The sequence below is a fragment of the Schistocerca americana genome, chromosome 4 (genome assembly GCF_021461395.2).
Source record: "Schistocerca americana isolate TAMUIC-IGC-003095 chromosome 4, iqSchAmer2.1, whole genome shotgun sequence".
NCBI lineage: Eukaryota > Metazoa > Arthropoda > Insecta > Orthoptera > Acrididae > Schistocerca > Schistocerca americana.
Window position 1 is genome coordinate 793571255 of NC_060122.1, and position 253589 is coordinate 793824843.

Genomic DNA, 253589 nt, shown 5'->3' on the forward strand with positions numbered 1-253589 from the left:
GTGCGAGTGTATACCTGTCCTTTTTTCCCCCTAAGGTAAGTCTTTCTGCTCCCGGGATTGGAATGACTCCTTACCCTCTCCCTTAAAACCCACTTCCTTTCGTCTTCCCCTCTCCTTCCCTCTTTCCTGATGAGGCAACAGTTTGTTGCGAAAGCTTGAATTTTGTGTGTATGTTTGTGTTTGTTTGTGTGTCTATCGACCTGCCAGCGCTTTTGTTCGGTAAGTCACCTCATCTTTGTTTATATATATATATATATATATATATATATATATATATATATATATATACACACACACACACACACACACACACACACACACACTCCTGGAAATTGAAATAAGAACACCGCGAATTCATTGTCCCAGGAAGGGGAAACTTTATTGACACATTCCTGGGGTCAGATACATCACATGATCACACTGACAGAACCACAGGCACATAGACACAGGCAACAGAGCATGCACAATGTCGGCACTAGTACAGTGTATATCCACCTTTCGCAGCAAAGCAGGCTGCTATTCTCCCATGGAGACGATCGTAGAGATGCTGGATGTAGTCCTGTGGAACGGCTTGCCATGCCATTTCCACCTGGCGCCTCAGTTGGACCAGCATTCGTGCTGGACGTGCAGACCGCGTGAGATGACGCTTCATCCAGTCCCAAACATGCTCAATGGGGGACAGATCCGGAGATCTTGCTGGCCAGGGTAGTTGACTTACACCTTCTAGAGCACGTTGGGTGGCACGGGATACATGCGTACGTGCATTGTCCTGTTGGAACAGCACGTTCCCTTGCCGTTCTAGGAATGGTAGAACGATGGGTTCGATGATGGTTTGGATGTACCGTGCACTATTCAGTATCCCCTCGATGATCACCACTGGTGTACGGCCAGTGTAGGAGATCGCTCCCCACACCATGATGCCGGGTGTTGGCCCTGTGTGCCTCGGTCGTATGCAGTCCTGATTGTGGCGCTCACCTGCACGGCGCCAAACACGCATACGACCATCATTGGCACCAAGGCAGAAGCGACTCTCATCGCTGAAGACGACACGTCTCCATTCGTCCCTCCATTCACGCCTGTCGCGACACCACTGGAGGCGGGCTGCACGATGTTGGAGCGTGAGCGGAAGACGGCCTAACAGTGTGTGGGACCGTAGCCCAGCTTGATGAAGACGGTTGCGAATGGTCCTCGCCGATACCCCAGGAGCAACAGTGTCCCTAATTTGCTGGGAAGTGGCGGTGCGGTCCCCTACGGCACTGCGTAGGATCCTACGGTCTTGGCGTGCATCCGTGCGTCGCTGCGGTCCGGTCCCAGGTCGACGGGCACGTGCACCTTCCGCCGACCACTGGTGACAACATCGATGTACTGTGGAGACCTCACGCCCCACGTGTTGAGCAATTCGGCGATACGTCCACCCGGCCTCCAGCATGCCCACTATACGCCCTCACTCAAAGTCCGTCAACTGCACATACGGTTCACGTCCACGCTGTCGCGGCATGCTACCAGTGTTAAAGACTGCGATGGAGCTCCATATGCCACGGCAAACTGGCTGACACTGACTGCGGCAGTGCACAAATGCTGCGCAGCTAGCGCCATTCGACGGCCAACACCGCGGTTCCTGGTGTGTCCGCTGTGCCGTGCGTGTGATCATTGCTTGTACAGCCCTCTCGCAGTGTTCGGAACAAGTATGGTGGGTCTGACACACCGGTGTCAATGTGTTCTTTTTTCCATTTCCAGGAGTGTGTGTGTGTGTGTGTGTGTGTGTGTGTGTGTGTGTGTGTCTATATATATATATATATATATATATATATATATATAATTTTTTTTTTTACAGTAACTGTTACCAGGACTTCTGCTGCAACAGTTTGCCAGCTGCGGTAAGTAAAACCAACCTAGAGAATGTTATACTATGCATTGTACAATACTGGCACCTCTTCCTCTTTCTGAGCTCAACATCTCACTCATTGACTGTGAAGGGATGCTGACACAGTTTTTCAGGAGTGCAAATTGGAAGTTGCGGTACAGAAAATGGCCCAATGACCCAGAGATCACTAGTGTTTGTGTGTGTGTGTGTGTGTGTGTGTGTGTGTGTGTGTGTGTAGGGAGTGAAGTGTTATGAAACAATGTGTGTATAGTGAGTGCAGTGACTGATAGTGAGGTATGAGTGAACTGTGTCACATTACATTATTTAATAAGTTATTTGTAAAAAAAGTATTGTATACCAGGAGAAAATCTAATGATTGTGTCTAACTAGAAGTCTGTAAAAATATGTGTAAATGAATTAGCTTATTTTAAATTGATCTAAACTTGAAAATACTTTGACATGTCCTATGTTCTTGTAAAAAGAGATCTACGAACGAATAAAGCTACCACTACTACTACTACTACTACTACTGCATTTATTACTGTTTTTGTTTGAAATTCAACCATTTTGGGACAAATTTGGCTGTCACACATTACATACCCAAAATAGCCAAAGAAATTTAATAGAATGAGCCAATTATATTGTCACCATCCTCAGTGACTTCTTGAATTGTGGTTCAGAAATTGTTCCCAATCATTTTTTTCTATTTTTCCATGACTTCACTGGTTGACTATGTGCTAGGGCGTCCATGGTGCTTGTCACCTTTAGTGTCTTCATGTGTTCTTCCTATCACTTATAATACTTGCAAACCCTGGTTTTACACACAGCAGACTGACCAAAGTGATATTTAACATTTCTAAAACCTTGCTGCACTTTATTCTGTTCTTACAGCAAAATTTAATGCAAATACTCTGATCCATTTTTATACAAAGTAAACAGTCTCTGATACTAACAAAACACGTATAAGTTTTTAACATTTGACAACAGACTAAATATTTGGTATCATTAATACTGCACATGTACCTTTCAGAGTTAACTGCTTATTGATGTCCAGGTTGAAATTATTTCCTAGCGTGAAGTCTTCAACAAAACCTGAACACTGAAATTCAACAGGTTTTCGCAACTTGTTTGAGGCTCAACTACCTTAAATAATTTGGAAATAAAAGCAACAATAAACAATTTATCTATCTACAATGTTCATATTTTCACAATTAACATGATGATTTGTTAGATGTATATCAAAAAAGTAAACTGAGAAAATTACCTCATAATATGATCATAACCAATGACTCATTAGCAATGTTTAAAGAGAACTCAGCAGATGACCAATAGGCAAGGATTTACAAATTAAGCACAACAGATTAAAAATTTTATGGTTCCTCAAACACCATCCTAAAGCACTTTCAGCCCTATTTTCTTGCAAAACAAATGACATATAAATTAAACAGAAACAGGAATTGTGTTGCACATGTGTTTGCATTTATTCTTTGAAATGACCTTTGGAAGTGCTTAGAAATAGTTGAAGCCATTTGCAATACAATATTTCCTGAATGGCTGAAATACGCTGAAGTTAAGCCACTGTTTAAGAAGGGAGATAAAGAAATAGCATCAAATTTCCGTCCAATTTCACTGTTGCCAGCATTCTCAAAAATTTTCGAAAAAGTAATGTTCAGTTGTCTTTATAACCATCTTATCTCAAATAACATACTGTAAAAGTCACAGTTTGAATTTCTAAAAGGTTCTGATATTGAGAAGGCTATCTACACTTACAGTGAAAATGTGCTTAATTCATTAGACAAAAATTTGCAGGCAACTGGCATATTTTGTGATCTGTCAAAGGCATTTGACTATGTAAATCGCAATATCCTTTTAAGTAAACTAGAATATTATAGTGTAACAGGAAATGCTGCAAAATGGTTCAAATCTTATATCTCTGGCAGGAAACAAAGGGTGTTATTAGGAAAGAGACATGTATCAAGCTATCAGGCATCATCCAACTGGGAACTAATTACATGTGGGGTCCCACAAGGTTCCATTTTGGGGCCCTTACTTTTTCTTGTGTATATCAATGATCTTTCATCAGTAACATTACCAGATGCCAAGTTTGTTTTGTTTGCCAATGATACAAACATTGCAATAAATAGCAAATCAAATGTAGTCTTAGAAAGATCAGCCAATAAATTATTTGTGGACATTAATCACTGGTTCCTAGCCAATTCTTTGTCACTAAACTTTGAAAAAACACACTACATGCAGTTCAGAACTTGTAAGGGGTGTCCCAAGAATATATGTCTAACATACGATGACGAGAAGATAGAAGAAAAGGACAGTGTTAAATTCTTGGGATTACAGCTTGATAACAAATTCAACTGGGAGGAGCACACCACAGAACTGCTGAAGCGTCTTAACAAATCTCTGTTTGCAATGCGAATTTTGTCAGATGTAGGGGATATAAAAATGAAAAAGCTGGCATACTATGCTTACTTTCATTCCATAATGTCATATGGGATTATTTTTTGGGGTAATTCATCAAGCCAAGCTGAAGTTTTCCGGGCACAAAAACGTGCAGTAAGAGTTATATGTGGTGTGAACTCAAGAACATCCTGCAGAAGCCTGTTTAGGGAACTGGGGATACTAACTACTGCTTCCCAATATATTTATTCCTTAATGAAATTTGTCATTAAAAATATATCACTTTTTCAAACCAACAGCTCAATTCATGGAATCAATACTAGAAATAAGAATAATCTTCACAAGGATTTAAAGTCACTTAGTCTTGTACAAAAAGGTGTGCGTTATTCAGGAACACACATTTTCAATAACTTGCCAGCAGCCATAAAAAGCTTAACAACCAATGAAATTCAGTTTAAGAGAAGCGTAAAGGTTATATTGGTGGCCAACTCCTTCTACTCCATAGATGAATTTCTTAGTAAAACCAACTGATTTGTATATAAGTACAACATAACTTCTTCACAATATCAGTGCAGTAATGTGTTCATTGAAAATTTGTGTGTGTGTGTGTGTGTGTGTGTGTGTGTGTGTGTGTGTGTGTGTGTGTGTGTAAGTATAATCTAATTTCTGCACCATTTCAGTGCAGTAATGTGTTCATTGTAAATAAGTATTACAGTAGTTGTATTACATGTTTATTACCTTATAAATAAATAAAAAACTTTTTTATTTTAAATTCAGTGCATTAGTATTTGTAAAATGACTCTTGGTGTTCATTAAAAAATGACGATCATTCCACTTGGGACCTGTGGAATGGTACATTAGCTTATTTGTTTTAGTTGTAAATATTTGTCATGTATTGTTGTTTTTCTGGAGGACCTCCTCACTACGGATCAATTGGAATGAAAGTAAATCTAATCTAATCTAAAAAAAAGGTTTTTATTTATTTGATTGTTATTTAATATCTATTTTTGAGTGTTTAAAAAGTGGTGGTATCAGCATGAAGTAGAAGAAAATTCTAACAGTGCTCAAGTTTACAAAGAAACTTAACTTGCATGTATTTTTTGTGTGCACAAACTTTGAAGTTTGTTTTTTACACAGTTAATTCTACACTTGGAAACCAAGGTGTGCACACAGAAAGAAATATGAATTTATGTGAGATGCTGCACAGTAGTAAGATTTGGAAAGTATCAAAAACAATCTTAATAAAGTACCAGAATATGCATATTCTGAACAGTGGAAAGTGATATTTATCACAGGCATTTCATCAACACATGGAGAATGTGCAGCACTTAAGTAATGACACAATGATCAAAGTTTCCAATCTGCCCTTAAGCCTGTAAAACCTTGACAACTCTTCATGAAAACTGGGCACAGAACAAGAAGTTCAAGAATTTTATGACTGTTTTGAAATTCTTGCTATAAATGAATGAAAATGTTATTGTTTTGACCTTCAGTTTTACAGATTTTGATGACATAATGCGGAAACTACAGCTCATGTGATTTTGCTTAGCAAGATATTTATATGATACTCATTACATTTTAGAGAAAGGGTAGGAGAAGCATACACATTCTCATGGAGATCACTACAATGCTGAAACTAATGAAGGTTTGGAACCAGGATTCATTACTTCTTTAAACTTGGTAACTAGTAATCTTTTTACGATGGATTAGAGACTCCAAGAAATTGTATACACTCAACATCAGGATCCAGTCAGTGAATGTTTACAAGTCTTCAGCACTAATGAATTAGGCTATTTAGATGGTAGTTTCAACAATGAGCTGAAATTTCAATACAGCATGGTTTAATAGAAGCTTGGGGGATTTAATATTCTGGTAGAATCAATGTGAAAGAATATGCTAACTAGAATCGATGAAATACAGTAAGAAAATGCATAATGAAGAAAGCTGATATGATAAACAGTAAGGTCAACATTGATGAACTGATTATGTAATGTCACAGTGCAGCACAGAGGCAAAGAAGTCACATGACACTCTTATCACTTCAGAAATACTGTTTCAGCAAGTTGGATTTTGTATCTGACTACTGTTCTCAATTTCCAGAACTCACATTGTTGCTTTCTTTAGATGAGCCTGAAGTTATCAAACATTCAAAGTCCACATTTCCATGTTAGTGACAATGACATTCATTCTTGTCTGTTACCAACATTTGAATTTACAGTCTTCTAAACATGCAACAACAAATATAAAATTTTTGAAAAGCAAAGTGTTTGTCATAACTAATGTTAAAATCATCATAGAGAGCTTACTGAAGGATGATAGCAGCTATGAGATTTTACAACAATACAGAGGAACAGCACTCTCTAATGAGTTGGTGCCAACAGAACATTCAATGGGCAATTGATGCAGACATGGTACTAATTGCACTAGATCAGTTAGAAACAGAAATGTCAAAGACAAAGAGCTTTGCTTCAAATTCTTGAAAAACTAAATTAATGAGAAATATCTTTATCTGACATGAGAGCACTTGAAATTAAGGAATGGGGAATAGATGTAGATAATATGATCTATCGCAGTAGGGATGAGTAAAGGAGAAACATGGTTCACCTTGCTCTTACATCATCAGAATAGGCAAATGAATAATATAAAGATAATCTTTCCATTCTGAGAAGACAACTGAAAATTGTGTTTAGTTTTGAAGTGGCCTATAGTATGTACAATTGACTTCACTGAACAAAGACTGAAAGTAGCTCCAGGACAGGTCATGCAAGCAACTGTTGTATACACTTCTCAGTAAATAATGGTCACATGATCACATATGTGTTAAATTACTAACAGGTCAGCTAGATAATTTTATATGACTTCATTGTGAGCTTCAAGTGCTAGTGGACTGCTATGCGTGGCCGAATGAGGCAGTAAGCAAAGGCCAATGTGAGCGAGGAATGGAAGCCATCATGGACTAACAACTGAAATATTAGGCTGAAAATACTATATATTCAAATAAACTTTTAAAATTACTGGCAAGTATGCTACAGGGTATCCAAAGACACTTTTAAACTTATTGGAAACCGTAGATGCCAACAAATTTATCACCAAAGTCGTACAAGTTATGGTTTAAGAACAATTATTGTTTAGACATTTATTATTTATAATTATGTTATGACTTTTCACTGACAAGTTAAGAACACAGATGAAAAGGTATTGATGTCAATTAAACGGAGACAGCAAGGTGATGCAGTTAGTGTGCACATAAATTTATTGTACAAATTATTATTTATTTTTATTGAACCAGTGGCTGAAAAAGATATCTCCACATGAACACGAAGTTATTAGCAGCAATATGGTCCATTTTCAATAAATACTGTGCAGTAATAATTAGTGCAAATAAATTTTCTTACAATTATTAATATTAATGGGGGATGCTTTTATTATGAAGTTTTATAACTGAACTATCTCTTCTACAAGCCACGTGAGTTTTGTGTTGTTTGGACCAAGAGACAACAGTGTGCAACCAAACCTCTACTGGGTGACAAGTTAGATAATTTCCTAGGCTGCATGCTTGCCCAACTGGAGTTCGTTTTCAATATCAGCATCCCACATACATTAAAGCCAAACACCCTCCACGTACCTTCATGTATGGATACAATATGGGAGACTCAGCAAGGGTACAATACCTCCGAGCAAAACTATGTGAGATTATATTTGTCAGAATTAGAATACTGTTGAAACAATGCTGGTGGCAATAAAGTTTTAATTCTTAATTACAGCTTATCCTCTAAATTAGATACAGGTCTTCCTTCATAGCACAAAAATCTGTAATCCCAAAGCCTTAGGCTTGCTTCTGTTTGACTTTATCCTTGTTTGTTTCAGAGGAAAATAAAACTTAAATTGCTGTGAAACATGTTTATGAAGGAGTTAAATTTTCCATCCACAATGGATGCTTCATAAATTTCTCCTTGTTGTTCTACCTGGAATATATTTTTAAAACACTGTGATCAGTGTTTTTGATTCTGCAATACCATGCTTTAGCTGTATCATCTGTATGTAACAGAACTGTACATTTTATTCTTAACTATTGTGCCCAGCATATGTAGCAATGCCTCTTCTTCTTTCTAAGTAGGTACATATATAGAAAACAGACACACTTACTTGTGCAAAATAAATGAAAGACTATGGTATTTTTCACATAAAATTTAACCTTAAAAAGTTTACGGTATTTTTATTCTCTACATCTTTGAAAAAACACATAAATTTTTTGGCTGCCTCACATAGGGGCATACAACATGTAACTGACATTGTAGAAAGCATGGATTTTCCAGATTAATCCACAAACTTGAAATAACTCCCCAAGCACACTGCTGATGGTCAGTATGAAGGAAAGGTGAATGGGAAACTAATTGTCATTTGAAACAAAATGGCATGTTGGTGGGAATGGTGGGAATATTGAGAATCAGCACACATCCCCCTTTTATTATTATTATTATTATTATTATTATTATTATTACTATTATTATTATTATTATTATGTTGTGCAAAATAATTGTTGGTATGCTGATTCTGAGTGAGAGTCTGTGCAATGGTACACCCAAAAGACCCAAAAAATTTAAAACTCAGTTGGATAATTTATGTACATGACACATGTGCCATATGTATGTCACATGTATATGAGGCGATGAAAGTACAAATGGTGTAAATCCACTTTTTGACTTGCTCAGCAAGTAGCATTCGGTTAACAGCACAAGCTGTGCATTTCATAACTCACAGAAACTTAGACCCGAACGTTCATCTGGTGTTCCTTGGCATAAGTACACTAGAAAGAATTGATTTAAGTTTGTAACCTATTCCAAGCCCAAGACAAGTGCAGACATTTTCAAAGTTAAATCATGGACCGATTTGGAGAATCAATGTTGTGCAAAAAATAAAATATTTCAAGGTGTGAATCCGTTTTATATTGGTTTGCAAATTGCTGGTGATGAACCGGCTAAGGATGATGTAGTACAAAGTGAAGTGAAATGTTTAACGTTTATTGTTAGAAATAGAGTGTATATGACCTTTTGTAAACGCAAGGGAACAGTAACATTCTGAATAAAGATTGTTGTTTACAGCTAATGTCTGCGTTGGCGTTTTTTTATGGCAACTGGGACCATATAAGAAATTATCCGGACGACCTACACCTTGCCTTCCTTGTTCCTACCAATCAAGAGAGAATTCATGAGTTAGCAATTACATTTTATGGAAACAAGATTAATTATTCAGCTGCTGTAATTGTACTGGAAGAACTCTGGTATTATAAGCCAAACCTGGACGATTTAATACGTCAATTTAGGGAAGCATACAGAGAATGTGTTTTTCTGCCAAATGGAATAAGGTGTGCTCATAGATACTACGATTTTCGACAGGGACGGTACAGGCCTTTATGGTATAATTATTAGAACCTCAGGTATGGAGATAGGGGGGAAGGGTGGGATGCAAAGGAGCACTTTCCCTAGGTGGCAGGATTTAACAGGTGGCAAATTTTGGGGGAAATTCTATTTTCAGGATAAGTATAAAATATTTGTTTCTGCTAAATTACAACAAAAAAATGTTGTCATACAACTATATAAATGTAAAACAAGTGAAATCAAAAAGCAATATCATTCAATAAAACTAGATTTCCTCCAAGTTGACAAGGAAATGGTCTGAGGCATGATCTGTCCACAATCTACCTCCTTCCTTCCATGACATTCAGTTGTAATGTGATAAATGTAAAAAATAGACATAAGAAGCAACAGCTACAGAATATAGTGTATTTTATTATAAGTGTAAATAAAACCATAGTATTAAGTCTGATGCTTGCAAAAGCCATCATTATGATGGCTCTACACAAAGAAAATGTAAATAAATAAATGAATAAATGTTTGCTCACTGCTGTTTTATTGATGCTCATTGTTAACATTTTGCATTTAAATTTGTTTCATTTCTTTTATAACAATGGATGGTCAAAAATGAAGCAGTGGAGCAACAAATAGAAAGTTGGATTTATTTTTCACTTCACAATAATGCCAGTAATGAAAACAAACTATCAGGAAAGATTATATACTATAAATATAATTTGTGATGGATGCCTTGAAACTGTATTAATGTATTCACATTTTATATATTTTTAAGAACATATTTAAATTCTTTTTATTGTGATTTTATAATTTGAGATTTTTTGAGTTCAAGTGATCAGAATGGCATCTATGCATAAGAAAGAGAAAGACAAAGTGTATACAGAATCTTAGGATGTGCACTATTGTTTAATTTCAATTTTTGGTTGTGAGTCTACATTATGCTTTCATGTTTGAAATATTTTAACAATACTTAGTCTCAGACAGTTTCTGTTTTAAGATACACATTCATAAACAAACATATCATTACAGTATGGAAGTGCATAACAAAGAAATATGAAAAGGCCTTGAGCAGAATTGTGGTTAGGAGAGGATCTTTGTGATTAGATTAGATTAGATTAGATTTACTTTCATTCCAATTGATCCGTAGTGAGGAGGTCCTCCAGGATGTGGAACATGTCAGAAAAACAACAATACATGACAAATATTTAAACTAAAACAAATAAGCTAATGTACCATTCCACAGGTCCCAAGTGGAATGATCGTCATTTTTTAATGAACACTAAGAGTCATTTTACAAATACTATTGCACTGAATTTAAAATAAAAATGTTTTATATTTATTTATAAGGTAAGAAACATGTAATACAACTACTGTAATACTTATTTACAATGAACACATTACTGCACTGAAATGGTGCAGAAGTTAGATTATACTTACACACACACACACACACACACACACACACACACACACACACACACACACACACACAAATTTTCAGTGAACACATTACTGCACTGAAATTGTGCAGAAGTTGTGTTGTACTTATATACAAATCAGTTGGTTTTCCTCAGAAATTCATCAATGGAGTAGAAGGAGTTGGCCACCAATAAATCCTTTAGGCTTCTCTTAAACTGAATTTCATTGGTTGTTAAGCTTTTTATGGCTGCTGGCAAGTTATTGAAAATGTGTGTTCCTGAATAATGCACACCTTTTTGTACAAGACTAAGTGACTTTAAATCCTTGTGAAGATTATTCTTATTTCTAGTATTGATTCCATGAATTGAGCTGTTGGTTTGAAAAAGTGATATCTTTTTAATGACAAATTTCATTAAGGAATAAATATATTGGGAAGCTGTAGTTAGTATCCCTAGTTCCCTAAACAGGCTTCTGCAGGATGTTCTTGAGTTCACACCACATATAATTCTTACTGCACGTTTTTGTGCCCGGAAAACTTTAGCTTGGCTTGATGAATTACCCCAGAAAATAATCCCATATGACATTATGGAATGAAAGTAAGCATAGTATGCCAGCTTTTTCATTTTTATATCCCCTATGTCTGACAAAATTCGCATTGCAAACAGAGATTTGTTAAGACGCTTCAGCAGTTCTGTGGTGTGCTCCTCCCAGTTGAATTTATTATCAAGCTGTAATCCCAAGAATTTAACACCGTCCACTTCTTCTATCTTCTTGTCATCATATGTTAGACATATACTCTTGGGACACCCCTTACAAGTTCTGAACTGCATGTAGTGTGTTTTTTCAAAGTTTAGTGACAAAGAATTGGCTAGGAACCAGTGATTAATGTCTACAAATATTTTATTGGCTGATCTTTCTAAGACTACACTTGATTTGCTATTTATTGCAATGTTTGTATCATCAGCAAACAAAACAAACTTGGCATCTGGTAATGTTACTGATGAAAGGTCATTGATATACACAAGAAAAAGTAAGGGCCCCAAAATGGAACCTTGTGGGACCCCACATGTAATTAGTTCCCAGTTGGATGATGCCTGATAGCTTGATACATGTCTCTTTCCTAATAACACCCTTTGTTTCCTGCCAGAGATATAAGATTTGAACCATTTTGCAGCATTTCCTGTTACACTATAATATTCTAGTTTACTTAAAAGGATATTGTGATTTACACAGTCAAATGCCTTTGACAGATCACAAAATATACCAGTTGCCTGCAATTTTTTGTCTAATGAATTAAGTACATTTTCACTGTAAGTGTAGATAGCCTTCTCAATATCAGAACCTTTTAGAAATCCAAACTGTGACTTTGACAGTATGTTATTTGAGATAAGATGGTTATAAAGACGACTGTACATTACTTTTTCGAAAATTTTTGAGAATGCTGGCAACAGTGAAATTGGACGGAAATTTGATGCTATTTCTTTATCTCCCTTCTTAAACAGTGGCTTAACTTCAGCATATTTCAGCCATTCGGGAAATATTCCACTGATAAACGACTGGTTACACAGATAGCTTAATATGTTACTTAGCTCAGAATCACATTCTTTAATTAACTTTGTTGATATTTCATCATACCCACTAGATGTTTTTGATTTTAAAGATTTTATGATGGACATTATTTCTGTTGGGGTAGTGAGGGTCAAATTCATATTATGGAAGTTACTTGAGATGTCTGGTCTAAGGTAATCCATAGCAGCATCTACCGAACCTGACAACCCCATCTTTTCAGTAACAGTTATAAAATGTTTGTTAAAAAGTTCTGCAACACTATACACATCTGTCACCAATGCATCATTTACTCTTAATGCTATTTGTTCCTCTTCATGTCTGGTTCTACCGGTCTCCTCCTTCACTATATCCCATATTGTCTTTATTTTGTTATCTGATATGACTATCTTTTCCTTGTAATATATTTGCTTTGACATCCGTATTACAGTCTTTAATATTTTGCAGTATTTCTTATAATGTGCTATAGCATCAACATTGGAAATGTTTCGGATTGACAGATACAGTTTTCTTTTTGTTTTACAAGATACCCCTATTCCTCGAGTAATCCATGGCTTCTTTGTAGACTTTGCTCTGACCTTGGTAAGTTTTGGGGGAAAGCAGTGTTCAAATAAGGTAAGCACTTTATTAGCTCCTATTTGAGCTAGGAATGTGGGAGAAAAAGTTTTTGGTTTAGCCTGGACCGGTGACCATTTGTGTAGCCATTCAAACATCTGTCTTACTATAGTTATGTTACAGTGATTTGTTACTTTATTATTACTTTATTATTGGATCTGTGTCATTTACCAGTCATGACAGGACATGGTGCAAGGTTTGAAAGACAAAATGGAGCTTGTGCTCAGGCAAACTGTGTGACTCAATTATTATCTTCTGCAAAAGATTTTATTTGGACTAAAATTAATGCTTCATTTTTATGTGCACCATTTGGAGTTTATGTGCAAAAACAGCCATGCTGATTCAGATTTTATGTTCAAAAAGTTACTCTTAAGTAACTCCAGACTGGAGCACAGCTGATTGTTCAGATTTGTGTGTATGGTATTGGACCTTGGTCTATAGTAGGCGTTAACCACTTGAAAAAAAATTTCTTTGTTTGGATTTCACATGAAAAAACATGTTTTATGGGAGATTTTTGAGACATGCAACGTCTATACTTTAAACTCCTACAAGTCAGTTCAAACTTTGCACAAAATCAAATAAATGGATGAAATCAAAATAATTTTTTTATCCAATCTATGGTTGAGATATGATGGTTTAATGTCAAGCTAAATTATATCATTCATTTTTACATGAAGTGAATCTATGGAAGCGGTTGAAAGTGAATCAAATAAATAAAAAATGCATTCTTATGATAAAATTGAAAACCTGCTTTCACAAATCCAGCTTCATTCAGATTTTACATGCAAAATTACATTTTTTACATGCTCCACTTCTAAGTTTCAAACTTGGGTTAATTGGATCAAATTTTGTACCAAGGTTGGCAAATACATGTCATTAATGGTTTGTCCTGTTGTTTTGTGAAATCACAATATTGTCACAATATAGCAATCTGCAGTTGCTCTTACAACAGCATGTAAAATCTGGTTTTGTGCAAATGGTGTAAACAGACTGAAGTTCTACAAATGATAAAAAATATATTCTTATGGCACTTATAAAACAGTTTGAAAAAATCTTTCATTGTTCGGGTTTCATGTGCAAAAAATCAGATGTCTGCACATGAAAACTACGTTTCATAGAAATGTACTACATTTTAAGTGCTGTATTTGAACAAAACTAAAAGAATTGGTTGTTACACAGTTGATTATTGTTTCATTGTTTAAACATTAAAGACTTTATTACCAGTGGCTTAAAATCATGGAAAGATATTTGGATGTGCTAAGGAATACAGAATTATATCCAGCTGTGTCCAAAATATGATGTTTGATTGAGCACTTACCACTTCATTGATGACCATGCAGATAATCAAACTAACCCAAAAACTGCTACAAAAAAACTATTTGAAAGAAGTCTCTGTGAGACCATCTTTGTACAGATGGTCGATGGACCTCAGCTGTTCAATAAAAAATGCCAAATCAAAGCACCTTTCAGCCATCAGGAGACAGATGATTCAACGTTTTGTCAGGAAAAAGGTCAACATATTTCTAGCCAACAGAAAATATTTTACTGCCATTTTCTTCAAAAACTTATACACTATCTTGTAGAAAACTTATTTTTGGGCAAAACAATTTTAAATTCATCAATTTTTGCACACTACTGAGAAGTTAATGATGTTTGTCATGCAAACATAGTTTCACAGCTCTCCTGCTTTTTTTTAGCCAATCATACTCATCCTTAATTCATATTGATTGTTACAAAATTTGGTGTCAAAATTATTCACATGAGTTTTTTTAGCTACAGTATATTAATTTGAAGTTCTTGTTGTTTGCATACTTTAAGAAAAGAACGACAAATAATAACAAGATGTATGCTTTCCCATAGTTTATTATTTGTTACACTAATCATTCAACTTGTGGTATAGTAAGCTTATAAGTAAGTTTATCTATGTTGCCAAATCCGGCTGTGACCTTGGGAGGACACTCTGAGATGTGGGTGCTGAAATAAAGTAACAAATTCATTTAATTATACTTTTTATTTAGAACACAATTAAATGGAACTTGCTATGGCCAAAGTAGTTGGTACACCATATTTTTCAGAAAATTTCACTTTTTTCAGCAAGTCTTTTTTATCCCTTCTACACATTTATAAAAGTCCATGCAAGCCAACTTGTAGTTAAACTGCCAATGTAGGATTGATTCCACAGTCCCTGACAGCAGTCAATTTATTTAATTAGTCCACTGGGCCAATATCAGTGAAAATACTCCTTCCACTGTGGCACTGTGCACAGGAATAGAAAACAAATACACTCCTGGAAATTGAAATAAGAACACCGTGAATTCATTGTCCCAGGAAGGGGAAACTTTATTGACACATTCCTGGGGTCAGATACATCACATGATCACACTGACAGAACCACAGGCACATAGACACAGGCAACAGAGCATGCACAATGTCGGCACTAGTACAGTGTATATCCACCTTTCGCAGCAATGCAGGCTGCTATTCTCCCATGGAGACGATCGTAGAGATGCTGGATGTAGTCCTGTGGAACGGCTTGCCATGCCATTTCCACCTGGCACTTCAGTTGGACCAGCGTTCGTGCTGGACGTGCAGACCGCGTGAGACGACGCTTCATCCAGTCCCAAACATGCTCAATGGGGGACAGATCCGGAGATCTTGCTGGCCAGGGTAGTTGACGTACACCTTCTAGAGCACGTTGGGTGGCACGGGATACATGCGGACGTGCATTGTCCTGTTGGAACAGCAAGTTCCCTTGCCGGTCTAGGAATGGTAGAACGATGGGTTCGATGACGGTTTGGATGTACCGTGCACTATTCAGTGTCCCCTCGACGATCACCAGTGGTGTACGGCCAGTGTAGGAGATCGCTCCCCACACCATGATGCCGGGTGTTGGCCCTGTGTGCCTCGGTCGTATGCAGTCCTGATTGTGGCGCTCACCTGCATGGCGCCAAACACGCATACGACCATCATTGGCACCAAGGCAGAAGCGACTCTCATCGCTGAAGACGACACGTCTCCATTCGTCCCTCCATTCACGCCTGTCGCGACACCACTGGAGGCGGGCTGCACGATGTTGGGGCGTGAGCGGAAGACGGCCTAACGGTGTGCGGGACCATAGCCCAGCTTCATGGAGACGGTTGCGAATGGTCCTCGCCGATACCCCAGGAGCAACAGTGTCCCTAATTTGCTGGGAAGTGGCGGTGCGGTCCCCTACGGCACTGCGTAGGATCCTACGGTCTTGGCGTGCATCCGTGCGTCGCTGCTGTCCGGTCCCAGGTCGACGGGCACGTGCACCTTCCGCCGACCACTTGCGACAACATCGATGTACTGTGGAGACCTCACGCCCCACGTATTGAGCAATTCGGCGGTACGTCCATCCGGCCTCCCGCATGCCCACTATACGCCCTCACTCAAAGTCCGTCAACTGCACATACGGTTCACGTCCACGCTGTCGCGGCATGCTACCAGTGTTAAAGACTGCGATGGAGCTCCGTATGCCATGGCAAACTGGCTGACACTGACGGCTGCGGTGCACAAATTCTGCGCAGCTAGCGCCATTCGACGGCCAACACCGCGGTTCCTGGTGTGTCCGCTGTGCCGTGCGTGTGATCATTGCTTGTACAGCCCTCTCGCAGTGTCCGGAGCAAGTATGGTGGGTCTGACACACTGGTGTCAATGTGTTCTTTTTTCCATTTCCAGGAGTGTAGTCAGATAAGTTTAGCAGTTGGCATTTCCGTTCAAGATTTTCACTTTCCTTTAGAAAGTAAACTCACTTTTCTTCCATTGAGTATTTAGACTTCAATTCTTCCAAGCCACACTTTGTTTCTAAAAACCTCTTCAGAGAAATATATTCCTGAAAACAATTGTCACCTGAAATCTTTACACCATTTTTAGTCAGGCATATAATAGTATTTTCAATCATCAACCAATCTCAGTTTCAGGTAGCATCATCAAATCAAATACTTGATATTTATTAAAAGAAGTAGCCCATCCCTCTGAGTAATCAAATGCTGTGGTATAGAAATCCATATTTCAAAATCAGATTAACTGTGTCTTGGTCGTGGTTCTCATTCTTTAATTTGTTCAATTTCATCTTTGTTTTCACCCAATAAATTTGATATTCTTCCTTTCATTAGGACATCTTTGAGTGTCGATTAATATATTTCTTATTTCAACTATCAAGACTTTATTCATCTCCATACTTTTTATATTTTTTTCTAAAAGAGCCACGTTTTCTGCATAGACATAAAGCAAATTTCACTTATCTGACTACTGAAAAAAATCAGAAATTATTTTATGTAGCAATCTTCAGAATCAATGGAATAAAAAGCTTAACAATTGTCTCAACTATGGGCATTAATGAGAGCCATCTTATTTTTGAGTGAGAAAGAGGAGTCTGATGATTGATATCAATGTATAAGAGAACTCTTTCAGCTTCTCTGTTCTTAGCGTGTACACTGAAAAATAATTAAATATTTTTGTGATGATTATTTCAATGTTGACAGTTAAGGCCCCAGCAGCACTTGATATAGTATTGTGGAGAATATGGGCAGGGCATATAATTCCTTCTACATTTTTTCCTAGTTCTTCTTCAATTTTGTGAAACACATTCCACTGGCTGCATCAATGAAGCCCTCCAAATTTGGTATTGGTACTGTCTCCAGAAAACATGATTAACTTATCTAACAGAATTTGCAATAATCTTAAAGTGTCTAGACAAAACTTTGCAACTGCCTCCAATTTTTCATTACTCAGCAACTGAAATTTCAGTAGTTTATGTTGGATTCCATCAGTTTCAGTAAAGTATTGAGCAACTAAAGGAAACATCTTTTCAGCTTTCTGGTTCAATGTGTCATTGCCTTTGCCATAAAATGAAACTTGTTGCAATAGTTTTATACACTCTGATATGGAGTGTGGTGTGAGAATATTTTAAACAATCACTGTAGCTATGGCCCTGGCTGTAGACTGCTTTGTGGTGACTTAAGAGTCAGAATACATTGCAGTATTCGGTTTCATGGTACAATCAAGAGAACTGAAGAATTGATGATGCTTGAAAACTTCATAAGCTGTTGTTAGTTTTGGAGCAGTAATGAGCAATTCTGCTTGTGTATCTACTTTCATCATGAATGTAGAAATAAGCCTTGGTGTTGATGCTACCATGAATCAATTTGTATTATTCTTCATAGAAATGTGATGCCTCACAACTGCCTTGCCTCTGTGAACTACTGAGATGAAAGAGCTACAAATATCACACAACACTTTCTGATGCTTATGTCCTTTCTTGCCAGAAGACCACTCTTTTGTATAATCATCAGAAACGTGACACTTTCTCTTTCCATTCGTAGACATTTTCCTATGATATGATAAGTTTATTACACAGTAAACAGTCAACAATAACACTGTAGTCATTGAAGTAGACATTAATATAAACTTCATGCCTTGTAATTCTGCAATAAACACTTCAAACATTACCAACTTGCACTCGTTTATTTGGATCGCTTGTTCATATTATGTTTAGAAAGACTCATCTTATCAGATCGCTATTCGAATGGGAACTGCCCCATTCTTCCATGTGGTGTTGTGTAAATAGTTTCAGCCCCATACTAAAGTAGAAGTCTGGGATTTCCTCAAATGATGGCACTATGTCTAGAGGGTGCCTGAGTTGCAGATACAGGATACACAATATGCAGTTCCAGCTGTGAGACGACCTTGTCCACATAAACTTGTTGACGTAAATAAAATTAACTAAGACTGCATTTGCATGTTGCACTGACAGATGGTGTTACTTCAGTACTTGAACTAACCTTGTAACAATACTTTGCAAAAGCCGGACAAAATTATGTCTTGTCAGGATATCGGCTTACAGGGTGAAAGCAGTATTTGTGGGAGTCTTTTTGTTGTGCCTATCTGTGACTCAGCATCTCCACAATATGGTGTGTGGCAAGTTTCTCTCTCATAATATTGTTACAGTCCAGCCAGGATTTTCCAATGTTTGAATAAAATGAGTGTAACTATAAAACAAAAATTACAAAAAAACAATAAAAAATAAAAAAACCTAAAAATATAAAGCAAAATAAGAAAATAAGAAATAAATAAAGGAACCTACCACAAACTTGTGACCTTTATGTGATGGTGAGGCTTCTGTGCTCTGAGAACAAGGTAGCCTACACTGGACTGGTTCAGCCACATCAGGCATGAAACCATAGAGGTGCCAGACTAACAATGACCAATTCATGCGACATAGTCCAAAAGGCAATACAAAAAGCTATACTGGATCAGTTGTCACTTGAGTAAATAAAAAAACTACATTGGTTGCCAAGCTATGGTGCTATAATGTCAAAATGATAGTAGAGTAAAAGTTGGGAACCAGAAAGGAAAATGCTCCTATCATAGTACAAAAAAGGCGAATATGTTCTGGGCAGAGTTAGGGATACAAAGCAAGGGAACCAGCTTGTCAACTTATCTGTCAGCTTCAAAGACATTTAAAACAAAAAACTTGACATATGCATGCATTTTTATGGGTCATACCTACTTCCCCAGTGCAGTGAGCTCTCTTAGTTGCAAGGAGTTGGCATAAATGCATTTGCTGATCCTGTGCGAAGATCTGCCAGTTATAGTAAACAATATATAATATCAACAGTGCAGGAAAATAAAGATTGCTACTTACTGTAAAGAAGACATGTCAAGTTGCAGACAGGCGCAATTAAAAGACCCTCACATACAGCTTTCAGCCACACCTTTCATCAGTAAAAGAGAGACACACACACCATTCACACACATACAAACAAGCACACCTCATGCACACACGACCTCTACTCCAGCATCTTGACCTGAGACTGCACATATTTTATATGCTTTGTATATGCTATACAGTATTTTCTCACATAGATACAAATTCTAAATCAAAATCATTCTTAGTCAAAGAAGAAGGGATGATTAATTAGAAAAATACTAGTGAAACATTGACTGGACATGAAAATTCCCCAACTATAAGCTTCATTTTTGTTTGTGGAAGGCTCTGGAGTCTTCTCTGAAAAACAGGGGCATTGATAGAGAGCTACAAGACCAGGTAAAAAACAAAGAGATGAATCTCACTGGGGAGCAGTATTGCACTGCATTATTGACACTGTTCTTTCTCTAGCAAAGCAATGGAGTTCATTTACAAGAACTAAAGAAGGAGATGATTTTGGTGATCCAGGGAATGGCATATTTCTAAATACCATTGATCTCATATCATTTTTCCAGAAATGTACAAGTTCCTTGATGTAATTGCCAAAAAAATCAGACAAGTTCTACACTGATGAACCAAAAAATTCTGGCAGTCTCCCTAATAGCTTCTTTGTCCATCTTTGGAACGAAATCTGTCACTGGCACTGCATATCAGGAATACGACAGGTTTTTTGGTAGGTTTGTGGAGGTTATCATTAAATTTCCGTGGACAGGTCATGTAATTCATGTGTAAGCAGTGATGGCACTTGATAGTGACCTTGATGGTCTGATGCACCAAGCTGGGATCTCTTTATTTCCTCTCTTGTTTTGCCATCTACCTCCTTAAATTCGTTTTTTTCATTTTTGGATGATGACCATTTACATACATACATGAGTATAATTTGCATTTTCATAAAGAGAAAGTCTGGCCCTCAGTATTAAGAATATATTGCCAGATTTAATTTTGGCCTTAGTTTGTGCATGTAATTAATTTTCTAATCCGTTTTGACTGCCTGCAACTCATGGTCTCATGGTAGCATTCTCGCTTCCCAAGCAGGGGTCCTGGATTTGATTCCTGGCGGGGTCAGGGATTTTCGCCTGCCCCAAGATGACTGGGTGTGGTTCTGTCATCATCATCATCATTCATCCCCACTATGGTTGGAGGAAGGCAACGGCAAAGCACCTCCATTAGGACCTTGCCTAATATAGCGCTGCAGGTCTCCCACATCACTCCCCTATGCTCTGTCAAGAAGCACAGGACTTCATTTCCATTCCTTTTTGACTATTCTTAATTAATATCTTTAGCTACATATCATTATAGGGTGAAATCAGTAATTGTTTCATGACTGAAATTATATTTTTGACTTATAAACAAATTTAAATTCTGTGCTAATTATAAACATTTGGCAGAAGAAATACTAGCATTATTAAAGTATTTATTTGACTTCACTCAATAACATATTAGCAGAGCCAGCCCTTAATTATTTCCAAAATAATTACCAGGTTTGTCAAAGGTATTTTTTGCGTAACTATATCTGTTAATTTCATAACTTAAACAAAGGAGGCCTGACCTTTGTGGTAGAAGAAACTGTTAAAAAGAAGGAAGTTTTTGAGGTATTCAGTTAATTGAATGAGTTATGTTTTAGTTGTAATTTTTGTAACTTAAACATCAAACAATGTATAGTTTCAGTACATATTATTGTGGTGATATATAAAGGCCCAATTTTTGGTCCCAAGACAGTCAATCCAAAGCCGATTTTCAAATGAGAAATCTGTATTGGTTAGATCAACAACAATGCATTCTTAACTGTGATGTAAGTGTGACACAAATATGCCATGTCTTAAAATAAAGACAGTTTCTGTTCAATAGTGTTACATATTCCGTCTTATTCTGCAAGAACTGTGTGGTTAGGTTTTTACTGCTCATAGATGTCCAATGGTAAACATTGTAGCAGTAAGCTGATGTTTGCCATGTTTGCCTGCAAACAATTAATGAGGACTATCAAAAGTTAACCTACAGTGAACTGGCCATATTTATGTGTAATGTTGGAGGATTGTGAACAGTGAAAGTACAGGGCAGTGAAAATCAAATGTGAAACTGTCGGGTACATCATTTACAGTAGTCAGTGTTGAACTTCCACCTCCCCATTTTTCAGCCTGTATAACAATGCTGTACATTGACACCGAGGACTGTCAACAAAGAAATAAAGCAGGCGAATGTCACACTGGTTCCATTCTGGGTAAGGACTATTGTATTTGGGCACAATAAACTAGGACTCATGAACTGTGAACAGTGAACTCAAGAACGGTTTACAATAAAGTGATTTTAATGAAGTAGGTGCAACAACCAATCAGTGAGCAAGTTTTATGGAAGTAGCCACTGAGTACAGGAGCAGCCAATCAGCGCGCAGGTGGACAGAGCCAACCGGCATATACAAGGCACCTTGCTGAGAGAATTACAACTTGCAGCAGCCATGCAGACGATGAATCAAGATGACAACCACAGCAGCATCAGTGACAGCAGGAGACGAATGAATAAAAATAAGGTAATTCATAGTAAAAATTATTTTACATTAAGTGGTACATAATGAGAGGCATTAACAAACATGACAGTGTGATGGAGGAGAATGGACAACAGGAGAGTAATGTGATTAAAAACAAAGCTGTAGAGCTTATGTTTTTAAATGAACAGAAAGACTTAATGAAGACTGGTTCTGTAGATGAAAGTGGTAATCAATCAGACATGAATGTAACTTTGAATGATGGGAATGAGAGTCCTATTGTAGATGAAATGATTAAACTGTCATATACATTGTGTAGTGAAGTGAGCAAAGTGGACAAAAACAGTACTGAAGTGGGTAAGATTGTTAAGGTTAAGGAGGAGGAGTCTAGAAGTGAAAATCAGCAAGGGCAAAAATTTATGGCAAATTGAAAAGTGGAAGAATGTTAAGGCAAATTATGAGTAGTTTGAGTATTTTGTGCAATATACCTACGAAAGAAGACATTAATATGTTGGAAAATAGTATAAAGAAAGTAGTACATAATGAGAAATTAACATTGAATGGTAAATGTGTGGAAGAGAGAGAGAAACTTTGTGATGACAATGGTAGGAAGGTGGAGGCTTCTGAGAAACAGTGTAAAGATGAGGTCAAAGCTGCCAGGAAATTTTGTGGTGAAAACAGAGTTAAACTTCAGAACCAAATGAATCACATTAAAAATTATTTAGAAACTGAGGTAGAAACCAAGTGTGCAGTAGTGGTAGAGGAAAAACTTGTAAAAGTAAATGAAAATATAGATTCAAAATTGACTGAAATTTAGAAAAAGGTGGAAGAGGTACAAAATGTAAAGCACAGAAAAAGTGAAAGTGGGTCTGATTCTGAATGTAGTTGTAATGATGATAGCAATGATGAATCCAGTAGTGATGAGGACGAGGTATCTGAATTTACGATTGATCATGATTGCCAAGAGGTAAGAAAAGAAAGAATGAAGGAGGATAATGTTAGGCCTAATGAAGAGTTAGAGTCTGAGAGTGGTACTGAGGAAGAGAACCATGCTGTCATTTGGCTGTGTCTGATGATCATTTTGATACGCTGGATGATAGTTTTTCCAGGGAAAGGGTTAATGACCATTTGTTGTAGGAGAAGATCATATGGTAAGGAAAAATGAAGTGTGGCTCCCTGCAATAACATCAAGGGTACAAGAGATGTTAAGTATTTACTGGACAGTGGTAGTAACTTTAATGGCATATCACAGGCATTTTTTTTAAATCTATTAAGAACACAGAGGGTATAGTAGTGAAGCATATTTTGGGAATAAAAATTATTGGTGCTACTGGTAAGCTATCAAAGAGTGTGAAATGGGAGGTCTCAGCAGTGATGTCATATTTGGGACTACCGTACCTGTTTAACACTTATTCCACAACTAAATAGAAGCATTGTTGTTCTGACCAACACAGGTTACTCTTCTGAAACTTGGCCATGGACTGACTGTCTCGTGACCAAAATTTGGGCCCTTGTATATCATCAAAATAATAGCTGCTGAAACTACACATTCTTCAAAGTTACATTTTCAGAAATTACAATTAAAACTTAACTCATAAAATTAACTGAATACATCAACAATTGGTTCTTTTTAACAGTTTCTCCTATTGCAACATTTAGGCCAAATTAATTGTTTAAATCATGAAATTAACAAATATCATTATACAAACAATACTTTTGACAGAACTGTTAATTACTTTGCAATTAATTCACTGCTTGTCTTGCTAACATGTTTTCGAATAGAGCCAAAAAGATGCTTTAAGATTACTAACATTTTGTCTTCTAAATGTTAATAATTAGTGCAGAATTTATATTTATTTATATGTCAACAATAGAATTTAAGGTACAAAACAGTTACTGATCTCTCTCCATAATGAAAGATACTAACTAGGAATAGTCAAAATAAATTAGAAAATCAATTACATACATAAAACAAGACACAAAATTAGATCAGGTGTCATATTCTTTAAAACTAAGGGCCAGTCTTTCTCTTTTGTGAAAATGCAGATTGTATTCACGTATGTTAATGGTAACTAGTTAAACATGAAAAAATGAATTTTAAGGAGGCAGATGGCAAAACAAGAGGGGAATTAAAAATTATCCCAGCTTGCTTCGTCACAAGTGACAACTTTACAGAACTGAACAATAACTGAAAAGTAGCCATAACACTAATGAAACTAGTTTTAACTGAAAAGACTAACACTGAAATCAAAAACCACAAGTACCTGAAACGTGACCATTCCTGTCTTCTGAATGATGGTGATTTTGTTTCAATATAACATGAGCCAGACACAACAAATATTATGTTATAATTACTGCTACAATATAATTAGCAAGTGATGAGGAAAAATCTTTTCATATCATTGTAAAGACAAACAATGACTTCTTTACTGCAGAAAACATATTGAAGTTAACTGCCAATAGAAAGACAGACACTGGAAAGCATCCAGGATCATGGCTAAAGATACGTCAGATTTGGTGCCAGCAGGGTAATCCAGTCACACTCTTTTTCAAGGGAGCTCTTTCTACCGACATGGAATTTCACAAGTTGGAGTTCAACGCGTGATCTAAAAAGAATGCCCAATTTCTCTGACCAACAGCTCAGAAGAAGCTATACACAGGACCATGGCCTATTACAAAAGAGAAGAAGAAGGGCATGAAAGAACATTTGTCTTTCATCCCATGTGTTCACCAGTGCTGATTAACTTCAAGATATTTTCCCCAGAGAAGAAGTCATTGTTGGTCTTTACAATGACATGAAAAGGTTTTTCTCCATCACTTGTTAATTACTTTACAGCAATTATTATAACATCATCGTATCTGTTGTGTCTTTCTTCTTACAATACTGAAGACATTAGCCACTGAATGTAAATGATAGTACTGAAGATGACTAACAAACATTATGTAAATATAGGGTTTTTGACTGTCTGGTATATTTTTAAAGTAAATAAATTCATTTAACTATATTATATATCACAAGAGGATCAACTTTATTTGGTCTTTTATTCCATGTCTAGTTGCTACTAACCATATAGTGGAGATGCTGAGTCACGTGAATCGTGATAGGCACAATAACAAGATTCGCACAATCATAGCTTTCGGCCATTAAGGCCTTTGTCAGCACAGACACACTCACGCAAGTGCAACTTGCACACACATCTGCAGTCTCAGAGAGCTGAAACTACACTGCGAGCAGCAGCACCAGTGCATGATGGGAGTGGTGACTGGGTGGGGGTAAGGAGGAGGCTGGGGCAGGGAGGGGGAGGGATAGTATGGTGGGAGTGGCGGACTGTCAAGTGTTGCAGTTTAGACGGAGGGTAGGAAAGAAGGTGTGGAGGGGGAAGGGGTAAGTAGTGGAAAGGAGAGAAATAAAAATAAAAAGAAATTAAAAGACTGGGTGTGGTGGTGAAATGACAGCTGTGTAGTGCTGGAATGGGAACAGGGAGGGGGCTGGATGGGTGAGGACAGCGACTAACCAAGGCTGAGGCCAGGAGGGTTACGGGAACGTAGGATGTATTGCAGGGAAAGTTCTCACCTGCGCAGTCCAAAAAAGCTGGTGTTAGTGGGAAGGATCCATATGGCACATGCTGTGAAGCAGTAATTGAGATGAGGGGCATCATGTTTGTCAGCGTGTTCAGCTACAGGGTGGTCCACCTGCTTTTTGGTCACAGTTTGTCGGGGGAAATTCATGTGGACAGACAGCTTGTTGGTTGTCAAGCCTACAGAGAATGCAGCACAATGGTTTCAGCTTAGCTTGTAAATCACATGACTAGTTTCACAGGTAGCCCTGCCTTTGATGGGATAGGTGATGTTAGTGACCAGACTGGAGTAGGTGGTGGTAGGAGGATGTATGGGGCAGGTCTTGCATCTAGGTCTATTACAGGGGGTATGAGCCATCAGGTAAGGGATTGGGAGCAGGGGTTGTGTAAGGATGGACAAGTATATTGTGTAGGTTTGGTGGATGGTGGAATATCACAGTAGGAGGGGTGGGAAGGATAGTGGGTAGGACATTTCTCATTTCAGGGCAGGATGAGAGGTAACAAAACCCTGGCGGAGAATGAAGAATGTTATTCAGTTGCCCCAGTCCTGGATGGTACTGAGTTATGAGGGGAATGCTCCTCTGTGGCCAGACTGTGAGACTTTGGGAGGTGGTGGGAGACTGGAAAGATAAGGCACGGGAGATTTGTTTTTGTATAAGGATGGGAGGATAATTACGGTCAGTGAAGGCTTCAGTGAGACCCTCGGTATATTTCGAGAGGGACTGCTTGTCCCTGCAGATGCGACCTCCACAGGTGGCTAAACTGTACTGAAGGGACTTCTTGTTATGAAATGGGTGACAGCTATTGAAGTGGAGGTATTGCTGTTGGTTAGTAGGTTTGATATGGATGGAGGTGCTGATGTAGCCATCTCCAAGATGGAGGTCAACATCTAGGAAGGTGGCTTGTTGGGTTGAGTAGGACCAGGTGAAGCAAATGGGGAAGAAGTTGTTGAGGTCCTGGAGGAATGTGAATAAGGTGTCCTCACCTTCAATACAGCTAGCAAAGATGTCATCAATGAATCTGAACCAGGTGAGGGGTTTAGGATTCTGGGTTTTTAGGAAGGATTCCTCTAGATGGCCCATGAATAGGTTAGCATAGTATGGTGCCATGCATGTGCCCTTGGCCGTACCATGGATTAGTTTGTAAGTAATGCCTTCAAAAGAGAAGTAATTGTGGGTGAGGATATAGTTGGTCATGGAGACTAGGAAGGAGGTTGTTGGTTTGGAATCCATAGGGCATCTGGAAAGGTAGTGTTCAATAGCAGTAACGCCATGGGCATTAGGAATGATAGTATACAGGGAGGCAGCATCAATAGTGACGATCAGGGCACCGTGTGGTAAAGGGAAAGGAACTGCGGAGAGTTGGTCGAGGAAATGGTTGGTATCTTTTATATAGGAGGATAGGTTCCGAGTAATAGGTTGAAGGTGTTGATCTACAAAAGCAAAGATTCTCTCAGTGGAGGCACAGTAACCAGCCACAATGGGGATCCTTGGTGGTTGGGTTTATGGACTTGAGGAAGCATGTAGAAGGTGGGAGTGCGGGGAGTGGTAGGGGTAAGTAGAGATATGGGCTCTGGGGAGAGGTTCTGGGATGGGCCTAAGGATTTGAGTACTGACTGGAGATCCTGCTGGATTTCTGTAATGGGATCACTGTGCCATGGTTTGTAGGTGGAAGTATCTGACAGCCATGGAGTCCTTCTGGCACGTAATCCTTGAAGTTCCAAACTATGGTGGTGGAGCCTTTGTCTTCAAGTAGGATTATAAGATCAGGATCAGTTTTTAGATGGTGGACTGTGGTTCTTTCTGTGGGTGTAAGGTTAGTATGCATGCTGAGGGATTTGGGGAATGATGGTGAGACAAGGTTCAAGGATAAGAAATTCTGGAAAGTTAACAGTGGGTGGTTTGGAGGCAGTGGGGGTGGATCACGGTTGGATGGAGGAGTGAACTGAGTTAGGCAAGGTTCAATATTGGTTTTGGTTGAATCTGATTAGTTGGGTTGGTGGTGAAAAAGTGTTTCCACTGTAGGGATCGGAAGAAGGAGAGAAGGTCTTTAACTAGTCCTGCATGGTTGAATTTGGGAGTGGGGTAAAAGGCGAGGCCTTTGGAAAGGGCTGATATTTCTGTGGGACTTAGGCTTCTGGAAGAAAGGTTCATGACTGTGTTGTGGGTCTGTTTAGGTTTTGAGTTCTGTGTGGTGGTGGGAGGGAGTTTTGGAGGGTGGGGTAAGTATAGTAGGTCTGTGAGACAAGGTTTGCCAGCTATGAGGTGACATGGAGGAAGTTTGGAGGTTGTTGTAGAAGTGGTGGACAGTGGTACTCCGAGGCGGGAGCAGGAAGTGAGCGGGATGGAGAGCTTTTTGAGGTGGCATTGTGCATGTGGCTCAAGTTCCTGCAGGGCAAGAGATTCAATGTGTGTTATGAGTTCCAGGAATTTGGGATTACATAGCAGGAGAATTTTGCAGATGGAGAGAAGGTACTGCTAGGAGGATTGGGCTTGGTTGATATGGTTTTGCAGGACTATGTTGGTGAGGGCTAAAGATTGGTGGAATCCGAACAGGTGGAGGTCATTGTGGAAGGTGGGGTGGCAACCAGAGGTGGTTAATTTGATGGTAAGGCCATTAGGGGGATTTCATGAGCCAAGCAACAACGTAGGAACAATATGTGGGGCTAGTATATGGCTATGAATAAGGAAACTTTTCTGTATTGTCACAGATGGAAGGAGCAAGGATCCATGGTGCTGTAAAAATGCGAAAAAATATGTAAGAAAGTAGAATTACGTCCAAAAAATTACGCAAAAATACACAAAAATACGTGTGAAAAATACGAAATGGATGCACAGGGGGAAAAAAGAGATGAAATCTGAGGAAGACGACGATAGTGAAATGCGAAAACTCACTAAAATTGGCGAGAAGTCACAAAGGTCAAAGTAGAGAATAACTATTCATTAATAAATATGTGTATATTACTGTGGGTAGCAGGTTTGAGGGCAGATAACCGTAGAGAAGGGGGACGGCAGATGTGACTGGATGAGGTGGATTTAGTGGGTGCGAAAAGGGATAGAATGGAGAAAGTGTGGAGGGGGGGTGGGGGTGGGGGTGGGGAGGGGTTCGTAGTTAGAGATGTAAGATCGTGTGGCACCGGAAAAGTGCAGGAGATAACACGCAAAAATACGGGAACTGACACAGGGAGCGTGATCAGTTTGAAGGTATAGGCTTAATTATATTGGCGGGAGTAATGTAGGATATAAGATGCTGCACCAACTATCACCATGTTCTTGAGGCCATCTGTTGTGAGCAGCCAAGTCCATTGATACAGTGTGGCTCATAAGTAGAGCATGCAGTGTGATTCGTAAGGCAACAAGAGAAACACAGGAAAGAAAAAGAAAGAAAGATGGACATTGAGTATAGGATGCAAAAGAAAGTAGTTACAAAGGAAAACAGCACAGGGTTAGGATTGAAGAAAAGCCATCAGGCAAACGTCAAACAATGCATATTCCAGGATGGAATGTAACAATACGAGAGAAGGAAAGTTGCTACTCACCTTATAGCAGAGATGCTGAGTCACGATAGACACAATAAAAAGATTCACACAATCATAGCTGTTGGCCATTAAGGCCTTTGTCAGCAGTAGACACACTTATACACAGGCACAGACACACTCACATAAGTGCAACTTGCACACATGTCTGCAGTCCCAGAGAGTTGAAACAACACTGCGAGCAGCAGCACCAGTGCATGATGGGAGTGGTGACTAGGTGGGAGTAAGGAGGAGGCTGGGGCATGAAAGGGGAGAGATAGTTAGGTGGGAGTGGCAAACAGTGAAGTGTTGCAGTTTTGACGGAGGGTAGGAGAGAAGGTGCAGAGGGGGGATGGGGTAAGTAGCGGAAAGGAGAGAAATAAAACTAAAAAGAAATTAAAAGACTGGGTGTGGTGGTGAAATGACAGCTGTGTAGTGCTGGAATGGGAACATGGAGGGGGCTGGATGGGTGAGGACAGTGACTAACAAAGGTTGATGCCAGGAGGGTTACGGGAACGTAAGATGTATTGCAGGGAAAGTTCTCACCTGCGCAATTCAGAAAAGCTGGTGTTGGTGGGAAGGATCCATATGGCACATGCATTGAAGCAGTAATTGAGATGAGGGGTATCATGTTTGTCAGCGTGTTCAGCTACAGGGTGGTCCACCTGCTTTTTGGCCACAGTTTGTCGGGGGAAATTCATGTGGACAGACAGCTTGTTGGTTGTCATGCCCACATAGAATGCAGCACAATGGTTTCAGCTTAGCTTGTAAATCACATGACTAGTTTCACAGGTACCCCTGCCTTTGAAGTGATAGGTGATGTTAGTGACCAGACTGGAGTAGGTGGTGGTAGGAGGATGTATGGAGCAGGTCGTGCATCTAGGTCTATTACAGGGGGTATGAGCCATCAGGTAAGGGATTGGGAGCAGGGGTTGTGTAAGGATGGACGAGTATATTGTGTAGGTTTGGTGGATGGTGGAATATCACAGTAGGAGGGGTGGGAAGGATAGTGGGTAGGACATTTCTCATTTCAGGGCAGGATGAGAGGTAACGAAACCCTGGCGGAGAATGTAATTCAGTTGCCCCAGTCCTGGATGGTACTGAGTTATGAGGGGAATGCTCCTCTGTGGCCAGACTGTAGGACTTTGGGAGGTGGTGGGAGACTGGAAAGATAAGGCACAGAAGATTTGTTTTTGTATAAGGATGGGAGGATAATTACGGTCAGTGAAGGCTTCAGTGAGACCCTCGGTATATTTCGAGAGGGACTGCTTGTCCCTGCAGATGCGACCTCCACAGGTGGCTAAACTGTACTGAAGGGACTTCTTGTTATGAAATGGGTGACAGCTATTGAAGTGGAGGTATTGCTGTTGGTTAGTAGGTTTGATATGGATGGAGGTGCTGATGTAGCCATCTCCAAGATGGAGGTCAACATCTAGGAAGGTGGCTTGTTGGGTTGAGTAGGACCAGGTGAAGCAAATGGGGAAGAAGTTGTTGAGGTCCTGGAGGAATGTGAATAAGGTGTCCTCACCTTCAATCCAGATAACAAAGACATCATCAATGAATCTGAACCAGGTGAGGGGTTTAGGGTTCTGGGTTTTTAGGAAGGATTCCTCTAGATGGCCCATGAATAGGTTAGCGTAGGATGGTGCCATGCAGGTGCCCATAGCCATAATGCAGATCTGTTTGTAGGTAATGCCTTCAAAGGAGAAGTAATTGTGGGTGAGGATATAGTTGGTCATGGAGACTAGGAAGGAGGTTGTTGGTTTGGAATCCATAGGGCATCTGGAAAGGTAGTGTTCAATAGCAGTAAGGCCATGGGCATTAGGAATGTTAGTGTACAGGGAGGTATCATCAATAGTGATGATCAGGGCACCATGTGGTAAAGGGAAAGGAACTGTGGAGAGTCGGTCGAGGAAATGGTTGATATCTTTTATATAGGAGGATAGGTTCGAGGTAATAGGTTGAAGGTGTGTGAATCTTTTTATTGTGCCTATCGTGACTCATGAGGTGGGTAGTAAATTTCTTTCTCTCATATAAACAAATATGATGTAACTTACCAAACGAAAGCGTTGGTATGTTGATACGGACAATAAAAAATACACAAACACACACACAAATTTCAAGCTTTTGCAACCCAAGGTTGCTTCTTCAGGAAAGAGGGAAGGAGAGGGAAAGACGAATGGATGTGGGTATTAAGGGAGAGGGTAAGGAGTCTTTCCAATCGTGGGAGCGGAAAGGCTTACCTTAGGGGGAAAAAAGGACAGGTATACACTCACACACACACACACACACACACACACACACACACACATATCCATCCGCAAATATACAGAAACAGGCAGACATATCACTGATATGTCTGGCTGTGTCTGTATATGTGCGGATCGATATGTATGTGCGTGTGTGAGTGTATACCTGTCCTTTTTCCCCCTAAGGTAAGCCTTTCCGCTCCCAGGATTGGAATGACTCCTTACCCTCTCCCTTAATACCCACATCCTTTTGTCTTTCCCTCTCCTTCCCTCTTTCCTGAAGAAGCAACCTTGGGCTGCAAAAGCTTAAAATTTGTGTGTGTGTTTTTTATTGTTCATATCAACGTACCAACGCTTTCGTTTGGTAAGTTACAGCGTCTTTGTTTTTAGATATATTTTTCTCACGTGGAATGTTTCCCGCTATTATATATAAACAAAAAAGTAATACAAAAAGTGCTATTGAATATTGTACAACAATCCTTGTAAAACAATAAAAATGTCAAAACAAGAATAACATGTGATACAATACTTAGGTGCTAAGGAGCTGATATATATTCCAAATTCATTTAACATATTTTACACATACTTCATCTGTATCTCTAGTGTATTTCACCCTGCAGCATTATCTGAATTCTGAGGAAACTTGTAATTCAGACAATAACTAATCATTGTTTCAAGAAAATGGTTACTGTCTGTTTTACTTCATGTGGCTCCAGAGAGGATGTTAAAATGTGTCTGTGGTATTAAGTTGTGTTGTGTGATTTTTGACACTGAAACATGCTGGCAAAATTATTGGCTCACTGCAGTGTTCCTTCACACAGTGTGATTGAGGAACTGCACAACGCAAATAAGAGACAGATTGTGCTTCATACTTTTAAAGCATTCCGACTCAATTAACTACAGGAAGGAAATACCAACAGGTCATTTCTGGATGTTTCTACATGTCAAATTTTCTCTCTATCACCACACCCCTAGCACCAGTAGGGGTCTACTATTCTCATAGTATTTTTGTACAAATCATGTGACAGGTATGTACCAAATTTGTTTGAAATAGCTCCAGGCATTCCTGAGTTATGTTTTTATGTCAAACCCTCAACCACAGTGGTGCTATGGGTGTTAATCAGTGCTGCCCACTCAAAACAAAACCAAATTTGTTATATACCAAAAGCAGAAAAAAGTTTCAATTGGTACATACCTTACCTCTATAGATAACGGATTGTAGTAAGAGGATATTATGAAAAATAGGGACATCTCCACAGTGAACAGTTTTCTCCAAAGGGGCAGGAGTGTTGCTCCCCTATACAGTAAGTCACCTCAACAGCCAGCTTAAAGAGGCTGCCTCACAGTGGCACAAACAGCACAGCAAACAGTGGTCTGTGTACAAACAGCCCAGCCAGCACATCGTGTCCTTGACTGCTCTAACATGTTCTAATGCTTTCGACGACAAGAAGCGATGTGGAGCTGGTTTACCAACTTCACACCTCTCTCGCATAAGTTGACTTACTTGCACAGCCAATCTTCTTCTCTGGACAGTCGGCCACATCAGTCTCCATAAACTTCTCCTCTGAAGAATAAAGCTGGTCAAGGGAAATTGTCAGACTCCCTCTCTCTCTCTCTCTCTCTCTCTCTCTCTCTCTCTCTCTCTCTACTCATGAAATAAGCGTATACTTGCAGAATATGTTTAGTTTAATCTTGGTATATTTCAACTCTCACAAACAACAAAATCACCATTTCTCACATAAATATTCAAAAGTTTGCAAGTCAACCAATTCATCTCACATTAGACTTGATTAAATACATTTACAGTAGTGTTGGTTTAACAACCACATAATTTATGGATATGTCTTGCTTCTAGCATGTCCAAAACATGAATTACTTGAAAGTCTAATCTCATTTCTTCATTTGACCTTAACAATCATCACAGTTACTAAAAGCACAGACTCATACATGAACACTCCTTGTTCTTCTCTACATATACACTGAAACTCTATGGATCATACAGCACCTACTTGTCGGCCGCTGTTCAGCCGCTGCGTCCACATTTTGCTCATGACTGTTTTTAGACCTGCACACACAAACATGCAATGTGCAGTAGGTCAGATTCATCTCTCTCACACTTCTTTATCATGTGTTCGAGATGGAGGAAGGCCAAGTGGTTCTAGAATTTATGCAGAAATTCTCGAAGCACTACAATGTCACTGTTAGACTGCAAATTAATGTAACACCTAATTTTGTGTGTTTGTACTTATTACAACCTCATTTACTTGTGCCTATATTTTGCTTTATGTGGAAGTAAATTCAGTGTTGGTTTGTGGGAATTCTAGTATTGTATTTGTGCAATGTTCCAATAAACTCTGTAGCTTACACTCATAAAATCAGATCTTTTGCTTAGATTTATCATCACCATTTGTTTCCTGACAGCTACATATGATCTCAAAAGTGATAGTTCATTGCCTTTTATTCCATAATGTTCTGTTTTGTTTATTAATATGATCTGCGAAACAGTGTCGTAGGCCTTGCTCACATCCAATAGAGTGGCATGGGTGTGTAGTCTAGTTTCAGAGTCATGTAAGAGACATAACACAGCACCCTGAACTGCCTTAATTGTAGACAGTCATTTCAGAACCCATATTGGGACTTGTTTAAGAGCAGTTGGTTTTTGATTATGGCTTCAATAATATTTGATACTATTGTCACAATTGTGATAGGTCCATAGTTTTCAGATGAGTTTCTGCCTCCTTTTTTAATATAGACACAAGATGGTGGTTAACTTCAAGCTGTCTAGAAATATATATCTCTTTTTACATGTGATTTAGAAGGGAGCTTAGAGGCTGACTAATTGTAGTGATAATTAAATCAACACCCTAGCTGCAAACAGGCATTGATATACATCATTGGGGATATGTTGAAAATGTGTGCCCCGGCCAGGACTCAAACCCGGGATCTCCTGCTTATATGGCAGATGCTCTCTCCATCTGAGCCACCAAGGGCACAGAGGATAGTGCACCTGCAGGGACTTATCCCTTGCCCTCTCCCGGTGAGACCTACATTCCCAACATACGCACACCACTACATTCGTAGTGTGCCTAATAGATGTTTGCCCATCACACTCATTATTAGTGGCAGATTAAGCTACCAAGTCCCATACGAGTTGGGGCATAGCATGTGCATTCACAAAAGACGGTCAATGGCTGGGTAGCCATATTTTAACTATGTATGAAAGTAGTATCTGTTCCTGAAAAAACAGATACCACTGATGACCATGCAGCTTCTCTAGAATGAAATGATAATTAAATCAACACCCTAGCTGCATTGATTTTATTTACTATTTTTTGGGTAAAGTTAGTTAAACCTCTGTTCTAGGGTTCCTCAGCTTGGAGACTCCTTAGGCAGACAATTTTCCATCAAAAACTTTCTAAACTGACATTACATCAATTTTCCAAGAAACGTGCACTCTGTTTGCATTTCTATGGGTACTACTTGTCTTGACTTCATCTGTAGTAGAAAATTTTCCAACACTTATGAAGTAATTATTAAGCTTGTTTGCCCTTATGGGAATGGAAAATTTTACTGTAGTGGACCTAGTCTCTGTTTTAATTACATTCCAAGCTGCTTTGCATTTGTTGCTGGATTTAAGAATGTAATCACTATTGGCCTTTTTTTCCTGGAAACAATTAGCTCTTTTCTGTATATCTTTTCTAGCTTGTTGTAAAAGGTTTAGAATAAATTGTGGAGTTTATTGGAATGTTGCACAAACACAACATTATAATTCTTCCCAAACAATTTTTAATTCAATTCCACATAAAGAAAAATACAGACATAATGAATGATGTTGTAATAAATACAAACAAATGAAATTATGTCTTCCATTAACATGCACACTTTGACAGTGATGTGTTAGAGCAGCTGACGGCATGGTGTGCTGTCTTATATTGGGCTGTTTGTACACAGCCCAGTGCTTGCTGTGCTGTTTGTGCCACTGTGAGGCAGGCTCTTTAAGCCAGCTGTTGAGGTGGTTAACTGTATAGGGGCACAGCACCACTCCTTCCCCCTTGGACAAAACTTCACTGTGGAGATGTCCATGTTTTCATTTGAAGGGGATGACTGCTGGAGCAGGTGTCATGCCATCACGGGAGAAAACGGTCTGAAATGGAACGGGGATAAGCAGGCACAGAGCCCACTCCCTCACAAGCGACAGTAATAGAGCACTGGTAATGGAGGCACCATATCCTTGTCCCCCTCTGGGCAGGCACTCGGTGATGGAGGCAGCAGAGGTGGCCTCACACTAAAGACTCCACCTGGTGGCAGTGATACGCAGTACAATGAGGGTACAGAAATCAAAGAGACCTTGCATGGCACCACAGGGGATGGTGCAGGACACCAAGCCACTGGAGGTGTGCACGACACAAAGGCTGTGGCTCGTGAAGTGATGGAAGACTGCCAGTATCCACTTGGTGCCAAGACCATGGAGCCCAAATAGAACTGCTATGTGTCAGGTGTCGGCAGATGACCGGGCATTGGCTGGAGCAAGTGGAGCAGCATACAGGGTTGATAGCTGTGAGGCAGCTCCACTGGGCTACAATTGCCAGCTGGAGTGAAACTACAGGATCTCAAGAACATACCATGGGCTTCCTCAGGAGAAGATTGTACGTTGTATTTTTCAACCAGAGTTTTGAAAGGACAGACCAACTGCTCTGTCTCACCATTTGACTGAGGTTGAAATGGAGGGGCCATAACAATTTGAACACCGCTCTTGGTACAAAATATAATTAATGTAGGTTAATTCTTGCAAAGAAGCAACCAGCCACTATTAATACTGCTATTTATTTAGGTAAATAGTGCCATTACCGGTTTCGAACTGGAAAGTTCATCATCAGACAGCTGTTCACGTGATTCTCAAGATACACTATACATTATCGTCCATTTCTGATTTTTATTATTCCACTGTGGCGAAGTATTTTTGGTGTGTTGTTGCTGTCGAAAATTCCGCACAATTTTGTTGTGAAGTTGCAGGATTGTATTTTTTGCATATTCCTAAATATATCCAGCACTTACCTAACTTGTACATCACCATATTGTGCAAAGCACCACACACACACACACACACACACACACACACACACACACACACACACACACACCAAAAAGAATTTGTCACATGTGAAGTTATCACAGAGATTGCAGATTCTTTGTAAGAATTAACCTACATTAATTGTACACAGCCATGGTCTCACCATGTCAGTTTTAGACAAAATAGCACTTGGTACAAAAATTTTCAAAATCCTGAGACACAAACTGCAGACTCTTTTCCATCACAAGTGTGTACAGTAATCCTTCCAAGGCAAAAATCTTTGTGAGGATGTGAATGGGCAGCAACCATATAAGGAAATCTTGAGAAAGGTGCAACTACAAGTCAAAAGAATTAAGGAAGGGACACACAATGTCAGTTTGAATACACTCCCAGGGGCACTGGGGGACAGGCAAAAGGGAAAGAGTAGCCTGTGGTGCACCTGGTGAGTGGCACACTGTGGGAAGGTTGACACAACATGCATGATTTCATTGTCAATACCCAGCCAAAACACATGGCAAGAGGCCAGAAATTTTGTATGAGAAACACCCCAATGATCCACATGAAGAGGGCAAACAAGGTCCCACCACAATGCAGATGGGATCACAACCATAGGTGTCGACTCTTCAGTAACTAATAGTGACACACCATCGAGAACTGAGAAGCAGTGACAGAGAGCATAATTACTACACAGTAGATCTGGCATTTGGCCCAGTGGTTTACCAGGCCAGCCATAGTTGACAAATTTAACAACCTGATGTAAGACAGGATCAGTCATGACAGCCACCTAAGTTTGAGAACTGGTAATGGGAAGACCTTTCACAGTGCTTTGGACTTCAGAGTCTAAATGGTAACACAATGATTCATCCTGATCAAATGCAGGATCAGAACCAATCGGCAACCAAGAAAGGGCATCAAAATTAGCATTATGTACTGTGGAGCAGAAGTGAAGCTCATATTGTAGCATGACTAAAACAGAGCGCATAGTTCCAAGCAATGGACCACTTTGTCAGAAGAGAAGCTGAAAGATGGAAAAGTGAACCAGACATTTATGATCAGCAATTAAATGAAATTTAGAGTCATAGAGGAAAACATGAATTTTTTGAGTACATACACAATAGCAAGGGCTTCTTTTCCTGTCAGTTGTGCCTGATTCAGGGTTTTGGAAGCATATGCAATAGGGATTTTGAAACTGTCGGCATATTTGTGCATGAGAATGCCCCTAAGGCCATACTGGGATGCATCTGTGACCAAAACAAGACACTGGACTGGTGGAAGGTAACTAAGCATGTTGCTGGGTGTAATTTTGATTTCAATAGCGTAAAAGTATGCTTGCAGGTGGGCAACCAGTGAAAAGTAACACCTTTATGTAAGAGAGCATGAAGGGGCTGAGCCATCACAGCCACATCAGGAAGTATAGAATCTTTCTAAGAAAGGCCTGCAGCTCTTTGACATTGGAAGGATTTGACATCAACCCAATAGCCTGCAGCACTGTGAACAAGGCACAAAAGTTCTGCGAGCGTCCATCTGTAGAGGAACCAGAGACCACAATATCATCCAGGTAGTTAATGCACCTGGCATGGAGGCTGTGAGTTGCTCCATAAACTGCTGAAAATTACAGGGGTGCTAGCTATGCTGAATGGCAGGCACTGATATTGGTGGTATTGGTATAGCCAGAAGGGGGTATTCACTATGAGGAATGAATTTAGAATCATCATCAGAGGCAGTTGCAAGTGTGCCTCAGAAAAGTCTATTCTGGAATAATTTTGGCCCCCAGAAAGCCAAGCTAAGAGTTCATCCTGACAGGGTAAGGGATGAGTATCAATAGCAGACTGTGAATTTACAGACTTTTTAAAATCACCACAGAGCCAAAGGTTGCCGTTAGGTTGTAGTGCTTCGAGAATTTCCACGTAAATTCTAGAACCATTCCTCCTTCTACTGTCTCGAACACACAATATTTTAAAAATAAGTGTGAGAGAACATGCATGACACATGTTTGTGTGTGCAGGCTGGATAGGCGTCATGAGCACACGGTAAACGCAATGGTCGAATGACATCGACACATGTTTGCCGCTCGTGCCACGTAAGCCATATTGGAAGAACAAGGAGTGTTTATGTATCTTATGGTGTTTCATATCATTGACTATTGTAACAAGGAAAAAGAAGAACCATTGAAACATTGTTAATTGTACTTCATGTGTTGGACTTGCTAGAGGCAAGACAGGTTCATATATTATGTGGTTGTAGAACCACATATATTGCAGATGTTTCTAATCGAGTCTAATGCAAAACAAGTCAGTTGACTTGCAAGTCTTAAGTATTCTAACACTTATGTGGGAAGGAATGAATTTGTTATTTGTGGAAGTTAAAATATATCAAGACTGAACTAAAATTATTCTACGAGTATCCACTTATTAAATTCCGTTAACTAGCAGTATTCTTTGGAGCGGAAGTTTTTGGAGATCCAGAGAAGAAGATCAGCTGTGCATACCATGTAAGTCAACTAATGTGAGAGAGGTGTGAATTTAGCATGCAGTCCAATTTCACACCACACTCCATGTCATCTAAAGCGTTAAAAGCTTTTGTGACAATTACCAACAGAGTAGGCCATTCACTGAGGAGACAGGAGTGAAAACACCCAAGGACATAAGTTGATTGGATTCTGCTTTGACTTGCTCCCATAATACAATTGGGATTGGACGGGCATTAAAAAAATGGGGACACACCATCATTTTCATTGTGATGTGAGTCTTGAAACCATCTGAAAATAATGAGGAAAACTCTGAGCTGAGCAAATCCAGTTATTGGTGAGAAACTTGATCTGATTATATGAATGTGTGATGTCTATTCTTTAAGACATGTGCAAAAGAACAGACACCATTCATTCATATAATTGATGAGCCTAGATGGTCAATGGATCCATCTTCTTCAGTGCACCTGACCTCCTATGGGAACCTCAGAGTAGCAAGCAAGGAGAAAATGGACAGAGAATATGGAAGGTGGTGCTTGGTGGGAATGTCAGTCAGCCATGAGGCTTGCGGAGATAGTCCATGCAGTTACGGTAACACTGCGTCCCAAATGGTACAGTGGTTGACACACCTGCCTAGTAAGCAGGAGATCCTGGATTTGAATCCCTGTCTGGTGAACATTTTCACTCATCGCTGCTGATTCTGTGAAATGTCACTATGCAGCTGGTGGCAGTAATCCCTTCCCTTTCCTATCCTCTCCTTTCTTTCTTCCTCTATCTTCAATTTACCTACTTGATCCAATACCAGATGCACTTTGTCAGAAATAGAAAATCCAAGAATTTTGAATGTGTCTCACCCAAATAAGTTTTCAGCATTGGCATCATGTACCAATATAAAGGTCAAATGCCAAACAACTGTTTTGTACACCATGGGAGTTGAAAATTGTGCCAATATGGGTATTTGTTGTTTGCTGTAACTCACCAAGTGATGAGAGACAGGGGTCAATGCAAATGATCCAAGATCCACATAGTTTTGAGAATTTAACAAAGTCACTGCTGCACCCATCCACTTGCATTTTTAACATCTTGTCAGTCAATACAAAAATTTTTGAGGCTACCATCACTTGGGAAAGACTGTTCACATCCATGTTATACTTGCACTGATGAAACACAGCACTTGACAGTTTGTGTTCTGTCAAGTTAGGTTGGAAATACTGCAACAGTGATATTGCAACAGCAGCCTCTATACACATAGCCATTTTAAATGTAAGCTACTGAGCAATAACAGTTCATTTTTGAGTTGCTACCACAATGACAACAAGTAAAAAACTCATAACAGTGTAGATATAACAAAGCACACACTTTCAATAATGGTGCAAAGAAATACAGGAAATAAGCATTTGATGATGGCTGATATCTTGAAAACAATATGGTACATAGAATGAAATTTTCACTCTACAGCAGAGTGTGTGCTGATATGAAACTTCCTGGCAGGTTAAAACTGTGTGCCGTACCTAGACTCGAACTTGGAACCTTTGCCTTTTGCGGACAAGTGCTCTACCAAGTAGAATTAAAGCTGTGAGGACGGGGTGTGAGTTGTGCTTGGGTAGCTCAGTTGGTACAGCACTTGCCCGTGAAAGGCAAAGGTCCCGAGTTCGAGTCTCAGTCCGGCACACAGTTTTAACCTGCCAAGAAGTTTAATATGGTACATAGTTTATGAAAAAAATAATAACCAAGATAGTAATTTCTCCCTCTAGGTTTTATTATGACAGTGACACAATAAATAACCAATATTTATAGCTTTCCACTCACCAATTTATGGTGACAATGGCACAATTCCATCCAGATACATTTCATCACTGTTGTCAGGATCAGAACCTAAACCACCTACATTGTCATCATCACTAAGACAACTTGTCAGCTGTTCATGATCACTATGATACCTTCAATTGTCTGTGCTGCTTGAATAAGTTTTTCAATGTGCTCAACCCTTTTCCTCCACAGTGGCGAGAGCTTCACACAACATCCTTTCTATGACTGTTATTGTAAAGGACTTGTTGTTGTTCCTTATATATGTCCTCACCTCACTCTACACTAACTCAATGAGCTTGAAATAGCAGTGATATGGTGGCAGCCTTATTATAGTATAATGCTGCTCTGTGATGATTTTGTCTACTACATATGTACATATCATAGGCTTATTTTCTTTAACAAGTGAATATAAGAGAAGCTTCATCATGCCCATATCTGCAGCAGTATTTCCTGCTTGTAACCACTGTGCCATAACTTCTTTGTGGTCATTTGTGGTTGAGGCTATGTTCAGTATCATTGAATGATATAGAGCATTGTCCACTACAGTGGTTGTAGGGACAAAAAACTGTTTTAAAAGATTCCTGAACCACTCAACATATTGTGTGTGGTCCATGTCTTCATGGTAATAACCTGCCTTTTTGGATGAAAAAAACTAAAAGTACACTGGAAGAACCTGCATGGACCACAATTAATTTTGCTCCTCTTCCCATTGGCTGATGATGAATACTGCTAGGAGTTTCATCTATACAGCATTTACTGACAGCTTCCCTGGAATTAACCCATGTTTTGTCTAGCCATATTATGGATGAATGTCCTTGCCCACAATTCTGTGCAAGAATGTGTTTTGAGCTGTTACAATATGTACCTGTTTTAACAGGACTTTGCATTTGTCTCATGCATTGTAACAGATATCCATACTTTTCAATACAATTTTTAGTTATGTTTTCCTACCCCTGAAAAGTTCACTTTCTTTTAATGACACCAGCAATTTTGCTACAATAGGATACACTTTCCTGCTGTGGTAAGCATAAATATGCCTGCGAATAGATTCAATCTGAAAAGAATCCAAGTCAGTGACAGGGTACAGCTGCTTTTTCTTCTTTCCAGAAGTCACTAAAAATACATTCTTTGATCCAGATACCTTGGAATCATTACAGCTCATATCTACATCTCTCAACTTTTGCAGCAACACTACCTTACTTACTCCTGTTCTTGGATTAATTCCAAGAGTTACTTATGCGCATTCCACTACTTTATCAGCAGGAACTGATAGTTATCCATGAATACTTATGAGGTCTGCTCAAAAAATTCTGGAACATTCATTACTTCGTTCCAATGGTGTTTTGGAGCAAAGTGCAGCTGGCATCCATGTAAACATCTGTGTTTAATGTGTAACTGCTGGAAGTTTCATTGCTGTATGTCTGTTAGTTATGGTTCAGTGCTGTATTGAGTCAAACATTGTGTCTCACAATTTGTGAATTTTGAGATGGCAGAGTTAGAGAAGCAAGATGTCTGCATTAAATTTTGTGTGAAACTCAAGAAAACATTTACATGGATACATCAAATGATGCAGGAAGCCTATGGTGATGAGTTCTTAAGCAATACTTTGTGTTACAAATGGTTCACATGGTTTGAAAATGGCCAGACAGAAGTTAAGGATGACCCTCATTCAGGATGCCTTTTGACATATACCAATGATGCTCTTGTCAGGAATGTCAATAAATTGTGCATCTCAAGCAAACACCAACTGTCCAAGAGACTGCAGAAGAATGAAACATTTCAGTTGTATCATGCTTGACTGGTATGCTCCTTAAGCCTATCAGCTCTCTTGCTATTAATAGAATGAACAAATCTGGCAAAATTAGGAATAATACCTTCATCATGGTACCTCAGCAAGAAAGTCAGTGTATTCAACAGCTTCTCATTTTTCCTCCAAAGTTTATCTAACTTCTGTACAGGTTTCACCATCTCCTCACCATACAGGTACTTGATGTGGCTTTGTAGGTTTTCCTGGCATACAGGTCATGAAACTCTCTTCGGGTTTGCTGCTGGATACTAAAAGCAACACATTCAATATTTTGGTGATCCATCTGTTTACCATCCTCAGGAGAACACTGCTTCTGCTGCTGAGTCCCACTGAGAACCAATGTCAAGGCTACAAATTGACATCCTATATAGGCCTCCGTACTGTACATGGCGCACAGTTGCTGCCCTCTCAGACTGAGCAGGTGGAGTTGCCTTTAGCAGGACACCAATGGCAATGATACATTCCACTCAGAGATGATTTTCAAACACACACTCTGGCCACAATGAAGGACGTTCTGTTTTGATGAGGGATAATACAGGGTTCATCATGTTGTTAAGTGGAAACCATTGTCTCTATTAATCAAATTATCTGCCAACCTAAGTTCAATTGCCTCTTTATAAACAGTGTTCCAAAAACTGAAAGTCTTGGCAACTATTACAGTTTTGTCAAATTTCATATTGTGTACCTCATTTAAGCAATGTTCTGCTACTGCCAATTTTTCTGGCTGTTGTAGCCTCCGTAGCAGTTGCACCTGATTTTATTTCTTCATTTGTTGTCCTCTGTGTCGACATACTGGATGAAATATGAGTTTGTAATTTGGACACTGATTACTGCAAATAATGTAGCCAACAGATGCATGGTTGCTTCTGTAATGTCCTGCTTGCAAATGCTATTGAGTGGTGTTCTGATTTTCCATTGATTTCCTTTACCTGAAATATGTGCACTCCTAATCTTATATCACAGCTACCTGTCACGAGGCAAAAGGGTAAAGACAAAATCAGGTCTACGTAGAATCTTGCTATCGCATAACTGCTTTTTAATTTCATCAAAGGCTAACTGGCATTCATTAGTCCATTCCCATACTGTACTTTTCTTTAATTAATTTTTCAAATTGGCTACATTCAATGCTTGTGTTCTTATGTACTTTCTATAGAATCCCACTAACCCATGGAATGAACTTTTATTTCTTGGTTTTGGAAACTGTGCTACGGATTCAGTTTCTTTGGGATCAGGCAAAATTCCTCTCTTGCACTTTTCAAGTTTTAATTTCATACCCCCAAATCTCATTTTTCTCCCAATTTCCCTTAAAGTGTTAATGTGTTCTTCCCAACTTTTACTTGATAATAAGATGTCATTTACATATGTATTTAATTTTTCCAAAAGTTCCCTTCTCAATACATAATCCAAACCCCTGATGAACTCTGATACAGAAACATTCATTCAAGCCAAATGGTGCAACACAATGTGGAAACCTTTTTCCATTATATAAAAATGATGTGTATTTTCTTGATTTCTTTTCTAGCCCTGTTTGGCAAAACTCAGATATCAGATCTGCACTAGTCATAAACTTTACATTTTCAGACTTATTGAGTGACTTGTCAATGTTCTCTGGATGGTACTCTCCTCCTCAAGATATTTATTTGGCTAGAGTCATGTACAGTTCTTACACCACCTTCTTGTATGGAAACTATGGCTAATGGATTGTTGTACTGGCTTCTGCTTCTTTCTACTATTTTCCATCTTTACATTTGTTCCAACTCCCTTTCTACTTCTTTCCTTTTACAAATTGGGATGGCATAAGGCTTAACAAAAAATGGCTCATGAGCTATTAATTTCAGTTTACAGTGATAACCTTTAACTATTCCTGGGTTAACATTAAAAATATCTTTATATTCCCATAGAAAATCTCCTAGTTCTTCTTTATTTTATGGATCAAAAGTTTCTGCTTCAGACAGTTTTTGAGCTACAAGTTCACTGTAAGGACTACTATCTATTTCATCATTACTATATTCCTCATCTTCCTCAGAAAACCGTTATCACCAAAGTCTTCTACCTCCCATACATTACCTCCCTTAACATTACAATACTAGCTTCTCCACAGAACACCCTTTTTGGGTCAGTAAAAGTTATTTTCATGTCACTCCAAATAAAATTCACTTTTGCTTTTACTATCCAGTTCATCCTGAGTTTTAGATTTTTATTTTAGTCCTTGATTACCAAGCATCCTTGAACAAAGCTAATATTATTTAACTTGAGCTCCAGTAAAAACTGTCTGGTGATTAATTTGCTCCTCTCACCAGTGGATCCTTTTATTCTGACACCTGTAATGGGAAATTCAGTAGAGTTCTCACTATTCTTTATTCTATCTCTCAAGTTTCTTGACATGTCAGTAATGGAACCCCCAATGTCCAATTATCAATCTGTACAGTAATATAGTGGCTACCCAGTTCACCCTGCTTTTCCCATTTTTCACTCTCATACAAAAGATCTTCCCCAGTTTCCCTAAAACTCATTCCTTTCTCTCTGTCTGAAACTTTATCACTTTCTACTGATTACAAACTTTCCAAACCTATATTATATCTCGATGGCTTTCTCCTGGAGGCAACATTCACTTCATTCACTGAGTGCAAATTTTGACCTTGCATTTGACTATCATTGCTAACATTATCACAGTGATCTCTCACTACCTTCAATATTTCATCACCAATTTAGTCCTTTCTCTTTTTTTAATTAAAGCAAATGAACACAATATGACTGACATCTACAGACAAGAGCAAACTACCAAGTACTTCCCCATCTAACATAATACCATCATCTAAACCCACAATTGACTCCTATCATCATTTTCCATCTAACTTTCACTTTTAATCTCCCCATAAATCATTCTATCTAATTTGTCACACAGTGAAGTATTATCAACATCGGGAAAAGCATCGTTAGCATCATAATCACATAAATCCTCAGCATATCCATTATTATCCTCAGCACAAATATCATCATTAACATCGAAATCAACATCAAATATTTCAGTAATCCTAACAAAATCATCAATAACATCATCATCATTCAGGAAATCTCCTATACTCTCTTGCTTCTAAGTATATGATTCTTTGACTCTACACATTCAACCTCAGAACCAACAGGTTCACTCAGTATACCTACATCAGAATTATCCATTAATCTCACTAAACCACATTCATCAAAATTCGCATAAATAGCACCATTATGTATCACTTCATTACTGTTATCAGATTCAGCAAACAAATTTGTCAAACTATCACTACTAAGCTTTGATACAGATTTATTCTTATTGTTATCTTCTTCTTTCATTTTACCCAGAACACCTTCCCAAAATTATCCACTAAATTATAATTGATTCACTGTTTGTGATTTGCTGGTTTCTCCATTCTGACATGTCCTATTAAATCTATCTTTCTCTCTTCTGAAAGTGCTGTTAACCTGATTTCTAGAGTTACTTCTCCTTGCCTCAAACCGACAGGTACTCCTTGAGGCAAACCTTAGTTTTCCAGGTGGTACCTTCTATTTTCAGATCTCCCATTACTAAAATTCCTGTCATAATTACTGCTATACTGACTATTTCTCCCCTCATGGCCCCTGCACTCTTCTTTATGCCTATTGTTTCCAGTGTTAGTTCTCCTGTCATCATCTCCATGTCCATCATTCCAGTGGTTATCTCTTCAGATAACATTATTATCCTGATAATGGTTCCTATTATTTCTTCTCCTATCTCTTTTATCATGATGATCATTAGAAAAATTGTCATTTCGGTAATATTCATTACCTATTGGTCTATCTTTATCTCTTTAATTTCTCTCCCATGCAATATCCAACTTATCTATGAATCTTAAGAATTACTCTATCAAATCATCTGGTCTATAGACCAATCACCATTGCACTTTATGCAGTAAAAGTCTCTTAAGGGCATCTATCTGGATCATTTCATCTAATGGTTTGTCAAAGTGTGCTAGTGTTTTAATTTGTTCTTCACAAAAGGTTTTTACCCATCCTCTACCATCCCTAAAGTGCAGTCCATTTAATAATTCTGATTTTATTCTTGACTGTTTAATATCTGACCAAAACTCACTCATAAAACGTTTTTCAAACTCTGTAAAACTCATCTCAGAATGTATGAACTGATTTGCCCAGTATGAGGCCTCATCATCTACAAAACTTTTCACCAATTTAATCTTTAAGTTATCTGACATATTGACTGTAAAATTATCTTTACATGGGCAAATAAAGCCTACAAGATGGGTTTATTGTCTCCTGTGAAATCCAGTACTACTATCACTACTGCAAATGTTCTTAGTGATTAAATTTTGTTCTGTTTAACAATCCTTCGATCTTACATTGAAAATAGTACTGGAATATGCACCTACATTGCTTTTGAATTCTGAAAAATTTTTGTTAACCATTTTAGTTAGCTCATCTGCCCTTTGGTTTCTAACTGAGCTCTCATTTTTAATCATGGTATGGAGGGCATCACTGATTTTTATTTTTGTTTTTATTAATCTCATCTAGTAGACTATTTTTAACTTCTGATTTTCTGTTCCCAACTTCATCTAACCTCATACTGAACTCTTTATAATCTGCTTTCAAATTAGTAACCTCATTTACAGTAATTCTGGTTTTCCCATACAACACTGTTGACAGTAATCTGAATTTTGTCTACATCTTTACGAACAAGCTTTAGGGGTTTCTCTTGTTTCTGTACATACTTTTCTAACTGATCTAGCTTTTTCCCTTGTTTATTTAGTTTTTTATCCAATTTACTTATTCCTCTACTTTGTTGTTTTGAAGGGAGTTTGATAAAATTGACAAGTCTATCAATTCTACTTCCATCTCTACTGCATACTGCCTCATGTTCATCCAGCACTTGAAATGATGAACAAGTGTTACTGTTTTTGTCTTCTTCAGCTTCCCCTTCTGACTCACTATTGATAACATGGTCATCAAGAGTACTATTGACACTGTTAATTACTTGCTGTATCCTTAGTACCACCACCACTTCCTCCTCCTCCTCCTCTCCACACTGGAAAACATTTACTGTACTTACATTTCTATTTTTTTTAGCAACACAAAGAGATCTAACTAGTCACCCAACACAAAATCACAAAATAATGATGTCACACCAACCACAGGTTGCTTCATATGACCTAACTCCAGCAGCTCTTTGCACATCTGGAAAAATTTTTGTTGGGGCACCTTGGTATAGATGATGATGCTGTTGCTGCTCAATTGGAAGATGATAAAGGCTGCTGTACTCATGGTCAAATTCTGTTCATCTATGTTCACAATCTTCTATTGCTCAAATTTCATACCAATCTTGATGTGTATAACACAACAAAAATAATCAGTTATTGATAATATGATGTAAATGGATAGATAAAAAATCTACTCACCAAGCAGTGGCAGGGGAACACACAAAAAAAGGATTTAATGTTTACAAGCTTTCATAGCCAGTGGCTCCTTCTTCTGGCATAAGAGCAAAAGGGGAATGAAGAAGGGTGAAGGAAAAGGACTGAAGAGATTTAGGGATGTGGCTGACAGTTGCACATTTAGAAAAGCCACTCAGAACCCCGGGCCAGGGGAGGTTTATTGGATGGGATGAGAAGGAAAGACTGGTTGTTGGGGACTGCACCAGATGAGATTTGAAAACCTGAGAGCTTAAATGTGGAAGACAGGGTAATGTGTGAGACAGAGATTACTACTGAAACATCATGCTTGAGTTAATAAGAGTGAAACACTAAGTGTATTGTATGTAACAGAGGTGGGAGTGGGGTCACAGAAAAATAAACAAGTCAGAAAATGAAAGATGTAGAAAACTAAAATGGAGTAAAGAAAGGAGTAGTTACTGTGAATAAATGCTGAGACAGAAGGAATAAACATAAATTAAAGTCAGGTGGGCGGCGAGAACTAAAAACCAATGACAAGTTGCAGTTGTGACGTTCACCTGCTTTATTTCTTTATTGATTGTCCTCAGTGTCGATGTACAGCATTGCTATACTGGCTGAAAAAGGGGGACGGGTGGTAGTTCAACACTGACTAAAGACATGATGTGGCTGACAGTTGCACATTTGTATTTCACAGTTTTTACTTTTACTGTTCACAACCCCCCCTCAATATACACAGTTAATATGGCCAATTAAATTTTGTTTAACTTACAATAAGCCTCATTAATAGGCTGCAGGCAAAAATCCACATACTGCTACAATAGTTCACTGTTGAACATCCATGAGCAGTAAAAACCTAACCACACATTTCACAGCCTCTCAAATAAATTGAACAGACACTGTCATTGCTTTAACAAATGGTGTATTGGTGTAACACTTATTTCACAGCAAGCGGCTACACAGGTAGCAGGGTTTGTGTGGCGTGGGCTGGGTGGTTTTTTAGGTTAGATGGCCTCGGGCAAGTACAGAAAGGGCAACAGCCTCAAAGGGTGCGGGGCAAAGTCAGGAAATGCGGGGACCAAGCAGCAATCGGTATTGTAATTGTAAACTGTCGAAGCTGCATTGGTAAAGTACCGGAACTTCAAGTGCTGATAGAAAGCACCGAAGCTGAAATCGTTATAGGTACAGAAAGCTGGCTGAAGCCAGAGATAAATTATGCCGAAATTTTTACAAAGGCACAGGCGGTGTTTAGAAAGGATAGATTGCATGCAACCGGTGGTGGCGAGTTTGTCGCTGTTAGTAGTAGTTTATCCTGTAGTGAAGTAGAAGTGGATAGTTCCTGTGAATTATTATGGGTGGAGGTTACACTCAACAACCGAGCTAGGTTAATAATTGGCTCCTTTTACCAACCTCCCGACTCAGCAGCTTTAGTGGCAGAACAACTGAGAGAAAATTTGGAATACATTTCACATACATTTTCTCAGCATGTTATAGTTTTAGGTGGAGATTTCAATTTACCAGATACAGACTGGGACACTCAGATGTTTAGGACGGGTGGTAGGGACAGAGCATCAAGTGACATTATACTGAGTGCACTATCCGAAAATTACCTCAAGCAATTAAACAGAGAACTGACTCGTGGAGATAACATCTTGGACCTACTGATAACAAACAGACCCGAACTTTTCGACTCTGTATCTGCAGAACAGGGAATCAGTGATCATAAGGCCGTTGCAGCATCTCTGAATATGGAAGTAAATAGGAATATAAAAAAAGGGAGGAAGGTTTATCTGTTTAGCAAGAGTAATAGAAGGCAGATTTCAGACTACCTAACAGATCAACACGAAAATTTCTGTTCCGACACTGACAATGTTGAGTGTTTATGGAAAAAGTTCAAGGCAATCGTAAAATGGGTTTTAGACAGGTACGTGCCGAGTAAAACTGTGAGGGATGGGAAAAACCCACCGTGGTTCAACATCAAAGTTAGGAAACTACTGCGAAAGCAAAGAGAGCTTCACTGCAAGTTTAAATGCGGCCAAAACCTCTCAGACAAACAGAAGTTAAATGATGTCAAAGTTAGCATAAGGAGGGCTATGCGTGAAGTGTTCAGTGAATTCTAAAGTAAAATTCTATGTACCGACTTGACAGAAAATCCTAGGAAGTTCTGATCTTATGTTAAATCAGTAAGTGGCTCGAAACAGCATGTCCAGACACTCCGGGATGATGATGATGCCATTGAAACAGAGGATGACACGCGTAAAGCTGAAATACTAAACACCTTTTTCCAAAGCTGTTTCACAGAGGAAGACCACACTGCAGTTCCTTCTCTAAATTCTCGCACAAACGAAAAAATGGCTGACATCGAAATAAGTGTCCAAGGAATAGAAAAGCAACTGGAATCACTCAACAGAGGAAAGTCCACTGGACCTGATGGGATACCAATTTGATTCTACACAGAGTACGCAAAAGAACTTGCCCCCCTTCTCTAACAGCCATGTACCGCAAGTCTCTAGAGGAGCGGAAGGTTCCAAATGATTGGAAAAGAGCACAGGTAGCCCGAGTCTTCAAGAAGGGTCGTCGAGCAGATGCGCAAAACTATAGACCTGTATCTCTGACATCAATCTGTTGTAGAATTTTAGAACATGCTTTTTGCTCAAGTATCAAGTCATTTTGGGAAACCCAGAATCTACTCTGTAGGAATCAACATGGATCCCGGAAACAGCGATCATGTGAGACCCAACTCGCTTTATTTGTTCATGAGACCCAGAAAATATTAGATACAGGCTTCCAGGTAGATGCTATTTTCCTTGACTTCCGGAGGGCGTTTGATACAGTTCTGCACTGTCGCCTGATAAACAAAGTAAGAGCCTACGGAATATCAGACCTGCTGTGTGGCTGGGTTTAATAATTTTTAGCAAACAGAACACAGCATGTTGTTATCAATGGAGAGACGTCTACAGACGTTAAAGTAACCTCTGGCATGCCACAGGGTAGTGTTATTGGACCATTGCTTTTGACAATATATATAAATGACCTAGTAGATAGTGTCGGATGTTCCATGCGGCTTTTCGCGGATGATGCTGTAGTATACAGAGAAGTTGCAGCATTAGAAAACTGTAGCGAAATGCAGGAAGATCTGCAGCAGATAGGCACTTGGTGCAGGGAGTGGCAACTGACCCTTAACATAGACAAATGTAATGTATTGCGAATACATAGAAAGAAGGATCCTTTAATGTATGATAACATGATAGCGGAACAAAAACTGGTAGCAGTTACTTCTGTAAAATATCTGGGAGTATGCATGCGGAACGATTTGAAGTGGAATGATCACATAAAATTAATTGTTGGTAACATGGGTACCAGGTTGAGATTCATTGGGAGAGTCCTTAGAAAATGTAGTTCATCAACAAAGGAGGTGGCTTACAAAACACTCGTTCGACCTATACTTGAGTATTGCTCATCAGTGTGGGATCCGTACCAGATCGGGTTGACGGAAGAGATAGAGAAGATCCAAAGAAGAGTGGCGCATTTCATCACAGGGTTATTTGGTAACTGTGATAGCATTATGGAGATGTTTAGCAAACTCAAGTGGCAGACTCTGCAAGAGAGGCGCTCTGCATCGCGGTGTAGCTGGCTCGCTAGGTTTCGAGAGGGTGCGTTTCTGGATGAGGTATCGAATATATTGCTTCCCCCTACTTATACCTCCCAAGGAGATCACGAATGTAAAATTAGAGAGATTCGAGGGTGCACGGAGGCTTTCAGACAGTCATTCTTCCCGTGAACCATACGCGACTGGAACAGAAAAGGGAGGTAATGACAGTGGCACGTAAAGTGCCCTCCGCCACACACCGTTGGGTGGCTTGCGGAGTATAAATGTAGATGTAGAAGTAGAAGTTGATGCATTGTTGTTGTTCTAACCAACACAGGTTTCTTGTCTAAAACTCGGGCATGGACTGACTTTCTTGGGATCAAATGTCAGCCCCTTATATATCCTCACAATAATAAACACTGAAACTATACATTGTTTCATGTTTAATTTACAGAAATTATAATTAAAAGTTAACTCATTAAATTAACTGAACACATCAAAAAATTGCACCTTTCTAACAGTTTCTTCTACTACAAGAGTTAGGCCAAATTATTTGTTTAAATCATGAAATACTTTTGACAAAACTGTTAATTACATTGGAATTAATTAAGAGCTAACTTTGCTAACATGTTTTCAAATACTTGAAGAATTCTGTTAGTTATTCCTCCAAATGTTTATAATTAGTACAGAATTTATATTTATTTGTAAGCCAACAATAGAATTTGTTATGAAACAATTACTGATTTCACCCTATAACAAAAGATACTAACTAGGAATAGTCAAAGTAAATTAGGAAATCAATTACATATGCATGTTATACTCATGTACATTAATAGTAATTACTTAAAACAAAAAAATGAATTTTAAAGAGGGAGATGGAAAAACAAGAGGGGAAGGAAAAATATCCCAGCTTGCTTTGCCACACAGTGCTTGTTCCCACCTGCGGAGTTCTGAGAAACTAGTTTCTGGGGGAAGAATCCAGATGACGTGTGTGGTGAAACAGGCACCAAGGTTGTGACCATCATGTTGTACAGAATGCTCTGCAACAGGAAAGTGTGTGTTACCTGTATACACCCTCTGCCTATGCCCATTCATCCTGACTGTTTAATGTTGATCCCAGCTCCTCCATCAGTTGAAAAGGTTCCTCTCCACTTTGTGAATCACTGGCACTGTACAGTTGACATGTTTCCCTGCTGTATAAAAAATAATTGAGATTTCCTGGTGATATTTCCAATGGTCAGGCAATCAATTATGTGCCATTGAGTTTTGCTACACATATTGTTTTTATAGTTTCCAAAATGTTTTATTCACATCTTGAGGTTGTTACAACATAACAAAGAAAAGGCCTCATATCAATGTGTTGTCATTATACTTCCACTCCAAACAAAGAACAAAGTCTTCCACTGCCACCTAAGATCTCTATCCAAAAACGAACATCCTCTTATTTTTACTAAACTCATTGGCATAGTGGCCACTTTGAAATCTAAAAAACTGGCAAAAGTCAGTGACGTCACAGGATCTATATATACTTTTTTGCAATAATGTCATTCATTTTTCTTTCTAACACAGCAGATTAATGAAATACATTTGATTTTGATTATGTCAATTGCAAAATATGTATGGCACCAAATAGTACATCAACTCAAACTTGAAAAAGTCTTCTTCACAGTAAATTCACGAAATATACAACATTTCACACATACAATATTCCACATGACCTATTGATTATACTTCTCTGTTTGGAATTATCATAGCAAGGCTCAACATATACATTATATTTAAAGAGGGTGAGAATCTGTTAGCTGCCACATTTCACCTCACCTCCTTGAGCAAGGAAGTTGTGAAAGATAGCATTAGTATTTCAACTTTAAATATTTCTATGAGCAGTGTATTTTTTCCTTCTGAAGGTAGTTATTGGCAGTCCATTTCATCTCACTGTAACAATATCTAGTGCCCTTTTTATTCCACTTCAGACATAGAAACAAAATTATGTTTACAAAAGAGAAATTCATCAAGTACATGAGTAAAACAAATTTATTAATTCATGAAGAAAGATCAGCTCCAACTTTCAAAAAATAAACAAGTTTTAAGATGTATTTGGCCAGTCAAAGATTTGTTGTACTTTGTAATCATGAAAGGCAGAAGTGTATCTCAAGATAAATGCAGTTGATTATGTTCCAAATAGCATAATCAAATATACTTCAAAAGTATTGCTCAGAATACCTAGATACTTCCATGGGTAGATATACATTTTTTTACATTATAGCAATGGTTACAATATCTAGATACTTCATGAAAATTCTTAGATATTAAGATCTTTTTTACTAACTATTTATAGCAAGTGATAAGTTTGGGGTTATTGGCCATATTAATGTAATCTTACATACCAGTTCAAGTGCTTTCTCAATCGTCACAGTCACCATCGATGCCAATCCTTTGAGGACAAATTCTTTTACAACACCCTCTAACAGAGCATCCAGGGTGAACAGTACCTGCTCTGGCTGAAACCAATCATTTTTAGTTAATACTGTAAAATATGTAAAAAAATTTTAGTACAAAGTTACTATCATAGCAGTAACTAATCATATCATAAACTGTTTGTCATTTAGTTGTTCACACATGGGACCCTATAAAAAATACTCTCTGATCCCACACATTATGTGAAATGGTTGGGACAAAATACTAAAGAAAAATGGAGACAAGTTGCACAGGAGCCCAGAAATTTATTTTACCGATAAGATAATACAATAAAAATTTCAAAATATGTGACAATCTCCTGAAAACTGTGCTATATATCAGAAAGTAACATTTTCCTTTTGCCTATTCTGATAGCACTTGAAACAAGCATCAGTTTTGTTAAAACTAGAGAGTGCAGGATACAGCCCTGTCAATCACTATCCAAGTACACAAATGGTTCACAGCAAATAACCTAACCCAAAATTTTTCAGAAACTAACATTATGCAGTTTCAGACAGTAAATAAAAGTCTCCAAGTTCTTGAAAAGGAGATCAATGACCAAAAAAAAATTATGAAACCACACATACAAAATTCCTAGGCATCCAGACAGACAGACAGCTAAGATGGAGCGAGCACACTGATCAGCTGGTCCAAAAACTTAGCACAGTGTGCTTTGCCCTGAGAGCTATTTCACACATTGTTAACAAAGAAAAATTGCTTTTGTCATATTTTGCATATTTCCATTCTGTACTCTCCTATGCCTCCCCCCATGAACCATGGACCTTGCTGTTGGTGGGGAGGTTTGCGTGCCTCAGCGATACAGATGGCCGTACCGTAGGTGCAACCACAACGGAGGGGTATCTGTTGAGAGGCCAGACAAACGTGTGGTTCCTGAAGAGGGGCAGCAGCCTTTTCAGTAGTTGCAGGGGCAACAGTCTGGATGATTGATTGATCTGGCCTTGTGACACTAACCATAATGGCCTTGCTGTGCTGGTACTGCGAACAGCTGAAAGCAAGGGGAAACTACAGCCGTAATTTTTCCCGAGGGCATGCAGGTTTACTGTATGGTTAAATGATGATGGCGTCCTCTTGGGTGAAATATTCTGGAGGTAAAATAGTCCCCCCATTCGGATCTCCGGGCGGGGACTACTCAAGAGGACGTCGTTATCAGGAGAAGAAAACTGGCGTTCTACGGATCAGAGCATGGAATGTCAGATCCCTTAATTGGGCAGGTAGGTTAGAAAATTTAAAAAGGGAAATGGATAGGTTAGATATAGTGGGAATTAGTGAAGTTCAGTGGTAGAAGAAACAAGATTTTTGGTCAGGTGAATACAGGGTTATAAATACAAAATCAAATAGGGGTAATGCAGGAGTAGGTTTAATAACGAATAAAAAAATTGGTGTGTGGGTAAGCTACTACAAACAGCATAGTGAACGCATTATTGTGGCCAAGATAGACATGAAGCCCATGCCTACTACAGTAGTACAAGTTTATATGCCAACTAGCTCTGCAGATGATGAAGAAATTGATGAAATGTATGATGAGATAAAAGAAATTATTCAGACAGTGAAGGGAGATGAAAATTTAATAGTCATGGGTGACTGGAATTCGTCAGTAGGAAAAGGGAGAGAAGGAAACATAATAGGTGAATATGGATAAGGGGTAAGAAATGAAAGAAGAAGCCGTCTGGTAGAGTTTTGCACAGAGCATAACTTAATCATAGTTAATGCTTGGTTCAAGAATCATAAAAGAAGGTTGTATACATGGAAGAATCCTGGAGATACTAAAGGGTATCAGATAGATTACATAATGGTAAGGCAGAGATTTAGGAACCAGGTTTTAAATTGTAAGACATTTCCAGGGGCAGGTGTGGACTCTGACCACAATCTATTGGTTATGAACTGTAGATTAAAATTGAAGAAACTGCAAAAAGGTGGGAATTTAAGGAGATGGGACCTGGATAAACTGACTAAACCAGAGGTTGTACAGAGTTTTATGGAGAGCATAAGGGAACAATTGACAGGAATGGGGGAAAGAAATACAGTAGAAGAAGAATGGCAGCTCTGAGGGATGAAGTGGTGAAGGCAGCAGAGGATCAAGTAGGTAAAAAGACGAGGGCTAGTTGAAATCCTTGGGTAACAGAAGAAATATTGAATTTAATTGATGAAAGGAGAAAATATAAAAATGCAGTAAATGAAGCAGGCAAAAAGGAATACAAACGTCTCAAAAATGAGATCGACGGGAAGTGCAAAATGGCTAAGCAGGGATGGCTAGAGGACAAATGTAAGGATGTAGAGGCTTATATCATGAGGGGTAAGATAGATACTGCCTACAGGAAAATTAAAGAGACCTTTGGAGTAAAGAAAACCACTTGCATGAATATCAAGAGCTCAGATGGAAACCCAGTTCTAAGCAAAGAAGGGAAAGGAGAAAGGTGGAAGGAGTATATAGAGGGTCTACACAAGGGCGATACAATTGAGGACAATATTATGGAAATGGAAGAGGATGTAGATGAAGATGAAATGGGAGACATGATACTGCGTGAAGAGTTTGACAGAGCACTGAAAGACCTGAGTCGAAACAAGGCCCCGGGAGTAGACAACATTCCATTAGAACTACTGATGGGGGCGCCAGTCCTGACAAAAATGTATGAGACAGGAGAAAACCCTCAGACTTCAAGAAGAATATAATACTTCCAATCCCAAAGAAAGCAGGTGTTGACAGATGTGAAAATTACCGAACTATCAGTTTAATAAGTCATAGCAGCAAAATACTAACGTGAATTCTTTACAGACGAATGGAAAAACTGGTAGAAGCGGACCTCGGGGAAGATCAGTTTGGATTCCGTAGAAATGTTGGAACACGTGAGGCAATACTAACCTTACAACTTATCTTAGAAGAAAGATTAAGGAAAGGCAAACCTACGTTTCTAGCATTTGTAGACTTGGAGAAAGCTTTTGATAATGTTGACTGGAATACTCTCTTTCAAGTTCTAAAGGAGGCATGGGTAAAATACAGGGAGCGAAAGGCTATTTACAATTTGTACAGAAACCAGATGGCAGTTATAAGAGTCGAGGGGCATGAAAGGGAAGCAGTGGTTGGGAAGGGAGTGAGACAGGGTTGTAGCCTCTCCCCGATATTATTCAATCTGTATATTGAGCAAACAGTCAAGGAAACAAAAGAAAAATTTGGAGCAGGAATTAAAATCCATGGAGAAGAAATAAAAACTTTGAGGTTCACCGATGACATTATAATTCTGTCATAGACAGCAAAGGACTTGGAAGAGCAGTTGAACAGAATGGACAGTGTCTTGAAAGGAGGATATAAGATGAACATCAACAAAAGCAAAACGAGGATAATGGAATGTAGTCGAATTAAGTCGACTGATGCTGAGGGAATTAGATTAGGGAATGAGACACTTAAAAGTAGTAAAGGAGTTTTGCTATTTGGGGAGCAAAATAACTGATGATGGTTGAAGTAGAGAAGATATAAAATGTAGACTGGCAATGGCAAGGAAAGTGTTTCTGAAGAAGAGAAATTTGTTAACATCGAGTAGAGATTTAAGTGTCAGGAAGTCGTTTCTGAAAGTATTTGTATGGAGTGTAGCCATGTATGCAAGTGAAACATGGACGATAAATAGTCTGGACAAGAAGAGAATACAAGCTTTCGAAATGTGGTACTACAGAAGAATGCTGAAGATTAGATGGGTAGATCACATAACTAATGAGGAGGTATTGAATAGAATTGGTGAGAAGAGGAGTTTGTGGCACAACTTGACAAGAAGAAGAAGGGATCAGTTGGAAGGACATGTTCTGAGGCATCAAGGGATCACATATCTATCATTGGAGGGCAGCGTGGAGGGTAAAAATCGTAGAGGGAGACCAAGAGATGAATACACTAAGCAGATTCAGAGGGATGTAGGCTGCAGTAGGTACTGGGAGATGAAGAAGCTTGCACAGGATAGAGTAGCATGGAGAGCTGCATCAAACCAGTCTCAGGACTGAAGACCACAATAACAGCTCTCCTATGGTATTATTTTTTGGGAAAATGCTACAGGAGTTGAAAAAGTCTCCAAACTATTGCAGAAACTTCAAGAAAGAACTAAAGGCAACCAATTTTACCCTCAGCCTTACACTTAACTATATAAACCCAACGGTTTGTAATGGGCTTACGGTCTGGTGGCAGAGGTTCCAAAGTCCACTTAGCATTTTCTTTCAATGAAGTCATTTCTTCCTCCATTGCTCTTCTCCAGTGTTCATGGTCTCAGAATTAATAGCCTCAGTATAATTCTTTGGCTCATTTATTTCAGCCAGCATAATTTAAATAAGGTGCTTTGGTTTCTTCAGCTGTTGCCTATTTTTCAATTCTCTTTTACTAGAACTTTCTTTTGTAGGTTTCTTAAACACACTTGCATCTTCATGATTTTTCTATTCTTCATTGCCTGTTTCACTTGGGAGTAACACCACTGTCCTACCAGTTTTCTCAGGTTCAAAAACAACATCCTTACTCTGAATAATCCATTTTTCTGATCCAATCCACACTCAAAAGTCATTAACGACATCAGAATAACCAACAAAGATTCCTAGTTTTCCTTTTGGATCCCATTTCTTTCGCTTTTCCTTTGGAATATGAACAAAACACTCACCCCAAAAATATAAAGTTTATTTAGCTGTATCGTCTTTCCAGTGAATATCTCATAAGGTGTTTTACCATCCAAATGACTTGTACCATTTTTGTATAAAACATAAACAGCTGTGTTTATTGCTTCTGCCCACAAAAACTTAGGCAGGCCTGAGCTAGGAGCATGGTTCGAGCTAGTTTCACAACTGTTCTGTTAGTGCATCAAATCTTTCACTTCAGTATTATCAAATTCCTGTCCTCCATCACATTGAAATGCTTTCGGTAGTTGACCACAAAAACTCTTCGCAATGCTCACCATTTCTACAATCTTCTCTGCAGTCTCAGACTTCTGCTTGAGAAAATATAACATGCGTAATCTTGAAAAATCACAAGTCAAGCAAAGAAAATATTCTGCTCCTCCCAGCGATTTACACTTGATAGGCCCATGCAGGTCAGTATGAATCACTTCTCCAGGTTGTGTGGCACACTGCTGTCATAACAGAAAACTGCTGCAACGCTGCTTCCCCTTGACACATGCCTCACAAAATTCTTTGTAAAAGTCTTCAACTTCAACACCACACTGCTTCAAGAATTGTTGGACATGATGTTTGTTTTGATGACCCAAACATTCATGCCAAATTTGCAGAGAGTCCTTTGACGCGATATTTACCTCAGGATCACAAGGTTGAATTTGTTTTGTCACTCGAATCAACATCTTCAATAAGTTACCACTACGTATGCCACACACTTTTACAGTGCCATTGTTTCGGAAGTCACACTTGTCCTTCAATGAATGAAAGTCTAATCCCTTGTCCATAGCAGGTGATACATAAAAGAGATTTCTTCTCCTGTCTGGAGTATACACAACATTATCCATATGGCATAACTTCCATTTTCCATCAACGAAAGCTTCAAAATAAATAGCCCCTTTTCCTAGTGCATTCATAGTCGAATCATTGGCCATGCATCTCTACAGTGGTGTTGCAAACTTAGTAAATGATGTATACCACTTAATTTTCTTTACCATGTGATTCATCACTCCACAATCATCAATTCACAAGTCCTCATCCAATTCTGCACTTATTACTTCACCGATGAAAGCCTGGTCAGGCAAATCACTTTTATTTTGGTTGTGGATGGTTTTTTGTTTGTGTTTCACATTTGGACATATTTTTTTAATATGGCCAAATCCACCACAACCAAAACATTTGAGCTTCTTTTTGTTGGTAGACTTTTCATATTTGTTTGACGAAATAATATTCCTCATAGTGGTGCCATCTGCATTTTAAATGTTTGCTTTGGCAGCGAAAAGTGCAACTACCTCGTCTCATTTCTCCCTTCGACAAGCTTGATGACTGTTGTAAGAAGTTAACATGTCCATTAAATGTTTTGGTGTTTGTTGATCTTCAGATCTTGCCCACCAACCCTGTCGCAGACTTTCATAACTGTTAGGCAGTGTGTCGAGTAGTTGTTCCATTAACGATGATTCATCAGGTTTCACACTGAGTTGCTGCATTTGAAGCACCAAGTTTTCAAAACAAGCAAGATGTGTCACCATGTCATCACCTGAACTCATGTAAAAATTGAAGAATTCTGACTGAACAGAAAGTGCAGCTTGATTTGTTTTGTGTTCAAACAAGGCATGTAGCTTGTCCTACATATCTCGTGCACTCTCACATGCAACCAACAATGTGATGACTTTTGCTCCTACAGTTCTAACAATAATCTGACTCACTGCATGATCAGCTTTGTGCCATGATTTAAGCACAGCATTAAACACATCTATTTGTGCTGATGTTGCATCTGCTGGCAAAGCCACTGGTTTTTCTACATTGCCAATACACACTTCGTATGTTCCGTCTGATGCACATAATAAATTTCATACTGCAAACTTCCAAATAGTCCAATTTTCAGCCCCACACAGCTTCTCTATACCATGAAAATCCATTGCAGTCCCATAAAACAGTTCAGATTTACAACTGCAAAAATTCCACAAGAAAATCATGCAGCAGTTGTTCATATATATACAATACAAATCGCACATAGCACACAACACATGCTAATGCATTTCTGGCATCACGAAATGTAAAATTGCAATACCCAATTCCTTTCTTGAATAGTGTACTGGGCCCATAAACTATTGCAGAAACTTTAAGAAACAACAAAAGGGCACAACATAAAGCATAAGCACGATGTAGTGGCTATATAAAATACACATGTATTTTATTTTATGACACCAACCAAAGACATAGATACAGTACACAGCAGAGAGATTAATATAAACCTTTCACTTCAACACAAACTACAAAAACAAGCAGTGAGGTTGATGTGTGGGGTCTCTAATAGAACATCCTGCAGAAGTCTCTTTAAGGCTCTCAGGATATTTACTGTTACAAATCAATATACATACTCACTGATCATGTTTGTAGCCATAAACAATGCATTATTTCTGAAAACCTGTAGCATTCACAAACATAACACAAGACAGAGGAAAAATCTCCATCAAAGCTCTGCTACTCTGACAAAAGTCCACAGGGGAGTAACCGAGTCAGGAATAAAAGTATATAACAAGTCTCCCATCCATATAAAAAAGGAAACTGATAACATGCAGGTATTCAATAGGAAACTAAAAACATTCCTCAGAGAACAAATGTCTTATAAAACAAATGAATTCCTACAGTAATAAGGCATCCTTTTGAGAAAAAGTAGAGGAAAGAAAATCTTTACTTATGTCATGAAGGCAGAATTGTGTACTTCTAATATAAATTACAGTAATAAAATAAAAATTTATTTATATCATAGGTTAAAATGTGTACTACCATTTATTCTACACTATTAAGTGATCACTTGAATGATAAAAACTTCTTGTTTTAATTTAAATCATAATGTCAAAACATAAATTTCATTATTTATTTGTGGTACTGGGATAAAAATGTGTATTTCCATTCATTCTGCTATTTTAAGCATTCACTTGAACTTATACCAGTAAATGCAGGTTGTAATATTGTTCATAATCAATTGTTCATCGAAAATAAATATTTGTATGATACTTAAAATGCTCAAATAAATTTGTATTATTTCACTTGACTTGTAAAATATTACTAGTACACCCATTGTACAACACATAATCAACAGGACCAAATAAACAATTAAATCAAATCAAATTTACCTATAGGAATCAATTTTGTGTTTATTTGCAAAGTTGTATGAATGAGTTTATTGAATTGCAAGAAATAGTGTTATGGAAACATAGATAATAATTAGAAGAGACCTGGAGTCACTGGAAGTTTAAAACAGATTAGATAACAATAAGAAAAAGATTTCAAAATCAAATTTTCAACTGATAAATATTTCCAGAAGTGCATCATCTTTGACCATAATTTATGGCTATGAACTGCAAATAGGTAGGAAATTAAGAAGTTGAGATATGGGTAAGTTGAGAGCAACAGTGGCTGTTGAGTTCCAAAGGGAGCATTAAATAATGACTGACTAAAACACTGGTAAGAAACACAGCAGAAGACAACTGAGTAGCTTTGAGACATGAAATAGTGAAGGCAGCAGAGGATCAAACACCAAAAAAGAAAGACCTATTGGAAACATTTGGATAACACAGGCTACATTGGAGCTAAATGACAAAGGAAGAAAATGCAAAACTACAATAAATGAAGCAAGAAAAAAGGAATACACATGTCTAACAAATTAAATCACCTTACAACCTAATATATCAATGATTTACAAATCAAGTACTGTCTGTAGGTATGTGGGAGTGACAAGTCGATAGTCGACAAGACACTGAGAGATTCTCTTTACGAGCGGGGTTCTTTGGAGGACACAGGAGTGTTCGTTTTCCCATGTTAACGTATGTATGAAGTGTGTTTGTGCGGTACAATAAAGGTGGTCGTTCACAGTATAAGTTCCACAGAAGTGTTTTCCTTTACGTAGTGAAATTACCCCTACATAAGTGGTGACCCCGTAACTAAGCAGTGTGACAGTAGGCAAGTCTTGAGATATTTTCCGCGACTTCTCGTATCGACATGACGTCTGCACAGAACCTCTTCCGCGACATCGACGGCGTCATCCAAAACATCAAAAAGGAGCTCGACACGATGCAGCAAAACCCTCAGTTCACAGTGCCACGGACGCCTACATCTCAAACCGACTTCGCCCATGATGTTACGTTTCCAACAGCGCCGCGTGTGCTGGCGGGTCCCGCGCCGCCGCCACAGGACATTGCCTCGCACAACCAGCGCGCAGGACACGCCGATATCAGACCCAAAGTGCTCCCGTTTTCATCACCCGCGTCGGTACCGCTCCCACGAGTTTCGCACTTTCCATTCGCAAGTGATCGTGGGCCACCCGCATCGCGGTTACAAATTCGACCCCCACCTTTCGTTCCCGAGCGTCCGGAAATTTGGTTCGCTATTATGGAGAACATTTTCGTGCAGCAACAAAGAGTCATCGATTTTGAACAGTTCATGCTAGTGATATGCAACCTGGACCAACGTGCGTCGTCAGTGGTATCGGATATAATTATGCACCCCCACCACAACAAGCCTACGCCACTCTCAAGACGGCTTTAATTTCGCGTTGTACAAAACCTGTGGATCAGCGGATATCACAGCTCCTGTACCACGAGAAACGTGGTGACAGATCGCCTTCAGACTTTTACCAGCATTTACGTGCTATGGTGGACCCTTCCGTGTTCTCAGACACATTACTTTTGCACATATGGCAACAGCAGTTACCTCTGCAGGTGGGCTTAACCTTAATTGCTTACGAGGGCCGGCCATTATGCGAGTTGCTGCAAGTAGCCGATAGAGCGCACTCCCTGTTCGACTCGCGCACCACAGTGGCCGCCGCCGCAACCACCTCGGCCAACGACACCAGCCAAGCACGGCCGGAGCCGGCCGACGCGGCGCCTCCAGCTTGTGCTGCCACGACTGCACGACGAGCGCCGGACGCGACCGAAGATTTCCGATCTCTCCGCGCTGCCATTGATCAGCTGACCGCCCAGCTGCAGCGGCTAGAGCCACGCGACATTGCTGCGGCTGACACACACACCCGTCATCGCCAGCCAATGCGACCGCCGCGTCACGCAAACAACGGCACCGGTTATTGCTGGTTCCACCAGCGCTTTGGCACGCAAGCTACAAAGTGTAAGACGCCGTGCTCGCACCCAAACGCATCCCACGGCCTGCTTTAGGCGCAGCCGACCGTGACAACAAGCAACTGCACCTAAACTCACAGACGCATCGAAGGGGAACGCCCCCATTTCAGCACGAGCATACGTTATGTGGATCGACTTCTCCCACAGCTGTAAGGTACGCTGCTTCACAAAGACTTTTCATTCCTGATCGCTCTACAGGATGGATGTTCTTGGCCGACACCAGCTCAGATGTCACCACTCTGCCTGTAAATTTCTTCCCTTCAGACAAACGCACTGAAGAGACCACTTTGAAAGCAGTCAACGACTCAGTCATCCACACATATGGACAGAAAACACTGCCAGTGGACATTGGGCTACCAGAAGAATGCAACTGGACCTTCGTTATGGCCGATATCGACCAACCTATACTAGGTGCTGATTTCCTGGCAAAACATGCATTGTCCATGGATTTACACAAGTCACAACTCGTCCATTCTGTCAATGGATTTGTTATTCCGGGAATACAAGGATGTCTGACATCTCATGCATGCCAAAGGGTAGATAACCTCAGTGCACCCACCTGGGAGCACACCATAGCAACGAAGGAAGCTGACCGGCACATGGCTCAAATGACATCAAAACAGTTAACGACACAACAACAGGCTCCAGCTGTTTCAACCACAAAGGCGACACCCAAACCACAACAGGGAACAAGAAAGAGCAGGGCGAAGCATGAGACGGTGCACCACATCCGTACAACTCCAGGCCCACCAGTCTCCTCACGTGTTCGCAGGCTTGCAGCACCTGATCGCTTGCGGGAAACCAAGGCCATTTTCAACGAGATGCTACAGGAAGGAACTATACAGCCATCCAACAGTCCGTGGTCCTCTCCTCTGCATCTCGCCCGTAAAAAGAATGGGTCATGGCGCCCGTGCGGTGATTATCGAGCTTTGAACGCCCGAACTGTTCCAGACAGATACCCTGTGCCACATATACAGGATTTCACCCATTCACTGGCCGGGGCATCCATATTCAGTGTTTTGGATTGCCGTAAGGCTTATAATCAGATCCCAATGGCAGAGCAGGACATACCAAAGACTGCAGTGACAACCCCATTCGGGCTGTTTGAATTTTTGGTGATGCCATTTGGGCTGAAAAATGCGGCCCAGACATGGCAACGGTTCCTAGACAGCATACTAAGAGGACTACCATATTGTTTCGCCTATTTAGACGATATTCTGGTGTTTTCAGAGAATGTTTCTGACCATCAGAAACACGTAAGCGAGGTGCAAAGCAGACTTAGTGCTCATGGAATTACACTTAACAAGGACAAGTGCGTGTTTGGGGAACCCGTTGTAACCTTCCTGGGTTATAAAGTGTCAGCTCAGGGCATTTTCCCACTGCCAGAGAAGCTGGAGTTGTTGCGTACCCTACCACGGCCTCAAACCTACCACGATCTCCGACGGTTCCTAGGGATGACAAATTTCTATCGTCGCCATCTCCCCGGAACAGCAGCAATCCAGACGCCACTGAACAATGCCTTGGCCGGACACAACAAAATTGGCAAGCGCCCACTCCCACGGACACCCGAGATGGAATCGGCTTTCAAGGCACTGCAAAACAGCCTTCACAATGCAGTGGGGCTTGCACACCCTGCACCAGGAGCTCAGCTAGCCATAGTAGTGGACGCAAGCCAAGTCGCAATCGGGGCAGCACTGCACCAGAGAGTGAAGGGTCATTGGCAGCCACTAAGTTTCTTCTCACAAAAACTACAGATGAGTCAAACTCGTTGGAGTGCATATGACAGGGAACTCCTTGCAATGTATGAAAGCGTCAGGCACTTCCGCCCCTTAGTTGAGGGCAGGCAATTCACCATATACACCGACCACAAACCTCTCGTGGCGGCTTTCTACAAAGTCAGCGATTCATGTTCCCCCCGCCAGGCCCGCCATATAGAGTTTATATGCCAGTTTTCAACAGACGTGCGTCACATCCATGATGCAGAAAACATTGTGTCAGACTATTTCTCACGTATTAATGGGATAAGTCCAATGTTAGATTATTCCGAATTGGCAACGGCTCAGGCTTCAGATACGCAGCTGCAATCCTTGTTGGTGGACCCGTCCACTGGCCTACGTTTACAACATGTGGACGTCCCCTGCAGCCCATGTAAGGTATGGTGCGACACCTCCACGGTTAGACCACGCCCATACATCACCCCCCAGTTCTGACGAAAGGTATTCGACAGCATTCACAACCTGGCACACCCGGGAACCAATGCCTCAGTGAAATTAGTGACGGAACGTTTTGTTTGGCCTTCAATCAAGAAAGATACACGGGAGTGGGCCCGCAGCTGCTATCAGTGTCAACGTAGCAAAGTGGGACGCCATGTTCACGCTCCAGTAGGACAATTCCCAAACCCAACGGCACGTTTTGGGCATGTACACATTGACTTGGTTGGACCCCTCACCCCTTCAGAAGGTTACAGGTACTTGTTTACGGCAGTGGATCGTTGCACGTGGTGGGCAGAGGCTACACCAATCAGGGACATTTCTGCAGAGACTACTGCACGCGCATTCTTGGAAACTTGGATGGCTCATTTTGGGTGCCCATTTTTCGTTACCACTGACCAAGGACGCCAGTTCGAGTCAACACTGTTCCAACAACTGTCAAAACTCTGCGGTTTCCAACGAAACCATACTACTAGCTACCACCCGGCCAGCAACGGTTTGGTGGAAAGGTGGCACCGGACCTTAAAGGCTGCCCTGATGTGCCACGAGGACTCATGGACTCAAGCGTTGCCATTGGTTTTGTTGGGGTTACGGACCGCATTAAAAACAGACATCAATTGCTCCTTGGCAGAGTTGGTATACGGAGAACCACTCCGAGTTCCAGCAGAATTCCTTGCACCAGTTCCTCTCCCAGATGACACACAACTACCCCACCTCTTGCAACAAATGAGGAAGCAGGCAGAGACACTACGTGCAGCCCCGACGTCTCAGCACGGCACGCATCCAGTGTTCATACACAAGTCCCTCAATACTTGTTCCCACATCATGCTCTGCACAGACCTGGTACGTCATTCGTTACAGCCACCGTACACTGGACCATACCAAGTGCTAGGACGGGACACACACACAATGGATATCCTCCTCCAGGGAAAGTCGACCAAAGTTTCCATTGAGCGAGTAAAACCCGCTTGGACAATGACAGCAACGACAGTCTCATAGACGACTTCAGACACAACTTGCAACGAACCCACACCTTCCGCAGAACCAGGCAGCTGTGTCCCACATGAGCCCCACACCAGGGGGCCTAATGCAGCAACAGAATCAGCAAGCAGCACCCACACCCGCACTATCCGCACTCGGGCAGGCCGAGAGGTGAAGTTTAAGTACCCCACCATACCGGGTGCTCCACACTTCAGGGGGGAGGGGGGGGGGGGGCTGTGTGGGAGTGACAAGTCGATAGTCGACAAGACACTGAGAGATTCTCTTTACGAGTGGGGTTCTTTGGAGGACACGGGAGTGTTCGTTTTCCCGCGTTAACGTATGTATGAAGTGTGTTTGTGCGGTACAATAAAGGTGGTCGTTCACAGTATAAATTCCACACAAGTGTTTTCCTTTATGTAGTGAAATTAATCCTGCAGGTATATACAAAGCTCCTCATGTAATATGCACTGAATGCTCAGTGTTGACAAATTACATGAACTTCCATCTTTCTTCAGTACCATAAAATATAAAATATACATGCCTCATAATTCATTATTTTGAAATTTCACCTTCTCAATATTTCATGAAACCTATAGAATTTTTGATTTAATGTTCTATACCTACCAGGTGTGAAGCTCTTTCAAGCTTCTTTTTGACTCCGTGGAGTACTGCTGCAATATCTCCAGCTGTGGAATTCAATTCACACATGTGTGGTATGAGTATCTTTAAATACACTCTTGTAATAAACAAAGTAAAATAAACAGAAAGAAGTAAAACTCACGTTTCTTTTCAGCCAGTGATGCACGCACAAACTTTTCCACAACCCATGGACTCTGCAGATGAACAGCAGATTTCTGTAATTGAAGAGGTTATAATTAATTTTCTATGCACTACTTATAACAAAGTCTTTACTAACTGTAATGTGATAATAATACAGTAGAACTTCATTTTTACATTATCCAATTTTATATTTTTCATGATTTACTATTATAACTTCACAGCACCTGTGAAGAACCCATAAGATCAATGCTAAAAATTTCCTGACTTTACATTTATTCCTAGTAAGGTTTACTAGATTCTATGTTCTTAGACAATGTCTTGCTTTACTTCATCCTCCTTTCTTCCTATTGCCATCTGTTGTTACTGAAGACAGTGGGTGATGGCAGAGTTAAGGGGAGATGCGAGAGAGGAAATGGTGATATAATCCATGATCAGTGTTGCTAACACAACTTGCAACATTTAGTTTTACTATGCAATGATGATGGGTTGAGTACGTTTCACACTACTTCTTGCAGGACTGACATAATTGTAACATGGTGGCACTGTGAAGGTCATGACAAATGAGGCTACAAATTTATCTATCACTATAGTGCCAAGTTGATGTTTATGCATGTGTTAGTGACAGGAGAATCTAGGGAATAATATGTTTGTAGTTGCACAACTTGCAAAATATATGTGACAAGGAAGAATATGAATGTTATTGCTCATCGCTTCACTTGCAGCAATTTGAGCTGTCCTCTTAGGTTCCTGACTAACCACACACTCAGAAATCACCACATATTCTAAAATAAATAGTGAAGTATTTGTGACAAGGAAGAATATGAATTTTATTGGTACTCATTTTACCACCTTTGGTTTCTGCCTAACCACACATTTGGAAATCACCACACATTCAGAAATAAAAAACCAAATACTTGTTTCATCCTTCATCCTCTAATCAGACAGAAATGTTAAATAACCTCAAATATTGGAGAACATACTGTATTAAAATCATGACAAAGTTTCAGAATGTGATAACAACACTAAGTTGAAGCGAGTTGCAAACCTATAACTTCCAACTCAACTAACCATGACATTATCCATTACACTATAGCTTACTCATCTGAATCTTGTGTTATGCATTAGTTGCCATAAAATATTTTGAAGCCTTACATCACTGATGCTTTTTTAATTGGCATTTAATGATAAGTGTGATGTATCTCTGCTATACTTTCAGGGCACCTTTGCTATGAAGTGGCATACTGCCCACATATGTCACACACAACAAAGGAAATGAATAACTGAAATGGACACAGTGACACAGTTCACACAGGAGTCATTCACAAGCACTTGCAAAAGTCAGAAGTTGAAAGCCCACTATTGATGTCACAACTCCAAAAAGTAGTGTGAAGTCTATTCTCAGCCCCATTTTACTGCCATTGGCTACAACAAGAAGACACCTTCTCCCCCCCCCTCCGACCCCTTTCAAAATGTTAGATTCTGATGGCTTTCAGAGTACTTCACAGTTTCCCATTTAATCCACCATGTTCATCCATTTTTGCTTTCTTCTGGTGAATGCAAAGGAAAGGTGTCTCAAATATGTGTGTTTTGACATATAGTTTGTGGTCATAGCATCTCAGAAAGTAGGTTGAATACCTTGTATCCAGAGATATCAATTTCAATTTTTTCATGAAATTTGCTTGCTGTTGCACATCTACGATTTTTTAAGAAGTGATGAAATTCATTACTGTATAAACATGGTATTGTACATTTAATTTCCTTCACTTACACAGATTTTATGCAATGTATTGTTGAGGACTGATATTTGTAACTATATATGGTAATTAAATATGTTTTTGCTGATATTTATGGGGTTTGAATGTTTTCCTTGATTCTGCATTTTACTAGATTTTGCGTTTTTTAAGCCTGGATCTCATGCAAAGACAGCTTTCTTCACCACATATCTGAACAAAATAACAAGAAAAATATATCAAGGCTCATACTGTAGACTAATGACACCATGAGCTGATTTCTCAAAAGTCTTAATATTTTCTAATGATTAACCCTTTGACTGGGGCTGACTGCTACAGCAGCCCGAGTGCACCGTATCCTGGTTGCAGCTGACTGCCAATCAGTTCAGCACTGCCATGCCCCAAGTGCTCCCAACTGCTGTAGAAGTGCTGAGATGATTGTTCACTTATTGTTTAGCTTCACTTGAATAAGACGTCTGTTTGTCTACAGTGCTACTGGTGGACTCTCACCACACCATATCGTTTGCTCTAACCACAACAGATGGCGTTTCAGTATGCAGAACGTGACTACATTTGATGTCAATGTCAGCACTTATGGCAGACCCTCACAGCATTTGTACAAGTAATTTGCATTAGACACAAGAGATGACACTACTGTGATTTCTGTTGAACTGTAGTTTCATACCTTTCTGCAAGATTCTATTCTTGGTTCAGACATCAGTCGCTTATTATTCAAATGTGTTTGCATAGTGAATTTAGATATTGTGATGGTATGTAAAAAGCTTCTCACCTCCAAAGAGATAATTCAGATGTGGATGGAGAGTGATTCTGAAGAATCACTATGCTCAAAGTTTCTCTTACGAATAGTTTACAATCTACAGATGTTGTTGATTCTCATTCATCTCCATCTGTAATTACTAGTGCACATCGAGAGGAATTCAGGAGCTGACTGCTTCTATTCAGTGCTCATCAACTTCAAATGATGATGCACAGCGACTCACAAGGATGACAGAAAACAAATGGAGATGTGAAAACATAAATCCAAAGAAGCATCAGTTTAACAAATCCTCATCAGGAATGAAAGCTCACGTAAGTGAAAATGAGAGCTGCCTCTGTTGCTTTAGTCTTTTTGTAAATATAGACCTTTTCAAAATGATTTGCCTGGAAACAAATTAGTATTAAAAGTATCAATCAGCCAATTGCAAACCAAAGACAGATTCTAAAATAAACAAGTGGAGTGACACAAATGTATCAGAAATGTATGTTTTTATAGTGTCCTCCTTTCTCATGGCTAGAGTGAAAAAGTTAAAACTGAGTGAATATTGGTTGACAGATCCTTTGCTGGAAACATAAATTTTTCCAAAGTATCTCCAGAGACTGATATTTTTTGCTGCTGAATTTAGAGCATTTCCACAACACTTTGTCCATAAATGGGGATTACTCATCGAAAATTTGGCGTACTGTAAAACATTTTCAGAAAATGTTCAAGGAAACTTTCTATCACTATGAGAAACTCTGTATAGATGAATCTCTGATCTATTTTGTTGGCTGTATGATAGAGCGACAAACACATGTGGTACAGTTAAGCGAACAGGGAAGGAAATGCCAGTAATGGAGGATAAACTGAAGAAAGGAGAAATAATTTCCCAGTCTTCCAAGCTAATTGCTCTTAGGTGGCAGAGTAAGAAGGAAGTTTGGATGCTATCAACATACCACAAAGTTGAAATGCATCTGACTTCAAAAAGAGATCGGAAGATTGGTAACCTGCAAATGAAACCGAGTGTGGTAATATGCTACAATAACTCAGTGACACAAGTCAACTGAAATGACATGCTAATAAGAACAGTGGAAAGTACATGAAAGTCATCTAAGTAGTACAGGAAATTGTTTTCCCATATTTTGGGCATGGCAATTTTCAATGCCTTTTGCTGAAACTGTAAATATGGGACGAAAATGAAGTACAAAAAGTTTCATCTCAATGTAATTAGACAAAGTTTTGCAACTTTTTACACTGATCACAAGAGAGCAGGTTGTCATAAATCTCAAGAGTACCCTACAAGACTAAACATGTCAGCACATTTCCCAGAACAGTGGGAAAAGTACATGTATAGTCTGTCTTCGAAATAGTGTTAGGAAACAAACTAAGTTGTGCTGTAAGGAATGAGCTTATCCATGCTTCAGAACTCATCACACACAATTTCAGCAATAAAAAATGGTTAAACCTTATTTTGTGAGAATGTAGAAGTATATCACTATTGTAAACGTCTTTATTTGTACGTACATTATAATAAAAATGCACCTCACACGAAAATGAAGCGTAAATTTTGTAAATAAATACCCCAATTCTTCCAGAGTCAGTCCAAAGACCAGAACAAAATAGAAAGGTGAAAAACAGTGAGCATGTTGGAAGCACTGCGTGTGGCGAGCACGCCAGATGCATTCAGCACCCAGCGTATCACGAGCAGTGTGACAATGCAGCACACAAGGTGCAGCTGCCAGTGTTATGCATAGCAGTCAAAGGGTTAATGTATCAGCTACCAAACCTTGAAAACTTCCAGAATTCAAAGATTCATGGGCTAGTCTTCATTGACTATAATGCAATACTGGAAAGTGTAGGGTGGAATACAAATAACAGGAGAAGTAAAGACAACCGCTCATCATATAAATGAGGTATTGAGCAGTGAACAGGCTGAAAACATAGCTAAACTATACAACAATGCATGTTTGAGAGCTGTTGTGTAGAAGTACTGAATTTACTAGTAAATGTTATAGTAAGAATATAAAAAATCCCAGGGATGTCAAGAACAGAACTATTCTTATATAAGTTTCAAATTATGCTACAAGGTCTTTGTAGAGAAAAAAAGGAAAAAATTTTAATAGCTGCTAATTTTAATATTGATGTCACATGTGACATTAGCTATGCATAAGATTCACTGATCTGGTGAAGAAACATGGTTTAAAACTGAATTTCTTTGACTATACTGGAGAAAATAGCCAATCAGCAAACTCCATTGACCATGTTTCAGCTAATTATGTAGTGGAAAATGTGTGCAATTTAGTCTAGATTTAGGGTTTTCAGATCATTGTGCATTGTTCATTGAGGTACCAGACAGACAGGACTATGCAAATGTTGAAAACCCATATGAGAAGGAATTTCACCAAAGACAACTTGCTAATATTTAGTAATATGCTAAAAGAAAAAAAATGGCCTTTCAATCATCATAATTCAAGTCATAATTCAAGTGATGAAAACTTTTTAAAAAATCCTAAGTTATATCCTTGGCGTCTCAAATGAAACATTTCCACCTAGTATCTGCAGCAATAATGTGAAAATAAATTAATGTGGATTTCCCAGGCCATAAAAATTTCCATGTAAGGTAATTAGCTGCCAGAGTTGGCTGTCAAGTGTGTATGTGGTGCGACTGCTTATGTGAATGAATGTGTGTTTCTCTTTCTTTTCTGATAAAAGCTGCAGCCAAAAGATAATGTGTGTCTTTCAATTATGCTTGTCTACAACTTAATGAGTCACCTCTATGGTAAGCAGCAACCTATCTTTTCCATGCATTGTGATATTCCAACCTGAACATTCCATTGTTTGATTATGATTTTCATAGCATAGTTATACTAGCTCCCCTAGAAAAAAATCAAGGCTGGCAGATAATAATATAAAACCAAATTGCAAAATTATTTGCAGAATGTCTGTGGAAAACATTTCATCAAAACTGGAGTGATGGTGTAAAACATACAGACAAGAGAGAAATAAGTAAAACCTATCAGATAACTTTTTATAAAGTTCAAGAAATTTACGAAAATCATAACTGACTACATGAAAAATAAATTTTGATCAAGCATGTCTTATCAGCATGTCCTTTGCAAATGTGATATACTGACAGTTGCCTTGAGAAATTTAGTGAAACTGTATAAATCTAAATCTGGTTGACAGAGTGATTATTTTAACCCCTGACCTGCTATATACAAGTCCTCACTGCAACACCTTACTTGTTTCAAACACAGGAATAAGTTGGATTTAGCAGTGGATATAGTATACTGGACCATTTGTAAGCCATGAATGAAACTAGACAGAGTTCAAAAAATATATACCAGAATCCAATATTCTTACAGAGTACATGCTGGTCAAAACCAGGGAAAAAGTCCTAAGAACATGTTGCCACCAGCTGTGCTGCATACAGAGTGATGGATGGGGTATGTATTGCTGGCTGCCATGCTGCAGATCATCAGTTCAAACCTGACCAATAGCAATTATCTGTTATTTAGTATTAATAACTTCTGGAAGATTCTCAAAATTTCTTGTTTGTAATGTCTGTATATTCTGGAATATTTGATGTTTGTATAAATAGCAGCACTGTCTATTTAGAAGTTCAGTTCTGCTCTGATTATATGTTGGTGTTCATAATAGCATTATTTCATTGGTAGCTGTAGTTCTTCATTGCTGATCCTGCTTTCAGATTTGTACTTGATTCTGGTTACATGTGATGGTTTCACATAGATGCTGGGGTAGCCTTTGAACATCTACATTATTGTGGCTCCAACTAGGAAATATAAATGTCATTGTCTACCAGTATAGGATTTGGAATACAAGCAGTTCCCTAGATCCATATAATCAGAAGATGGATGAATTCCGAAACAGCAACAAGGCAGCTGACACATCAGTGTTTTCCGGAGACACTGGACAGGACCTGACAAAACAGCTGAAAGCATTCAACTGAGTCACCAAATGCAACAGTTTACTTGAATGGCACAGTCAAACAACAAAGATAAGCTTGACTGACAGAGCATATTCCAGGCTGAACTGAAGATAACATTTACTGACAATCAGGAACAAGTCAGCTTAGCATGATGACAGTTGAAAAATAGAGCCTGATGTCACGGGGAAATGACATGGTCCTACATGTAGAATGGTTTGCTCTTACACTGTATTGTGAATTCAGATAATAAAATCTCACATTTGATGAAAGGAGTCACAGAAGACATGTACCAAGCTCTTTTGGTAAAGATGTAACAACAACCAAGGACTTTATTAAGTAGTGTCAGCGCACCAAGAAAATGCAAAGAAAAAGAGACTTGGATGAAAAAAGTGCACCTGACTGGTAGTGGAATGCCAGTACCACCTTACCTCTCTCATACACCAGGTAGTAAGACGCAGCAGTGTCAGACTAAGTAAGCAGCAGACAGCGGCCATGAATGTTGACCCCATATGTCAGGACATAATAGAGGAAGTTGAAGAACAGGTGTATAGATCTTTAGCCCCAAACTCCCACACCACTTGAAAGCTCTGTGAAAAATGGATTTTGCCAACTCAAATCTATGCTGCGGCTGTCAGACAACAACTCAGCACGTGACCAATGCAAATACAGCCAAATCCTCAGCCAAGTACAATGCCCCGCAGAAGAACAGATATCTGGATGCCATACAACAACATGCCTGTATACTTCCACTGTGGATTCCCTGAACAAATTATTCCCTACTGCAGAGAAATAAGACAATTTATCAGCAGCTTCTACACCTCCAGACACCAACTATCATAACAGTTCAATCCATGCCAGTCAACAGAAGAGAATTATAATCAACCTGTGGAACAAGGTGAATACCATAACCCGAATGACATGTTGTAACCATTACCCATCACTGTACACAATACCAGCCACTCACCTAGCAACTCAATTCAGAAAAGCTAAGTGAGGCAACCATCCATGGAGGTGATGCAGCCACAGATGAAAATCCTCTATGGATGAGCCACCAAGGTGTCAGGAAATCTTGCTAATGTTTCCATTGACAGCCAACACATCTGGGTGTTAGCTGACTCAGAGGTTTCGTTTTATGTAATGTCAAAAGCTTATTATCACCAGTTAAAGAAGACTATATTGTGTGATACAAAACTGGGTATGCTGAAAGTTGCAGTTGGGTAATATATCCAGCCACCAGAAACATGTATTGTAAGAATAAATATCAGTACAGAACACAGTGCATTGAAGTTGTTGTTTTATCAGAATGAAATCTTAATGTTACTGTTGGATGGGATTCCTGGTAGGCATCACAAGCTGTCATAGACTGTGGAGTATTAAAGTTCCATACTGAAGAGGTTATTGCAACGAGCACACACAAAAAAATATCGTTCTGGGTGGTTGTTCACTGTTGAAGACACTGCTATCCCTCTCTCATCAACAAGATGGGATCCAGTCATCAACTGAGATGCTCAGTTAAATGGTGCGGATGACAGAAAGCTACTAGGGCTCACTAAGGAAATCTACATGCCAGCAACAACCATAAACATTGTGCATGGTCAGGGGTGACTTTGGATTACTAATTGTGACGAGCAGCTACAGATAATCCCTAAAAGTACACATGTAGGAACAGCAAGACCAGTCCAGGAAGGGCATCTTAAGGCCACTGATGAAAAATCATGCTCCATGACCACTACAGACAACACAGAAAGGAAGCTACTGTTGAACTGACAATAGCATCTGGCCTGACTGAGGAACAATGTTGATGTTAACTGTTCTGCATCAGTTTTTGGATTTTTTCAAATCTAGAGAGGAGAAATGACAGATCAAGCAGTCCATAGTGAAACACCACATAAAACCTAGCGATCATCTGCAAGTTAGTCAGTGCTCATGTAGGGAATGTCAGCAAATGATGCATCACCTATGGCAAAATGGAGAAGATGCTGCAAGATGACACCACTGAACATTCAGAAAGTCAGATGGTTCAAATGGCTCTGAGCACTATGCAACTTAACTTCTGAGGTCATCAGTTGCTAGAACTTAGAACTAATTAAACCTAACTAACCTAAGGACATCACACACATCCATGCCTGAGGCAGGATTCGAACCTGCGACCGTAGCGTTCACGCGGTTCCAGACTGAAGCGCCTAGAACCGCACGGCCACACCAGCCGGCTTCAGAAAGTCCTTGGTCCTCTCATGTAGTCCTCATGTGAACTTCTGAAACAGTGAGTTGTTGTTTCTTCAGGAGATGGAACAATGCCATAAGCTGTGCTGCAAGCAGTGTGGCACAGTGAAAAGCATTGTTGCCTGGGATGATGTGGGATGCCAGTTCAAATCTTACCACCAGCAATTATTTGTTATTTAATATTCATCATTTCTGGAAGGTTCTTGAAATTTCTTATTTTTGTAATGTTTCTATTTTCTGTAATATTCAGTGTTTCTATAAATGGAAGCACTCTCCATCCAGGAGTTCAGTTCTGTTGTGGGCACACATTTGTGTCTGTAACAAATGTGCTTTCTGTGCTATATGCAGTACTTCATTGACAACCCTGCTTTCAGATTTGGGCTTGATACTGGTTACAATGTGACAGTACTTGTAGGGACAAAGGCCACTTTACTTGTGTCAATAATAGTAATTACTCAGCTGTGTAGTCAGTCTTCCCCTAGACAATTACTGTTCATTTCTTATTGGTTGAATTTTATCCTGGACTTAGTATTCTGACAGTGATGCTGTTGTCAGGCATAGTACTTATATCTGTTGCCTACATCAACCTTTCTACACATATCATTTCGAGGTTTTGTTGGCAGCAGAATAAAATTACTGATCCTATAGCACGTGAACAATGTAAACAACAAAAATTAGTCCTATTATGTTATGCTGAAAATATCAGAGGTATTCTGCTATAGTTTAGACAATAATATTAATCAACATGCATCTGTCATGTACATTAAATGATGTTCTAAATCCCAAATTCAATCTTAAAACATGAAAGCAGGTTGTTCCAGCTACTTAAAGACATTTATTCACAACAAGAACATGAGGTCATGGTACACCATCCTGACTTCACACTGGATATGGAGAACTGAGTGTTTTAAGGAGTAGAAGAAGATCCTGAAACAAGCATGGAAAGAATGGGAGCTACTGAAGCTACCAACAACACCCTCCCAATGTCAATTTTATACAATCAGTTACTTTATGATCACTTACAGAGTGTGTGATCTCTCAGCTACAAGACCACAATGCCATATTACACTTGAGCCACTGGATTTGAAAATGTGAAGATACACATTTCAAAGTTTGCATTTGATTTAAATGTGATTCAGGGTTCACACATTATGGGATAATAAATTAACAATATAACCATGTATGGGCAGATGCAAATGCCTGAGCAATTATGGAAATATGGCATCAGTTCTGCATGCACAAGAATTGTAGGCCACTGTATACTTTACTGGACAAATTAACAAGAAGAGTTTACTACACATTTCTGTATCTACATCTACATCTACATAGATACTCTGCAAGCCACTGTAAGGTGCATGGTTCAGGATACCCCATACCATTACTTGTCATTTCCACCCTTGTTCCACTCACAAATAGAGCAAGGGGAAAATGACTGTCTGTATGCATCCATATGAGCCCAAATTTCTCATATCTTATCTTTGTGGTCCTTATACACAATGTATGCTGACAGGAGCAGAACTGTTTGGCAGTCAGCTTCAAATGCCGGTTCTCTAAATCTTCTTAATAGTGTTTCCCGAAAAGAATGTCACCTTCCCTCCAGAGATTCCCATTTGAGTTCTCAAAGCATCTCCATAACACTTACATTTTGTTCAAACCTACTGGTTACAACTCTAGCAGCCCTCTTGTGACATGCTTCAATATCTTCACTCAATCTGACCTGGTACGGATCCCCAACACTCAAGCAGAACTCACGAATAGGCCGTACCAGCATCCCATATGTGATCTCCTTTACAGGTGAACCACTCTTTCCTAACATTATTGCAATAAACCAAAGTTGACCATTTGTCTTCCCTACCACAGTTTTCACATGCTTGTTCCACTTCATATCACTTTGCAACATTATGTCCAGATATTTAAATGACTTGACTGTGTCAAGCTGGACACTAGTAATACTGTATCTGAACATTACAGGGTTGTTCTTCCTACTCATCTATATTGACTCACATATTTCCACATTTAGGACTAGCTGCCATTCATCTCACCAACTGGAAATTTTGTCTAAGTCATCTTGTATCTTCCTAAGTCACTCAAATTTGACACCTTACCATATGCCATGGCATCATCAGCAAACAACTGCAGACTGCTGCCCACCCTGTCTGTATATAGAGAACAACAATGGTCCTATCACACTTCCCTGGAGCAGTCCTGATGATACCCTTATCTCTGATGAACACTCGCTATCAGAGACGGCATACTGGGTTCTTTTATTTAAGATGTCTTCGAGCCACTCACATATCTGTGAATTTATTTCATGTACTCATACCTTTGTTAACAGCCTCCAATGGGGCACCATGTCAAATGCCTTCTGGAAATCTAGAAATACGGAATCTGCATTGGCCTTTATCCATAGTTCTCAGTACATCAAGTGAGAAAAGGACTAGCTGAGTTTCACAAGAGTGATGCTTCCTAAAACCATGCTGATTTGTGCACATAAGTTGCTCAGCCTCAAGAAAGTTTATTATATTCAAACTGAGGATGTGTTCAAGGATTCCACAGCAAATAGAAGTTATAGATATTGGTCTGTAGTTTTGTGGGTCCATTCTTTTACCTTTTTTGTATACTGGAGTCACCTGCACTTTTTCCTGTCACTTGGGCCTTTGTGCTGGATGAGAGATTCATCATAAATGCAAGCTAAGTAAGGGACCAATGCCACAGGGTACTCTTTGTAAAATTGAACTCGGATTCCATCTAGACCTGGTGATTTATTTGCTATCAAATCTTTAAGTTGCTTCTATATGCCAGGTGAGCTTCTTTTACACCTAGAATATGTGGAAAATTCTGATGGGAGTCTGTCCAATGGTCAAATGACAGTATGCTTGTACACTTCTTCTGCATAAAGGATTTCTTGGCAGGTTTCATGACAGATCAGTCATGCTCCTCAAGAACATTACTGTTGGAAACAGAGAATGGACATGGCTTAAGTCCAACAGAGCACTACCTCATTTTCTATGCCTCGTATGACAGGTCCTAGGACAAACATCGAATAAATGGTGGATTGGTCAAGGAGGTCCAGCAGTGTGGCATACTTGTTCAGCTGACCTTGATGCCTTACATTTCAATATATAGAGAAATTAAAAGTGTTGGTGTATCCTATAAACGCTGCATGCTACAGTAGCGCCTAAGATCATAGGACCAATATACCTCTTATATTCTTGTGTTACTGGCATTGTTTTTGTTTTCTTGACCAACTCACTCTTTCTCTGAATTAAATTTACAATTCTAAATGTTGACTACAATGCAGAAAAGCAAAACTTTGCATTTCACAATTTTTCTCAGGCGAGCTGGTGTATCTATGACTTTTCAGAAAGTCAAAATCCCAATGATTACTGGAGCACACTCTTTAGGTTAGGGTCATGTTAGAGACAAAGTGTGTTGGAAAAAAGTTCGCAGAAAAATAAAATTAATTTGTTTCATCAGAACATTAGAGGGTTGAAAAACATGATAGACGAGTTTCTTTTATACCTAGAAGATGTGGAAAATTCTAATGTGATACATGTCATACATGTCCTCTGCCTCTCTGAACACCATGTAACCATGGGTATGGAGGAGTTAAATGTCAGGGATTACAGACTTGGCTCATTTTCATGTACAGTTAACAAGGAAATAGGAGGAGTCGCAACATATGTAAAAGTAGGACACTAAGTCAAAAATATTGAGACAAATAGTTTATGAGTTGTTCATAATGTAGTAGCATGCATTTGTGAATTATTAGAGCAGAATACTTCTCTGATAATTGTAACAGTCTATAGATCCCCTGTAGGAAACTTCCATTCATTTATGAGAAATCTAGATGCATTAACGAGCTACCCGTCAGACAGGAAGGAACAGTTAGCAGTTTGTGGAGATTTCAATGTAGATTTCTTAAAAGATGTTGTTGTTGTTGTGGTCTTCAGTCCTGAGACTGGTTTGATGCAGCTCTGAAAACTCAACTAGAAGTATTATTTGATTGTCTGAATCTAATTTCAGTAATCAATTTTCCAACTCATGTATAGCAAAATAGTAGGACACTGACTGATGACCCTACTGCTAATGGACTGTCTGACCATGATGCACAATTAGTAGAAATAAGTGGCACCCCACGACTCTGAGGCAGGTCCATACAAAGGAGTAAAACTTATTGATGAGAACAGGATACAATGTTTTGGTGATGTGGATGAGGGGAAAAAAAATTAAATTGAGGATAACTAAGGAATTAACATCTTACATAAGAGGAAGAAAGAAATGCAAAGGCCAGAGTAAATTGAGATCCAACATTACTAGCATACTTCAAAAAAGACTGTAATATTCTAAGGAATGTCTTTAAAATGTCCAGATGTATGCGTGTCCTGACAGAAATAAATAGTGCAGATAATAAGATTAAAACTGTATGGGACACTGCTAAATGGGAGACTGGAATAGCCAGACAGTGTACAAGATTCCATAACAATAACTAAATGACAATGTTGTGACTGATAATCCACACGTTGCAAGTACTTTTAACAATCACTTTCTAAACATAGCAGCAGATATAGGATTATATGCTTCAGCTGAAGAAGCAACAGGATATACTGATATAAACTTTAAGCAATTAGAGGTAGTACCAACATCCTTCACTGAAATTAATACAATTATAAAAATTCCAGAAATCAAAAACTCTTGTGGAGTTGATAGGATTTCAAATACAATTCTGAAAAGTTGTCCCAACTCAATAAGTAATACCCTTAGTGATATATGCCATGCACTACTGGCCCAGGGTATTTTTTCAGACAGATTAAACTATGCATTTATTAAACTACTTCATAATAAAGGTGACAATACAGACTTAAACAATTATCATCCCACTCCTCAAAAGTAGTCAGGCACTTAGGTGGAAACAATTTACTCAACATATCACAGTTTTGATTAGAGAAGGTTTGCTCAATTGAGAATGTTGTTTATACATTCTTTCATCAAATAATACAAGCCTTAAATAACAATATATCACCAGCTGGTATTCTTTGTGATCTTTCCAAGGCATTTGACTGCATAGGTCATATACTCTCTAAGAAAAACTCAAGTTTTGTGGAACTGATGGTTTTACATGCAACTGGTTTGAATTATACTTGACAAACACAATGGAGAAGACTGTGTTAAATAAGTTAGAAAATTTAGTGACAGGGGAAAAAAAGATCACATAGGGAGTCCCACAGAGTTCCATTTTGGGTCCACTCCTATTCTTATATATTGAATGACCTCCCACCTAACATTCAACAACAAAAATTGATATTTTTTGCAGACAATACTTGTATTATAATAAATTCCATTAAACAGAAAGCAAAAGAAGAGTTGGTAAATGATATTTTCCAAAAGTGGTTATTAAGTGCTTCTCTGAAAAATGGACTCTCTCTAAATTAAAGAAACACATAAAACAAAACACTACATTCAGTTTTGTAGTGAGTCATACCAACAACAGATGTGATAGGAAGCCAGCCATGGCAACATAAAATTCATGTGTGAGGGCCAAGGTTTCACCTGTCACTCAGCTTTGCTTGGTCCTCCTTGGAAGTACCCGGAAGAGTGTGACATTTGATTTTGCATTACGGTGCAGCATTTTGTGATCGGCATAATTATCTGAGTTCAGTAAAATTGTTGTGTCAGCACTGTTCACTCTTTGCTATTTGTTTGTTGTATGAAGGATGGTCTTGGGTCCAGTGTTGGTTTGCATAAAATAGGCAGTCTAGCAAGCTATCATCACAATCCTTTTAAATGAATGGGAATGATAGAAGAGAGGGATGATAATTCTCAATGGGTACTGCTTATTTGTTACAAAACAGCAGTACAATGCCATGCAGAAAGAATTTAAACTTTTCAGTGACAATGAATGAGCAAAAAATTGCAATGATCTACAGACGGGGTTCATTGTTCTGTACAACAAGAAGCACTTTGTGCTAAATTTGCAGATATGGTGCACTTGAGAAAATTGGTGGTATGAAGAGTAAAATTTCTGAAGTCACAGCCATTATTCCACTCTCATTGCAATAGTTTTCAATGGAAATGAACAAAGAGTGTGGAGACTTCATATATTACAGGACGAAAATTGATACTTTTTGCAGACAATACTTGTGTTATAATAAATTCCATTGAACAGAAAGCAACAGAAGAGTTGGTAAATGATATTTTCCAAAAGTCAAGGAGTAGCCCAGGAAAGATTTTTCATTTGAACTCTTGTTTTTGTTGAATTTATGGAGGAAAAAGGAGTGAAGGAAAGAAAATTAGAGTATCTGGATTGGATTGAAGATCTCTTATTTTAATTGAACTTAATGTTCACAATAAGACATTGCAAGCTAACTTCTTTTTAATTTTGTGGGGATGCATTTCAAAAGAAAATGATATTGTAGGAGGGACACTTTCTGACAAATACAGTCCAGTTTCCTAGCTCACTGGCATTAAGGAAAGTGCAAGGTTTGAAGAACTCATTGTAGTCTTGGAAGGTTTACAACAATAGTTTTATAAAAGTTTTGAGGACACTGTCAGTCTTACATCTGTTGTCAAGCTGTTCTTAAGGCCATTTGCTGTTTCAGTTGAAAGTGCCTCTGTGTGTGTGTGCAGATGTGACTGATTGACCTCCAAGGTAATTCCAGCTTTAATTAAAAATATTTTTATGTTAAAACTGACCAGGACATCTACATTGCTATTCCCAGATAGATTTGCCAAGTCTCCATAATGAGGTTACAAAACTGCTACAATATTCTGATTGACATATTTGTATGAAAGACCTTTTTTGATTAACAAACTACATAAGTCATGATTATGCGACAACTTGAGTGTCAAACTCTGTGAAATTGTCTGCATCTGTCCATATGCTGATAGTTTGCACCAGATAAAAATTATATTATATTATGTCTTGAGTGCACTAAAACTAATTAATTAATACTGAAAACTTGTTTGTGATCTATGTTGTTGATAAAAGTGAAATATAAGACAAAGTCATATGCAGTACAATTGTACTGCCATTTAAATATGGCAAATTTGCTATTTTCCCCTCCTCATGCTCAGAGAGCATGCTGTGACAGTGGGGAAAATGTGAAGAACTCTGGCACTCAGGCCCAGCCTTGGTCAGCAAGATGGAATCTCGGCCCCTGCTGATGTAGCAAATGAACAGGAGTCAGTATGTAAGATAGAATGCACCAAATTTTTGAGCATACAAGTTGATGTGCACAGAAGTTGATGCAAGTTGAATTGGAAGAAGCATATTCTGAACTTCTCAAAAATTTTAAGTTCAGCTGCTTTTGCTCTTTGTGTAGCTGCTGATCTCAGAAACAAATGTATCAACCTTCTGATATATTTTGCACATTTCCAATCAATATTGTTGTATGGAATAATTTTCTGAGGCACCTCATCACTGGGAAGGAAAGTATTCATTACACAAAAGCAAGCAATAAGCCTGTAGATACCTCTTCAAAGAGCAAGGGATTTTAACTGCACCATCACAATAAATATAATCACTTATGAAATTCATCAGAAATAATTCATCACAATTTGAGAAGAACAGTGACGTACATACCCACAACACTAGATGAAAAATGACCTTTATTATGAACTGTTAAAGCTGTTAGTGGCTCAAAGAGAAGTTACATATGCTGCAACAAAATTTTTTTATCATTTACCCAACAACATAAAATTTCTGACAGTTAGTGAAGCAAGTTTTAAATTTGTTTTCAAATCATTACTCATGAACAACTTATACTATTCTACTGACAAATTTCTACATAAAAACCATATATCCTGTAAACTGACCCATTCCACATTATTTCAACAAAAGACTCGTTCAGATGATCTATGAAACATGTAACTAACTAACTAAGTAGTAACTAACTAACTCAAGCAAGTATGAATCTAAATTTTTCACTTCAGCCACAGCTCTCCAACTGCAGTAGAATGTAAAATATGTGAACTCAAAAAGTCCACAAACTCATTCTTCTCATTTTTTTTTTATTTTTTTTTTTTTCGAAAAAAATTTTTGCCATTAAAACAATCACATTCAGATTTTAAGATAATTCATGTTAGGTAAATTACCTGTGTCTCCTCCAGAACTTTGGTTATAGCTTTAACAATATCTGGGGGCTTCTCACCTCTCAGTTTTGCCAATCGTTCTCTTTTAATTCTGGTGAGCATTTCTGAAATGAAATATAAAAATGTATAGCAAATTAGTGAGGAACTAGCAAAATTTTTTAAACAGACTGACTGAGTAAATACTAGCCATGCAACTGACTGAAAGTCTCTGTCTACTTCATTAAATGTAGTACCTATTGATACTTTTCATTAATTTTTGGAGCAAAACATAGTTAAAGCCAAGGACTACAGAATTTTAATATAGGGTAAAAATAGACAGTAGAAACTTCAGAAAATGTAAATGAAGTTCGTGTAGGAATTAGGTATGTGGTGACTATCAACCACAAGAACATTAAATCTGTCATTTGACTTACATTCTCTTTGACCACTGTTCCTTGTGTCACTTCTGTTCATGGGATTTCACATGCTCATTCATTGTGTTATTGTCTCGAGTGAATAAAAGTATTCTAGGGTTAATAGATTGTTGGTGGTTTCTGACTCCCACATCATTTGACTAAGAGACTGAATTTGCAACGTTGATTACCCCAGACTGGTTTCATCTCTTGGCTTGTTATTTCAGTGACTGTTTACTGTGAAGTGCTGCACATTATGAATAATGAGCCCACCTACCATTCAACTTGTTGCATCTGGTGCTCTCCTACCACAGTCCTCCTTCGGACTGTGAAGCTCAAGTGTTTTACCCTCTACAAGTTGCTGTTAAAATGGCAACACAACTGAGCTCTCTAACCTATTTGAGCTCACAACGGCACAAACCCAGTGCTATGTCTTCGCTGCTTATACCAATCATACTCACACTGGCAGTGCTAGAGATCCACAACCTGCTGCTCACATGTGTTTTGGACTGGATCTCACTGCTCAGTGCAGGATGATTACATTTCATACTTTACCACCAACCTTCAGTGGCCATGAAACAATGAACTGGTTTGCTCAATGTACTATGCAATAGACTGTACATCCTCTGATCATGTTTTCTATGCAACTTCTGTTACTGACTATCACAGCCTAGGCTGTTCCAAACGCGATGGTTGAAGGCACTCCAGTGCTTCCCATGTCGCGATACTCCCCCCCCCCCCCCCCCCCTCCCACCCACGGGCATCAGCAAAACATCACACAGTGTGGTCAACCTGTTCACATCGTGTTCCATATGTAGTCCCATCTTGACCCTCCAACAACCTTGACACTGACACTGTGAACACCTCTCAGTGCTCAATCAAGATTTCGCAGCTCATCACAGACTGCCACACACATCTTCTTCCACGCCTCCTGACCCAGCTTTCTTCCTAATAACAGGTGCTGGCAGGCAGGTTTCCTGAATTACCCTCCTGTCAAAAGGAAACCATTGGACTTGGTTTGCGGTGGCTAACAACTTCATCAACCTACACAGTATTACAAATGATGAATCACATTTTGTCTGCTGTGTTGCCATCTACATCAAAATACAGACTTGATCTGTGATTTAATACTGTACCCTCCCATCCACTACAGGCAAACCTCCACATACTGCTACAATAGTTTACAGTTGAAAATCTACAAGCAGTAAAAACATAACCACAAAGTTCACAGTTCGAGCAGTAAAAACATAACCACAAAGTTCACAGTTCTTGAAGAATAATCAGGTACGTAAGGAGCAGAGACTGCCACCATTTTAACAGGTGGCCTAATTGTTTAACACTTATTACACTGTTCAGTTGAAGCAATGTTGTTGTTCTAACCAGCACAGGTTACTCGTCTGAAACTCGGCTGTGGACTGACTGTATTAGGTCCAAAAATAAATTACATTCATAAAACTAAGCACAAAATCAGATCTGGTGTTATGTTCTTTAAAATTGAGGACCAATCTTTCTCTTTTATGCAAATGGAACTTATACTCATGTATGCTGATGTTAATTAGTTAAAAAAATTAATTTAAGTAGGCAGATGGCAAAACAAGAAGGGAATTAAAAATACCCCAGCTTGTTTCATCACAAGATCCTTTGGAGCCTAAGCTACACCTTGGAAACCAAGCTTACAGCTTTCTTCAGTTGCAGCATCTCCTCACTAACACAGGCACCAGTGAGGAGGATAGGGTTGATATCAGGGGGTATCCCACTCCCCCCGTACCAACTCCACTTCAGCTGGATGGTAGAGGCCACTTGAGAATGTGAGTTCAACTTCAAAATGACAGACAGTCACCTGGTAGCAGCCTCTGTGTGTTACCTGAATCCGCTGAACTCTGATAAAGACTGCTCCACTTACTCCAACAGATGGTGCACAAGCAACACACAGAATACACCACACCCGGTGTGTCCATTGTGTTTGTTCAACCTAAATTTGGTGGTGCATCACAGAACTATTGACCTCCCTGCACATTCCCAGACTCTGTCCACAGACCTGTTTAGGTGCACCAGCCCACCCCACCTCCTCATTGTGCCTCACTGAGCAACAGTCAGCATATGTAACATCCATCACAACAGTCAGCATATGTAACATCCATCTTATGTGGTTGTGTATATGTAATGGACTGACATCAGGCCTTAAATATGTGATTGATACTGGCATGGAGGCCAATGTCATTCCTATCACGTTGGTCCCTGCTTACATATAACCAGCCGAGCTGATTTTATGTGCAGTGAGCATCTGCAGTATCAACATTCAGGGCACTACAGACATGCGAGTGCATCTTGCACCTGGTATCAGTTTTACGTGAGCCTTCCATTTTTCAATGTTGATGAACCCATGATAGGTATTTATTTGCTTAACATTTCAGGTTTTCTTCTAACATCCAGGATGCGCATTACTGGTCCCAGGCTCATTCGGCCCTTCTTCCCTCTTTCCCCTTAAAGGACTCCCTCCTCAGCTATATTTCTGAGTGCTTTTCTCTAAGGGGTAGACTCACCACTGCAATGGTTTAGTTTTCCCTTGAGTGCTCCACTTCTCATCATCTATAAGCTCTCAATAATGCTCTTTGCCAATGGATCGATGCAGTATCTGCACAGCTGGCACAGGCTCATCTGATACTATGTCAGCTGTCTGATACGATCCACCATGCCTAGATGATGCTTTGACAGCTGCCCTCTCTAATCCTGGATTGCTGCCTCTTACCCAAGTGTCTCAGGTCAGTGGCGTTGCGCCCCCTTCCCCCCCCCCCCCCCCCTCCCCATGTGCTTCTATGCAGCAACAGTCACCTCTGCAAACAGACAGTGTCCTTCCTGCCTGTGAACTTGAACAATACCGTGGTAGCTAGCATTACTAATGGTACTAGTGATAAAAAAATGGAAATGAGCCAGGAGGGCCCTGTTATGGGAAGTTCAGCCACCAAGTGCAAGTCTTATTTCATTCGACACCACGTTGGGCGACTCGTGCCCCGGTAATGAGGATGAAATGATGATGAAGACAACACAACACCCAGTCCACGAGCGGAGAAAATCTCCAACCCGGCCGGGAATCCAACCTGGGCCCAGTGCATGGGAGGCAATCACATTACCACCCAGCTAAGCAGGTGAATGGTACTAGTGACAAGTTCAGTACTATGGAGGAGCCCCTCCCTTTGGCATAAGGTTCAGTGCCTCAACCCAAAAAAAAAAAAAAAAAAAAAAAAAAAAAAAAAAAAAAAAAAAAAAAAAAAAAAAAAAAAAAAAAAAAAACTGTGCCATGCTAAGGCTATCATTTGTGAGCTGTGAAGTGTAAGCATCATTCACTAATCAGATAGTAAATGGTCTTTCCCATGTACCTTGTTCAAAAGTAAGACAGGTCATTCCACTTCTGCAGGGACTACAGAGCCCTCAATTCCCACCTACTAATTGACAATATCCAGTTCCTCATATTAAGGACTTTGCTGAACTGCTCAATAATGCACAAGTGTTTACCATAATTAGTTGCAGCAAGGCCTACGATCAAATACCTATGTTCAAAGGTGATATTCGTAAGACTATGCTAATCATTCCTTTTGGACTTTTTGAAAACTGTCTCATGTCGTATGGCCTCAAAACCAGCTCAGAAATGGCAGAACTTCATCAGTTCAATACTGTTTAACCTTGCATTTGCATATGCAATACCTGGATGACATTCTAATTTTTCCTCCACAATCAAGAAATGTGAACAGCACCTGGCTCAAGTCATGAACACACTTTGCAACAACTGTGTCAAAATCAGTCTTGATAAATCTGACCTTTTCAGTGCCAGTGTTACTTTCCTTGGTTATACTGTATTCACCAAAAGTATTCGACCATCAACCAACCATGACGAATTTATTCGTAACCTCCAACTACCCATGGACTACTGCAAGCTGCGCAGATTCACCTTGTAAATGATGTAACCAACAGATGCACAGAAGGGTTTCACAGTCTTTTACTTTCACTTTTCGCAACCCCCCAATATTACACAGCTATATGGTCAGTCCATTATTGTTTAAGCCATTTAACCTTTGAAAAGCCTCATTAATAGGTTTCAGGCAGACCTCTGCATATTGCTACAATAGTTTACTGTTGAACACCTATGAGAATTAAAAGCCTAACCACAAAGTTCACTGTTCTTGAAGAATAGAAAGGTACGTATGGAGCAGACATTGTCACTGTTTTAACACGTGGCCTAATTGTGTAACACTTATTACACTGTTGTAATAGAGGGAAACAGTCCACATAGGAAAAATATATCTAAAAACAAAGATGATGTGACTTACCAAATGAAAGTGCTGGCAGGTCGACAGACACACAAACAAACACAAACATACACACAAAATTCAAGCTTTCGCAACAAACTGTTGCCTCATCAGGAAAGAAGGAAGGAGAGGGAAAGACGAAAGGATGTGGGTTTTAAGGGAGAGGGTAAGGAGTCATTCCAATCCCGGGAGCGGAAAGACTTACGTTAGGGGGAAAAAAGGACGGGTATACACTCACACACACACACATATCCATCCACACATATACAGACACAAGCAGACATATTTCATCTTCCAAATGTTTACAGTTATTTCAGAATTTTTATACGTTTACACTGTTAAGTTGATGCATTTTTGTCATTCTAACCAACAAAGGTTCCTTGTCTGAAACTCAGCCATGGACTGACTATCTCGTGACCAAAATTCAGGCCCTTATATATCCTCACAATAATACGTGCTGAGACTACAAATTGTTTGAAGTTTAATTTACAGAAATTCCAATTAAAACTTAACTCATTAAATTAACTGAATACATTGAAAAATTGGTTCTTTTTAACAGTTTCTTCTACTACAAGGGTTAAGCCAAATTATTTGTTTAAATCATGAAATTTACAAATATAGGTAGGCAAACAATACTTTGGGCAAAACTTTTAATTATTTTGGAATTAATTAAGGGCTGGCTTTGCTAACTTGTTTTTTAAGAGAGCCAAATAGATACTTTAAGATTACTAGCATTTCATCTTCCAAATGTTTACAGTTATTTCAGAATTTTTATACGTTGACACTATAATTTAAGTTACGAAAAAATTATTGATTTTTCCCTATAATGAAAGTATTAACTAGGAATATTTGAAATAAATTAGAAAATCAATTACATACATAAAACTAAGCACAAAATTAGACCTGGTGTTGAATTATTTACTGAAGGCCAACCTTTCTCTTTTATGAAAATGCATATTATATTCATGTATGTTAATGGTAATCAGTTAAAACTGAAAAAACGATTTTTAGGGAGTCAGATGGCAAAGCAAGAGGGGAAGTAAAAATATACCAGCTTGCTTCATCACAGCTTGACTGCTTCATATCTTGCAGTCATGTCTGACAGGATGCAGTTTCGTTTGTCTACAGGAGGGGCGGTTTGTTGATTCAATGTATGAAGTTCTTCTGTGAAATCAGTATATCTGTGTACAATTTCCAGTGAAGTGGTTTGCCTAAGTGCATTTGTCCATTTACAATTTCCTCAGAAATAATTTGCCTAAGCACTTTGGTCACTAGACCTCACAGTAGGTGAGAATGGTGAAGGAAATCTCTCCTAAGATTGGTCCACACATCTGCTATTAGAAACTGCAATGTGCTCTTTGTCATCATTTCAAGGCCTATTGTTAATTTGACAGTTCCAAATTGTTGCCCTAATGTGTCATTAGCTGCTCTTTGCATGTGTGCACAAAGATCCTGCTATCAATGGTGATGCTCTGCCTGGAAAGATGTCAACTGCTGATCTTGTATCCACCAAACAATTGCTGTCTGTCCACCAAATTTAGACTCATATCGATCAAGTCCTTCTCCCTCAAAATTAGCACTGACGGTAGTGAGTATGATAACCATAGTATCCAATTTACCACAGTGGAACATCAGGCTTGATGCTAGGATCCACTGTTGTTCAAAGATGTCTCCAAAATTGTGAAGGTGTTTGCTGACCAATCCTCTTCCCATACAAAACTTCCTATAGTTGTTGTTCTGGTGTCTTAGCAAAACACTATTGGAGTGCAGCTTTAGCTGCCTCATATCTTTTGGTAATGTGTGGCACAGTTATGATCTCACTGATCAAATACACATGCTCAGAGAAGCTGTTCAATAATGCTGCAAATTTTGTTGTGTCGTCTGTAATGTGCAACCACTTGGCCACATGGTCGGGTTGGAAAACTGATAGTTTGGGGACCAGTCCATGTCTGAACTGAACTGCACATGTATTATGTCCCTGTCCCATGGGCAAAAAACTTGTCAGATGAAAGCTAGTGAGGTGTTCACAGCATGAGGGGAACTATGGTACACATTTTATGTCCAGCTGGCTGGGCTCTGTAATTAATGTCAAACAGACTGGGGTACCCAGTACTCTGTGCAGATGAAACCAATAATGTGCATGAGTATCTTTCATAAGGAACCAGATGCAATGCAGGAATAAAGTCTTAGAGTTGCTATGTACCTCAATCATGATGGTATAAAATCACCAAGTAACCCTTGTTGCTGCTGGTATTGTTCACATCCACTAATACTGTTGGAGTTGTTGGTACACAACACATCGGAACTGCACTTTCACTTTTTAGTCATGCACTTGAATACATGAAAATGTTTCACAGATTACACTGAAGGTAACTGTTCTGCATGATTTGTCCAAAATCCTGTTGTCCTTGTGGTTGCTGAATTGCAGGGCATAACATAGCACTGTTGTGTGCACTTAGTAAGTAAAAAGTAACAAAATTTGCTCTACTCTGGTATCCTTTATGCTGTAGGGAAGTTAATAGAAGTATGCACACCCACAGAGATAGTGTGGTGTCACAAGGCTTAGGCCTGTCCCACCCCTCATTAAAGCGACCAACACTTATACGAATAATTGTAAGAACATAATAGAGGGAAACATTCCACGCAGGAAAAATATATCTAAAAACAAAGATGATGTGACTTACCATACGAAAGCGCTGGCAGGTTGATAGACACACAAACAAACACAATCATACACACAAAATTCTAGCTTTTGCAACCAACGGTTGCTTCATCAGTTAAGAGGGAAGGAGAGGGAAAGACGAAAGGATGTGGGTTTTAAGGGAGAGGGTAAGGAGTCTTTCCAATCCCGGGAGTGGAAAGACTTACCTTAGGGAGAAAAAAGGACAGGTATACACTCGCACACACACCCATATCCAACCACACATACACAGACACAAGCAGACATTTGCAAAGGCAAATCTCCAGACATTTGTAAAGGCAAAGAGATTTGCCTTTACAAATGTCTGCTTGTGTCTGTGTATGTGTGATTGGATATGGGTGTGTGTGCGAGTGTATACCTGTCCTGTATGATTGTGTTTGTTTGTGTGTCTATCGACCTGCCAGCGCTTTCGTATGGTAAGTCACATCATCTTTGTTTTTAATTGTAAGAACAGTTATTATTATTATGTTCATTTTTGTTTTTGGTTTTCAGAAATACTGTGGGAAGAAAGTTCATTTATGTTACAGATAATGTGGAAGGCTTTGCCCAATGATCACCACGAAAGTTCGACGTAGCGGCAAGTGGGCAAGGAACAAAACGAATGCTGCAAACTACCATGAGCCATGGAAGAGCCTGGGCCACAAAGGCATCGAGCTTCCTAGGTCATTGTTGGACAATGTCAATGGAAGAGATATTCTGCTTTCTCTTTGTAAACAGGTCGATTGAGTCTTGAAAGGTTCATGTAAAACGTATAGGCGGGTGACACATTAGGTGGGACCCGATGCCTGTAATACTTCCACAGTCATTAAAAAGTTGTTAAATGGCAAAACCAATAGTTCATCATTTATATAGATAAAAAGTAGTAAAGATATAGGAAAGGAAGAGTGGCAGCATCAGAACGAAAAGTGATACATCGCTCAGCAACGAAGAAGGACCTAAACAACGGGCGTTACGTGGTGAAAACAAATCAACTGATAAAATAGGAAGTCTGTAATTAAGCATAAAGCCAGGTAACACTGCAATAGTTAACAGAAACATTCTTAATTACTAATTACACTGTACAAGTAAAACACATGCTTACAATGTGCTAGTTGGAACCAGACCAACAGAGACATAGGCCATGTGTTTTAAATGAACTCAGGCAGGTGTCAGGGAAATTTCACAGTAGATGTTTTTGACTGCTTCACAACCTGCAGTCCCCACAAATGCCTAAAGAACATACAGTTAAAATATAAGTCATTGTCTGTGGCTAGATATTTAGATAACTGTGACCCATGGTACAAAACCATATAAAAATGGCTTTTGTGGTTTTCTGCATAAGTATGGTAACTCTGAACCTCTGGATATCAGTAATGAATAATGTTGATATAAAAACTTTTGAATTCCCCTTAGGTCATCATCTTAAGAGCATGTGGTAAAAATGCGATCATTTGTTATCAATAGAAAGCATAGAAGTGACCATCCCCATAACTGGTATTTTTGGCACCCAGAAATCACTTTTTTCCCCAGAAACTGCACATGAGCAAATCATACTTTTTGGTACTTTTATAAGCCATATAAGGCTCAGTCTAGAGCACACCTAATGGAAAATAACCAACCAATTTACTCAATTTGCCTCAAATGGAGGAACTGTGTAATGTTTAAATCTCTGTGATCAATAGATTCAAATGTATGGCTCCACAGAAAAATTGCATTTTTGCGCATTGCTTTTTGAAATGTATTGGTACTGTGCATAGTTGTGCATGGACTGATTACACTTCACTTTCCTATCATGTTCATTATTTTCCTCTATCCTCCTATTCACTAATTTCATGTCTTTCTATTCCAATACCTGCTGCCCCTCTCATCCATGATTACATATTCTTTCTGTGCTTCCACCCTAAACATTCTTTCTTTTATTGAGAACTACAATATTAATTCTCTTTCCTCTTCACAGTTTCACAATCTCTACAACTTATTTCAGACCATATTCTACAAAGTTAGTCATTCTCTCTGACCCTTATAATGCACAGAGCTACTTTTACCACATAAATCTTAGTTTTCCAGCAAAATTGCATTCCTTGGAAGGTCACAGATATCTTCATTGAAGCCATTTCCTTATTTAATTGGCATAGCAATTGGTTAATATGTGTACTAATTAGCAACTTTAGCACCCCCACCAGCAGTTATCAATTTGAATGCAGATGAGCTGGTGTGGGCCTCATGGGCGAGTACTGTGACAAGGTGTGCACAAAGCACTGTATCAGCAGAACAAGTGACCCAGCTGTTTACCTATCTGTGTTTTAACTTTCACACTATGAGCTTTAAAGTTTTTATGATTTCAAAATTTCTGCACCTTTCCACCACCAAACCTATGAATGAGAGAACACAACTTCCTCTCTCTCTCTCTCTCTCTCTCTCTCTCTCTCTCTCTCTCTCTCCTTCTTTCTATGTTCAGTGAATCCATGTAATGTCTTGCTGATTGAGTTAATTAAGTTTATTGTATAAAATGCTAATGACATCACCATCAAAATGACCAGGTCAATTTTATAGTTGACTGCTAAGGAGAGTGCTGGAAGAAAGTGTTATTGATTCATTGATTCAAACATCCAATGTGTCGTAGAAACTGGCTGTTATTTATCGTTGTAAACTGGCAAATTGTCCACAATAAACTTCAGGAGATCGTGAGGACATTATGCACCAACAATCTGCAGATATTTACCATCTAACTCAATGAGTGTGAGTAAACTCATTGGCACTTTTGTCTTTTTCCTTTTACACATTCAAAGTAGACATAAAATATGTTTACTGTAGCCATCTAGTTGCAGATGCAAATATTCAAGCAAATGTACCTCTAGAAAGCTTATCATGCTATGTGTAGGTACATGATGAAAGACCCCAGGATATCGTAAAGGTAAAATTTATTAAAAACAAAAAATGAAAGACGGATCGACCATAAGCATTGGCAAAGATGTTAATTATGAATGCGCGATAATGTGCAAACATATGAAAAAAAATCATCATTCATTTTCTGTACATATTTTTGTTTCTCACTCCCTAGTACATAGAACGTCTGTTAAAAAGTGCTATTTGTAATATAATGGACTACGAATGTTTTGTATCATATATGTTTCGAAAGAAGAAAAAATTTGATACCAGTATTAAGTATTTTTTATTCAAGTGAAGTGAAACAAAGTAAGGAGGAGTTTCTTATTTATGACACGCACTGGTGTACTTGGAGTCTGCTGCCTGCATCTACAATATAAATGTAAGAGAAAAAGACCAATAGCCTAAAACTTGTACAAGCACAGTACATTTCCAATAACACAATTGTATTATTCCCTTTTAAAATGTTTCTCATAAGTATATGTGATACTTTTTTATTTATTTTTACAACACAACACTCGCCTTTGTGCCAGGCCTTCAGGGCACTGGTTGTGAGTAGGGTTTGTTAACTATTGTTATAGTAAGAAATTTCTATGACACTGTTATGTATCATAAAAACTAATTGTATTTTCTGTTTGCATGAATCACAACAGGGAGCAAGTAAAGCAAAAAGGCAAAAATTGAGAAGAAATTTTGGAAAGTAATAAGAATTGGATGCAGGTTACATAAAATTTTCCATAGTAAGATATTTTGTTTGGTGCAGCAAAGGTAGAATGGCTACACAAGTTGCTTGCATCTTTGCACTTGGTAGCAGCTCTTTTGATGTAGATAAAAACCTTTTTCTCATTATTCCTTTCTTTGAACTTTATTGTGAAAAATTTATGTGAATTTTTCAGTGTGATACACATTGTCAGTAAAACATAAAGAATTGTGACACAATGGTTTTTGTATCATGAAAGACGTAAAACAGGCTTTGACACTGCATAAATTACAAATGTCGAGTGTAATAATTAGCATATGAAATTTTAACATTTCTGTCAAAATTTAATTTTTTGCATATTCACAGAATATGGCCACAAAATATATTCCCATTGTTGACAGTGATAGCGAAAATGCAATCAGCCAAAATGGTATAGAATTGCACAATCGAATAATTGAAGTTCAGGCGTCATTCATGCCTACTGCAGAAAGTTTAAGTGGGTCAGAGACGAGTGTTGCAGCTGCGAGAAATGATAGCGATGCTTCACAGCAGAATAATCTTGACAAATCAATGTTTACAGTTGATGAGACAATGTCACACATCCCACAAAGTGACATACCACTCATGAATGAAACCTTGGACAGCAATTGCAATATGAATCTTGACAACACATTACAAACCTACTTGGTCACAACACAAACATTAACTTGGAAAGTACAGCTGACAGCAACCACAGTAGTACAACTGAAGCACTGCTATGGCAGTTATGGCCTAACATAAACATAAAATTTGATGATATGAAACACAATATGAACCCCAATTTCAGTTATATAAAACAAGATATGAATACCAAAATTGATAATTTGGCACACAATCTGAATACCGTCACCCAAGATTCCAGGATTTGCAAGACATAGTCTCACAGGAGTTCGATGACTCAGCCAAAAATTTTTGCACTGAAATTGATGAAAAATTGAATGATATGAAAAAAAAGAAAGAAAAAAAAAACAAGTAAAGCATGAAGTACTCTCTGAAGTTAACAGTAACATTACAGTGCTAAAACAGAAGATAGATTCTTTAACAACCATAATGATCTAGTAGAGCAACAGTTAAAGAAAATCACAGACAAAAACACAAACATTGAAGCCAAACAAAACCAACTGTGTTCAACAGTAAAAAAGGTAACCACTGTAGTTAACAAACTACATAAAGATTATGAAAGTATACCCCTATCCATAGAAGAGCTTACTTTGAGGGCATCTACATTAGAAGTTGACTCAGCAAGTCCTAAGAAGGAGAGAGAGAAGATCAATGAAAATCTGAGTGATATCATTAGTCAATCTGAAGCAGGTACTTTAGATAAGGGTAATACCATTGCACAGAAGTTAATAACATATTGTAAGTTATACACAGATGTAATAGAAAAGGCTATTCAGAAGAAAGAAAATGAAATAGTGAAAATGGTAAACCTACAAGCTGTGGAAAATAGGATCTGCAATCTTTTAGAAGAAAATATTACCATATTGCAAAATATGCATGTAAATAATACACAGGCTACAGTGAACAAACCACAGCCTGTTGGTATTTATCCACAAATTGTCATGAGTCCCACATCACGTACCATTGACAGTTGTAGAGTGCACAATTTAAACATACCTGAACAATTACCGACCAGAATTACAGGTAACTACAAGAACAACATAAATAAGACCAAAAGTGCCATGTGCCTATCAACTATTTTTCCACACAAAGGTTTGCTGAGGCACTGACAGTTTCCTACATTCACTACTGAAGGTAAAAAAATGAATACGTTAGTATTTATCAGTGCTTTTTGTCATTTATTTACCCACACCTGAATGGAAGCACAGAAAATCAGATTTGTCATGGGATGCATGCAAGATGATGTTCTTTTATGGGCAACTGAAGTGGCTGAACATTGTGCCACTTATATCAAATTTGAATGAGCTTTCTTCAACAAATACTGGTCTGACTCAGTGCAAGAAAGACTCAGGCATGAGGTTTTTAACCCCCCACCATTCAATGGCAAATATGGTAGTCTACGTGGATACTTTGAAAAATACCTGAACAAGCCATGCTACTGGATGAACCCAATATCACAGGTAGACGTGTTAAAAAATTTGAAAAGTCATTTACCATAAAAAAAATGGTTCAAATGGCTCTGAGCACTATGCAACTTAACTTCTGAGGTCATCAGTTGCCTAGAACTTAGAACTAATGAAACCTAACTAACCCAAGGACATCACACACATCCATGCCCGAGGCAGGATTTGAACCTGCGACTGTAGCAGTCGCTTGGTTCCAGACTGTAGCGCCTAGAACTGCACAGCCACTCCGCCCAGCTACCATAGCACATTAGAGAAAAATTTGTCATAATACCAGAGCGTGACACTGAATATTTTCTGGCAGTGCTTGATTGTATCAACTTAATCTATGAGGAAATACCTATACCCAATAGAGCAACAGAAAATCAGGCACAACAACAACATAGTTATATGAATCAGTCAATAAAAAGTGATCAAAACACACAGCAAGGATGGTACACACACCAACAAAATCACATACCCAGAGGTAATGAGTACGGCAGTGGGAATGGAAAAAAATAACAATGTAAAAGAAATTTTCAAAACAACAGAAGTACTTTAAATGCACGAGTGAATTACAATCCATCATCACAAGGCCCTATCCCAAACACGAACAGAAACAGTCAGCTACAGCAATGGCCAACACGCCGCAACAGTGCCATGCCTTACACTCCACGCAGCCGACCTTTGGGCAGCAAAATAACAGCACAGCAGTTAATGACACAAACTGGCGAAGTACCCACACAGTGCAACTAACTGAAATTACTCCAAGTAATGAATTAAGTCACACTACATCATTGGAAAACACCCACTGGTCATCGTTAAGCCCAGGCTATTGACCTCATCTCAGGGGCTGGGGGCATGCTTGTTCCAGATGCAGGAAGAAGAAGCTATTGGCCTACATTCATAATTAATCCGCTGGGAAATCTGGTAACCCAAAACATAATCTGACCCATTTGCTGCTAAATGAAATGGATAGAAAATATCTGTGTGGAGTAGTAGCTGCACTTGCAGTAAACTGTCTTTAGTTATTTTGAATACTGTTTCACAATGCTGAGGCCATTTCCAGAGCATATTTTGTTTCACTTTTGGTGCAGGACATAGTTTTATGGCATCCATCCAATGTGGGTCACACTTTATCGCTTCTACATCTGCATCCATACTCTGCAAACCACTGTGAAGTGCATGACAGAGGTTATATCCCATTGTACCAGTTACTAAGGTTTCTTCCCATTCCATTCAAATATGGAGCATTGAAAGAATGACTGTCTGAATGCCTCTGCACTTGTAGTAATTATTCTAATCTTATCCTCACAAACCCCATGTGAGTGATACTTAGGATATTGTAGTATTTTTCTAGAGGCATCATTTAAAGCTGGTTTGTGAAACTCTGAAGTGGCCGTGCGGTTAAAGGCGCTGCAGTCTGGAACCGCAAGACCGCTACGGTCGCAGGTTCGAATCCTGCCTCGGGCATGGATGTTTGTGATGTCCTTAGGTTAGTTAGGTTTAACTAGTTCTAAGTTCTAGGGGACTAATGACCTCAGCAGTTGAGTCCCATAGTGCTCAGAGCCATTTGAACCATTTTTTTTGTGAAACTTTATAACAGACTTTCTTCGGATGGTTTATGTTTACCTTCAAGAGTCTTCCCATTCAGTTCTTTCAGTATCTCTGTGACACTCTCCCACTGATCAAACAACACTTATCAAGATGGCGGCTGCAGAGATGTACGAATTGTGAGCTCCATGTATAACGGTAAAAAACACGTGCATAAATGCTTTCTGTGTGAGAAATATAGTGCATTGTATGAAAATATGTATGTGCCATCTCATATCTTAATCAAAAGCACTACAAGAAAAGAACAAGCAAATCCTTGTGTAAGTAAAAGTGAAAGTGACCAACTCTCAAAATGCAGACCTTTGGAGAAAAACAAAGACGAAAGAATCTGCCAGGAAGTTTCATATCAGCGCAAACTCAGCTGCAGAGTGAAAAAAAATCTCATTCTGGAAACATCACCCAGGCTGTGGCTAAGCCATGTCTCCACAATATCCTTTCTTTCAGGAGTGCTAGTTCTGCAAAGTTCACAGGAGAGCTTCTGTGAAGTTTGGAAGGTAAGAGACAAGGTAATGACGGAAGAAAAGCTGTGAGGACAGGGCATGAGTTGTGCTTGGGTAGCTCAGATGGTAGAGAACTTGCCCGCAAAAGGCAAAGGTCCCGAGCTCGAGTCTCGGTCCATCACACAGTTTTAACCTGCCAGGAAGTTTCATATCAGCACACTCTGCTGTAGAGTGAAAAAATCTCATTCTGGAAACATCCCCCAGGCTGTGGCTAAATCCATGTCTCCACAATATCCTTTCTTCCAGGAGTGCTAGTTCTGCAAGGTTTGCAGGAAAGCTTCTGTGAAGTTTGGAAGGTAGGAGACAAAGTACTGGCAGAAGTAAAGCTGTGAGGATGGGGTGTGAGTTGTGCTTTGGTAGCTCAGATGGTAGAGCACATTCCTGTGAAAGACAAAGGTCCTGAGTTTGAGTCTCGGTCTGACACACAGTTTTAATCTGCCAGGAAGTTTCATATCAGCGCACACTCCGCTGCAGAGTGAAAAAATCTCATTCTGGAAAGATAAAATACTTCATGAAATAGACAAAAAAGAAAAAATTATTAACATCCTGTGTGGTGATATTACAAAATTATGGCAAGACTTGAAATATTTACAGTCATGCAAAAGTGCAAATATGATGCATGTTATGCCAAACAAAATCTATGCCAAGTCTGTTAGGCCTGAGGAGGATTACCGGGTTGGTTGCACCAATAATCACACCCATTTAGCAATAGTTCATTTATTAACCTTAACACATACAAGGATCACAAAGAATGAACTCAACATGGCGGAACAGCCAAAGATAATGCTTTGAGTCCCAAGATGAATGCATGTTGATGTTGATGTAGATTTCATTGGCGCCACATAGCCCCCCCCTTCAGTACGGAGTACTCTTGAGAGGCCTGTGTGGGTAGATGTCGTGAAGGATGGTTGAAGGTTCGGCCACCAAACCTGGAAGTCGTTGAAGCGAGCCGGGCTTTGTACTGGGCATGCAGGTCATACGGTGACAGGTAGGCTGGCAGTTTGTGGGTGGAATGGAGCGATGACGATGATGTCTCAGTGGGCGTGGCGAACACTCGAAGCATGTGTAGGTAGACGTCGGGCGGTGTAGTGGGACGAAATTAAGCGTCACCCATCCACCAAAGTCAGCCCAGTTTGCAGGTGACTATAAGTTTAATTTAGTTTTGTTTATGTGTTTTCTTATTATTTGTAATAAATGTGAATTATCTAAAAGTTTGTATTTTTTTTATGTGTTTCATGTACGGAGAGGTCGGCGCAACGAACGGGGACAGCATCTTCGTTGCCGCGACCAGAGAGGAAATTGCTGGCCGCTATACGTCGCGGGTCGACAGCCAAGGAACAACAGAAGATCCTGGAACCGAGTTGTTGCGTCGTGCTTCTAAAAATTAAAAATGAAGTTTTATACTCTTTTTGTACAACAATGACATCATGTAGATCTTAATCTTATTGAAATGTTAGTCACTGTCTGTCAACGCTCAAGTTCACATCTGTATGTGGAGGAAGCTAATAAAATAGTGTATGCTACTAAAGTTGAAACACGTGTCTTGAAGATTTATTTATGAAGAGTTATGTGAACGGATTAATAATATATTTGGCAAGATTATTGATTCAGACAGCGTTGGCCGAAACTTTGAGTCTAAAAAAAAGTTTATTTAATGTGTTATTCTGATATCGATTAGATCAAGATAACGTGTGTCGATATAATTTTCTGAGGAGAAACAAACGAAATTTAAATTCGAAAAAGTTACGAAAACCAATTGGCACAAGTGATGTAATTCTCTGCACACGACTCAACTGATGTTTTACAGTTTCGTTCAAGAACCATTCTATGAAAATTTAAAAAGAATGTAAATAATTTTTTTGAAGTGAGTGTAACTGACGTGGGTGACGAAGTCTGCACATGGTCATACATATATCAAACGAAAACTTAATACGTCGTTACACCACACCGTGGCGACCTTAGAAACAGGACTTGTGTGCAACTAAGGCACACAGGTACGAAACAAAACATCAAGAGTCCTTCGGAAGTCAACGCGAGTTTTCGTGGAGCCTTCACCAGCCAGCGGCGACTTCGTGGGTGTGGGCATCTGACGGAGCCGCAGCCAAGCAGTACGGTCACGCAGTTGTTCCACGAGAAGGCGCATCTGTTGGGCAGCAGCTGAACGCTGCAAACCCCGACAACCTTTTTTCTCCCTAAACTAATAGGCCCAGTACGTCAGCTGCGGGGCGTTCCTCCGGCTGGTATTAGAGGTGTTGCTGAGGGCTTCGCCTGTCTACGGCGGTGCCGGGCGTGGTTGCAGCTAGCGACGTTTCCGGTGTTCGACTCAGCGTCCTGCCGGTTGCGGAAGCGGGGTCGCAGCATCTCAGCGGCTGCATCGACGGCTGTTACATCTGCAGCCCATAGCAGCACACTAATCATCGAGAACTACAAATTACAATATTAGTGTCCGGTGAGTTTGTTTCAAGTTGGAAGTGGAGTGTTGTATATAGGAAGTGTGCTTTTATAGGATTGTTGATTCCAAGTCTGCGTGTGTAAATAGTTAATATTTTACAATAATGTCGGGAAGTGAAATGTCAGACGAAGAGCAATCTATGTCCGATAGGAGCATGAGAGCCCTTTTTAGGGCGATCGCTAAATTGAAACAATCTAACGAAGAATCTACTGCTAGATTAAAAGAGGAATTAAAACAGTCTAACGAAGAATCTATGGCTAGATTAAAACAGTCTAACGAAGAATCTATGGCTAGATTAAAACAGTCTAACGAAGAATCTATGGCTAGATTAAAACAGTCTAACGAGGAATCTACTGCTAGACTTAAAGGGGAGCTAACAAAATCAACAGACAGGTTGCTTGAATATCTTAATGAAACCAGTCGAGAATTAAGTGATAAAATAGAGTCTTCTAAAGTTGAAATGCAGGAAAAATTAGTAGGACTTAGTAATAAGATTGCTGATAATTGTAAAAGGTTAGAAGAACATATCCAGGAATCGCGCGAGGAAAAAGCTCGCATGCGACACGATATTACTGACTTATCCGAGAGACTAGATAGTGTCAATATCTTAGTTGTAAATGAAATACAGAAAAATAACGATATGTTACGAGATGAATTTTCTATGCAAACAGAAACTGTTCGCAGAGAATTATTGAAATCTATTAAAGAGGTCTCTACCAAACCTGTAGAGATTTCTTCAATAGATAATGTAGAATTAGAGACATTAACTCATCAAGTAGAAAAGGACCATACCGAAATCGAAAACATGAAATTTTTAATTACTGAGATATGCAGTAATCTTGAGACTGCCAAAGATAATAATATTGACGAAGGTACAGAGCGTTCACATCGTGAACACAGTGAAGAATCGATATTAGCTAATCGCGTATCCAATACAGAAATGCGGATACAGGAAATTACTAAACGGTTATCGGAATTAGATAATAACGAGAACATTTCAGGTAGCAGAGGTAATAAGATAATCAGAGACAACAGTCGCATCGAATTTGCTAGCACGGACGACAACAATATGAATAAGGCAATCACGGCAAGCCAATCCGATGCAACCCCGTCTCTGCAAGCTAAACAAAATCCGACTATTTCTCTCGCAGAATGTCTGGATGACATAACAACAAATTCAAATGTAGCAAGTCGATTTCCTGTATTCAAACCAGGAGGCGAACTTCATCCTATAATCTTTATAAAAGCTTTTGAAACATCATTATCTTCTAAATGGAGTAGTGAAAAACGCATTCAATTTGTAATAGGACATTTAGAAGCAGAAGCTGCGGAATGGGCAGTACTGCATAGAAATGAATTCAGGGATTGGGATGATTTTGTTAAGCAGTTTAAACAAAATTATTGGTCAAGACGAAAACAACAACACTTAACTTTAAAGTTGTTAGCCCCTCCTCCATATTCTAAACGGTGGAGAGGTTATAGGAATTATTTTGAATGGAATTTAAATCGTGCTCAATTAATTGAAGAACCAATTATTGAAAGTCATCTAATACGAGTCCTAAGTAGTAGGTTACCGTATTACATAAAGGAAAGAAAAATGTTATTCTACGAATTATACAAAACCTTAATAATGGGGACGAAACAGTTAACACCCGGGGTGTGTGGTTATATTTTAACGACTTGTTGTATTGGAAAGCACAGAGGGAACACCAGAGATGGAAAATCTGCATTCCGAAAACTGTTGTGGACGAGTTAATTACTTATATTCATGAAGGTTACGGGCATTTTGGAATTCATAAATGTATTAAACATCTAATGAAGTATTATTATTTCAAAAATATGTCACGTATTGTGAGAAGTATTATTAGGGCTTGTGAAACCTGTCAAAAGGTTAAAGTTAATAACAAATCCAAGCGTTATAAATTATATGCTGTAATTCCTCGAGGTTTGTGGGATCTACTATCATTAGATTTTTTCGGCCCTCTGCCTCGGAGTTCAGGAGGATTAACATATGTGTTTGTTGTAATGGAATGTTGGTCCAAACATGTGAAACTGTATACTTTGAAACGAGCGAATACAGCAAGCGTTATACGCTGCCTCACCCGAAATTACTTTGTTAACTGGGGCATTCCTAAACGACTTATGTCTGACAACGGTAGTGCCTTTATTAGTCAAAGATTTCAAGATATGATAAGACAATATGGAATCAAACATATCTTAATTTCGAAATATCACCCTCAAAGTAATTTAGTAGAAAGAGTCATGAAAGAATTAGGACGATTATGTAGAACTTATTGTGCACATAAACATACTCGGTGGGCCAAACTAATGCCTGAATTCGAAAAGATATTAAATGAATTGCCTCACCTAACGACGGGATTATCACCTATAGAAATTTTAGGCAAACGAATTATAGGTGAGCCTTTACTAGCTGCTTTACCTTGGCCACCAGTAAATGAGATCCAACAATGCATTCCAGACGAAAAAGTTTGCGAACAGATTGTAAAAAATGCCGAACGGAGAATTAAAAGTTATAATCAACAGGCTATAGAACCCTCATTTCAGGTAGGAGATCTTGTGTTAGTACGATCTCATCCTAAAAGTTCTAAGATCGGTAAGGAATGTAGAAAATTCTTCTTTATCTTTGAAGGTCCGTATGTTGTACATAAGATTGTACATCCCAAAGCATTACTTCTTATGGAACCTCCATCAGGTGTAATTAAAGGATTATATAGTGTTGATCAAATGAAACCCTTCATTCCTAAATAAGTTAATATTTAGTATATGTTACACACGGCAGAGCGTTCATAGTTTATTCATGTGAAGTTTTTCGTGATAGTTACGTGTTATTTTAAATAAAGAACAGAAAGCTTAAACAAGTGTTCTACAATAATCTACTGGTACTTAAAAAGAGGAAGATAACCAAAAGGGGGATTTATATGGAGGAAATTTTGCTCTTAGGTCTAAAGGAATTTTGCGTATTTTAAATTTACTCGGATAGTAGGAACCAAAGGGGGATGGTTAATAGTTTTAGGGACCATGGGCGTCCAGAGCTATATGGCTCACGAGAACATAGCAGAGTGCCTTTAATAGAGGTTTGCAATAGTGTTAATATAGAACACACCAAACGGGGCTCTCTCGCTTGTTTCTCCTAAATAAATTGCCATTACCCAACAAGGTGTCCGAAGGTAAAGAAAGCCGTGCCGAGATTCTAAAGAAAGTTTTGCTTGATTTCTTCTTGACATCAGGCATAAATAAGGCATTAGGGAAAAGAATGACGTAAAGTAAATAGTACTATTAGTTATTGTGAGAAACGTATTAGTAATATACATTCTTGGAAAGAATAACTCTAGTAAATAAATGAAACTATAACTAATCTATCACAATTTGAATGCTCTGTCCTAATGTACAACGTTAAAGAACGTACTAAATTAGTATTTATTAGCAACTATTAACTGAAGAGGAGCAATCTCCCTATATTCGGCTACGAATTACCATAATAGCACAATTAAGAGTAAATGACAAACAGTCACAACAATATCGTATTAAAAGGATTAAATCTATCTAAGAGCAAGGGCTCTAGGTTACGTAAAATGTGAGAAAAATGTATTAACAGTTAAGTATTGTATATTGAACAGTTTTAATTCCGGTTAAAACCTGACAAACTGAGCTTGTGGGTGGGGTATGTAGTGGGACGAAATTAAGCGTCACCCATCCACCAAAGTCAGCCCAGTTTGCAGGTGACTATAAGTTTAATTTAGTTTTGTTTATGTGTTTTCTTATTATTTGTAATAAATGTGAATTATCTAAAAGTTTGTATTTTTTTTATGTGTTTCATGTACAGAGAGGTCGGCGCAACGAACGGGGACAGCATCTTCGTTGCCGCGACCAGAGAGGAAATTGCTGGCCGCTATACGTCGCGGGTCGACAGCCAAGGAGCAACAGAAGATCCTGGAACCGAGTTGTTGCGTCGTGCTTCTAAAAATTAAAAATGAAGTTTTATACTCTTTTTGTACAACAATGACATCATGTAGATCTTAATCTTATTGAAATGTTAGTCACTGTCTGTCAACGCTCAAGTTCACATCTGTATGTGGAGGAAGCTAATAAAATAGTGTATGCTACTAAAGTTGAAACACGTGTCTTGAAGATTTATTTATGAAGAGTTATGTGAACGGATTAATAATATATTTGGCAAGATTATTGATTCAGACAGCGTTGGCCGAAACTTTGAGTCTAAAAAAAAGTTTATTTAATGTGTTATTCTGATATCGATTAGATCAAGATAACGTGTGTCGATATAATTTTCTGAGGAGAAACAAACGAAATTTAAATTCGAAAAAGTTACGAAAACCAATTGGCACAAGTGATGTAATTCTCTGCACACGACTCAACTGATGTTTTACAGTTTCGTTCAAGAACCATTCTATGAAAATTTAAAAAGAATGTAAATAATTTTTTTGAAGTGAGTGTAACTGACGTGGGTGACGAAGTCTGCACATGGTCATACATATATCAAACGAAAACTTAATACGTCGTTACACCACACCGGGAGGGGAACACATTTCACCAGGTGGCAGGGAATGGCGGAGGTTGTGTCATGAGCACTAGATGAAGAGAAACACACAACGAACAGTTTATAATTGCGCAGTATTATTGAGATGTCATGGATTATGTCTGGGGAGACAGGCACAAACACCTCGAGCGAGGGCACATTAAAGACGGGGGGCGTGAGAAACCTCAACAGGGCAAGGCAGGCGACGGTGGAGAGGCCGAAGGGACCGGCGAAGGGCCCGGCGGCGAGGGCATGATCATAGGTAAGCTCGACGTGGGGAGCATTTGGTCACTCGGCGGAGTGCATGAGACTGGAGTAGAGGGCGAGGTCGGAGGAGAACTCGGCAATTGGAGCTGGAAGTCACTCGACAGAGTGTGTGAGACCAGAGTACAGGGCGAGGTCAGAGGAGAGCTCGACGATCGAGTGTGTAAGTCCGACGTAGAGGGAGTGGTCAGAGTGTCGTGAGCCACGACAGTGAGTGGTGTGGTCCTGGCCTGCAGGGGGTAGAAGAAGGCTCGACATGAGCAGGCTTAAGTCTGTTGAGAGAGACTGTAACAGCTGAATCTTTCATCTGCATGTCATAGGTGTTGGCTGAGCACCGGAGAGCTTGGTATGGGCCAGTATATGGAGGTTGGAGGGGATCACAGACAATGTCATCTCGGAGCATGACATACTCACAACTGTCCAGGGATTTTGGGACATGAACCTTATTGCGGGAATGGCTGGTGGGCGAAGGTATATGGAGGTTGATGAAGTGGCGTCTGACGTGGTCCACGAAAGATGGTAAGTCAGACTGAGGGAGAGAAGCGGAAGGGCTCACAAGTTCGCCAGGGAGAACAATGTTCTGGCCATATACGAAGTCGGATATTGTGCCTTTGAGGCCTTCCTTATAGATCGCACGAATGCTGAGGAGCACAAGGGGAAGGGCCTCCATCCATAGAGAGTCGTGGCATCGAAGAGCCGCCTTGAAAGTGCGGTGCCAGTGCTCGACTAGCCCGTTACTTTGTGGGTGATATGCTGTGGTATGGATACGCCAGATGCCGCAAAAGTTACAAATTCCGTTGAACAGGGCCGACTCAAATTGTCTGCCCTGGTCAGTCGTGATGATGGATGGGCATCCGAAATGTGATACCCATGACTCGACAAAAGCTCAAGCAACAGTTTGTGCTGTAATATTGGGGAGGGGGACAGCCTCGACCCAGCGAGTTGTTCGGTTGATAGACGAGCGAACATAACGAAAGCCGTTAGAGGGGGCAGAGGGCCAATCTGCTGGAAACGCCCAGGAGGGATCGAAAAGGCGCCGAGGGGGGGTGAAGTGTGCCTGTGTACTTTGCAGTGTTGGTATGTGACGCAGGAGCATGCCCATTGCTGGCAGTCCTTGTTGACATTTGTCCACACAAAGTGCTCCGCTACGAGGCAGGTGGATGCACGATCACCGGGGTGGGCTAAATTATGCAATGTGTTGAAGACAGCTCGACAGAACGTGGTTGGGATGAGGGGTCATAATGTGCCCATACTGTCATCGCACCAGATCTCATCAGATATGCCAGGGAAGGTGGTGCAGACAAAGTATAGTGAAGAATTAGAGTCTGAAATCAGGTTTTGTGTTTCCTCGTCAGCGGATTGGAGGTTAGGCAGTTCAGAGAGGTCTAACAGTGAATGGACGGCGCTGACTCGATAAAGGAAATCAGCAATTATATTGTCAGCACCCTTTATGTATCTGACATCAGTGGTGAACTGAGATATGAAGTCCATGTATCTGAAGCGGCGAGGAGTCGGGTCAGCTGGTGGGTTTGTGATGGCCGCAGCCAGGGGTTTGTGGTCTGTTAAAACATAGAAAGGGCGTCCCTCAACGTCAGTCCTAAAATGCTTAATCGCTTTGTAGACCGAGAGCAACTCACTGTCAAACGCGTAATATTTCTGTTGTGCATTGGTGAGCTTGCGCGAGAAGAACTGCAGAGGCGAAGTTTGGCCATCGATTGTCTGGCTAAGGACAGCGCCGATGGCAGTATTGCTCCCGTCTGTGGTGATGAAAAGTTGCGCATTGGGATGAGGATGCGCAATGGTACAGGCCTTGGCAAGAAGATTTTTGAGGGCAGTGAAAGAGTCAGTCATAGCAGGGATCCATGGAATGGGCCGAGATCCAGAAGTGTTGTTGCCTGCCAAGGCGTGCGTCAGTGGAGCCTGAATCTCCGTAGCCCGAGCTAGATGTCGGCGATAATAATTAACTGTCCCCAGAAAGTGCCGGAGCTCTTTGAATGACGAATGTCTGGGTAGGTTTAGTATTGTTTGTACTTTCTCAGGGGGCGGTGAAATGCTGTCAGCAGACACACGAAAACCGAGAGAAGTGACAGCTGCAATTTGTCCTGGTTGGTCTCGATGCCTGCTGCCATGAGAGTGTTCATAACAGTTTGCACATGTCGAATGTTGTCCTCAACGGAGGAGCTAAACAAGAGAATGTCATCAAGATATGCAAAGCAGAATTTTAGGTCGAATAGCACTTCGTTGAGAAGCGTTGCCAGGTCTGGGTTGCGTTTTTCAGACCGAAGGGCATGAATCAAAACTGAAATAACCCGATTGGGGTGGTGATTGCTGTCTTCTTGATGTCTTCATGTGCCGTGGGGATCTGGTGGTAGGCTCATTTGCAATCAATGATAGAGAACGTGGTCGCACCTGCGAGGGAACTGGTAAAGTCGGCAATGTTGGGTATAGGGTAGGTGTCCATAATTGTTCGTGTGTTCATTCGACGATAGTCTCCGCACATGCGCCAGGACCCATCTTTCTTGGGTGTCATATTTATGGACTAGACCATCTACTGACAGAGGGTTCAATGACGTTGGAGATTAGTAGTTCAGAAATCTGATTTTTAAGGTCGGAGAGGTGCTCGGGACAAAGTCGACATGGTTTATTGGAGATCGGGGGAACTGGCGTGAGGCGAAGCTTGTGAACCGTGCCGTTGGTGACGACGGAAATGTTACCGGCGGTGCAGGAGGCGGTTTGTTTACAATGTGTGGCGGGCGGGGCAGGCGAGGAGTGGTCACGGTGTTTGGAGCCACTTGGCGGATCTGACAGGAGCCGAGGTGGCAAAGTGTTCCAGGAGTCAACGCGATAAGATGGCCGCCGGCCCGAAGCAGTGGCACCGTGGTCGGGTGAGTCGTTAGTGAGTCCATTCTCTGAGGGCACGGCCTGTGGCAGCACGGTCGCGGGCGAAACGCTAGGCGCAAGTGCACTGTTTGTGTTGTCAGTGGCGGTCGCACAGCAGCGCGCAGGAGCTGATGTAGCATAGTTTGAGGTGCTGTCCGCAAGGAGCGGGGAGGGAGCCGTCAGTTCGGGAACATGTGACACTCGTCGCGCATGCGCACTTGTGTCCGGCCGAGTGTCAAACACTGCCGTGTTAGGAGGGTGTGGCCCTGCGGAACTGTCAGTACACATTATGGCAGTCTTGATAGCACAGTTGCGAGGGGTAGTGGGAGGTAAACACATGGACGCTCGATTGCTGGGATTGCAAGCAGATTCGGCGCACTTACTGACCTTGCCTTTGTCCTTGCTATAGTGTCTGTAATTCCTTTGCTGCATCGGAGAGCTGGAGCTGTGTTTCATGGAACCAGAGGGAGAGCTCGAAGTTTTCCTTGCATAGGCGAGTGACGTTTTTGTGCTTGACAAGGCACTTGTGCGTTGTTTCTTGTAGCGTTGTCGACAGAGACAAGCATGTACAGATGAGATGAACCCGGACTGATGTGTCACGGGGTGGGTTGCTCGACCAAGAACTAGGTAAGGTGAAAGTTTGTGGTGTCGCAAGAAGTCAATGTCTAGTATAGGTTCGTCAATTTCGCACACTAAAAAAGTCCACTCGAGTTTGCAGTTTGCGGAGAGTGAGACGACGTGTGAGGTTGAACCCGAGCATTGTAGTTCAGTGGAATTCACAGCTTGCAGTGAAGTATGATGAGGGCGGATGTTCGACAATGCTAAGAACATGGGCAGCAGTGAAACATCCACTAGGAAAAGGTGTCCCGACGAAATGTCTTTAATTTTAAAAATGGTTCAAATGGCTCTGAGCACTATGGGACTTAACATCTATGGTCATCAGTCCCCTAGAACTTAGAACTACTTAAACCTAACTAACCTAAGGACATCACACAACACCCAGCCGTCACGAGGCAGAGAAAATCCCTGACCCCGCCGGGACTTTAATTTTAAGTCATCCACAATTATCTGGTCGTTCCTGGACAGAATGGAGCACTAGGGGGTGCCTGTCATGTTGTGCGCAGGAGGCGGCACCTGAACTTACCTGCGACTGGCGTTTGGGAAGTAGCAGGGTGGTCTGCAGTTCCGTGCCGCCTCACCAAACCATGTGTGGAAGTAACAGTATGGGTAGCGCAGTTGCATTTCCTGCAGAAATTTTGTTGCCAGTGGCGGTGGCTGAGGTTTGGTGGCCACAGCAGGTTCGGTTGCAGGAGGGGGCGTGACCATGGGCAGAGCCAGTGACGTCCCAGTTGCTTGTTTACTGCTTCCCGGAGCGGGTTAAACGGTCGGCACAGTACGGCCCCGGCCACGTCCGGCCGCAGGGCGATGAACCTGAACCTGAGACTTGTCAGGTAGGCAGTGGCTGGCAAAATAGAGCAGTGATGCATCGTGTAGCTTATCAGCAATTATCATTCTTTGCTCGACAGGTTCAGGAGACCTTTGAGCCAGAGCAAAGCGGATGTGAGGAGATAGTTTATCTGACCAGATGGCGAGGAGAGCTGTGTCAGAGAATAGATTGGCACTGACAAGGGTACGTAGCTGTCCCCAGAGCTGGGAAGGTTTGTCATTGCCTAGTTGCTCAACGTGAAGCACTTGCCATATTGCTGCCTCAGTTGAGTGTGCAAGCTGATGTAGAACTGTCTTTTTGGCTAGAGTGTACCGGGTAGACGAGTCCGGGGCATCGACTAGGTCAGCAATCGAGTTCTCTTGGTCGTGCAGGTGGGTGATGAGGCACAGAAATCTGGTTGACTCGTCGAGTTTGTAATGGTCGAACACTTTGTCCACAATTTTGAACCAGGTTGTTGCTCTGTCGGTATTAAACGGTGGCAGCGTCAGTAAGCGTTGTAGAATGTTCGGAAGAACCGGTTGAGTAGAGCTCGTCGGGGCACTGCCTGAAACGAGCTGTTGTTCCTGTAGTATTCCAGGAGAATGTGCCTCCAGGGGATGTGGCAACGATGGCTGTTCGGGTGGCAGCATGAAGGTGACACGTTGTGGTTGAGCGAGATCCATCGCGAGACAGAAGGCCGACATGGGTGAGACACCGTAATGTGTCGATTGCGGTTGTGGAAGCTCAACACGTTGCGGGTGTGTTCAGATTGAAGCAACGCAGAAGACTGACGCGGATGAGGCACTGAGATGTGCCAAGAACAGTAGCGGGAGCTCGACTGGAGCTGGCGTGGGGGTGACAGGTGAGAAAAAGTTCAAAGTTTGAGAATGCGTGTTAGTCTGTGATCAGAGCCGGGGCCACCTGTGTTGCAGGGAGGCTGCGGAGGTGCGGGCTGTCCAGAAGCACAGTGTGGGAAATGATGTCGAACGTGGGACAGAATGTGTGAATGTTCACTGTTCATAGTCACTGCACTCCAAATGGTGTGCGGATAAGGTGAATGTTGTGGCACAAAACACTGAGGTGTAACAATGGGATGGAGGTGGAGGTCAGGCACAGATAACAAGTTATTGTTCTTGTTGCAGGCCGAGGTATCGAAGTAGGAAGGCAAGTGCTGATGCTGAACCGAGGCAGGCACAGGCGTGGTCGGATGCTGAGTTGGTTGACCTGTGAATGAAGCAGTTCTAGCCACGTGGCAGGTATCCGCATGATATTGCACGGATTGTGGCATGGAAAATCGTTGTCCTGGCGGTGGTAGGTTGTCCAACGAAGCATTTGCAGAAATCGGCATTGGTCCTGCACTGCACAGAGATCCGTAAGAGGTAACTGCACCGTCGATGAGGGAGGGCACATGTGGCGGGAACAAAGGCGTTTGATAGCCGGAGTCATGTGCACTCCTAACCTCACTTATTGTTGCAGGCTCAAAAACGTCGGGCGAAATCAGCAGAATCATCGAGTGAGAGGCATCGTGTTGCAGTCCTGGCAGGTGTACATCGCCCGCAACACGATGCATGTCGATCACAAAATCTGGCATTAGGCGCTGGGGCGAAGTCATTGTTTGACTGCTGTGTCGATGTAATACACGCAAAAATAACTGACGTGGAGGTCGCGGACACAGTAATATGGCGAAAACGGAAGACGTTACAACTTGAGGTCACCAGTGAGGAGGATTACCAGGTTGGTTGCACCAACTATCACACCCATTTAGCAATAGTTCATTTATTAACCTTAACACATACAAGGATCACAAAGAACCAAACTGCACATGGCGGAACAGCCAAAGATAATGCTTAGAGCCCAAAGATGAATGCATATTAATGTTGGTGTCGATTTCATCAGCGCCACAGGAGCAAAAATCACATATGAGCTTATCCAAGATTCAACCTTCGGTCAAAAGGACAAATGATGTACACAATCATAATACTAGAAGGAAAATGACATACATTACTCCACATCAAGTTTACCTTCAGCACAAAAGAAGGTGCACAATACTGCAGCTAGAATTTTTGATAACTTAGCCAGTGATATAAAATGTCTTACAGACAGCAAATGAAAATTTGGATTGTAATGTCTAAAAGGCAACTCATACCTGTAGATTAAAAGAAAATCTTAAAAATCATTAGCATGTAGCCATATCTACAAATTAATTTGCAAAATGAATCTAAAATGACTCATCCCATGTCGTAACAATTTATCATGCAAAATGGCCTATGGGACATGAAACCAACTAATTAACTAACCAACCTTTTGTAGTGAGTCTCTTTTTAACAAGAGAAGTAGTGAGTCAAAAATTTGCATCCTGCTTTGTCAGATTACCTGATACTAATTGCTCCAAAAAATGGACACTATCTGGACTCATTCTGTGGAGTTTGTGTTTGTGTTGGGAGAGTTCACAAGAAACTATAGCTGAAGAATGTCTCGTATTTATAGCATTGTAGTAGTAAGTGCTTAATTTCTAAAATTTTAGAAGCTGGAATGCACCTCTTCAACCGTACAACATGCCTCTCCTCCCAAGCCATAAAAATCATAAGTTTAGTTTTTTTAAAATTAGAATAAGAAATATTTTTTTCTCTTTTTGTTTACAAAGTACTGTTCTGAACTCCAGGTTTTTGAAACATGAGTCTTATAATCAAAACAATAAAACTACAATATTTAATATAAACAATATTTGCTACCTGCCATCTCTGCAGCAGTGACACTTTGCTTTCTAGTCTTGTTCTATACACATCAGAACAAGTTGGTAGTCTCTTGCCCATTGCATCACTTTGGCCATCCATTGTCATGTACACTGGTGCTGGCACAGTGGCAAATTATAGTTATGTTGTGATTTAATATGCATGTATTATTTTAAATAGCCATTACTATCTTGTTCTAATGACTCCAAAAAAAATTCTCAGGGAGGTGCCGGAATGCCATTCCACATGTTCACTCTGAAATTAAGCCCAGCACCCAGTAGACCTACTTCCTTTTATTTGTTAGTTTCTTGAGCTCTGAATGATGATAAGCCACAAAACACCCTCTCAGAAGAGCTCATGACTGCAACTGAAAGTGAAACAGAAACATGAGTCATGCTGTCTTGTTACTTGTGTGTGGTGAGTCACCTAGCATATCATATCACATATTGTATTATCCCAGTGGGAACACGAGTGTCGCACCAATAAGCATTGTGTCATGAGATCTTTATTCAAGCATGTCATATTGCATATTGTACAATCTCAGTGTGAAGTGTGCCTTAGAATGAATGGTGGCATTTTGTATTTGTATTTGTATTTGTAATTTGAATGGGCATTGTTAAGTGTCGACACTGCCTACCTCTATGACAGTGTTAGCAGTGTCCCCAACCACAAAGCTTAATTGCGAGTAATGAGATTTGCCTACCTAATGGCCGGCCGCGGTGGTCTCGCGGTTAAGGCGCTCAGTCCGGAACCGCGGGACTGCTACGGTCGCAGGTTCGAATCCTGCCTCGGGCATGGATGTGTGTGATGTCCTTAGGTTAGTTAAGTTTAAGTAGTTCTGAGTTCTAGGGGACTGATGACCACAGAAGTTAAGTCCCATAGTGCTCAGAGCCATTTGAACCAACCTACCTAATGTTTACTACATGAGAAGACAAGGAATAATGTGAACAATGGTCACATTGGCATGATATAACATCATTACTGAAACAAAACCTGTCCTCCTTTTGCATGACCAGACCATTCATGAAATTTGAGCTGATTGTTGCCATTGTCATTCATATCTGTTTCACTGTTAATTAAGTTTGCATTATCTTTTCAAGAGCTTTGAATGAAATGTGTAAAGCTACCCCTTAAGATCCATCACCCCTTAAAATCCACAGCCCTATAATCGAATCAGCATAATAAGATCTCTGACAGCTGTAGTGGACTGAGTGCAGTAGTTTTGTCCACCTTTCTCAACTGATTACATGGTGTAATGTTGTAAACATCTCTGAGGAACAACTCAGTATTGACACAGCTGTATAGACAGCTATTGTTTTCACTTGCAGCCATTAATGCTACACAACTGAAAGCTGGTAACAGTGCTGCTGATTGTCAAGGGTCTCCTTAAGCTGACTCAAATATAGGCAACTGTCTAATTTGACTAGACATAAAGTCCCCTCTGGTACAAATCTCTGGTAAAAATACATTCAATGTAAGAATTTTTGTGCTGTTGTTCCAGCCACTGAATGGCTCATCACCCAGAAGCTTAGACCTCTCCCCCAAGGAAATTTGTGCAGCTGAGGCAATAGATACATGATGTTTATGTTACTCTCAGTGGAAACACATGTGGTCCAAACAAGAGATAAATCGTCAGGGGTGTGTTGCCCTTTAGAGGAGGTACCTAAGGTGTAGTGGAACCACTGTCTACATAGTTTAAGTTTGTGAAGAGAAATACTGCAATTCATTTACAGTGTATGCAATGGCATTTACTAATGAGGTATTTGTGAACATACTCTTATATAGTGGCAAATGTCACCAAGATGCATCAAGAGCAACAGAACTGTATGATCTCCAACTCATCCCATTTTAATTCATACCACCCAAAACACTTTGCGAGACTGGAAGTTTTGGCTCTAGAAAATGATACCTACAAAGCTGAAGAAGTAGCTGTTCTTGCAGCTGTTGTAACAAATCCACATGTCAGTTCTTGTCAAATACAAAGAGAGGTTACTAACAGCCAAATGTAATGGAACTGACAAATAGACATCATTTTGTTCTATTACACACTAAAGTCATGTTAAAAAAAGCTTTTGCTTAAGATAATACTAAGTTAGGTGTTGCGATCAATAATTGATATTGGAAATGTATGTTCTTTGTATCTTATGACCGTGATCTTTGGTCTACAATGGGTTTTCGGCCACTTGAGTGTTGGCCGCAGTTGAGTGTAGTTGAGTATCTAGTTTTGACAATAAAAGTGTGTTTTCGATACAAAGAAACCGTGGAATACTGCGTCATGATTTCGACAGTCCAGTGATAATTAAAAAACCCGCACCTTTTCTTAAACCCAGAGCAGCAAAGGAATCATCGCCTAGACAACGAGAAGCCACATGGACAACCCAGACTCAGCAGCATCAACAAAGGAGTCATCATGGCCAACTCTACTAAAGTAGTATACAGCCATTAGCCACACCATAATGGTGTCCTTATGGAGATAACTTTTCCTGCACAGTAGAGAGGGTTCGTGACACAAAGAAGCATTCTTCACATTTTTCACGGACACGAATACCCATTCAATATTTCTCTACATTATGAGTTACATGACACTGATTTTCAGCATTACTTTGAATACTGTGAGTGGGTTTTCCACCAAGACAATAAATAATTCTATGGAGAAAGTATTGTTTACTGCTAAGGCCATGTTTGCAACTCAAAGGAATATGAATTTGAAAAACATACACTAGTGGTGTTATAACGGTACAGCCTCCGCAGGACTCATATGATATGTCCGATACCACCTTTTTTTTATATGCATCTGGATGGTTATCAGACAATTCAGTGCTTCCTAAGGCCTTGTATGTGTGTCTGTACATAAATCATTCTGTCCTATTTTATAAAAAATTTGATATTCATTGCGAAGGCTTGTGGAATGTTCTGGAAGCACGTGCGTTGTTGTAATTATCGGTGGATTGTTGTCATTGGTAAAATTAAGTACATATACTAAATTAAGTAACTAATCGAGAAATTGAAGTAATGAGTCCTTAGAAATAAATAACTAGAGACCGCAGAGATGATAGCATGAAAAATCAATGCTTCTAACTAACAAAATTGCAATCTAAAAATCCAGTAACCTTAGACCTCACTATCTTGAGAAACAACTTAAAAGTTATTACCAAGTGATGTATTTTCATTTGTTATTTATTTTTCTGTCTTCCTCTGTAACTAATATTGTTTGTAATTACATTTATAACTAACTCTCAAATTGTTTACATCTCACTGTTTTCCAGTTTCCAGAATTTGATGTCTTATTTGTACATTCTATGTATGTAATTGGATAAAGCATGAGCTCTGTACTACCATTAAATATTAGTAACCAAATCCAAACTGTAATTAATTATGTAACTGAAATAATTTGAGAGAAATTATTGTAATTAAAGTTCAGAATGATTTTCTTATGGAAAATTGAAGATATTACTATAAAAGATTTGTGTTTCTATATTGTATTTTATACCTTATTTGGCTGTAACATGTTTCTTTACATTTTGTAAATTTTAATTGTAACATCAAAATTGTACAAAATTAATAATACTTTATTTTGGAAGTTATTGTTAAAATTCTATATAAAGAAATACAGCGAGGCTGTAAGTTGGTTGTTTAGTTGTTGTTTTGTCAGTCAGTTTTAAAGTTGCTTTTGGAAGTCAAAGAGATCAGTGAAGTCTGTCCGTGTTTTGTGTAGATGACAAGTGTGCAGTTCGTATGTCAATTAATGTGAATTAACTTTGTGAAGCATGAAAATTTACCATTCATTCATCAATGAACCAGTCAGTCATGAATTGTTACAGTGTTCAGCTGACGACACTGGAGTGTGAATGTTTGATGCGGCGCACACGTAGATGGTACATGGCTCACCACTATTTCATTGATGGATGCATTAAGAACTCAGAGGATTTCTTACATTGATTAGAGAGGTAGCATTTGAATAACTTTGATATTTTCATAAGTTTTGATATGGCCTCCCTTTTTATTTATGTTCCTCTGTCTTATTTGCTACATTTAACTGAAGTTATGGTTGGTGTCAAATTAACTAATCTAATGTTGACTTCCATTTACTTTTTATTCAGTGACCAGTGTTATGAACAGACAGATGGAGTTGTGAAGGTAAGCCTTTGTTACCTAGTATTTCCACTCTGTTTATGGAAGATTTTGAGGAGTACATCTTGGAGTCAGTGACAGTGGCAGTTATACCTGACAATATGCTTCACTGTAGAGCTAGAAGAGGTCAGCTGCTTTCTCTTCCTTGATGTATTGGTCTGGAGGAATGCTGATGATTCAGTGGGGCACGCCATTCACAGGAATCCAACTTACATTGATTTGTATCTTCAGCTTGACAGTTGTCACCATCCGGCTCTGTACAGATTGATACTTAATACCTTGGTACACAGGGTGCACATCATTGTGGATTGTGAATATTTGTCAGCTGAGTTAGCCTTCCTCAAAGCCACCTTTCCCCAGAATGGTTATAGTGAAATACATATCCAACAGGATTCGTTATGTTCTTTGGAAACGCAAGTGTGTTTTCTCATCATCATCTAAGATTACTGAGTGTATTCTCCTGCTCTGATGCACCTGTGCTGGGATATACAATGTTAAAATCTTGAATTTCTTAAACTTGAAGAAAACAACATTTTAAATAAGGTGCCAGGAGTATGAGATTTTTTGCACTATGTCAAGTATAAAATCACTTTTGAGTCCCTGATGACATGAACGTGGCTGTTGCTCCATCCCTGGCTTCTTATTCAGAGGTCTGATACATCCACTATTTACTGTGGATCTTCAATGTATGGTTGTATGTATCTGATTCCTTTACACCCACTCAGAGTCTCTGGATGGTCTGCCATACTAAACACCAAAGACCGATGCAGCTCTAATATTTTGAGTCAGGGGTTTACAAACGTTTGCACCTGGGCACAGTGCACATCTTCCTGCTTTTGCATTTCAGAATGTTCAATGATTTTGCCATTTGTTCCTATGTCTGCAAGATGTGGCAGTGAGGCCAGTTTCATGTTGAACATAAGGCTCAGGAATAGTACACCTTCCTTAAAATTTAAAACACAGTCTGATGTTTTGAGTGCTGGTTGCTTCAGACTATGACTTGGCTCATTAAAATTTACATAAATAGTATTCTCTTATTAGAACCTGAAACCAGCTGCACTGGTCCTTCCTAGGCTCCTGATGGTCAGCTTCAGTTACCATATTGTGCTTGTAAGATCAGATGAAGCATAAAACTAGTAAAATCATCCACAAAAAGTGAATTTTTAATAAAGATCTTGACTGTGACTGAGTTTCCATTGATAGCTATCACCAATAGTGTTATACTTAGCACACTACCTTGGAGAACTCATTTCCCCTGAAAAAAGTGGTCTGCAGGACATCACCAATGCAATAGTGGAAGTACAGTTACTTAAGGAAATTCTAAATAAGTATTCCCATTTCATAGCAAGCACAGACATAACAAGAAGAACCGCAACACCACAGGATGATTAAATAAGTATTGGCAGGTATCCACATAGTTCCCATTCATGAAATTGGAGATGAATATTGTATCTCCAAGTGGTGGTGTATTTTTTTTCCAGGCCAGAAGAGAAACAGACTAAAAGGACTCAACACAAAAAATACTATCATATTGCTGTCTCCAGTAGGCTGAAGTAACCAACGATGGAGTGGTTATCATCTGAAACCACATCAGAAGTGACTCAGGCAGTTTTGTGATTCGAGGTACCATACAAGGCAGCAGTATTCATTCTACAGTTTTTCCAATACAACTGGTGAGAAAATTGATCCAGTAACTGCTATGGCTGGTAAGATGCTTGCCTGGATTTGAAATGAAGCAAGCTGGAATCTAGTCCATCTGTTAAGTTTTTTGAACCCAAGAATAGCTAATATTTATGTAAAAGCTCAGTTACACTTATATTTCAACTGTCTAGACTTACCTTCCTAATTACAATGATGCAAGTGGTTTCAACAGAAGATTGAGTAACTAAAGATTACAGCTTATTGAAGTTATGACAATGTCATATACTGGTCAAACACTGTGAGAAAATGAGCAGTAGAGGAGGTATTGTTAGCAATCATTCAGAAGTAAACATGCCTGAAATTGTGAGAACATATCTGGAATTATCTGATATTAGTTACCTCATGAAATAATTGCCATTAAAGGTTAGAACATAAAAATTTCAATACCTATTTTGCTTTAATGGCTACCACATCTGAATTTTGACAACATAATTTTATTGATGTATTTTTTCAGCTGCAGGTAACACCTGCCATTAATTAATTCAGTCAGTAATTAAGATTTTGAATATTCTGAATCATGAAATATTTATTTCAAGATAGATGCCATTCTTGTAAATAGAGGATTTCAGGTGACATGTAACACTAATGTTCCATGTACTTTTGTAAATTAAAACCTGAAACATTTTTTGTAAAGCAAACAACAGCAAAGACTTAGAGTCAATGCAAAATAGCACAATTTAACCTAGACAATTTCAAAGCATTATGTAATTTCAGAATTCACATTATGTTCTTATGCATGTCCTTAAATGACCACTCCTCCCTCAAAACTGGCAGTCTGTGGCCCAAGCTCATCCATATCACTTAATTATGGCGATTCATGTGGAAGTCAGTGACTGACCAGCACACAGGTAACAACTTTATGTTGGACCTGTAAGAGTTTGTGGCAGGCAAGCATTCAGATAACATCATCATCATGTTGGTTTGGCTGGAAGTCTGCAACCAGTGAGTAACTAGGCAACATCTCCATGTCAGACCACATGTTAAGTTCAGGGTCAATAAACACATGAATATGATCTATGTAAAAAGAGTCTGTCACCAGTGTTCACAGTAACAAAACATATGTTATTTAATGTAATGTAGAGTGTCTGCAATCAAGAAATGACTTTGGTACTGAACCTCAAGTGTGAAATAGTAAATATGAAACTTGCTGATATTCCACTATCATTAACTGGTGCACTGATTTATTAATCTCCATCTACATATATACTCTGCTAGCCACCAAGCAGTGTGTGGCGGAGGGCACAACTCCTCAGTATGAGCTCTAATTTCCCTATCTTTGAATGGTGATCATTGCACAATTTGAAAGTTAGTGGTAACAATATATGCCCTACATCCTCAGTGAAATTCGGATTTCAGAATTTAGTGAGCAGCCCCTTCCATTTAGCGTCTTGTCTGTCTGCAAGTGTGTCCCACTTCAGACTTTCTATGAGATTTGTAATGCTCTCACAATGGCTAAATACACCAGTCACTAATCTTGCCAGTCTTCTTTGGACCTTCTCAATCTCTTGAATTAGACCCAATTGGTAAGGGTCCCATACAGTGAACAGTACTCTAAGACTGGATGAACTAACATATTGTAAGCAATTTCCTTTGTTGAAGGACTGCATTGCTTTAGGATTCTACCAATAAACCGCAATCTAGAGTTCGCCTTACCTGTTACTTGTGTAATCTGATCATTCCATTTGAGATCATTTCGAACAGTCACACCCAGATACTTGATGGATGTTACTGCTTCCAAATATGGGCCATTTATGTTGTACTCACACATTAATAGGGATTTTCACCTTTGTTATACACAGTAGGTTACACTTACTAATATTGAGAGATAACTGCCAGTCATTGCACCACGCATTTATTTTCTGCAAATCCTCATTGATTTGATCACAACTTTCATGTGATACTACTTTCCTGTAGATTACACCATCATCGGCAAACAGTCTAAGGCCACTGTCAATACCATCAAGCAGATCGTTTATGTAAATCCTAAAAAGCAGCGAACCTATTACGCTGCCCTGGGGCATACTTGAAGTTACACTTGTTTCTGTTGAAGTCACCCCGTTCAGGATGACATACTGCTCTATCTGTTAGTAAACTTTCTATCCAATCACATGTGACATCAGATAGACCATAAGCGCACACTTTTCGTAGGAAGTGACAGTGCGGAACTGAGTCGAAAGCCTTTTGAAAGTCGAGAAATATGGCTTCAATCTGTGAGCTGGCATCTAGAGCCTGTTGCATACCACACTCAAAGAGGGCCAGCTGTGCCTTGCATGGCTGCTGTTTCCTAAAACCGTGCTGGTTTCTGCAGATGAGGTTCTCAGAGTCTAGAAAGGTCATTATGTCTGAACACAAAATATGTTCCATGATTTTACAACAAACCGAAGTCAGTGAATCTTGGTGATAATACTGTACTTTGTATGCACTGTTACTTTCATGTGTCTGCCACTATACATTATACCACTGTGAACTTTAACCAATACTGGGACAGTGTTTAATAACTGGGTGATTCTTCTTCCATGCGTATTTGCAAAGCAAGAGATGCATGTCCCTTTACCTGTATAAACTTTGAATTGTAAAACTGAAACTTGCAATCAGTTACTGTATAGTCCAAATAAAGTGGTATGAACCACTTTTAAATTCATTTCTTGTTTGTTCAACATCATTTGGTATTATCCTTCATAGTATCCGTTTCCAGGCTATCTTTTCAGTACAATAAGATATGAGACATCAAGATTTGACAGAACCAAGTGTAACATCAAACTACAGGTAAGTGGACCATCACAGTTTCAGTAACGTAACCAATATTGTCTCCTTCCACTTATCTGGATACTGTCCATCAAACTAGATTTTATTGAAGGACTATGGAAGTTTGTCTATGGCTCTCAGAAACAGATGACACATCATGGCATAAAGAATCTGATCTAGTCTTGTTACTGTTTCTTGCACTGAAAAGAGAGGTGATTTCATTTCCTTCATGGAGGACATGTGCTTGTGTGTTCTTCTTTATTCAAGAAGCAGCTTAAGACCTACGTTTGAACTTCTGCAGAACGATGTGGCTCCAGTTGCTGAGGGTCATTCTTCACCCAACAAAGGGACAGGTTGTCTTATGAGATGACTGCTAGACTTTGGTATGTATTCTTCAACAATTTGGTGGATCATGCAGCTGACATGATCCACCATCTCCTAGACACTTTCTTTGTGTTCAGATTCTGCCTGTCTGTTTAATTTCCAATTACCCTGTTAAGCAACTACTTTTGTGATTTTTTTGACTACATCTCTGTTCATCAGATGGATCTTGACTGGATAGTGGTCACTGAAATTGATCTACAGCCACTTCCTGGAGAATAGTATCTCTGAGAGATGGAGAGCAGAAGCACAAGTTAGTTGCTGACAGCAAACCATATAGTTGTACAAACATCTGTCACCTAAGAAGAATTCCAAAGGCACATGCCCTCCAATTGGACAAGTTTCTCAATGACCTAACTCCTATGGTACGTGGTAACTGAACCTCACAACGTGCTGTTTTTTTCCTACGATACATGTGTAGAGTAAGCTAGAAGTAGTTGCCATTATTATTGTTGTTCATAACTTAGTAGCAGACATAATTTTTTTGCTAATGTACTACACAGTAGTACTCTGCAATGGCTCTTTCCATCTGTTAATGAGTAACTTGACTCATTCCTCATGCATGAAGGCTGTTTTTTCATTATGGGATTTATGGAACGCAGTTTGTGAAGGAATGGTTGTGTATTTATAATGTTGTGCATGAAATAAATTTTTTTGATAGATTAATGAGCTTAAGCTAAGCATATTGTTGTGTGCACACATGGATTAGTAATTGCTCTTGTGTGCAACTAAAAGTATGGTGATCTGTTGAAAGAACAGGGACATATTCTGTTTTGTAATTAACTCATGCACAATGGCCACAACCAGTTTGGAAAATCTGAATACTGTTTATGAAATAAGTGAGGAATTGTGGAGTAAACCATGTTCCTGTAACAAAACAGCAAGAAAATGTATGAGTTGTGTAAAGTGTAAGAGATAATTCCATTACTTGTATGTAAATGCACCTAATAGCATGAAAATCTGGAAGTGCAGTGATTGTTTTCGCACTGAATGTGAAGATATGGATGAAATCAAAACAGACCCATTAAAAACATATATTTGTGAAAAGTTAAAGAACAGACTCAGAACAGTAAGAAAGGCACTAAAGGGTTAAAAAACAATTACAGGGTGAGTCACAAGGTTTTCCCCAGGTTTCTGGAGGTTATTCCTTAGGTTATTTGGAACAAAAAATGTAAATACAGTAATGTGATCATATCCACAATTAAGGAGCTAAATCAAAGTTCCAAAAGATGCCACGGTGTATGGAGCACTACATTTGTGTTCACAGGACACACAATCAGTCTTAGGTAGACAAATGCCGTGAGTGGTATGTTTGCATAACAACCACGTTGTTAATACTGCAATCACTGTTTACAGTTATTGTCTCCTGTGTACAATACATTTTGCGATGCTGTAAAAGTTTTCACTGCAAGAGTATGGAGAGATGATGTACATTTTGGGCTTCTGTGATGATAATGCGAAAGCTGCTGTTCCTAATATCACTGTTGGTATCCTAATCTTAGTGGAACATGTCAAACATTGCTAGAAACTGGTACTCTCCCCAGTATTTGCATTCACTCCAAAAGACATCATGATGTTCAAGAAGAGGAAAGCATTCTTAATTCAGTAGAATGCAGTCCTTGTTCAAGTAAAATATGCCTAGCTACCTGAATGAACATTTCACAATCTCAAGTATGTAGGATTCTTCACGAGAACAGACTGTATCCTTTTCATGTGCAGAAAGTTCACCATGTAGAGCCACATGATTGTGCCAACCATTTGCACTTTTGTAACTGGCTAAATGGAAATCAGTAGCTCTATCACTTCACAATTTTCATTGGTGAGGCAACCTTTACAAGAGATGGCATCAACAACATGCAAAATGCATGTCTGGGCAGACGAAAATCCCCATGCCATGGTAGTATCTCAATTTCAATGCAGCTTCAGTGTCGATGCCTGGTTTGGTGTTGTGTGTGACCAGTTACTGGAGACATTTATTCTCCTGGGAAATTTAAATGGTCAAATGTACGGTAACTTTTTATGAGAAGAATTATCACAACTTCTTGAAGATGTTCCTCTGGAAACAAGACACCACATGTACGTCCAACATGATGGGGTACCTGCACACTTCCACCATGTGGTAACAGATATCTCAGTCAGGTTCCCTCATTGATGGATAGGTTGTGGAAGCCCTATCAACTGGCCTGCCAGATCCCCAGATATAACACCCATAGATTACTGCATATGGGGGTAGATGAAAGACATTACATAAGGAGTTAAGGTGGAAACATGAGAAGAATTGATACAATATATTTCAAATGCCGCAACATCAATAAGGAACAAGCATGTGAAATTACAAAATACTACTTGTGTGGTTCATTTCCATGCGAATCTTTGCCTTCAACTGTAGGGAGGAAATTTTGAGCACTTGCTTTAAATCCACTCTGAATGCAAGAGATTGCTACAAAATTGTCTAAATTAACTATTATGTGCATTTTTTATAGTGAAATTTTACAACAAAAGTTTTTTCTGCCTTTTTCCTGAGTTTTTCAATTACTGTAGCTCCTTAATTATGGATCTGATCCCATTACTTCATTTACAGTTTTTGTTCCAAAGAACCTAAGGAATACACTCCAGAAACCGGGGGAAAACCTCATGACTCACCCTGTATATGTGTACTAATAAACAAACTCCAGAAGTAAGAATCAGCGAAGAAAAAATTTGTGTAAAAACTACAGAGTCGAGATGTCCAGTATAAAGCACGATTCACAACACAGTGTGCATACCACAACACAGAATGCAGTTTTAAAAGGAAAGCAAAGGGTGCAGCAATGAAAACACAAACCATTTCTCCTGAGAGTCAGTTAGTGAGTAGGAGACCCAAAATATTCATTGCCTCTGATATCCATGCCAGAGACTGTGCAAGAAACAGATTAAATTTAGCTTCAAATAAATATGAGATTGAAGGGAAGGTGATACCAGGTGCTCCCACTAGTGTAATATTACAAAAATACAGTGACCTACATAAGCTGAGAGTTGAAGATTTTGCAGTTATTTGGGCAAGGGGTAATGACATAGCGAAGAATGAAGCGAACTCGGCAATTTGTTCACTACAAAAAGCCTTGTCAGCATTACAAAATACAAATGTGATTGTAGTTGGAGTACCACACAGGCATGACCTGACTGAATGGTCTTGTGTAAACCAAGAAATTCAATCCACAAACAGAAAACTAAAAAAATAGTGAAAGGCTTTCACAGCACTTGTTTTACTAATAGTCCAAGTAACAAGGAGATGTATACAGCACATGGACAGCACCTAAATGTAACTGGTAAGGAACTAATGGCCACAAGCATTCATGAATCAGTGGAAGAAAACAGGGAAGTGTACAAAACAGCAACGGAACTTAAATGGAAAGATCCTGCAGTCTCAGATAAAGAATCAGTGAGAATGGTTACTGACACAACTCCTGTACAAATAACAACAGAATCCTTGAAAGTGAATACTGTATCTGTGGAGAATGCAATTACTCAAGAAATAACAGAGATCAGTGCAATAGTTAGAAGAAGCAGCAAATGATGTGACAGGAAAGAAGACACCATACAAAGACAGACCTACTTGCAGAAAGGCCAGCAACTCAACCTCAAGGAGTGAGAATACCAACAGGTGGAATACACCAGTCAACCCAAAGAAAGAAATCACTACAAAGGAACCAGGATTTTTGGTGAGATCAGTGGCGGTTTCTCAGAAGGAAACAGTTAACAAAGTGAGTCAACAAATGGATGAACAGATGTGTGAGTATCATAATGCAGATGATCACAGCACACCAAGATTAGGGACATTAACTGAACCTACAACTTCAAATATAGGGTCAAATTGCTCTCACAGGAATACAGAGACAAACTACTTACTTTTCTACAAGTTAACATATGTTGTACTAGAAATAAGATTTTAGAATTAGAACATGTATGTAACTCTGAGCATATAGATATTTTATGTGTATCTGAGCACTGGTTAACCCAAAAACAAGTAAATCTATTTGTTGCCCAAGAGTATGTTGTGGGGAGACATGATATGTAGAAAACAGAGAAGGAATGGTGGGCTGAAATTTTTGTCAAAGAGGGAATAAATTTTTCCAGAATTGATGTATCTATGCACTCCTCAGAACTAGATGGGGAGTTTAGTTGTGTAAAACTAATGAATGAAAATACAGTGGTAGTTAGCCTATATAGGTCGCCAGATGGTGATGTAAATTTGTTTATTGAAAAATGTGAATTAATAGTTAAAAAGATATTGAAGAGTAAGACAAGAATTGCTATCTGTGGGATGTAAATTTGTTTATTGAAAAATGTGAATTAATAGTTAAAAAGATATTGAAGAGTAAGACAAGAATTGCTATCTGTGGTGATTTCAACACAGAAATGGCAAACACACAGAGGCAAGCCACTAGAACATTGTTGAATGTGCTAAGATTACACAGATCTGCAAAAAATATTTTTTGAAAGTTGTTTGAAATTTAATAACTGACTTTAATGTACTTTTCAGCGCTGATTTCAAAAATTCAATCTATTTTTTTTTTTTTATCACATCAGGTTTTCTCACAAAAAAGGAGTATTTTTGGGTATAATAACAAAATTTAAGCAATTTATCACATTTTTTCCAACGTTATAAAATTTTATTTTATTTATAAATAATGTTCTAAACTACATTTCCAGTACACTTCCATTTCTCTTTAAGCTCATAAGTCCTTATAATAATGCTTTCACTTTCTGTCGATGCTTCTTTTATTGCTTTTCCGGCTGTGGACTCATTGAGGATCATCTCTTTTTATCATCCAGCAGCAGTCCACTGTCATGTTGAAGTTCCATCTTCCTTGATATCTTCTTTCCATTTCTTTGATGTCTTAGTGGAATCTTTTGCCCTGCTCTTCACTTACATCACCAAGGTTTGCAGGGAAGTACTCAAGATATGAGCAGAGAAAATGAACTTTAATGCTCATGTTACAGCCCAGCTTCTTAAAGCTGTCAAGCATGTCTGCAATGATTATACTGTAGTTTGGATCTCTTTTGTTTCCTAGGAAACCAGTAATAGCTAATTTAAAAGATGTTCATGCTGCCTTTTCTGTTGTTTCCATTTTGTCCACAAAGTTGGGATGTGTCATTAGTTTTCTGATGTCTGGTCTGACAAAAATTCCTTGCTTTACCTTTGCCTCAGACAAACCAGGAAACTGTCCACAAAGATATCTGAAAGACTCCTCTTCTTTTGGCAATGCCTTATCAAATTTTTTCATTAGCCTCAACTTTATGTGAAATGGTGGAAGTAACAACTTTTTGGGATCCACAAGGCTTTTCCTCTCAACATTTTTAACCCCTATCTGTAAGGCTTTTCTCAAGGGCCAAGCTTTTTTTTATGTGGTGTTGCTTTCTGTCTCTTCTGTACCATTCACAGAGAAAGCAAGGGAACTTTGTATAGCCACTTTGTTGACCAAGCATCGTTGAACTCACTTTCAAATCACCACATAGTGTCCATTTGTGGTCTGAATAGCAGAGTTTGCTCAAAACCAATTCAAGGTTTTCATAACATTCTTTTAAGTGAACCGAGTGTCCAACTGGTATAGTATAAAACAACAAAAAAATCCTGGAATTTTAAAAAAATTCACACGTTTTTCTCGGATGAGAAAATTCAGGGTTTTTCCCAGATTTCCCGACTGTCCCTGGGCCTATATACCATGAATCTACTTAGTAAGAGACATAATCTTATGTTAAAAGTTTAACGCAGTAGGTCAAGTATTACAGTTAGAAACTGGCAGCACAACCCACAGTGTGCAAATTACCCAGACTATATTCAACCGGTATTTGAGAATGAGACCATTTAGTGACTTCCAGTGAACTTTACACAGCATTTAAAACCTTTTCTAAACTTTTTCTCGCTTATAGCCCTATAAAATAATAAGAGAAAAACAGTTTATAGCTTACTAAATGTTCGCCATTTTAGCTTCAAGCATTATGTTTTAATTTGTTGCCTCCTTACTACAGTTATGTTTCTTTCAGACGTCTGAAGCTGTTTTTCTCATGGGAGCTCGATTCTTTAAGGAATCGTGGGTGGGGGTGTTTCTGCTCCATCCATAAACTAATCCAGTGAAGACTATTTTCCCTCTCCAGAAGAACGACTAAACAACAAAAGATAAGTTGCTCAGGTGTTTTATAAAATGATATTGCTTTTAAAATGTATTTTTAAAGGTTTTATATTTAACACTAAATTAATTTGTACTATTTCATACACAAACTTTGACATACCTGTACTAAAACTAGATGATTTAAAAAATTAACTAGATGATTTAAAAAATTTGTTGAGTAAAAGTTATTCGTAAAAACACCTTGGACTGATATACAAATGTCTGTGTCAAAATTTTGTTGTTGAAGGTTTGGAACATTGCAGTGGCAGAGACTTTTGCAAATTTGAGCTGATAGCCTACTCCGGCGCTTTATGCTCTCGGCTGGACGTTCGAAAGCACTTTTCCCCATGCTGGAAACGCTGATCACTTTCTTGCACCAAGTACATCTAGCATTTGTACTGTTTTTGTTATCAGGAGCAACCCGCGGAAACAGAAGCTCATACGACTTTCCATACTGCATTGTGCTTGTACGTGATTTTGACATTTTTGAGATTTCAACATCTCCAAGACGAAAACACTATTTTAAATAAACTGCTGGCGCGAACTTGTTCAGTGTTGTTCTACAATCTCATTCCGTTCGTTCTCTTTCCAATTATTGTTAATTATACAATGTTACGGCACCAACTGTGATTACCAAGCGTTCTTTACTTGATGGTCTGAGCAGATTTTCTTTATTTAAGTCGTTAAGGGGTTGTCTATCTTTATTCAACTACTTAAAAGTGAAAGTACTACCCATACATGAACGTATTTGAAGGAAAGCGTTTATTTTATTTTATTTTATTTTGTAGCTCTTGCACTTCGTGCTGCTAGGGACTACTGCCAGCAACGCGATCCAACAGTGTGTGACACTGTAGCAAGTAGCCATAATGCAATGATCAGTCACTTGTTTCAACGTCATCCGTGTGGGTGCGTGAACGGGAAAATGATGAACGAAGAACCTACTACTGGCCCATTCGTATTTGCGACGCCATCGACACGGGGTAGAGCAAGAAAAATTATTATAAACGTCGCTCAGTGCTGCGGAAGAAAACGCAAACAGGAGAGTACATTTTTTTTAAAAAAAGTTGAATAATTACTTTATACTAATAATTGTATAAACGCTGCAAAATGAGACACAATCACAAATGTTTAAAATGTCATTCGACTCCTCCTGTTTGAATAGCTGTGTTACAACATCCTTGATTTAAATTTTATGATTACCCAAGTTATTGCCACTCCGCTCGACAAAATGGCTAAGCAAGCTTTCGCAAGCTACTGATTTATCGACACAAGATTGTGGATTACCCCACGATAGCTTTAACTTCTCCATTCATAATATTCTGTCTGTTGCCGTCGAACACTTGTTCAGCCCTACAGACCTGTTCAACACATATCGGTACAGTTCATTACTCTTCGTGGATTTGGAAAACATCAATTATGTGAAACCCAACTCGCACTTTTCTCACATTGCATACTGAAAGCTATGGATCAAGGTAACCAATTAGATGCAAAATTTACTGATTTCCAACAGCATTTGGCTCAGTACTGGGTATCAAGTAAAATTTGTGACTGGATTGAGGACTTTTTGGTGGGGAGGGCACAGCATGTTATCTTGGATGAAGTATTATCTGAAATAAGCTGCATAAATATTCAACGATATCTTGACAAGATTTCAAAATGGTGCAGAGATTTGCAACTTGCTCTAAATGTTCAGAAATGTAAGATTTTGGACTTTACAAAACGAAAAAACGTAGCATCCCATGAATATAATATCATTGAGTCACTGTTGGAATTGGGCAACTCAGACAATTATCCATGTGTAACATTTTCTAGAGATATGAAAGGGATCACAGGTTCAGTCGTGGTTAAAACAGGTAGGCTATAGGCATTAGTCTATTTGGAGAATACTGTGGAAGTGCAATCAGTCTACAAAGGAGATTGCTTACAAATCACTCATGCGACCTGCTCAAATGTGTGGGACCATTCCAGATAGGACTAACAGGGGACACTGAACATTTTCAGAGATGGTCAGCGCAAATGGTCACAGGCTTGTTTAATTCATCGGAGAGCATCATAGAGATACTGAAGGAACTGAACGAAGACTCTTGAAGATATTTATAAACAATCCCAGGAAAGTCTTTTACTAAAGTTTCAAAAACTAGCTTTAAATGATTCCTCTAGGAATATATTACAAACCCCCCACACACATATCGCTCACATAGGGATCTTGAGGATAAGATTAGAATAATTACTACATGCACAGAGGCATTCAAACATTCTTCCTGCATTACATATGCAAAGTTTTAAAAAACTGTGAACATTCTTTGAAGCCGGGAAGCAACTGCTTAATAATAAGAGGTGCTGATGATGTTTATAGGAACGAGGGCAAACTCGCCACAAGAGCTCTAAGAAGTACATTACAGAAAATTACAGATGTTAATTTCTTCATTGCCAGTATTCCACAAAGACATGATCTTATAGGACAATCCTGTGTCAACAAAGAAATCACAGTTACTAATAGGAAATTTGAGAAAATCTGCCGAAGCCTCCCAAATGCCACATATGTGGACGTACCATCTACAGAGAGAAGTCATTTTACCAGGCATGGGCTTCACAGAAATAAACTCGGATAATCATTCGTTAGTCGAGAAATCCTTAATGCAGTGAAGGCAGTTAGGGACAAGAATAGCATGACCATACCACTTCCACCACCAAACACAGCAACTGAAAATTTCCAACAAGAAAATGAAACTGAATCACTGACAACAAGTCCAGCACAAGAATCTCCACTTTCCTCAAAAGCAGCTGAGATAAATGATTCAACTATGACAGAAGTTTCCAAAGCAGCTTCAGCAGAAGCAGCTACATACCACGCAACTGCATCATATTTAAAAAAAAAAAAAAAAAAAAAAAAAAAAAAAAAAAAAAAAAAAAAAAAAAAAAAAAAAAAAAACGCCTGCTGTGCCAGCAGCCAACGACCTTTCATCAGTATTGGCCCTTCCTCAGTCTTCAACAGTGAAAGACTTTTCACCAGCTTCACCATCATCAGCAGTAACAGAAGCAAACAGAAGAAGCACAAGAACCAGGAAACTTACAACTCTGCAGGATTTTTGGTACCCGGCCTCAGTTACAAGACTAACATAAGGCAGATACCTTCAGATACACCAACTTTCAAGTCTAACTGGCAACAGACTCACCTCCACTGTCATCAACAGAAGATTAACTGTGCCACCAGCTCATCTAAAGGATTTTTTAGCATCAGGTCTAAAGGGAAGGGCGCCACCAAGATAAGTGAAAACAAATGCCTAACAGTGTTTCACTAAAACATTCAAGCCATAAAGAACAAAGCACAACAGCTAGAAGTAGAATTGGAAACTTTTGATAGCCAAATTTTGTGTATCACTGAACACTGGTGCAAAGGGAAGGAAATTGAACACATTGCATTAGCCTCATATGACCTTGCATGTTACTATAGCAGAATCTCAATGAATGGCGGAGGTTCATGCATCTATGTAAAAAAAGGTGTGTCATTTAAAGCTAGATATGATCTTTTAGATCTAGGTGAGGACAAACATTTTGAACTTTCCACTGTTGAAATAATAGGACCTGGCATAGCAAAAAAATCAGTCATGGCGGCTAGTGTAAAAATTCGTTGTGCGTGTCCGAGAAAAAGTGTGAATTTTGCCGTGAAAAAGAAAAATTGTGACAGTTGTAAGGATGAAATTACAAAGCTCAGCGAACGGGTGTCTAGTTTACAATTTATTATCAGTTCCTTGAAGATGGATATCATGAAACTTAAAGAAGAAAAAAGTGAACGGAACATGAAAAACTCGCGCCATGAAAGTACGAATATGTCGGAGAATTGGACGGAAGTGAAGTGCAAAAGACGCAAACAGACAATACAAGATACAGAAAACGGCGAAAGAAACATAAATATAGTGAACGAAAATTACTTTCAAGCTCTTTCAACTACGGATTGTCAAAGTGAAGTTAACAGTGCGAGTGTACCATGTGGAAAACCAAACGACTTTGTGAATAAGGTAAAACATGGAATATTTCAGCAGCAGTTAAGTAAAAGATCATATGCGAAAGTGCTCACGAAAAATCTTCCACCGCTAAGCTGCTCTACTGAGACAATATCGACATGTGTTAGCAAAAAAGACACAATAAATAGTGCCAAACAAGACTTCGCTTACTGCAAAGATAGGCAGGAAACAGGCAATCTCGGAACAGCAAGTACCGGTAAAATTGAACTGTATGCCGACAGCCAAGGACGAAATACAGCCGCTGAATTTCGGCGTACAAGTAGTCAGAAGTTTAGTTTTAACTGTACAATAAAACCAGGAGCAAAATTCAGTGCTGCTACGTCAATGAGTCAAGAAAAAATTTCCTCATTGAGCAAAAAGAACTTTTCCATCTTCCTGGCAGGATCAAATGATATAGCTAGGAACGAAAAAACGATCTCTTAATCGCGCTAAAAAGAAAACTGTATGAGCTGAGAGGAACAAATGTTATTGTTTTTTCAGTGCCACACCGTTACGACTTGATAGAATGGTCCTGTGTAAATAAAGAAATTGAAACAGCAAATAAAGAGATGCAAAATATTTGCAAGCGGTTTGAAAATGTAACATTTGTGAACATCAGCAATTTAGGGAAAAGATTTCACACAACACATGGTTCCCATCTAAATGTACTTGGAAAAAACGTAATAGTAACCAAAATTTTAGAACTTGTAAATAAAATCTCAAATGTGCAGTGTGATGATAGAAAAGTCATACCTCTCATGGACAGGAAGTGTGTGTATCCTGTAGAATCCAATGTGAAATCTGCTATCAGTGAAGCTACACCTCTCCAAGACAAATGTGAAATTTTATTAATGCAAGTGAACACTCCAAATGTTAATAATTCACAGAAAGGCACAGCAGTTATGGAACAACAAACACCAGAAATAAGTGAAACAGCAGCAGCACCATCATTATCAGCAGAAGCAGCAGCAGTAACAGAACCAACAACGACTGGAGCAGCAACACAGCAATGCTTAAGGAGGAGCCAAAGGAAAAATACATCTGTGTCACTCAGTGATAATTTTTTATGGTTTCAAGCCAAGAAGAAAATAAAAATGTGAAAAACCAGCCTGCTAACTCACAGATAAGTCACAACAACATCCTATTTTTAAACATTCAGGGTCTTGAAAATAAAGTTGAAATTCTGGATGAGTCATTGCCACAGAATAAGTATTCTTTCTTATGTCTATCAGAACATTGGCTTAAACCAGAACAAATACAATACTATGTACCAGAAGGTTATGAATATGGAAACAGTTTTTGCAGATCTCAGTACCGTAATGGTGGTACTGTTATCTATGTTTCAAATAAAATAGAGTGTAGAGAACTAGATCTTAGTTGGGCATGTGTAGAGAAACACTTTGAAATTACCGGGATCATACGTGATATAATGAAACTTATCATAGTATGTATCTACCATTCCCCTGACTCAGATGATAAAACTTTTTTAGATAATTTAGACAGTGTACTCTGCTACATAACGAAATGGAAACAGTATGTAACTGTAATTGGGGGAGACTTTAATTCAAGCTTTGATGTAACATGTAACAAACCCAGTGTAAATAAGTTACTGAATATGCTAAGGCAGCACAACTTCCATCATGTAAATTCAGAACCAACAAGACTACAAGCGTGCTTGGATAATGCTTTTGTCAACTGTGCTCGTGATATGTACTCCACCAAGGTAAAGGAGTTTGTTTTCTCAGACCACTCCATGTTAACAGTAAAGTTAAGACATTTTATAAAAGGGGATGAGAGCAAGGCTGGACAAAAGTTAACAAAATCTAATACCTTAATATTAACAAAACACAATCTCATAAAACTATCACACCAGTTGCGCATAACAAACTGGGACAACTTATTTCAAAACTGTGATTCCAGTGCCCAAACAGTTTATGAAACATTCCACAATTACTTAACAGGTATTTTAAAAGCCCATCTTGTTCAAAAGAAATACCATAAAACAAGAAAAGGTAAATTTTGGTACACCAAAGAACTGGAGAATCTAAAAAATAAGCTACTGCTGTTGAAGCGCCTTGCCAAAGTAATCAATTCTAATGAAATTAAGGATCTCGAAAAAATCACTAAGAAACTGTATAAGAAAGAGTTGCAATTAGCGAAACTAAGTTACAACACAAATTTCATAAAAAATAGTAAAAACCAATGCAAAACAGCCTGGTCAGTAATTAATACTGTTAAAGGTGAAGTCAGAAACTTTGACAAGACAGTCCCAATACCAGCAGATACATTCAATAAATATTTTGTAAGCTGTGCTGATGATATCAAAAAGCTGATCAGTAAACCCAATGTAACATGTATAGATTATCTGAAGAGAGCAAACCTAAATCATAATAGGGCCGGATCATCATTGAAACACTTCAAAGAGGTATGCCAACATGAAGTTCTTAAAATAGTCAAAGAAATGAAAAATTCATACAGTACAGATATTTTTAATATGTCAAACAATCTATTGAAAGAAATCATACATTACATTGCAGCACCATTAACATATTCTATAAACCTGTGTCTCATAGAAGGGTTTTTTCCTGATCCTCTCAAACTATCCAAGGTAACTCCAGTCTTTAAGAAGGGTGTCAAATCAGATCCTGCAAACTACAGACCAATTTCACTAATTCCAGTACTAGGAAAAGTCTTTGAAGGCATAATATATAAGCAGATGTATGAGTACCTAGAACTAAATGGTATGTTAAGTGCATCACAGTTTGGTTACAGAAAAGGAAGGTCAGCTATACATGCCATAGAGCTCTTAGTCAGAGACATTCTAGCAGCATTTGAGGACCATGCGCACGCACAGGTAACCTTATGTGATCTGAGCAAAGCTTTTGACTGTGTTGACCACTCACTTCTGCTCTCTAAACTTGAGTACTATGGAATATGTGATAAAAGTTTAAAACTCATCAAATCATACCTCAATAAAAGGAACCAGGTGGTGAGTTCAGGAAGTCATCTGTCAAACATACTCGAGGTTCAACATGGAGTGCCACAGGGATCTAAATTGGGACCACTTCTTTTCCTTGTACACATAAATGACTTACCAGGAAATATAGATGTAAAGACATATATGTATGCAGATGACACAACTTTTCTATCTGTAAACCATGTACTTGATAACCTTGTAAGTGATATGAAATTGGCAAAAGAAAATGCAACATCATGGTTTAATGCCAATGGTCTGCTATTAAATGAGGAAAAGACCCAGAATATGTGGTTCAGTCTATCAAAGACTACAAAAATAGAAAAACAAAAGGCAAAGTTTTTAGGTATTGTACTTGACAACAGTCTAACATGGAACTCTCATGTTGATCACATAGTGGTTAGGTTGTCAAGAGTTATATATTTGTTGAAGAGACTGATGTGTTGTGTGACATTTGAGTACGTAAGGACAGCGTACTTTGCCTTTTTTCAGTCTGTTTTAAGGTATGGGTTAACACTCTGGGGAAACGGCAGAAAAATAAATGAAATTATGGTGATCCAGAAGAAATCAATCAGAGTAATGGCTAAGGTAGATAACAGAACACATTGTAAACCATTGTTCACTAAATATAGAATTTTAACAGTAATTAATTTATATATTCTTGACAGTGTTAACTACATACTTGCTGAACTACCTAATTTAAGTGTAACAAATGAAAGACATGGCTACTATACAAGAACGTGTACTTCTCTGCTGTTGCCACAAAATAGATTAGCTAAAACTAACAATAGTCATAAGTGTATGGCAATTAAAATATATAACAAATTGTCTAAAAATGGGTCAATCAAGCCTGACAAATTATTTAAAGACAATGTTCATAACTTCTTGTTAACTAATCCATTCTATTCATTAGAAGAATTTTTAGAAATGCCCAATATCAACTTAAATATGTAAAATTTTTTTTTTGTAAAATTGATAGGTTAAGTGAACTGACGAAGTCTATTGCATGTAACAATGCTGAATGACTAATAAAGAATCTGAATCTGAATCTGAATCTGTGTACTGCTCTCCCAGTGGAGACATTGATATACTCTTCTCAAAACCGAATCAAAGCTTAGGCAAGGTTTCTGGACCAAAAGCAAATGTAATTATCTGTGGTGACTTAAACATTAATATGCTGAAGCCTGATAAGGCTAGCAACATATATGTGAATATTCTAAGCTGTTATGGAATATCCTCCCTTATTAATTGTCCAGCTAGAAGAACGAAAGAATCTTCCTCATCTATAAATCATGTAGCTACAGATATTGATAGTAAAAAATGTCATATTGTTGTCCAAAACCTGGGCCTAGCAGACCACCTCTGCCAGATCTTAAAAACTAACATTCATGTAGAAACTCCTCCTAAACTGTGTACATACAAAAGAATGTTTTCCAAATCAGCTCTGTATGAGTTTAAATCCCAGCTAGAATATGAAGATTGGAGGGAAGTCTATGCATAAACCAATGCAAATCAGAAATTTATCAAGTTCATGTCAATTCTTAAACTCAGATTTGAAGAGATGTTCCCCAAAACTCTTTATCAAATTAAAACTACAAGGAGAAATCAATGGGTGACTACAGGTATCAAAAAATCCTCAGAAACTCTTACATATCTCAACTCCATAAAAAATAATCAATCCAACCCAGAAGTTCTGCAATTCTACAAAAAGTACAGGAAAATATACAGAAAGGTGCTGCTAGCCACAAAAAAACTTTCAAACAACAAAATATTACTTGAAGCTGAAAACAAGAGCGAAGCAGCCTGGAACATCGTCAAACAGGAAACATCTAACTCTGCTAAAAAGGACCTCAATTCACATATTAAAAACAAAGATGTACCAGTAGGTAACCCTAAAAAATTAGCTGATTTTGTAAACTCATATTTCAGCAGTATTGCAAAAAAATTACAGCAGAAATTTCCAGATACGTATGATTTACCTAAACAAACTCAATGGTGCTCTTGCCAACTACAAAAAGGGAAGTGGCACTAGTAGTACACCAACTAAAAAATAAAACTTCAGTAGGACTTGATGAAATCCCAGTCTGCATAATTAAAGAATGTACAGACTCCATAAAGGGACCATTAACAGACATAATTAATGAATCTTTCGAATCTGGATACTTTCCGGAGCACCTAAAACGAGCAAAAGTTATAGCTGTACTTAAAAACGGAAATGTGCCAAATGTAGAGAACTACAGGCCGATTTCTATACTGTCTATCATTTCTAAAGTAATAGAAATACTAGTCAAAAAGAGACTGCTAAATTACCCGAATAAATATAACCTTCTTTCCAATGACCAATTTGGTTTTAGGCCCGGAAAAGGCACACAATCTGCTATAGCACAGTTCACTAAAGTAATTTTAGAAGCTCTGGACAAAGGTGAAAATGTAAGTGGTATCTTTTTAGACTTGTCCAAGGCCTTACATACAGTTGACCACAAAATCTTACTTCATAAATTAGGGCAAATAGGAGTAAGAGGTGTGACAAAGAAGTGGTTCAAATCATACTTGGAAAACAGAGTTCAACAAGTTGAAACAATTCCCTTGTAAAACACCTGTCTGACCCAGAACATGTGAATATAGGCGTCCCACAGGGAAGTGTATTAGGCCCAATATTGTTTCTTGTATACATTAACGACTTCTCACAAAGTATCAGACATGGAGAAAAAATACTTTTTGCTGATGACAGCAACATAGTAATAACAATTGAAAATCCAACACAACTGTCACAAAGAGCAAACGAGGCTCTCAATGATGTCCACAACTGGTCATTAAAAAATAAAGTAACCCTAAATGTAAATAAAACTAACTATATTAACTTCCAATTGAACAAAAAACACAATGCCACTAGAATAAAAGTTAATAATAATGAATTAGAATGTGTAACAAGTACCAAATTCTTAGGGATGAATGTAGACAGCCAATTGAAATGGACAAACCATGTCAACATTTTGGCAAAGAAATTATCAACAGCATGCTATACTCTTAGAATCCTTGCACTGGTATGCAATATACCTGTCTTAAAATAACATATTACGGATATCTACACTCAGTCCTCAGCTATGGGATCATGTTTTGGGGAACAAGTGCCAGTAATATACAAACTGTGTTCAAAGTACAAAAAAGAGCCATAAGGATAATAACAAACAGCAACAACAGGGCCCACTGTCTAGAATTATTTAAAAAGCTAGGCATTCTAACTGTTTCTTGTGAGTATATCTTTCAGAACATAATGTTCATTAAGAAAAATGTCAAAATGTACAATACAAACAGCCTAATACATGAGCATGAAACAAGAGCTTGTCACCACCTCCATCTAGATAGAAAGAACAAGGCAAAGACGCAAAAAAGTATATTTTATAATGGGATAAAACTGTATAACAAATTACCACAGGAAATTAAAGAAATAAATAAGCCCCTCACTTTCAGACAAAAGCTTAAAACCTTCTTAGTAAGTAAAAGTTGTTATACTGTAAAAGAATATTTAACACAGATGTAGATTATTAGCAACATATGACATTATCACCAAAATATTATGTAATTATAAATGTGTGTATGACTATATCTAAAAACAAAGATGATGTGACTTACCAAATGAAAGTGCTGGCAGGTCGACAGACACACAAACAAACACAAACATACACACAAAATTCAAGCTTTCGCAACAAACTGTTGCCTCATCAGGAAAGAGGGAAGGAGAGGGAAAGACGAAAGGATGTGGGTTTTAAGGGAGAGGGTAAGGAGTCATTCCAATCCCGGGAGCGGAAAGACTTACCTTAGGGGGAAAAAAGGACGGGTATACACTCGCTCACACACACATATCCATCCACACATATACAGACACAAGCAGACATATTTGAAGAGTATGACTAGTTATAAGAACTACACAAAATATGAGAAATCTGTTTCATTGTAAATGTAAATGTGTGCTCATGTATTATAAACTGACGACATCCATAAAATATTTATTGTTCCACAGATGAATAAATAAATAAATAAATAGGCCAGGAAGAAACCCTAATAATTGGCACAAGGGGACGTGCCCTCTCCCATGTACCAGGTGGTAGTTTGCAGAGTATAGATGTAGATATAGATATAGACTATGATACCTTGTTAATGACTGTTGCCAACCACAATGATCTAAAAGTTGATATCACAAGTTGGTGCAGTGCCAAAAAATTTTAAAAATCAAGGTTTTTAAAAATAAAATTTAAGGTTTTTCCTGGTATTTTCCTGATTTTCAAAATTCCTGAATTTTTCCAGGTTTTCACGATTTCAAGGTTCACTGGACACCCTGCTTCCTTCACAGTCTTTCCACAGTCCCCATGCCGTTACCTCCAGACTCTTGATCGTACTGTGGATGTGACATCCTTGTATACCAACATCCTCCAAGCCCATGGCCTTGTCGCCATGGAACACTGCCTTTCCCAGCGTCCTCCCAATAACAGACCCATCACCATTTTCTTAATCCTCCTAGCCAACCACATCTTGAACCACAATTATTTCATTTTCAAAAGCCCAATCTATCAACATGGATTCTCACATGGCACCATCCTATGCCAACTTATTTGTAGGCCATCTAGAAGAAGCCATCTAAAATCCCGTGTCTGTTTAAAATTCATTGATGGTATTTTCATGATTTGGGCTCATGGTAGGGACAAACTTGGCTCTTTCCTCCATAATCTCATCACCAACTTCCAAATCTGCTTCACCTGGTTCTTCTCACTCAACAAGCCACCTTCCAAGTTGTTGATCTCCAGCTCACAGATGGCTCCATAAATACTTCTGTTCCTACCAAGTGCACCAACCACCAATAGTATATCCACTCTTGACAGCCGTCTCCCATACACATTAAAAAGTTTCTTCTGCACTGCCTCCCAATGCTTGGATGCCACATCTGTAGTGGGAAACAGGAGTTGTCAAAATATACCTATGACTTTACCAGAGCCTTTACTGATAGAGTAACATCCAACCCAGGTCATCCTTAAACATATCTCCTGTGCCATGTCCTTTGCTGACTCCAGTAAACCTGTGAACCAGCCGCCAACCAGCACTCCTCTGATCATCCAGAATCATCTGTGCCTTGAAAAGCTCAGACACATCCTTTACCAGGGCTTCAGCTCCTCTTGTCATGACCTGAGATGAGATATCTCATCCAAAATTTACAGTATATTCAGTTTATATATTCAGTTTATTCACCATTGACCACTTACAGCGGAATAGGTCTGAACATTAAATATACAATTAACAACAACTTTACAGTAAAGTTTTTACAATTTAATTCCTTTTCTTTTAGGAATATTCTTATATACTAATGTCAATGCTTATTTCAAAATATTCTGTTATCTTATAAAATGGGTGTTTGAGAAGCCAGTCATAAACCTTACGTTTGAAAATATTATTGGTCAGTGACCGAGCAGATGCTGGAAGTTTATTGAAGAGTTTTAAACTCATTATTTTGTGTGAGTTTGCAGTCTTTGTGAGTCTGTGTCTTGGTATGTCAAAGTCCAGTTTGCCTCTGGTGTTGTGGGGATGTATGTTCTCTCTGGTCTCGAACTCATTTAAGTTGCTTTTGACATAAAGCAGGGCTGTGTACATGTATAGATTCACCACAGTTAATATCATGTGCTTGATAAAGAGGGGCTGGCAGTGTTCCTTGGGCTTAGCTTTGCTTATTATTCTAATTACTTTTTTTTGAATTTTCAGAATTTCACTGACAAAGCAAGAATGTCCCCATAACAATATGCCGTAGGAAATGTGTGACTGAAAGAGGCCAAAATATACCACCTTTAGATACTCATCAGTGACTATATCTGTCAGTCTCCAGATGAGATAACACACTCTTGCTATTCTCTTGCAGATATGGCTAATGTGTTCCTCCCAGTTTAATTTTGAGTCAATGTGGAATCCTAATAATTTTATTGATTTGCTTTCAACAGCTGTAGTTAAACCCAGAATTAGCTCTTGTGTTTTATCAGGATTACACAGGAGTTCATTAGAAGAAAACCAATCCATTACTAGTTCTAGTTTTTCCTGTGTTGTCTGATGCAGTTCTATTGTGTCATGGTGTGTATTGAGCAACGTTGTATCATCTGCATAACACACAACTGAATTTGCTCCTACATGGTAAGGTAAGTCATTAATTGCAATGATAAACAGAAAAGGACCTAGGACCGAGCCCTGAGGCACTCCAGTCCGAACTTCCTTCAGTGAGGAGCATCTATTTTTAATTGATACATACTGTCTCCTGTTACTTAAGTATGATTCGATTACATCCAAAGATGGTTTGTGTATGCCATAAAATTCCAGTTTTGCAAGTAGGGTGTTAGATGGTATGCAGTCGAAGGCTTTGCTAAGATCGCACAGTACGACTGACACTAGATCCTTATTTTCGAATGCAGTTAACACCTGGTTAACAACTTCAGTGACAGCAGTAGTGGTGTTTTTACCATGCTGATATGCAAATTGTCTGTTGGAGAGGAGATCATGCTTATCAAAATAGTTATTTAGTTGACTGTACATTACATATTCAAAAACTTTAGAAAAAATTGGGACAATAGAAACTGGTCGATAGTTTTGGGGCAGATGCTTATCTCCCTTTTTAAAGACCGGTATTACTTTAGCAGTTTTGAGTGCATCTGGGAAAACTCCAGATTCTAAACAAATATTAAAAATAAAAGAAAGAGGTTGACATAAGGTGTATTATTTTTTTCATTAGATAATTAGAAAACCAATAACAGTCCATACTTTTGGAGTTGGTGAACCTTGCCACAGCTTTTACAATATCCTCTGGGGTGACAACATTCCAGTGGAAATTATACATACTATGGGGCACAGCACAAAGATGATCTAGTGCACAAGTGCCATTTTGCTTGATTTTGTTTTTCAGCTCACTCACTGAGGTTAGGAAGTAATTATTTACTTCTTCTGGGACCAGCATTGCATCTTGTGTATGGGTTTGTGAATTATATTGGTTGATGATATCCCATGCTGCTTTACATTTGTTGGGAGCACTTTCAATGTAATGTTCACATGCTTGTTTTTTGGCCAAGGACAGTTTGTCTTTGTAGATTTTTTTACATTTTAGATAAGCTCTATAAGAAGTATTATCTAGCTCAGGTCCTTCTTTACAAGAATTTTTATATATTCTGTACAGTCTGAGCATCTCCTCCCTAGTGAGAGCTAGCTCATCTGTATACCATTTTAGCTGTTTGTTTTTCTGTTTATGTTTAGGGCTACTTTTGATTAATGGTGAGCAGGAGTACCATAACTCTATGAGTATTTCCAGGAATTTGTTAAACACCATTTCACCAGCACCCTTTCCAGGTTGTATGTTGTATACAAAGTCCCAGTTAACATAAGATATTCTGTCAATAAATAAATTAATATATTCATCTTTCTGCCCTCTTACCCATGTGGCATTAGACTTGATTCTGACTGATTTAGGCAACTGATCACAGGAGAATGTTAAAATCAATGGTTCATGATCAGCTAGGGCTCCACTGGCAAGTCTGACGTCGTACATATCTCTAGAAAAATTTACTATAATATTATCTAAGCACGCCTTATCCCGTGTTGGTGTGTAATTTGTACATTGTAAATTTAGTGATCTTAAGATATTAAAAAACGTTCTAGTAACATGTTCATCACTGTTGGCCATTTCAATGTTGAAATCGCCACAGATAATTAGTTTTATGTTAGATTTTAGTATTTTCCTCATAAGCAGCTCAAATCTTTCGAAAAATGTATTTACATTTCCTCCTGGTGATCTATATAAGCTAACAATTATGGTATTCTCTACGTTTAGTCTTATACAGCTAAATTCTCCATCTAGTTCTGCACAGTAAGAGCTAACATCTATTTTAGTAAACATTATACTATCTTTAACAAATATTAGGGCACCTCCATTCTTTCTTTCACTTCTACACATAATGTCTCCAACAGCATACCCCTGAGGAACAAAATATTGTACTTGATCGTCTGTCAGCCAATGTTCTGAGATACAAACAACATCAACGTTTTCAATACTGCACAAATGTTCTAATTGTAATACTTTGTTCCTAATGCAGCGAATGTTCGTTTGCATCACAGTAACAGATTTATCTTTATTGTTTATTGTCTGAGAACACTCTCTCATTCGAATGTCGCTTTTAGCAGCTAGTTCAAGTACAGGAGGTTTATTACCCGCCGATTCACAGACTTTTATACTAAAAAATGACGTACATTCCAGGTATTACTCAAACCGCTACTTTCGTAGATCGTTTTATTCCGTGTGAGTCTTTCTTTAATTATTTCATTGACACGATCGCAAACAAACTTTCTCCCTTCATAGTTTAGGTGGCGCCCGTGTCTGGTGTGAAGGTTACGCTTAAGTTTACTTATATCGACCACAGCACAATTTGCGTATTCAGAGCACAGTTTCTTTATTTTAATATTCGTTCTTCGAATTTCTTTATTAACGCACGAACTATAGATTAGATCGTGCCTATGAGGCACTGTAGCAACAACTGTATTCCTTGATTTATTTTTTTCTAGAAAGTTCTGAAGCACTTTTACGCAGACATCTGCTTCATTTTTCGCAACATCATTTGATCCCGTTATGCAAACGACAAAGTCATTTTCTTGCGTGGATTTTGTTTGAATGCAAGCGTCTAAAACGTGTTTAGTTCCCGCTCCAGGTTTAACAACACTGGTCACTGCTAAGTCTCGATTTATTTCTGGAAACATATTTGATAAATTCCTGCCATGGCTATCTGTTAGAAAAAGCACACTGTTCTTTTTACCTGTTGTTTCCCGTTTATCAACATTTTTCCCAGAGTGACCATTCGTTTTCAACGCATTGTCTTTTGAATGGTCTGGATAATTTACACTGTCTTTAACTCCATCACTGGACTGCAGAACACCGTATTTGTTTTTATCCGTAAATGTAACTGATGTTGCAAAGTTCGTTTTCATTTTTCCAGCTAAAGTCCTACCTTTGTGTCTCACTTCTGTCCACTCGGACGATTTGTGCCTTTCGTCAGGTGCCACTTCGGATGATTTGTTCTTCGACCGTAGTTCCCGATTTTCATTCTTGAGTGTGGTGATTTCGCTTCTTAAAGTGTTGATTAAGAATTGTAGACCTGAAACTCGTTCTCTTAAATTTGTTATTTCGACGTTACAATTCTCGCACACTCCCTTTTTTAGTACATAACTGTAACTTTTTCTCGTCTTAGGGTTATACACTTCTACACTCGCGGCCATATTTTAACAAAACATCACCCAGAGTAGTGTTCTGCTGCCCACCCAACCTACAGAATTCCAGTCCCCTCTTCTAATCCCGCATCCCATGGGTCATTTTGTTGTGGTAGGCTCAAGTGCAAGAGCTGTACCGTACACTCTCCCATGAGCTCCTGCTGCAGTCCAGTCACAGGTATTTCCTACCCAATAAAAGACAGGGACATGTGTGAAAGTGGCCACAATGTGTATCGGCTGTGCTACAAGTACTGCACAGCATTCAAAGTAGGCATGACAAATAACCAACTGCCTATTTACATGAATGACCACTGCTAAACTGTGCAAAGCACAGACTTAACCATCGATTTGCGAAGATGCTGTGCACCACAAAACTAATGATTCCAACAACTGCTTCACTACATGAGCCATTTTGATACTGCCTTCAAGTACAAGTTTCTCTGAATTATGCAGGTGTGAATCGTCTCTCCAGTTTGTCCTGTGCTCTCGCAGTCCTCCTGGCCTAAACCTCCACTACCCTGTTTCCACTGCGTCACCATACATTTTTCCCTCTCCCTTCTGTCCACATCACTCCTTCCACATCCAGATCATGCTGCCTTCTCCTGCCACTCTTCCTCCCTCTCTTCCCCCTTTCCCTCCCCCTTTTCCACATCCTCGTTTCCTAACCCTCTCCATTTCTCTCTTTTCCCTCTGTCACACCTTTCATATCTCCATCTTCCTCTCCTTTCCTCCTCTCCCTTCCACCCCTCCCTCTCGCTATCTCTTATATGTTCCGAACTCATTTAGTCTCTTTGTGCAGCCGCTGAGTCATCTGTCGAAAGACCTGCATCGTACTATCCTGCCATCCCCTCCTCGCTTCTTGCAACCTTCTCTGTTCCATCCCCACCTCAATCTAACAGGCAACTGCTCTCAGTAACCGATAACCAACAGTTAGTCTCACCACAACTGCAGGTATATGTGTTTTGAGTGTCTGTTTGGTTGTGTGTATGAATGCATATGGTGGAAGTGTTTTCTATTCTGTGTTTTTATGTGCCACACATCACTCAGCTGCTATAGCTGATTGTTGGTTTTTATTTATTTTACATATTGTTCCATCCAGGAATCTCCTTTGAGGTTGTACTATTTATACTTACCTATTTGCAAAGAAAAATCTGCTGCATTGTGGTCATGACAAGTATCACCTGTGTCTGAGAACTATGGTCTCTTTTGCAACAGCCAATATCATCCACAAATATCCAGAACAGAACTGTCTCACAGATCAAGAGTATTTTTAGAGAAACACATACCATTCATGTTCGTCCATTCCTCTTCCATCATCTGCTGGTGCCGGGCAACACATTTTTCCTCGTAACAGTGATAGTCATACAGCAGTCTAGTCTCGCGTTCCATCCGTTTCGTCTGTGCGCGGAACTTGATCTTCCAGCGATGTGCCTCCTGCAGGTAAAGATTTTAAATTATTGTACCTTGGTGATACTGCAGATAGCAGAAGTGTATGATACAACTGTATCTTACAAGATACGGAAAATTATAGCAAGGGTCATAATCTTAAGGAATTTCTGATTGATTCTACATCCACATACATACTCTGTGAACCACTGTGGAGTGGCATAGAGTATTTACAATGGTGCCACAACTCAGGATTTCTTTCCAATCCAGTGATATATGGATTGCAGGAGGGACAACTGCTTAAATGCTTGTGTGTACGCTATAATTAGTCTAATCTTGTCTTCACGAACCCTACAGGAGTGATACATAGGGGCTAATAAATAGCTCTAAATTCTTCGCTAAATACTGGTTCTTGAACCTAGAGTAGGCTTTTGTGTGACAATTGGTGCCCATCTTCAAAGGTCCACCAATTTCTGTTTTTCAAAATTTCTGTGATACTATCCAATTGGTCAAGCAAACCTGTGACCATTCATGTTTCCCTTCTTTGTGTATATGTTGAAAATCCTCTCTATCAGTCCTACTCCGTATTCTTGCTGCTGCAGCCAGCCACCTCCTGCAGTAAGCTGGTGTAGCACTGCGCCACAGCGCCCTCCTAGGTGTCTCCACTCACCTGTCGATCTGTGACTAACGTGTTACAGAAACCAGGAACACTTTGGCACAAGCCGTGCGTAACATTTGCAGTAGCCACACCACATCAAACCTGGTTTGACAAAGACAAACACCAGCCATCCAGTCAGGCTGATTACTACACCATATTGGCAAGTCACGGACTTATTGTCAGCTTCTGCCATGATGCCGTTACCACCTAACCATCATTCTGACAACAGGGGATCCAGCTACAGAAGTGATGGGCCCTCCTACCAACAGAGCTGCTGGGTATCAGCAAGTGCCAGATGCCACACAGGGGCTCACGTCACAGATGTCTACACTCCTGACGCCCGTGACAGCTGGGGCAGAAAATAGCAGCACATTCTACACTCGGCCAGCCATTTCAGTCTCCCATATCAGCTTGTGGTGCATCTCAGGCAGGAACTATCACATCACAAGGTCAGTTTGCTGACGTGCCAAGCTGGCTGTAAATGCTACTGATGTCTTCACAACAATGCTTCAATGCTTCGCTGCTGAGGTCCATCAGTTTGACATCCACCACCTGGTACCCACCAGATGTGAGCAAGCTCTACTAACATCAACTATTCAAAAGTAATAAATGCATTCTGTTGTCACTGTGCAGCTTTTGACTCAGTGCAACCCACCTCTCCATCATAGAACCCCCCCCCACACACACACACTCTTTATGAGTAGTGTCAGAAATGGAACTAGTGGAGCTGCTACCATCATCAGTAACATGGCTGAAAGTAAGTAGCAGCATGTGCTTTCAGTAATTACTCATGTATTCTTTTGTCTATTGGACCTGTGTTTTTCCTCTGCCCACCATCCTAGTTGATATATCTTGATTATATTAGGAATATATTAGGTTAGGGTACGTGAGAAGGGGCCCAATGAATTAACTGATGAAACTGATTGTATATAGATAATGTAACGTACCAGATCATGTGGCTCCATGAACAGAGTCACATGATGTGGTAGTTTGGACACACCAGCAAAGATGGCATTATGCCAGGCATTGTGAAGAGAGTGCATCGCTGAGACATGGTAGACTATGGGTACACGGGAATTTTAGGTAAATGGAGGAAGCAAGTGAAGGCAAAATTTATTTTAAATTGTGTTGTTACATGAATTGTAAATTATAGAGTCCTACGGGGATCTATGTTAGTAAACATGTGGTTTGATGTGCACAACCTAAGATTCATGTGTGGAGCCTTTCCTCTCCCTTTCCATTTCTATATTGCACTCCTTTTGCTTCTATCTGTCATTCTGTAATCTAGAGAGGTAGTTATATGCCATGGTACATCACATTCATGATAAAAATAGATCAGTGTCACAACAGTATCTTATGGTTCGAGTTTTTAACATGTTTTTAATATGCCACTTGCTTGTCTGTCTGTTGAGTACAAATTTTGCAGTTGATTTTAAATTGGCTTCCTGATAAGCTAGAGAATTAAAATTTTAAATACAGGTCAAACTAAATGATAATGCAATACTACATTGCTTTCTTGTTGTATGGTAGGGGTGGGGTCGAGAAAAGTTGGCAACACCTGACATCTCGATTACACTGCAGGACTGTTGTGTTGTGTGCGTATCTGAATGGGGTTATGAACTTATATGTGGCTAGGAGAAATCATTTTATATCTTTTAGTCTGATTTTTTTTTAAATGTTAAATGAAGAATTTATTTTTTGTACGAGTAATGACCTAGCTATTAAACTTCACAAGCACATATTTTCAAGACTGTCTGTATGGGGTTATGGTCTTGTGAGTGCCTAGAGGAAATCATTTTGTATAGTTTAGTCTGATTTTTTTTAAAAAAATGTTATATAAAAATTATTTTTGTTTAAACTATCATTTGTCTTCTTATCGTGCAACATGGATTCAAAACAGCATGACCAGGTGCTGAGATACCACAGATACAATATACCTACGATGTTACCATTATACTGCTCCTGGTATCTTGAAATTTAATTAGCATAACAGCAGAGAATCTACCTAAAATAGCTGTCAGAATCAAATGGTTCAAATGGCTCTGAGCACTATGGGACTCAACATCTGAGGTCATCAGTCCCTTAGAACTTAAAACTAGCCTACTTAAATCTAACTAACCTAAGGACATCAAACGCATCCATGTTGTGGTAGGATTCGAACGTGCGACTGTAGTGGTCGCGTGGTTCCAGGCCGAAGCGCCTAGAACTGCTCGTGTCAGAATCAGAATAATGGAAGTCAAAATGAGAAGAGTATATCAGACTTCAAGGAAATATGATTAGGAGAAAATGTTATTGCATAATAACACTTGAATTAGGAGGCACAGGTTGTAGCTGGTAGAACAACTGTGGATAAACGAATCAGTCAGTAGTATCACTGAGCTCATGGAATACGATACACTGAACAGGTCTCTCAGTAATGAAAGGATAAGTTTAAGATTAAGGCAGCATGACTGACATTGCAGTGGCTACACCACAACAAACCCACTTTTATCTGTACAAATACTGGCCAACCGGCCAGCCAATTTGTTGGGTTGAATCGGCTTCCACAGTGAGGCCACTACAGCTCCACCGTCATTTTGGCAGGGCCCCCACCACGGGGTCCAACAACTCCACTGATGGGCCATGGGTTGAACTGAGACCCTCGTAGCCACTGAGCCGCTGGGCATCCACCAGTGCTACACACAAGGCCTGCGCTCGCACCTCAGATCTCTACACTCCAGTCATAGCTGGATACTGCTGCTTCCAAGAATAGATCTCAGCTGGATAGATATTTATAACAATCTTACTCAAAGTCTTATATTATTATAGATTTAGATAATGAAATTAATTTTCTCATATCATTCTGGAAATGTAACATGTCGTATCTGGCAACATAAAAACATAATCTTATAAAATCAAGTGACACATTATTATAAATACACTAAGGAATAGCACTGGCCATCTTTCCTTCTCAAAATTTAAAACATGCAATGGAGGACAATGTTAGTAATTTCATTAGGGAAGACTGAAAGAAAGCTATAAAGATGAATTAGAAGGCAAAACTGAATAATACACAGCAATATGACTGGCGAAAACTGGCCAGATTTCAGAAATGTTCTTCATTGTTGAACCCCACTCAACATGAGAATGGTTTGGAATTTGAAGCTGATTTCACAACGCATTCCCTAAGCCTATGTTATTGTATCAATGATGTTTTTCTCTCAGTCTCACTGTTACATATTAATGTATTGGCAAGCAGAGATCAAAGTAACTCTTGGGGTGGAGGGGTCCCACAGTTTGCATCTACAATAGGTTAATGTACATGTAGAAGGTGAGTTGTGGGGTGACATGCAGTGTCCTGCATGGTGTACCAACCCATAGTGTCATTCTGTCACATCCGTCTGTAGTGTGTGCTTGAGTGTATACACAGAACACATAACAACAATTTTTGTGACAGTTTACATGGTGGCAACAGCTGTTTTGCCTTGTTAGTATTCGGTATAGCTGACATATAGGAAAAGAAAAAGTATTACATTCAAAAATGATAGTGATGTTATTCTTTTTTATAAATATTTCAAAAGCGACTTGGAAGCAGAAAATATGTGCCCAAATGTGGTAACTCCCAACAATGCCGCATGTCAGGGTATAAAACAACTGGAATGTTTGGAGTGGGCCAGAGGAGGAGAACACATTGGTGATGTCGTAAACAGTTCCCCATCTCTCTCATTCATTTGTTGACACACTGTGTTCTCCAAATCACATCATGAACAAGGGATTAAAATGCACAGAGTGAAAGGCTATTTACAACTTGTACAGAAACCAGACAGCAGTTATAAGTTGAAGAACATGTGAGGGAACCAGTGATTGACAAGGGAGTGAGACAAAAGGTTGTAGACTATTAGCCTATCCCCATTGCTATTATATCTGTACCTTGAGCAAGGTGTAAAAGACACCACAAAGAAATTCTGAAAGGGTATTAAAAGTTCATGGAGAAGAATTAAAAACTTTAAGGTTTGCTAATGGCATTCTGTCAGAGATGGTAAAGGATATTATAAGATTAACATCAACAAAAGTAAAAAAAATGGTTGTGGAATGTAACTGAGTTAAGTCAGGCGATGCTAAGGGAATTAAATTAGGAAATGGGAATTGAAAATTAGTAGCTGACTTTTGCTACTTGGACAGCAAAATAACTGATCAGCAGAGAGTATATAAAATACACACTGGCAATAACAAGAAGAGCATTTCTGAAAAATAAGGATATAAATTTAAGCATTAGAAAGTCTTTTCAGGAGGTATTTGCCCGGAGTGCAGCCTTGTGTGGAAGTGAAATGTGAATGATAAGCACTTACAACAAGAAGAGAATCAAAGATTATGAAATGTGGTGCTATAGAAGAATGCTGAGGGTTAGATGGGTAGAGCATGTAACTAATGATGAGGTACTGAACTGAAAATTGGAGAGAAAATAAATTTACAGCAGCACAACTTGACCTTGATTAGGAATCAGTTGATCAAACAAATCCTGATTCGTCAAGGAATTGTGAATTTGGTAATGGAATGAAGTGGAGGGGGGGGGGGGGGGGGGGGAAACACAAATTGTAGATGGACACCAAGGTTTGAAGTCCATAACTAGGTCAAAATGGATGTAGGTTGTGGTGGTTACCTTGAGATTAAGAGCCTTGAAGAGGATATTGGAACATGGGGAATTCTATCAAAGCAGCCTGCAGAATGAAGACCACAGCAATACATACAAGACAAAACTATGGAGTGCCACCTGCTATGTACGAGTCACTATCAACATCCCTTGCATGGCACAGACAACATCACATTCATCATCAGAATGATGTACATGGAGGTATTAATAATTGTAATATAAGATGGCCAAGCAGAACTTAAATCCTACAGGTCACAAAAATATGACAATCTGCAGCCATGTGCCCTCTGGCATCCTCTTTTTCCATTGCCCGTAAGTTGATCGTGGGCCACTCATAAGGGCAGCCACGTTGTGGGAGGTTTGTGCACACACATCCAGGGTCACAGATCCACACAGACATTGCTACAATACATTTCACAATGTGTGTATGAGCAACTGTTAATAGGGTGCACTGAAATGTAGCTGTCTCAGACGTTTAGCAGCAGCAGTGGCAAGAGTACTTTTGTTCATCCATGGATCACTTTTACAAGGATATTGGACATGGCACAGTATTAGCGTTTAAGAACAGAAATCTTAAAGTCATACACACAGACATTTACATAGTTACAGATCTAGTTGGTCCTACAAAGATGGGGCAGGTAGTGAACAAAGAGACCTCAATTTAATGTAGGCTGGCTGTTGTGGCCGAGCGGTTCTAGGCGCTTCAGTCCGGAACCGCGCGACTGCTACGGTCGCAGGTTCGGATCCTGCCTCAGCACGGATGTGTTTGATGTCCTTAGGTTAGTTAGGTTTAAGTAGTTCTAAGTTCTTTTGTTTTTACACATTTATTTTTAGAAACAAAAATGATGAAGAGTTTCATTGCCAGGAAGGGAAATCCAAGTATGTGAAGGAAGGAACAGCTGCCTTCCACATTTACACACCACAAAGTCACGTGAGCTGGAAGTTCACTGGGCAAAATATTAGTCACCCCATTCAGAGAGCAGCCCAGTCAGTCTGGAGTGATGGAGATGGTGCAGAGCTGGACCAGACAGACGGTCACATGACCCTCCACCGCTGAGATAAGATGAGGCAGTGAATTAAGACGGTTTGACATTGAGACGTGGCAAGAGTTGCAGAACATAACTATCAAGCTTGGACAGGCCCACAATATGTATCACCTGATGTGTCAGTATATCAGCACGCACTTTCCACTGTGCCTTCAAAGAATAGTGCACCACTTCCAGTAGTGCAACACTGCAGTATAGTTACAGTGCTGGTAAAAAGATCCTAACTGACAAGAATCAGAGACGAGTGTCGTGCCTCACCAGTGAAGTTCAGTTCCGATCCAGAAAGGAATTGCTGCTATCAGTGGAGCCACGTCCACGTCGACCACTTTCACAGCGAAAAGGAATCGCGTGAAGTGGACAATGTAGTCACATGCCCCACATTAGACGATTATTCGCAGCAGTATATGAAGCTGCACGCCTTCAATGGGTCCAACAATGCAGAAAGTGTACAGTAACCGATCGGAGGTGTGTAGTGCGTTGCAGCGACGTGCAAGTGACTGCCCTTTTTTTTTTTTTTTTTTTTTTTTTTTTTTTTTTTTTTTTTTTTTTTTTCCAAATGACGGAAGGCATCAAGTGCACCGTTGGCCCGATGAAGCATTTAACTCGCAGCGTGTGTACGCTACTGACCATTAAAATTGCTACACCACGAAGATGACGTGTTACAGACGCGAAATTTAACCGGCAAGAAGAAGATGCTGCGATATGCAAATGATTAGCTTTTCAGACCATTCACACAAGGCTGGCGCCGGTGGCGACACCTACAACGTGCTGACATGAGGAAAGTTTCCAACCGATTTCTCATACACAAACAGCAGTTGACTGGCGTTGCCTGGTGAAACGTTTTTGTGATGCCTCATGTAAGGAGGAGAAATGCGTACCATCACGTTTCAGACTTTGATAAATGTCGGATTGTAGCCTATCGCGATTGCGGTTTATCGTATCACGACATTGCTGCTCGCATTGGTCGAGATCCAATGACTGTTAGCAGAATATGGAATCGGTGGGTTCAGGAGGGTAATACGGAACGCCGTGCTGGATCCCAACGGCCTCGTATCACTAACAGTCGAGAGGACAGGCATCTTATGCGCATGGCTGTAACGGATCGTGTAGCCACGTCTCGATCGCTGAGTCAACAGATGGGGACGTTTTCAAGACAACAACCATCTGCACGGACAGTTCGACGACGTTTCCAGCAGAAGGGACTATCAGCTCGGAGACCATGGGTGCGGTTACCCTTGACGCTGCATCACAGACAGGAGCGCCTGCGATGGTGTACTGAACGTCGAACCTGGGTGGACGAATGGCAAAACGTCATTTTTTCGGATGAATGCAGATTCTGTTTACAGCATCATAATGGTTGCATACGTGTTTGGCGACATCGCTGTCAATGCACAATGGAAGCGTGTACTCGTCATCGCCATACTGGCATATCACCTGGCGTGATGGTATGGGGTGCCATTGGTTACACGTCTCGGTCACCTCTTGTTTGCATTGACGGCACTTTGAACAGTGGACGTTACATTTTAAATGTGTTACGACCCGTGGCTCTACCCTTCATTCGATCCCTGCGAAACCCTACATTTCAGCAGGATAATGCATGACCCGATTGTTGCAGGTCCTGTACGGGCGTTTCTGGATACAGAAGATGTTCGACTGCTGACCTGGCCAGCACATTCTCCAGATCTCTCACCAACTGAAAACGTCTGGCCAATGGTGGCCGAGCAACTGGCTCGTCACTATATGCCAGTCACTACTCTTGATGAACTGTGGTATCGAGTTGAAGCTGCATGGGCAGCTGTACCTGTACACGCCATCCAAGCTCTGTTTGATTCAATGCCCAGGCGTATCAAGGCCGTTATTACGGCCAGAGGTGGTTGTTCTGGGTACTGATTTCTCAGGATCTATGCACCAAAATTGCGTGAAAATGTAATCACATGTCAGTTCTAGAATAATATATCTGCTCAACGAAAACCCGTTTATCATCTGCATTTCTTCTTGGTATAGCAATTTTAATGGCCAGTAGTGTAGTTGAGAGCGAAGGTAGTTCTGTCAGATCTTTGGAATGTTCTTCAAATAATAACTTGGGTTAACTTGTTTAGGTTACAGTGAACACGTACCGAGGAGTTTATTTCGACATTCTCGGTGACTAGGTGTTGCCCTTTCTTCTACATCTTCACAACGAGTATTTTGTAGACACTTCTGCTTTCTAAAATGACGACAGCTGTGTTCGCGGTCCTGCACGGATACGTTACTCATTTGAGGACCGCTCTGACACCGTACCGCACCTCGACTGGGCTGTTATCACCCGACCTTAATCCCGCAGCAAACGTGTGGCACTACGTGGGTGAGACTCCGCAGTCGATATCTCAGCAATTCAGTAGCTCGACGGGATCAAATAGACGACGGAGTGGCTTCAGCTGGATGTGGTACTCGTGGATTGACTCTCGCCGAGTTGGGCCCATTAGGAGTGGTACAGAAGGTGTTTCTGGGTATAGGTGTGGTGTCTTATTTTCTGTCCGGTACGCACGCGCATGCGCTTCTCGTGCAGGCGGTCCTCGCGGCGGCGGCGCTGTCGCTCCTCGTACTGCTGGTCGCGGTCCCTGCGCGCGCGCAGCACGGCCGCCACGCGCCGGCTCTCGCGCTCGTGCGCCGCCCTGCAGTGCGCGCGGATGCGCTCGTCCAGCGCGTGCACGCGCGCCGGCAGCGTGCGCACCCACAGCTCGTGCTGCTGCTGCAGCTGCTCCACGCGCGCGTCGTAGCGCCGCATCCGCGCCACGCACCTGCGGACCACACACACGCGCTGCTTCCCGCTGTCGATTGCGTAGCGTGTACATACAGGGTGACAATTATTGAACTGGAACTTCCTTGCAGATTAAAACTGTGTGCCCGACCGAGACTCGAACTCGGGACCTTTGCCTTTCGCGGGCAAGTGCTCTACCATCTGAGCTACCGAGGCACGACTCACGCCCGGTCCTCACAGCTTTACTTCTGCCAGTATCTCGTCTCCTACCTTCCAAACTTTACAGAAGCTCTCCTGCGAACGTGAGGACCGGGTGTGAGTCGTGCTTCGGTAGCTCAGATGGTAGAGAACTTACCCGCGAAAGGCAAAGGCCCCGAGTTCGAGTCTCGGTCGGGCACACAGTTTTAATCTGCCAGGAAGTTTCATATCAACGCACACTCCGCTGCAGAGTGAAAATCTCATTCTGGAAACATCCCCCAGGCTGTGGCTAAGCCATGTCTCTGCAGTATCCTTTCTTTCAGGAGTGCTAGTTCTGCAGGTTCGCAGGAGAGCTTCTGTAAACTTTGGAAGGTAGGAGACGAGCTCCTGGCAGAAGTAAAGCTGTGAGGACCGGGCGTGAGTCGTGCTTCGGCAGCTCAGTTGGTAGAGCACTTGCCCGCGAAAGGCAAAGGTCCCGAGTCGAGTCTCGGTCGGGCACACAGTTTTAATCTGCCAGGAAGTTTCATATCAGCGCACACTCCGCTGCAGAGTGAAAATCTCATTCTGGAAATTATTGAACTGTTGTTGTTGTGGTCTTCAGTCCAGAGACTGGTTTGATGCAGCTCTCCATGCTACTCTATCCTGTGCAAGTTTTTTCATCTCCCAGTACCTACTGAAACCTACACCCTTCTGAATATGCATACAAGGGAACCGCTCCATCGCCCCTCCTCTCAGATTTAGTTACAAGTTGGCACAGTGGATAGGCCTCGAAAAACTGAAAACAGATCAATCGAGAAAACAGGAAGAAGTTGTGTGGAACTATGAAAAAAATAAGAAAAATATACAAACTGAGTAGTCCATGCGCAAGATAGACAACATCAATGATAATGCGAGCCCAGGAGCGCATTGCTCCTGTGGTTAGCGTGAGCAGCTGCGGAACGAGGGGTCCTTAGTTCAAGTCTTCCCTCGAGTGAGAAGTTTAACTTTTTATTTTCAGACAATTATCAAAGTTCAGGTACTCACACATAATCAACTTCGCTCTCCAAAATTCCAGGACATGTTCAGATTTGCTTGGACATATGCAGGATTTGACGGTCTCCACACGGAAAAATTTTAAAATGTTAGAACACAGGGAAAACTGTGCGACTGTGAAACTGTTGCATTCATTTGTTGCAGTTTATGTGACAAACTCTTGTTATCATCACTTTTTTGGGAGAGATTATCATATCCACAAGAAAACAAAAATTGGGCAAGGTAGAAGAATCTTTTTACCCATTCGCCAAGTGTACAAGTTAGGTGGGTCGATAACATATTCCTGTCATGTGAGGCAGATGCCGTCACCAGTGTCGTATAGAATATATCAACGTGTTTTCCTGTGGAGGAATCGGTTGACCTATGACCAGCGATCAAATGTTTTCGGTTCCCATTGGAGAGGCACGTCCTTTCGTCTACTAATCGCACAGTTTTGCGGTGCGGTCGCAAAACATAAACACTAAACTTATTACCGTGAACAGAGACGTCAATGAACGAACGGACAGATCATAACTTCGCGAAAATAAAGAAAGTAAACTTTTCACTCGAGGGAAGACTTGAACCAAAGACCTCTTGATTCGCAGCTGCTCACGCTAACCACGGGACCACGTCGCTCCTGAGTTCTGACTCCTTAATGTTGCATATCTTGCGCATGGACTACTCAGTTTGTATATTTTGCTTATTTTTTTCATAGTTCCACACAACTTCTGCCTGTTTTCTCGATTGATCTGTGTTAAGTTTTTCAAGGCCTATCCAATGTGCCAACTTATAACTAAATCTGAGGGGGGTGCGATGGGGAGGTTTCCTTGTTAGTCTATTCATCTCTTGGTCTCCCTCTACGATTTTTACCCTCCGCGCTTTCCTCCAATACTAAACCGGTGATCCCTTGATGCCTCAGAATATGTCCTACAAACCGATCCCTTCTTCTAGCCAAGGAGTGCCACAAATTTCTCTTCTCCCCAATGCTATTCAATACTTCCTCATTAGTTATGTGATCTACCCATCTAATCTTCTGTAGCACCCCATTTCGAAAGCTTCTATTCTCTTCTTGTCCAAACTATTTTTCGTCCACTTTTCACTTCCATACATGGCCACACTCCATACAAATACTTGCAGAAACGACTTCCTGACACTTGAATCTATACCCGATGTTAGCAAATTTCTCTTCTTCAGAAACGCTTTCCTTGCCATTCCCAGTCTATATTTTATATCCTCTCTACTTCGACCATCATCAGTTATTTTGCTCCCCAAATAGCAAAACTCCTTTACTACTTTACGCGTCTCCTTTCCTAATCTAATTCCTTCAGCATCACCCGACTTAATTCGACTACATTCCATTATCCTCGTTTTGCTTCTGTTGATGTTCATCTTATACCCTCCGTTCAAGACACTGTCCATTCCGTTGAAATGCTCTTCCAGGTCCTTTGCTGTCTCTGACAGAATTACAATGTCATGGGCGAACCTCAAAGTTTTTATTTCTTCTCCATGGATTTTAATACCTACTCCGAATTTTTCTTTTGTTTCCTTTACTGCTTGCTCAATATACAGATTGAACAACATCGGGGAGAGGCTACAACCCTGTCTCACTCCCTTCCCAACCACTGCTTCCCTTTCATGCCCCTCGACTCTTATAACTGCCATCTGGTTTCTGTACAAATTGTAAATAGCCTTTCGCTCCCTGTATTTTACCCCTGCCACCTTCAGAATTTGAAAGAGAGTATTCCAGTCAACATTGTGAAAAGTTTTCTCTAAGTCTACAAATGCTAGAAACGTAGGTTTGCTTTTCCTTAATCGATTTTCTAAGATAAGTCGTAGGGTCAGTATTGCCTCACGTGTTCCAACATTTCTACGGAATCCAAACTGATTTGCCCCGAGGTCGGCTTCTACCAGTTTTTCCATTCGTCTGTATTCTATCGCTTGCGCCTTGTCCCTCGGCTACGCAGGGTCGCCCATGGTTAAACGGATTTGCCATGTTAACTGTAAGGGGTGGCCGTATGCCCTTCCTGCCGCCACTCTGTACCCCCCCCGCCCCCCCCCCCCCCCCAGGACGGAATTGGTGTACCCCAGCTGTCTGCGTCTAGTGTATATCGTGAAATAGTGCAAACGTGTTTCAAATGTCTTCGACACGTGGAACTGAGGCGGAACGTGGGGACCAGCCCGGTATTCACCTAGCGGGATGTGGAAAACTCCAGTTTTTCCCTTCGTCTGTAAAGAAATTATTGAACTATACGATATAAAATCGTCATAACTTCTGAACGGTTTGCGTTAGGACATTCTAACTGCACTGTTCGCCGCGGGGCACGATGGAAATTGGTATAGACATGCCCACGCGCTTCGATGTTGTCGGCCATTTGCACTTGCAATTACATTCGTCAATAAGTAAAACTGGCCCATTTGGGGGACTCAGAATCCGCTTTTCGCGATCGAGAAGTCTCTTCAACCTCAACGAGTGATGTAATATGCACGACACTATGCTCTAGCCACAAGATGTTAAAATGAACTGTGTGTACAAACTTCAACAAATATTATCGATACTACGTATAAAAAAGACTGTATCGTGTAAAAATGAAGATAATTGTTTCATTATTTCTGTAATAATTTAATTTCTGTGTGAATTAAAACTATTACCAGAGAACCACATTCACAGACAACGACAATTATAACCTCTCTTTGTTATCCGTGATAATTGTGGTTCAGTTGTTCTTCCTGTGCTAACCGATGAACTGTTCGGGCGTGAGACGTGTGAGGTCTGTAAAGAGAAAACCTGTAACTAAATATATTGTTAATTATTATTTGAGAAGTAGAGTCGGTATTGTCTAGACGTGGATTTGTATTTGTTTCAATAGTAATCCAATCTAATCAATGTTTTTAAGTGTTAATTTTCAGCTCCGCAATTAGGAGCGCACCCGTTAGCGCTAGTAACTTACAACGGAGTTTACCAGTAGCTGCTATAAAAAAAATGGCGGTATTTATCATTGAAAATAATTTTAAATGCTAAAGAATAGAGATAGAAGGCTTAAAGAGTTTTATCTAAATATATTACCTTGATATAAAATAAATCGACAACAATAGACAAATTGACTATCGTCTGCCGCCATCTTAGCAAAAATATCTCCGCGGCAGTTTTGAATCGAGAATTTTAACAAACATGAATGTTGTTAGAAATAAATGAATGGAAATAAATGTGCAACGGTAGTCCCGAATCTACTTCAAAAGACAGAATTCAACTCAAATTGAATCCTTAAATACAGTGCTCATAGCACGTTACGTAATATCAATTTCTTATTTGCTGATGTATGAAGCCTAATTATTTCGGAGCATTTACATGAAATGTTTTAATAGGAGACACACGTCAGCGTTGTGCGCGGGTAGTATTTTGTGACTAAATGTTCCCTTTGCTAGAGAAAAGTGCTTCCATCTTAAGTAACACTTGTGTAAAATGTGATAAATGATATGCAATTTAGTGCCACTCACACGATTTTACAGACAACATTTGTTCACAACGTCAAGTGGAGATTTCTTTAGCAGAGTGACAAATATTAGCCGGGATAATCATTTTTGAGATCAAACGAAATGTTACGCTGACAATAGGTAACTGGTTTTATATTTTTTTTGATCTACCTGAAATATCATTTATAAGTAATTAAGTCACGAAATACTATAAACCGGTTCCGCGACAGTGACTGTGTGGTGTCCAGTGTCTAGTCACGGAATAATCGGTGCGATATTCCTTGATGGTATGGTGGATACCGAACGGTACGTGGTTTTGGAAGATGATTTGATCCTCATTATCCTAAGTGACCCTGATTTCGACAAGATGTGGTTCACGCAAGACGGAGCTCGACCCCATCGAACGAGGAGAGTGTTTCATTCTGATTCTGATTCTCTGGGGACCACATTCTGGCTCTGGAATACCCAGAGGCCACTGGCATGGACCTCGATTGGCTACCATATTCTCTGGATCTGAACACGTGCGACTCCTTTTTGTGGGGCTATATTAAAGACAAAGTGTACAGCAATAACCCCAAAACCATTGCTGGGCTGTAAACAGCCATTCAGGAGGGCATCAGCAGCATCGATGTTCCGAAATTTCAACGGCTCATGCAGAATTTCGCTATTCGTCGGCGCCACATCATCACCAATGATGGCAGGTATATCGAACATGTCATAACCTAAATCCGAATATCTGTAGTGTCGTTTACAAGTTAAATAAAGTGTGTGCACGCCGTAATTGGTAACTCATTTGCGCTTTTTTCACATAGTTCAATAACTGTCATCCTGTAAATACAAACGGCACAGAAAACAAGTCGAGTTGATATAAATAGATAACAGATGTTAAAACTGCAAGATACCGTCAAACGGCCCAACTTGTATCACGTGGAACAACTGCCAGTTTAGGAAGACAGTCAATCTGACACTAACAAGTTCCCGAACTAAACAGTCGAGTATCAACTGTTTGTACAGCATGCAGCAGACATGTTGCAAGTTTTCAGATTTGCGACGTGTTTTACAGGTCTTTAACGACAATTTTGCTCCTGTCTCGGAAGAGACGATTCTTTCGTCACCTACAGAACTGTCTCGCCCTTATTGTTCATCCAAATCTGAAAAAAAACTACTTGTTTTGCTTAAAATAGAGAGTGTAATTGTCTTTCACAACTTTTATATTTAAATATCATGATGGATTTAAGTTTAATAACGTCGCTATAAGGCTGTATGTAACAGCGCGATACTTACTGAAAACGGAAGAACTTTGATTATCTAGAATTTCCTAATTTTCTCAATTTTCTTCCTTACGTGTTTTCACGTCGTGTGTTTTTCGTTTGTTTTACTTTTTTTCAGATTCCGAGAGGCATTAGGGCCAAGCTGGGAGGCCGCAGGTATCAACATTATGACAATATTACTCTGAAACTTGCTGTGTCTTGCATTGGTTGGTATGGAAAGGATCAGGGGAAAGGAAGCTAGAAGAAACAATATTCCACTCAGAACCACTTAAATAATATGCCTCCATTCAAAGACAGTCTGCATTCAGCAGTAATGAGGAAGAAGTGAGCTTCATATAAGCACTTTTCGGTTAGGTAGAGAGGAAGAGTTCAAGCTTTCACACGGAAGAGTTTTTACTTGCCAGACCTGACTGATGTACCTTTACTCAACTGGTAAGACATTATGTGTATAATCAAATTTAAAGTTATAATTTTATATAGGCCTACGTATCTTTCCGCCAGAGTTTCCGAAGTACCGTGTATTAATCTCTCGTCTCGTAAGTTTAGGTGGTTGTGGTGGTCCTATTCATTTATTTTAACACAGTTAACAAAGTCGGAGATAACCTCGCTATTGTTGTTTTTAATCTTTTTGTTGTATAAATGTTTTCTTAATTGATCTTTGTTTCACCAATTGTCAAACTAGAAATCAAGGCTAATGGTTTATTGCGGTTTTGCAGCTTTTCATGCTCAACAGTCGACACAGTTGGAAGAAAGAAACAAACTCATCCCTTTCCGCGGTACATAAAGAATAACATAAAAGTTGGAAAGCAACTCAAACATATCTGGTAAAAATTAGCATCTTGAATAGATTTTCACGTTCCCTCCCTAAGAGGAAACGAAAGTAACATCTTTCGGATATATTTCAAGCAAAAGTAATGTGGCCGCTACAGTTTCAATATCAGATTGTTTGCAGACGATGATGTTGTCGATAGGAAAGTATCACTGGATGATCACAAGAAAATGCAGAACACTTAAAGTCCCCGTAAACAATCAAGCATGTTTGACAACACCATTCCTACAATGGTAGAACGATGGGTTCGATGACGGTTTGGATGTACCGTGCACTATTCAGTGTCCCCTCGACGATCACCAGTGGTGTACGGCCAGTGTAGGAGATCGCTCCCCACACCATGATGCCGGGTGTTGGCCCTGTGTGCCTCGGTCGTATGCAGTCCTGATTGTGGCGCTCACCTGCACGGTGCCAAACACGCATACGACCATCATTGGCACCAAGGCAGAAGCGACTCTCATCGCTGAAGACAACACGTCTCCATTCGTCCCTCCATTCACGCCTGTCGCGACACCACTGGAGGCGGGCTGCACGATGTTGGGGCGTGAGCGGAAGACGGCCTAACGGTGTGCGGGACCGTAGCCCAGCTTCATGGAGACGGTTGCGAATGGTCCTCGCCGATACCCCAGGAGCAACAGTGTCCCTAATTTGCTGGGAAGTGGCGGTGCGGTCCCCTACGGCACTGCGTAGGATCCTACGGTCTTGGCGTGCATCCGTGCGTCGCTGCGGTCCGGTCCCAGGTCGACGGGCACGTGCACCTTCCGCCGACCACTGGCGACAACATCGATGTACTGTGGAGACCTCACGCCCCACGTGTTGAGCAATTCGGCGGTACGTCCACCCGGCCTCCCGCATGCCCACTATACGCCCTCGCTCAAAGTCCGTCAACTGCACATACAGTTCACGTCCACGCTGTCGCGGCATGCTACCAGTGTTAAAGACTGCGATGGAGCTCCGTATGCCACGGCAAACTGGCTGACACTGACGGCGGCGGTGCACAAATGCTGCGCAGCTAGCGCCATTCGACGGCCAACACCGCGGTTCCTGGTGTGTCCGCTGTGCCGTGCGTGTGATCATTGCTTGTACAGCCCTCTCGCAGTGTCTGGAGCAAGTATGGTGGGTCTGACACACCGGTGTCAATGTGTTCTTTTTTCCATTTCCAGGAGTGTATATGGCCGGGAAAGATGTGGTGCTTCTACAATTCTGGTAACTGTCAGTGCTATTTTGTTTTTTACTTGCTCGTAGTTTTCATAGCAGTGGCATCCTGTGGAATACGTAGCTATATAGTGAGACAAATCGTCATAAAACCATTTATCACAAAACATATGCGGCGAAAAGTGAACACAAACAACGTCGCCATCTTGTCAAACTTCTCTCAATCAAGTCAAACCAAAAATACGCAAACTGCACCACACACGCCCGAATATTTGGCAAGCATTTTTGATCGTTTATGTGGGACTCTACAATTTAGATTGTATTTTCGTTTACAATTGCAGTGATGAATCATGGTGCCCCTTAACCTCTTAAATCCTGTGGTACGATTTTAAGAACTAAATATCTACACAGGCAGTCAGTGTAATTTTTTTGGTGCAAATAACACAATAAAACGATAACGGTAGACAAAAAACTGTTGTGGTGCACCAAAATGTTTAGGTTTACTACGGTATCACAACATTTTACTGCTGTCAAGTTGTCATTGCACCTGACAAGTTGATCAAAACTGGCCCACTTTAGTCCTTTCAAGAACTCCACGACTATTGAAAGTTCAATACTTTTGCAAGCGGCTGACCATGATTGAGCCATAAACTAAAACCTAACAGAGACAAACATAAATTTGTAACCCCACTTTCATCCTTAACTAATGTGAATAAGGCTCACCTATAATAAAAACTATTGTTCAAAGAAAATACAATTCACTTTACAAGACACCTGAACTTTTGTAACTGTCAGAAAATCTAATACTGAATACGTGTAAAATTAAGAAAACAACCCCACTACAATATAGCTCTTTGCCGAATGCAGTGCCAGAGCTGCACCGACAAAAATGTATACATACCGAACTGTTGTCATTAGCTATTCATTTATTAGATAGTGTAGTGTGCATTAGTATCTTACAACGTATTCTAAAGACATTGTACTCCAAGACCAGAAAACATGTAGAATTTACCTCCGTTTCCATGCTAAACAACACACCAATACTATCAATAGCTTTGTTCAAGTTAGTGTTCACAAGCTTACAATAATTGTCGTACATTTTTGATCATTTTATACCTGCATACCATGTACGAAAGCACGTTACTATCGTAAGTAGATGTACGGTAATTTCAAATGTAATAAAAAATTGAAACTATATTGTACTCTTACGCTGATCGACAACAATTAAATAACAAAGAAGGATTTTTTTCTCATAACCCTACTGATTTACTACTTGCATTAGTAAACATGTCGCTTCAATCATCTCAGTGGGTGTGAATGTCTACCTAGTAGTGGGTGAGAATATAATGACCTCGTTCGGTATCAATAAGTTGATAGCTGATGTTCGCACTTTACAAATTCCGCGTGTTTTCTACCGGAGTTGGCGTTAAACGTGTTTGGAGCGTGTGATATCACCTGGTTGGTGGCGCTGAATTTTACTGTATTCATTAAAGGAAGCGATATTCTGAGGCAACAACTTTGTGACTGGACGAGTGACTGCTTTTGCATTGCTAAGTAAATGACTTGCATTGAAGTTCTAACGGGACCGACCCGCCGCCGCGTCATCCTCAGCCCTTAGGCGTCACAGGTTGCGGAAATGGAGTAGTATGTGGTCAGCACACCGCTCCCCTGGACGTTGTCAGTTTTCGTGACCGGAGCCCCTATTTCTCAACCAAGCGGCTCTTCAATTGGCCTCACAAGGGCTGAGTGCATCCCACTTGCCGACAGCACTCAGCAGACCCGGACGGTGACTCATCGAATTGCTAGTCAGGCCCAATATCGCTCAACTTCGGCTGTGTAACTACATCTCTGAAATGCTGCGAATTATATATACAATATCGTTACACTTTACGATTTTTTCTTTGTAGAAAGAAATATGAATCATTCATATGAAGATAGTGACAGGGGAAAATTCCTCAAAATTAGCAATAAACAGATGAACAAACAAGGAGGTACTAAAGAAGGGAGTTTTCATTACGTCAAAAACCTGAAGCCGACGTGCGCCATCTTAACTGGCTCAAAACATTAGATTCACCGCATTTGTACCTCCATGATTCACCGTGGTCATACATTGCCGTGATGTCACTCTGACGTGCTCGTGCCCAGTCTCGACCGTTGAGGATATCTCTCGACTTCTATGGTCGTGTCCCAACGACCATCTGGTGCTTTGACTGTGTGGAGATGTACAGGGTGTCCAGAAAAGGACTCCCTGATTTCAAAAGTAAATATCTCGAAAACAAAGATCGATAGAGGAATGCAGTAAACGGTATGTTTATTGTGAAAGCTGTAAGAAGTTTATACAGCAGTTTGAAATAATAGTTACAAAAGCTGATAACAGATGACGCTGTAATCGACATACGCAATGCCTAGTATAAATAGTGATCCGAAGCCCAGAGCGATAAGTTCCACTATTGAAACGTGAAAGGAGGTTAGCGTACCGAAGGAAGAGATTAAAACAACGCGTTTTTCTGGTGCTAGAGTACCACAGGTTAGAAGAGAGTCCTACGGCAACAAGCGAGGTTTTCAAGCACGATTTAATGTTCCAAATGGACCCGATGCGAAAGCCATTCGTACGCTCTTCAAATAATTTCAACGAACAGGCAGCGTAACTGACGATCTAGTTGGGCTTGTCGGCCGCAAGCAAACCGAAGTTACGCCTGAAAATATCGCCACAGGTTCTGGAATTATTCAGCGAAATCCAATGTCAACCGTCCGTAGAATCACATCTGAGACCGGTTTGAAGCGTTCCAGCACGCAGAAAATACAGAGAAAGAGCCTACACATGTTTCCATTCAATATTCAAACGCACCAGGCCATACCCGTACGAGCTGTGCAACAAAGGGTTGCCTTTGCTAATCAGATGCTCACAATGATTTATAGTGAAGGATTTGATATTGGCTGCATCTGGTTTACAGATGAAGCACACTTCCACCTGAATGGATACGTGAATAAGCACAACTGGCGATTTTGGGGTTCCGAAAAGCCATATTGGTGAGAAGCGAAACCCCTGTATCCTCCTAAAGTTACTGTGTGGGCTGCAGTATGCAGCAGAGGCATTATTGGCCCTTTTTTCATTCGAGAAACGTCACTGGTGCACGGTACGTTGCAATTTTGGAACAATCTGTCGCCACACAGCAAGGGTTAGAGGATCGACCAGGTACTGAATGGTTTATGCAAGATGGAGCGCGACCACATCGGACCGAACAAGTGTTTCGCTTTCTTGAGGAATACTTCGGGAATCGAGTCATTGCTTTGGAATATCCCAAATTTACTGGTGCAGACATGGATTGGCCTCCATATTCGCCGGATTTGACTCCCTGTGACTTTTTTTTGTGGGGCATGGTCCACCCGAAGAATCCCGCCACCCTGGACGAGCTTGAATCGGCGATGTCTTTGGCATGTGAATCCATTTCGGTTGAGACACTACGAAACGTAATGGCGAATTTCATTCTTCGTTTGCGCCACCCCTGTAGCGCCAATCGTGAACATTTTGAAAACATTGTGATGATTGTTTGCAAAGATTGTTTTCATACGATTATTTCACTTATGTATGCTGATATGAGCTGTACACGGTACGGCGCCATCTGTTAGATTCTTTTGTAACTATTATTTCAAACTGCTGTATAAACTTCTTACAGCTTTCACGGTAAACATACCGTTTACTACATTCCTCTATCGATCTTTGTTTTCGAGATATTTAATTTTGAAATCAGGGAGCCCTTTTCTGGACACCCAGTAGTTGTTTCTTCAAAAATGCCAGCTTGCATCGTTTACGGGTGTACCAATCGATCCAATCGTAATCTAAAATTTAAAGGGAACAGGTTTCATTAGTAAATGGAGCTGCTGAAGGAATATTCCCTCTTGTGTCCACAAATTATATTTGTGCTCTTCCCAATTATTCTTTCCTGTATTTTTCATTCCCTTCCAAATTGCAAAGGCACCGACATTCGTGCCACACTGTATAAACGGGCTCGTCCCCGGACAACACACGGCCACGTGATCGCGCTGATTATTGGTGCAGTCTCTCACGCCCTACATTCCTCCAGCCGATAATTATTCATTGTTCACATTTCATCTCCCTTCAAAAAAAATTCTGGCTAGAACAGCCGAAGACAGCGGTCATGTGTGTGTAAGTTTTGTTTGTAAGATTGTGTGAATGCGTGTGTGTGTGTGTGTGTGTGTGTGTGTGTGTGTGTGTGTGTGTGTGTGCTTTGCTCCCTTTCTGAATAAGGCCTTGGCTGAAAACTTTACACGGACATCCCTTTCGTCGTGCCTGCCTGCTGCTCGGCGTGTGAGCAGCAGTTTATCCGCTTCACTGCGTAGTTTTACCCTCATGAAGTTTGTTGTAAGTAATCTGCTACACTTCACCAGTAAAAAATATATATATAACAACAATACCAGAAAAAGAAAATTATATTCATTAAGCCACGTAATGGTTGCCTGTAGCACAAACAGGGGTACACAATGCTGCAACTAAAAGTTTTGATCACTTATCCAGTGATATAAAATACCTAGTAGACACCAAAATAAAATTTGAAGCTAAACTGAAAAGTTTTTCTTTGACAACTCCTCCTATCCCGCAGAAGTTTACCTATTATTGTGAAGTGTAAATGGTGCTGGGTAGAAATTACTGACTAATATCTGTTTGTCTTTAATTCAAAAACTAATAAATTATCGGCAAGAAGACATATTTACAAAACAAAAAAATATTTTACTATAAAATGACTCGCTCCACATCCACATCATTACGATTTATCATGCAAACGATACATGGAACATGAAACTAACTAACTCACTAACTAACTATAAGTATATCACAAAGCATGGTACAGACTTACATACACTACTGGCCATTAAAATTGCTACACCACGAAGATGACGTGCTACAGACGCGGAATTTAACCGACGGGAAGAAGAGCATTCACACAAGGTTGGCGCCGGTGGCGACACCTACAATGTGCTGACATGAGGAAAGTTTCCAACCAATTTCTCATACACAAACAGCAGTTGACCGGCGTCGCCTGGTGAAACGTTGTTGTGATGCCTCGTGTAAAGAGGAGAAATGCGTACCATCACGTTTCCGACTTTGATAAAGGTCGGATTGTAGCCGATCGCGATTGCGATTTATCGTATCCCGACAATGCTGCTCGCGTTTGTCGAGATCCAATGACTGTTAGCAGAATATGGAATCGGTGGGTTCAGGAGGGTAATACGGAACGCCGTGCTGGATCCCAACGGCCTCGTTTCACTAGCAGTCGAGATGACAGGCATCTTATCCGCATGGCTGTTACGGATCGTGCAGCCACGTCTCGATCCCTAAGTAAACAGATGGGGACGTTTGCAGGACTAGAACCATCTACACGAACAGTTTGACGACGTTTGCAGCAGCATGGACTATCACCTCGGAGACCGTGGCTGCGGTTACCCTCGACGTTGCATCACAGACAGGAGCGCCTGCGATGGTGTACTGAACGTGGAACCTGGGTGCACGGATGTCAAAACGTCAATTTTTTGGATGAATCCACGTTCTGTTTACAGCATCATGATGGTCGCATCCGTGTTTGGCGACATCGCGGTGCACACGCATTGGAAGCGTGTATTCGTCATCGCCATACTGGTGTATCACCCGGCGTGATGGTATGGGGTGCCAATGCTTACACGTGGCGGTCACCTCTTCTTCGCATTAACGGCACTTTGAACGGTGGACGTTACAATCAGATGTGTTACGACCCGTGGCTCTTCCCTTTATTCGATCCCTGTGAAACCCTATATTTCAGCTGGATAATGTACGACCGCAGGTCCTGTACATCTACATCTACATGATTACTCTGCAATTTACATTTAAGTGCTGGGCAGAGGGTTCATGGAACCACAATCATACTATCTCCCTACCATTCCAGTCAGGAACAGCGCGCGGAAAAAACGAACACCTAAACCTTTCTGTTCGAGCTCTGATTCCTCTTATTTTATTTTGATGATCATTCCTACCTATGTAGGTTGGGCGCAACAAAATATTTTCGCATGCGGAAGAGAAAGTTGGTGACTGAAATTTCGTAAATAGATCTCGCCGCAACGAAAAACGTCTTTGCTTTAATGACTCCCATCCCAACTCGCGTATCATATCTGCCACACTCTCTCCCCTACTACGTGATAATACAAAACGAGCTGCCCTTTTTTACACCCTTTCGATGTCCTCCGTCAATCCCACCTGGTAAGGATCCCACACCGCGCAGCAATATTCTAACAGAGGACGAACGAGTGTAGTGTAAGCTGTCTCTTTAGTGGACTTGTTGCATCTTCTAAGTGTCCTGCCAATGAAACGCAACCTTTCGCTCGCCTTCCCCACGGGCCTTTCTGGGTACAGAAAATGTTCGACTGGTGCCCCGGCCAGCACATTGTCCAGATCTCTCGCCAATTGAATGATGGCCGAGCAACTGGCTCGTCACAATACGCCAGTCATTACTCTTGATGAACTGTGGTATCGTGTTGAAGCTGCATCATGATGCTGTACACAGAACCTGGATTCATCCGAAAAAATGACGTTTTGCCATTCGTGCACCCAGGTTCGTCGTCGAGTACACCATCGCAGGCGCTCCTGTCTGTGATGCAGCGTCAAGGGTAACCGCAGCCATGGTCTCCGAGCTGATAGTCCATGCTGCTGCAAACGTCGTCGAGCTGTTCGTGCAGTTGGTTGTTGTCTTGAATCGTCCCCATCTGTTGACTCAGGGATCGATACGTGGCTGCACGATCCGTTACAGCCATGCGGATAAGATGCCTGTCATGTCGACTGCTAGTGATACGAGGCCGTTGGGATCCAGCACGGCGTTCCGTATTGCTCTCCTGAACCCACCAATTCCATATTTTGCTAACAGTCATTGGATCTCGACCTTGATCAAAGTCGGAAACGTGATGGTACGCATTTCTCCTCCTTACACAAGGCATCACAACAACATTTGTGTATGAGAAATCGGTTGGAAACTTTCCTCATGTCAGCACGTTGTAGGTGTCGCCTCCGGCGCCAACCTTGTGTGAATGCTCTGAAAAGCTAATCATTTGCATATCACAGCATTTTGTTCCTGTCGGTTAAATTTCGCGTCTGTAGTACGTCATCTTCGTGGTTTAGCAATTTTAATGGCCAGTAGTGTACCTACAAAACATATTGAGTATAAATTATCAGTCGTTTGACGTACAACACTTTTGTGTGAGTTCCGCATTCTGGCCCTAGACGCTCCAATCGGGCTCGAGCGACCGCCGTGTCATCCTCTGATTAGAGGTGGCAGGGAGGCGCACGTGGTCAGCACACCGCTCTCCCGGTCGTTGCGGGTTTCTTGATCTTGGAGCAGCTACTAATCGGTCGAGTAGCTCCTCAGTTGGCCTCAGGAGTCACGTACCTCCCCTACCAGTCCTCCTACCAACGAAGAATTCCTGCCAGCACAGGGAATCTAGCCCGTGTCCCACGCATGACACTGACTTCTTCTGACCACACATCTACGAAGGCGGACAATACTTTTGCCTACTTGCTATCAAATTTAGTTCTGGGGCGTGACAAATTCTTCTTCCAACCGAATAAATTATATAAATACCGGAAATTCTACGAGGTGCATTCAAGTTCAAAGGCCTCCGATTTTTTTTTCTAATTAACTACTTATCCGAAATCGATGAAACTGGCGTTAATTCTCGACGTAATCGCCCTGCAGACGTACACGTCACACCATATAGATACCCAGAGCTAATACTGCGAGGTAAAATGAAACGAGCCGAACGTATAACATCAATAACATAGAAGGCGAAGGGAAGAGATAGTGTTGCTAGTGAGGGATCTGGGAAGATGCTGTCAACCTGTACAGGGAACCGCCCACAAGACGCCATTGGGGCCAGTGACACAGCACTGCACCCGTGTTCGAAGTTGTCACTCAGTAGGTATGGAGGCGAGCTCCTAATATTATAACAGGTCACATGAAAAATGTAACACAGGTACCTAGCTAACTTAAATAGGAAGAAAGGTGACGTCCTCTCCAAAATCCTGTTGTGTTGTCACAATCATATATCTCGCACAGAAGGCATCAGAATGAGGTCAGAGGTTAGGCCAAATGCAGTGACACAGAAATAGTTCTTTTTTCCCTCGCCCCAGAATGGAACAATACGAAAATTGCTAAGTGATTTTCCAGCTTCTCCCAGCATACTTCATGACGAAACAATTTATGGGTGGACTGCTGGATGTCATTGTTAATTGGGCACAATGTTTCGGCAAGCGACGACATTACCATCATCAGACACTCTGAGCATGGCAACGCGATTGCTTGCCGAAATATTGCGCCAGTTGGACACTGACATCCGGCAGTTCGCCTGTGAATTATTTCGTCAAAAAACTGCTAATATTCGTAAGTCGTACGAAATTCCTCCACCATACGCTGCAAAGTGGCTTTCAGAGTATATCTACTGATGTGGATGTAGAAGTGCTCCAGTTGTAGATGCGATTTCATTTGAAAAAATTCGCTTGTTCATCCGAAATTGAGTGAAATATTCAGCCTCAACATGGGTTAGCTTCTCGCCAGAACGAATTGTGCAACAGTTTACAAGCACCAAATACTGGCGGCTTACCCCACCACAGAAGTATTCCTTGCTTCGAAGAGCAATGCCCTTCTCGGAGACCTGTGAACAGCACTTTGTGTCGCCTTAGTGACTGAAAAAATCTTCTTTACGGCGGGATGGTTGGTTTCACAGTCTGCAGCAACTTTTCTTACACCTGCTACCATTTAGACTCCCTCTTATTCAAGGTACAAGGGGTAGGGGCAAATCCTGATGTGGACTCGGGATGAAGGATCACTTCTGTGCACAGCTAGGTGGCAATGGTGGGTCCATGACGGGGATGCAGGCCGATGGCAGCTCAGAGTAACAATCCCTCTCAGCACACGGTGTGGATGGTGCGTGGTAAGCTGAAGCAGCTGACTAGCAGTCAATAGGCCGTGAGTGACGTCAGCACCCAGAAATTCTGACACACACAAGCCCACTCAGCAACGTGTACCCCAGTTAGTGCAGTGATGCTGCTCACAGTAGGTGCCAGTGGTATGGAAGACTGCAGGGGATGAGAGCATCTGGTAGTAGATCGTGCTCCTGAAACTGTCAGCACGCGGTAATGGAGCATCTGCACCAGTGAACGAGGATGAGGAGCTCTATTGCCTGGGCTTCTATCTGCTGCCAGTCGAGGCAGAAGACAGGGTACTGCTGGAGTGCACGTGGAGCACCCCACCAGTGGAAGGCACCAAATGTGGGAGGGTAGACTTCGTGCTAGAGGACGATGTAGAGGAGGCGGAGGCTCACCCCCGCGGTGGCTGCTTGCTGTCCCATATTGCTCTGCGCCCTGGTGTAGTACTCTTGTTATCAAAGATGCTGCCAAACTGCCGATATCTTTGCTCAAATTGACAATTATTTACAAGGACTGGCAGCAGCAGCTCATCTATTGTGGTGATGTACTGCTTCTGGCCACGTTCAGAATAACAAATCCGTGCGCCAGCAGTGTAGTAAGCGCGTAGCCTGCCCTGCTAGAGCCTCTTCTTTCTGCTACATATCCAGGATTGCTTTTCTCAGCTTAGTCGATCTCACAATGTATAAGCAGCCCCATTGCTACAACTGGCATGCCGACAACTCGGTACTTTATGACTGAGTATGGTTGCCAAAATGCTGCTGCTGAGCTGATAGTTTCTACAGTAACTCCCAAAAAATACTGATAGCACTACAATATCTCCGTACTTAGGAAGACCCTACTCTGGACCAGTCTGTAACAGAACTCTGCATACATGGTCAGCAATGTACACTATTTACATTTCTCCTTTTAAAGTGCAAGGTAGCAGTAGTAGGACAAAGTTTGTACCACCACACGTTGCATTTATGCCAAATTTATTCAAGATGGTGGATCCAAGATGGCAGCAATAGATACGGCAACATCGCAATGACATCATGGCGGGAAGTTCAAATTTTGGCGCGAAAATAGGTCAATTGGGCTACCTGAACCCCTCCCCCCCCCCCCTGCCCCCTCCCCCCTAAGAAAATGGTGGAAAGTTCAAATTTTGGCAGGGAAAAAAGAGCATTTGGGCTACCTCCACTAACCTAAGAAAATGGAGGGAAAAAAGGTCACCTGGGCTACCTTCACTAACCTGTCACCTGACCGCCACCTCTTCCTAGGAATTGATGGAGAAAGGTCTCAGCATCTGCTGGGCTGCTGGAAAGGATGGACATAGGTCTTTATTTTGCAGGCAGTCTTTATTTAAACAATTTGAAGCAGTAGCTCCATCCAGTGTGTTCGCCATGAATGCAGAGTCCAACTGACCTAGCATACAGTACTGGCACCAGAGGGCGCTGTCGTCGCTTCCGTGACGTAATCCAAGATGGCGCTCTCTGGGAAAAATGGCGGGAACCAAAAGGAACCCTTGATACAGTTACGTGTTAGAATCCAAATGGTTCAAATGGCTCTGAGTACTATGGGACTTAACATCTCAAGTCATCAGTCTGCTAGAACTTAGAACTACTGAAACCTAACTAACCTAAGGATATCACACACATCCATGCCCGAGGCAGGATTCGAAACTGTGACAGTAGCGGTCGTGCGGTTCCAGATTGAAGTGCCTAGAACCACTTGGCCACATCGGCCGGGTTGTTAGAATTCAGCCAGTACGATGGCGGTATCTGATAACGTCATTGGAAGGGGTATAGGGGAGGCTCAGCAGCTCCGGGAGGACCTCAGTCTCGCTCAGTCAGCCAGCAGCAGTAGCAGCAACAGCAGCAGAAGAGGAAGGAGAACCATGTAGTACCAATAGCAGTCACAATCCAGCACAGCCCCGAAAAATAAGAATCCCATATCACATCTTTCTCTGTGGTTAGCATTATCATCATTATTAGTTGTTTTTGCATCTTTGTCGCTTCCTCCTCTTTGTTCAGCACTAGCCCTCAACATGTCCAAGCCTGCAGGGTTAAGCACCAACATGCCGACCTCTACTGCCCCCGGACCTGCAGCAACCTCGGCTGCCATCTTGTCGGGACCTACACTGACCTCTGGGCCTGTGGCAGCAACAACCTCCACCATTTCTGAACACGTAGTGACCATGTGTGATCCTGTAGCGCACATACCCTACTTGCTGGAGCAGAACAAGAAGCTGTTATTGTCCATCCCACTCATCGATTTGTGTGATGAGGACACACGATCTGCTCCCAACACATCTAACGCTGATGGTGGTCCTAAACAACAACAAGATGGCCACCAACTTACGACCCATCTCAGCAGAACATCCCTGTGCTAGTGCAGGCACAGAATGCGGATGCAATGGATAAGAAGGCACCAGGTGTACCCATGTTTTTTAGTTCTACATACAATTTAACTCCCAGTGGAACAAAACACGTAAACGTCGGTATAGAAGAACATCATGACAGGGGCTTGCTTGTGAGAACATAAATTGAAAACGCATCGAAGGGTGTTAAAGTGCCAATTTCTGAGTTCGACTGGGACGAAATATTTCGTGCAGAGCGCTACATCAATCAGCAGATGACTACAGAGTACTATCCAACTCGTACCCCCCCCTTTCCCCCCCTCAGACATTCGCCTGACTAGTGTGACACCATCTATTACAACAGTGTTTGATGACGGTGCACTATGTGTGAAATTGGGTGACAAGTGTGATTATCTATGGTACACCTCAGTTATGAACTTATACATCTGGGTATTGCGCTACGCCTTGCATTGGAGAGAGAGAGATTGAATCGTTGGTTGCCAAGCATAGACTCTGTACACAATGATGTTGTAAACTTCCTGCTTGTACATAGTGTACATGTAGATATTTGGATCAGTACCTTTGTTTGCACATGGACGCTGAACCAAAAGAGGAACAGATTAAACGTGCTTGTGAAAAACCTGAGTACCGTGAGGTATCCATTGGTTCGAGGAAGATACGCGGAATTCATTGCATATCAAAAAGCTTTGTTTGATAAATACTGTATAGGTGGGAAGAAGAATATAAAGAAAGAGTCTGATGATTATTTTAAATACTGCATCCGATTTATGATATTTAAATAAATAATGTATAATCTCAAACTGTGTTTGTGTTTTATTTCATATGTCTCTCATTTTAGTCCAAGTATTACGCTTATTAATATCATTATTTTCAGTGATACACCTATAATGATCCAGTAGCAGCAGCAAACAATTACCCCAAACTTCGCCTCACCATTTATTGACAAGATGAGTGATCATGGGTAAAATATGTATAGCTCATTTCTCTATGTAGTCAATATAGCTCAGTCGGTTAAGTGATGGAGCTATAGTGGCTACACATACTATTACCGTCCTTTCAAGTGTATCTTTCTGTATGTGCCAACTACTTGTCAGTACCTGGCGTAGTTAGTATCATGGCAGGGTGGTGAAAAATCCTCATCACATGGACTTTGTTATTGGTGACTGGTCCTGTGAAGATGCAAATGACGACCTGAAGAAGAAGAAGAACGGAATTCTCCTTCCTGAGAATATACGAGCAATTATTGTAGGTCTATCCAGTTGTGGCAAGACTAATGACCTCATGAAGCTGCTAACGCATGTAGATGGAGTCCGATTTGAACATGGTTGTGTATTCTCAAAAACACTGTTTCAGCCCAAGTATCAGCTATTACAGGAGATATTGTGCAGTGTAGATTGTGTTACATACACGACATCCAGTGAAAGCGGTGATATCCCCCCCCCCCCCCCCCCCCACTTGAAAAGCCAAACACTGTCTTCATATTTGACGATGTTTCTGTGGAAAACCAAGACCAAATTCGAAAATATTTCTGTTTCGGTCGTCATATGTGTGCTGGTGTATTTTACCTAAGCCAACCATATTCCAGAATCCCAGAGCAGTTGGTTAGGGATAACGCAAACCTCATTATAGCCTTCAAACAAGACAATCTGAATTTAAAACACATTTACCAGGCACATGTAGGAACTGATATGTCGTTCAATTATTTTATAAAGGTGTGTGCTGATTGCTGGAATCATTCACAGTAGGGGTTTCTCGTTGTTGATAAAACAAGAAGACTGGTACAGGCGAAACTTTCAAGAGTTTCTGTATATATAATCTTGTATGAGAGGTTAGTACATCAGTATTCGCTTCACTATGGACAAATTCGCACGCATGTCCAGCTCTCAACCTGAGAGAATGGGTGTACACAAACAGAACATTCGCCTGTACATGGATGCGAAAGTTCAGGCTATTGTGCATAAAGTTGGAGGTATGCCCAGGAAACTAGAGACGTATTTCCACACTCTTCTGAGAATGGTGAATGCGTTAAATGAGTTACTTAATGAAATCGGTAAGAAAGTAACCGACTTAAATGAAAAGATCGAGGCTATTGAGGGGAAAATAGATGTACAGTTCATTGTTGTTGGGAAGCAGGAGCACGTGCATAGTAAGAGGAAGAAGAAGAGCGGATATATAAAGCCTCACGCTGCGGACATGTTTGATTAGTATACACCGAGATGTCAACGAAGCAGGAAGTAATTCAAGCGCGGAAAGCGGTTCGAGAGAAATTACGTTTACTGAAGTTAGGGCATATGGATCTACAGCAAACACTAAGAGAGACCTTTAAGCCGGTCACTCAATCTTCCGACAGCTCTCAGCAAAACAAAAACACGCGATATCGATGGTGTTGTCATTGATGAATTCATTATCCGTCACGCCCCTGGTCAGATCGATAGAACATTCGGCGTTAGCAGGGGAAGACCGTACATGTTGGACGTGCGTCATATAATTGTAACTGATGACACAATACAGATTGGTGATAGGCGGTTTGAGAGAACACCCGGCTAAATGAATCTTATTTTCCTAAGACCTACCAAAAAACCTATAAATTATTCAGTTAATGATAGGGAAACGTACCATGAAATACTGCACTTGTTTGATGTATATAAGATCGCAAAAAGCCTTAGCAACAAGAAATATAAAACCATTATACAACCAATACTTGATGGCGAAAACAACAACAACAACAGCAGCAGCAGTGATGGTATTGACATTGAGCATAAAGCAGTAAACAATCGAATCCCGCAGTATATATATTATGACGACCCCAACGAGCTAATGGATCGACTACGGCTGCTCATGGAATCAGGTGCTGCAAGTAATACAGCTTATTCGAATGAGTCTGTTTCAATAATCTCCGAGCTTAGAGAGGGAGGTATCATCGAATAAGTATGGAGACAGTAGTGCGAGCATTGCACAAACCAGATCGCAAAACATACGATCGTAGGCATGTTGTGCTAAAGGTTTGCATCACTTATGGTAGGCTGATTTTGTAGATATGAGGGAATATTCACATGAGATTAATGGATTCAAATATATTTTAATGGTTATTGATACATACTCCAAATTTGCCTGGGAATTACCTGTTAAAACAAAAACGGGTAGAAATGTCGCGGATGTGTTTGAGCGTTTGCTACAAACAGGGACGACCGATGCCCAGACAACCTCAAACCGACCACGGTGGAGAGTTTACAATAAGTATTTGAAGACCGTGATGCAGCGGTACGGAATACATCACTACTCGACGTTCACTCACCTGAAGGCAAATATCGTCGAGCGTCTGCACAGAACAATAAAAGGTCGAATGTGGATGCGTTTTAACCTTCGTGGCTCATACCAATGGACAGATATCCTCCTAGAAATAATTGCTCAGTGTAATCGAACCAAACGTAGCACAATGAAAATGAGACCTATCGACGTTCGTGATAACGGACTCATGGAAGCGGTGAACTACCGCATTAAAATGCTGGATCCATGCAGACATAAATTTAATGTAGGTGGTTTGGTATGTATCTCAAAACACAAGACAGCATGTGAGAAATCATACCTACCGAACAGGTCAGCAGAGACATTTACCGTTTCAAAGGTCCAAAGAAAGAATCATAGAACTTATATATTGAGGGATAGTAAAGGCGAAGAAATTGCAGGCTACTTCTACACCGAGGAGTTGCAGAAAAGCTCAGAACCGGATGATTTTCTCGTGGAGAGAGTCACAAGAAGCCGTGGAAATAAAGCACTAGTCAAATGCCTTGGTTTTCCCACTGCAAAAAACAGTTGGATTTATGCTAACCATCTGCCATATATGGGAGCGCACAGTCCACAACCACCGCAGTAGCATAACATGCGTGCTAGGAGACGCATTAGAGAAGGTGGTGGTATTCTAGACAAACTGCCAGTGGAATTTCACATTCCGAGATATAACTACTGTGGACCTGGAACATTGCTTCAGAAACGCTTGGCACGAGGTGATAAGGGAGTTAATATGATCGACGAAGCGTGTATGGAACATGACATCGCATATGCTGCAAGTAAAGATCTCTCAAATCGTCACATTACAGATAGGATTTTAGCTAATGAGGGTAAGGCGATACGGAGAAGAAAGGATATTAGTATAGGTCAATCCATCGCAGCATTTGCAGTTGATAAAACCGTGCATGGAAAAATTAGGTTGGGTTTAGGAGAGATGAACTTCATGCGAGTTATGAATACTGCACGTTTTGCACTAAACAAGAAGAAAGATAAAGGCGGGAAGCAGAGCTGTTTGAAGAACTGTATCCTGACAGCGATGTAAGCAGCTAAAAACGCACAGAAGCAGAAAGGTGCAGGGAAAAGAAGAAGAGAATCGGTTAAAGCACCCCGAGTTCTACCAATACCCAAGACGTCTGGTGGTTTTCTTCCGTTCCTCATCCGAGCCATCTCCGCGCTCTCGGCGGTAGGGTCCTTCGCTTGGTTGTGCTGCAGCTATTGCTCGAACAGTCAAGAATACACAAAACTCCCAATCGCAGTTAGAAGAAGCAAGAAGACATAACCGCATTATGGAAGCCGCATGCATCAGAAAATGACTGTACTTGAAATCGTACAGAAAACAGCTTGGTCTACTCATAAATTTGAAAAAAGCCCATTAGTGGTCCTCCAAATCGAACAATCACAAATAGTGATCTTCTTAAGTTTGTTAGAAAAAAATTCAGCATTCCAAGATTCCATAGTGTTTTTATGCGGGATACATTACCGAAGACTATATGGAAAACTGGTGAATGTGGTATTGCGAATTTAGATGTTGCTGGCGTCCCCGGCACCCACTGGGTGGCATACGTTATGAAAAATGCGGATACCGTCTACTATTTCGACTCATTTGGTAATCTGCAGCCGCCAGAAGAATTTTCTACAATTTTTGGCGCTATCAGGACTTTAATACACACCTATGCGGACATCTATGCATCGTGTTTCTCTTGACGTTTACAAAGAAGAAGAGGAAGACTATATAAGGAGGAGTTTTAAACATTCCTTCGTCAGTTGAGATTCAGATGCAATGTCATACACTTTGCGTTAAAAGAACGATCATTTGTACTGCGTGCAAATTACTTCCCGCCAACTGATTTGAGCATTGGTGATTGGAGTATTGCATTGATTGGACTGGAGACGTACAACAGCATCCCAAATATCACTGAGACTAACAACAAACTGCATGTGGATATTAATGGTGAAAGAGATATTGTGGAAATAGAACCGGGTACATACGGTATCGACGATTTAAACGAAGTCTTAAAACATTCTGGAAAAGGTATTGAGCTATGTGCAAACATCAATACGCCTAAATCTGAAATAAGGACTGTAAATGCAACGATTGACTTTAACCAAAAAGGTTCAATAGGGCGCCTACTTGGTTTCACAAAAGGGCAGGTTTTGAGGAAGGATCCTAGTAAATTTTACAAGTCAGATCAGTCTGTGGACATACTTCCCGTCAGTACAATCCGTGTCGAGTGTAACATTGCAACGAACTCCTATCTCAGCGATAGTCTGATTCATACTATTTACGGATTCTTTCCTTCAGTTGCAACGGGATATAAGATTGTTGGGACTCCTGCCAATGCAATATACCTTCCAGTGACAGCTCAGACATTGGACTATTTGGAGCTGCGTACTGTGGACCAGAATAATCAACTTGTTGATTTTCGTGGTAAAGAAATCATTGTACGATTACATCTAAGGCGGGATGGGCGTACAGTATAAATCAAGTGCATGCAGTTCACAGCATGTCGCTTCGCTACTGAACAGCAAAGTGATAACACGTGCGAACTACGAGTTTCTTAAATCAGTTCACTTGAAACCGTGCAATGACGTCATCTCTCAATATAACCATTTCAGAAGAGTATGATGAGAGAATTATACGTCAGGAATACTTCTCTCGTAAACCTTATGCTTCAACCACGTTTAACAAGAATGATGAAATTAGGATTGTCATCCAGCACCAAGATGCACTCACGCTTCCATACATGAGTTTCATCTACATCTACATCTACATGACTACTCTGCAATTCACATTTAAGTGCTTGGCAGAGGGTTCATGGAACCACAATCATACAATCTCCCTACCATTCCACTCAGGAACAGCGCGCGGAAAAAACGAACACCTAAACCTTTCTGTTCGAGCTCTGATTCCTCTTATTTTATTTTGATGATCATTCCTACCTATGTAGGTTGGGCGCAACAAAATATTTTCGCATTCGGAAGAGAAAGTTGGTGACTGAAATTTCGTAAATAGATCTCGCCGCAACGAAAAACGTCTTTGCTTTAATGACTCCCATCCCAAATCGCGTATCATATCTGCCACACTCTCTCCCCTACTACGTGATAATACAAACCGAGCTGCCCTTTTTTACACCCTTTCGATGTCCTCCGTCAATCCCACCTGGTGGGGATCCCACACCGCGCAGCAATATTCTAACAGAGGACGAACGAGTGTAGTGTAAGCTGTCTCTTTAGTGGACTTGTTGCATCTTCTAAGTGTCCTGCCAATGAAACGCAACTTTTGGCTCGCCGTCCCCACAATATTATCTATGTGGTCTTTCCAACTGAAGTTGTTCGTAATTTTAACACCCAGGTACTTAGTTGAATTGACAGCCTTGAGATTTGTACTATTTATCCATTAATCGAATTCCAACGGATTCCTTTGGAATTCATGTGGGTCACCTCACACTTTTCGTTATTTAGCGTCAACTGCCACCTGCCACACCATACAGCAATCTTTTCTAAATCGCTTTGCAACTGATACTGGTCTTCGGATGACCTTACTAGACGGTAAATTACAGCATCATCTGCGAACAACCTAAGAGAACTGCTCAGATTGTCACCCAGGTCATTTATATAGATCAGGAACAGCAGAGGTCCCATGACGCTTCCCTGGGGAACACCCGATATCACTTCAGTTTTACTCGATGATTTGCCGTCTATTACTACGAACTGCGACCTTCCTGACAGGAAACCACGAATCCAGTCGCACAACTGAGACGATACCCCATAGGCCCGCAGCTTGATTAGAAGTCGCTTGTGAGGAACGGTGTCAAAAGCTTTCCGGAAATCTAGAAATACGGAATCAACTTGAGATCCCCTGTCGATAGCGGGGTCATTCAAGAAAACTGACGGCAGCTATACAGTGGGATCCAAGCTTACACGTAACGCTTTAGCATTCCTGTTCCAAGAGATACTCTATGAACTCAATGGGTCTGAGATCGACCGTACACGCAATGTCAGCATAACATCAAACCTCAAAACAAACGTCTCAGCATCATCCGCGGATTTGCATAGTTTAGAAAATGCGGGATGGTTCATAGACGATCCAGAGGACAGAGCAGTTGCAGACTACAATCGATTTACTGCATTCATACCTCTAAAAATGCTTATGGGCTACTTTGAGGACATGAGATAGATTATTATGAACGCTAAACAGGAAAACATTCTGGTACGGACTGCAACAGATAATAAGTCATACATTCAAGGAGCTCAAGAGGGGAATGTGATCACAATCAGCAAGATAATATGGAAAATGCCTCACATCAGTGTATCAGACGCGGAGTGTTTGAAGCTTGTAAAAGTCCTGAATTCCGGTACATTTCTATCACTGACATTTCGCTTGTGGGAGGTTTTCGAGTACCCAGTGTTACCGACTGCGAGCAAACAAACATAGGGTAAAAAAAATGGTTCAAATGGCTCTGAGCACTACGGGACTCAACTGCTGAGGTCATAAGTCCCCTAGAACTTAGAACTACTTAAACCTAACTAACCTAAGGACAACACACACATCCATGCCCGAGGCAGGATTCGAACCTGCGACCGTAGCGGTCGCGCGGTTCCAGACTGTAGCGCCAGAACCGCTCGGCCACCAGCGGCCGGCCAAACATAGGGTATTAAAACCTCTTCACAGATAGAAACACCTAGATTCATCATACTTGCGTTTCAGACTGATAGAAGAGGTAATATAGCAAATGATTCCACCGTGTTCCACAACTGAAAGTTAACTAATGCCAAAGTCTACCTGAATTCAGAATTCTACCCATATGACAATTTACACCTGCAGTGGAATGAAAATGTTTACAGTCTGACATATGACATGTATGCAAGGCTTCGTGCTTCTTACTATGAAACTGCTCAAGAAGAAGGAGGACCATGGAATTCACTGGGATGATCCTGACATAACTATGAAGATATGGTGACAGCGTTACAATTATTTGATCACACAGATACCATCATCTACGTGAAGGGGAAGGAGAAGATCTCATGGATGCATCGAATCTGTAAATTTGCTGCTATTCAAGACGTGGAATTCTATGGGAATCCTAGCTGTGCGGTCTGAGGCGTCTTGCCACAGTTCACATAGCTCCCCCCGTCAGAGGTTCGAGTCCTCCCTTGGGCATGGGTGTGTGCATTGTCCTTAACGTTAGTTAGTTTGAGTTAGGTTAAGTAGTGTGTAAGCCTAAGGACTGAAGACCTCAACAGTTTGGTCCCACAGAACTTACCACAAATTTCCAGGTTTTTTTTTCTATGGGTGTCCTTCTCTCCATCAACTCAAGAAGAAGATGATGTGTGGAAATAATGCGCTGTGTCTGCTTATGAAAATGTAAAATTACTTTTAAATTGGACAGAAATAAGTGAATTTTATACCTCACAAACGTTTTTTTTTTACTTTTTTTTTAACCCTGTTCCCACTTTGACAGTGTACAGTTTTAACCACATGCTATGTCTGTGGTTTTCTTCAAGCACAGGAGATATAATTTTAGACATGTGTGCTATATATCTTTGGAAGCGGACACAGTCACATGCCTCCTGCTCCCATAACCCAATTCGTGCTGCATGATAGGCGTAATTCCATGCAACCATTACATATATTTTGTTACTTTCAATCTTAAACTTTGCCTCCTCAATAGTGCTCTTTTTCAACAAAACTAACATCATTTGTGGCCTGCACAGCCTTTATATACATATACGTACATAATGGAATAGGGGATAGGGTTTTTGTAAATAACAACAACAAAGACGTATGGTGACTAATTTTTTCCATTGTTTATTCAGTTCACCCAAATGCAATATAGTTCTTGAGGTACAACATAATTCTTGAGGTACAATGTAGTTTTTGGGCTACAAAATAGTATTATTGAGGTATAAACTGACTCTGCTATTCCAATGCAGAAATACTTTTAACTTACTCGCTACAACAGTAACACTGGTCAGCAATTTTTTTTTTATAAATCTACGCTAAAAACTAAAGTGGAGGTGCTTTCTTTACTGCAACTAAATTTCACAGTCCCTACTGCACAGCTTTTACAAAAATTATGACGGACTGTGCACGCTTAGAATCTAATTTCAAGAGCCCCCAATAGCAAAGGTTTTTACAGTAACAATTCCAATGGACTGATAAATATGTATATATATACACACACACTTAAAAACTATTCTGACTTGTATGGCTAGTAGCAGGTGAAAAACGTAAAAACCATTCTGTTTACAAGACGCTCATGGAGCGTAGATATATATATATTTATAGGCTACACATCCATTGTGTATGAACAAATCGGCAATCCATTCACCTCGTCCTTTATAAGATTGATAACCTTTTTGTTCTGTATGAGGGCGTGTCAAATTCATTAGCATGGCACCTCATTACTTCACATGGATTGCAGTTCTTCACCCAATAGATGAAGCTATCTGTACCCATATAAAGTAATTTAGGATCTCCTAAACGAGTTTTTGCAAACTCATAATGAAAGCGGTACATGTGGAGTTTGGATAGGTCTAGTATGCACATCGCCACATAAATAGGTATGATAAACTCTACTGCAGTTTTCGCCATCTCCACAGCAACAAAGTTCTTATTGAATATGGTGACCAACTTAAAACTTGGTCTGGCAATGCATTTTCTTACGCCATAATGTCCAACTCATTCGGTTCTAATCAAAATTTCACTTCATTCCCTCAAATTCTCCATTGCTTTACCGAAAATTGAATTATTCATTAATTTGTAAAAATCTTTCTCAAAGTCACAAGTTCTGGAAGCTCTCTGTCTCGTATCCAAATCAATATACTCCTTCATCCAGGGGGACTGCTTGAACGAGATAGCCCAGGTAATTCAACCAGCTCCATACCCAAGCTGAGACACTGCTGGAGATTACGATAATGAATAATGTATCTCCACTTATCCCCCAGCATTGTCATCAGTTTCGGCGTGGAGCCTCCTCGGAGAACTAGTTGCTCTGGACACAGTGGCAAATCAGCATGTGCATCATGAAAACTAAAAGGATATGTGAGGTCTACCTCCACAACATACCCTACATCAGAACCAGCTGCCATACCCCCCCATGATTTTCCCCCTAATCCCTTGCATTCATCTTCGGGCACCCATCGAATCTCACCAATCGGCAGTGATTGCTGTACGGCGCGCCCGTTATTTACGTTCAGGTACATTATATAACTCGAATTAAGGGATGCGTTGAACGGGTCACCCATCTGTGGGTTATTTGCCTTCTCATTCCTATGGATGCATTGGCAAAGTCCCCCACAGATCCCTTGCTCAAAGAAAAGAAGCGTGTCAGCATCGGTCAATAATTCAATGCAACACTTCTTTCTCCTGAGCATTACATTCCAAGACAAACCAGGCAGTGTGTAATAAAAGGCAGGATCCAGAGAATATGTGGCCATGCATAGAATCGAAAATGTCCGCTAGAAAGTGCACATTTGTGTCCATGTAAAGAAGTGCATACTCTCCTAAAGTGGAGATGTTGAATTCCTGCCAGACATTCACAGCATGCTCATACATTGCATCCATTATGGTGTCGCCTGTAAGGTTGCTGAAGAACTCAGTTACGTCGTGTAGCCTGATTTCATTGAGTTTCGCCATACTACCCACATAGTCACCTCTCCGGGGTACACCACCTTGACGAAGCACTGTCCATGCAGATGGAGAGGCTTGCATATCCACATGAAGCTGAGGGCTATGCCAAAGGTAGACGACCTACTGCCGGAAAGGCCTCAGCCGAGCTAAGAGTGTGCCACAATGTCCCATCTTCCCCATCCACTACTAGCCCTACCCAATTCCCTGACCCAAGCCAAGGTGTGATGCGATCCATGCCAAGGGGTGCGTGGCACATGGGAAGATGTGTCGCAAGTGGAGCCTCAGGTATACCGGGCGACCTCCCTGAGTAAGTAGCCTTACACCATGCGAGGTATTCGTGGTGTGGACCTTGTAGATCCCCTAATCTCGTGGGACCAATATGGACATGACTAAAGAAAACAAAGAAAAACAAATTGAGGGGCAAATTGAGACCTCAGATACCCAAACATCGGGTTCAGAACCTATGGAAGGCAGTCCAGAAAAAAGCAAGAAATAGGGAAACAGACCCATAGTACTGCAGTCTCAGTTTTTAGGATGGCAGTTATCCAGGAAGGCTATCCACTGGTGGCCATCACCTCGCAGCAGGAGGAATTGGTACAGATGGCCCTCTTTGAAAAGATTGGGGGGGGGGGGGGGGACGCAGGCCCAGGAACCAACTACAAGAGGGTCTACCTAGATCGTGGTTCCCTCATTTTTGTCTGTGAGGGGGTGCACATGGTGGAATGGCTCAAGGACAAGGTGCCCATGATATCCCCGTGGGAAGATGTGAAGCTGCTGGTTAAGATGGCAGCGGAGCTTCTTAAGACTACAAAGATATCAATATGGGTACCAAGGATCCTTAAAGAAGTCTCTCCTAAGATTCTGTTCGGGAAAATAGGGGGCCAGAACCCAAAAATCTCGACAGGAGACTGGTGAGTGATCAACCAGGTTGCACTGGAAGGACAAATCCTGGTGATGGAGGTCAGAAAGAAGTCCCTGAAGGTGATGCGGGAGCAGGACCTGAAATTGTTTTTAGGGTTCTCGCACCATCAGGGTTCTAAAATATCTTAAAGATGGCAGCAAGACGGAGACTGGAGGTGCTGCAGGTTAATCTGCAGCACAGAAAGAGGCCTCTGCTGCCCTGAGTCGCTGCCTGGAGAGGCAGGAAGTGGATGTGGCCCTGATACAAGAACTCTATTTATATAAAGGGTTTGTATCGGGCCTCAGTGGCATTGGAGGTAAGCTGATTTATGCTAGAAATCTAAGAAACTCTAGAACATGCATCTGTGTAAGAAATGGAATTTCTTTCATGCCAATGATGGATTTCTGCTCCAGGGACTTAGTGACCATTAAAATGGAGAAAGAGACGAAAATTTTAAAAAACATTTACAAGTATGGGGCACTAAAGAGGACTCCTTACAGTGGATGTTATGCCACTAATAATTAATAAAAACAGCGACCCACTTAAAATACTACCTAGAGGGAATATCGTTCCTTGAATAAAACAGTCTGACAAGAGGTTATCGACTCCATACTTAAAACAGTATGTAATGTCCCCCTTCCCTTTTATCGACAATGTTAGAAATATATGACCGTGTAAGCATGTGCCTAAACAACTGAAATAAAATTTTGAAAAGGTTATCGTTTCGAAGATTCAATATAAAGTCGATAAATGAGGGGGAGGTTAACAACAAGATGCCTTCTAGGACAACTTATTCCGCCTACTTAATTACTGTAAAATTTAGTATGGTTGTTTGAAAGGTTTGTGCTATCATTCACGTACTGTGCCAATGAGAAGGGGTACCACGTGGATCGGAACAGAATAACAAGAGTTACTGAAATAATTATGGCTAAAAAAAATACGGTCGCCAGCCCAATTGGGCAAAATTTCTGTTCGGTAGGTGAATTAATGAGCCGAACAGTCAATGTCAAGAATTACTCGAAGACGCGCGGCAACAGAGGGCTGCACGCACGTTAGCAAAAACAGTTGAAACATTTACGTAATAAGGCGAGAAAGAAAATAGTTTGCACTCTAAACATCACTAACTAATAGAGCTCAAATTTTGAAAACATACAAGATAACACTTACATTAGTAGTTACTTACTGTTGTAAGTGACAATGGCGCTACCTCACAATAACGTCTACTATTTTCATGTGAATTTTGGGAAATGGCAAAAAATAATTAAAAGAAACTATATTGACTTCTGAACAGGGAAGTAGAAATTGATAATTACTCTATCAAAAGGTAATTATTATACTTTAGCACGACTGCAAGTCAAAATGCTTTACTAACAACAAATTACAATAATCACTGATATTTGCAGTCGCTCATTAATTCTAGTTAGTGCTTTTGTTCATAGTGACAGGCATCATTTTAATTTGATTAGTTGATTTACTATTTTCAACAATTAGATCGCCTCAGATTAAAGTTCACATTTAAAGTCAGTGATACTTAAATTACTGAATGCTTTAAGTTCAAATCTTTAATCTAACTGAATCATTTAGTTCATAAGCAAAATTAACTGGCACTGCAATTTTCATTTTTCATAAACGGTACTCGGATTATTGTAACAATAGGACAGGACAGGAACCTACTTGGTGAATGATTTTAGGAGAATCACGGGTAAACAGTTTTGATTAAACTATGGTAATAATTCACTCGCAAAACACCACAAAGCTGAGTAACGCCGTTACAAAACTAGTTAACATTAAGCTGCGATGCAGCAGGTTTACTTCAGTCAATTCTCGCCGTAGCGAAGTTGCTGACGACGATTCTGCTGCTGGCTCCTTTCCATGATAATTAGCGAGCACGGGAGTTACTGGCAATGATATTGGCGTGGCGGGTTCTTGATGTTGCTGCAGCCAATATTTCCACCGCCCACGCTCATCACTTGCCACGTGCCGCTAAACAATCACTCCTCCAGTACAGTGCACGCCATCCAGGCATCCGCACTTAACCAAGTCTCACACCAGAGTTTTCTCTCTGTGCAGCGCGCGCTCTGACGTAACATCCTCCCGCTTCCAGAGACGCCGCTACTCCAACGATACTTATTCGTTGACAAAAACCTAACGTTTCCCTAGCATTCCCTCAGCGATTATCAGCAAGATTTACATAATATACATAATTGATTATACAGCAAAATAAACAAATTAATCCATACATCGTGTACATATAAATTTATAAATTTACATAAAGATAAAAGCAAGTATATATGCAATAATAAATGGTCAAAGAGCACATCGGCATGAAAGTGTTACAAGTACAGGGAGAGAAAGTATCGTGAGAATCGTAAAAGACGTCCCCAGAAGACAAAAGAATTGCTAGTTCGAGATTAGATCACCAGATTAGTTGACTGTCTCATTTGGTGTCGGCCCAACCTTGCTGGGAGTTTTGCTGGCGCAACTGATGCGGGTGTGTTGTGGCTTGGCATGTGCCACGCAGAGCTGGATGAAATCGTCTTCTGCTCTCTTGGACCATGTTTAATGCAGTCCCCATTCATTCCCCACAGCATCAGCGATGTCTGCACGAAGACCTTGTTCAGTTTTCTTCTGTCAGTCTTCATCTACCTCTGCTTTTAACTTACCGTAGATAAGAATTGAAAGTGCCGGTGGTCTCTGTTGTTGGCGACTGGCGCAGTCGCTGCTGTAGAAAGCTGAAGCAATGGTGCGGCGTGCCTTGTCTGTGGCTTGGTAAAGCTCTCGTCATCAGTGATAGCCGATCACTTCAGTTTCGCGTCTTGTCTCAATGAGCTGAATGGGCTCTTGCCACTACACGTCGCAGTGGTCATGTTGCGTCCACAAACTTCACCATCTGCTCCATTGAACAATACACAACCGAGCGCTACACACCGTCATCAGAATGCAACTTAGGAAAATCTGTATTTAAACAGGGTCAGTACTTCTGAAGAAGAGTGCATTTAATCACAGGCCATTAAGTTTTGCTGTAAGCGAACTGGAGTCCAGAGAGATTCGCATAGAATCATTGCCAACCTTAAATAAAACAATCGTAGGAGCATGTATACAATGAGTTCAATATGTAGTGTGTGGCAGACTGCGTTAGACTGACGGTACAGAGAGACAAGCCTCAATTGCCCAGACTTACCACTGTTGAGACCAGGCACCGAAACGCCACTAATAAGGCCATATCTCTCAACTATCGGATTCAAAACGACACCAGGGCTTTTTATGTTAGATTTTTAGGGATTTAACCTGAAAGACCATCCTGTGATATCTCTGAGGATCCAGGAAAGGGGGGTGGGGTGGGGGGAGGGGTGAGAGGAGCCTTGAAGATCCCATTGTCCATTCTCAACAGCTGTTCCTTTTTGCTTCACATCTGTGCATCACGTATGGGGTGTTAATTCCTCTTCACCACGCAGCTTTGCAGCAGTGGGCTAAATGAAGGAATGAGTGATAAGACTATCAGTTTCCTTGTGCCTCGTGATCAGGAGTCGTTTCTTGGAACATCAAGAGGCACCCTTGTTCATGGCCACATCTCAGGTACAAGCAATCAAGGGGCGTCCACGATCCACTCCTCTGGCCTGTCGGGTAGCGTGAAATAATGCACCCCTAAGTCCTCAGATATCTGAAACTGGGCCAGACAAGATGTCTGCCCCAGGTCCTCAATACTTTGAATTTATGAAGGTGTATCAAGGCTTTGTCCAACGACCTGAAGCAGAAGACCTGAGGACCAGTAGAGTCCATTGCGCTGTCTTGGTCAATCTGAATGGTAGTCGTACTGGGATGACAAGCTTTGACAGCTGACGAGAAAGATGCTGCAGACTGCCAACTGACCATTGCCCCTGGTTGCAGAACAGAAGATCCGTCCGCATCGCTTTCAGTACGTTCCGATCGGCACGACACGTTAATGCTAAAAGTGTATGAGGTATTGGTGGCGCTTCGACGAGTTTGATTCCTAGCGCTATTAAGCCTTCTGATATGGATTTTATTTCATAGATCTGCAGCGGTATTCTGTGAAATGCACATTCTCTCAATGTTTTACGGTTTAGTGGTTGATATATGTGGAGAGATGTTAAAGATCTGAATGATGGGTCCCAAGTCTTACCTGTATTGAAATCTCGCTCCCTGTATATGACATTTCACGTCACCCCTGTGTGATATGGTGATTAAATGGATAAATGCTGGTCTACAAATCACAACGTCCAGGATTCGATCCTCTGTCGGTCCTAGGATTGTTTTCTGTACGACTCTGACGTGATTTGTATATGTGACAACTACGGTTTGGTGTCCACGTTGAACTGTATACCTGGCTGGGTAAGTCAGTTCCAAAGACAACACACTTTCGATGACCTAGTTCTTGAATCATTCGTGGTAACAATCGTAAATGTACTAAGCTGTCAACTAGCGTCATGGCTGCATGCATACTTCAAGGGAAAGCTTCGTCTACCAAACACAATAATGGTTTGATGAGCATGAGGCTGACATAATAGCTATTACCTGGCCTCTACAGTCGCCGAATTATAACAATAGCGAAGTATTGTGGACTGCATAAGAAAAACAATCACATGCCTGTTATCATTTTCTTCTGAGTCTCTGCGGAAATCGGAACAGTTTTTCTACAAGAATTGTACAAAATATCATTGATTACTATTCAACGTTTACTCTCAGAGATCTGTGGCATGATACCCAACGCAGCATGACGACATATTACATAGTTGTCCAGTACGATTGCAAAACCAATAAGCATACCCAAAAAAGAAGTATTATCTATTGTGCGCATATAAACTCGAAAAGTACTTCACTTTAGATTTTTCCAAGTCACTTTAATGAACATTCGGACGGGCGTAGTCTAGGGTGAATGACCTAAAATCTGCACTGCTGATTTTGCGGAAATCGAAAGTGCTACTGATGTACGGTTTTCACAGAATGGATTGGTTGATAGGGTCTCGTATTGTTAGCCAATCAACAAATTGTAATAATACTTAGGAATGTATTTTTGTGCAAACATACACATCTTTAAATGGAACAATGCCTACTAACATCAACAAACTAAAAGTATGGTAAATTAGAATGTCAGTGGTGTTTGTTGTAGGATTATACTGCGAGCCGTTTACGAGATATCGCATTGTGCAAAGCTTCCACACAGACACTTGTTTGTACCATTCAGCTTGGGTAGTTGCTAACTACGATGTTGTTGCGGTTGCTTGCAATGTTTTTGTGTGTTCCTTGAGCGCAATGAGACTTGATAATCAGTTAGTGTGTTCCTTGAGCGCAATGAGACTTGATAATCAGTTAGTGTGTGACAGTCCAAGCAGTAGGTAGTGAGTGGACGATAGGATTTACCAATGCAGGAAAAGCCGACATTTTCGTGGCGTATGCAGAGTGTAGGAAGAACGTAGTTCGTTCTTGTACAGTGTATGCGACAAGATATCCCAAAAGACGTCAACCATCTTGGCAGTTATTTATCAGCCTCTTCAAACAGTCGCATGAAAGTGGCAATGTAACACCAAAAGACGTCAACCATCTTGGCAGTTATTTATCAGCCTCTTCAAACAGTCGCATGAAAGTGGCAATGTAACACCTAGACAACGTAACAGAAAGAAATAAGCGATGACAGAAGAGGGAGGGGGGGGGGGGGGGGAATCAATGTTCTTGATGCTGTCGCAGTTGATCCTCACCGTAGCTCTCGCGAAATCGCACGAGGAAGTGGCATGAGTCAGCTAAGTGTCCTACGCAATCTCCATCGACATAGGTTCCATCCCTGTCACATCTCTCTCCATCAGGAGCTGCATGGAAACCATTATGAGGATCGTGTTAACTTCTGCACATGGGCATTAAATGGTAGGATACTCCAGATGTATGACATATCTTGTTTAGTGATGAAGCCACATTTACCAATTAAGGCCAGATAAACTGCGAAAATATGCACTATTAGTCTGTTGACAATTCCCGTTGGCATCATTGAGTGGAACGTGAGCATCGATGGAGCGTGAACGTGTAGTGTGGGATAATGAACCATCAGCTTTTAGCGATGCAAAGGGCACCAAATTTGTTATAAAAGTCAGTAAATTACTCAATGGACAGTATTTTTCAGTACAGGTATTTCGTTCATTCCATGCAAGTGTCGATTCATGACGTCATCGTCTAGACACGAGTTGACTGTAATCTGAATCCGTTTAATAATTTCTCTCAGGCGATAAAATTTTGTTGATTATGAAATACAAGTTGTTGAAGTTTATACAGAATCGTAAATATTTAATTAGTAATTACATGCCATAATTTATTTGTTTAGTATTAAGGTGTTTTGAATTTTGTATGCATAAAAAAGTGTGAATTTATGTGCGGGTTTAACTCTGAGACGGGTTATCAGAGTGCTAAAAGTGCGCGTGTACAGTTCGCTGACGTATGTGGTGAATTTTATTTTGTGATCTTGACCCGAATAGAGAGAAAAACCAGTCTCATTTAGACTTTACGTGAGACAGACACATCACGTTATAATAAAAGAGTCGTTTAGCCCATTAGGGAAAACTGAAACCCCCGCTCGATTTAAAATACGTTACACGCCAGTGCATGATCGAGCTGTCCAGTAACTCGAGAACAATAGTTGCAAATGCGTTTGGACTTTATGCACAAAGATGGAAATTAATTTTGAGACAAGTGCTGATTTTGACAAAAAATGAACCGAAGGTTTATTCAAAATATCGAGGTCCAGTTTTAATTAAGACACGTATCACCTTGTTGATTACGTTGCCTAGCAACACTGTAAAGCAGCTTCATTAATTCATTGGAACGATTTGCACGAAGTTTGCTGACCACATGAGAGTATGAGAGAGTTTTTCTTTCCATAAATGCCAATAAACCGGCAATTTTAATAGTTAAATTATTAACTGTTGTGTAACTTCATTGATTGTCCAACAGCACTACGGAACTTGTTGCATCGTGTCTCTTCAAAAGAGATCCCAAGAAGCCGGGATAAACAAGAAGAAGAAAAAGACTAAAGAACAGACGTCGGTATAAGCTCATAGGCCCGTTTTTCAGAGACGGAACACTCTACACGCACAAGTATTGCAGCCTCCTAACAGACAATCTTCCTCGGATGGTAGAAGACGCTCCTCTGCAGACTAGGAAGAACCTGTGGCACCAACATGATGGCTCTTCAGCCCATAGTGCACGAAGTACTAAAGCATGTCATCACAAATTGTTTCCAAATCGTTGGATTTGGACGCAGCGCACCGGTGCCTTGGCCGGCCAGTTCCCAAAATTTGACGCCTACAGACTTTTTTCTCTAGGGAGAGCTGAAAGACGCTGTCTCCAAGGACGTACCAACTACACCGAATGATATGCAACGACGTACTACTGCAGCCTGCCCCGACATCTCCGCTCCCATGCTACCATGTGTACGGCAGTCGTCCAGTACCAAACTGGAAGCCTGTATTGCCACTGCCGGTGGTCATTTTCAACATAACCTGTAATGGTCAGTTGTTTCGTTACTAGTCAGAATACATATAAGTAGTGTATGCACTTGTCTTGCTCTTTAGTGCGTGCTACCATACGTACTGTACAAATGTCTGTGTGGGAACTTTTCAAAATAAGATATCTCGTAATGACATTCTGATTTACCCAACTTTCAGTTTGTTAATGTCAATAAGCCTTGTTGCACTTAAAAAACTATATATATATATTCTCTTTTCCCCCCGTCTCTATGTCCATCTCCTCCTACCTCTCTGATCTGTTTATATATATATATATATATATATATATATATATATATATATATATATATATATATTTTTAAAAAATCAGATTTCATGATAATATTCTAACCGTTTATATATATATATATTCTAACCGTTTGTTTGTATATACACTCCTGGAAATTGAAATAAGAACACCGTGAATTCATTGTCCCAGGAAGGGGAAACTTTATTGACACATTCCTGGGGTCAGATACATCACATGATCACACTGACAGAACCACAGGCACATAGACACAGGCAACAGAGCATGCACAATGTCGGCACTAGTACAGTGTATATCCACCTTTCGCAGCAATGCAGGCTGCTATTCTCCCATGGAGACGATCGTAGAGGTGCTGGATGTAGTCCTGTGGAACGGCTTGCCGTGCCATTTCCACCTGGCGCCTCAGTTCGACCAGCGTTCGTGCTGGACGTGCAGACCGCGTGAGACGACGCTTCATCCAGTCCCAAACATGCTCAATGGGGGACAGATCCGGAGATCTTGCTGGCCAGGGTAGTTGACTTACACCTTCTAGAGCACGTTGGGTGGCACGGGATACATGCGGACGTGCATTGTCCTGTTGGAACAGCAAGTTCCCTTGCCGGTCTAGGAATGGTAGAACGATGGGTTCGGTGACGGTTTGGATGTACCGTGCACTATTCAGTGTCCCCTCGACGATCACCAGTGGTGTACGGCCAGTGTAGGAGATCGCTCCCCACACCATGATGCCGGGTGTTGGCCCTGTGTGCCTCGGTCGTATGCAGTCCTGATTGTGGCGCTCACCTGCACGGCGCCAAACACGCATACGACCATCATTGGCACCAAGGCAGAAGCGACTCTCATCGCTGAAGACGACACGTCTCCATTCGTCCCTCCATTCACGCCTGTCGCGACACCACTGGAGGCGGGCTGCACGATGTTGGGGCGTGAGCGGAAGACGGCCTAACGGTGTGCGGGACCGTAGCCCAGCTTCATGGAGACGGTTGCGAATGGTCCTCGCCGATACCCCAGGAGCAACAGTGTCCCTAATTTGCTGGGAAGTGGCGGTGCGGTCCCCTACGGCACTGCGTAGGATCCTACGGCCTTGGCGTGCATCCGTGCGTCGCTGCGGTCCGGTCCCACGTCGACGGGCACGTGCACCTTCCGCCGACCACTGGCGACAACATCGATGTACTGTGGAGACCTCACGCCCCACGTGTTGAGCAATTCGGCGGTACGTCCACCCGGCCTCCCGCATGCCCACTATACGCCCTCGCTCAAAGTCCGTCAACTGCACATACGGTTCACGTCCACGCTGTCGCGGCATGCTACCAGTGTTAAAGACTGCGATGGAGCTCCGTATGCCACGGCAAACTGGCTGACACTGACGGCTGCGGTGCACAAATTCTGCGCAGCTAGCGCCATTCGACGGCCAACACCGCGGTTCCTGGTGTGTCCGCTATGCCGTGCGTGTGATCATTGCTTGTACAGCCCTCTCGCAGTGTCCGGAGCAAGTATGGTGGGTCTGACACACCGGTGTCAATGTGTTCTTTTTTCCATTTCCAGGAGTGTATATACAAACAAACGATTAGAATACTATTATGGAATCTGATTTTGAAATAACGATAAACAAGGCTCAAGGTTAGAGAGGGGATGAAGAGGAGATGGACATAGACTGGGGGGAGGAGGTGACAGACAGATGAGAGAGGTAGGAGGAGATGGACATAGAGACGGGGGAGGAAGAGATTAGGACACATGGCCATTTCCCAGACATATTCAGCAATTGCAAAGCACTGCGAAGGTCACTAATGTAACAGGAAGAATACATTGTTAGACTTGTATGTTACTTTTGGGAGTACACAAGGTGTAAAATGCAGTACACGGACCTGTCAATAGAAGCAACAGTGGGTCTAACGTGCTTGAATATGTAGTCGCACTGAGCTTGGATGGTAGATATGGGCCCATCATTTAATGTTGCTGCAACTCAAAGCTAGAGTTCATCAATCGTAGTGACTGGCATTTCTGTCTCTCGCTAACTCATAGCCAAACGTTTCCACTGGGTGAGAGAGTTGGACACCGTTGTGGCCTGGGCAACAGTCCAGCGCCCTCTGTACTGAGACAGGTCATAGGAGGGCGGGGATGTTGCAGTGTCGCGTTCTCTTGTTAGCAGATACTGTCACAGAGACCTCGATGATGGCTCATGGCCACTGTCTTTAACACATCTGAAATGTGAAATCTGCTTTACAAATTACCAGATATATGAACCAGCGGTGATCGTGTTGTGTACCCTATGGCGTTCCATAACTTGTAGGTTTACGTGCATTCTGGCCCACTAAACACTGTTGCCAGATTTATCTCAGATGGTGGACGATAATGTCATGCACTGTTGCCATATGAACCACCTCCGCCCCCACCTTCCATCACCGCCCCCTTTCAGGAAATCGACTGTGCCAGTCTATGACATCACTGCCAGGATAACTAAGATACCACAAGATGAGCACTCAGTTTAGCATCATGTATAACACATCATTTGGCCAGCCGGTTCTAGGCGCTTCAGTCTGCAACCGCGCGACCACTACGGTCGCAGGTTCGGATCCTGCCTCGGGCATGGATGTGTGTGATGTCCTTAGGTTAGTTAGTAAGAAACTTCCTGGCAGATTAAAACTGTGTGCCGGACCGAGACGCGAACTCGGGACCTTTGATTTTCGCGGGCAAGTGCTCTACCGACTGAGCTACCCAAGCACGACTCACGCCCCGTCCTCACAGCTCTAATTCCGCCAGCACCTCGTATCCTACCTTCCAAACTTCACAGAAGCTCTCCTGCGAACCCTGCAGAACTAGCACTCCTGGAAGAAAGGATACTGCGGAGACATGGCTTAGCCACAGCCTGGGGGATGTTTCTAGAATGAATTGTAGGTTTAAGTAGTTCTAAGTTCCAGGGGACTGATAACCTCAGGTGTTAAGTTCCATAGTGCCCAGAGCCATTTGAAGCATTAACACATCATTTGGCGCCTACATACTTCACTTGGCATTCAACACAGACTGGCCTCGCCTCCTGTGCAAAGAGGACATGTGCCCCAGAAATTAGTGATGACTGGGCCATGCCTGTGATGGAGAGTGAAGAAGCAGCTGACATACAGACAACACACCTGGTCTGGTCACACCGGCTGTAGCAGGGTAGCAAGGGTGTCATGTAGAATTAGCCATGGATTAATTGGCCAGTAAATACAATTACATCAGAGTGTTTCAGAATAAACTAACATGTAAGAGTATATTGCTCATTATTTTGTGTGTGCTTTTCGCAGATAGTAGGGAATGTGTCCCTCCAAAATAACTGAGCCTGATCGATCTACCAATTTCCACAGATTCTGGAAGGAAACAAACATGACTTGTGACCCTGCATAGCATATCACTCTTGTCCACTTAAGCCTGCGTGCTCCAAGTTTATTATGCATGAAATAAATTCCTTTACATACACTCACACATCACTAGAACACATTCACATCACATCACTGTATTTACCGTCGTACGTCGTAGGAAAGGGTCAAAGACGCTCGTTTTATTATCATATACACCACATATGCTGCCAGGGCACATGTCTGTAGTGCACCTCGCACTGCCCCAGCCAATGTTGACCAGCTGAATGCCACTGGGCCATGCTCACATTGTGCAGCCCCCTTCGTCATGCTAGAGGGGGGAGGTTTCCCTAGCCACATATCTATTTACACAGTTCGGTTCTTATGGGGAAAAATTCTTCTCACAGGATACAGAGAGGTCTTCCAGTAGCAGCAGATGGCAGAGGAGGATTTGCTGCTTCTAACCGTGGTGTGCGTAGATAGCTGTGGGCCTGCTGCGGTCCCCCATCTGATTTCACATGTTGCCGAATCCAGTTAACAGATGAGCATGGGTTCACACACGCATCATGTAGCAGACTCGTCTGATTAGGAGTACCGTAGGACAACATGCATTTTCACCATAAATTCCAGTGGCCCAGACATTCTATGCAAACACCACCTGATGTGGTCCAATGATCCCTTCAGAGCAGATGCACACCAAGGTCTAACTCTTACGTGAACTAGGTATATATTGTGAGTAATGAGGCAATTGAGCAGGATTGCAATACAAGTAGCACATGATATAAGTTGAGAGTTTGCATCTGGCAGAAGGCATGCTAGGATATCTACTTGGTTGTGACCACTGTGTCTGGGTGGTGCACTATTCAGCACATCTGTGTAGTAAAGTAGGACACCCAGTTTTCTATTCCAGTCCAACACAAATTTTCAACTTGCTCCATTGATGTAAGTCATTGCCCACTACCAGCTAATGTCTTGCTTAATTTGTAAACAGCACAGGGAATGGAAATGCAGGATACATTCGACAAAATGGCTCTGAGCACTACGGAACTTAGCATCTGAGGTCATCAGTCCCCTAGAACTTACAACTACTTAAACCTAACTAACCTAAGGACATCACACACATCCATGCCCGAGGCAGGATTCGAACCTGCGACCGTAGCATCCGCGCGGTTCTGGACTGAAGCACCTAGAACCGCTAGGCCACCGCGGCCGGCTGCATTTGACACTTTTCCAGGTTGTTGTTGTTGTTGTTGTAGTCTTCAGTCCTGAGACTGGTTTGATGCAGCTCTCCATGCTACTCTATCCTGTGCAAGCTGCTTCATCTCCCAGTACGTACTGCAGACTACATCCTTCTGAATCTGCTCCGTGTATTCATCTCTTGGTCTCCCTCTACGATTTTTACCCTCCACGCTGCCCTTCAGTACTAAATTGGTGATTATTTGATGCCTCAGAATATGTCCTACCAACCGATCCCTTCTTCAAGTCAAGTTGTGCCACAAACTCCTCTTCTCCCCAGTTCTATTCAATACCTCCTCATTAGTTATGTGATCTACCCATCTAATCTTCAGCATTCTTCTGTAGCACCACATTTCGAAAGCTTCGATTCTCTTCTTGTCCAAACTATTTATCGATCATATTTCACTTCCATACATGGCTACACTCCATACAAATACTTTCAGAAACGACTTCCTGACACTTAAATCTGTACTCGATGTTAACAAATTTTTCTTCTTAAGAAACGCTTTCCTTGCCATTGCCAGTCTACATTTTATATCCTCTCTACTTCGACCATCATCAGTTATTTTGCTCCCCAAATAGCAAAACTCCTTTAGTACTTTCAGTGTCTCATTTCCTAATCTACTTCCCTCAACATCACCCGACTTAATTCGACTACAATCCATTATCCTCGTTTTGCTTTTGTTGATGTTCATCTTATATCCTCCTTTCAAGACACTGACCATTCCGTTCAACTGCTCTTCCGAGTTCTTTGCTGTCTCTGACAGAATTAGAATGTCATCGGCCAACCTTAAAGTTTTTATTTATTCTCCATGGATTTTAATACCTACTCCGAATTTTTTCCTTTGTTTCCTTTACTGCTTGCTCAATACACAGATTGAATAACATCGGGGAGAGGCTACAACCCTGTCTCACTCCCTTCCCAACCACTGCTTCCCTTTCATGTCCCTCGACTCTTATAACTGCCATCTGTTTTCTGTACAAATTGTAAATAGCGTTTCGCTCCCTGTATTTTACCTCTGCCACCTTCAGAATTTGAAAGAGAGTATTCCAGTCAACATTGTCAAAAGCTTTCTCCAAGTCTACAAATGCTATAAACGGAGGTTTGCCTTTTCTTAATCTAGCTTCTAAGATAAGTCGTAGGGTCAGTATTGCCTCACATTCCAATATTTCTACGGAATTCAAACTGGTCTTCCCCAAGGTTGGCTTCTACCAGCTTTTCCAGGTATCACTGTGAAATAATCATCTTCTGACTGTACGAAAACCATACTGTAAGTGGATAATTATTACAGGTTGTGCTGATATTGTAAGTGAAATGGATGCAACAGTTGCTAATGAAGGACGTTTGTTAAATTCGTCTGTTTCATCTCCACATCATTGATAATAACGTGAGTGATCACAGAAGGATCTTGCTCCACATGCTGCAGAGTTCGTCTTTGTCCAGGTAATCTGTCTCTCACAGAGGCTGAGACACATCAGGAAACGTTGAATGATGTAGGATATGGCGATCGGGATATTGTTGTCGATAATCCCAGTGTGCTGCTCGATTGTTGTGGTTCGCTGTGTGGTAAGTGCCAATCATATCACTGTACCCACTCCAGGTTTATCGCTCCATTAGTAAACAGGTACTATGCTGCATCAAGAGTATGAAACAGCTGTTGCAACTGAAGAGCGAAATATGCCATCTACCACTATGACAGGAACTGTCACAACAACAAATAAGCCATTACAGCTGAAGAACGTTCTACCGCATTAAATAATGCTCACAGCAGATTGTGTCATTGGAGGAAAATATTTGTTTTGGTGTCCTGTGCAACCTTCCAGAGTTTGTCAGTTTAACTAATTTTCACCCTGTATGCTGTGCCAAATAGTAGTACCCAGGGTCGATTTAACTGCAGCTCTGTGAGGAATTGTACATCTGTGCATTTCTTCAACTTAAAGAAGGATGATGTATATATTGTAAGCCTGAACAGTCATGTGTCCTGCTCTAACATGCCAGCTAGTTCTGTGTGGGAGGGCTGTTGCACTGTGGAAAAGGAAAAAACTAAGTATTTGAGAATACACATAAAGCATGTAGTGAATAATGAGCAATGAGAGTAACAGGTACTTAAGTGTCAGTTTATTCTTTTTATTATTCTCACTTGCTGATTTCTGCTGCTGCTAGAGGCACTTCATCATGTTGAACCTCCCACTGCAGTGCACAGAGAACGAAAGATGAATGGCTAGTCAATCCAGACAATGAAGTGGTGGGAGTAAGTGATCATGCCACTACCAACTATCTGATGTCATAATCTGTCATTTTTCTTCCATCATTATTTTTACACTGTCATCTTGTGACACAGTTCGCCATTTTGGCAGTGACATCACAGAATGGTCCAGGCAATATCCCGAAAATGGGGGCAGGCAGTGGAGTTGGGGAGGTGGTGGGGGATATTTGGTAACAGTGCATGATGTGATAGTCTGCCATCTTGCATAATTCTGGCAACAGTTCAGAGTATGCCAGAATGTACTCAGCCCTACTACTCCCATGTTACTGTACCGTGTGCTGGTCCCGTGTGATGACAATGCGATCTGACAATGTTTGTTCTGCTCAGACCCTCCACAAAGGGATACGTCCAACGTGATATTGTGCGGAAAACAGGAACCTGTCTGAAAAGCCGACACGGTGCCACTAGTGTGTCATGTGCTGCCATTTGGCGCACCTCAGTCTGTAGTTGCGTCAAGGGAACAAGGGGAGTGGCAACAATGATCGCCATGTTGACACTTCGCAGTGCTCCAGACGTCATCGCACTGTGCGTGTTGATACTTGTCTTACTGCAAAGACACTCATTTCCTCACTCAAGGAACATGACGTGGCTTTAGAACCCCGAGTGGCAGAGCAAACAATATGTTGGTTAGTTAGTTAGTTACGTGTTCCATTGATCAATAGCACGGAAAACCGTTATGATGTGGAACGTGCCAAATGCAGAAGAAATGCACACAGGAAACAAGGTTTTTTTTTTTACATAATACTGTTATACCTAAATATTTCTATTATCTATCCCATTTCATTAAATGGCACAAAATGAATTAATTTACTCATATTCAAGAATTCATCTATAGTATAGAAGGAGTTGTCAAGAAGGTATTATTTCAATATGTTTTTGAAACTATTACTGCTGTCTGTCAGACATTTTATTTCATCTGGCAATTTATCAAAAAGTTTTATAGCAGCATATTTTACCCCTTTCTGTGCCAAAGATAGTTTAAGTAAAGGATAGTGTAGGTCTTTCTTTTTTCTGGTATTGTAACCATGAATGTCACTGTTGATTTTAAACTGGTCCATGTTGTTGAGAAAAAATTTCATTGCTGAGTAAATGTACTGTGAAGCATTTGTAACAATTCCTAACCTTTTAAACAGATGCCTAAAAGATGTTCGACTATGAACCCCACACATTATTCTAATTACTTTCTTTTGAGCAGTGAATACCTTTTGCCTAAGTGTTGAGTTGCCCCAGAATATTATTCTGTATGAGTTCAGAGAGTGGAAGTATGCAAAGTATGCTAGCTTACTAATTTCTACACCCTCAAAATTTGCAAATATTGTGATTGCAAAAGTTGCTGAACCTAGTCGCTTTAGGAGATCCAAAATATTAATTTTCCAATTAAGATTCTCATCTATTTGTACGCCACAAACTTGGTATGCTCTACCCTGGCTACTGACTTCTTTCGAGGTGTTATGTTTATTGAAGGAATTATACTTTCTGCAGCAGATAATTGGGTGTACTGTGTTTTATCAAAGTTCAGAGCAAGCCCATTCGCAGAAAACCAATTAATAACTTTTCCAAAGACTTTATTTGTATCATTTTCTATCGGACTTTTATTTATTTTATTTTTATTTATTTATTTATTGTTCCGTGGGACCAAATTAAGGAGAAGTCTCCATGGTCATGGAACGAGTCAATACATGAAATTATAACATGATATTAGAAACAGATAAAATGAAATATAAAAAAAAAACATATTCAGGTGACAAGTCGTAAGTTTAAATAAAGAAAATCAACTATGTAACACCGGAATTTGCTTAATTTTTTAGCTCTTCCAGGAGCTCCTCGACAGAATAGAAGGAGTGAGCCATGAGGAAACTCTTCAGTTTAGACTTAAAAGAGTTTGGGCTACTGCTAAGATTTTTGAGTTCTTGTGGTAGCTTATTGAAAATGGATGCAGCAGAATACTGCACTCCTTTCTGCACAAAAGTCAAGGAAGTGCATTCCACATGCAGATTTGATTTCTGCCTAGTATTAACTGAGTGAAAGCTGCTAACTCAGTGTCAGTTCAGCAGCTTGTTTCACATAAGAAGGGAGGTCATTCACATAGTTGTATCAAGAACAGGAGGGGACCCGTGATTGAACCTTGTGGAACACCTAATGTAATTTCACCCCAGTTAGATGAAGTGGCAAACTTTCTTCTACTGGATTAATAATTACGCTTGTATCATCAGAAAACAGTGTCAGTTCAGCATCTTGTTTCACATAAGAAGGGAGGTCATTCACATAGCTGTATCAAGAACAGGAGGGGACCCATGATTGAACCTTGTGGAACAACTAATGTAATTTCACCCCAGTTAGATGAAGTGGCAAACTCCTTTGAATCACTTGAAGCATATAAAGAGACTTTTTGCTTCCCGTTCTGTTAATATGGCTTAAACCACTCAAATGTCTGTCATCAGAGGCAATTAAAGTCCTGCATGACGTTGAATATGGCTTTCCTGCACACATAGATTCCATATTTGCAGGAGAGTCATGGCATACGGACAAAGGTAAACTGCTGTCTCGATAGGCCATGCCACTGCCGCTTTCGAATTGCGACACGTGTCGGTATACTGGAAGGCATTTCCCATACGTAGACGAGGTATAACATAATGTTCTCAAAATCGACCAACATTCAAATCTGATTCTGCATTAGAAACCGACTTTGTAACCTTTCATTATACAGTGAGGTGGCAAAGTCATGGGACAGCGATATGCACGCATACAGGTGGCGGTAGTATCGCGCACACAAATATAAAAAGGCAGTACATCAGTGGTGCTGTCGTTTGTACTCAGGTGAGTTTCCAACGTGGTTGTGGCCACGCGACAGGAAGTAACACACTTTGAATGCGGAATGGTAGTTGGAGCTATATGTATGGAACATTTCACTGTGGAAATCGTTAGGGAATTCAGTATGCCGAGATCCACAGTGTCAAGAGTGTGCCCAGAATACCAAATTTCATGTATTAGAAGTAATACATGAATAGAAGTAATTCCATGGACAATGCAGTGGCTGACGGCCTTCAGAGCAGCGGCTTTTGTCTAGAGTTGTCAGTGCTAACAGACAAGCAACACTGCCTGAAACACCTGCTCGAAGCAATGTGGGACGTAAAACGAACGTATCCATTAGGACAGTGCGGCGAAATATGGCTTGGACAGCAGATGACCGACGCAAGTGCATTTGCCAACAGCACATCGCCTGGAGTACCTCTCCTGGACTGGGGCCATTTCGGTTGGGTGCTAGATGATTGGAAAACGGTGGTCTGGTCGGATGAGACCCGATTTCAGTTGGTGAGAGCTGATGGCAAGTTTCGAGTGTGGCGCAGACCCCACGAAGCCGTGGACAAGATACTGTGCAACATGGTGGTGGCTCCATAATGGTGTGGGCTGCGTTTGCAGGAATGGACTGGGTCTTCTGATGCAGCTGTATAGATCATTGACTGTAAACGGTTATGTTCAGCTATTTGGAGACCATTTGCAGTCATTCGTGGACTTCATGTTCCTAAACAACGATGGAATTTTTATAGACGACAGTACACCATGCCATCAGGGCACAATTGTTGGCAATTGATTTGAAGAACTTTCGGGACTATTTATTTATGTTATTTTATTTACACGTCAAGTTCCGTAGGACCAAATTGAGGAACAAATCTCCAACGTCATGGAACGTGTCAGTACATGAAATTACAACATAAAAGTAATAACAGATAAAAGTAAATGTTCGTGAACCTGAAAAAAGTCAGTCCATAAGTTTAAGTAAACGCTATCAGCAATACAATAAGAATCAGCTTAATTTTTCAAGGAACTCCTCGACAGAATAGAAAGAGTGACCCATGAGGAAACTCTTCAGTTTAGATTTGAAATCGCGTGGATTACTGCTAAGATTTTTGAATTCGAGTGGCAGCTTATTGAAAATGGATGCAGCAGTGTCCTGCACACCTTTTTGCACAAGAGTTAAGGAAGTCCGATCCAAATGCAGGTTTGATTTCTGCCAAGTATTAACCGAGTGAAAGCTGCTTATTCTTGGGAATAAACTAAAATTGGTAGCAAGAAACGACAATAAGGAATATACATATTGAGAGGCCAATGTCAAAATACCCAGATTCTTGAACAGAGGTCGACAAGCGGTTCGTGAGCTCACACCACTTATTGTCCGAACCGCCCGTTTCTGAGCCAAAAATATCCTTGTAGAATAGGAAGAGTTATCCCAAAATATAATACCATACGACATAAGTGAATGAAAATAAGCAAAGTAGACTAATATTCATGTCGAAGTAGCACTCACTTTTGATACCGTTCGAATAGTAAAAATGGCGGTATTAAGTCTCTGAACAAGATCCTGAACGTGGGCCTTCCACGACAGCTTACTATCTATCTGAACACCTAGAAATTTGAACTGTTCAGTTTCACTAATCTAATGCCCGTTCTGTCAAATTAAAAAGTCAGGTTTTGTTGAATTGTGTGATAGAAACTGTAAAAACTAAGTCTTACTGTAATTTAACGTTAGTTTATTTTCTACAACCCATGAACTGAGATCATGTACTGCACTATTTGAAACCGAGTCAGTGTTACACACAACATCCTTTACTACCAAGCTAGTGTCATCAGAAAAAAGAAATATTTTAGAGTTACCCGTAATACCGTAATTTATATAAATAAGGAACAGGAGCGGCCCCAACAGTGATCCCTGGGGCACCCCCCCCACTTGACAGTACCCCACTTGGACCCACACGACAGCCGTTATCAACATTGTGAATAATGACCTTTTGGTGCCTGTTGCTGAAGTAAGAAGTGAACCAATTGTGAGCTATCCCCATATTCCATAATGGTTCAACTTCTGGAGCAATATTTTGTGATCAATACAATAAAATGCCTTAGTTAACTCAAAAAATACGCCAAGCGTTCGAAACTTTTTGTTTAGCCCATCCAGTACCTCACAGAGACAAGAGAATATGACATTTTCAGTTGTTAAACGACTTCTAAAGCCGAACTGGCGATCATATAAAATGATCAATTATCATTATATACACAGCCTTTTGAATAACTTCAGCAAACACTGATGCCACAGAAACAGGTCTAAAATTATTCAAACAAATTTCGGGTTTGCAGCCGGTCGCCGTTCGATACTTTGCACCATATTTCAACTGGGCACCTGCCTGTCATCTTCAGGTGAGCCGTCGCAGACTTCCATGCACTGTCCAGCTGGTAGCCGCTGTCACGGTTTAACAGATTTTCCGCCAGATGGAATCCCATCATCTCCACGATTTGCTCAAATTGAAGACGACAGAGTGCGTCGACGGCCGCGGCAAACAGCAACGCAGAGGGCGACTGAGTTCTGCTATTCCACTAGCGAGGGCGCTGCCGGCGGGCAGTGTGGTTCATCTATCAAGTTTTCGACGCATGCGCAGAATAGTTACTGTGGTGTCACCGCCAGACACCACACTTGCTAGGTGGTAGCCTTTAAATCGGCCGCGATCCGCTAGTATACGTCGGACCCGCGTGTCGCCACTATCAGTGATTGCAGACCGAGCGCCGCCACACGGCAGGTCTAGAGAGACTTCCTAGCACTCGCCCCAGTTGTACAGCCGACTTTGCTAGCGATGGTTCACTGACAAATTGCGCTCTCATTTGCCGAGACGATAGTTAGCATAGCCTTCAGCTACGTCATTTGCTACGACCTAGCAAGGCGCCATTATCCTTTGCTATTTATAGTGTGATGCATGTACCGTCAGACCGATGTTCACCAATTATGGATTAAAGTTAAGTATTCCAGAAGCTACGTACTTTTCTTGATAGTATAATTACTTTACCTGTTCCATACCTCACGCCAGCCTGCGTGAGCTTAAACGCGTGCTTTTCGGCTTCACCTCATAGTGGCTTAGCTGTCTTGCCAAGTCACAACAGTTACAGTACGCTATATATTGCGGAATGGAGGACGTTTTCGCACTTGCCTCTTTCCTTCCCACATCCCTCCCTCCCTGGCCCTCCTCAGCGCGCCCCCCGCTCATCTCCCCCATCTCTTCCCCTCCCTCCCTCCCTTCTTCAGGTCTCCATCATCTCCTCGCGCCTGGCGGATCCTCTGTTTTGATCATCGTCAGTGTGCCACGTCAGTGTTGTGTTTAGTGCTGTTCCTCCTGTGCATCAAGAGGTGTGATTTTAATTGTGTACTGCCTTGAGGTTCGCCGTCAGTGTTACGTTGTGTGCTATGCCATCCGTCAACACCTTTCTGCTCCAGTCATACTGTGCCTTGTGTTCTTTTAATCGTCGCAGTGTGTGGCCTTTTGTGTGTGCTACTTTTAAACAGTTTTTTATCTCCATTTTACAGTCACCCCGTTTTTTGTCTATTGCCTTCCATGATGTTCCCCCTTTTTTATATCTATGTTCACCTTATTCTCTCCTTTGCTGTTTTTAAATGTCTTCTATTGTTTTGTTCTCTGTCTTTCGGCTGAAGAGCAGCGCATATGCTGCTGCCAGCCCGCCCCGATGGGGAATTGAAATACAATAAAGAAAAAAAAAAACGTTTTCGCCAGTCTCCGACTGCTCACCTGAAGGTGACTGGCAGGTGCCCAGTTGAAACATCGTGCGAAGTATTGAACGACGACCGGCTGCAAACCCGAAATTTGTTTGAACAGTCAATTCGCCGGGAAAATTTTAAAATTCACTTCAGGTATAAAATTGTCTACATTATCCCTTTCTCCCTTTTTATAAAGCGGCTTTACTACTAAGTACTTTAATCGTTCAGGAAACTGACCGTTCCTAAAGTAAAAATAACAAATATGGCTAAATACAGGGCTAACATGTGCAGGACAGTACTTTAATAATCTGCTAGACACTCCATCATAATCATGGCAGTCGAGCAAATGATTTGGCCACCCATATCACCTAACGTGAATCCCATGGAACATTTATGGGATATAATCGAGGGGTCAGCTCGTGCACAAATTCTGCACCGGCAACAGTTTCACAATTACGGACGGCTGTAGGTGCAGCACGGTTCATTATATCTGCAGGAGACTTCGGACGACTTGTTGAGTCCATACTTCTGCCTAGAGAGAGGAGGTCCGGCGCTGTGCTGGGGGCTACCCCGCGCCTTCTGTACTCACGCGTCTATCTTGGCCTGGAGCGCGGCCTGCTGCTCGGCGCGGCGGCCCGCCGTCTTCATGACGTACAGCTTGCGGGCGACGGCGCGCTCGCAGTCCCGGCTGGCCAGCGCCTCCGCCTGCCGCAGCACGCTGCGCCCCTGGTCCTGCGAGTCCTGCACAGCGCGACACGCCTCACACTCTCACCTCCCTCCTCGCGCGTTCTTTTGTCACTTGTTTTCCTGGACACAAAATTCAAACGTGGTTACACGTACAGGAGACCCCGTTAAAGGTACGCTCCCACAAATTATCTGAACGCTTCGATTTGAGGTTGTAACTGCTCCTTCTAAGACACCTAGCTCCGAGATGGATTAAATTTGTGTGTTCCCACAGGAAGTCATAAAGTCTTAATTATCACCTTGAACAACTAACGTCACGTAATTAATCTTTTGTTTGCCTGCAGGTAATCCCTGAAGTCGTGGTAGAAAGGGTACAGATACCGATCCTCTACATCTACACCTGCATTTACAAGGATATTCTGCAAATCACATTTACGTGCCTGGCAGAGGATACATCGAGCCACCTTCACAATAATTCTCTATTATTCCAATCTCGTATATCGCGCGGGAGAAACGAATCCTGTATCTTTCCGTGCGAGCGCTGACTTCCCTTACTTTATTACACTACTGGCCATTAAAATAGCTTCACCAAGAAGAAATACAGATCATAAACGGGTATTCATTGGACAAATATATTGTACTAGAACTGACATGTCATTACATTTTCACGCAATTTGGGTGCAAAAATTCTGAGAAATCAGTACCCAGAACAACCACCTCTGGCCGTAATAACGGCCTTGATACGCCGGGGCATTGAGTCAGACAGAGCTTGGATGGCGTGTACAGGTACAGTTGCCCATGCAGCTTCAACTCGATGCCACAGTTCATCAACAGTAGTGACTGCAGTATTGTGACGAGCCAGTTGCTCGGCCACCATTAACCGGACGTTTTCAGTTGGTGAGAGATCTGGAGAATGTGCCGGCCAGGGCAGCAGCCAAACATTTTCTGTATCCAGAAAGGCCCGTACAGGACCTGCAATATGCGGGCGTGCATTGTCCTGCTGAAATGTAGGGTTTCGGAGGGATCGAATGAAGAGTAGAGCCACGGGTCGTAACACATCTGAAATGTAACGTGCACTGTTAAAAGTGCCGTCAGTGCGAACAAGAGGTGACCGAGACGTGTAACCAGTGGCACCCCATACCGTCACACCGGGTGATACGCCAGTATGGCGATGACGAATACACGCCTCCAACGTGCGTTCACCGCGATGTTGCCAAACGCGGATGCGACCATCATGATGCTGTAAACAGAACCTGGATTCATCCGAAAAAATGACGTTTTGCCATTTGTGCACCCAGGTTCGTCGTCGAGTACACCATCGCAGGCGCTCCTGATGTGATGCAGCGTGAAGGGTAACCGCAGCCATGGTCTCCGAGCTGATAGTCCGTGCTGCCGCAAACGTCGTCGAACTGTTCGTGCAGATGGTTGTTGTCTTGCAAACGTCTCCATCTGTTGACTCAGGGATCAAGACGTGGCTGCACGATCTGTTACAGCCATGCGGATAAGATGCCTGTCATCTCGACTGCTAGTGATACGAGGCCGTTGGGATCCAGCACGACGTTCCGTATTACCCTCCTGGACTCACCGATTCCATATTCTGCTAACAGGCATTGGATCTCGACCAACGCGAACAGCAACGTCGCGATACGATAAACCGCAATCGTAATAGGCTACAATCCGACCTTTATCAAAGTCGGAAACGTGATGGTACGCATTTCTCCTCCTTACACGAGGAATAACAACAATGTTTCACCGTGCAACGCAGGTCAACTGCTGTTTGTGTATGAGAAATCGGTTGGAAACCTTCCTCGTGTCAGCACTTTGTAGGTGTCCCCACCGGCGCCAACCTTGTGTGAATGCTCTGAAAAGTTAATCATTTGCACATCACATCATCTTCTTCCTGTCGGTTAAATTTCGCGTCTGTAGCACGTCATCTCCGTGGTGTAGCAATTTTAATGGCCAGTAGTATATGATGATCGCTTATCCCTATGTAGGTCGGTAACAACGAAACATTTTCGCATTCTGAGGAGAAAGTTGGTGGTTTAAATTTCTTAAGAAGACTCCACCACAACCAAAAACGCCTTTGTTTTAATGGTGTCCACCCAAATCCTGTACTATGTCCGTCACACTCGCTCCCCTATTCCGCGACAATGCAAAACGTGTTGCACTTCTTTGGACTTTCCCGATGTACTCTGTTAATTCTATCTTGTAAGGGTCCCAGACTGCACAGCAGTACTCCAAAAGAGGATGAACAAGCAATAGTGTAACTAGTCTCTTTAGTAGATCTGTTATATTTTAAAGTGTTCTGACAATTAAGTACAGTCTTTGGGTCGCCTTCCCCACAAATTTTCTGTGTGCTCTTTCCAATTTACACTGTTCGTACTTGTAATTCCTAGGCATTACATTGAATTTACGGGCTTTAGATTAGACTGATTTATCGCGTAATCGAAGTTTAACGGATTCCTTTTAGCGCTCATCTGGATGTCTCACGCTTTTCATTATTTAGGGTCAATTTCAAATTTTCGCACGATTCAGATATCTTTTCTAAATCGTTTTGCAGTTTGTTTTGATCTTCTCATAAGTTTGCTAGACGATAGATGACAGCATCATCTGCAAACAACCCAAGATTTCTCCTAAATCGTCTATATAGATAAGGATCACGGTACATACTGAAATTCCCGCTCCACAGTATCACAGCACGCTGCAAGAGGCACAGAGCTCTGATAAAGTGGAGTATCATGTAGTGAACCGTTTCCGGCACTGGCGATTTCGTTCAAATAAGTCAAATGGGGAACACCACTTGACGAATCTGCTCATACCTTTCAGAATGTTCCAGCACGTACCATTTTTGAGTTTTTAAAGGTTTTTTTATTTTTCGTATTCAGTATTTTGCTTTTTGTTGTTCTGTTGTGATGTTTAATTGTTTGTTTTTGATTTGCAGAAGAGATTAGAAGATCTATAAATCGTCAGTAAATGGTTGGTGTGAAGGAGATCCTCAGTGAGTGTTTCCTGTGAAAGTTTATGCAAAGTTTTTGTGTCTAAAACTTACACTAAGAAAAGTGGCAACTAGTAAATCTCGTTGCTGTCTAAAGCACCCGAACAAATTTTGTTGTGTGTGTGGGAAATTCACTCCAAAAGCCCAAAGAAAACCAATCACTGATTTGGTTAAGAAGGCATATAAATTGTATTTTGATTGTCCTGTTGGTGATCAAGACAAAAATTTTGCACCTCATATTGCCTGCATAACCTGTACTACAACCTTAACCGAGTAACTGAAAGGAAAGCGCCGAGCCATGCCATTCGCTGTACCGATGGTGTGGTGTGAGCCTAAAGACCATTATTCAGACTGTTACTTCTGTCTTACAAATATTTAGGGACATACAAGCAAAACTAGACATAAAATAAAGTATCCAAATGTATCTTCAGTGCATTTGCCTGTGCCCCATGATGAAGGTTTGCCTGTTCCTGTCTGTAACTTGAAAGCCACGGAACCCGACACCATGTCAAGTGAATCAGAAAGTATTGAACATATAGAAGAGTACTGCCCTCAATATGAAGACACTTCGCCTCAGCTCTTTAATCAATGATTTGGTTAGCGATCTAAAAATTTCGAAACAGCAAACTGAACTCTTGGGTTGAGACTAAAACAACGGAACCTTCTAGCTCCAGGAACAAACATTTCCTATTTCAGATCAAGAGGTGCTTCCTTCGCTCAGTATTTCGATAAGCAGAATCCAGTGTGTGTACGTAGAGATTTTAATGGTCTGATGATACAGCTAGGTGTACAATATAATCCACAGGAGAGGCGACTATTTATTGACTACGGTAAAACCAGCTTGAAAGCAGTAGTACTGCATAACGGCAATGCATTTCCATCGGTACCTTCGGCTTACGCAGTAGACATGAAAGAAACTTATGAAACCATGGCTCTGCTGCTAGAGGCAACCAAATATAAGGATCATGAATGGCAGCTTTGCTGTGATTTAAAAGTTGTTGCACTCCTTACAGGTTTACAGGCTGGATTCACGAAATGCTGCTGCTTTTTGTGCCTTTGGGACGGCCGTGACACCAAGAACCACTATACAGTCAAGGAATGGCCTAGAAGGAAGTCACATGTCCCTGGAAACGTAAATGTGAACAATACCCCATAGCTTGCGACCGAGAAAATCATTTTGCGTCCCCTTCACATCAAGTTGGGCCTTATCAAGAACTTTGTAAAAGCTCTTGGTAAAGAAGGTGAGGCTTTCAATCACCTAAAAGAAAAATTTCCCAAATTAATTGAGGCAAAGCTGAAAGGGGGTATATTTGTTGGACCACAAATAAGAAAATTGCTGGAAGATCCGACCTTTGATACTAAACTCACAGATATCCAATTAGCTGCTTGGTCCTCTTTTAAAGCATTTGTGAAGGGCTTTTTGGGTAACAGAAAAGACAAAAACAATGTTATCATTGAGAATGATCTGTTGGACAACTATAAGAGCATGGGGTATAGAATGTCGCTTAAAATTCGCTTTTTACATTCTCACCTTGATCTCTTCCCGGAAAATTTGGGAGGCCGTTAGAACCTTCGATGATGGGTGACTACTCCTGGGGTCTTGTTAGGGAGAGCAATGAAACGGCAAACAAAAGAAGAGCTCCGTCATCGCATTTTTCAAAAACCAAAGACGATTAAAGGTGAAAATATCACTGGCCTCATGCCCATGTATACATACAAAATAGTATTGATTTCAACGCCCTGAATGTGTATTTTTGTTTGATTTAATAGTGTCAATTTTCGCTGTTACCATTTTTCATTCTGGTGTGTATCTAGGAAATGTGACGTGATAGAGAAAAACCGATTTTACCAGTGTCTTCAGCACCCCAAAATTAGGTAAATCCACCCATTTACAAACCAGATGCAGAAAAAAGTTTAAATTTGTTAACTATTGATATTAGGATATTTTGGAAGGGAATTAATTGTAGCACACTTTCTAAGAATAGATTAGGCATGCGTCATAGGCTCACGGTCAGAACTTTAGTTATCGATACATGTGCCTTGGGCGTAAGTTCACCCTCCAAAACTGGCAACTTATGAATGTCCAATGCCTAATTTCACATCCAGTCACGCTATAGCAAGTAATAATCAAACACAAATCCATAAGAAGCGCGGAGAGGCGGCTTACATTGTATACGTTTCTGGGACACAGTAACATAGCACATTGCACGAGGCACAGATTATGTAGTGAGTCGTTTTCGGCACCAGCGATTTCGTTGAAATAAGTAAAATGTTTCAGACTCTTTAGTGTTCGGTAATCTTTTAATCTTCAATGGCTAATTTTTTTTAGTTTTATTTCTTCCTCTTCTTTTACGTATGAGAAGCTAGAGACCACGGTTATTTCATCTGTTTGTCCTTTCTTTTCTTCCACATTTCCTTAATCCTTTCTCCATATTTCTTTCTTCTTTCTTCTACACTCCTGGAAATGGAAAAAAGAACACATTGACACCGGTGTGTCAGACCCACCATACTTGCTCCGGACACTGCGAGAGGGCTGTACAAGCAATGATCACACGCACGGCACAGCGGACACACCAGGAACCGCGGTGTTGGCCGTCGAATGGCGCTAGCTGCGCAGCATTTATGCACCGCCGCCGTCAGTGTCAGCCAGTTTGCCGTGGCATACAGAGCTCCATCGCAGTCTTTAACACTGGTAGCATGCCGCGACAGCGTGGACGTGAACCGTGTGTGCAGTTGACGGACTTTGAGCGAGGGTGTATAGTGGGCATGCGGGAGGCCGGGTGGACGTACCGCCGAATTGCTCAACACGTGGGGCGTGAGGTCTCCACAGTACATCGATGTTGTCGCCAGTGGTCGGCGGAAGGTGCACGTGCCCGTCGACCTGGGACCGGACCGCAGCGACGCACGGATGCGCGCCAAGACCGTAGGATCCTACGCAGTGCCGTAGGGGACCGCACCGCCACTTCCCAGCAAATTAGGGACACTGTTGCTCCTGGGGTATCGGCGAGGACCATTCGCAACCGTCTCCATGAAGCTGGGCTACGGTCCCGCACACCGTTAGGCCGTCTTCCGCTCACGCCCCAACATCGTGCAGCCCGCCTCCAGAGGTGTCGCGACAGGCGTGAATGGAGGGACGAATGGAGACGTGTCGTCTTCAGCGATGAGAGTCGCTTCTGCCTTGGTGCCAATGATGGTCGTATGCGTGTTTGGCGCCGTGCAGGTGAGCGCCACAATCAGGACTGCATACGACCGAGGCACAGAGGGCCAACACCCGGCATCATGGTGTGGGGAGCGATCTCCTACACCGGCTGTACACCACTGGTGATCGTCGAGGGGACACTGAATAGTGCACGGTACATCCAAACCGTCATCGAACCCATCGTTCTACCATTCCTAGACCGGCAAGGGAACTTGCTGTTCCAACAGGACAATGCACGTCCGCATGTATCTCGTGCCACCCAACGTGCTCTAGAAGGTGTAAGTCAACTACCCTGGCCAGCAAGATCTCCGGATCTGTCCCCCATTGAGCATGTTTGGGACTGGATGAAGCGTCGTCTCACGCGGTCTGCACGTCCAGCACGAACGCTGGTCCAACTGAGGCGCCAGGTGGAAATGGCATGGCAAGCCGTTCCACAGGACTACATCCAGCATCTCTACGATCGTCTCCATGGGAGAATAGCAGCCTGCATTGCTGCGAAAGGTGGATATACACTGTACTAGTGCCGAAATTGTGCATGCTCTGTTGCCTGTGTCTATGTGCCTGTGGTTCTGTCAGTGTGATCATGTGATGTATCGGACCCCAGGAATGTGTCAATAAAGTTTCCCCTTCCTGGGACAATGAATTCACGGTGTTCTTATTTCAATTTCCAGGAGTGTATGTAAATGGCTCCAGTCTTCTTACTCGGTTTTTCACGGAAACCTCTGGAGCACTCCGATTTATTTCTGAGTGGCAGTTGTTCCTCAATATCTAGTGGAGTAATTTCGTCCATGTCCCTTCCGACTTTCTTGCATCATTTCTTATTCATTTTCAACTTACCGAACTAAGTCAATAGTCTTTTTGTCAGTCTGTTGTTATCTTTCATTTTAATGTGACCATAAAAAGTTATTCTTCCTTTGCTAATCATGTCTTATTTTTTCAATACGTATGTGAATTACACTATTATCAGGTCTTCTGTATTTTGATTGCGTCTTAACTGGTCCCATAACTGTCCTTAATATTTTTCTTCCTGTTATTTCCAGTACTTCCATTACCGCCTATTTCTTCAGTGTTAAACATAGTATGCTGTTTTCATCTTAATAACTCTTACTTCAATGACTTCTTCCTCCTAAATGTCTTGTCCAGTTACTTCTCCTAGTTACGTGGACTTGATAGTTCTCTCAGTTTTTCCGTATTTGGTTTTCATTGCGTTTAGATCTCTCTTAATGTTTCTCACAAATTAGGTTTTCTCAAAGGAGATCTATAAACATGCTTATCCAGCTTGTTCTTTAAGCAATTCTACTTGTCTAGTGGCTATTTTCACTGAGTCTGAAAAAGCTAGCTGTGGTTATATGCAATATAAACCAGTTAAACAGACTACTTATATGTTGTCCCCTCTCTAGTCTAATCTAACTCCATTATTCGTACGGTTTTCTTCTAATAACAGTCTGGATTCCCTTATGACTATTTCTGGGACATAATAGAAGAGCAGCGGGGAAAGATCATCTCCCTGCCTCACTCCAGTTTTCATCTCCAAACTCTGGAAATTTCTGCTCTAAGTTTCACATACGTATGTACACTTACGTGGACAATTTGTTACAGTGTCTGCTGCTGTCAGATAAAGTTATTGCCTTTTACTTCATATACAAAATAATGTTCATCTTAACATTGGTCTGTCTAAATTTTGAATGTTAAGTAGCCTGTTTGTATTTGCGGCTACTAGATGGCTCTCTTGGTGTAATGTTCACCTGCTCGCAATTGCTTACGCGGGTGCCTCAGTCTGATGCTACGGAAGCTCGACGCGTGTGAGCAGCCCATAGTGGTTTGCTTTTCATGTACTCTGTTTTACAAATTTTGTGACTAAATCTTTATCCCTCGATTTTTACTTTAATACGTGACATGTGAGTACTGCTTTTTTTTCTACTACTAGCAAGTACTTACACTTAATTTTTTTTTCTTTCCTGTATTTTTCTAATTATGCTATAGCCCAATTTGAGAGTTTTATTTCTGATAAAGGCACTCGTAGCAGTGCCGAAACCTATGGCGAAAGAGTCCTTATCTGCGACCGAGGACTGCCATTGCTGTTAATTTTAATGATGCAGGTCTTTAAAAACAGGCACCAAACGTTGATAGACCAAGAGCGTTATTTTTTTAATTTTTTTTTTTTTTTTTTTGAGCCAGTTTTAGTACATATTTGAAACTGACTTGCTCATGGCTTGTAAATGTCCTGTCTGCAGGAAGAGTAGTAGCAGCGATCCACAAAATTGCCGTCAGGTATCCCTGACATCGATTTGTTGTAGAATCTTAGAACGTATTCTGAGCTCAAACATAGTGAAGTATCTTGAACAGAATGACCTCCTCAATGATTCCGGAAACATCGATCATGTGAAACCCTACTTGCACTTTTCTCACATGGCATGCTGAAAGCTTTGGATCAAAGCTGTCAGGTCGATTCAGTATTTCTTGATTTCCGAAAAGCGTTTGACGCAGTACCAAACCTACGCTTATTGTCAAAAGTACGATCATGTGAGGGTATCAAATTAAATTTGTGACTGGACTGAGGACTTTTGGCAGGGAGGACGCAGTATGTTATCTTAAATAGAGTGTATCCCAGGGAAGTGTGTTGGGACCCTTGCTGTTCACGTTGTGTATTAATGACTTTCCAGACAATATTGGCAGTAACAGCAGACTTTTGCATATGATGCAGTTACCTGTAATGAAGTACTGTATGAAAGAAGCTGCAAAAATATTCAGTCAGATCTTGACAAGATTTCGAAGTGGTGCAGAGATTGGTAACTGAATTTAAATTTTCTGAAATGTAAAATTGTGCACTTCACAAAACGAAAAAACTATAATATCAATGAGCCGCTGTTGAAATCGGCCAACTCATACAAATACCTGGGTGTAACAGTTTGTAGGGATACGAAATGGAATGATCACTTAGGTTCAGTCGTGGGTAAAGCAGGTGGTAGACTTCCGTTTATTGGGAGAATACTAGGGAAGTCCAACCAGTCTACGGAAGAGATTGCTTACAAATCACTCGTGTGACCGTTTCTAGAATATTGCTCAAGTGTGTGGGACCAGTTCCAGATAGGACTAACAGGGGATATTGAACGTATACAGAGAAGGGCAGAACGAAAGGTCACAGGTTAGCTTAATCCGTCGGAGAGTATCACAGAGATACTGGACTAACTGAACTGGCAGACTCTTGAAGACAGAAGTAAACCATCCCGAGAAAGTATATTATTAAAGTTTCAAGAACCTGCTCGGATGAGATTAGAATAATTACTGCGCGCACAGAGCCTTTCAAGCAATAATTTCTCCCGCGCTCCAGACGTGAATGTGACGGGAAGAAACTTCAATAACTGGTACAAAGGGACGTACCCTCTGCCATGTACCTCACGGTGGTTTGCAGAGTATAGATGTTGATATAGAACAGTAGAACTCAAAGCGATGGGCCTCAAGCACACAGATAAACACAAGAACTACACCTGATTTACATGTTTGTATGCACTTGGTATACAAGTAGTAGTGCAGAGGTTTGTGGAACCTCTTCCTTTGACAGTGGAACAGCGGTTTGCGCCGCTATTATCTTGATCCTATTTGGTCAAGTCCCATATGTGTTATGTTGTTGAAATTCTCTTAGAATCTTCTTTAAAATGCCACACACAAAAGTACAGGGTGTTTCAAAAATGACCGGTATATTTGAAACGGCAATAAAAACTAAACGAGCAGCGATAGAAATACACCGTTTGTTGCAATATGCTTGGGACAACAGTACATTTTCAGGCGGACAAACTTTCGAAATTACAGTAGTTACAATTTTCAACAACAGATGGCGCTGCGGTCTGGGAAACTATAGTACGATATTTTCCACATATCCACCATGCGTACCAATAATATGGCGTAGTCTCTGAATGAAATTACCCGAAACCTTTGACAACGTGTCTGGCGGAATGGCTTCACATGCAGATGAGATGTACTGCTTCAGCTGTTCAGTTGTTTCTGGATTCTGGCGGTACACCTGGTCTTTCAAGTGTCCCCACAGAAAGAAGTCACAGGGGTTCATGTCTGGCGAATAGGGAGGCCAATCCACGCCGCCTCCTGTATGTTTCGGATAGCCCAAAGCAATCACACGATCATCGAAATATTCATTCAGGAAATTAAAGACGTCGGCCGTGCGATGTGGCCGGGCACCATCTTGCATAAACCACGAGGTGTTCGCAGTGTCGTCTAAGGCAGTTTGTACCGCCACAAATTCACGAAGAATGTCCAGATAGCGTGATGCAGTAATCGTTTCGGATCTGAAAAATGGGCCAATGATTCCTTTGGAAGAAATGGCGGCCCAGACCAGTACTTTTTGAGGATGCAGGGACGATGGGACTGCAACATGGGGCTTTTCGGTTCCCCATATGCGCCAGTTCTGTTTATTGACGAAGCCGTCCAGGTAAAAATAAGCTTCGTCAGTAAACCAAATGCTGCCCACATGCATATCGCCGTCATCAATCCTGTGCACTATATCGTTAGCGAATGTCTCTCGTGCAGCAATGGTAGCGGCGCTGAGGGGTTGCCGCGTTTGAATTTTGTATGGATAGAGGTGTAAACTCTGGCGCATGAGACGATACGTGGATGTTGGCGTCATTTGGACGCCAGCTGCAACACGGCGAACGGAAACCCGAGGCCGCTGTTGGATCACCTGCTGCACTAGCTGCACGTTGCCCTCTGTGGTTGCCATACGCGGTCGCCCTACCTTTCCAGCACGTTCATCCGTCACGTTCCCAGTCCGTTGAAATTTTTCAAACAGATCCTTTATTGTATCGCTTTTCGGTCCTTTAGTTACATTAAACCTCCGTTGAAAACTTCGTCTTGTTGCAACAACACTGTGTTCTAGGCAGTGGAATTCCAACACCAGAAAAATCCTCTGTTCTAAGGAATAAACCATGTTGTCTACAGCACACTTGCACGTTGTGAACAGCACACGCTTACAGCAGAAAGACGACGTACAGAACGGCGCACCCACAGACTGCGTTGTCTTCTATATCTTTCACATCACTTGCAGCGCCATCTGTTGTTGAAAATTGTAACTGCTGTAATTTCGAAAGTTTGTCCGCCTGAAAATGTACTGTTGTCCCAAGCAAATTGCAACGAACGGTGTATTTCTATCGCTGCTCGTTTAGTTTTTATTGCCGTTTCAAATATACCGGTCATTTTTTAAACACCCTGTATATAGCCCCATAAAAATTGCTTTCGAGCGCCGTCGAAATATTGTCCGCTATAGCTTGGTGGAGAAGGCATCTCGATATATTTCTTCTCTCTTGATATATTTGCGGTGCCCTGTCTTAGATGCATCACCCTGTATCAATTATTCTACTTGTTTTAGTTAGCCTTTGTCCCTCGGTAGTCATTGTTGTCACAACCGCGTCGTGGTCACAGACAACAGTTTCTATGAGGACATCCTCAAAGAGGTCAGGTCTATTTGTTGTTACTCGATCTAATATACCGGGTGATCAAAAAGTCAGTATAAACTGGAAAACTTAATAAACCACGGAACAACGTAGATAGAGAGGTAAAAACTGACACACATGCTTGGAATGACATGGGGTTTTATTAGAACAAAAAAAAGTTCGCAGAATGTCCTACAGATGGCGCTGAACAGCAAAAAGTTAGTGACTGCGCATGACAATCGTGTATGAGAGGAGCTGTAATGAGAGAGAGAATCAGATGCGCCAGCAGTCGCAGCATTTTGACGTTACCTGAAAAGGCGCTTTTAGTGAAGCTGTATTATCAGACGCGTGAAAGATCTCTTGCGCGCGTCGTTTGGTGATGATCGTGTGATCAGCCGCCACTTTCGTCATGCTTGGCCTCCCAGGTCCCAGACCTCAAAAAAAAAAAAAAAAAAAAAAAAAAAAAAATGGTTCAAATGGCTCTGAGCACTATGGGACTTAGAACTACTTAAACCTAACTAACCTAAGGACAGCACATACATCCATGCCCGAGGCAGGATTCGAACCTGCGACCGTAGCGGTCACACGGCTCCAGACTGTAGCGCCCAGAACCGCACGGCCACTCCGGCCGGCTCCCAGACCTCAGTCCGTGCGATTATTGGCTTTGGGGTTACCTGAAGTCGCAAGTGTATTGTGATCGACCGACATCTCTAGGGACGCTGAAAGACAACATCCGACGCCAATGCCTCACCATAACTCCGGACATGCTTTACAGTGCTGTTCACGACATTATTCCTCGACTACAGCTATTGTTGAGGAATGATGGTGGACATATTGAGCATTTCCTGTAAAATCATCATCTTTGCTTTGTCTTACTTTGTTATGCTAATTATTGCTATTCTGATCAGATGAAGCACCCACCTGTCGGACATTTTTTGAACATTTGTATTTTTTTTGGTTCTAATAAAACCCCATGTCATTCCAAGCATGTCTGTCAATTCGTACCTCTCTATCTACATTATTCCGTGATTTATTCAGTTTTCAAATTTATACTGACTTTTTGATCGCCCGGTATTTCCACTGCGAGTGGGGTTCCTAGGCTGTTAACAGAGATTGTTAACAGAGACTGCGTTTAGTAAAGTTTCGCAGGACGTCTTCTCATGGCCACCACATACAAAACTGAAATTTTCCCAGTTGGTTGTTGGCTTATTAATGTTACCTCCAATGACGACAGTAAAGTTGGGGAACTTACATGCTAGTGAATTTAAATTTTCTCTGAAGTTTCCAGTTACATCTGGAGGTGAGTAGGTGGTCGATAGAAGATCCCATTATAAGTGTAAGCCAAACCTTGATACCGAGTCTCGCAGAGACAATACCGCACTTGCATAGAGGGTTTGTTAGACATTCCCAATCTCCGTCTTTCCGCAAGGTTTTTACCTCTACTGCTCCCTCTGGTAATCTGGAAGCTATTCCTTGATGTGATCTCTCGGCGTTTCTCGGCTTAATTGATTTATGACGGTTTCCAGGTTTTCAGGCGAGACCTAATAATTCACAGTGCAGGCAGCGAGTACACATAACAGCAAAACTCGGAGAACCTGAAGAAAACGGCTGGGTTTGTGGTCGAAATATTGTGCAGAAGATGAAAACAAGATCTCGACAGAACACCATTATTCACTGATGCCTTAAAACGTGTCCCCTCATCCTGCCCCTTCTTGTCAGTGTTTCCCTCATGTTTCGCTTCTCGCCGATTCTGCAGAGAACTACTTCATTCCTTTACTTAACAGTCCACCTGCTTTTCAACATCCTTCTGTAGCACCACATCTCACGCCCGTTTTAATGCTGTAGGTTGTCTAGTGCCGATGAGCTCCCAAAGATACTATAGTTTCTACCTTTCATTGTCCGGTAGAAGATATGGTTTCTATATGACATCGCACAAACCCAGCTTGCAGAGCGTGTGAGCAATACATACAGTACATTCATCGTTGGACTGAAATAGGAAATCGCGACTCATGGACAGCGTAGTTTTTTGTTACAGGGTTATATGAGGTCGTTAACGCACGAAGCCACAGTAGTAACAGAAAGAGGACTGTTTGACAGGATGTTATCTGCCTGTCTCATTGTACAATTGACTTGAGCAATACTTGAGGAAGTGCGGCAAATTTTTAGACATTTTGTGAGACTGACATTGTCACTCTGAAAAGTTTATATGAGCTGTTGCTAGAAGATGTAAGCTATTTATGTCCAGAAGGTACATAATGATCTATTCTATTAGTTCTTTATTTCACATTACTCTGTTTATATTCCTCTATCTTCTGCATTATTCTGACCTTGTCTGGTATATTCCTCCCAAGCAGAGGAGACTAGATTATGGTGAGTGGTCCACTTGTCGTTTGCTTGAGGTACACAGAGAGCTTTATTCATTTCATACCATTGGTCCGATTCACCTACCTATAACACACTAAGATGTCTAACACTCTACACCTACATCTACATCCATACTCCGCAAGCCACCTGACGGTGTGTGGCGGAGGGTACTTTCAGTACCTCTATCGGTTCTCCCTTCTGTTCAAGTCTCGTATTGTTCGTGGAAAGAAAGTTTGTCGGTATGCTTCTGTGTGGGCTCTAACCTCTCTGATTTTATCGTCATGGTCTCTTCGCGAGATATACGTAGGAGGGAGCAATATACTGCTTGACTCCTCGGTGAAGGCCCGTACCGAGCTACTGAGCGTCTCTCCTGCAGTCTTCCACTGAAGTTTATCTATCATCTCCGTAACGCTTCCGCGATTACTAAATGAACCTGTAACGAAGCGCGCTGCTCTCCGTTGGATCTTCTCTATCTCTTCTATCAACCCTATCTGGTACGGATCCCACAATGGTGAGCAATTTTCAAGCAGTGGGTGAACAAGTGTACTGTAACCTACTTCCTTTGTTTTCGGATTGCATTTCCTTAGGATTCTTCCAATGAATCTCAGTCTGGTATCTACTTTATCGACGATCAACTTTACATGATCATTCCATTTTAAATCACTCCTAATGCCTACGCCCAGATAATTTATGGAATTAACTGCTTCCAGTTGCTGACCTGCTATTTTGTAGCTAAATGATAAGGGATCTATCTTTCTATGTATTCGTAGCACATTGCACTTGTTTACATTGAGATTCAATTGCCATTCCCTGCAATTCGTTGCAGATCCTCCTGCATTTCAGTACAATTTTCCATTGTTACAACCTCTCAATATACTACAGCATCATCCGCAAAAAGCCTCAGTGAACTTCCGATCTTATCCACAAGGTCATTTATGTATACCGTGAATAGCAACGGTCCTACGACACTCCCCTGCGGCACACATGAAATCACTCTTACTTCGGAAGACTTCTCTCCACTGAGAATGACATGCTGCGTTCTGTTATCTAGGAACTCTTCAATCCAATCACACAATTGGTCTGATAATCCATATGCTCTTACTTTGTTCATTAAACGACTGTGGGGAACTGTATCGGACGCCTTGCGGAAGTCAAGAAACACGGCATCTACATGGGAACCCGTGTCTATGGCCCTCTGAGTCTCGTGGACGAATAGGGTGAGCTGAGTTTCACACGATCGCCTTTTTCGAAACCCATGCTGATTTCTACAGAGTAGATTTCTAGTCTCCAGAAAAGTCATTATACTCGAACATAATACGTGCTCCAAAATTCTACAACTGATCGACGTTAGAGATATAGGTCTATAGTTTTGCACATCTGTTCGACGTCCCTTCTTGAAAACGGGGATGACCTATGCCCTTTTCCAATCCTTTGGAACGCTACGCTCTTCTAGAGACCTACGGCACACCGCTGCAAGAAGGGGGGCAAGTTCCTTCGCGTACTCTATGTAAAATCGAACTGGTATCCCATCAGGTCGGCCAGTAGTCAACTTTGAACCTCCACCTACTAACTATCAGAAAGAAAGCCCACAATAGATTGAAACTACTAAGCGGCTGAACATGGTACTAAAACCCTCAATACTCATACATACCAGTCAGACCCTCACTCGTCCTATTCCCATTTACGCCAATGTTACGTGGATCTCGGCCTCCCCAAAGTTTCACCGCTCTGACCAGACCCTTGAAGGCCATGCAATTCGTCCCAGTTTTCGACTCTGTTTACACCCTTGCCCGCATCCTGGGCCATCTAATGAAGTACCCACACATACTCAGCGCCTGGAATAGGCTCTACCTTCCCCAGTGCTACGTATATCTCCTGCAAAATGGAATCCCCACATCCTACTGTATCCTCTTCTTTGTGAACCCTGTTGTGCTGCCGTGTTTCTATCATCATCCTCGCTTCTCTACATACTCCATCGGTTTTCTCAGGGTTATTTCTGCCACCTTCAGTCTCCTACACCACGAAATCATTCCTGGGATCTACCCACCGACTACCGTCAACCTACTTCTTCTTTACGAATGAAGGCTCGAACCCACGTACGCTGATGTCTGGGCGCTTGATCCTCCATTAAGGTAATTATATGTTTTAGAATGGTATGTACGATATGACATGAACATTATTCAAAATGTGTTCCTGTGTAAATCCTACAACAACCTTAATATCCCAATAAATTTTTGAGTACTAATGTTGAAGTAGTTAAGAGTAGTGCTCACGCCCCAGCGACGGATAGGCTAGGACCAGTATGAAATATTGCCCTAGTTCGTAACAAAGTATTTTAAGTGTAAACTTCTCAACTAAGTCCCCCATCTAACTGGGCGCAAATTTAGTCGTGGCTCTTGGTTAGGGACTGTGGTAGATACAAGATGGGGCACCAGTACATATTTCTGCTGATGCAAGAAGACATCTAAGCGCCAAAGTGGTCCAAAATGTGAAGGTCGAGCAGGACCTGTACGATGGCCTCCATCATTTCCTAATTTCAGTCCTCTGGATTTTTCTGTCCTGAGTCATGTGGGAAGAAATGTGTACAGGATTCCCGCTGACATGGTTGAACAACTGGAGCAGTGAAGTGTACAGTGTTGTCAAGACATACTAAATGATCCGGGGAGCCTGACAGACTTCTTAAGTCGTCCAGAGAGGAGTGCAATGTTGCCTTTAAATTCAATGACGACACTTGGAACATCGCCTTTAACAGGTATTAATGTACAATAAATTGTAACACGAAACGCGCCGAAGTTGCATTTATTTCAAAAGTTGGTCATGGGTGAAACTTGAGCCCAGGTAGATGGCGACTTAATCAAAAATTTCACATTTCAAAACACTGGGAAAAATGAGAGAAATGTTTCACACTGGCGACTCGTAACCACACATTTTGCGATTATCTGGGAAACGGCTTGTTAGCTGACCCGTTTTTACGGGAGTGTTTTTCGTTCAGCTGTACTTTTGCCAAAGTATCATGACTATGGGAAAAATGGATGCCACCTACAGGAAAATTAGAGAGACTTTTGGTGAAAAGAGACAGTATGAGTATTAAGAGCTCGGATAACGAGCTGTTACTAAGCAAAGAAGATAAGGCTGCACGGTTTGGAATGTGAGGAAGCTCTATATAAAGGAAACGAACCTGAAAACAATATTATAGGAAGAGAAGAGGAAGCAGATGGAATTGAAATTGGAGATATGAACCTGCGAGAAGAATCTGACAGAGCACTGAAAGACCTGTCTGCCTCCGCAGCTGAGTGCTCAGCGCGGCTAACTGCCATGCAAGGGACCCGGGTTCAATTCCTGGTAGTGCCGGGGACTTTTCCATATGGGTAGCATTCGGCCTGGTGAGACTAACTAGGAGCTACTCGACCGATTAGTAGCGGTTCCAAAGTCAAGAATGTCGACGACCGGGAAAGCGGTGTGCTAATCATACGACCACATGCCCCTCCATACCGCATCTGATGACACCTTTAGTGTAGGATGACAGTGCGGGCGGCCTCTATTGGCGCATCAGGGTCAAGACGTGGAGCTTTACCTACTGAATCAGCTCATTCGAAACACGGCACCTGGTGTAGAGGACATTCCCTCAGGATTATTGAGATATCTGGGAGAATCAAATATGATACAACTATTCCTCCAGGTACTGTACGTGAGGTCTATGAGACAGGCGAAACGCTCTCAGATGTCAAGGAGAGTGTAGTACTTCCAATTCCAAAGGAAGCTGGTGCTGCTATAAAATGTTGCAACATTGGGTTCATAACTGATGGTTTCAAAATACTGACACGAATTATTTACAATGGAATGAAAAAATTTGTAGAAGCCAACATTGAGGAAGATCAGTTTGGGTTCCGGAGAAACATAGAAACATGTGAGGCAGTGCTCGAGAAACATAGGAACATATGAGGCGATACTGATCCAATAAGTTATCTTAGATGATAGTATAAAGAAAAGAACGTAGTATTAGACTAAATTAAAACTTCTATGACTGCCAATGACATTGTAAATCTGTAATATCGTCAATGGATATAGAAGAGTAATTGAACGGGATAGAGTCTGAAAAGTAGGTATAAGGTGAACTAAAGTACGATAACGGTGTGTGTTAGTAGTTACAATAAATCAGGGGTTGCTGCGGAAATTGTATTACGAAAGAAGACATTAAAAGTAGTAGGTGAAATTTGTTATTCCGGTAGGAAAGTAAATGACGATGGCCGAAGTATAGAGGATATAAACAGTTGAACGGTAATACCAACGGTAGCACACCTAAAAAGACAAGTTAATTTCTAAAAACAATTTGAAGATAGGAGCCCATATCTAGAAATACGTTCTGTTCAAAAAATTCCGGAACTTTGTCCACAAATTTTTCTACCCTTTTTCCCCCCCATGAACCATGGACCTTGCCGTTGGTGGGGAGGCTTGCGTGCCTGAACGATACAGATAGCCGTATCGTAGGTGCAACCACAATAGAGGGGTCTCTGTTTTTATTTATTTATTTATTTATTGTTCCGTGGGACCAAATTAAGGAGAAATCTCCATGATCATGGAACGAGTCAATACATGAAATTATAACACGATAGTAGAAACAGATAAAATGAAATATAAAAAACGTATTCAGGCGACAAGTCGTAAGCTTAAATAAAGAAAATCAACAATGTAACACTGGAATTTGCTAAATTTTTAGCTCTTCCAGGAGCTCCTCAACAGAATAGAAGGTGAGCCATGAGGAAACTCTTCAGTTTAGACTTAAAAGACCTTGGGCTACCGCTAAGATTTTTGAGTTCTTGTGGTAGCTTATTGAAAATGGATGCAGCAGAATACTGCACTCATTTCTGCACAAGAGTCAAGGAAGTGTATTCCACATACAGATTTGATTTCTGCCTAGTATTAACTGAGTGAAAGCTGCTAACTCTTGGGAATAGGCTAATATTGCTAACAACAAACGACATTAAAGAAAATACATACTGTGAGGGCAATGTCAGAATTCCCAGATTTTTGAATAGGGGTCGACAAGAGGTTCTCGAACTTACACCACATATAACTCGAACAGCCCGTTTTTGAGCCAAAAATACCCTTTTTGAACCAGAAGAATTACCCCAAAAAATGATACCATACGACATAAGCGTATGAAAATATGCGAAGTAGACTACTTTTCGTGTTGAACTGTCACTTATTTCAGATACTGTTCTAATGGTAAATAAAGCAGCATTTAGTTTCTGAACAAGATCCTGGACATGGGCTTTCCACAACAGCTTACTATCTATCCGAACGCCTAGGAACTTGAACTGTTCCGTCTCGCTTATAATATGCCCATTCTGTCTGATCAAAATATCGGTTCTTGTTGAATTGTGAGTTAGAAACTGTAAAAACTGAGTCTTACTGTGATTTAGCATCAAATTGTTTTCCACAAGCCACGAACTTATTTCATGAACTACATTATTTGACTCTGTTTCAATATTACACACAAGATCCTTCACTACCAAGCTGGTGTCATCAGCAAACAGAAATATTTTTGAATTACCTGTAATACTAGAAGGCATATCATGTATATAAATAAGAAACAGCAGTGGCCCCAGCACCGACCCTTGGGGAACGCCCCACTTAACAGTGCCCCATTGCGACTGAACATCACTACCACTCTCAATATTGCGGAGAATTACTTTCTGCTTTCTGTTCTTAAAGTAAGAGGCGAACCAATTGTAAGCTACTCCCCTTACTCCATAATGGTCCAACTTCTGCAGTAATATTTTGTGGTCAACACAGTCAAAAGCCTTTGTTAAATCAAAGAAAACACCTAGCGTTCGCAACCTTTCATTTAATCCGTCCAAAACTCACAGAGAAAAGTGAAAATAGCATTTTCAGTTGTTAAACCATTTCTAAAACCAAACTGTACATTTGACAGCAAATTATGTGAATTTAAATGCTCCAGTAACCTTGTACAGACAACCTTCTCGATAACTTTAGCAAACACCGATGGCATAGAAATAGGTCTAAAGTTGTCAACATTATCCCTGTCTCCCTTTTTATGAAGTGGCTTCACTACAGAGTACTTTAATCGGTCAGGAAACCGACCACTCCTAAAGGAAAAGTTACAGATATGGCTAAGTACTGGGCTAACATACACATAACAATACTTCATTATTCTGCTAGATACCCCGTCATATCCATGAGAGTTCTTGGTTGGTTCAAATGGCTCTGAGCACTATGCGACTTAACTTCTGAGGTCATCAGTCGCCTAGAACTTAGAACTAATTAAACCTAACTAACCTAAGGACATCACACACATCCATGCCTGAGGCAGGATTCGAACCTGCGACCGTAGCGGTCGCTCGGTTCCAGACTGTAGCGCCCAGAACCGCACGGCCACTCCGGCCGGCGAGTTCTTGGTCTTTAGTGATTTAATTATTAAGTCAATCTCCCTCTTGTCGGTATCATGGAGGGTCATTTCAGGTAACAGTCTCGGAACACTTTTTTCTAAGAGTGCTATATGATTCCCTGTTGGGACTAGGTTTCTATTTAGTTCACTTGCTATATTCAGACAGTGATTACTAAATACTGCACATATCTGCGACTTATCAGTAACACGGACATTCCCACTACGCACTGATTCTATATCTTCGACCTGTCTCTGCAGACCAGCCTCTTCCTTTACAAATGACCATATGGTTTTAATTTTATCCTGAGACTTAGCTATTCTATCTGCATACCACTTACTTTTTGCCTTCCAAATAACATTTTTAAGCACCTTGCAATACTGTTTGTAATGGGCTGCTGCATTTAGATTTTGACTGTTTCTAACGTTTTGATATAATTGCCACTTTGTTCTACAAGATATTCTTATCCCTCTAGTCAGCCACCCAGGCTGCCTGTTTGTGCTAGTACCCTGTTTTGAACGTTCTAACGGAAATCAGCTTTCAAAGAGCACGAGAAAAGTCTTGAGAAAAGCATTATATTTATCGTCTACTGTATCAGCGCTATAAACATCTTGCCACTCTTGTTCCTTGCTAAGGTTTACAAAGGTCTCTACAGCAACTGAATCAGCTTTCCTACACAGTTGATAACTATATTTAACATGTGTTGCAGCACAAAAATCTTTTAGAGTTAAAATTTGTGCATCATGATCTGAAAGGCCATTCACCTTTTTGCTAACAGAATGCCCTTCTAGTAATGAGGAATGAACAAAAATGTTGTCTATGGTTGTTCTACTGTTCCCTTGCACTCTCGTTGGAAAGAATACGGTTTGCTTAAGATTATATGAATTAAAGAGGTCTACCAGCATCCTCTTCCTTGCACAATCACTTATACAATTAATATTGAAGTCACCACATATAACTAACTTTTTGTATTTCCTATAAAGTGAACCAAGAACCTCCTCTAGCTTTAGCAAAAATGTTGTGAATTCGGCGTCTGGGGATCTATAAATAACAATAGTTAGAAGTTTAGCTCCATTAAATTTAACCACACCTGCACAACATTCAAACACCTTTTCAGTGCAGTACTTTGAAACATCAATTGACTCAACTGGGATGCCGTTTTTCACATACATGGCTACTTCCCCACACCGCAAAGAGCTCCTAGAAAAGCTGCCAGCCAACCTGTATCCTGGTAAAGGAAGCCTCTGAATTGTCTCCTTATTTAAGAAGTGTTCAGATATACCAATAATTTCAGAATCAACATCTATAAGCAGTTCACTAACTTTATCTCTAATACCTTGTATATTTTGATGAAATATACTAATTCCCTCATTACTCGGATACCTAAGCTTTGCCAAAAGTGGTTCCTTTGTTAGAGAGACTTCCCTTAAGCAGGAATACCTATCAGCTGGCTTCAATCTAAAAAAGGTGCAGCTCTAACACTCACTACTGCAGGGATTTTCCCATGAGTGATCCCACCACCCCACCTATGCTATCACCCATAAGCTTTGCCAACCTCCCCTTCCCATACCTGTTGAGGTGCAGGCCATGTCTAGTGAAACCCGTCCTGCTGATAGACTCCACCGACACCACTGAAATGTGACCCATGCTTTCTGTCATCAGCGCACCCCCAAGTCTCATATTATTACGCCTGACGGCTGTAGTGAGATGAGGCCGATCGTGACGCTGAAACAGTTCCACAAAATGCACATTCGTGTTGCCAGTCTGAGTGGCTATCTTTTCCAGGTCACCATCTATGTCATACTCCCCATCCCTATCAATACTATTACCGGCCCCACCCACAATCACTACCTGATCCTCTTTAGTCAAATCCCTACATAACCCCCCTATGTTAACAGTCACCTGAGCCAATTCTGCATTAGGCTTCACAAAGCTGGTGACCTGGTACTCACTCCCCAACACTTCCTGCAACTGCTGGCCTACACCTCTGCCATGTGAACTACCTAACAGCAGAACCTTCTTCTTCCTCTTCGACTTTGCAACTGTCCTAGCCATCGTAACTGCTGAGGTCTGCTGCATACTTCCTACATCTACAGCTACTAGAGATTCCTCTCCTCTAGACTCTGACAGTTGCTCATATCTATTGCAAACACCAATAGTAAAACTATCTGAAAATCTTCTTCTCCTAGCAGATCTCTTGCCAACAGCCAGCTCCCATTCCCCAAACCCCTTCTCCCTCCTCATCCTATCTAGCTCCTCCTGTGCGTTTTTCAGCTGCACCTGAAGGGCACAAATCTTACGCTCCTGCTCCTCTATCAGCTTACTCTTGCTACATAACCTGCAGTTCCAGGAGAGGATCTCACCAGAATGCCCACTGGCTTCCCCACTGCATTCCCCCCAGTGAAAATACTTCGAACAAGTCTCACACAGCAATCCACTACTCACGAACCTACGGCAAAGCCCACACTTCTCACTCATGGTAAAATTTTACACTTATTGATTCAAGAAAACTACTTTATCTAAGTTCCGCTACTACAATAAGAAGATGCTAAAAACCTGACTACAATAATCACAAACTTACTCTACAAGGGAAGTAACTACTATTATTAACAGTATTAATCAACAACAAATGAGAATATAACAAAAGACTAATACAGAAAGAGAATCAAACGTCTAATCACACAGTAACGAAACTAAAAACAGTCCCCAAAAGGCTCTTCTGAAATTATTTCACCAGAAATCACCAAGAACACCGGTTGAAGACTACTAAAGTTCCTAAATAAACCACTATACACAAACAATTAATTAGTACTTAACTTTCGATGCGCCGTTACAGCTGCAACTGGTCAGCGCGGAATGTAAACACAGGTAAGACGTTACGTTGCTCGATACGAGACACAAACATCAGGTCACAACACAAGAAAGGCAGAGGTGAATGAAGAAACCACTAATAAGTCACTTATACAGTAAATATTATCACAAAAACCGTTAAAATATGTATCTGAAACCTAAAAATATACAAAAACTTGGAGAGCGATCTCACACGCAGTCACTCGCTTATGACGCCATACCAAAGAGGACAGACAAACGTGTGGTTCCTGAAGAGGGGCAGCAGCCTTTTCAGTAGTTGAAGGGGCAACAGTCTGGATGATTGACTGATCTGACCTAGTAACACTAACCAAAATGGCCTTGCTGTTCTGGTACTGCGAACGGCTGAAAGCAAGGGGAAACTACAGCAATAATTTTTCCCGATGGCATGCAGCATTACTGTATGATTAAATGATGATGGCGTCCTCTTGGGTAAAATATTCCGGAGGTAAAATAGTCCCCCATTCGGATCTCCGGGCGGGGACTACTCAAGAGGACGTCGTTATCAGGAGAAAGAAAACTGGCATTCTACGGATCGGAGCGTGGAATGTCAGATCCCTTAATCGGGCGGGTAGGTTAGAAAATTTAAAAAAGGAAATGGATAGGTTAAAGTTAGATATAGCGGGAATTAGTGAGGTTCGGTGGCAGGAGGAACAAGACTTTTGGTCAGGTGAATACAGGATTCTAAATACAAAATCAAATAGGGGTAATGCTGGAGTAGGTTTAATAATGAATAAAAAATAGGAGTACGGGTAAGCAACTACAAACAACATAGTGAACACATTATGGTGGCCAAGTCAGACACGAAGCCCACGTCTACTACAGTAGTACAAGTTTATATGCCAACTAGCTCTGCAGATGACGAAGAAATTGATGAAATGTATGAGGAGATAAAAGAAATTATTCAGGTAGTGAAGGGAGACGAAAATTTAATAGTCATGGGTGAAGGAAGAAAAGGAAACAAAGTAGGTGAATATGGAATGGGGCTAAGAAATGAAAGACGAAGCCGCCTGGTAGAATTTTTCGCAGAGCATAACTTAATCATAGCTAACACTTGGTTCAAGAATCATGAAAGAAGGTTGTATACATGGAAGAACCCTGGAGATACTAAAAGGTATCAGATAGATTATATAATGGTAAAGCAGAGATTTAGGAACCAGGTTTTAAACTGTAAAACATTTCCAGGGGCAGATGTGGACTCTGACCACAATCTATTGGTTATTAACCGTAGATTAAAACTGAAGAAACTGCAAAAACGTAGGAATTTAAGGAGATGGGATCTGGATAAACTGCAAGAACCAGAGGTTGTACAGAGTTTCAGGGAGAGCATAAGTGAACAATTAACAGGAATTGGGGGAAAGAAATACAGTAGAAGAAGAATGAGTAACTTTGAGAGATGAAATAGTGAAGGCAGCAGAGGATCAAGTAGGTAAAAAGACGAGGGCTAGTAGAAACCCTTGGGTAACAGAAGAAATATTGAATTTAATCGATGAAAGGAGAAAATACAAAAATGCAGTAAATGAAGCAGGCAAAAAGGAATACAAACGTCTAAAAAATGATATCGACAGGAAGTGCAAAATGGCTAAGCAGGGATGGCTAGAGGACAAATGTAAGGATGTAGAGCTTATCTCACTAGAGGTAAGATAGATACTGCCTACAGAAAAATTAAAGAGACCTTTGGAGAAAGGAGAACCACTTGCATGAACGTCAAGAGCTTTGATGGAAACCCGGTTCTAAGCAAAGAAGGGAAAGCAGAAAGGTCGAAGGAGTATATAGAAGGTCTATACAAGGGCGATGTACTTGAGGACAATATTATGGAAATGGAAGAGGATGTAGATGAAGATGAAATGGGAGATACGATACAGCGTGAAGAGTTTGACAGAGCACTGAAAGACCTGAGTCGAAACAAAGCCCCCAGAGTAGACAACATTCCATTAGAACTACTGACAGCCTTGGGAGAGCCAGTCCTGACAAAACTCTACCATCTGGAGAGCAAGATGTATGAGACAGGCGAAATACCCTCAGACTTCAAGAAGAATATAATAATTCCAATCCCAAAGAAAGCAGGTGATGACAGATGTGAAAATTACCGAACTATCAGTTTAATAAGTCACAACTGCAAAATACTAACGCGAATTCTTTACAGACGAATGGAAAAACTAATAGAAGCCGACGTCGGGGAAGATCAGTTTGGATTCCGTAGAAATATTGGAACACGTGAGACAATACTGACCCTACGACTTATCTTAGCAGAAAGATTAAGGAAAGGCAAACCTACGTTTATAGCATCTGTAGACTTAGAGAAAGCTTTTGACAATGTTGATTGGAATACTCTCTTTCACATTCTAAAGGTGGCAGGGGTAAAATACAGGGAGCGAAAGGCTATTAACAATTTGTACAGAAAGCAGATGACAGTTGTAAGAGTCGAGGGGTATGAAAGGGAAGCAGTGGTTGGGAAGGGAGTGAGACAGGGTTGTAGCCTATCCCCGATGTTATTCAATCTGTATATTGAGCGAGCAATAAAGGAAACAAAAGAAAAGTTCTGAGTAGGTAGTAAAATCCATGGAGAAGAAATAAAAACTTTGAGGTTCGCCGATGACATTGTAATTCTGTCAGAGACAGAAAACGACTTGGAAGAGCAGCTGAACGGAATGGACAGTGTCTTGAAACGAGGGTATAAGATGAACATCAACAAAAGCAAAAAGAGGATAATGGAATGTAGTCGAATTAAGTCGGGTGATGCTGAGGGAATTAGATTGGGAAATGAGACGCTTAAAGTACTAAAGGAGTTTTGCTATCTGGGGAGCAAAATAACTGATGATGGTCGAAGTAGAGAGGATATAAAATGTAGACTGGCAATGGCAAGGAAAGCGTTTCTGAAGAAGAAAAATTTGTTAACATCGAGTATAGATCTAAATATCAGGAAGTCGTTTCTGAAAGTATTTGTATGGAGTGTAGCCATGCATGGAAGTGAAACGTGGACGATAAATGGTTCAAATGGCTCTGAGCACTATGGGACTCAACAGCTGAGGTCATAAGTCCCCTAGAACTTAGAACTACTTAAACATAACCAACCTAAGGACATCACACACATCCATGCCCGAGGCAGGATTCGAACCTGCGACCGTAGCAGTCGCGCAGTTCTAGACTGAAGCGCCTAGAACCGCTCGGCCACCATGGCCGGCGGACGATAAATAGTTTAGACAAGAAGAGAATAGAAGCTTTCGAATTGTGGTGCTACAGAAAAATGCTGAAGATTAGATGGGTAGATCACATAACTAATGTGGAGGTATTGAATAGAATTGGGGAGAAGAGGAGCTTGTGGCACAACTTGACTAGAAGAAGGGATCGGTTGGTAGGACATGTTCTGAGACATTGAGGGATCACCAATTTAGTATTGGAGGGCAGCGTGGAGGGTAAAAATCTTAGAGGGAGACCAAGAGATGAATACACTAAGCAGATTCAGAAGGATGTAGGCTGCAGTAGGTACTGGGAGATGAAGAAGCTTGCATAGGATAGAGTAGCATGGAGAGCTGCATCAAACCAGTCTCAGGACTGAAAACCACAGCAACAACAACACCTTATTCTTATTGTGCATGGTGTCCTTCAAAATACTCTCCTCTACAACTGATACAATGCTTCCAATGCTGTTTTCACTTCCGGAAGCAGTCTTTGTACGCGTCTTGCTGGACCGCGCGAAGAGCCATCTGCGAATTTTCTTTTATCTCGTCTATCGTTGCAAATCTTTGTCCTTTCAAATGGGTTTTCATCTTAGGAAATAAAAGAAGTCCGCAGGATGACTCAGCAAAATGATTTTATTTTTTGTGCAATAGGCACGCACCAACAGTGATGAATGTGACGGTGCGTTATCGTGATGGAAGAGCCATGAATTGTCTCACCACATTTCTTTCAAGCATCACAACACGTCCCGGTAGAACCATCGATTAACAGTTTGTGTCCCTGTGGCACAAATTCGTGTTGAACTAATACCTTCAAAGTCAAAGAAAACTGTCAGCATGGCTTTGACATTTGACCTGACCTGAAGAGCTTCTTCTGTCTTGGAGAATCATTCCCGACCCATTGTGAAGATTGAACCTTGGTGTCAAAATCATAAACGTAGACCCACGTCTCATAACCAGTCACGATTCTCTTAAGGAACATCTCGTTCTCATTTGCACAATCCAAAAGCTCTTCACAGATTGTGAGGCGAAGGTCTTCCTGGTCTTGACTCGTGAGTCGTGGGACGAAATTGTTGGCAAAACGTTGCATTCCAAGATGCTGTAACAGGTTTTCACGACATGCTCCAAATGAAATGTTACCAGACAGTCTGTCAGATTGGTGCGCACAATTTCGTTGACGTTCCTGGCATGAGCGTCGTAGGTAGACGTCGAAGATCGTCCTGAACGCGAATCATCTTTCACTTCCTTCCAGCCAGTTATGAAAAGTGTGAACAATTCGTAACACCGAGTACGACTTAAACACTCATCACCATAGGCTTTCTGTATCATTTTGTGTCTCTCTATAAGGGTACTCGTGAGTTTCACGCAAAATTTAATGCACGCTCGTTGTTCCTCAAACTCTTGCCATCTCGGAATTCGCAAACTGAGCGGCACAACGTTCTTCTCAATGCAACACTGAACAGTAACTAACAGACATGCAGTGATGTAACTTCCGGCAATTCCACATTAACCACAGGGGTGAGCAGTGAAACCAACCGTACGAGGGTCACTCAAAAAGAAATGCACACGATTTTTTCTAAATCCGTCATTTATTCTACATGTTTGAAAGTTTTACAGTTTGTAGATACATCCTTTAGGAACAATATTTTCATTTCTCCACGTAATTTGCGTCCCTCTCAACTGCCCTACGCCTTCTTGGGACCAGCGCCTGTATACCAGCACGGTAAAATTCTGGACCAACTTGTTGGAGCCACTGTTTGGCAGCGTGCACAAGGGAGTCATCATCTTCGAACCTTGTTCCACGAAGAGAGTCTTTCAGTTTCCCAAAGAGATGATAGTCACATGGAGCCAGGTCAGGACTGTAAGGCGGGTGTTTCAGTGTTGTCCATCCGAGTTTTGTGATCGCTTCCATTGTTTTTTCCGTATCTGTTTTAACACCAACACTTTTAGTATTCTGCAAACACTTCCTTCCCCTATCCCAACGTAGCGTGACAGCAGTCACCAATTCATTAACTCTCTGCACATTGTCTGGAGCGCGTGCAGTACGAGGCCTGCCGCCGCGAGGACAATCCTCAATATCGCTGTGCCCGATTTCATCACGTAACCTGCTTGCCCACCGACTAACTGTACTGCGATCGACAGCAGCATCTCCGTACACCTTTTCCAACCTCTTGTTGATGTTTCCCACTGTCTGGTATTCACAGCACAGAAATTCTATGACAGCACGTTGCTTCTGACGAAGGTGAAGTGTAGCAGCCATCTTGAAGACATGCTGTGACGGCGCCATTCACGGGAACAGGTTGAACTAAGTTTGAAAACAAGCGGGAATGATGTATCTACACACTGTAAAACTTTCACACATGCAGAATGAAAACTATATTTTTACAAAAATAGTGTGCATTTCTACATCTACATCTACATCCATACTCCGCAAGCCACCTGACGGTGTGTGGCGGAGGGTACCTTGAGTACCTCTATCGGTTCTCCCTTCTATTCCAGTCTAGTATTGTTCGTAGAAAGAAGGATTGTGGGTATGCCTCTGTGTGGGCTCTAATCTCTCTGATTTTATCCTCATGGTCTCTTCGCGAGATATACGCAGGAGGGAGCAATATACTGCTTCCCTCCTCGGTGAAGGTATGTTCTCGAAACTTCAACAAAAGCCCGTACCAAGCTACTGAGCGTCTCTCCTGCACAGTCTTCCACTGGAGTTTATCTATCATCTCCGTAATGCTTTGGCAATTACTAAATTATCCTGTAACGAAGCGTGCTGTTCTCCTTTGGATCTTCTCTATCTCTTCTATCCACCCTATCTGGTACGGATCCCACAACCGGTGAGCAGTATTCAAGGAGTGGGCGAACAAGTGTACTGTAACCTACTTTCTTTGTTTTCGGATTGCATTTCTTTAGGATTCTTCCAATGAATCTCAGTCTGGTATCTGCTTTACCGACGATTAATTTTATATGCTCATTCCATTTTAAATCACTCCTAATGCCTACTCCCAGATAATTCACAGAATTAACTGCTTCCAGTTGCTGACCTGCTATATTGTAGCTAAATGATAAGGGATCTTTCTTTCTATGTATTCGCAGCACATTACACTTGTCTACATTGAGATTCAATTGCCATTCCCTGCACCATGCGTCAATTCGTTGCAGATCCTCCTGCATTTCAGTACAATTTTCCATTGTTACAACCTCTCAATATACTACAGCATCATCCGCAAAAAGCCTCGGTGAACTTCCGATCTTATCCACAAGGTAATTTATGTATATTGTGAACAGCAACGGTCCCACGACACTCCCCTGCGGCACACCTGAAATCACTCTTACTTCGGAAGACTTCTCTCCATTGAGAATGAGATGCTGCGTTCTGTTATCTAGGAACTCTTCAATCCAATCACACAATTGGTCTGATGGTCCATATGCTCTTACTTTGTTCATTAAACGACTGTGGGGAACTGTATAGAACGCCTTGCGGAAGTCAAGAAACACGGCATCTACCTGGGAACCCGTGTCTATGGCCGTCTGAGTCTCGTGGACGAATAGCGCGAGCTGGGTTTCACACGATCGTCTTTTTCGAAACCCATGTTGATTCCTACAGAGTAGATTTCTAGTCTCCAAAAAAGTGATTACACTCGAACATAATACGTGCTCCAAAATTCTACAACTGATCGACGTTAGAGATATATGTGTATAGTTCTGCACATCTGTTCGACGTCCCTTCTTGAAAACGGGGATGACCTGTGCCCTTTTCCAATCCTTTGGAACGCTACACTCTTCTAGAGACCTACGGTACACCGCTGCAAGAAGGGGGGCAAGTTCCTTCGCGTACTCTGTGTAAAATCGACTGCTAATGCTGCTTTCTGGCTGTTGATGGCTGCCGCACGTGTACACATATATCGACTCTCGTTGCAAAACTGTGTCACCTGCATAACGCCTCGGCCAGCCTTCGTCCGCCGTCTGCCGTAAGGCTGGCGCATCGTGCACTGAAACACACTAAATCACAATTTCGCACCATATTTCCTAAAAATAGCCCCTTGTCCTCTACAGCCGAGTACGACTTGAGCACTCATCACCGTAGGCTTTCTGTATCATTTGGTCTGTCTCTGTAAAGGTATTCTTAAGTTTCACACAAAATTTAATGCACACGCGTTGCTCCTCTAAATCTTGCCATCTCGGAATTCGATAACTGAAGGCGACACAACGTTCTACTCAATGCAACACTGAACAGTAACTAAGAGACAAGCAGTAGAGTAACTTCCGGCAATTCCACATTAGCGACAGGGGTGAGCAGGGATGCGAAGCATATTTCGCTCCACCACACCATTTACACGAAATTACGAATATTCCGGAATTTTTTGAACAAAACTCGTATTTGTCTCATGAGTAGCCTTGTATGGAAGTGAAACATGGAGGGTAGACAAATTAGATAAGAAGAGAATAGAGGCTTTTGAAATGTCGCGCTACAGAAGAATCCCGAAGATCGGACTGGTAGATCCACTAATTAATGACAAAGTGCTCAATAGAATTGAGGAGAAAAGAAATTTACAGGACAACGTGTAAAAGAGCAGGTACTGATAGGACATCACAGTTGTATCAGTTTGGTAATGGAGGGGAGTGTGGGAGGTTGAAATGGACGAAGGCTGCAGAGGCGGACAGACTGTGGACGCACCCAGAGCTCGCGCTCCTTGTCGACGGCGTCCATGTGCAGGCGGTGCAGGTACTGCCGGTACATGTTGTACTGGCGCAGCGTGCAGACGGCGCCGTCGCCGTCGGCAGTCAGCAGCCCGGCGTCGCGCACCCGCTTGCGGTTGACGGGCCTGCGGAAGAACTCGGCCAGGTGCTCGTCGTGCAGCGGCTCGTACACGTACTGCACCTGGCGGCAGTACGGGTCGTACAGCAGGAAGTCCTGCCCCTTGATGCTGCGCCACAGCTGCGGACACACAAACACCCGTCACTCGCCGCGCACACCGTTCTGCAAACAGCTGCAGCAGTGTATCGTACTGTAACAAGAGTCAAAATACACAGTAAAACGTGCAGTGGTTATTCCCACACTACGTCCGTCAATTGCTAACGCCACTACGAAACAAACATTTCATATAAGTTACTTCTTGATGTTACACCGTCCAGACTGGACTGTGATTTGCAAACTAGGACTAATGATGATGTACAAGAAACTAAAACAAATATTTGTGTCAGTCACTCACATTTTTTCCAACGAGTCATTTTGAGGGCTTAAATCTTCAACTTCCGGTTGATCAGCGTATTGTTCTAGAATCTATTTTTCTGGCTGTACTTATTTATCTCTTTTAATCTTTATTTTGCGATAAATACACTACTGGCCATTAAAATTGCTACACCAAGAAGAAATGCAGATGTTAAACGGGTATTCATTGGACAAGTATATCATACCAGAACTAACATGTGATTACATTTTCACGCAATTTGGGTGCATAGATCATGAGAAATCAGTACCCAAAGCAACCAGCTCTGGCCGTAATAACGCCCTTGATACGCCTGGGCATTGAGTCAAACATGGCTTGGATGGCGTGTACAGGTACAGCTGCCCATGCAGCTTCAACATTATACCACAGTTCATCAAGAGCAGTGACAGGCGTATTGTGACGAGCCAGTTCCTCGTCCACCACTGACCAGACGTTTTCAGTTGGTGAGAGATCTGGAGAATGTGCTGACCAGGGCAGCAGTCGAACATTTTCTGTATCCAGAAAGGCCCGTACAGGACCTGCAACATGCGGTCGTGCATTATCCTGCTGAAATGTAGCGTTTCGCAGGGATCGAATAAAGGGTAGAGCCACGGGTCGTAACACATCTGCAATGATACGAGGCCGTTGGGATCCAGCACGGCGTTCCGTATTACCCTCCTGAACCCACTGATTCCATATTCTGCTAACAGTCATTGGATCTCGACCAACGCGAGCAACAATGTCGCGATACGATAAACCGCAATCGCGATAGGCTCAAATCCGACCTCTATCAAAGTCGGAAACGTGATGGTATGCATTTCTCCTCCTTACACGAGGCATCACAACAACGTTTGACCAGGCAACGCCGGTCAACTGCTGTTTGTGTATGAGAAGTCGGTTGGAAACTTTCCTCATGTCAGCATGTTGTAGGCGTAGCCACCAGCGCCAACTTGTGTGAATGCTCTGAAAAGCTAATCATTTGCATATAACAGCATCTTCTGCCTGTCGGTTAAATTTAGCGTCTGTAGCATGTCATCTTCGTGGTGTAGCAATTTTAATGGCCAGTAGTGTAAGTTTTTATGTGTCATTAGTTATCATAATATGGCAGTGAGTCTCTTGCTACAAATAATAACAAAGCTACTTACGAGATTTTTCAGCAAAAAGAACACTGACAGTAGATGCAAATACACATTAGTATCTTAGACTAGCACACAAGCGCTAAACAAATACAAGTTGTTCCATTTCATTACGGTATGGTCAGTGTCGCCACCGTACTATTTATTAGAACTGGAGACCCTAAGTGTCACCCGAAACTATTGCTCCTACCACTCTACTACGGTCTGACACGACCCAGTGCATCAAAACACAATTTGAGGACCCTCTCAGATTGCTGGTTCTTTTCATATGTAAATGACGTGCACGATTTACTACTTGCACCGGACTAGTAGGGAATGGAAGGGCTACAAACATACGAAACTAAAATCACTACAGGTACGTCAGTAAATATAATGAATGGATGTTGAGCCGCAAGGAATTCCTATAAGCAGCGTCCACCTGCAACCGCAGGTATGCATTACGCGAGTCGAAGAACGACAGATACCTCCTCCACAAAATTTCACCAACAACACCTCCGGCTGCAGAGTGGCATACGCGTCTGTGACACATTGTGCATTTATGGGCTGGTTAAAATCGCCACAAAGGCGCATGACCCCATCTTGCCTCTGAATGACCACCAAAGGGCCCACTGACTCGACAAAATAGGAGAAAGGACACTGATACCCGGCTAATGCTGCAACTCGAGCACGACCTTTAATGGAATGGGGCGACAAAATGTAGGGACTGCAGGCACTTTAAGGGAGACTTGTGCCTCAAAACTGTCTGCCCGGCCCACAGTGTTCTCAAACAATTGGTCTTGCAACCATAGTAAGAAGTCAAACGATGAAAAGGGCCAACTGAGACATTAATGAGAGGGAGAATTGCCCCCTTAGAGGAATACACTGTACTATTCAACACAACTTGATGGAATGGATGTTGCAACGCAAAGCACTCTCAGCCGTACTTGTGTCCGGCTCTTCGAAAAACGCGCCAGACAGAATGCTTTCGCTTCGCGTCTAGTGTTTGCGGTGGCGGTTTCGGTTTGGCGCGCTTGGATCGCTACCGCCCTCTGGCGGGAGGTGGAGCAAGTGTAGGGTCGCGTGACGATCGAGGAGTACGTACTGGGCTGTGACCGAGAGAGGTGGTGGCGCGAGCGGGCCCCTGCTGTTGGGGGTCGTCAACTGCTCGCCACGTGCTTTGACCGACCTCTTGGCTGTCAGGGGCTAAGTCTGCCTTACCCGCATGTACGTGGCTTATGAAACTTAGAAGGCGTGGTGCATGAGACCAGCGCGTGGGACCGTATGTCTTCTTATCGGCCGTTGAAACCACTGGCAGCGGTTGGCTCTGACGAGCATAAGGAAGTGCAACGTGTTCCCGGCGCTGTGGTGGTGTGTGAGAAGTTGAGTACTGTTTTTATGTAACAGAGAGAGGTTTTTCAGGTTCTAGTGAAGTGTATGAGTTTCTTCACCAGTGGTTTTGTTGGGGTCTTCCCTCCACATTTTTCGTTTGCCTGTCCGCGGGAATGTGGTAATTGGCCGTTTTAATCACACCTCGATTGGGTGATTTATGGTCGGTGGTGGTGGTGGTGCGTTGGGGCTTATGGGCGCTCAACATCGAGGTCATCAGCGCCGTGACACACATTAAAAGGAACGAATGTGGACAGACCTAAGAAAACTAAAGCACACACTCAAAGAAAGCAGGAAAAGAAGGAAAATGCTACATAAGAAAGTAAAACCTAAGGAAAGGGAAAACATAGCAACAAGAATGTCACAGGAAATTGTTATTGGCTGGCCACTTACATAAAATATGGGCGAGCTTGTCACACAGTGAGCAAATCAAAATCCTCTCCCTAAAATTTTTGTAAAAACATTTGACAGGGCACAGAACTTTAAAACTTTAACCACATTCGTCCGAGTGTTGCCTAAAAGAGACGGCAGGTCCGCTGGCAAGTCAGCCGCGACCCGCTGGTCAGAAAATAAAACGCAATCCAATAAAACGTGGCGCACAGTGACCTGGACGCCGCAAGCACCACACATTGGAGGGTCCTCTCGCCGGAGAAGGAAGCCCTGCGTCATAGGGCTGTGGCCTATTCGAAGCCGAGTGAGGAGAATCTCGTCCCGTCGATGGGGCTGAAAGGAAGTACACCACACACGCGTTGTGGGCTTGACTATACGGAGCTTATTGTCAGTCACTTCCAGCCACTCATCCTCCCACCGACGCATGACCCGTTATGTTCGGTGTCGCGTGTCTCTGTGGTTCAGAGTCTGTACAGGCACCGCCCCTGCTACATCTTCTGATTTTGGGTAACTCGGGGAGCTGGTGGCTTGTAATGGAAATTTTGGGCTGATCTGCTGTGGCCCTGTACACCACCAATAACTATTCCGCCTATTGTGATTTGGGCCCCTTTAGACGAGTCACTCCCTCACCGAGCTAAGGAAAATTGCTTTGGGAACTGCCTTTAATGTGAAGGTCTGTGTGCTGGCTTACTCACATTTATCTTGTAACAACTGACAGGTGTAATAAAAGTTATTTAATTGGCAAGAGACAACTATTTTAACTTAAGTACAAACTAGCTACTTAAAGTTTTTTTAAGGAATTGTTCTCTTATATACATATGATAAGTTCAAAATCTTATTATCGGGAAGTTGTTAACGTCATACCTTGCAATATCCTTTACATAGCGAAAATTTGCCAGCTATTTAAAAGAGCTTTCTTTAAATTGTTGTCAAGTTTAAAATCTTATTATTGGGAAGTTGTTAACGTCATACCTTGCTATCTGCTTTCCATATAGAAAATTTGTTAGCTATTGGGAAATGCCAGACCTAAAAATTTATTATTGAAAAAGTTAAAATAAAAATGTATCTTCAGCAGTATGTGTTATTTCACCAGCAGCGCCTGGCCCCTACTTCCACGATAACGTTTTGGAATAACATGTGTACTTGAGTTGTTGTTTGCGAAACGCCCTACTTGATGGTTCACAGTCCAAAAGCTGGTACGTATCTAAATGAATGAGGCTGATGCACACTTCTGTATCCGCCAGATATTCAATCGTTCGCCCATCCGCTACCACTGACAGCAGAATATACTGGGATGATACGTGTGGGGCGTTGGAGACAGCCTCCGAGTCCATTGGGGCCTCCAATGACCGCCATGCAGCTAGCCGACGTCGAACATGCACCAAATGACAATTTGGCAGAACCATAAGGTTGCCCAATAAGGGGACAAGGAATCCGAAAAACGTCACACAGGAGTATTACGACATTTTGAATGACGTGTATGCGAGCCTGAGGCGTGCAAAGATGTGCAGCCCTGTGAGATCACTGCGCTGTTCTCGTTAATCAACAGATGGCAGCTCAACGGAAGGTGAGAGGCTACCTGGCTTACCCCAAGGACCATTTGGAACTGTGTGCCACGCCCGCCCAACATTGCAATCTGCCAGTTGTAAGGAAGTACGCCCTTGCCGCTGCCGTAGGTTCGTGTGATTCACCAGTCTTAGTGCCTTCGGCTACAGAAGGATCAGACAAAGCCAGAATCCTAGTTTGAATTTCCAGGTAAGGGGTTCACTGGCGATCACATCCTAATTACCGAGTTAGTACACGAGATAGCGCCTTGGGGACTGCAAAACTGATATTTGCGCGAGAGGATCTTGCAGGTCAGTGATCAACGCAGCATTCGACTGGCTGGGATGCTTGTGGTGTTGGTGAAACTGCAACCACGCCACCAACACATGGGTTTGATGACCAATACGCGTAAGGGTCACATTCCAAGCTCTGGCATAAACACCAGCAGTTGCGGAGTGCTTCGCTTCGTTTTGGATACATTACAGTGCTTTCCATAATTTCCGGATCTGTTTAATACTGTTATAAATAACACGATTTTTCGAGTTTTCATTCGTTTCGTGTCTTCACTTAAAACTTATGTTCAGAGAACATCGTTGGTGTGGTTACAAACCAATGTTATCACCTCCTTGCCGCCTAATTTTTATGTGTAGTTTTTCATTCATTACAGCGCTTTACATAATTTCCTGATAACGTTAGTTTAAGACTGTTTTTAGAAAATATACTTTTCATTCACTTCGAATCTTCTTATACCTAAAACTTACGTTCAGCGAACATCTGTGTGGTGTTTACTTTCTCAGTTTTTTTTAAGACTACTTGACACCTGTAAATTAACTGCAACTACACAACTCACCGAAAGATAAATTTCTCCTAACTATTGCTTTATTACAGTTTAAGCGTGTTGTGGTGCTTTCTAGGTTACTGTAAGAATAGCGTCATATGTGGTAAATAGAGCCGGCCGGTGTGGTCGAGCGGTTCTAGGCGCTTCAGTCTGGAATCGTGCGACCGCTACGGTCGTAGGTTCGAATCCTGCCTCGGGCATGGATGTGTGTGATGTCCCTAGGCTAGTTAGGTTTAAGTAGTTCTAAGTTCTAGGGGACTGATGACCTTAGATGTTAAGTCCCATAGTCCTCAGAGCCATTTGAACCTTTTTTTTTGTGTGGTAAATAGAGATGTCGTACATTAATTAATATGAGAGAAACGTGTCACGATTGTGGTTTGGTGTTTCGGTGTTTCACTGGAGTGAATGCAGCGGCGAGCCAGTAATGTGTCAGATGAGGTCCCTCCATGGAATTATAGATTATGTAGTCGATACAAAAGGAACAGCAAAGAAAAATTTGTGCCCTCAAATCACAATTAGAAATGGCTTGTCTTTAATTAGACAGACTGAAGGAGGAACAAGACAATGGGACTTGGGAGAAAGCGACACATGGTAGGCCAAAGGAGAACACAGCAGAAATCACATTCCGAATTCTGATATGCAGTCAGTTTGACTTGCTTCCTGATATAGGTGAAGAGCCTCGACCAGCTTTAGAGCTAAGTAGAGAGCAGCAGACTCGTAGGAACGACTTTCAGGATAGGTCGGTTGAGAAGCCACTAGGAAGAAAATAGCCTTGCAGATAGGGAGCTGCAACGGGAGACATGTAGGCCAACTGCTACAGGAAAAACTAGCCGTAGAATACCAGGTGACAACCACGCGGAACCCAGAGCAAAGCTTAGCCAGGTGACACACAACATACGGGCCTTGTGCAGAGATCTTGATGGCAGGGATAAGGTACGTATAGTAGGAGGAGCAGGAAACAGCCTGGCTAGCAACTTGGAACGTAGCGTTGAAGGTGATCTGGAGGAAATAGTAGCAGCAACGGTACACACTCATGTGGGGCTTGTCGAGGTTTTGCAGCGACATGACCATCCCTAGGTTATCAGTGTGATCAAAGAGCTGAGCGAATTGCTTTTGACCGAAACAAAGTCTCGCATCTGTGCTGTTCCTGTTGCTGCCATTTGGAGATGGAAGTATAGTAATCAAGGCCTTCGCCTGAATAGGAGGGAGGGCGTAAGAAAAGATTAACTGATTACGTTCAGAAAGTTTGGGGGGAGGTGGGGGGGGGGGGGTGCACCACAAGCACACCAGAAAATTCACTGTGATTACTGGAATCAAAGGGGCACATTTTTAAGGTTTGAATAAAGTTATAGACAGAGAGAACTGAAACAAATCAGACCAGTACAAGTCCATACGTGTAACAGTTTCCTGAAAAATAAAATTAAGTTGTTTCAGGACAAGATTAGAGGATTGAAAAACAAGACTTATTGTTTGCCTAGAAGTTGTGGAAAATTCTGAATTGATAGATGTTCTGTGCCTCTCTGAACACCACGTAACCACAGTGATGGATAAGTTAAATATCAGGTATTTCAAACAGAATACTGGAAGATTGTTCCAGTTTAACGAATAATGTCCTTAGCGATATGTGTAATCCATCACTTGCACAGGGAATTTTTCAACGCAGATTAAAACATGCAATTTTAAACCTTTTTATCATAAAAGTGACAAGACAGACTTAAAGAGTTATCGTCCAGTTTCCTTACTGATGCGTTTCCCAAGGTATTTGAAAAAGTAAGGTAATATACTCAAGTATAGTCTCACACTTAAATCGAAACAACCTGCGCAGTTCATCACAGTTCGGATTCCGAAAAACCGAAACAACCTGCGCAGTTCATCACAGTTCGGATTCCGAAACTGTTGCTTAACTGAGAATGCTGTTTATAGACCATCAATTATTAGAAGCCTTAAATAATAATATGTCGTCAGTTGGTATTTTTATGAACTTTCCAAGGCGTTTGATTGTGTAGGTCATGTTACTCTCTTAAAAAATATGAAATTTTATAAAACTCATGATTATATGCACAGCTGGTTTGAATCATATTTAACAAACTGAATGCAAAAAGTTGCGCTCAATAATTCAAACACTGTTGGAAAAATAGAAAACTTTAGTGACTAGGGGACAGAAAAATCATGAAGGGAGTCTCATAGAATTCAATTTTCTGTCCACTCCTATTCTTCATACATGTGAATGACCTTCCACTTAACATTCAGCAGGCAGAATCGGTACTTATTGCTTACAATGATAGTGTTTTAATAAATCCCTTTAGAGAGAAAGCATCAGAAGAGAATGTAAATGGCATTTTCCAAAGAATTGTGAAGTGCTTCTCCCTAAATTATGAAATTAAATTTAAAAATTGCTAGCCAGTGAAACAAAAAGTTGCTTTTAGGTGTAGCTGTGTACATATCCTGAAAATTGTCTCTTTCCACGTCATTCCGATAAAAGAATGGTTCAAATTATGTATGGAATATGTAGCTAACTAAGCTACCCAAAAAGTTCATTTCTGAAGGTCGGTAAAGGTTTCAAAATTCTGAACGATTTCGTATAGACCCGTGCTACTGGACAACAACAAGGCAGCCTTATCAACTGTACCGACGATACGTCTTCTCTGGCAGTGGAGCATGAAACGGGGACACAATTCTCCCACATTTCCTCAGCTTCGTCGAAACAGCTAAACGGCGTCGTCGGTGATCTGGGGCAGGAAGCCTGTCAGTTCCTGAAGCAACAACCGTTCTCGCCAGCATTGCATAAATGCCGGTTCCATGATGGTCACAATTTGACTCCATAAAAAAAGAGCGTGAGACACGGAAGGATGTCCGACGTCACCATTTTAGTATCTGCACTGGCGTGGCAAAGCCACGTAAGGTCATTGTCAGTAAAAATGTAAATATTCCAGCCAACTGTGGCTCGTCAACGGGGTGGGGAGATGAACTCAGAGAAACGAATGAATCTCGACGTGCGAGTCAATCTATGGGGCAGCAGAGTGTCCGAACACAGCAACGAGACGAGTAAGGAGGAAAACATACGCGACCGGCGCGGGCGACTGAGAGCTGAAAACACGGAAACAGCACGGCTTGAGGAGGAGGCAGCATCAGCGCTACCTGAGCTGAGAACTGCCCTGCGAAGCCTACAGGTGTCTGTAGCTCTGCCCATCACTCACTTCGCACGCACCCTCCGTGGCAACTTCCTGTACTACACCGCTGCAAATGGCTCTGAGCACTATGGGACTTAACATCTGAGGTCATCAGTCCCCTAGAACTTAGAACTACTTAAACCTAACTAACCTAAGGACATCACACACAGCCGGCCAGTGTGGCCGTGCGGTTCTAGGCGCTTCAGTTTGGAACCGCGTGACCGCTACGGTCGAAGGTTCGAATCCTGGCTCGGGCATGGATGTGTGTGATGTCCATAGGTTAGTTAGGTTTAAGTAGTTCTAAGTTCTAGGAGACTGATGACCACAGATGTTAAGTTCCATAGTGCTCAGAGCCATCTGAACCATTTTTTGAACATCACACACATCCATGCCCGAGGCAGGATTCGAACCTGCGACCGTAGCGGTCACGCGGTTCCAGACTGAAGCGCCTAGAACCGCACGGCCACACCGGCCGGCTCTACTACTACCCCGCTGCGATAACCACGCTTGCATCCGTCTCGATGTCCGCTGGTGGGGATACCGAACTGTGAACTGTTTATAAAAGTGAAACCAAATACGAAAACTTGAATCACACGAAAAAAAACTGTCAGAATCAAAAATCCGCGTGGAAAGGGAAGAATAATATCAAGCAGTTTCATGTGACAGCCAAAAGTATCTTATGTCACACCGAAATCAACGTGTATTATGAAAAAATTTAGGTTGTGATAAACAAAGTGTTTTCCTGATCAGGCAGCCTATTAGATAGGGATCGAGTACTCAAAATCGATATTTGATTTACAAAAAGGATTGGAGAATTCAGCAGAACTGCGTCATATAATACAGACAACTAGCATATCTCTAAAACTTCTTCACATATACACAGCCTTACACAGATTTCAGCTTATTTAATTGTTAGTGAATCGGTTTAACAGTTTGGGCATTGAGTTCACGGTTTGATAATTTCTGTCACTAAAGAGTACATGGCAGTAAAATTCATTTTGTGTCGTCTAAAATGTTTCAGAAGCTGCCTAAATACATCTCAGCTTTGTCATTTGGTATGTTCCGTCCATGTTTTGTGATATGAATGGAAATTTGTAAGTCTTCAGACAGATTCATTTTGTGCCCTATGTTTAATTTATGAAGTATTAGTAGATTATGGTTATAATCGTCACCGTATCGCTGGTATCACAGATGGTGTTGGGTTCCAACGACTGCGCCTGTGTATGAGTGCTGTAACAGCTACACAAAATAAAGTAGTTCATGTACAAGAAAACTTATTTAATGTAACTCACAAATACCTTAACAAAATGTTCAAATGTGTGTGAAATCTTATGGGACTTAACTGCTAAGGTCATCAGTCCCTAAGCTTACACACTGCTTAACCTAAATTATCCTAAGGACAAACACACGCACCCATGCCCGAGGGAGGACTCGAACCCCCGCCAGGATCAGCCGCACAGAATACCTTAACCTCCAATTCTGGTTACACATTTAATCTGTGCACGCTGAGAACTGATCCCCTGACTGAAAACCATTCCAGTAGTAAACACCTGCCCAGAGATGAATTCCATACCGGGATCGCTGCGCTATGGACTCTAGCGGTTCCAGTCGTTGTGGGTATTTACAGTACACAGTATTCCACTACAGTAGTTGCTAACTGCAGACGTATACTCTCGAAGGAATGCGTCAAAGACAACTCACTGTGCCACAGATTAAAGGCAAGAGCGCTCGCCGAAGCCTCTTCCGCCGGCTGCCGGGGTGCAGATTATATAGGGTGATTCTTATTAACAGTTAAAGACCCCACAGCGACGTATATGGCACTGAGACAAGTAATTATTTTAAGACACATAGCCCCAATGTTGAGAATTGTCCCAAAAGCGAATGACAAATATTGAATATGTGACGTCACAAGATGACGTACCTCCCAGCGCGTGCAGCGGTTCGCCTTGTCAATTCTACTCTTGCATTGTTATACATCACTCTGCAAGGCTACCCTGCTTTCGTAAAATATGTGAACCGATTCATTGTAGTCTTGTATTACCACTACTATGAGCACTAATGTATTACATCGGATAATAGAAGGAGTATAGAGTACCCTTGTGAAGCAACTTGTACAACTGGCCTCTACCAGCGAGGTTAGGATCGACGAGTCTACGTGTGGCGAGGTATGTCACCTGGTGACGTCACATGGTCAACATTTGTTATCCACTTTTGGGGTATTTCCCAACATTTGAGATCCCACGTATCTTAAACTACTTGTCTCAGCTTCATCTAAGTCGCTTCGAGTTTCTTAAACGTTAATAGGAGTCGCCTTGTATACCGCTGCGTGGACTGTTACACTGGATCTACACAGCTACTTGGAGATCAGACGCCCCTAGCCTGTTGGCTCTCCAAGTGTAAGGATGTCACTGTTGCCTCTGGTTGGCGGCCGTGGTGGGGGTGGCAAAGTAGTCCGGCAGCAGCAGGCAGCTTCTATGGACAACCACTGAAGCTCATGCTGCTCCTGGCCTTACTGTGACGTGTGCTACGTCGAACGCCGCAACAATGGAGGGAGACCTACCCAGCAGTGTTACTAGAGTGGGTTATCACAGTTATCTACACTCATGTTCATAAATTAGGGATAGTTGCAGAATGTGGTGCCACACTACATGGCACTACACAAAACCGGCGCACATAGGGAACACACACGACACAGATCTGTAAGTCCACGGTATTGGTGATAAGTTGAGGAAACCGTCCCGAAACACATGTGCTACAAAACGCCACTGTTCCCTGCGCATGTACCCCGACATCAATATGGGATATGATCACCATGCACACATACACAGGCCGCAGAACCGGTTGGCATACTCTGGATCAGGTGGCCGAGCAGCTGTTGGGTATAGCCTCCCATTCTTGCACCAGTGCCTGTCGGAGCTCCTGAAGTGTCGTATCGGTTTGAACACGTGCAGCATCCCAGACGTGATCGATGGGGTTTAGGTCTTGAGAACAGGCAGGCCACTCAATTTGCCTGATATCTTGTGTTTCAAGGTACTCCTCCACGATGGCAGCTCGGTGGGGCCGTGCGTTATCATCCATTAGGAGGAAGGTGGAACTCACTGCACAACTGAAAAGGCAGACACACTGGTGCAAAATGACGTGCCGACATCAGACCTTGTAACGTCTCCGCTCTGGCGTACGTTAACTCTTTAAAGCCTGTACTATGATAAGTTGACGGGCTTCACCTTTTTAAGAAAGGATTTTAGTACATATGTTGACCGCGTGTACCTGAATGGAAGCAAAATCGGACTTATACCCAGTCAGTAACAACAATGATACGTCAAGCATGTATAAAGTGCAACTACACGTTAGGACGGGCAAGGAATATGCACAGCAGATGCTACCAATTGTTAATAATACGGTCGCCAGCCTAATTAGGCATTAAGTGAGTTTTTTCCTTGTACAAGTGGGTGTACGTACAATCTTAACAACACGTCGTAATACTGCATTATATGGTAAATTTTAGAACCAGAAAAATCTACTGAACTAATATTTTCCCTTTCTGTACTAATTTGGACAAGCTATAAATACACAACATTACACTATAATGATTACTACAAACTGCGTTTTGTCTATTGATCTGACTGAAATCGGGCATAGGTTACCCTAGAAATAGCACTTTTGAAACACACAAACAATGTCAATTTTAATAAGAGTAAACACTGATAAATTTAGGTTTTATATTGACTTTAACTTTGCAGGTCAAATCAGTTCAGTGCACTCCAGAATTTAAATGAATAGAAAAGAAAAGAGTGGAAGGGGGGGGGGGGGGGGGGGGAGACCCTGAAACTGTTATGATCACTGTGTTGAAACTATTAACTATTGGAAACATTAAGCACTCAAGATTTACAAAATATGAGTTACTACTCTTTTAGTCTTATTACTTCCTCATTTAACTACCATTATTTTTGTCTCAAATTATTTAAGCTGCATTACTCAAAAATGGTTCAAATGGCTCTGAGCACTATGGGACTTAACATCTATGGTCATCAGTCCCCTAGAACTTAGAACTACTTAAACCTAACTAACCTAAGGACATCACACAACACCCAGCCATCACGAGGCAGAGAAAATCCCTGACCCCGCCGGGAATCGAACCCGGGAACCCGCGCGTGGGAAGCGAGAACGCTACCGCACGACCACGAGATGCGGGCAGCTGCATTACTAAACCAATTCCAAAATTATCTTCCAGCTTTGTCAGACCTTTGTTCTTTGCTTATATTTTCATTAACAATAAAGCTCCTTAAACATCTTTCTAGTATAGATAGGTCTGCAGGTAATTCTTATTAACATAAACTTTAAATCTTCATTT

The 253589-nt window shown here is 41.0% G+C and overlaps 1 protein-coding gene across 1 annotated transcript; it reads right to left on the bottom strand.

Moving 5' to 3' along the window:
- Positions 1-54276: 54276 nt before the first annotated feature.
- LOC124613806 (fibrous sheath-interacting protein 2) lies at positions 54277-243133 on the bottom strand. The gene is made up of 8 exons (XM_047142528.1): positions 243128-243133; positions 240263-240523; positions 209043-209194; positions 156013-156269; positions 84922-85022; positions 68170-68242; positions 68013-68074; positions 54277-54453 (listed from the first exon to the last, which is right to left on the bottom strand). The coding sequence occupies exons 1-8, from the start codon at positions 243131-243133 to the stop codon at positions 54277-54279; spliced, it is 1089 nt and encodes a 362-aa protein (XP_046998484.1).
- Between the last annotated feature and the right edge of the window lie 10456 nt (positions 243134-253589).

Coding starts and splice junctions, on each gene's coding strand:
- LOC124613806 (XM_047142528.1), bottom strand. Junction 85,023..156,012: donor CGAGAAGCGCATGCGCGTGC/GTACCGGACAGA, acceptor ATTTCATTTCAG/AAATGCTCACCAGAATTAAA. Junction 68,075..68,169: donor ATCACTGGCTGAAAAGAAAC/GTGAGTTTTACT, acceptor TGAATTCCACAG/CTGGAGATATTGCAGCAGTA.